We start from the raw sequence: 288,358 nt of genomic DNA on the forward strand, positions 1-288,358 counted from the left end.
GTATTCCAAAGTGATAGCCATCCTGTCCCTGCCAAAAGATGATTGGATATTGCAGTGCATCATAGGACCTGTGAGTTTCTGCTACTCGTTGCAAACTATTGTTCCTTTTCTGAAGCACAATGTCACGGCTTTGAAAATCATTGCCTACAATCAAGATTGCTACATCATCAAATGTGGGAGCATTGAAACGTCGCTGATGTTCACCTTGTGGTGTTTTGTCAGCTCGAATTACAACTTTGTAATCGTCATTTGGCATGCATTCAAGTGCAGTCTTGAAAAGTTGAACATATGGATTGTTGGTGTAAAGGAACTGCTGCAAAATAGTGACAATATCAAGGCGAGTGTTAGGAATTAAAGAGCATCTCCGCTGAGCCTCTGCTTCTGCATTTCCCATGAAGAAGAGTTGAATAAATTGAGGTTCTTCTCCTTGTAATGGAAGCAGTGAGCCAATTGAGTGGTAAACCTGTCCTTGAACTTTGAATGTCGGCAGAAATCATGTTGTAAACATTTTTGTTGCACCAAATGATGTCATTTGGAAGCAGGAGTTGTACTTCCTGATGTTGTCCAAGAAATGCTTTGATATTGTACTGGTACCCGTCATCAGAGACTTTAGGGGATCTGGTGGTGACAGGAGAGGTGGAAGTTTTATCTTGCCATTTGCACAGCATAAACCTGGCGGTTCATCTTTCCATTTCAGGGCACTGCAGTACATGCAGACCACATCCATTTTTCCTATCTGAACTTTAGGATTATCCTGATAGTTTATGTCTGACAGGTAACAAAAGGCAGCATGCTTCAAATCTCCAACCATTTCCTGTGCCCTGGTGGAAGAAATAGCAATTCTCTTAGTGGCAAGTCGGCCTTCTCTCTGCTGAGATGACTCATTGGCTCTTGAGGAAGCCGCTCTTGTTTTCATGTCCGCAAGCCTCGCTTCCCTCTCCTCAGAAAATTCATTGGCTCTTGAGGAAGCAGTTCTTGTTCTCTTGTCTGCAAGCCTCGCTTCCCTCTCCTCAGAAAGTTCATTGGCCCTTGTGGAAGCAGTTCTTGTTCTCTTGTCTGCAAGCCTCGCTTCCCTCTCCTCAGAAAGTTCATTGGCTCTTGAGGAAGCAGTTCTTGTTCTCATGTCTGCAAGCCTCGCTTCCCTCTCCTCAGAAAGTTCATTGGCTCTTGAGGAAGCAGCCCTTGTTTTCATGTCTGCAAGCCTTGCTTCCCTTTCCTCAGAAAATTCATTGGCTCTTGAGGAAGCAGTTCTTGTTCTCTTGTCCGCAAGCCTCGCTTCCCTCTCCTCAGAAAATTCATTGGCTCTTGAGGAAGCAGTTCTTGTTCTCTTGTCTGCAAGCCTCGCTTCCCTCTCCTCAGAAAATTCATTGGCTCTTGAGGAAGCAGTTCTTGTTCTCTTGTCTGCAAGCCTTGCTTCCCTCTCCTCAGAAAGTTCATTGGCCCTTGAGAAAGCAGCTGCTGTTCTCAGGTGTGTCAGCCTTGTTTCTCGGTCTTCACATTTTTCATTGGCTCGTAATGCAGCTTTTCTTTTCGCATCAGCTGACATTCGTGCCATGGAATTCCTTTTCTTATGAGGCATTTTTGAGCTGTGATTGGTTGCTATTGGCAGACTGATAAACGCCAGCCAACAGGAAGCCCTCCCCCCGACAGTATATATTAGCTCACACATACACATAATTGTGGTAAAAATAGTCTGTAACTGGCAGTTTCTATATCCTCTCACATAGAGTTAATGTGACTGACATCAGCCTGTCCACCAACACACCCTAACAACATGCTATTACCTCACACAAGCTTTGTTATACTGATAATGTCCTGCCTATATTAACCAATCAGAGCTCAGATTAATTAACTGTAGCAAAGTAGAAGCTGAGCTGTATTTGGTTGCTATTAGCAGCCTGATAAATCCCCAGACAACAGGAAGCCCTCCCCCTGGCAGTATATGTATAAGCTCATACATACACATAATAGACAGGTCATGTGACTGACAGCTGTCGTATTTCCTATATGGTACATTTGTTGCTCTTGTAGTTTGTCTGCTTATTAATCAGATTATTATTTTTGAAGGATAATACCAGACTTGTGTGTGTTTTAGGGCGAGTTTCGTTTGTCAAGTTGTGTGTGTTGAGTTGCGTGTGGCGACATGCATGTAGCGACTTTTGTGAGATGATTTTTGTGTGGCGACATGTGTGTAGCAACTTTTTGTGTGTCGAGTTGCATGTGACAGGTTAGTGTGTTTTGCGCATGGCGAGTTTTATGTGTGGTGCGTTTTGAGTATGTGCAAGTTTTGTGTGAGGCAACTTTTGCATGTGTTGCAACTTTTGTGCATGTGGCAATTTTTCCGCGTGTGCAAGTTTTGCGTGTGGCGAGTTTTCCTTGAGGTGAGTTTTGCACGTGTAGCGAGTTTTGCGTGAGCCTAGTTTTGCATGTGGCGAATTTGGCGTGTGGCGAGTTTTGAGCCGTGACTTTTGTGTTTTAACTTTTATGTGGCGAGGTTGGTGTATGTGTGGTGAAATATGTGCTGAGGGTGGTATATGTGTTCAAGCACGTGGTAGTGTGTGGCGCATTTTGTGTGTGTGTTCATATCCCCGTGTGTGGCGAGTATCCCATGTCGGGGCCCCACCTTAGCATCTGTACGGTATATACTCTTTGGCGCCATCGCTCTTGTTCTTTAAGTCCCCTTTGTTCACATCTGGCAGCTGCCTTTTTCCCCTGTATGTAGATAGGGGCCAAATTGTTTGGTGAATTGGAACGCGCGGGGTTAAAATTTCGCCTCACAACATAGCCTATGACGCTCTCGGGGTCCAGACATGTGACTGTGCAAAATTTTGTGGCTGTACCTGCGACAGTGCAGATGCCAATCCCGGACATACACACACACACACATACACACACACACATACACACATTCAGCTTTATATATTAGATGAGTTTCACTTTTTGTATTGAAGAACTGAAATAAATTAACTTTTTGATGATATTCTAATTTAGTGAGAAGCACTTGTATTATTTTTATTATTAATAGCCTGGGAAACTTTTGGGATATTGTTCACGTTCCCAGATTACGCAGCGATGTACACAACTGGTGCTGAATACAACTCCCATCATTGTCGCTTGGTAGCGCTAATCTCAGATAAACCAGGCAACAATAAGGAGAGCTGCCTTCAGCACCCTGCGCGAGGGAACAGCGTGAACTACACCGCTTCTTCCCAGGCTCTGGTATGTGTCATTGAGCACATGGACGGCACATGGATGTCATATGGATGTGACACAAGGACAGCAAATGGATAGACTGATGTCAAATACGTAAATATGGATGGCACATGGACACAGACCAAAGATCTCACCAGTACTGGTTTTTCTAGCACAGGACTTACCAGAACATGTGAAAGGGACCTTATGCTGTTGCGAGAAGTGCTGAGCAGCACGGTGGCGCAGTGGTTAGCACTACAGCCTTGCAGCGCTGGGGTCCTGGGTTCTAATCCCACCCAGGACAACATCTGCAAAGAGTTTGTATGTTCTCTCCGTGTTTGCGTGGGTTTCCTCCGGGCACTCCGGTTTCCTCCCACATGCCAAAGACATACTGATAGGAATTCTAGATTGTGAGCCCAATCGGGGACAGTGATGATAATGTGTGCAAAACTGTAAAGCGCTGCGGAATATGTTAGCGCTATATAAAAATAAAGATTATTATTATTATTATAGCAGCACCTCTGAACAGGATAAAGCAAGTGTGAACAGGTGCAAGCTACCATGAGTACATAAGGGTATGTTCCCACGGTTAGTAAACGCTGTGGGTTGGACGCTGCATTCATCCACAGCGTCCAACCCGCAGTGGCCAGATGTTACAGCATAGTGCGCGCAGGGATAACTCTGGCTTCCCTGCGGAGACGGACATGTGGTGTGTCTTTTGAGACCGCGGCATGTCAATTTATTTTGCGGAGATGCTCCGTCTCTGCAGGATATATTTCCCGTCCAATGTATTGGATGCGGTGATTCTGCACAGTTCAGTGAACACATGCGGAATCACCATGCGTACAAAAGGCGGTAGCGCTTTGGACACAGTGTACATATGCTGCGTCCAAAGCACTGCGGGTTCCTGACCATGAAAACATACCCTAAAATTAACACAAGACAACACAGCAGCCTCTGTAAGTGATAAGATGCATGCAAACATAGAATGAATAAAATTTGAACTTCATTACTGCTATACAGAATGCATATACAGTACGTACAATCACTCTGACCTACTATATGATGGAAGTACAATTTGGCTTTGCAGATTCTCCTTCACCCCTCCACATCCCAGTAGAGCCATGAAGAGGCCATAGACTGAGACACAACCTGCAGACATCAGTGGGAGGAGGACAACACACATAGAAGTGCAAACAATTTCCTGCTGTGTGCCATAGTCTGCAAAGCTGTGACTCCCTCTTTACTCTGCCAAGACTAGAGGCTCCTGGCAAAGGCTGCCCAGTCCCTGCCTTAGATGATTACTGCTGCAGCTGTTGTATACACATAGCAGAAGGTGAATCAAACAGCTGATTGCTGCTGTTCTGTCTGTGCAGGGACTGTAGCAATCGCCTGTTGTGGACTGTTGTGTCTTCACCGCAGGGCAATGGTATCTTTCCTGCTACCTGCAGCAAAAATAGAAATTGCACCACATTGCACTATAAACCTACAGGGAATAAAAGTGATTCGGACAGTCATGGGGCACCAATGGGAGCTGGTTTGCATGTGCAACAGCGACAGCTTCAATTAAATGTCACTGTAAAAAATTAACTGTGGCATCTAAATAATTAGCAACAGTGTTCAGAGCTTATCTTCAGCCATTGTCAGAGACTAATACCAGCTGTGTACTGTATAATGGCCTACATCTACTGTGTGTGGAGTGGACTTGAGTCGCCCGCCAGGGCCGTGGAGTACTCTGTACCGGGTCGGGTACTCACAGGGGGATGTCACGATAGCGGCAACCCAGTCCATGGCCCTGGGCGCCCATGTTAAAGGAATAGTCTTTAAAGAGGTTTGGTGAATAAAGTTTGTGTTCGTGACGTCACCTGTGGCATTCGGTAAGTGGGGACCGACGCTACATAAAGGGACTCTGTCACCTGAATTTGGCGGGCTCTCTGTCCGGTCCGATGGACGGTGTTTTCTCTCCTTTCATTCACCTCTTCCATTCCCGCTGGCTGCAGCATTATCTTGAATATGAGTTTGTTCCTTCCGTAGTTCACGTGTGCGCAAGGCAATCTTGCCTTGCGCATGCGCAGTATGCTTTGCCCAACTGCGGGCAAAGCCGAAAAGCATTAATGCGCATGCTCAGCCGCACTATGTCCCGGAACACAGCGAAATACTTCTACCAGGTGGAGATGAAAGCCTTCCTCATAGCATGGTGGTAATGTAGTTGGATCGCCCCCCCAGTAGGGCAGTGGGGTACTCGGAGCCGGGCCCTTCGGTTCTCGAGGGGGATGTCACGGTGGCTGACCCGGTCCATGGCCCTAGGGGATGTCCGTTAATAAATGGGGGGGAAAGGTCTTTAAAGGGGTAGTGTTTGTGATGCCACCTGTGGTATTCGGTCAGGGTGACCGATGCTGCATAGGGGTCCGCTGGGGTGATGTGATAGCAGCTAGATGGTATACCTTCCCACAGGTGAAGTATGTCCCCAGGGCTTCCTAGAGTGTAGACGGTGGACTGCGTGAGGCGCAGTGCAGAACGAGGACACAAGGTTGCAGTCTCTTTATCTTTTTTTGAAGGCTTCAGTGTCCACAGTCCAGAGCACCAGACCACAGTGCAGGCAGAGTCCAGCCGGTCTCAAGGCAAATCCAGAGTCGCCTTATCCAGGTGGAAATCAGTAGCCTTCCTCTAGCGCCTGAGTGTTGTAGTCCCTCCCTGCTGAGCTTCTCGGTGAGGTCCTCACAACTATTGTAGACATTAAGTCTCTTTCTCTCTGTCTCCCTGATGGATAGGATAGGACAAACCCATATGACTGATGGTCTCAGGCTTTTTACCAAGACTCTAGCACGCCCCAGCCTCTACAAGTTGCCACTGTGCCTCCTGGGTATAAGGTAGGACAGCCAACATGGAATTAACTGTCCTGCCAGTCTCTGAAGTAAAGCATAGAGATCCATACTCCCTCGGTGTTCTGGCTACCGGAATCCTGCACCTCAGAAAGGAGGCTGCCTTTTACAGAGCAGAACTCCTTCTGGTTTCCTCTCCTTTTGCTATGACTTCGTTTCTCACTCGCTACAAGACAATTCCCTTCTGATGTCTCTTTCTTAGGATGCTGCCGCACGTGGGGCAGGCGCAGCTCCGTGGACCCTCGTCCTTCCCAGACCGCAGTCTGCATCTGGTTCCCTCTCCCTCCATCCAGCTTCTCTCTTCCTCCTATCCAGACCACCAGTTTTACCTAATTGTGAGGAGTGCCCTAATAAATAGAAGCATGGCTTGCCCTGGCAGCCTGGAGTGTGAAGTGTGTTGTGTGGTTTGTGATACCTGGTAAAGTGATCTCCTTTATTGCCATCAGACGTAACATCACTCTCCCTGGTGGATGAATGACATTACTGCAACGACCAGGACCCTGGGGTGCTGCATAGTCCCTTACTGCCTATGGCTTCTATCAAGGTCCTCACTGTTCCTCTCTGTCCTCCATAAAGGTGGGACACAAACCCATATGATAGGTGACTATATGTGTCACTGTGCCTCCTGGGTGTTAGGGCGGACAGGTGATATCTAATCCAGCTGTGCCTCTTAGAGTCCGACACAACCTCGGCCTTCTGGCTACTGGTGTCTGCTCTCGGCCAGGAAGGTAGCCCAGTCACAGCTATCCTTCCCAGATGTCATTCTCCTGTGCTTTGCTCTCCTGCACGCTCTCTACAAACTGTCCTTTCCTTCTTTAGTCTTGTCCTCCAGGAGCTGCAGCAACTCTGGCTGCATGGCCCCTTACACGTCCTTCTGCCTCAGACTGCTCCAGTCTGCTGTCCTGGACTAACTGAACTCACTTTCCCTCCAGACCAGAATTTATATACAGTTGTGGCCAAAAGTATTGACACCCCTGCAATTCTGTCAGATAATACTCAGTTTTTTCCTGAAAATGATTGCAATCACAAATTCTTTGTTCTTATTATCTTCATTTAATTTGTCTTAAATGAAAAAACACAAAAGAGAATGAAGCAAAAAGCAAAACATTGGTCATTTCACACAAAACTCCAAAAATGGGCCAGACTATAGTATTGGCACCCTCAGCCTAATACTCGGTTGCACAACCTTTAGCCAAAATAACTGCGACCAACCGCTTCTGGTAACCATCAATGAGTTTCTTACAATGCTCTGCTGGAATTTTAGACCATTCTTCTGTGGCAAACTGCTCCAGGTCCCTGATATTTGAAGGGTGCCTTCTCCAAACTGCCATTTTTAGATCTCTCCACAGGTGTTCTATGGGATTCAGGTCTGGACTCATTGCTGGCGACCTTAGAAGTCTCCAGTGCTTTTTCTCAAACCATTTTCTAGTGCTTTTTGAAGTGTGTTTTGGGTCATTGTCCTGCTGGAAGACCCATGACCTCCATGACCTTTCTCAAACTGGGCCCTATATTATGCTGCAAAATTTGTTGGTAGTCTTCAGACTTCATAATGCCATGCACACGGTCAAGCAGTCCAGTGCCAGAGGCAGCAAAGCAACCTCAAAACATCAGGGAACCTCCACCATGTTTGACTGTAGGGACCGTGTTCTTTTCTTTGAATGCCTCTTTTTTAAACTCAGGTGCTGTTAATTACACAAATTAGACAAGCATCACATGATTTTTCGAACAGTGACAATACTTTTGTCCACCCCCTTTTTATGTTTGGTGTGGAATTATATCCAATTTGGCTTTAGGACAATTCTTTTTGTATTTTTTCATTTAAGACAAATTAAATGAAGATAATAATACCAAAGAATTTGTGTTTGCAATCATTTTCAGGAAGAAACGGAGTATTATCTGACAGAATTGCAGGGGTGTCAATACTTTTGGCCACAACTGTATCGGGGAGCCACCCATAAGCAGGATCAGAGCGCCCCCTTCTAGCCTGGAGTGTGAACTGTTGCATGTTTGTGTTTACCTGATAGAAGAGAGCTTCCCCTGCTTCCAAGCGTAACATCACTCTCCCCGTGAGGAAAGCAATGCCACTGTAACAACCAGGACCCTGGGGTGTTACAGACTCAGCTGCTGAACACACTCCCACATTCAGACCCTTATTGCAGTGTTCCTGCTTCTGGCTTTTTAAGCAAGAATCTCATGAGATGGCAGAGGTGAGATTCAAACGTTTAAAAAGAGGTTCCTTGTTTGTGTAAGGGAAACCATGCCCCTATTTCAGACTACAGTATGCTCCTTCCTGCAGACTGCACCCCTTTTCTTTACACTTTACGGGACTCTGTCAGCACAGGTTCACTGTTCAAACTAAGCACCGCTGCTTGGTGCCTCACGGCAGGGCCAATCATTTACATACACGAAACCTTCTTGGTTTCCATCTATCTCCACCCTCTCTCTTCTTTGACTGACAACTTTCCCTTCATAAAGACAGGGATCGGAGGAAATAAATGAAAACCAAGAAGGTGGGAAGGTGTATTTAAAGGCCTGGCCCCATCGTGAAGCGCTGAGCGCATGTGCTTTGCTTAAACACTCATCCTGTGCTGACAGGGATCCATCTAAAATAAAAGTAATGAACATCAAAATCAAAGGCACATTTTCCAGCAGTCACATGTAGCACCACAAATAACACACTGTGGCACAACTTAAAGTTCTGATAATGTAGTAGGTTTTATAAAAAAGTATTTCACAATTACAGAAACAACCAAATTACACAGCATTCTAAGGTCAGACTCCCATTTTCTGCCCCCATCAAATATAACAATATGAATGCTTCTAACATAAATATGGATGTAGTAATTCTTAACCCGTCAGACTGCACATTACTTAATTAAGACAGCAACTGAGAACCACCATCAGTGCATGAATATATAGATTATAGGTTTGTGAATAGGGCCTTCACTCCTCTTATGCGTTGAACTATGTGTTACTTTGTGATGCCTTTATTGCCTGTACATTTCCCATCTTATTTTTAAAGTGCTGCTGAATATTTGGAGCTATATAAATAAATTATTAAAATTATTATTGTCCTTTCTTATGAACTACAATTGCCACAGTGTCTGCCCTTATGAACTATAAACACCTCATTATCCCTATATTCAGCGTCCAACCACGTTGCCCTCTTTTTTTATTGCACTCTTTCTTTCCACTGTCCCTTCACACTTTCTCCCCACACTACCCAGTCTCTAAAATGTGCCCACTCCTCACAATTTTCCCTACTCTATTCATTCCTCTATACATTCCCATATGTGGGACCCACACAGTCTGCTCACGCAACCCTTCTCTATACTGTCTACCTTACTGGCTTCTCACACTGTGTTCCCCCAATACTGCAAGTTTCTATACTATGCCCCCTCATCACACTTTTCCGAATGTCCACACTGTCCCTCCCATACTGTCCCTTCACACTACTTACCTTCCAAGAAAATTCCATAATTATTTGTACCTCCTTGTCACCTTGTTCAGGTGATTGCAGCTGCATGTCACCTTGATCCCAGAAGTATCATTGCTCAGAGCTTCAATTGTAGTTACGTATGAATGACGCAATGACAATTGACAGCAAGAGACTGGCATTGTACTGGTTTGCTGAGCCAGCTGTCAGTTTAAAAAGTAGTTAGGAGAATAGTCGAATCAATCTTCCTAGTGGTCCGATGGCGCCCCCTGTAAACTGCACCTAAGTAACATGCCCGGCCTGTCTTTTCTAGTTACACACCTGCCTTAGGGGACTTGAACCTACTGTCGTTAGATCATTTGTACTATATTCTATAATGTGCAGTATTGCAATATATAAAGAAATTGCAGTTTATTTTATTTATTTATGCTACTCACTTATATAGAGGCATAAACTAGCTTCTGCTCCCATTCCTAGTCACCAACATTATTTGAAATTCAAACAGAAAAAAATAATAAAAGCAAATGGAAAAGTAGAGCTGCTGAAGTAAAGCAGCAATGCAGGATATCTGGGCATAAAAAGTGGGTACATGGCACAGTGTTTCAGTAACCGGGGGAAGGAAGGCACCAGACCGATGCCGAAACGCGTTGCCCTGTATTCATTTTTTAAATCCCATCAAAAGTTTTTGAAGATATCCTGGAATACTGATTTACTTTCGCAGTGTCATTATTTTCCCATTTGTTTAAATTACTGCTTTAATTTTAAATAAAATAAATGTAACAGCAATAGCAAGAAAAGAGAGCATTATTTAAAAACAACTACATTCATTGAGAATTTGTTCTATTTTATGATATCTTAAAGAGAATTCTAATCTTTAATACCATGACTTCCCTTTTAATTGCAGTTATTAAGTCCAGCTAAATAATAATCTGATGTCTAACTTTACTTCTGCATTAACTCTAGTGACCACTAGATGGCTCTTTTCACGAAGCTTTATTATTATTATCATTGGAGGGTTTTTTAAGCATTGTATGAAAACCATTTACCATCTGCCGATGCTGTACATTATCATTATATCCGCAGAGTGAGCACTTTTTTTCACAGTTAATGTTAGCAATGTATTCTGGTATCATATATAATTATTTTTAGGCTGAATGAGGCTTATGACAAATATTATACCACATCACTACATAATATTAACTCCTTCACCCTCCAGCGAGTTTTCACCTTTATGACCATGCCAAATTTTGCAATTAATGCCAGTGCCACTTTATGAGGTAATAACTCTGGAATGCTTCAACAGATCCCACTGATTCTGAGAATTTTTTTTTGTGACATATTGTACTTCATGATAGTGTTAAAATTTCTTCGATACGACTTGCGTATATTTGTGCAACTGTCTGAAATTTGGAAAAAATGTAGAAAATTTTGCAATTTTCAAACTATTAATTCTTATGAACTTAAAGGGACACTGTCACCTGAATTTGGAGGGAACAATCTTCAGCCATGGAGGCGGGGTTTTGGGGTTTTTGATTCACCCTTTACTTACTTATTCTCTGTCCTCCATAGTACACGCCTGCGCAAGGCAAGATTGCCTTATGCAGGCATGTACTACGGAGGACAGAGAATGAACTTCAATCCAATATTGTAGCCAGCATGCAGCCAGCGGGTAAGGAAAGGGTGAATCAAACACCCAAAAACCCCGCCTCCATGGCTGAAGATTGTTCCCTCCAAATTCAGGTGACAGTGTCCCTTTAAAGCAGCGAGTTATGCCCAGGGCTGCTTGCAGTTTGGGAGGCGTGTACCCCATAGGTACCCAATGTATTAGGTGACATGTACCATGATCCTCTTTGATAGATCATATGATAGATCATATGAGTAACACACAGGTGCTCTGATGCACATCTGCAGATAGAAAACAACATATAGTGCCATGCAATTTTTTCCATTTATTTTTTCCATTATGTACAGCACTAGACAGTTGTGCTCAAAAGTTTACTACCCTGGCAGAATTTTTGCTTTCTTGGCCTTTTTTTTGAGAATATGAACGATAACACCAAAACTTTTTCTACACTCATGTTAAGTGGTTTGGTGAAGCCATTTCTTGTCAAACTACTGTGTTTTCTCTTTTTAAATCTTAATGACAACCCAAAACATCCAAATGACCCTGATCAAAAGTCAACATACTGCATTTCTTTATACCGTGTATTTTCCCCTCTAACATCGATAACAACTTAAAGTCTTTTGTGGTAGTTGTGGATGAGGTTCTTTATTTTCTCAGATGGTAAAGCTGACCACTCTTTTTGGCAAAAAGCTGCCAGTTCCTGTAAGTTCCTGAGCTGTCTAGCATGAACTGCGCACTTGAGATCTCCCCAGAGTGGCTCAATGATATTGGGGTCAGGAGACTAAGATGGTCACTCCAGAACCTTTACTTTGTTCTGCTGTAGCCAATGACAAGTTGACTTAGCCTTGTGCTTTGGATCGTTGTCATGTTGGAACGTCCCATGCTCAGCTTCCAGGCTGATAAGTGCAAATTTGCCTCCAGTATTTGCTGATAAAGTGCTGCGTTCATCTTTCTTTCAACTTTGACCAATTTTCCTGTACCTTTGTAGCTCACACATCCCCAAAATATCCGCTATCCACCTCTGTGCTTTACAGTAGGAATGGTGTTCCTTTAATCATAGACCTTGTTGACCTATCTCCAAATGTAACGTTTGTTTGTGGCCAAAAAGTTAAATTTTGGTCTCATCACTATAAATTACCTTGTTCCAGACGTTTTGAGGCTTGTCTCTGTGCTGTTTTGCGTATTGTACTTTTTGGCATTTGCGCAGTAATGCCTTTCTTCTGGCAACTCTTACATGCAGCCCTTTTTTATTCAAGTGCCTCTTATGGGGAATCTTGAAACAGCCACACCGCTAGTTTTCAGAGAGTCCTGTATTTCAGCTGATGTTATTTGTGGGTTTTTCTTTGCATCCCAAACAATTTTCCTGGCAGTTGTGGAAGACATTTTTGTTGGTCTACCTGACCGTGGTTTTGTTTTTACAGAGCCCCTAATTTTCAATTTGTCAATCACAGTTTGAACTGGCATTATCAATTCATTGGATATTCTTTTGTATCTGTTTCCTGTATTATCCAGTTCAACTACCTTTTCCTGTAGATCCGTTGACAATTCTTCTGCTTTCCCCATGACTCACAATCCAGAAATGTCAGTGGCTGGATGAAAGATGCAAGAGTCTGTCTGGATACCAGAAACTCACCCAGCTTTTCTGCACACACACTGATTACAAGCAAATAGGTCACGTGTGAGGATATTACCTTTAGTAGCCATTCAAACCCATTTGTGTCAACTTCTGTGCATGCTATCATGCCAAAATCACCAGGGTATGTGAACTTTTGACCAGGGTCATTTGGATGTTTTGGGTTGTCATTATGATTTAAAAAGAGAAAGCACAGTAGTATGACAATAAATGGCTTCACCCAACCACTAACCATGAGTGGAGAAAATGTTTTGGTGTTATCCTTGAAAAATGGAAAGTTTGACAATAAACTTGATAACACCAAAACTTTTAATCACGGCAGTTAGATAGGGCAGTTTTACAGCTAATACATTTAAAGAGACTTATTTCCAAAACATTTGAATTGCAATAAATATTCACCATACTTATAGTATAGTTTGTATCCTGGATGCTGCATTCACTCATATCCACTGTCCTGGCACAAACTCTTTGTACTGTATACGTATGTATGAGAGGCTTTTGCTGGGCTGTATATATATGAGAGGCTTCTGCTGGGCTGTATATATATGAGAGGCTTCTGCTGGGCTGTATTTGTATGAGAGGCTTCTGCTGGGCTGAATATGTATGAGAGGCTTCTGCTGGGCTGTATATATATGAGGGGCTTCTGCTGGGCTGTATATATATGAGGGGCTTCTGCTGGGCTGTATATATATGAGGGGTCTGCTGGGCTGTATATGTATGAGGGGCTTCTGCTGGGCTGTATATATATATATATATATATATATATACATACTAGCTGAAGAGCCCGGCGTTGTCTGGGCATAGTAAATATCTGTGATTAGTTATAGCACCTCATGTCTCTTATTTTCCCATCATGCCTCTCATTTTCTCCCTTACGCCTCTCATTTTCTCCATTACACCTCTCATTTTCCCCCTCACTCCTCTTATTTTCCCCCTCACTCCTCTTATTCCCCCCTAACACTTGTCATTTCGACCTCACATCTGTCATTTTCTGATCACTCCACTATTTTCCCTCACTCCTCTCATTTTTCACTCACACCTTTTCATTTTCACCTCACACCCCTCATTTTCACCTCAGTATATACATGTTTGTCATCTCCCTTATATATAGTATACACCTGTATGTCTTCTCTTGTATATAGTATATACCTGTATGTCATCTCCCCTGTAAATAGTATACAGTTGTGGCCAAAAGTATTGACACCCCTGCAATTCTGTCAGATAATTCTCAGTTTTTTCCTGAAAATGATTGCAATCACAAATTCTTTGTTCTTATTATCTTCATTTAATTTGTCTTAAATGAAAAAACACAAAAAGAATTGTCCTAAAGCCAAACTGGATATAATTCCACACCAAACATAAAAAAGGGGATGGACAAAAGTATTGGCACTGTTCGAAAAATCATGTGATGCTTCTCTAATTTGTGTAATTAACAACACCTGTAACTTACCTGTGGCACCTAACAGGTGCTGGCAATAACTAAATCACACTTGCAGCCATGGATTAAAGGTGACTCAACTTCTGTCCTGTGTCCTTGCATGTACCACATTGAGCATGGATAAAAGAAAGAAGACTAAAGAAATGTCTGAGAACTTGAGAAACCAAATTGTGAGGAAGCATGAGCAGTCTCAAGGCTACAAGTCCATCTCCAAAGACCTGAATGTTCCTGTGTCTACCATGCGCAGTGTCATCAAGATGTTTAAAGCCCATGGCACTGTGGCTAACCTAGATGTGGATGGAAAAGAAAAAGTGACAAGAGATTTCAACGCAAGATTGTGCGGATGTTGGATAAAGAACCTCAGATATAATGATGGCGTGCACTCAGTCAAGATTACGAGGTGCTGGTGTAGTGGATCAAATGATCCTAAATACTAGTAAATATATTTACACCGCACACTCTAATGACAACGTGTGGTTTTTACTTGAATATTTATTAATCAAAATAAATTTAGATAAGGGAGCGAAACAGAAATATAATGCTGGAAGCGATATATAAAGGAAACGTTTCGGCTCACCCAGAGCCTTATTCATTGAATCGCTGAAAGAACAAAAAATAATGTATCACCAAAAGACAAAATAACAAACTAATAAATAATAAACAAAATAATAATAGTGTACTATAGAGAAGTTCCGTGAACCTGGAGATAAAAGACAACATAACCTGAACAAACAATATATACAGTATATACAATGATAGGCTGACAGATAGTCTAGTTCTAATGAATGCAAATATACATAGAGGAAGCATATGATTACCTTATCCACAATAAGGAGTGATGTGAAGCGAAAAGGATAGAGATCCCTCAGTGCCAAGAAACGGCTGCAAAGAATGGCATCATAATTAGAAAGTAGGTCTAACTCACTATACAATAAAGATAAGGCAGAATGGGATACCTATAGCTGAGATAATGATCGTATGTCCTTGAGGGTGATGACCCAAAATTAATATGGTAGCCTATAGGGGGAAGGAGAAAAAAGAAGAGAAGCCCAAATGTAGCAATATGTATGGGACCAAGTGGATGTCAGGTCATAGCGCTAGTAAGTCCTAAGTAGTGTGGAGGCGCACGTTACCTGCAGAGTAGTGGATGTAAGCGGCGCTCCCGCGCCTTGCTAAGGTCAGCAGCGTGCCTGCAGCCCCCCTGTCACAGCGTTATATGCAGCGAGGAGCGCCGAAACCGGAAGTACCGGACCGGAAGTGACGTAGCGCTGTCTGTGAGGGACGCACTGCGCAGGTGTGAGAGCCTCTGTGTATCCTGGAGTCATGGTAACTGAGAGAGGAGTGTAAGCGCTGAAAGCGCGCTATGTAGTAACTCCAAAGTGCTGTAATATGTCAAGTAACTACCTGTATGGACTATAGAATAAAGAGGAGAGCTAATTAAAGGGCTAGGTTGACATCTATGATGGAAATTATAAAAGGACAAATATTAGGGGGAGGAGCTAAAGGTACTAGAATTCCTGGTGGATATAAATGATGGCAAAAGGATGGGGATATGAAATGATGGAGACTGAATAAAGGAATATGTACAACAGGAACAGGGAAGACAGAGAGACAGAAACCAGAGGGTGGAGGGGGAAGAGGGGGGAGGGGGAGGAGGGGGAAAGGATAAGGAAAGGGGGAAAAGGAAGGAGGGTAAAAGGATACATATGGGAAACTCACCTACACAGACAGTAGTCTAGCGGGTCTGTAAAAGCAATGGGAAAAAGATTAATTATAGGAGCCAATCTATGTCTCTATTGAGCCCTTTAGGGGCTAACGTATCTAATTTATGGATCCAATATGTCTCTCTCAACTTGAGCAGTCTTATATGATTCCCACCCCTGCGGGGGCGGGGGACGTGTTCTATAACCTGAAAACGCAATTGAGCCACAGAGTGTCCGGATTTAGAAAAATGTTCAGGTATGGGGAGCCAATTCTTATTACAATGGATAGTCGATTTATGGCTCGCAATCCGATCCCTCACATGTTGGGTGGTCTCCCCCACATAGAGGAGACCACAAGGACATTTTACCAGATACACCACAAAATTAGAATTGCACGTATGGAAACCTTTGATTGGGAAAGATTTGCCTGTCCTGGGATGGGTTATGCTGTCAGATTTGATGACATTTGAGCAAGCTGCACAATTGAGACAGGGGAATGTCCCCTGTCGGCGGGTTGTCAGTGTCTTTTGTATTGAGGTAGGCCTTGAACTTCCCACATCAGCTCTAACTAACTTGTCGCGGATATTGGAGGGTCGTTTGGTACAGATCAGGGTAGGTGCCTTAAATGAGTCTATTTCAGGGTATGCTTTAGATAGTAGCGGCCAGTGTTTCTTAATGATAGAGTATACCCTGGGCATTGTCGGATGAAATGTATGTACAAAGGGAATACGTTCCCTGGGGTACATAGGAGGTTGAGGAGAAGGCGGAGTTAGAGCCCGGGTCTTTTCAAAGTCCAGTAATTTCGGTGGGTAATGCCTCAGTTCAAATTTATGGGCCGTGGAATCCAGTCTTTCTTGGCGAATTTCTGGATTGGAGACGATACGTGACACTCTGTCAAATTGTGAGCGTGGCAGGCTATTTTTTGTGGTCCTTGGGTGGCAACTTGAGTAGTGTAAAAGACTATTGCTGTCGGTGTGCTTGCAGTAAAGGTCTGTGGAGAGGTTGCCTTCAATGTCCTTCACAACTAGTGTGTCCAAGAATGGGACAGATTCCGTACTATGATGTAGTGTGAATTGTAATTCCGGATGGATGGAATTCAGTTGTGAAACAAATTCAAGCATGGAATTAGATGTACCTGTCCAAATAAAAAAGATATCATCGATGTATCGATGGTATCCCAAGGCAAATTGTGAGAAGAGGTCATTGGGAAATACATGGTTAATTTCAAAGAAATTCATATAGGCATTGGCGTAGGCTGGCGCTACGTTCGCGCCCATCGCAGTGCCGCATCTCTGGACATAGAATGTATCCTCAAATAGAAAATAATTTTCCCGTAATACTATGTCAACTAGGTCTAGGCAGAATTGTATAGAATCAATAGACATATCTGATGATTCTAGAAGAAATTTAGTAGCTTCAATCCCTTTATCGTGTGTAATCGAGGTATACAGACTGTTGACGTCTAGGGTCATTAAGATTCTCTCTGTGGGTACTGTACCTAGATGTTGTATGGTCCTTAGAAAATGTCCTGTGTCTAGGAGGTAAGATTTGTTTTTTTTCACAAGAGGTGTCAGTATTTTTTCAAGGAAGACTGAGAGTGGAGATAGAACTGAGTCGGTGGAAGCGACTATCGGTCTTCCTGGTGGATTACGGAGGGACTTATGGATTTTGGGTAAGACATAAAAAACCGGTGTGATGAGGTGGGGGTTGATGAGAAAGGAAGCAGTTTTCTGGTCAATTGTGTGGCGATCAAGATAACCATTTAGGAGGTTCTTGATTTTGGTGGTGATGTCTCTAACTGGGTGGAAAAACAAGCTCTTTCATCTCTTCAAAACAACAAAAGCATTACAATTAAGCCAGCAGATAAAGGCGGTGCTATAGTGGTGATGAATCACTCAGACTACAACAAGGAAGTTATCAGACAACTGTCCGACTCCAACACCTATGGTATTATCCAAAGGGACCCAGTTAGAGACATCACCACCAAAATCAAGAACCTCCTAAATGGAGGCTTACATCCACTACTCTGCAGGTAACGTGCGCCTCCACACTACTTAGGACTTACTAGCGCTATGACCTGACATTCACTTGGTCCCATACATATTGCTACATTTGGGCTTCTCTTCTTTTTTCTCCTTCCCCCTATAGGCTACCATATTAATTTTGGGTCATCACCCTCAAGGACATACGATCATTATCTCAGCTATAGGTATCCCATTCTGCCTTATCTTTATTGTATAGTGAGTTAGACCTACTTTCTAATTATGATGCCATTCTTTGCAGCCGTTTCTTGGCACTGAGGGATCTCTATCCTTTTCGCTTCACATCACTCCTTATTGTGGATAAGGTAATCATATGCTTCCTCTATGTATATTTGCATTCATTAGAACTAGACTATCTGTCAGCCTATCATTGTATATACTGTATATATTGTTTGTTCAGGTTATGTTGTCTTTTATCTCCAGGTTCACGGAACTTCTCTATAGTACACTATTATTATTTTGTTTATTATTTATTAGTTTGTTATTTTGTCTTTTGGTGATACATTATTTTTTGTTCTTTCAGCGATTCAATGAATAAGGCTCTGGGTGAGCCGAAACGTTTGCTTTATATATCGCTTCCAGCATTATATTTCTGTTTCGCTCCCTTATCTAAATTTATTTTGATTAATAAATATTCAAGTAAAAACCACACGTTGTCATTAGAGTGTGCGGTGTAAATATATTTACTAGGATAAAGAACCTCGACTAACATCCAAACAAGTTCAAGCTGCTCTGCAGTCCGAGGGTACAACAGTGTCAACCCGTACTATCCGTCGGCGTCTGAATGAAAAGGGACTGTATGGTAGGAGACCCCACTTCTTACCCCGAGACATAAAAAAGCCAGGCTGGAGTTTGCCAAAACTTACCTGAAAAAACCTAAAACGTTTTGGAAGAATGTTCTCTGGTCAGATGAGACAAAAGTAGAGCTTTTTGGGCAAAGGCATCAACATAGATTTTACAGGAGAAAAAAATAGGCATTCAAAGAAAAGTACACGGTCCCTACAGTCAAACATGGCGGAGGTTCCCTGATATTTTGGGGTTGCCTTGCTACCTCTGGCACTGGACTGCTTGACCGTGTACATGGCATTATGAAGTCTAAAGACTACCAACAAATTTTGCAGCATAATGTAGGGCCCAGTGTGAGACAGCTGGATCTCCCTCAGAGGTCATGGGTCTTCCAGCAGGACAATGACCCAAAACACACTTCAAAAAGCACTAGAAAATGGTTTGAGAGAAAGCACTGGAGACTTCTAAGGTGGCCAGCAATGAGTCCAGACCTGAATCCAATAGAACACCTGTGGAGAGATCTAAAAATAACAGTTTGGAGAAGGCACCCTTCAAATATCAGGGACCTGGAGCAGTTTGCCAAAGAAGAATGGTCTAAAATTCCAGCAGAGCATTGTAAGAAACTCATTGATGGTTACCGGAAGCGGTTGGTCACAGTTATTTTGGCTAAAGGTTGTGCAACCAAGTATTAGGCTGAGGGTGCCAATACTTTTGTCTGGCCCATTTTTGGAGTTTTGTGTGAAATGATCAATGTTTTGCTTTTTGCTTCATTCTCTTTTGTGTTTTTTCATTTAAGACAAATTAAATGAAGATAACAATACCAAAGAATTTGTGATTGCAATCATTTTCAGGAAGAAACTGAGTATTATCTGACAGAATTGCAGGGGTGTCAATACTTTTGGCCACAACTGTATACCTGCTGTATGTCATCTCCTCCTGTATATTGTATACACCAATGTGTCATCTCCTCCTGTATATATTATATACCTGTATGTCATCTCTTCTGTATATACTATATACCTTTATGTCATCTGCTCCTATATATAGTATATACCTGTATGTCATCTCCTGTATATAGTATATACCTGTATGTCATCTCCCCTGTATATATATATATATATATATATATATATATATATCTGCTGTATGTCATCTCCTCCTCTATATACCTATGTGTCATCTCCTCTTTTATATAGTATATACCTGTATGTCATCTCCTCCTGTATATAGTATATACGTGTGTCATCTCCTCCTGTATATAGTATGTACCCGTAAGTCATCTCCTCCTGTATATAGTATATACCTGTGTATCATCTGCTCCTGTATATAGTATATACCTGTGTGTCATCTCCTCCAGTATATAGTATATACCTGTATGTCATCTCCTCCTGTATATAGTATATTGTTGTGAATTCCGCTCTTGGGCTCCCTCCGGTGGTTGTAAGTAGCATTTTTGTGAGTTCTGCTCTTGGGCTCCCTCCTGTGGTTTTGAGTGGTATGGCTGCTTCTTGGATTTAGCTTCAGCAGCTGTTTTCACTGATCGTCTTTCTGGCTCGGCTATATTAGTCTGGCCTTATCCCTCATTCAATGCCAGTTGTCAATTGTTCCTGCCTGGAGTCATTGCTCTTAGGATTTTCCTGACACTCTGACCAGTTCAGCAAAAGCTAAGTGCTTGCTTTTCCTTTTGCAGTTCACTTGTTGTGGACTTGTTGTTCAGCACTTTCTATATTTTGTTCATTTGTCCAGCTTATCAGTATGGATCTATTCAGCTAGGCTGGAAGCTCTGGGCAGCAGAGTTTGCCCTCCACACCTTTAGTTAGGTCTGGAGATTTTTGCATTCCTCTGTGGTGGACTTTTTCTAGTTTTTATTACTGACCGCACAGTGTTCTGTCCTGTACTTTTTCTATCTAGCTAGAAGTGGCCTCCTGTGCTTAATCTTGTTTCATACTACGTATGTCATTTCCTTCTCCTCTCAGAGTCATTACTTGTGGGGGCTAATCTATCCTTTGGGGATTTTCTCTGAGGCAAGATAGTTTTCCTGCTTCTATCTTTAGGGGTAGTTAGCTCTTAGGCTGTGACGAGACGCCTAGGCAGAGTTAGGAGCATTCCACGGCTACTTCTAGTGTTGTGTCGAGCTTAGGGACTGCGGTCAGTATAGTTACCACCTGCTCAGAGGTAGTCGCATGTCGCTCCTTAATCACCAGACCATAACAGTACAACTGGCCAAAAATGAGCTGAATGCATCTCAAAAGAAGGAAAAGAAAAAGAGTTCTGAGCCATTTTTTTTTTCTTTAGTTTGTTTTGTCTTTTTCCTTCCTCTTAATTTCTGGGTGATTCAGGATTTGGATGCAGGCATGGATGTTCAGGGGTTGTTTTCTCATGTGGATCAGCTTGCTGCAGGAGTACAGAGCATTCAAGATTATGTTGTTCAGACTCTGGCCTTAGAGCCTAGAATTCCTACTCCGGATTTGTTTTACGGGGATAGATCTAAGTTTTTGAACTTTAAAAATAACTGCAAATTGTTTTTTGCTCTGAAACCCCGTTCCTCTGGTGACCCCATTCAGCAAGTAAAAATAGTTATTTCTTTGCTGCGCGGCGACCCTCAGGACTGGGCATTCTCTCTTGAGTCAGGGGATCCGGCATTGCTCAATATAGATGCATTCTTTCAATCGCTCGGATTATTGTATGACGGACGTAACTCTGTAGAGCATGCTGAGAAAACACTATTGGCCCTGTGTCAGGGTCAGGAAGCGGCAGAATTATACTGCCAGAAATTTAGAAAATGGTCTGTGCTCACTAAATGGAATGAGGACACTCTGGCAGCAATTTTCAGAATGGGTCTTTCTGAAGCCCTTAAAGATGTTATGGTGGGGTTTCCCACGCCTGTTAATTTGAGCGAATCTATGTCTCTGGCCATTCAGATTGATCGGCGCCTGCGCGAACGCAAAGTGGTGCACCATATGGCAGTGTCCTCTGAGCAGAGTCTTGAGGCCATGCAATGTGATAGGATTTTGACTAGAGCGGAACAGAGGGGATACAGACGTCAGAATGGGCTGTGTTTTTACTGTGGTGATTCTACTCATGCTATTTCTGATTGCCCTAAGCGTATTAAGAGGGTCGCTAGATCTGTTACCATTAGTACTGTGCAGCCTAAGTTTTTCCTGTCTGTGACCCTGATTTGCTCATTGTCATCTTTTTCTGTCATGGCATTTGTGGATTCTGGCGCTGCTCTGAACTTAATGGACTTAGAATTCGCTAGGCGCTGTGGTTTTTCTTTGCAGCCTTTGCAGAGTCCCATACCCTTGAGGGGTATTGATGCTACACCATTGGCCAAGAATAAACCTCAGTATTGGACTCAGCTGACCATGTGCATGGCTCCTGCACATCAGAAAGATTGCCGTTTTCTGGTGTTGCATAATTTACATGATGTTGTTGTACTGGGTTTTCCATGGTTACAAGTACACAATCCAGTGCTGGATTGGAAATCAATGTCTGTGACTAGTTGGGGTTGTCAAGGGATACATAGTGACGTTCCTTTAATGTCAATTTCCTCTTCCCCCTCTTCTGATGTTCCTGAATTTTTGTCAGATTTCCAGGATGTATTCGATGAGCCCAAGTCCAGTTCCCTTCCTCCACATAGGGACTGTGATTGTGCTATTGACTTGATTCCTGGCTGTAAGTTCCCTTAGGGCCGACTTTTCAATCTGTCTGTGCCAGAGCATGCCACCATGCGGAGCTATGTTAAGGAGTCTTTAGAGAAGGGGCATATTCGGCCATCTTTGTCACCATTGGGAGCGGGATTCTTTTTTGTTGCCAAGAAGGATGGCTCCTTAAGACCCTGTATTGATTATCGCCTTCTTAATAAGATCACGGTCAAGTTCCAATACCCTTTACCTTTGCTCTCTGATTTGTTTGCTAGGATTAAGGGGGCTAGTTGGTTTACCAAGATTGACCTACGAGGGGCATATAATCTTGTTCGTATTAAACAGGGTGACGAATGGAAAACTGCATTTAATACGCCCGAAGGCCATTTTGAATACCTGGTGATGCCTTTCGGGCTTTCTAATGCTCCTTCTGTATTTCAGTCCTTTATGCATGATATTTTCCGCAATTATCTTGACAAATTCTTGATTGTGTATTTGGATGATATTTTGATTTTTTCCAATGATTGGGAGTCTCATGTGAAGCAGGTCAGGATGGTATTCCAGATCCTTCGTGATAATGTTCTATTTGTGAAGGGGTCTAAGTGCCTATTTGGAGTTCAGAAGGTATCTTTTTTGGGGTTTATTTTTTCCCCTTCATCTATAGAAATGGATCCTGTTAAGGTCCAAGCCATTCATGACTGGATTCAACCCACATCTGTGAAGAGCCTTCAGAAATTTTTGGGCTTTGCTAATTTTTATCGCCGTTTCATTGCCAACTTCTCTAGTGTGGTTAAACCCCTGACCGATTTGACGAAGAAAGGCGCTGATGTGACTAATTGGTCCTCTGAGGCTGTTGAGGCCTTTCAGGAGCTTAAACGCCGATTTACTTCTGCCCCTGTCTTGCGTCAGCCGGATGTTTCTCTTCCCTTTCAGGTTGAGGTTGACGCTTCTGAGATTGGGGCAGGGGCCGTTTTGTCACAGAGGAATTCTGATGGTTCCTTGATGAAGCCATGTGCCTTCTTTTCCCGAAAGTTTTCGCCTGCGGAACGCAATTATGATGTTGGCAATCGGGAGTTGTTGGCTATGAAGTGGGCATTTGAGGAGTGGCGACATTGGCTTGAGGGAGCCAAGCACCGCATTGTGGTCTTGATCGATCATAAGAATCTGATTTACCTTGAGTCGGCCAAGTGGCTGAACCCTAGACAGGCTCGGTGGTCCCTGTTTTTCTCCCGTCTTGATTTTGTGGTCTCATATCTTCCAGGATCTAAGAATGTTAAAGCGGATGCCCTCTCTAGGAGTTTTTTGCCGGATTCTCCTGGAGTCCTTGAGCCGGTTGGCATTCTTAGGGAAGGGGTGATTCTGTCTGCCATCTCCCCTTATTTGCGGCGGGCGCTTCGGGAGTTTCAGGCTGATAAACCTGACCGCTGTCCTGTGGGGAAGCTGTTTGTTCCTGATAGATGGACAAGTAAGGTAATTTCTGAGGGCCATTGTTCTGTGTTGGCCGGTCATCCTGGGATTTTTGGTACCAGATATTTGGTTGCTAGGTCCTTTTGGTGGCCTTCCTTGTCGCGGGATGTGCGTTCTTTTGTGCAGTCCTGTGGGACTCGTGCCCGGGCTAAGCCTTGCTGTTCCCGCGCTAGTGGGTTGCCTTTGCCTTTGCCCGTCCCGGAGAGGCCTTGGAAGCATATTTCCATGGATTTTATTTCGGATCTTCCTGTGTCCCAGAGGATGTCTGTTATCTGGGTGGTTTGTGACCGGTTCTCTAAAATGGTCCATTTGGTACCTTTGCCTAAATTGCCTTCCTCCTCTGATTTGGTTCCGTTATTTTTTCAACATGTGGTTCGTTTGCATGGCATTCCGGAGAATATTGTGTCTGACAGAGGTTCCCAGTTTGTTTCCAGGTTTTGGCGGGCCTGTTGTGTTAGGATGGGTATTGATTTGTCTTTTTCTTCGGCGTTCCATCCTCAGACAAATGGTCAAACTGAGCGAACTAATCAAACCTTGGAGACCTATTTGAGATGCTTTGTGTCTGCTGATCAGGATGATTGGGTGACTTTCTTACCGTTGGCCGAGTTTTCCCTTAATAATCGGGCCAGTTCGGCTACTTTGGTTTCGCCTTTCTTTTGTAATTTTGGTTTCCATCCTCGTTTTTCTTCAGGGCAGGTTGAGCCTTCTGATTGTCCTGGTGTAGATTCTGTGATGGACAGGTTACAGCAAATTTGGACTCATGTGGTGGACAACTTGACGTTGTCCCAGGATAAGGCTCAGCGTTTTGCTAACCGCCGTCGGTGTGTTGGTCCTCGGCTTCGTGTGGGGGATTTGGTCTGGTTGTCCTCTCGTCATGTTCCTATGAAGGTTTCTTCCCCTAAGTTCAAGCCTCGGTTTATTGGTCCTTATAAGATTTCTGAGATTATCAATCCTGTGTCTTTTCGTTTGGCCCTTCCAGCCTCTTTTGCCATCCACAATGTTTTCCATAGATCTTTGTTGCGGAGATATGTGGTGCCCGTTGTTCCATCTGTTGATCCTCCTGCCCCGGTGTTGGTTGAGGGGGAGTTGGAATATGTGGTTGAGAAAATTTTGGATTCTCATTTTTCGAGGCGGAAGCTTCAGTATCTTGTCAAGTGGAAGGGTTATGGCCAGGAGGATAATTCTTGGGTTGTTGCCTCCGATGTTCATGCCGCCGATTTGGTTTGTGCTTTTCATTTGGCTCATCCTGATCGGCCTGGGTTCGGTGACCCCTCCTCAAGGGGGGGGGGTACTGTTGTGAATTCCGCTCTTGGGCTCCCTCCGGTGGTTGTAAGTAGCATTTTTGTGAGTTCTGCTCTTGGGCTCCCTCCTGTGGTTTTGAGTGGTATGGCTGCTTCTTGGATTTAGCTTCAGCAGCTGTTTTCACTGATCGTCTTTCTGGCTCGGCTATATTAGTCTGGCCTTATCCCTCATTCAATGCCAGTTGTCAATTGTTCCTGCCTGGAGTCATTGCTCTTAGGATTTTCCTGACACTCTGACCAGTTCAGCAAAAGCTAAGTCCTTGCTTTTCCTTTTGCAGTTCACTTGTTGTGGACTTGTTGTTCAGCACTTTCTATGTTTTGTTCATTTGTCCAGCTTATCAGTATGGATCTATTCAGCTAGGCTGGAAGCTCTGGGCAGCAGAGTTTGCCCTCCACACCTTTAGTTAGGTGTGGAGATTTTTGCATTCCTCTGCGGTGGACTTTTTCTAGTTTTTATTACTGACCGCACAGCGTTCTGTCCTGTACTTTTTCTATCTAGCTAGAAGTGGCCTCCTGTGCTTAATCTTGTTTCATACTACGTATGTCATTTCCTTCTCCTCTCACAGTCATTACTTGTGGGGGGCTAATCTATCCTTTGGGGATTTTCTCTGAGGCAAGATAGTTTTCCTGCTTCTATCTTTAGGGGTAGTTAGCTCTTAGGCTGTGACGAGATGCCAAGGCATAGTTAGGAGCATTCCACGGCTACTTCTAGTGTTGTGTCGAGCTTAGGGACTGCGGTCAGTATAGTTACCACCTGCTCAGAGCTAGTCGCATGTCGCTCCTTAATCACCAGACCATAACAGTATATACCTGTGTGTCATCTCCACTGTATATAGTATATACCTGTGTGTCATCGCCTCTGTATATAGTATGTACCTGTATGTCATCTCCCCTGTATATAGTATATACCAGGTTGTCATCTCCTCCTGTATATAGTATATACCTGTATGTCATCTCCTCCTGTATATAGTATATACCTGTGTCATGTCCTCCTGTATATAGTAAATACCTGCATGTCATCTCCTCCTGTACATAGTATATACCTGTGTGTCATCTGCTCATGCATATAGTATATACCTGTGTGTCATCTGCTCCTGTATATAGTATATACCTGTGTGTCATCTCCTCCTGTATATAATATATACCTGTGTGTCATCTCCTCCTGTATATAGTATATACCTGTGTGTCATCTGCTCCTGTATATAGTATATACCTGTGTGTCATCTCCTCCTGTATATAGTATATGTCTGTGTGTCATCTCCTCCTGTATTAGACTGCGTTCACACGTTATTTGGTCAGTATTTTTACCTCAGTATTTGTAAGCTAAACTGGCAGCCTGATAAATCCCCCGCCAACAGGAAGCCCTCCCCCTGGCAGTATATATTAGCTCACGCATACACATAATAGACAGGTCATGTGACTGACAGCTGCCATATTTCCTATATGGTACATTTGTTGCTCTTTTTATTTTTGAAGGATAATACCAGACTTGTGTGTGTTTTAGGGCGAGTTTCATGTGTCAAGTTGTGTGTGTTGAGTTGCATGTGGCGCCATGCATGTAGCGACTTTTGTGAGATGAGTTTTGTGTAGCGACATGCGTGTAGCAACTTTTTGTGTGTCGAGTTGCATGTGACAGGTTAGTGTAGCAAGTTGTGTGCATCAAGTTTTGCGTATGGCGAGTTTTGCGCGTGGTGAGTTTTATGTGTGGTGCGTTTTGAGTATGTGCAAGTTTTGTGTGAGGCAACTTTTGCATGTGGCAATTTTTCCACGTGTGCAAGTTTTGCATGTGGCGAGTTTTTCATGAGGTGAGTTTTGCATGTGTGGCGAGTTTTGCGTGAGCCTAGTTTTGCATGTGGTGAATTTTGCACGTGGCGAGTTTTGTGTGGCGACTTTTCTGTTTCGACTTTTATGTGGCTAGGTTGGTGTATGTGTGGTGAAATGTGTGCTGAGGGTGGTATATGTGTTCAAGCACGCGGTAGTGTGTGGCTCCTTTTGTGTGTGTGGATACTCACCACGCACGGGGATATGAACAATGTCGGGGCCCCACCTTAGCAACTGTACGGTATATACTCTTTGGCGCCATCGCTCTCACTCTTTAAGTCCCCCTTGTTCACATCTGGCAGCTGTCAATTTGACTCCAACACTTTTTCTTTCACTTTTTCCCATTATGTAGATAGGGGCAAAATTATTTGGTGAATTGGAACGCACGGGGGTTAAAATTTCGCCTCACAACATAGCCTATGACGCTCTCGGGGTCCAGACGTGTGACTGTGCAAAATTTTGTGGCTGTAGCTGCGACGCCTCCAACACTTTTCCTTTCACTTTTTCCCCATTATGTAGATAGGGGCAAAATTGTTTGGTGAATTGGAACGCGTGGGATTAAAATTTCACCTCACAACATAGCCTATGACGCTCTCGGGGTCGAGACGTGTGACTGTGCAAAATTTTGTGGCTGTAGCTGCGACGGTGCGGATGCCAATCCCGGACATACACACATACATACATACACACATACACACATTCAGCTTTATATATATACTAACTGAAGAGCCCGGCGTTGCCTGGGCATAGTAAATATCTGTGGTTAGTTATAGCACGTCACTTCTCTTATTTTCCCATCACGCCTCTCATTTACCCCCTCACATCTCTCATTTTCTCCCTCACACCTCTCATTTTCTCCCTCACTCCTCTCATTCCCCCCTAACACTTGTCATTTCGACCTCACATCTGTCATTTTCCGATCACTACACTATTTTCCCTCACTCCTCTCATTTTGCACTCACACCTCTTCATTTTCACCTCATACCTCTCATTTTCACCTCAGTATATACATGTTTGTCATCTCCCTTATATATAGTATACACGTGTATGTCATCTCCTGTATATAGTATATACCTGTATGTCATCTCCCCTGTATATAGTATATACCTGCTGTGTGTCATCTCCCCTGTATATAGTATATACCTGTATGTCATCTCCTCCTATATATAGTATATACCTGTATGTCATCTCCTCCTATATATAGTATATACCTGTATGTCATCTCCTCCTATATATAGTATATACCTGTATGCCATCTCCTTCTATAAATAGTATATACCTTTATGTCATCTCCTCCTGTATATAGTATATACCTGTGTGTCATCTCCCCTGTATATAGTATATATCTGTGTGTCATCTCCTTCTGTATATAGTATATACCTGTATGTCATCTTCCATATATATAGCATATACCTGTATGTCATCTCCTCCTGTATATAGTATATACCTGTAGGTAATCTGCTCCTGTATATAGTATATACCTGTGTGTCATCTCCTCCTGTATTTAGTATATACCTGTATGTCATCTCCTCCTGTATATAGTATGTTCCTGTATGTCATCTCCTCCTCTATATAGTATATACCTGTGTGTTATCTCTCCTGTATATAGTATATATCTGTGTGTCATCTCCCCTGTATATAGTATATACCTGTGTGATCTCCTGTATTAGACCTCGTTAACACGTTATTTGCTCAGTATTTTTACCTCAGTATTTGTAAGATAAATTGGCAGCCTGATAAATTCCCAGCCAACAGGAAGCCCTCCCCCTGGCAGTATATATTAGCTCACACATACACATAATAGACAGGTCATGTGACTGACAGCTGCTGTATTTCCTATATGGTACATTTGTTGCTCTTGTAGTTTGTCTGCTTATTAATCAGATTTTTATTTTTGAAGGCTAATACCAGACTTGTGTGTGTTTTAGGGTGAGTTTCGTTTGTCAAGTTGTGTGTGTTGAGTTGTGTGTGGCGACATGCATGTAGCGACTTTTGTGAGATGAGTTTTGTGTGGCAACATGCGTGTAGCAACTTTTTGTGTGTCGAGTTGCATGTAACAGGTTAGTGTAGCAAGTTGTGTGCAGCAAGTTTTGCGCATGGCGAGTTTTGCACGTGGTGAGTTTTATGTCTGGTGCCTTTTGAGTATGTGCAAGTTTTGTGTGAGGCAACTTTTGCATGTGTTGCAAATTTTGTGCATGTGGCAATTTTTCCGCGTGTGCAAGTTTTGCGTGTGGCGAGTTTTCCATGAGGTGAGTTTTGCACTTGTGGCGAGTTTTGCGTGAGCCTAGTTTTTGCATGTGGCGAGTTTTGCGCGTGTCTAGTTTTGAGCGGCGACTTTTGTGTTTCAACTTTTATGTGGCGAGGTTGGTGTATGTGTGGTGAAATGTGTGCTGAGGGTGGTATATGTGTTCAAGCACGTGGTAGTGTGTGGCGCATTTTGTGTGTGTGCTCATATCCCCATGTGTGGTGAGTATCCCATGTCGGGGCTCCACCTTAGCAACTGTACGGTATATACTCTTTTGCGCATTCGCTCTCATTCTTTAAGTCCCCCTTGTTCACATCTGGCAGCTGTCAAATTTGCCTCCAACACTTTTCCTTTCACTTTTCCCCATTATGTAGATAGGGGAAAAATAGTTTGGTGAATTGGAAAGTGCGGAGTTAAAATTTCACCTCACAACATAGCCTATGACGCTCTCAGGGTCCAGACGTGTGACTGTGCAAAATTTTGTGGCTGTAGCTGCGACGCCTCCAACACTTTTCATTTCACTTTTTCCCCATTATGTAGATAGGGGCAAAATTGTTTGGTGAATTGGAAAGCGCGCGGTTAAAATTTCACCTCACAACGTAGCCTATGACGCTCTCAGGGTCCAGACGTGTGACTGTGCAAAATTTTGTTGCTGTAGCTGCGACGCTTCCAACACTTTTCCTTTCACTTTTTTCCCCATTATGTAGATAGGGGCAAAATTGTTTGGTGAATTGGAACGCGCGGGGTTAAAATTTCGCCTCACAGTATAGCCTATGACGCTCTCGGGGTCCAGACGTGTGACTGTGCAAAATTTTGTGGCTGTAGCTGCGACGATGCAGATGCCAATCCCGGACATACACACACACACACATACACACACACATACACACATTCAGCTTTATATAGTAGATATATATATATATATATATATATATATATAGGGCTGCTGCTGGGCTGTATATATCAGAGGCTGTTTACCTGTATATATCAGAGGCTGTTGTTGTGCTGGCTGTATATTTATGAGAAGCTTCTGCTGGGCTCTATATGTCAGAGGCTTCTGCTGGGGTGTATATGTATGAGAGGTTTCTGCTGGGCTGTATATGTATGAGAGGCTTCTGTTGGGCTGTATATATATGAGGGGCTTCTGCTGGGCTGTATATGTATGAGAGGCTTCTGCTGGGCTGTATATGTATGAGAGGCTTCTGCTGGGCTGTATATGTATGAGAAGCTTCTGTTGGGCTGTATATGTATGAGAGGCTTCTGCTGGGCTGTATATATATGAGGGGCTTCTGCTGGGCTGTATATGTATGAGAGGCTTCTACTGGGCTGTATATGTTTGAGAGGCTTCTGCTGGGCTGTATATGTAGTATATGTATGAGAGGTTTCTGCTGGGCTATATATATGAGGGGCTTCTGCTGGGCTGTATATGTGTATGAGAGACTTCTGCTGGGCTGTATATGTAGTGCATGTATGAGAGGTTTCTGCTGGGCTGTATATATATGAGGGGATTCTGCTGGGCTGTATATGTATGAGAGGTTTCTGCTGGGCTGTATATATATGAGAGGCTTCTGCTGGGCTATATATATATATATATATATATATATATATATATATGAGGGGCTTCTGCTGGGCTGTATATGTATGAGAGGCTTCTGCTGGGCTGTATATATATGAGGGGCTTCTGCTGGGCTGTATATGTATGAGGGGCTTCTGCTGGGCTCTATATGTCAGAGGCTTCTGCTGGGCTGTATATGCATGAGAGGCTTCTGCTGGGCTCTATATGTCAGAGGCTGTTGCTGTGCTGGGCTGTATATGTATGAGAGGCTTCTGCTGGGCTGTATATGTATGAGAGGCTTCTGTTGGGCTGTATATATATGAGGGGCTTCTGCTGGGCTGTGTATGTATCAGAGGCTTCTGCTGGGCTGTATATGTATGAGAGGCTTCTGTTGGGCTATATATATATGAGGGGCTTCTGCTCGGCTGTATATGTATGAGAGGCTACTGCTGGGCTTTATATATATATATATCTATATATATAATTGTCTAAGGGTTTTTCCGTCTGTCTGTCTGTCCTGGAAATCCCGCGTCTCTGGCGGCCTCGACCAATCAGCGACGGGCACAGTATCGACATAGAAATCCCGAGTCTCTGATTGGTCGAGGCCGCCAGGCCTCGACCAATCAGCGACGGGCACAGCGACGATGATGTCATAAAGGACGTAGAAATCCCACGTTTCTGATTCAGTGACGGGCACAGTATCGACGTAGATGTCATAATGGTTGCCATGGCGATGATGATGTCATAAAGGTTGCCTCGACCAATCAGCGACGTGCACAGTCTGCCGCGAATTCTGGAATCATCATTGTCCATATACTATGGGGACATGCATATTCTAGAATACCCGATGCGTTAGAATCGGGCCACAATCTAGTATATATATATATGGGGCTTCTGCTGGGCTGTATATGTATGAGGGGCTTCTGCTGGGCTGTATATGCATGAGAGGCTCCTGCTGGGCTCTATATGTCAGAGGCTGTTGCTGTGCTGGGCTGTATATGTATGAGAGGCTTCTGCTGGGCTGTATATGTATGAGAGGCTTCTGTTGGGCTGTATATATATGAGGGGCTTCTGCTGGGCTGTATATGTATGAGAGGCTTCTGCTGGGCTGTATATATATGAGGGGCTTCTGCTGGGCTGTATATGTATGAGGGACTTCTGCTGGGCTGTATATGCATCAGAGGCTTCTGCTGGGCTCTATATGTCAGAGGCTGTTGCTGGGCTGGGCTGTATATGTATGAGAGGCTTCTGCTGGGCTGTATATATATATATATATATATATATATATATATGAGGGGCTTCTGCTGAGCTGTATAATAATAATAATATTTATTTTTATATAGTACTAACATATTCCGCAGCGCTTTACAGTTCTGCACACATTTTCATTGCTGTCCCCAATGGGGCTCACAATATAAATTCCCTATCAGTATGTCTTTGGAATGTGGGAGGAAACCGAAGTGCCCGGAGGAAACCCACGCAAACACGGAGAGAACATACAAACTCTTTGCAGATGTTGTCCTTGGTGGGACTTGAACCCAGGACTCCAGCGCTGCAAGGCTGCTGTGCTATCCACTGCGCCACCGTACTGCCCTGTATATATTAGAAGCTGCTGTTGGGCTGTATATATATGAGGGGCTGCTGCCAGGCTGTATAAATCAGAGTCTGTTGCTGTGCTGGCTGTATATAGAATAGAGGCTGAGGGGCTGTATAAAGTGTATACACAGCACTATACTGTAAACAGGTCCACACTATATACATACAGTATACACAGACACACTGTAATGCAGGATATAGTGTGGACTTGTATATACAGTATGGTACTGTGTAGGACAGGAGCTGCAAAAAAGATACACAGAGACAGATACACACGGACAGACACAGATCATACTTACCCACCGCGACACTGTGAAGACTGACCCACTTCACCTCTGGATCTTCAGTGACTGAAGATCCAGAGTGAAGTCCTGCCGCGCTCCGCGGTGGAGAATCCTCTTCTCGTGTCAACATCATGGCTCCACCTCCTTCTTGGAAGGTAGCTGAAAAAACTCATCTGATCTAATCCGAGGGAGCGATCATATAGCTGAATAGGTAGCGCCTAGAAGCTTCTGTTGGGATCGGAGAAGGCAGCCACATGCCATGAGCTAAGCAATACATACAGGGAGGGTACTAAGGAAGTCTGGCTAGGCTAGACAGGTCAGTGGATGCTGACGCAGGTCAGGTGCCATGACTCTGCCGCTCTGCGCCAGCCACTGAGATGTAGGACCGTAGCCAGGTCCCTACACTTATAATAGTTTCTCTTTTGCTAAATGTTTCTTATCATTAGAAATGGTTCACAGCAAAGAGACGTGTATTTTACATGTTTTGAGATATTTATTCCTATATTGCTGGGAGGCCCCTGCTTGGTGGGTGGCCCAGGGCCTGGCCCCTTGGGCCCACCCCTAAATCCAAGCCTGGTGCTCACAGTCCTTGGACTGAAAAGGAGTCAGCCTGTGAAGCAGGAGCTCCTAAAAGGTAACCCCGGACCAGGGGGATTATAATATTCCTAAGAGAAGTTTATCTGCTACATGAACAGACTGGAGGTCATGACATGTTCGTGGATGTATGGAAATGAACTTTACGTTATATGGTTTATGATGTTTATTAAACCAAACAGACTGATTTATATGAGGAAATCGTGCCTGAGAGCTTGATTCCCATGCCAAGCGAGTGTACCCCAAGACGTATTAGGCGCAAACTTTACTCTATATATAATAAAGCAGAAGAAGAAAAATATAAGCGGCACTCACCCTTTTTGTTGCTGTGTAATCGTGCTCTGACTCCGGTATAGTCGAAGACGCTCCGTAGGATAATACCTAGCCCCTTTGATCCAATCAATTAATGGTTTTTACCCCTTATAACCAACCATTATTTGCCCAGCCCCTTACCCCAATTAACGACAGAGACCATAATTTTGTTGGAATAATATAGGCCACAGCAGCCTCTTTTATTAACATAAAACAGTTAACAATAAATGTAAAAACATTAGCATATTTATTTAAAACTAGGAGAAGTCCTTGGAGCCCACACAAATCTGGTGATTTAACAACCCATAACGTGAACCTAACCAAAACCAATAATTTTACTCCCAGCCGTTGTAAACCTGGCTCGGGAGCACCAAAAACCCACAAGTAGGTTCACTGTTCACGTTAATAATCTGAAGATCCGAGCACCCTTGCGGAACTCCCCACCGCGATTCACCAGATCCGAAACATATTAAACACCAGAACAGGGGAGCCAAACGCCAATGGACCCCCCAAACCAATTTCAACCAACTCCAAGGACTCCCCTGTTGTGAATTCTGTTGTCGAGCTCCCTCCTGTGGTCGTGAATGGTACTTCGGTGAGTTCTGTCCGTGGGCTCCCTCTGGTGGCTGTGAGTGGAGCTGCTGCTTCTGAGGTTCCTTACACAGGTGACGTGGTTTATCCTTTGGTTGGCTGCTCTATTTAACTCCACTTAGATCGTTACTCCATGCCAGCTGTCAATGTTTCTGCATTGGTTCAGTTCGCTCTAGGATCTTTCTGGTGACCTGTCTACTCCAGCAGAAGCTAAGTTCCTGACAGTATCTAATTCGTTCATTGTTTTCTTGTCCAGCTGGATATCATGATTTTGTCTTGCTAGCTGGAAGCTCTGGGGTGCAGAGTGGCATCTCCGCACCGTTAGTCGGTGCGGAGGTCTTTTTGCACACTCTGCGTTGTCTTTTGTAGTTTTTTGTGCTGATCGCAAAGCTACCTTTCCTATCCTCTGTCTATTTAGTAAGTCTGGCATCCCTTTGCTGAATCCTGTTTCATTTCTACGTTTGTGACTTTCATCTTTACTCACAGTCAATATATGTGGGGGGCTGCCTTTTCCTTTGGGGAATTTCTTTGAGGCAAGGTGGGCTTTATTTTCTATCTCTAGGGCTAGCTAGCTCTTAGGCTGTGACGAGGCATCTAGGGAGTGTCAGGAGCGCTCCACGGCTATTTCTTGTGTGTGTGTGATAGGATTAGGGATTGCGGTCAGCAGAGCTCCCACATCCCAGAGCTTGTCCTGTGTGAGTTTTAACTGTCAGGTCATTCCGGGTGCTCCTAACCACCAGGTCATAACAGTACAGCTGGCCCAAAGTATTAATGCATCTCAATAAAGGGATAAGAGAAGTTCTGAGACCTTTTTTTTTTCTTTGCACTGTGTTTTGTCTTTCTTTTCCCCTAAACCTTTGGGTGGTTCAGGACACAGGTGTAGATATGGACATTCAAGGTCTGTCCTCTTGTGTGGATCATCTCACTGCAAGGGTACAAAACATTCAAGATTTTGTGGTTCAGAATCCGATGTTAGAGCCTAGAATTCCTACTCCTGACTTATTTTCTGGGAATAGATCTAAGTTTCTGAATTTCAAAAATAATTGTAAACTGTTTCTAGCTTTGAAACCCCGCTCCTCTGGTGACCTCGCTCAACAAGTAAAAATCATTATTTCTTTGTTGCGTGGTGACCCTCAAGACTGGGCATTTTCCCTTGCGCCAGGAGATCCTGCATTGCGTGATGTTGATGCGTTTTTTCTGGCGCTTGGATTGCTTTATGATGAACCAAATTCAGTGGATCAGGCAGAGAAAATCTTGCTGGCATTGTGTCAGGGTCAGGATGAAGCGGAGGTGTACTGTCAGAAGTTTAGAAAGTGGTCTGTGCTTACTCAGTGGAATGAATGTGCCCTGGCGGCAATTTTCAGAAAGGGTCTTTCTGAAGCCCTTAAGGATGTCATGGTGGGATTTCCCACGCCTGCCGGTCTGAATGAGTCCTTGGCCATTCAGATCGATCGGCGCTTGCGTGAGCGCAAAGCTGTGCACCATTTGGCGGTATTCTCTGAGCATAGGCCTGAGCCTATGCAATGTGATAGGACTTTGACCAGAGCTGAACGGCAAGAACACAGACGTCGGAATGGGCTGTGTTTTTACTGTGGTGATTCCACTCATGCTATCTCCGATTGTCCTAAGCGCACTAAGCGGTTCGCTAGGTCCGCCACCATTGGTACGGTACAGTCTAAATTTCTTTTGTCCGTTACTCTGATTTGCTCTCTGTCGTCCTATTCTGTTATGGCATTTGTGGATTCGGGCGCTGCCCTGAATTTGATGGACTTGGAGTTTGCCAGGCGCTGTGGTTTTTCCTTGGAGCCCTTGCAGTATCCTATTCCATTGAGAGGAATTGATGCTACGCCTTTGGCCAAGAATAAACCTCAATACTGGACGCAATTGACCATCTGCATGGCTTCTGCACATCAGGAGGATATTCGCTTTTTGGTGTTGCATAATCTGCATGATGTGTCCGGCTGGGGTTGTCAAGGGGTACATGGTGATGTTCCATTGTTGTCAATTTCGCCTTCCACTCCTTCTGAAGTCCCTGAGTTTTTATCTGATTACCGGGATGTATTTGAGGAGCCCAAATCCGGTGCCCTACCTCCTCATAGGGATTGCGATTGTGCTATTAATTTGATTCCCGGTAATAAGTTTCCTAAGGGCCGACTGTTTAATTTATCTGTGCCAGTGCACGCTGCTATGCAGAGTTATATAAAGGAATCCTTGGAGAAGGGTCATATTCGCCCGTCGTCATCACCATTGGGAGCAGGGTTCTTTTTTGTGGCCAAGAAGGATGGCTCTTTAAGACCTTGTATTGATTACCGCCTTCTTAATAAGATCACGGTCAAATTTCAGTATCCTTTGCCGCTGATGTCTGATTTGTTTGCTCGGATTAAGGGGGCTAGTTGGTTCACCAAGATAGATCTTCGAGGGGCGTATAATATTGTGCGTATTAAACAGGGTGATGAATGGAATACAGCATTTAATACGCCCGAGGGCCATTTTGAGTACCTGGTTATGCCATTCGGGCTTTCTAATGCTCCATCTGTGTTTCAGTCCTTTATGCATGACATCTTCCGAGAGTACCTGGATAGATTCATGATTGTATATTTGGATGACATTTTGGTCTTTTCGGATGATTGGGAGTCTCATGTGAAGCAGGTCAGAATGGTGTTCCAGGTCCTTCGTGCAAATTCCTTGTTTGTGAAGGGGTCAAAGTGTCTCTTTGGAGTTCAGAAGGTTTCGTTTTTGGGTTTCCTTTTTTTCCCCTTCTACTATCGAGATGGACCCTATTAAAGTTCAGGCCATTTTCGATTGGACTCAGCCGACATCTGTGAAGAGCTTGCAGAAGTTCCTGGGTTTTGCTAATTTTTATCGTCGCTTCATCACTAACTTTTCCAGTGTTGCTAAACCGTTGACTGATTTGACCAAAAAGGTGCTGATGTGGTCAATTGGTCCTCTGCGGCTGTAGAGGCTTTTCAGGAGTTGAAGCGTCATTTTTCTTCTGCCCCTGTGCTGTGCCAGCCAGATGTTTCGCTCCCGTTTCAGGTCGAGGTTGATGCTTCTGAGATTGGAGCAGGGGCTGTTTTGTCGCAAAGAAGTTCTGATGGCTCAGTGATGAAACCATGTGCCTTCTTTTCTAGAAAATTCTCGCCTGCTGAGCGCAATTATGATGTTGGCAATCGAGAGTTGTTGGCCATGAAATGGGCATTCGAGGAGTGGCGACATTGGCTTGAAGGAGCTAAACATCGCGTGGTGGTCTTGACGGATCACAAGAATTTGACTTATCTCGAGTCTGCCAAACGGTTGAATCCTAGACAGGCTCGATGGTCGCTCTTTTTCTCCCGTTTTGATTTTGTGGTTTCATACCTTCCAGGATCTAAAATTGTGAAGGCTGATGCCCTGTCAAGGAGTTTTGTGCCTGACTCTCCAGGTGTTCCGGAGCCGGAGGGTATTCTTAAAGAGGGAGTAATTTTGTCTTCCATCTCCCCTGATTTGCGGCGCATGCTGCAGAAGTTTCAGGCTGATAGACCTGACCGTTGTCCTATGGAGAAACTGTTTGTCCCTGATAGATGGACTAGTAGAGTTATCTCTGAGGTTCATTGTTCGGTGTTGGCTGGTCATCCTGGAATCTTTGGTACCAGAGATTTGGTGGCTAGATCCCTTTGGTGGCCTTCTTTGTCACGGGATGTGCGTTCTTTTGTGCAGTCCTGTGGGACTTGTGCTCGGGCTAAGCCCTGCTGTTCTCGTGCCAGTGGGTTGCTTTTGCCCTTGCCGGTCCCGAAGAGGCCCTGGATGCATATTTCCATGGATTTTATTTCAGATCTCCCTGTTTCTCAAAGGATGTCGGTCATTTGGGTGGTTTGTGACCGCTTCTCTAAGATGGTCCATTTGGTACCCTTGTCTAAATTGCCTTCCTCCTCTGATTTGGTGCCATTGTTTTTCCAGCATGTGGTTCGTTTGCATGGCATTCCGGAGAACATCGTCTCGGGCAGAGGTTCCCAGTTTGTTTCAAGGTTTTGGCGGTCCTTTTGTGCTAAGATGGGCATTGATTTGTCTTTTTCTTCAGCTTTCCATCCTCAGACTAATGGCCAAACCGAACGAACTAATCAGACTTTGGAAACATATCTGAGATGCTTTGTTTCTGCTGATCAGGATGATTGGGTGTCCTTCTTGCCTTTGGCTGAGTTCGCCCTTAATAATCGGGCCAGCTCGGCTACTTTGGTTTCTCCTTTTTTCTGCAATTCTGGTTTCCATCCTCGTTTCTCTTCAGGGCAGGTTGAGCCTTCTGACTGTCCTGGTGTGGATACTGTGGTGGACAGGTTGCAGCAGATTTGGACTCATGTGGTGGACAATTTGACATTGTCCCAGGAGAAGGCTCAACGTTTTGCTAACCACCAGCGCTGTGTTGGTCCCCGACTTCGGGTTGGGGATTTGGTTTGGTTGTCATCTCGTCATGTTCCTATGAAGGTTTCCTCTCCTAAGTTTAAGCCTCGTTTCATTGGGCCATATAAGATTTCTGAAGTTCTTAATCCTGTGTCATTTCGTTTGGACCTTCCAGCTTCTTTTGCCATCCATAATGTGTTCCATAGGTCGTTGTTGCGGAGATACGTGGCGCCTATGGTTCCCTCCGTTGATCCTCCTGCCCCGGTGTTGGTCGAGGGGGAGTTTGAGTATGTGGTGGAGAAGATTTTGGATTCTCGTGTTTCAAGACGGAAACTCCAGTACCTGGTCAAGTGGAAGGGTTATGGTCAGGAAGATAATTCCTGGGTTTTTGCCTCTGATTGTCAGTCTGCCGATTTAGTTTGTGCCTTTCATTTGGCTCATCCTGATCGGCCTGGGGGCTCTGGTGAGGGTTCGATGACCCCTCCTCAAGGGGGGGGGGGTACTGTTGTGAATTCTGTTGTCGAGCTCCCTCCTGTGGTCGTGAATGGTACTTCGGTGAGTTCTGTCCGTGGGCTCCCTCTGGTGGCTGTGAGTGGAGCTGCTGCTTCTGAGGTTCCTTACACAGGTGACGTGGTTTATCCTTTGGTTGGCTGCTCTATTTAACTCCACTTAGATCGTTACTCCATGCCAGCTGTCAATGTTTCTGCATTGGTTCAGTTCACTCTTGGATCTTTCTGGTGACCTGTCTACTCCAGCAGAAGCTAAGTTCCTGATAGTATCTAATTCGTTCATTGTTTTCTTGTCCAGCTGGATATCATGATTTTGTCATGCTAGCTGGAAGCTCTGGGATGCAGAGTGGCATCTCCGCACTGTTAGTCGGTGCGGAGGTCTTTTTGCACACTCTGCGTGGTCTTTTGTAGTTTTTTGTGCTGATCGCAAAGCTACCTTTCCTATCCTCTGTCTATTTAGTAAGTCTGGCCTCCCTTTGCTGAATCCTGTTTCATTTCTGCGTTTGTGACTTTCATCTTTACTCACAGTCAATATATGTGGGGGGCTGCCTTTTCCTTTGGGGAATTTCTCTGAGGCAAGGTGGGCTTTATTTTCTATCTCTATGGCTAGCTAGCTCTTAGGCTGTGACGAGGCGCCTAGGGAGTGTCAGGAGCGCTCCACGGCTATTTCTAGTGTGTGTGATAGGATTAGGGATTGCGGTCAGCAGAGCTCCCACATCCCAGAGCTTGTCCTGTGTGAGTTTTAACTATCAGGTCATTCCGGGTGCTCCTAACCACCAGGTCATAACACTCCCCCCAGCCGCCTAGGCTGCAATGACCCAACATTAACAAACCCAAATAAAGACTAAAACCACCCGCTCGCCACCAATCATGTCACCCCAGTAAAACAATATTAAGGGCGGGAGGGAGGGACGCTTCTGCAGAGGTGAGCAGGAAACTGACCAGCCCCCACCCCCTGCCATTCGCATTACCCCTCCAGGCCAGCCCACCCCTTCTAATTATCCTAAAAACGCCCACCTCCTCCTCTCCTACCCGTGTCATGATGGCCTTCGCTTAGGCCGCGGGGGGAGGGGGTGGCTCGCTCCGGCCTGTCCTTTTATTGGAAAAAATGTATTAATACATCCATTAGGACATCAGGTGTACAGGAGGGTGCGGGAATGGAGTGAGGACGATGGCCGTTTCGCACGGTGAGTGCTTCGACAGGTCCAGGTCACGTCGAAGCACTCACCGTGCGAAACGGCCGTCGTCCTCACTCCATTCCCGCACCTTCCTGTACACCTGATGTCCTAATGGATGTATTAATACATTTTTTCCAATAAAGAGCACGATTACAGAGCAACAAAAAGGATGAGTGCCGCATATATTTTCCTTCTTCTGCTTTGTTGTAAATCAAGCTATTTGCTACCAGTGCAGAGCACCAGACACCCAGAGCTTTCGTAACACCTGCTAATCTGCTGTTTATAAAAAAAGTCCTAGTCCAGTATGAGCTTGTACTCCTCTATTCTATATAAATGTCTAAGGCTCACTTCCGTCTTTCTGTCTGTCCTTCTGTCTGTCTGTCACGGATATTCATTGGTTGCGGCCTCTGTCTGTCATGGAAATCCAAGTCGCTGATTGGTCGTGGCAAATCAGCGACGTGCACAGTCTGGCGGAAAAATGGCCGCTCCTTACTCCCCGCAGTCAGTGCCCGCTCCGTACTCCCCTCCAGTCAGCGCTCACATAGTGTTAATGGTAGCGCTAATGGACCGCGCTATGCCGCGGTGTAACGCACTCCATTAACACTGCTATTAACCCTGTGTGACCAACTTTTTACTATTGATGCTGCCTATGCAGCATCAATAGTAAAAATATCTAATGTTAAAAATAATTTAAAAAAAAAAATCGATATATACTCACCGTCCGTCGGCCCCTTGGATCCAGAACAGGCCTTTCCCGCTCCTCGCGACTCTCTGGTGACCGCTCCATGCATCATCTCGCGAGACCGTAATACACTCTTCAGACCAGAGCGCGCGAGGAGCGTCGGTAACTGCTTCGATTCGGGGGCCAACAGAAGGTGAGTATATAAATATTTTTTATTTTAATTCTTTTTTTAACAGGGATATGATGCCCACAATGCTATATACTACATGGGCTGTGCAATATACTACATGGGCTGTGCAATATACTACGTGGCTGTCCAATATACTATGTGGGCTGTGCTATATACTACATAGGCTGTGCAATATACTACATGGGCTGTGCAATATACTACGTGGGCTGTGCAATATACAGTGGGGCAAAAAAGTATTTAGTCAGTCAGCAATAGTGCAAGTTCCACCACTTAAAAAGATGGGTATGGTGTTTGATGGATGCAACTCAGTATTCTTTTTCCTCCAAACACGACAAGTTGTGTTTCTACCAAACAGTTCCAGATTGGTTTCATCAGACCATAGGACATTCTCCCAAAACTCCTCCGGATCATCCAAATGCTCTCTAGCAAACTTCAGACGGGCCCAGACATGTACTGGCTTAAGCAGTGGGACACGTCTGGCACTGCAGGATCTGAGTCCATGGTGGCATAGTGTGTTACTTATGGTAGGCCTTGTTACATTGGTCCCAGCTCTCTGCAGTTCATTCACTAGGTCCCCCCGCGTGGTTCTGGGATTTTTGCTCACCGTTCTTGTGATCATTCTGACCCCACGGGGTGGGATTTTGCGTGGAGCCCCAGATCGAGGGAGAATATCAGTGGTCTTGTATGTCTTCCATTTTCTAATTATTGCTCCCACTGTTGATTTCTTCACTCCAAGCTGGTTGGCTATTGCAGATTCAGTCTTCCCAGTCTGGTGCAGGGCTACAATTTTGTTTCTGGTGTCCTTTGACAGCTCTTTGGTCTTCACCATAGTGGAGTTTGGAGTCAGACTGTTTGAGGGTGTGCACAGGTGTCTTTTTATACTGATAACAAGTTTAAACAGGTGCCATTACTACAGGTAATGAGTGGAGGAAAGAGGAGACTCTTAAAGAAGAAGTTACAGGTCTGTGAGATCCAGAAATCTTGATTGTTTGTTTCTGACCAAATACTTATTTTCAGAAAATATATATATATTCGCGCTGGTATACCCTAAGAATGAGATGGCATTCCAATTGCCAGAATACACAAAATAAAATCGCGTGTGCGATGCACTCCGGATACACACCTGGGTTCTTTCCTCAACCCGTTCTAATAGTCAAAAGTCCAATATGTAGTCCACTATATGACTGCCGCACAGTCACAACTCCAAAAAAGATGTTAATATTGTTTACCAAAAACGTCCTACGTTCTCCCACTAAAATTGTGAACATATGCTCAGATGGAGATCAATACCTTAAGTAATAAGAATCAGTCATCTCCTGGTTTGAAGAAGTTCCCGGTTTATGATAACCACACACGTAGATTCTAAGAAGCGTGATGCCGGAGAGCTGCCCCGGCCGGTGGCAGCTGACTCCGGATATCGGGTTCCAGCTGGGGGCGGAGATCCTCCGTCTTGGTCCGGCGACGCCGCAAAGTGCAAACAATGTGAGCGGCGCGGCTAGGACCTGTGTGATGCTTTTGGAAGTGCATTTGAACAGCAAGGTTGATTGCTGTTGAGGGCAACTAGAAAAAAAAAAATCTATAAATCTTCAGCAGAGCGAGTGTGAGCGAGCTGAGTGTGTCCTGAGCGTAAGTGTGGACGGCGGTAAGTGTGACTTGTGATTCAGTGAAGAGGTATTTGGAAAGCCTTTAACAAATACCTGTGTGAATTGGTGTGAGTTGCTGAATTGGGGGTAGGTATATTCATAAGGGTTAACTTAGGGTGGGGGCTCATAGTTAAGGGTTTATAAGGGGCAGCTGTTTGGGGCTCAAGTCCTTTTTGGAAGTGCATTTGAACAGCAAGGTTGATTGCTGTTGAGGGGAACTAGAAAAAAAAAAATCTATAAATCTTCAGCAGAGCGAGTGTGAGCGAGCTGAGTGTGTCCTGAGCGTAAGTGTGGACGGCGGTAAGTGTGACTTGTGATACAGTGACTTTGGATTCAGGGAGTTTCCAGGGGAGGAATTGCTGTCTGATTTTTATTAATACTTTGTATTTATTTATTTATTTTTTTTTAATTGAACTGTTCTGTCTGGTGCAATCCCCATTAGGAAATGTGCTCCACGATTGTTAATGCCATCCAGTGCACATCTTGCCACATGTATGCAGTCCTTGAGCAGCCGATCGAGGGTGCATACTGCTGTGCGAGATGTGAGCACGTTGTGCATTTGGAAACCCAGATTCTGACTCTAAATGTGCAGCTGGCAACACTGAGATCCATAGACAATATGGAGAGGAGTCTTCTGCTCACGGAGCAGACGCTCAATGGGACAGATGAGGGGGGTGATGGTGGGATGGAGCTGCAGGACAATGAAGTAGCAAGCTGGGTGACAGTTAGGAAGCGGGGTAGAGGGAAGAGTGCCAGGGAGGCTAGTCCTGATCTGGAACACCCCAATAAGTTTGCTAAGTTGGCAGATGAGGGGGGTGCCAGTACAGGGGTAGCACTGCTGCAGCCAGGCATGTCCTCTGAAAGCCGGAGGAGTGACTGCTCCAGTAAGGAGGGAAATAGGAGAGCAGGGCAGGCCAGACAGGTGCTGGTAGTGGGGGACTCAATTATTAGGGGAACAGATAGGGCAATCTGTCACAAAGACAGGGATCGTCGAACGGTGTGCTGCCTACCTGGCGCTCGAGTCCGACACATCGCTGATCGGGTGGACAGATTATTGGGAGGGGCTGGTGAGGACCCAGCGGTCATGGTGCACATTGGCACTAATGACAAAGTTAGAGGTAGGTGGAAGGTCCTTAAAGATGATTTCAGGGAATTAGGCTGCAAGCTGAAAGCAAGGACCTCCAACGTGGTATTTTCCGAAATACTGCCGGTACCACGTGCCACGCCAGAGAGGCAACGGGAGATTAGGGAGGTTAATAAGTGGCTCAAGAATTGGTGTAGGAAAGAGGGGTTTGGGTTCCTGCAGAACTGGGCCGACTTCTCAGTTGGCTACAGGCTCTACGCTAGGGACGGGCTGCACCTCAATGGGGAGGGTGCAGCTGTGCTGGGGGAGAGAATGGCTAGAAGGTTGGAGGAGTGTTTAAACTAGGAATTGGGGGGGAGGGTATTCATTTTATAGGAGGGGAAGATAGTGCAGACAGAGACCTGGGCACAAATAAGGAAGTTGGGGGTGGCGGTGGCATGGGGGTTGGGGTCAGAACAGTTAATAATTTAAGAAATAGAAGTACAGAGAGGAACATAAAGTGCATGTATACTAATGCCAGAAGCCTCGCCAACAAAATGGACGAATTAGAACTAATGTTGTTGGAGCATAATTATGACATGGTGGGGATATCTGAAACGTGGCTGGATGAGAGCCATGACTGGGCTGTTAACTTGCAGGGCTACAGCCTGTTCAGAAATGACCGTACAGATAAGCGAGGGGGAGGGGTGTGTCTATATGTAAAATCATCCTTAAAACCCATCCTGCGTGATAATATAGGTGAATTTAATGAAAATGTAGAATCCCTGTGGGTGGAGATAAGGGGAGGGGGAAAAAACAATAAATTACTGATAGGGGTTGTTATAAATCTCCAAAAATAATGGAAGCAATGGAGAATATCCTCGTAAAGCAAATAGATGAAGCTGCGACTCAAGGAGAAGTCATTATTATGGGGGACTTCAACTACCCTGAAATAGATTGGGGAATAGAAACCTGCAGTTCCAGCAAAGGTAATCAGTTTTTCACAATTATGAGAGACAATTACCTTTCACAACTGGTTCAGGACCCAACAAGAAGGGGGGCACTGCTAGACCTAATATTAACCAACAGGCCAGACCGCATATCAAATATAAGGGTTGGGGGTCACTTGGGAAATAGCGATCACAAAATAATAAGTTTTCAAGTATCCTTTAAAAAGATGTGTAGTAGAGGGGTTACAAGGACACTAAACTTCAGGAGGGCAAATTTCCAACGGATGAGAGAGGATCTTGGTGCAATTAACTGGGACGATATCCTGAGACACAAAAATACACAAAGAAAATGGGAGACGTTTATTAGCATCCTGGATAGGACCTGTGCACAGTATATACCGTATGGGAATAAACATACTAGAAATAGGAGGAAACCAATATGGCTAAATAGAGCTGTAAGGGGCGCAATAAGTGACAAAAAGAAAGCATTTAGAGAATTAAAGGAAGTAGGTAGTGAGGAGGCATTAAATAAATACAGAAAATTAAATAAATTCTGTAAAAAGCAAATCAAGGCAGCAAAGATTGAGACAGAGAGACTCATTGCCAGAGAGAGTAAAAATAATCCTAAAATATTCTTTAACTACATAAATAGTAAGAAACTAAAAAATGATAGTGTTGGCCCCCTTAAAAATAGTCTGGGTGAGATGGTGGATGAGGATGAGGAAAAAGCCAATATGCTAAATGACTTTTTTTCATCAGTATTTACACAAGAAAATCCCATGGCAGACAAAATGTCTAGTGATAAAAATTCCCAATTAAATGTCACCTGCTTAACCCAGCAGGAAGTGCGGCGGCGTCTAAAAATCACTAAAATTGACAAATCTCCGGGCCTGGATGGGATACACCCTCGAGTACTGCAGGAATTAAGTACAGTCATTGATAGACCATTATTTTTAATCTTTAAAGACTCCATAATAACAGGGTCTGTGCCACAGGACTGGCGTATAGCAAATGTGGTGCCAATATTCAAAAAGGGGACAAAAACTGAACTCGGAAATTATAGGCCAGTAAGCTTAACCTCTACTGTGGGTAAAATACTGGAGGGCATTCTAAGGGATGCTATACTGGAGTATCTGAAGAGGAATAACCTCATGACCCAGTATCAGCACGGGTTTACTAGGGACCGTTCATGTCAGACTAATTTGATCAGTTTCTATGAAGAGGTAAGTTCCAGATTGGACCAAGGGAACCCAATGGATGTAGTGTATATGGACTTTTCAAAAGCTTTTGATACGGTGCCACACAAAAGGTTGATACATAAAATGAGAATAATGGGGATAGGGGAAAATATGTGCAAGTGGGTTGAGAGCTGGCTCAGGGATAGGAAACAAAGGGTGGTTATTAATGGAGCACACTCGGACTGGGTAGCGGTTAGCAGTGGGGTACCACAGGGGTCAGTATTGGGCCCTCTTCTTTTTAACATATTTATTAATGACCTTGTAGGGGGCATTCAGAGTAGAATTTCAATATTTGCAGATGACACTAAACTCTGCAGGGTAATCAATACAGAGGAGGACAATTTTATATTACAGGATGATTTATGTAAACTAGAAGCTTGGGCTGATAAATGGCAAATGAGCTTTAATGGGGATAAATGTAAGGTCATGCACTTGGGTAGAAGTAATAAGATGTATAATTATGTGCTTAATTCTAAAACTCTGGGCAAAACCGTCAATGAAAAAGACCTGGGTGTATGGGTGGATGACAAACTTAAATTCAGTGGCCAGTGTCAGGCAGCTGCTACAAAGGCAAATAAAATAATGGGATGCATTAAAAGAGGCATAGATGCTCATGAGGAGAACATAATTTTACCTCTATACAAGTCACTAGTTCGACCACACTTAGAATACTGTGCACAGTTCTGGTCTCCGGTGTTTAAGAAAGACATAGCTGAACTGGAGCGGGTGCAGAGAAGAGCGACCAAGGTTATTAGAGGACTGGGGGGTCTGCAATACCAAGATAGGTTATTACACTTGGGGCTATTTAGTTTGGAAAAACGAAGACTAAGGGGTGATCTTATTTTAATGTATAAATATATGAGGGGACAGTACAAAGACCTTTCTGATGATCTTTTTAATCATAGACCTGAAACAGGGACAAGGGGGCATCCTCTGCGGTTGGAGGAAAAAAGGTTTAAGCATAATAACAGACGCGGATTCTTTACTGTAAGAGCAGTGAGACTATGGAACTCTCTGCCGTATGATGTTGTAATGAGTGATTCATTACTTAAATTTAAGAGGGGACTGGATACCTTTCTGGAAAAGTATAATGTTACAGGGTATATACACTAGATTCCTTGATAGGGCGTTGATCCAGGGAACTAGTCTGATTGCCGTATGTGGAGTCGGGAAGGAATTTTTTTCCCCAATGTGGAGCTTACTCTTTGCACATGGGTTTTTTTTGCCTTCCTCTGGATCAACATGTTAGGTTAGGCTATGGGTTGAACTAGATGGACATATAGTCTTCCTTCAACCTTAATAACTATGTAACTATGTAACTATGTAAGTGATCAGGTGACCGCCCCACGTGACCGTGAAACTCCGTACGGATCGCTGTAAGGACCAAACTAACCAACGCGTTTCGAAAACCACTGTTTTCTTCCTCAGGGCTGGTCCTTGCCCCGTAAAGGAGTCCTTATATAGTCTCATCAATCACAGTCATTTAGTAGAAGCCGAACAGCTCGACTCCGCAGTTCAATCCTCTAGGGGTCAGTGTATCCAACAGGAAAATCCACTTACTTTCAATCCTGGACATGGCTTTAATATAGTTGCCACCTCTCCAGTGTGGATGTACAATTTCAATCCCCGCAATTTCCATTGTTTGAGTTATCCCTCCATGAATTTCTATAAAATGTTTAGAGAGGGGATGACCCATAAAATTCTTTCTAATATTGCGTATATGCTCGTTTATTCTGGTCTTCAAGGGCCTTTTTGTTCGCCCGACATATATTTTCTGGCACGGACATTTAATTGTATATATCACTCCTGTAGTTGAGCATGTGATAAAGTCATTTATCTCAAACTTCAGATCCCCCTTGTCAAAACTGGTGATTTTATGTGAGTTAGTGTGTTTGCATACACTACACCTCCGACAAGGATAGAAACCTTTTAATAAATTATGAAAAAAGGAGGGGTTATTGATCGAAGGGGGTCTATTTTGAATAGTGGGAGCGATCATATTTCCCAGATTCACAGCCTTCTTGTATATGAATCTGGGATGAGCAGACATTTTATCCCCAATGATCTTATCATCTTTTAATAAATGCCAATGTTTGTTTACAATTTTGCGTAGCAAGTATGAATTAGCATTATACTGGGTAATTATGGGGACAAATTCATTCGTCTCTGTCTGTTTACTAGAGCCGCTAATCAAATCCTGTCGTGTTTTTGTAAAAACACTCTCTTTGGACATTCTTAATGTGTCCTGATTATACCCTTTTTGCAGGAATCTATTTGTCATTATTTCGGCTTCCATATTAAAATCTTCAGTCTTCGAGCAGTTCCGATAAATACGCATATACTGGCTTTTGGGGATATTCAATAGCCAAGCAGGAAGGTGACAACTATCTAACGGGATAAAGCTGTTAGTGTCCGTGGGTTTATAAAAAGTGCGGGTTTGGATGGTATTATTGTCGATAAAAATCTGTAAATCTAAAAAATTGATGACATGTGTACTAATATTAGAGGTAAATTTTAAAAGAAATTCATTTTTATTTAAATTATTTAAAAATTGATTAAGAGTATCAGGTCCATCTGACCAGATAAAAACAATGTCATCAATGAAACGTCACCAGAGGACCAGGTCCGCTCTCAGCCGCCCCTCGGGATAAATGGTGGACTCCTCCCACCTACCCACATATAGGTTAGCATAGCTGGGAGCGAACCTGGTCCCCATGGCGGTACCCCACTGCTGGGAGTAGTAGTCCTTCTCATACATAAAATAATTGTGGGTTAAAATGAATAACATAGAATCACATAAAAATTCAATTTGTTCACTAGGGACCGTAGAAAATTTACTTAAAAAATATTTAGCAGCATTACACTCTTTAGTGTTGTCTATAACAGTATATAACGAGGTAATGTCCAATGTTCCCAATATATAATGGTCTTGCCATTGGACATTTTGTAAAAGTTTTAAAATATGCGAGCTGTCTTTCAAGTGAGATGGTAGAAATGGTACTATTTTTTGCAAGTGGCAATCCACATATTTGGACAAGTTTGCGGTGAGGCATTGAATACCTGATATAATAGGTCTACCAGGCGGATTATTTAGATTTTTATGCACTTTTGGCAAATAGTAGAAGACAGCCATCCTTGGTGTGGGGTTATTGATAAAATCATATTCATGTTTATTTAAAAGGCCCATATTAAAACCTTTATTAATTAAATCTTTCATATCCCCAATGTACTCCTCAGTCGGATCCTTTCTCAGTTTTGTGTAAGTAACTGGATCACTGAGGAGACGTATGGCTTCTTCGTGATATGACTCCCGATCCAGTATAACGATACTCCCGCCTTTGTCGGCGGGACGTAATACTAAGTCTTTATTCTGCTGTAGCGATTGAATGGCCTTTCTTTCTTTCATGGTTAAATTATACTTATATTTCCGGCATTTTTTATCAGTACATTGGGGATATGAAAGATTTAATTAATAAAGGTTTTAATATGGGCCTTTTAAATAAACATGAATATGATTTTATCAATAACCCCACACCAAGGATGGCTGTCTTCTACTATTTGCCAAAAGTGCATAAAAATCTAAATAATCCGCCTGGTAGACCTATTATATCAGGTATTCAATGCCTCACCGCAAACTTGTCCAAATATGTGGATTGCCACTTGCAAAAAATAGTACCATTTCTACCATCTCACTTGAAAGACAGCTCGCATATTTTAAAACTTTTACAAAATGTCCAATGGCAAGACCATTATATATTGGGAACATTGGACATTACCTCGTTATATACTGTTATAGACAACACTAAAGGGTGTAATGCTGCTAAATATTTTTTAAGTAAATTTTCTACGGTCCCTAGTGAACAAATTGAATTTTTATGTGATTCTATGTTATTCATTTTAACCCACAATTATTTTATGTATGAGAAGGACTACTACTCCCAGCAGTGGGGTACCGCCATGGGGACCAGGTTCGCTCCCAGCTATGCTAACCTATATGTGGGTAGGTGGGAGGAGTCCACCATTTATCCCGAGGGGCGGCTGAGAGCGGACCTGGTCCTCTGGCGACGTTTCATTGATGACATTGTTTTTATCTGGTCAGATGGACCTGGTACTCTTAATCAATTTTTAAATAATTTAAATAAAAATGAATTTCTTTTAAAATTTACCTCTAATATTAGTATGAATGTCATCAATTTTTTAGATTTACAGATTTTTATCGACAATAATACCATCCAAACCCGCACTTTTTATAAACCCACGGACACTAACAGCTTTATCCCGTTAGATAGTTGTCACCTTCCTGCTTGGCTATTGAATATCCCCAAAAGCCAGTATATGCGTATTTATCGGAACTGCTCGAAGACTGAAGATTTTAATATGGAAGCCGAAATAATGACAAATAGATTCCTGCAAAAAGGGTATAATCAGGACACATTAAGAATGTCCAAAGAGAGTGTTTTTACAAAAACACGACAGGATTTGATTAGCGGCTCTAGTAAACAGACAGAGACGAATGAATTTGTCCCCATAATTACCCAGTATAATGCTAATTCATACTTGCTACGCAAAATTGTAAACAAACATTGGCATTTATTAAAAGATGATAAGATCATTGGGGATAAAATGTCTGCTCATCCCAGATTCATATACAAGAAGGCTGTGAATCTGGGAAATATGATCGCTCCCACTATTCAAAATAGACCCCCTTCGATCAATAACCCCTCCTTTTTTCATAATTTATTAAAAGGTTTCTATCCTTGTCGGAGGTGTAGTGTATGCAAACACACTAACTCACATAAAATCACCAGTTTTGACAAGGGGGATCTGAAGTTTGAGATAAATGACTTTATCACATGCTCAACTACAGGAGTGATATATACAATTAAATGTCCGTGCCAGAAAATATATGTCGGGCGAACAAAAAGGCCCTTGAAGACCAGAATAAACGAGCATATACGCAATATTAGAAAGAATTTTATGGGTCATCCCCTCTCTAAACATTTTATAGAAATTCATGGAGGGATAACTCAAACAATGGAAATTGCGGGGATTGAAATTGTACATCCACACTGGAGAGGTGGCAACTATATTAAAGCCATGTCCAGGATTGAAAGTAAGTGGATTTTCCTGTTGGATACACTGACCCCTAGAGGATTGAACTGCGGAGTCGAGCTGTTCGGCTTCTACTAAATGACTGTGATTGATGAGACTATATAAGGACTCCTTTACGGGGCAAGGACCAGCCCTGAGGAAGAAAACAGTGGTTTTCGAAACGCGTTGGTTAGTTTGGTCCTTACAGCGATCCGTACGGAGTTTCACGGTCACGTGGGGCGGTCACCTGATCACTTACGTCACACAGGTCCTAGCCGCGCCGCTCACATTGTTTGCACTTTGCGGCGTCGCCGGACCAAGACGGAGGATATCCGCCCCCAGCTGGAACCCGATATCCGGAGTCAGCTGCCACCGGCCGGGGCAGCTCTCCGGCATCACGCTTCTTAGAATCTACGTGTGTGGTTATCATAAACCGGGAACTTCTTCAAACCAGGAGATGACTGATTCTTATTACTTAAGGTATTGATCTCCATCTGAGCATATGTTCACAATTTTAGTGGGAGAACGTAGGACGTTTTTGGTAAACAATATTAACATCTTTTTTGGAGTTGTGACTGTGCGGCAGTCATATAGTGGACTACATATTGGACTTTTGACTATTAGAACGGGTTGAGGAAAGAACCCAGGTGTGTATCCGGAGTGCATCGCACACGCGATTTTATTTTGTGTATTCTGGCAATTGGAATGTCATCTCATTCTTAGGGTATACCAGCGCGAATATATATACAGTGGGGCAAAAAAGTATTTAGTCAGTCAGCAATAGTGCAAGTTCCACCACTTAAAAAGATGAGAGGCGTCTGTAATTTACATCATAGGTAGACCTCAACTATGGGAGACAAACTGAGAAAAAAAAATCCAGAAAATCACATTGTCTGTTTTTTTAACATTTTTTTTGCATATTATGGTGGAAAATAAGTATTTGGTCAGAAACAAACAATCAAGATTTCTGGCTCTCACAGACCTGTAACTTCTTCTTTAAGAGTCTCCTCTTTCCTCCACTCATTACCTGTAGTAATGGCACCTGTTTAAACTTGTTATCAGTATAAAAAGACACCTGTGCACACCCTCAAACAGTCTGACTCCAAACTCCACTATGGTGAAGACCAAAGAGCTGTCAAAGGACACCAGAAACAAAATTGTAGCCCTGCACCAGGCTGGGAAGACTGAATCTGCAATAGCCAACCAGCTTGGAGTGAAGAAATCAACAGTGGGAGCAATAATTAGAAAATGGGAGACATACAAGACCACTGATAATCTCCCTCGATCTGGGGCTCCACGCAAAATCCCACCCCGTGGGGTCAGAATGATCACAAGAACGGTGAGCAAAAATCCCAGAACCACGCGGGGGGACCTAGTGAATGAACTGCAGAGAGCTGGGACCAATGTAACAAGGCCTACCATAAGTAACACACTACGCCACCATGGACTCAGATCCTGCAGTGCCAGACGTGTCCCACTGCTTAAGCCAGTACATGTCCGGGCCCGTCTGAAGTTTGCTAGAGAGCATTTGGATGATCCAGAGGAGTTTTGGGAGAATGTCCTATGGTCTGATGAAACCAAACTGGAACTGTTTGGTAGAAACACAACTTGTCGTGTTTGGAGGAAAAAGAATACTGAGTTGCATCCATCAAACACCATACCTACTGTAAAGCATGGTGGTGGAAACATCATGCTTTGGGGCTGTTTCTCTGCAAAGGGGCCAGGACGACTGATCCGGGTACATGAAAGAATGAATGGGGCCATGTATCGTGAGATTTTGAGTGCAAACCTCCTTCCATCAGCAAGGGCATTGAAGATGAAACGTGGCTGGGTCTTTCAACATGACAATGATCCAAAGCACACCGCCAGGGCAACGAAGGAGTGGCTTCGTAAGAAGCATTTCAAGGTCCTGGAGTGGCCTAGCCAGTCTCCAGATCTCAACCCTATAGAAAACCTGTGGAGGGAGTTGAAAGTCCGTGTTGCCAAGCGAAAAGCCAAAAACATCACTGCGCTAGAGGAGATCTGCATGGAGGAATGGGCCAACATACCAACAACAGTGTGTGGCAACCTTGTGAAGACTTACAGAAAACGTTTGACCTCTGTCATTGCCAACAAAGGATATATTACAAAGTATTGAGATGAAATTTTGTTTCTGACCAAATACTTATTTTCCACCATAATATGCAAATAAATTGTTGAAAAAACAGACAATGTGATTTTCTGGATTTTTTTTTCTCAGTTTGTCTCCCATAGTTGAGGTCTACCTATGATGTAAATTACAGACGCCTCTCATCTTTTTAAGTGGTGGAACTTGCACTATTGCTGACTGACTAAATACTTTTTTGCCCCACTGTATATTTTCTATAACTTTGCACTTTTTACAATCTGTGGTGATTGTTTTATTCGCTGCAGGTATTTATATACCCTATATCACCAGCGCCGCTTTCATTCTTATTTATAAATACTTATTTTCCACCATAATATGCAAATAAATTGTTAAAAAAACAGACAATGTGATTTCCTATGATGTAAATTACAGACGCCTCGGTGAGTCATTGAACGTGGTATATCTCGATTTTTCCAAAGCGTTTGATACCGTGCCGCACAAGAGGTTGGTACACAAAATGAGAATGCTTGGTCTGGGGGAAAATGTGTGTAAATGGGTTAGTAACTGGCTTAGTGATAGAAAGCAGAGGGTGGTTATAAATGGTATAGTCTCTAACTGGGTCGCTGTGACCAGTGGGGTACCGCAGGGGTCAGTATTGGGACCTGTTCTCTTCAACATATTCATTAATGATCTGGTAGAAGGTTTACACAGTAAAATATCGATATTTGCAGATGATACAAAACTATGTAAAGCAGTTAATACAAGAGAAGATAGTATTCTGCTACAGATGGATCTGGATAAGTTGGAAACTTGGGCTGAAAGGTGGCAGATGAGGTTTAACAATGATAAATGTAAGGTTATACACATGGGAAGAAGGAATCAATATCACCATTACACACTGAATGGGAAACCACTGGGTAAATCTGACAGGGAGAAGGACTTGGGGATCCTAGTTAATGATAAACTTACCTGGAGCAGCCAGTGCCAGGCAGCAGCTGCCAAGGCAAACTGGATCATGGGGTGCATTAAAAGAGGTCTGGATACACATGATGAGAGCATTATACTGCCTCTGTACAAATCCCTAGTTAGACCGCACATGGAGTACTGTGTCCAGTTTTGGGCACCGGTGCTCAGGAAGGATATAATGGAACTAGAGAGAGTACAAAGGAGGGCAACAAAATTAATAAAGGGGATGGGAGAACTACAATACCCAGATAGATTAGCGAAATTAGGATTATTTAGTCTAGAAAAAAGACGACTGAGGGGCGATCTAATAACCATGTATAAGTATATAAGGGGACAATACAAATATCTCGCTGAGGATCTGTTTATACCAAGGAAGGTGACGGGCACAAGGGGGCATTCTTTGCGTCTGGAGGAGAGAAGGTTTTTCCACCAACATAGAAGAGGATTCTTTACTGTTAGGGCAGTGAGAATCTGGAATTGCTTGCCTGAGGAGGTGGTGATGGCGAACTCAGTCGAGGGGTTCAAGAGAGGCCTGGATGTCTTCCTGGAGCAGAACAATATTGTATCATACAATTATTAGGTTCTGTAGAAGGACGTAGATCTGGGTATTTATTATGATGGAATATAGGCTGAACTGGATGGACAAATGTCTTTTTTCGGCCTTACTAACTATGTTACTATGTTACTATGTCATCTTTTAAAGTGGTGGAATTTGCACTATTGCTGACTGACTAAATACTTTTTTGCCCCACTGTACTACGTGGACTGTGCAATATACTACGTGGACTGTGCAATATACTATGTGGGCTGTTATATACTACGTGGCTGTGCTATATACTATGTGGCTGTGCTATATACTACGTGGTCGGCCGCGAACAATCAGCGACAGGCGCAGTCCGGCCGCGAATTGGCGTGGGATTTGAACCACGCTTTGCTAATTGGTCGCGGCCGGCCGAATCCTGTGTATTCAATGTATTCTAAAATCTTCATAGATAAACTACATACATATTCTAGAATACTCGATGCGTTAGAATCGGGCTACCATCTAGTAAATATATATATAATATATAGGGGTGGAGCCGCATATTCATCACTGTAATGGGCGGCACAATGTGACCGCTCATACAGAAGAAGCTGCGGCGAGTGTTATGATCTGGTGGTTTAGGAACAACATGAGACAAGCTCTGAAGGAGGTGGTATCTGTACTGACCGCAGACCCTGAACCTAGCAGCACAACTAGAAATAGCTGTGGGGGGTACCTGACGCTCCCTAGACCCCTAGGCACAGCCTAAGATCTAACTTCCCCTAAAGATGGAAACAGGAAACCTATCTTGCCTCAGAGAAAATCCCCAAAGGAAAGATAGCCCCCCACAAATATTGACGGTGAGAGGAGGGGAAAATAACATACGCAGAGATGAAATCAGATTTTAGCATAGGAGGCCAGTCTAACTTGATAGATAGGACAGGAAAGGATACTGTGCGGTCAGTATAAAAACTACAAAACAATCCACATAGAGTTTACAAAATCTCCACACCTGACTAAAGGTGTGGAGGGTAAATCTGCTTCCCAGAGCTTCCAGCTAACAGAAAAAATCCATAATGACAAGCTGGACAAAAATAGAATGCACAGAACAATAAGTCCACAACAGTGGACTGAAATGAGCAAAGCCAGAACTTATCTTAGCAGAACTGGTCAGGAAACCAGGAGAATCCAAGCAGAGATGTGAATCCAGCCAGAAAACATTGACAAGTGGCATAGGCTGAAGACTAGAGCCAGGTTAAATAGCAGAGCCAGGAGAGACGATTAGTGAAAGCAGTAGCTAAAGCTAAACCCAAGGAGCAGCAGTTCCACTCAAAACCACCAGAGGGAGCCCAAGGGCAGAATTCACAAAAGTGCCATTTACAACCACCGGAGGGAGCCCAAGAACGGAATTCACAACAGGCGAAGAGAAGAAGCAGCGAGGGAGCCGGGTAAGTATTTTATTAACAGCGGGGGGGCGCACAGGGGGTGGGAGGGGGTTTGTTAGGACTGGCGGAACACACCAAGTACAAGATGAAATGGAACTAGGTGCGTTCGCAGTCCGAGGTCCACCGTGCAGGTAAAAACCCTGCTGCTAGTAAGACGGACTATATGGCGGTACTACAAGTATACACGCACGGGTTAACTACACCCTGCGTGAAGGAAGAGATCCTGTTGCGTCACAGGACCGCGGTACCGCACATAGAGCGCGAGCAAGTAGTCAGCGAACTCAACCCCAACTAGGATTGAAGTCCGATTAGACACTTGCTGGCACAACACCGCAACTGGGTGTGAAAGGAAACTAAATAAGAATATAAAGGCACAAGAGTGCATGCGGTGCCGCACAGACGGACGCCACTAACCACCCAGGCTTGGGTCAGGAAAGCGCAGAGCAAGCGCACGGCGCCGTACAGGCGGACACAGCAACTGGTAGCTGTAATGTGTGTTACGTGCTGTTGGATAAGTCGGGCGCTAGATAGCAAACATACACCTTCCGCGAACAGACATTCAATAGGGAGGATTATTTAAAGAGCGACTTTCACTCACAACACACACACATATTTACAAGACAATACTAGCGCATGGCTGTGCGGTCATGCGCAGTTTATATAGCTGCAGCACAGGAAACAGCTACAGAAGTTTTGCCCTTTCAGGACCTGCCAAAAGGACCAATGGGATGTGCTGCAGTACCTGAGCATGTGACCCTCGATCTCCAACAGGAGATCTTGCCCTGGGTATGCTCAGTGTGTGCAAGTAAGGACTTAGATCCAGAAACGTCCACTCGCCGCTGCCCAGCACTGGCTTCAATGGCAGAAGCAGGAAAAGCAGCAGTAACTCTTTGCACAGAGTCAGACTGAGCGAGACGCTGGGATCGACGTCCCTGCTGAGCAGACTCCACTGCGGCTGGAGGAGAATGGGAGACCGCAGCGGAGACGGATCGAGATTCCCCCTGTGCAGCAGAGGAAACTCGACTCCTAACATTACCCCCCTCCTAGGGCCCCTCCTCCTTGGGCCTCGCTACGTTCGAAGGCAGCAATGAGCTGCGGGGCCCGAATGTGCTCAACAGGCTCCCAGGACCTGTCCTCGGGGCCATAACCCTTCCAGTCTACCAAATAAAATTTTTTGCCACGTACCACCTTGCACCTCAAAATAGCGTTCACCTCATAATCGTCCGTAGACGAACCCGATGTCCCAGCAGATGACTCGGAGAACCGGGACATATACACGGGTTTCAAGAGGGACACATGAAAGGTGTCGGTGATACCCAGGCGTGGCGGAAGGGCCAAACGATAGATCACAGGATTAACCTGCTCGAGGACCTTGAATGGGCCCAAGTAGCGAGGAGCAAATTTAGTGGACTCAACTCGCAGCCTGATGTTACGGGCGGAGAGCCACACCAAGTCGCCAGGAGCAAATGTCGGAGCGGGGCGCCGATGAGCATCGGCGGAGGACCTCATTCTCTCCTTAGAGGCCCGAATGGCATCCTGAGTGCGGTCCCAAATATCCCGTGCCTCCACAGCCCAGTCTGCCACCCTGGAGTCGGCGGAAGACATGGGCATAGGCACAGGTATCCGTGGATGCTGACCATAGTTGAGGAGGAATGGGGTTTGTCCAGTGGAGTCGGCTACGGCGTTGTTCAGTGCAAACTCTGCCCATGATAGCAAGGATGCCCAGTCATCCTGCCTGGCTGAAACAAAATGTCGCAGGTATGTGACCAAGGTCTGGTTGGCCCTCTCTACCAAACCATTCATCTCGGGATGATATGCGGAAGAGATTTAACTCAATGCTGAGAAGACGACAAAGTCTCTCCAGAACCGAGACGCAAACTGGGGACCCCGGTCACTGACAATTTTGTCTGGCATGCCGTGTAGGCGGAAGATGTGTCTGATGAACAATGCTGCCAAGGCCCGTGCAGAAGGTAACCGTGGGAGCGGCACCAAATGCACCATTTTCGAGAAATGATCGGTAATAACCCAAATGACGGTACAGCCGCGAGACTTGGGCAAACCCACTACAAAGTCCATCCCGACCATCTCCCAGGGCCTGTCTGCCACCGGCAAGGGATAGAGTAACCCAGATGGCCGTTGTCGAGGAGACTTATTTTTGACGCATGAGACACACGCCAGAATGTAATCTCTGACATCTCGGACCATATGCGGCCACCAGTACGTCCTCGCCAGTAGCTCAGATGTCCTCTTTGTCCCAAAGTGTCCACCCAACCTGGACGAATGAGCCCAAGAGAGAACCTCTGGTCGCAAATTAATGGGCACAAAAGTCTTGCCCGGAGGCACAGACTCTAGCGAAACCGGCGCTATGGTTCTCAGGCTCTCGGAAGGGACAATAAGCCGAGGCTCCTCTTCCTCCTCCTCAGTTGACATAAGGGAGCGAGAGAGAGCGTCAGCACGGACATTCTTCTCCCCAGCAAGATAATGAAGGGAAAAGTGGAACCGGGAGAAGAACAGGGACCATCTGGCCTGGCGAGAATTTAGCCGCTGGGCTGTCTGCAAATAGACCAAATTTTTGTGGTCCATGTAAACTTGGAAGGGAAACCGCGCACCTTCCAGAAGGTGTATCCACTCCGAAAAGGCCAACTTCATTGCTAGCAACTCCCTGTCCCCGATGGAGTAGTTTCTCTCCGCTGGCGTGAAGGTCTTAGAGAAGAAGAAGCATGGATGCTTCCGACCTTGAGCATCCTTTTGATAGAGGACTGCTCCAGCACCAACGGATGAGGCATCCACCTCCATTAGGAATGGCTTATCCACATCGGGACGATGTAAGATGGGATCGCTAGCAAAGTGGGACTTAATAGAAGTGAAGGCCTTGGAGACCTCTTCCGACCACGATTTGGGATTTGGTGAGGGCTACCAAGGGAGCTACCAGAGTTGAGAAGTGGGGAATGAACTGGCGGTAATAGTTTATGAACCCCATAAAGCGCTGCACCGCTTTAAGAAAATGGGGCTCTTGCCAGTCCATCACAGCCTGTAGTTTGGCAGGATCCATAGCCAATCCCTGGGCGGAGATGATATAGCCCAGGAAAGGTAAAGACTCCTGCTCAAACATACACTTCTCCAACTTTGCATAAAGAGAGTTTGCCCGTAGGAGGTCGAAGACTCTGCCAACATCTCTCCGGTGGGAGTCAATATCTGGAGAAAAGATGAGAATATCATCCAGATAGACTACAACTGAGGTGGAAAGCATATCCCGGAAGATGTCATTGACAAAGTCTTGGAAAACGGCTGGGGCATTACAGAGCCCGAAGGGCATTACCAGATACTCATAGTACCCATCTCTGGTGTTAAACGCCGTTTTCCATTCGTCCCCCTCACAGATGCAAATCAGGTTGTAAGCACCCCGCAGATCTAGTTTAGTAAACACCCTTGCTCCCCGAAGCCTATCGAAAAGCTCAGATATCAAGGGCAAAGGATACTTGTTCTTAATGGTGATAGCGTTAAGACCCCTGTAGTCTATGCATGGACGTAGTTCCCCATTCTTCTTCTGCACGAAAAAGAACCCTGCCCCAGCAGGTGACACCGACTTCCTGATGAACCCTCTTGCCAGATTCTCTTGAATGTACTGAGACATTGCCTCCGTCTTCGAGAGAGATAATGGATAGACTCGACCCCGGGGAGGCTCAGCACCAGGCAAGAGATCAATAGGACAGTCATAGGGGCGATGGGGCGGAAGGGTCTCCGCCGCCTTTTTGGAGAACACGTCTGCATAAGACCAATATTGCTTGGGGAGAGAGGATAGATCTGCGGGTACCTCTGTAGTAGCAACCTGAACGCACTCTCGGTGACATCTACCCCCACAAGATTCACCCCATCCCAGAATTCTGCCTGAGGACCACTCGATGTGAGGAGAGTGGTACCGTAGCCAAGGTATCCCCAACAGGACCTCATCTATTCCCTCAGGAATGATGAGCAGAGATATAATCTCCTGATGGGATGGTGACACGGACAGGGTAAAACGGATGGTCTGATGTGTTATCTGTGAGGGCAGTGTCGACCCATTCACCACTCGTACCGTTACTAGTTGAGGTAGCATAACCAGGGGTATTGCGTGACGTTGGGCGAAGGCAGAAGACATAAAATTGCCCTCCGCCCCAGAATCCACGCAGAGCTCTACCGAGTGGGAGGATGAGCCTAATGTTATTGTCCCCTTAAAGGTCAATTTGGAGGCAAACGTCGCCGTGTCTAGTGTACCTCCACCTACTACCACTAGACGCTGACGTTTCCTCGACCGCTGGGGACATCTGGTGGCAAGATGTCCTGACTGCTGGCACACATGACAAACCTGGAGTGCACGAGCGGTCCGGGACTTAGATCCCGCTCGTGACACTACCATAGGCTCATGAGACTCAGGGGCCTGGACTGGAGATTCCAAAGGTTTGGCGAAGGTGGGAGCCAGCCGAAACCTCTGCCTACACTGGGCTCGCTCTAACCTCCGCTCGTGAAAACGGAGGTCAATACGAGTGGATACTGTTATTAATTCCTCCAGTGTGGCGGGAATCTCCCTAGTGGCCAGGGCGTCCTTAACGTGGTCAGCCAGCCCCCTCCAAAATATAGGAATGAGGGCTTTATTCGACCACTCCAGCTCAGATGCTAGGGTGCGGAAGTGTACGGCAAAATGGCTGACCAAGGACAAGCCCTGAGTCAATGCCAACAGTTGGAGCGCCGTATCATGGGTGACACGAGGTCATAAAAAGACCTGTTTCAGAGTGCTCAGGAATAACGGAGCACTCTGCACCACATGATCGCCACGCTCCCACAGCGGCGTAGCCCACTGCAACGCCCTGTCCGACAGGAGAGACACAATAAACCCCACCTTTGCCCGCTCTGTAGGGAAACGAGAGGCCAGAAGCTCGAGATGTATAGAGCACTGACTCACAAAACCCCTACAAGACTTACTGTCACCAGAAAATTTCTCTGGTAGCGGGAGGCGAGATAGAGTCGGAACAGGGGTGGCAGTGGACAAGGTAGCTGCAGCCACGCTAGCAGCCTGAACAGCGACAGCAGTGACATCCACAGCTGAGGTTGAACGCTCTAGAGCCGCCAACCTTCCCTCCAGCTGCTGGATGTACCGCTGTAAATGCTGATCGTCCGCCATTTACTAGCCAGACCTTGGTGCTAGTATTATGTTAGGACTGGCGGAACGCACCAAGTACAAGATGAAATGGAACTAGGTGCGTTCGCAGTCCGAGGTCCACCGTGCAGGTAAAAACCCTGCTGCTAGTAAGACGGACTATATGGCGGTACTACAAGTATACACGCACGGGTTAACTACACCCTGCGTGAAGGAAGTGATCCTGTTGCGTCACAGGACCGCGGTACCGCACATAGAGCGCGAGCAAGTAGTCAGCGAACTCAACCCCAACTAAGATTGAAGTCCGATTAGACACTTGCTGGCACAACACCGCAACTGGGTGTGAAAGGAAACTAAATAAGAATATAAAGGCACAAGAGTGCGTGCGGTGCCGCACAGACGGACGCCACTAACCACCCAGGCTTGGGTCAGGAAAGCGCAGAGCAAGCGCACGGCGCCGTACAGGCGGACACAGCAACTGGTAGCTGTAATGTGTGTTACGTGCTGTTGGATAAGTCGGGCGCTAGATAGCAAACATACACCTTCTGCGAACAGACATTCAATAGGGAGGGTTATTTAAAGAGCAACTTTCACTCACAACACACACACATATTTACAAGACAATACTAGCGCATGGCCGTGCGGTCATGCGCAGTTTATATAGCTGCAGCACAGGAAACAGCTACAGAAGTTTTGCCCTTTCAGGACTTGCCAAAAGGACCAATGGGATGTGCTGCAGTACCTGAGCATGTGACCCTCGATCTCCAACAGGAGATCTTGCCCTGGGCATGCTCAGTGTGTGCAAATAAGGACTTAGATCCAGAAACGTCCACTCGCCGCTGCCCAGCACTGGCTTCAATGGCAGAAGCAGGAAAAGCAGCAGTAACTCTTTGCACAGAGTCAGACTGAGCGAGACGCTGGGATCGACGTGCCTGCTGAGCAGACTCCACTGCGGCTGGAGGAGAATGGGAGACCGCAGTGGAGATGGATCGAGATTCCCCCTGTGCAGCAGAGCAAACTCGACTCCTAACATTGTTGGGGAAAGGGATCTTTTTTTTAAACACCAAAAAAAAAAAAAGATTTTTCATATCTTCTCTCCAGCGAACGCTGCTGGAGAGAAGAAATGAATGGCGGCTTCAGCACCAGATGCAGGGGACAGCGCTTAACTGTAGCACTGTCTCCTGCACGGTGCGTGTGGTACCCAGTCGGCACACGGATGCCGCACGTGTGCCACACTGATGTGCCACATGAGCACATGGACACGGATAATTCCGGTACCGATTTTTCCGGTACCGGAATTATCTGGACGTGTGAGACTGGCCTGAAGGAAGATTTTGGGTTTAGTCCTGAGTGAATTGGGAATAAGGCTACGTTCACATTAGCGTTACGCTAATGTGCGTCGCTGTTGCGTCGGCGACGCAGCGGCGACGCAGCGGCGACGCAGCGGCAATGCGCCCCTATGTTTAACATAGGGGACGCGTGCGTTTTTTTGTTTGCGTTTTTCGACATGTGCGTCGTTTTCGACGCTAGCGTCGGACGCACGAAAATGCAACAAGTTGCATTTTTCGTGCGTCCAATTTTCGTCAAAAAACGACGCACGCGTCGCAAAACGCAGCGTTTTTGCGCGCGTTTTTGGTGCGTTGCGCGTTGCGTCACCGTTGCGTCGCCGACGCACCGGCGCGCAACGCTAATGTGAACGTAGCCTAACATTGACACTAGAAGACAATTGTACCTCAATAGGGCTTGTGATTGTATTTGTCATTTCTTTGATGTTATTATTTCACTCTTGAAGAGTGAAATGTCTCTTTAGTTTAAGCTTTCTAATGAAACTGTTTAGATCTACAAAGACTTCAATTTCATTGAATTTTGTGGGTGGGCAAAAAGACAATTAGTAGAGATTAGCTAATATACTCAAAATAAATTGAATTCTTATCAAATTTATCAAAAATTTGCAGATTTTTTTGTAATTCGCTCGCCATTTTTCTCAACCATAAAGGCTTTCAGAATATTAGTAAAGAAAAAAAATGTTATACTCACTTCAGAGCTCAACTCTACGACCACTCAGCTTCTACCAGGAAACTCTATTTTGACTTATATCATGTTCTTGGTATTTTAATTTTCACTTCTGCATTGGAACATCAGTAACTGTGTAATAATTTTGTAAAACAGGAAATGAAAGAAACAAATTTTCTTTGTTCTGCACAACATTCACACAGCCTGTTAATTAAAGGTGTTTTCCACTACTATGATTCTGATAAACCAGACCTGGGCAAAGTGGGCCTGCGGGCCACATCCAGCCCTTTGGCTGTCTCGGACCGAGACAGCCGAGGGGCTGGAAAACAGATGTCCACAAGCCGCACCATGCGTTGACCTCTTTGATGGAGGAGGGGCCTCCGACCACTTCCTCCAGTAATGAGCGTGTGAAACAGCTGATGCAATTACGTCATTTCATCTCATCATCTGGGTGCTGCAGAGAATAAGCGTACCAGAGACACCGAGACAGAAGCAGAGTGCCAGGGAACGGGACCGAGGTGAGTATGTGGTCATCCTTTTTTTCATGTGTATGGGATGTTTCGGTGGGCATGGGGAGGCTATGGGGTGTCATGCTGCACAAGGGAAGGCTATGTGGTTGTGCTGCACAAGGGGAAGCTATGGGGGTGTTGTGTTTCACAAGTGGAGGCTATTGGGGTGCATAGTGCACATGGGAAAGCTATGGGAGCTTTGTTCTGCACAAGAGGAGGCTATGGGGCGTCGTTCTGCACATTGGGAGGGTATGTGGGGCTCATACAGTATGTATAGGGAGGCTGTGTGGGGCTCATGCAGTATATATAAGGAGGCTATGTGAGGCTTATGCAGCTTATATAAAGAGGTTGTTTGGAGGTCATGCAGCATAAATAGAGAGGGGCTCATGCAATATATGTATATATAGGGAGGCTGTGTGATGCTCATGCAGTATATATAGGGAGGCTGTGTGGGGCTCATGCAATATATATATATGGAGGCTGTGTGGGGCTCATGCTGTATATAGGGAGGCTGTGCGGGACTCATGCAGTATATGGGTAGGCTGTGTGGGGCTCATGCAGTATAAGCGGAGGCTGTGCGAGGCTCATCCTCTATATAGTGAGGCTGTGTGACTCATGCAGTGTATATAGGGAGGCTGTGTGGGGCTCAAACAGTATACATAGGGAGGCTGTGTGGGACTCATGCAGTATATGGGTAGGCTGTGTGGGGCTCATGCAGTATATATAGGGAGGCTATGTGGGACACATGCAGTATATGGGTAGGCTGTGTGGGGCTCATGCTGTATATGGTGAGGCTGTGTGGGTTTCATGCAGTATATAGGGAGGCTGTGTTGTACTGATACCATATATATAGGGAGTCTGTGTGGGGCTTATGCTCTTTTTAAGGAGGCTGCGTAAGGCTCATGCTGTATATAAGGAGGTTGTGTGGAGCTCATGCTGTATATAAGGAGGCTGTGTGGGGCTCATGCAGTATATAGGGAGGCTGTGTGGAGCTCATGCTGTATATAGGGAGGCTGTGTGGGGCTCATGCAGTATATAGGGAGGCTGTGTGGAGCTCATGCAGTATATAGGGAGGCTGTGTGGGGCTCATGCAGTATATAGGGAGGCTGTGTGGAGCTCATGCAGTATATAGGGAGGCTGTGTGGAGCTCATGCTGTATATAGGGAGGCTGTGTGGAGCTCATGCTGTATATAGGGAGTCTTGTTATGACCTGGTGGTTAGGAGCACCCGGAATGACCTGATAGTTAAACCTCATACAGGACGAGCTCTGGGATGTGGGAGCTCTGCTGACCGCAAGCCCTAATCCTATCACACACACTAAAAATAGCCGTGGAGCGCTCCTGACCAGACCTAGGCGCCTCGTCACAGCCTAAGAACTATCTAGCCCTAGAGATAGAAAATAAAGCCTACCTTGCCTCAGAGAAACTCCCCAAAGGTAAAGGAAGCCCCCCACATATATTGACTGTGAGTAAAGATGAAAGTCACAAACGCAGAGATGAAACAGGTTTCAGCAAAGGGAGGCCAGACTTACTAAATAGACAGAGGATAGGAAAGGTAACTTTGCGATCAGCACAAAAACCTACAAAAGACCACGCAGAGTGTGCAAAAAAGACCTCCGCACCGACTCACGGTGCGGAGGGACCACTCTGCATCCCAGAGCTTCCAGCTAGCAAGACAAAATTATGAAAACCAGCTGGACAAGAAAACAGTGAACAAATAATGTCTATCAGGAACTTAGCTTCTGCAGGAGAAGGCAGGTCACCAGAGAGATCCAGGAGCGAACTGAACAAATGCAAAAACATTGACAGCTGGCATGGAGTAACGATCTGAGAGGAGTTAAATAGAGCAGCCAACCAAAGGACAACCCACGTCACCTGTGTAAGGAACCTCAGAAGCAGCAGCTTCACTCATAGCCACCAGAGGGAGCCCATAGACAGAACTCGCCGAAGTACCACTCACGACCACAGGAGGGAGTTCGACAACAGAATTCACAACAGTACCCCCCCCTTGAGGAGGGGTCACCGAACCCTCACCAGAGCCCCCAGGCCGATCAGGATGAGCCAAATGAAAGGCATGAACAAGATTGGCAGCATGAACATCAGAGGCAAAAACCCAGGAATTATCTTCCTGACCATAACCCTTCCACTTGACCAGGTACTGGAGTTTCCGTCTCGAAACACGAGAATCCAAAATCTTCTCCACCACATACTCCAACTCCCCCTCGACCAACACCGGGGCAGGAGGATCAACGGAGGGAACCATAGGCGCCACGTATCTCCGCAACAACGACCTATGGAACACATTATGGATGGCAAAAGAAGCTGGAAGATCCAAACGAAATGACACAGGATTAAGAACTTCAGAAATCTTATATGGTCCAATGAAACGAGGCTTAAACTTAGGAGAGGAAACCTTCATAGAAACGTGACGAGATGACAACCAAACCTAATCCCCAACACGAAGTCGGGGACCAACACAACGCCGGCGGTTAGCGAAAAGTTGAGCCTTCTCCTGGGACAATGTCCAAATCTGCTGCAACCTGTCCACCACCGCATCCACACCAGGACAGTCCGAAGACTCAACCTGCCCTGAAGAGAAACGAGGATGGAAACCAGAATTACAGAAAAACAGATACTAAAGTAGCCGAGCTGGCCCGATTATTAAGGGCAAACTCAGCCAAAGGCAAGAAAGACACCCAATCATCCTGATCAGCAGAAACAAAGCATCTCAGATATGTCTCCAAAGTCTGATTAGTTCGTTTGGTTTGGCCATTAGTCTGAGGATGGAAAGCCGAAGAAAAAGACAAATCAATGCCCATCTTAGCGCAAAAGGACCGCCAAAACCTCGAAACAAACTGGGAACCTCTGTCCGAGATGATGTTCTCTGGAATGCCATGCAAACGAATCACATGCTGGAAAAACAATGGCACCAAATCAGAGGAGGAAGGCAGTTTAGATAAGGGTACCAAATGGACCATCTTAGAGAAGCGATCACAAACCACCCAAATGACCGACATCTTTTGAGAAACAGGGAGATCAGAAATAAAATCCATGGAAATATGCGTCCAGGGCCTCTTCAGGATCGGCAAGGACAAAAGCAACCCACTGGCACGAGAACAGCAGGGCTTAGCCCGAGCACAAATCCCACAGGACTGCACAAAAGAACGCACATCCCGTGACAAAGAAGGCCACCAAAAGGATCTAGCCACCAAATCTCTGGTACCAAAGATTCCAGGATGACCAGCCAATACTGAACAATGAATCTCCGAGATAACTCTACTAGTCCATCTATCAGGGACAAACAGTTTCGCCGTAGGACAACGGTCAGGTCTATCAGCCTGAAACTTTTGCAGCACACGCCGCAAATCAGGGGAAATGGCAGACAAAATTACCCCTTCTTTAAGAATACCCGCCGGCTCCGGAACACCCGGAGAGTCAGGCACAAAACTCCTTGACAGGGCGTCAGCCTTCACATTCTTAGATCCTGGAAGGTATGAAACCACAAAATCAAAACGGGAGAAATAGAGCGACCATCGAGCCTGTCTAGGGTTCAACCGTTTGGCAGACTCGAGATAAGTTAAATTCTTGTGATCCGTCAAGACCACCACGCGATGTTTAGCTCCTTCAAGCCAATGTCGCCACTCCTCGAATGCCCACTTCATGGCCAACAACTCCCGATTGCCCACATCATAATTGCGCTCAGCATGCGAGAATTTTCTAGAAAAGAAGGCACATGGTTTCATCACCGAGCCATCAGAACTTCTTTGCGACAAAAAAGCCCCTGCTCCAATTTCAGAAGCATCAACCTCCACCTGAAAAGGAAGCGAAACATCTGGCTGGCACAAAACAGGGGCAGAAGCAAAACGACGCTTCAACTCCTGAAAAGCATCTACAGCCGCAGAGGACCAATTGACCACATCAGCACCTTTCTTGGTCAAATCAGTCAACGGCTTAGCAACACTGGAAAAGTTAGTGATGAAGCGACGATAAAAATTAGCAAAACCCAGGAACTTCTGCAAGCTCTTCACAGATGTCGGCTGAGTCCAATCGAAAATGGCCTGAACTTTAATAGGGTCCATCTCGATAGTAGAAGGGAAAAAAATGAAACCCAAAAATGAAACCTTCTGAACTCCAAAGAGACACTTTGACCCCTTCACAAACAAGGAATTCGCACGAAGGACCTGGAACACCATTCTGACCTGCTTCACATGAGGTTCCCAATCATCCGAAAAGACCAAAATGTCATCCAAATATACAATCATGAATCTATCCAGGTACTCCCGGAAGATGTCATGCATAAAGGACTGAAACACAGATGGAGCATTAGAAAGCCCGAATGGCATAACCAGGTACTCAAAATGGCCCTCGGGCGTATTAAATGCCGTCTTCCATTCATCACCCTGTTTAATTCGCACAAGATTATACGCACCACGAAGATCTATCTTGGTGAACCAACTAGCCCCCTTAATCCGAGCAAATAAATCAGACAGCAGCGGCAAAGGATACTGAAATTTGACGGTGATCTTATGAAGAAGGCGGTAATCAATACAAGGTCTCAAAGAACCATCCTTCTTGGCCACAAAAAATAACCCTGCTCCCAATGGTGACGACGACGGGCGAATATGACCCTTCTCCAAGGATTCCTTTACATAACTCCGCATAGCAGCGTGCTCTGGCACAGATAAATTAAACAGACGGCCCTTAGGAAACTACCAGGAATCAAATCAATAGCACAGTCGCAATCCCTATGAGGAGGTAGGGCACCAGATTTGGGCTCTTCAAATACATCCCGGTAATCTGATAAAAACTCAGGGACTTCAGAAGGAGTGAAAGGTGAAATTGAGAGCAATGGAACATCACCATGTACCCCCTGGCAACCCCAACTGGACACAGACATAGATTTCCAATCCAACACTGGGTTATGGACCTGTAGCCATGGCAACCCCAAAACGACCACATCATGCAGATTATGCAACACCAAAAAGCGAATATCCTCCTGATGTGCAGGAGCCATGCACATGGTCAATTGAGTCCAGTACTGAGACTTATTCTTGGCCAAAGGCGTAGCATCAATTCCTCTCAATGGAATAGGATACTGCAAGGGCTCCAAGAAAAAACCACAACGCCTGGCAAACTCCAAGTCCATCAAATTCAGGGCAGCGCCTGAATCCACAAATTTCATTACAGAATAGGACGACAGAGAGAAAATCAGAGTAACGGACAAAAGAAATTTAGACTGTACCGTACCAATGGTGGCAGACCTAGCGAACCGCTTAGTGCGCTTAGGACAATCGGAGATAGCATGAGTGGATTCACCACAGTAAAAACACAGCCCATTCCGACGTCTGTGTTCTTGCCGTTCAGCTCTGGTCAAAGTCCTATCACACTGCATAGGCTCAGGCCTATGCTCAGAGAATACCGCCAGATGGTGCACAGCTTTGCGCTCACGCATGCGCCGATCGATCTCAATGGCCAAAGACATAGACTCATTCAGACCAGCAGGCGTGGGAAATCCCACCATGACATCCTTAAGGGCTTCAGAAAGACCCTTTCTGAAAATTGCCGCCAGAGCACATTCATGCCACTGAGTAAGCACAGACCACTTTCTAAACTTTTGACAGTACACCTCCGCTTCATCCTGACCCTGACACAAAGCCAGCAAGATTTTCTCTGCCTGATCCACTGAATTAGGTTCATCATAAAGCAATCCAAGCGCCAGAAAAAACGCATCAACATCACGCAATGCAGGATCTCCTGGCGCAAGGGAAAATGCCCAGTCTTGAGGGTCACCACGCAACAAAGAAATAATGATTTTTACCTGTTGAACGGGGTCACCAGAGGAGCGGGGTTTCAAAGCTAGAAACAGTTTACAATTATTTTTGAAATTCAAGAACCTAGATCTATCCCCAGAAAATAAGTCAGGAATAGGAATTCTAGGCTCTAACATAGGATTCTGAACCACAAAATCTTGAATGTTTTGTACCCTTTCAGTGAGATGATCCACACAAGAGGACAGACCGTGAATGTCCATGTCTACACCTGTGTCCTGAACCACCCAAAGGTCTAGGGGAAAAGAAAGACAAAACACAGTGCAAAGAAAAAAAATGGTCTCAGAAGTTCTCATCCCTCTATTGAGATGCATTAATACTTTGGGCCAGCTGTACTGTTATGACCTGGTGGTTAGGAGCACCCGGAATGACCTGATAGTTAAACCTCATACAGGACGAGCTCTGGGATATGGGAGCTCTGCTGACCGCAAGCCCTAATCCTATCACACACACTAAAAATAGCCGTGGAGCGCTCCTGACCAGACCTAGGCGCCTCGTCACAGCCTAAGAACTATCTAGCCCTAGAGATAGAAAATAAAGCCTACCTTGCCTCAGAGAAACTCCCCAAAGGTAAAGGAAGCCCCCCACATATATTGACTGTGAGTAAAGATGAAAGTCACAAACGCAGAGATGAAACAGGTTTCAGCAAAGGGAGGCCAGACTTACTAAATAGACAGAGGATAGGAAAGGTAACTTTGCGATCAGCACAAAAACCTACAAAAGACCACGCAGAGTGTGCAAAAAAGACCTCCGCACCGACTCACGGTGCGGAGGGACCACTCTGCATCCCAGAGCTTCCAGCTAGCAAGACAAAATCATGAAAACCAGCTGGACAAGAAAACAGTGAACAAATAATGACTATCAGGAACTTAGCTTCTGCAGGAGAAGGCAGGTCACCAGAGAGATCCAGGAGCGAACTGAACAAATGCAAAAACATTGACAGCTGGCATGGAGTAACGATCTGAGAGGAGTTAAATAGAGCAGCCAACCAAAGGACAACCCACGTCACCTGTGTAAGGAACCTCAGAAGCAGCAGCTTCACTCATAGCCACCAGAGGGAGCCCATAGACAGAACTCGCCGAAGTACCACTCACGACCACAGGAGGGAGTTCGACAACAGAATTCACAACAGAGGCTGTGTGGAGCTCATGCAGTATATAGGGAGGCTGTGTGGAGCTCATGCTGTATATAGGGAGGATGTGTGGGGCTCATGCAGTATATAGGGAGGCTGTGTGGGGCTCATGCAGTATATAGGGAGGCTGTGTGGAGCTCATGCAGTAGATAGGGAGGCTGTGTGGAGCTCATGCAGTATATAGGGAGGCTGTGTGGAGCTCATGCTGTATATAGGGACGCTGTGTGGGGCTCATGCAGTATATAGGGAGGCTGTGTGGAGCTCATGCAGTATATAGGGAGGCTGTGTGGAGCTCATGTAGTATATAGGGAGGCTGTGTGGAGCTCATGCTGTATATAGGGAGGCTGTGTGGGGCTCATGCAGTATATAGGGAGGCTGTGTGGAGCTCATGCAGTACATATGGAGGCTGTGTGGAGCTCATGCAGTATATAGGGAGGCTGTGTGGAGCTCATGCTATATATAGGGAGGCTGTGTGGGGCTCATGCAGTATATAGGGAGGCTGTGTGGAGCTCATGCAGTATATAGGGAGGCTGTGTGGAGCTCATGCTGTATATAGGGAGGCTGTGTGGGGCTCATGCAGTATATAGGAAGGCTGTGTGGAGCTCATGCAGTATATAGGGAGGCTGTGTGGAGCTCATGCAGTATATAGGGAGGCTGTGTGGAGCTCATGCTGTATATAGGGAGGCTGTGTGGGGCTCATGCAGTATATAGGGAGGCTGTGTGGAGCTCATGCAGTATATAGGGGGGCTGTGTGGGGCTCATGCAGTATATAGGGAGGCTGTGTGGAGCTCATGCTGTATATAGGGAGGCTATGTGGGGCTCATGCAGTATATAGGGAGGCTGTGTGGAGCTCATGCAGTATATAGGGAGGCTGTGTGGAGCTCATGCAGTATATAGGGAGGCTGTGTGGAGCTCAGGCTGTATATAAGGAGGCTGTGTGGAGCTTATGCTGTATATAAGGAGGCTGTGTGGGGCTCATGCTGTATATAAGGAGGCTGTGTGGGGCTCATGCTGTATATAGGGAGGCTGTGTGGAGCTCATGCAGTATATAGGGAGGCTGTGTGGAGCTCATGCTGTATATAGGGAGGCTGTGTGGAGCTCATGCAGTATATAGGGAGGCTGTGTGGAGCTCAGGCTGTATATAAGGAGGCTGTGTGGAGCTTATGCTGTATATAAGGAGGCTGTGTGGGGCTCATGCTGTATATAAGGAGGCTGTGTGGGGCTCATGCTGTATATAGGGAGGCTGTGTGGAGCTCATGCAGTATATAGGGAGGCTGTGTGGAGCTCATGCAGTATATAGGGAGGCTGTGTGGAGCTCAGGCTGTATATAAGGAGGCTGTGTGGGGCTCATGCTGTATATAAGGAGGCTGTGTGGGGCTCATGCTGTATATAAGGAGGCTGTGTGGAGCTCATGCTGTATATAAGGAGGCTGTGTGGGGCTCATGCTGTATATAGGGAGGGTGTGTGGAGGCTCTTACATTATATAAGGGGCTTTGAGGGGGCTCATACAATAAACAGAAGGGGCCTTACTTGGGTTCAAACGATATATAGGAAGATGTCAGCATACTTAATGCTGCTCAATATTAAGTGATACAATTAATAATAATATAATTATCAATAGTATAATTATAATATATTGATATTAATATTGAGCAGAATTAATTTCAGCCTATTGGTTCGGCCCCCGACAGCAATCACCGTCTCTCATGTGGCCCCTCAGGAAAATTAATTGACCACCCCTGTGATAAACTATTCTTGGCATAGGTCATCAATATCAGATGCGGGAGGGTCTGGCACCCAACATCTCCACAATCAGCTGTTACCAGCACCAGGAGCAGTAAACTGTGAACAGTATACCCTCGCTTTGCGACACGGTTTAATTGGCCGCTCCTGGGTACGGCAGATCAGCTCCTATTTGAATTTATTCCTACATCAGAACATAAACTTTGCCCAGTAATTGGATTATATGTTCATAGATAATGCCATTGATCTTCAAACCTATAGAACTGAGGCTTCAAAAAACACTGCTGTGAATTTAGATCAGGCGTGCACAACCTGCGGCTCGGTAGCCACAACCATATGGACACAAAAAATACTTGTCTGACAGGTTATCTATATGTGAGCAGCTATACATAGAATATAAGAGTAGCGGAAAGCAAATGATGGGCAGGGCCTGCAAAGTACTAATGTGCCCTGTGTAGACATCTCTGGATGTCTCATATATCAGGAGAATGAAGTCTCTGATTAAGGCCGGGATCACACATGCGAGAAACACGTCCGTGTCTCGCATGTGAAATCCAAGCTCTGGCGCCAGCACTGTGGAGCGGAGCGTGCGGCTCCATGTGTTGCTATGCGGCCGCACGCTCCGCTCCCAAGTGCCGGCGCCAGAGCTTGGATTTCACATGCGAGACACGGACGTGTTTCTCGCATGTGTGATCCCGGCCTAAGGCATAAAGCCTGCCCTGAAAAGGTTTTTTTTTTAACAGATATGCAATCACCAGGCCGAATGTTCTCTGCTATCCACCCCCACAATGTGTCCGCAGCCGGGAATTATGACACACCGGTCTCAGGGATAACAGTTGCTTTTACTTCAGCAGAAATGGGAATTATAACATGGAACAAATAAAGAACAGTCTCTCATGGGTAGTCCACGGCAATTACAGTTTAGACTTATATACTGAGATGTGATTGTGGTCTGGAGCTTTAAGAGCATTGGACAGTGTCTTTTGGTAGCTTACAGAAGGAGGTAGACGCAGCAATGAGAGGTTACAGACCTGTACTTGGGGTTAACTCCACAGTGTGTCATGGCACATGCACAAGTACTTATAGGTGAATGTAAAAACTGTGGTGAATCCAGTCAGAAAGACTTTAGAATGATGTCACTTACAGGTGAATGTAAAAACTGCGGTGAATCCAGTCAGAAAGACTTTAGAATGATGTCACTTACAGGTAAATGTAAAAACTGCGGTGAATCCAGTCAGAAAGACTTTAGAATGATGTCACTTACAGGTGAATGTAAAAACTGAGGTGAATCCAGTCAGAAAGACTTTAGAATGATGTCACTTACAGGTGAATGTAAAAACTGTGGTGAGTCCAGTCAGAAAGACTTTAGAATGATGTCACTTATAGGTGAATGTAAAAACTGAGGTGAATCAAGTCAGAAAGACTTTAGAATGATGTCACTTATAGGTGAATGTAAAAACTGAGGTGAATCAAGTCAGAAAGACTTTAGAATGATGTCACTTATAGGTGAATGTAAAAACTGTGGTGAATCCAGTCAGAAAGACTTTAGAATGATGTCACTTATAGGTGAATGTAAAAACTGAGGTGAATCAAGTCAGAAAGACTTTAGAATGATGTCACTTATAGGTGAATGTAAAAACTGTGGTGAATCCAGTCAGAAAGACTTTAGAATGATGTCTGTAGAGGTTTTAGAGGGAACCCAGGCTCTTAGGCCTGCAGGAGATATTGTAGTGAAAACAGCTGCCACGTGTTTTCTGCTCTCCCTGAGGGCATCCCTCAGACTAAAGAACATTCTAGACTTGCCTGGAAAACAGCTCCTCCTATTGATGATGTGACTAGGAGCTGGCCAATAGGACACTGAATTCACATCTCAGATCCTTACAAAACAATAATTATGAGTCATTGTACACTTTCACCATTAGATGGCACTAGAACACAGCAAATGAGAAATGCATTGCATCTAAAATGGAGGTGACTAGAAATGGAGAATTACAGCTCAAAAATGCAGGGGATAATTTAGAGGGGCAGTTAGAGAGTGAGCTGTAGTGTGCAGAAGCTACTCACAATCCAAGATTACTTAAAGGGAAGCACACACTTTGGACTGGGTCACTACATACTTCCTCTCTGAAGATAAGCCATCCTCGGCAACTGCGTGAGTGGAGGACTGCTAAGGAAGGGAATATACAGGTAATGTAAAGCAACACCAAAGCAAGCATACTCAGATATATAGTAGAGCAATATGCAATAAACAACTGCAAAACATGAAGGTGGAAGTGCCTGTGTGGAATAGAGTCTCTTTCAGCAATATACTATTGTCCATATGAAAGGTTCTGGAAAAGTAATTTAGTGGCAACAAACAGTCCATGGCTGCATATGAAAATAGCAAGTAATAAGCAAAGTGCATGGTATTTTCCAGGTGCAGAGGCAGAAACGTTACTAAACTGACTAGCTAACTAAATATACACTTGAAAAAGGATATGTTTTGGGGTTTTTTTAGTCTCTGTAGCGGGCTGGAAGTGTACCCTTTGTGCTTCGCTCTGAAAGCCTCAATATTTGATCTTCCTCTTGAGCAGGAATGAAACAGTTTGCTGCTTCAGGTGGGATTGGCAAAGGAGCAACAACTGGAGCAGGAGTCGAGACGGGGACATATTGATAGCACAGGAGGATAAATTGATAGTTGAAAGGAGACTCTTCCACTGTGGGTTGTCTGGGTGGTGGCTCCAAGGTAGGAATTGGTGTGTAGACCGGCATGACTTGTGGAGGGGGTGAGGAAATCACCAGTAGATACTCTTTGGTACATAACTTCATGCGATGTCTGTGCACCGTCTGTGGAGCCATTCCAGGTTTCTTCACTTCATATACATTGGACTCCGGCTATATGATAGCTGTAATTGTGTAGGTCTGTTTCACACAGTGAATCGAGTTTCCCTGTATGGTGGCACTTCTTTAGCCATACTTTGTCTCCAAGGTGAAGTGGGGATCTGCTGGACTTCATGTATTCTTCGCTGATGCTCTGAGACCAAATCAGTTTTAGGCAGGGGATTGATCACATTGGGAACCTGGATTCCTAAAGCACGTTCTTTTGGGAGTTGACCTTGTCTTCCAAAACATCAAGTAATATGGCGAGTAACTGGTAGAACAGTGGACTACTCACCAAGTAGTTGTTCCCATTCAGCTTCTTTGGTAACAGATGCTCTTCGCAGCATATTGATGAAGGTCTGGTTGACATTCTCACAAAGGCCATTCCCTTGTGGATGATAAGCAATGGTTCTTAGCTTCTTGCACCCATGGAATTGGCAGAGCTCTTGAAATAGATGGGACTCAAAGGCAGGTCCATGGTCTGTGAGCACTGCTTCAGCGCAACTGTAATGTCTCTGTTGTGAATTCTGTGGCTGAGTTCACTTCTGTGGTCACAAGTGGTATTGCAGTCTCTGGGCTTCCTCCCTCAGGTGTTTTGGTGAGCTCGTTGGCTGCCTTGCTATTTAGCTCCACCTGAGTCTGTCTTCCTTGCTCCTTGTCAATGTTCCAGTGTTGGATCTGAGCTACTGCATCTTTCCTTGGGCCTGCTGCTCTGCTAGATAAGTGCTTCTAGTTTGTTTTCTGTTTTTTCTGTCCAGCTTGCTATTAACTTTTGCTGGAAGCTCTGAGAAGCAAAGGGGTGCACCGCCGTGCTGTTAGTTCGGCACGGTGGGTCTTTTTGCCCCTTTGCGTGGTTTTCGTTTTAGGGTTTTTTGTAGACTGCATAGTTCTCTTTGCTATCCTCGCTCTGTCTAGAATATCGGGCCTCACTTTGCTGAATCTATTTCATTCCTACGTTTGTCTTTTCATCTTGCTAACAGTCATTATATGTGGGGGGCTGCCTATTCCTTTGGGGTATTTCTCTGAGGTAAGTCAGGCTTGTATTTCTATCTTCAGGCTAGTCAGCTCCTCAGGCAGTGCCGAGTTGCATAGGTAGTGATAGGCGCAATCCACTGCTGCTTATAGTTGTGTGAGGATAGATCAGGTACTGCAGTCTACAGAGATTCCACGTCTCAGAGCTCGTCCTATTGTTTTTGGTTATTGCCAGATCTCTGTATGTGCGCTGATTACTGCACGCTGTGTTGCCTGATTGCCAGCCATAACAGTACAAGGAGCCACACCAATGATTCCCAATAGAGGGAAAAAAGAAATCCTGACATCATTTTTTTTTCTTAGCTCTGTCTTCAGTCTTTTTTTTCCCCTAGACATTAGAGTGCTTCAGGACACAGCTGTGGACATGGATATTCAGGCTCTGTGCTCCTCAATGGATAATCTCGTTGTAAATGTACAAAAGATTCAAGATACTATTGACCAGAAATCGATGCTAGAACCAAGAATTCCGATTCCTGATTTGTTTTTTGGTGACAGAACTAAGTTCCTGAGCTTCAGAAATAATTGTAAGCTATTTTTGGCCTTGAAACCTCATTCTTCTGGTAATCCTATTCAACAGGTTTTGATTATTATTTCTTTTTTGCGCGGCGACCCACAGGACTGGGCGTTTTCTCTTGCACCAGGAGATTCTGCATTGAGTAATGTTGATGCATTTTTCCAGGCGCTGGGATTGCTTTACGATGAGCCTAATTCAGTGGATCAGGCTGAGAAAAATCTGCTGGCTTTATGCCAGGGTCAGGATGATGTAGAAGTATATTGTCAGAAATTTAGGAAGTGGTCAGTACTCACTCTGTGGAATGAATCTGCACTAGCGGCTTTGTTCAGAAAGGGTCTCTCTGAAGCTCTTAAGGATGTAATGGTGGGATTTCCTATGCCTGCTGGTTTGAATGAGTCTATGTCCTTGTCCATTCAGATCGGTCGTCGCTTGCGCGAGCGTAAATCTGTGCACCATCTGGCGGTATTGTCTGAGAGTAAACCTGAGCCTATGCAGTGCGACAGGACTATGACTAAAGTAGAACGGCAAGAACACAGACGTCTGAACAGACTGTGTTTCTATTGTGGTGATTCTACTCATGCTATTTCTAATTGTCCTAAACGCACTAGGCGGTTCGATAGCTCTGCCGTTATTGGTACTGTACAGTCCAAATTCCTTTTGTCCATTACCTTAATGTGCTCTTTGTCATCGTATTCTGTCATGGCGTTTGTGGATTCAGGCGCTGCCCTGAATCTGATGGATTTGGATTATGCTAAACGTTGTGGATTTTTCTTGGAGCCTTTGCGGTGTCCTATTCCGTTGAGAGGAATTGATGCTACACCTTTGGCCAAGAATAAGCCTCAGTACTGGGCCCAGCTGACCATGTGCATGGCTCCTGCACATCAGGAAGTTATTCGCTTTCTGGTACTGCATAATTTGCATGATGTGGTCGTGTTGGGGTTGCCATGGCTACAAACCCATAATCCAGTATTGGATTGGAACTCTATGTCGGTAACCAGCTGGGGTTGTCAGGGAGTACATGGTGATGTTCCATTTTTGTCTATTTCGTCATCCATTCCTTCTGACATCCCAGAGTTCTTGTCGGACTTTCAGGATGTATTTGAAGAGTCCAAGTCTGATGCCCTACCTCCGCATAGGAATTGTGATTGTGCTATCGATTTGATTCCTGGTAGTAAATTCCCTAAGGGTCGTTTATTTAATTTGTCCGTACCTGAACACACCGCTATGCGCAGTTATGTGAAGGAGTCCCTGGAGAAGGGACATATTCGCCCATCGTCGTCATCATTGGGAGCAGGGTTCTTTTTTGTAGCCAAGAAGGATGGTTCGCTAAGACCGTGTATTGATTACCGCCTTCTTAATAAGATCACTGTTAAGTTTCAGTATCCCTTGCCATTGATTTCTGACTTGTTTGCTCGGATTAAGGGGGCTAGTTGGTTTACTAAGATTGATCTTCGTGGTGCGTATAATCTGGTGAGAATCAGGCAGGGAGATGAATGGAAAACGGCATTTAATACGCCCGAGGGTCATTTTGAGTATCTGGTGATGCCGTTCGGACTTGCCAATGCTCCATCTGTTTTTCAGTCTTTTATGCATGACATTTTCCGTGAGTATCTGGATAAATTCTTGATTGTTTACTTGGATGACATTTTGATCTTCTCAGATGATTGGGAGTCTCATGTGAAGCAAGTCAGAATGGTTTTCCAGGTACTGCGTGCTAATTCCTTGTTCGTGAAGGGATCAAAGTGTCTCTTCGGTGTGCAGAAAGTTTCATTTTTGGGGTTCATCTTTTCCCCTTCTACTATCGAGATGGATCTGGTTAAGGTTCAGGCCATCCAGGATTGGACTCAGCCGACATCTCTAAAAAGTCTGCAGAAATTCCTGGGCTTTGCTAATTTTTATCGTCGCTTCATCTGTAATTTTTCTAGCATTGCCAGACCATTGACCGATTTGACCAAGAAGGGTGCTGATTTGGTTAATTGGTCTTCTGCTGCCGTGGAAGCTTTTCAGGAGTTGAAGCGTCGTTTTTGCTGTGCCCCTGTGTTGTGTCAACCTGATGTTTCTCTTCCGTTCCAGGTCGAGGTTGATGCTTCTGAGATTGGTGCAGGGGCGGTTTTGTCACAGAGAGGTTCTGGTTGCTCAGTGTTCAAACCATGTGCTTTCTTTTCCAGGAAATTTTCTGCTGCTGAGCGTAATTATGATGTGGGCAACCGAGAGTTGCTGGCTATGAAGTGGGCATTCGAGGAGTGGCGTCATTGGCTTGAGGGTGCTAAGCATCGCGTGGTGGTTTTGACTGATCATAAGAACCTTACTTATCTTGAGTCTGCCAAGCGCTTGAATCCTAGACAGGCCCGTTGGTCGTTATTTTTTGCTCGTTTTGATTTTGTGATTTCATACCTTCCGGGCTCTAAAAATGTGAAGGCGGATGCTCTGTCTAGGAGTTTTGTGCCCGACTCTCCGGGGTTATCTGAGCCGGCGAGTATCCTCAAGGAAGGAGTCATTGTGTCTGCCATCTCCCCTGATTTGCGGAGAGTGTTGCAGAAATTTCAGGCTAATAAACCTGATCGTTGTCCGGCCGAGAAACTGTTCGTCCCTGATAGGTGGACTAGTAAAGTTATCTCTGAACTTCATTGTTCGGTGCTGGCCGGTCATCCAGGAATCTTTGGTACCAGGGAGTTGGTTGCTAGATCCTTCTGGTGGCCGTCTCTGTCACGGGATGTGCGTGCTTTTGTGCAGTCCTGTGGAATTTGTGCTAGGGCTAAGCCCTGCTGTTCACGTGCCAGTGGGTTGCTTTTGCCCTTGCCGGTCCCGAAGAGGCCTTGGACACATATTTCGATGGATTTCATTTCTGACCTTCCCGTTTCTCAAAAAATGTCGGTCATTTGGGTGGTCTGTGATCGCTTTTCTAAAATGGTCCATCTGGTGCCCTTGGTTAAATTGCCTTCCTCCTCTGATTTGGTGCCTTTGTTCTTCCAGCATGTGGTTCGTTTACATGGCATTCCTGAGAATATTGTTTCTGACAGAGGTTCCCAGTTTGTCTCGAGGTTCTGGCGAGCCTTTTGTGGTAGGATGGGCATTGACCTATCTTTCTCCTCGGCCTTCCATCCTCAGACTAATGGCCAGACCGAACGAACCAATCAGACCTTGGAAACATATCTGAGATGTTTTGTTTCCGCTGACCAGGATGATTGGGTGTCATTTTTGCCGTTGGCTGAGTTCGCCCTTAATAATCGGGCCAGCTCGGCTACCTTGGTCTCTCCATTTTTCTGCAATTCTGGGTTCCATCCTCGTTTCTCTTCAGGACAGGTTGAGTCTTCGGACTGTCCTGGTGTGGATTCTGTGGTGGACAGGTTGCAGCAGATCTGGACTCAGGTAGTGGACAATTTGACCTTGTCCCAGGAGAAGGCTCAGCTTTTCGCTAATCGCAGACGCCGTGTGGGACCCCGACTTCGTGTTGGGGATCTGGTTTGGTTATCTTCTCGTCATATTCCTATGAAGGTTTCCTCTCCTAAATTTAAACCTCGTTTTATTGGTCCGTATAGGATTTCTGAGATTCTCAATTCGGTGTCTTTTCGTCTGACCCTTCCAGACTCCTTTTCCATACATAATGTATTCCATAGGTCGTTGTTGAGGAGATACGTGGCACCTATGGTTCCATCTGTGGAGCCTCCTGCCCCTGTTTTGGTGGAGGGGGAATTGGAGTATATTGTGGAGAAGATTTTGGATTCTCGTGTCTCTAGACGGAAACTCCAGTATCTGGTCAAATGGAAGGGTTATGCTCAGGAAGATAATTCCTGGGTTTTTGCCTCTGATGTCCATGCCCCAGATCTTGTTCGTGCCTTTCATGTGGCTCATCCTGGTCGGCCTGGGGGTTCTGGTGAGGGTTCGGTGACCCCTCCTCAAGGGGGGGGGTACTGTTGTGAATTCTGTGGCTGAGTTCACTTCTGTGGTCACAAGTGGTATTGCAGTCTCTGGGCTTCCTCCCTCAGGTGTTTTGGTGAGCTCGTTGGCTGCCTTGCTATTTAGCTCCACCTGAGTCTGTCTTCCTTGCTCCTTGTCAATGTTCCAGTGTTGGATCTGAGCTACTGCATCTTTCCTTGGGCCTGCTGCTCTGCTAGATAAGTGCTTCTAGTTTGTTTTCTGTTTTTTCTGTCCAGCTTGCTATTAACTTTTGCTGGAAGCTCTGAGAAGCAAAGGGGTGCACCGCCGTGCTGTTAGTTCGGCACGGTGGGTCTTTTTGCCCCTTTGCGTGGTTTTCGTTTTAGGGTTTTTTGTAGACTGCATAGTTCTCTTTGCTATCCTCGCTCTGTCTAGAATATCGGGCCTCACTTTGCTGAATCTATTTCATTCCTACGTTTGTCTTTTCATCTTGCTAACAGTCATTATATGTGGGGGGCTGCCTATTCCTTTGGGGTATTTCTCTGAGGTAAGTCAGGCTTGTATTTCTATCTTCAGGCTAGTCAGCTCCTCAGGCAGTGCCGAGTTGCATAGGTAGTGATAGGCGCAATCCACTGCTGCTTATAGTTGTGTGAGGATAGATCAGGTACTGCAGTCTACAGAGATTCCACGTCTCAGAGTTCGTCTTATTGTTTTGGTTGTTGCCAGATCTCTGTATGTGCGCTGATTACTGCACGCTGTGTTGCCTGATTGCCAGCCATAACATGTCTCACATATTTGTGGTAGAAGGTGATAGCTGTAGTCCAAGCTGTAAGGTCTTTCACCGGTATAACGGCAACCCACTTAGTATAGTGGTCCATTATAGTAAGGGCATACGTGTAGCCCAAATGGGAGCTAGCTTCACGTGATCAAGAGCAACTGGTTTGCTCAGTTTCTGAGAATAGATTGGATGAAGAGGAGTTCCGGCATCTTTCTTACCAGCTTTAGTGAGGTTGCAAGCTGAACATGCGCTACACCAATTCTCTATGTCTGAATGCATCCCAATCCAATAGAAGCATTGGCATATGGTGGCTTTAGTTTTGTGTATGCCAAAGTGCCCAGACTGGTCGTGGTAGGCATCGAGAACAATTCTTGCATCTTGCCGTGGGATTAGAATCTGATGTAATCTTTCACCTGAAACAGGGTCCAGGGAATTGCGCAAGATAAAGCCTTTTTGAATGAAGAGTCTTTTGTGCTGTCTCCATTGATGATTAAGCATAACATCAGGACATCGTCTGCGTTGTCGGGCAGGTATTCTCACAGTAGTCAGGTATTCATAGATCTCTTGTTGGACACGAAACTCATTTTGAAGGGTTTGCCATCTCAATGGACCTTGGGACAAATCCGGTTTTGGGTTGAGAGAAATTGATGCTGATCTTGCCACTGCGATACTTAATGTCAAAGCAGGAACTTGCCAATCTTGAAGCCCATCTCTTTTCCAGAACACCTAGCTTTGCAGTATTAAGATGAGCAAGAGGATCATTGTCCGTGTAAATGGTGAAGGAGGTAGCCGCGAGATAATCTTTGAACCTCTCGGTGGCAGCCCACACAGCTTGAATGAGCTGTAATTGTTATCGTTCCTCTCGGCGCCTCTCAAGCTTCGGCTGGCATAGGCAATGACTCTCTCTTTGCCATTGTAAACTTGTGATAGTACTGCCCCGAGGCCTTGATAGCTGGCATCCCTGTAGAGACAGAAATGGTGGCAGTAGTCAGGATATGCCAGAATTGGAGGGGAAGTTAGTAAGCTTTCAGCATCTGAAAGGCAGTTTCTTGTCACTCAGACCAATCAATTGGAAGTCTTCTGTCATAGTATTGTCTAGGGCAACCTCATAGCAGTTCTGTAAGGGGTTCTGCTATTTGTGCAAAATGTTGGATGAAGCAGTGGTAGTAACCAGCAAAACCTAGGAAACTCTTGACTTCTTTCACGGTTCTTGGAGTATCCCAGTCATTCACAGCTGAGATTTTGTCAGGATCAGTATGGATATCTTCGGCACTTAAAATATGACCTTTGCCCTGAGCAGATGGCACTTTGATGGTTTTATTTTCAGGCCATGTTCAATGAATACCTGGAATACTTCTGCAAGATGGCGTAAGTGCTCTTAATAAGTATGGGCATACATGATCACATCATTGAGATATAACAGAACGCTTTTGAAGTTAAGGTGAACAAGACATCTCTCCATAAGTCGCTGAAATGTAGCAGGGGTAGTGCATAACCCAAACGGCATACCATCAAACTTGTAGAGTCCCATCGGGGTGGTGAAGGCAGTCTTCTCTCTATCTTCAGGAGCCATGGGTACCTGCCAATAGCCACTGGTCAAGTGTGGAGAAATATGCAGCTGAGCAAGGAGCCATGATGGATTCTTCAATCTGTGGAGGAGGATAGGCATCTTTGTGCATAACATTGTTCAGCTTTCTGTAGTCGACACAAAATGTTACTATCCTTCTTCACCAGGACGATTGGTGCAGCCCACGGGCTTTGTCTTTCTCGAATGACTTTAGAATCTTTCATCTCATTTAACAGCGTCTTTACTTGCTGATAGTTAGCATTATGTACTGAATGGTGTCTTTCCTTGATAGGAGGATGATCACCTGTTTCGATTCTGTGTTGTATCAGGGAATTAAATTGAATTCTAATCAAATTTATCAAAAATCTGCAGATTTTTTTGTAATTCGCTCACCATTTTTCTCAACCACAAAGGGCTTTCAGAATATTCAAGTCAAGTGGGTGCTTGCTGAAAGCTTGGCTGTGTCGTTTAGCAACTTTGGTGAAACCCTGGATATGTTCGATGGGAGTGTTAGCATCTCCGACATTAAGTTAATTCCGCCAGAAGGTAGTGGGTGTATTAGTGCCTTTGAAAGCGGCTTTTATCGACTTTTGATGAGCTAGTGTCTTGTCATCTAGGATGTCTTCAGGATCAAGACTGTACAGTTGAGCGACTGAATTAAACTTGGGTGCATCACTCAGATTGATTTACCGTACTGGTACTCTACCATTTGAGACAGGGAGGAAACTTCTGGCAGATTTTACCAGGGGCTGTCCTTCAATTGGGATGGAGTCAAGATGCGCTTCATAGTCTTCGTTGTTAATTCCTGGTTGGGCTCGGCACCAGACTAAAGTCTCGCTGTTGGCCGACAGGGCAACTGGCCGTGCGTCAGTGATAGGGTTGAGCGACCTTGACTTTTTTAGAGTCGAGTCGGGTTTCGCAAAACCCGACTATCTCAATAGTCGGGTCGAGTGAAATTGGCCGATTATGACGTAAAGTCGGGATCGACCGAAACACGAAAACCAATGCAAGTCAATGGGGCAGCATAGTCGGCAGTGAGTGGGGGCCAGGAAAACACCTAGAGTGCCCATTTTAATGCCAAAACCATGCATTCTTCTTAATGAAGCTTGTCAATCTTAATTTCCCTTATAATAATAGTTAAGGTAAGGTAAGTATTTAACCTTTGCAAGTGCTGTGATCCTGAGCAAGCAAGGGGGGCCCACTCGTTGGCATTGGCACTGGCACAGGGCCCCTCAAAGTACGGCGGTGTGTTTGCACGGCGGGGGCGCCTCCCACCGGCAGCGACACTTTTGCGTACTATGAGGGGCCCTGTGCCAGTGACGTCGCCAACGAGTATTCCTCCCCCCACCTGATGAAGGAACCTGCACTTTCATCTGCACCTTCCTCTTTGTCCCCGTGTAAGGTGGTATGGTATGCGGGAAGAGGAACCTGACTTTCAGCAGGGTCACAATCTTGCTGTGTAGCGTGCACGGGGAATGTTGCGTTATGGGTCAATGTACCAGCATACTCATCTATCACTGGCTGGGCAATGGGCAGGATGAGGAGGAAACACAGATATAGGCCCAAAGAATAAAGTGGTTTAAATGCAGTTCAAAATTGGTAAGAGGACTAACCAGGGGGCATTGCTTTGTTCAGTGGAGGACAACTGTAATGAGAGGCTGACACAGAGAGTAGGCCCAAATCAGTAATTAGTCTAAATGCAGTTCGAAATTGGCAGCAGTAGTAAACAGGCGGCACAGCTTTGTTCAGTGGAGGAGAACAGCAAGGAGCGGCAGACACCAATAGTAGGTCCCAACCCAACTAGTAGGCCAAGTGCAGTCTAACATTAACAACTACTTAACGAGAGCCTGAAAATGGAATTTCAGGACAGGAAACCAGGAGAACAGCAAGGAGCGGCAGACACTGTTAGTAGGCCCCAACCCAACTAGTAGGCCAAATGCAGTTGTTCCATTTAACAACTGTTTAACAAGAGCCTCAAGATTGAAGCAATGGAGAGGCAACCTGGGGAACACCTTGGAGTGGAACACACCGTCTCTACACCCCTGACCCAACTTGTAGGCCGCATGCAGTGTTGTTTTCAACAACTACTAAACGAGAGCCAGAAGATTGAAGCAATGGAGAGGAAACCTGGAGAACACCTTGGAGCGGCAGACACTGGTAGTAGGCCCCAACCCAAGTACTAGCCCCACTGCAGTTAGATTTACCAAAAAATACTAAACGAGAGCCTGAAGATCAAAGCTCAGAAAAGGCAACCCGGAGAACACCTTGGAGCGGCAGACACTGGTAGTAGGCCCCAACCCAAGTACTAGCCCCACTGCAGTTAGATTTTAAAAAAATACTAAACGAGAGCCTGAAGATCAAAGCTCAGAAAAGGCAACCCGGAGAACACCTTGGAGCGGCAGACACTGGTAGTAGGCTTTAAACCCAAAATTTTGGTCAATGGAGTTTATAAAATGTTCCAGGGGTACACAGGCAGCATTGGTGTGGTAAGCGGAGGACAATTTCTATTTGGGACTGCAGACAGACTTAGTAGGCTGTCCCCTGTGGACCATGCATCCACAACATTAACCCAGTTCGCCGTAATGGACATGTAACCTTTTGTGGACATGCCTACTGGTCCATGCATCTGTTGTCAGGTGCACCTTTCTACTATTAGATAGCCTGAGAGCATGGACAATGCGGATTTTTACATGATGGTGGAGGGCTGGGATGGCTTTTCTCGCAAAAGAAGTGACGACTGGGTAGCTCTTACCGTGGTACAGCGTAGTCCATCTGGGCTTTATAATTATAAATAAAAGAAAAAAAGTAGGCTGTATGCACTTTGAAATAGGTTCCAGGGTTACACGGGCGGCAGTGGACTGGTCGCTGGAGGACTAGTGGAAGGAGGGACTGCAGACAGGCTTCGAAGGCCTAACATAAAAAAATTGGGCTGTAGGCACTTTATAATTGGTTCCAGGGGTACACGGGCAGCATTGGTCTGGTCAGTGGAGTAGTAGTAGAAAGAAGGGACCGCAGACAGGCTTCGAAGGCCTAACATAAAAAAATTGGGCTGTAGGCACTTTATAATTGGTTCCAGGGGTACACGGGCAGCATTGGTCTGGTCAGTGGAGTAGTAGTAGAAAGAAGGGACCGCAGACAGGCTTCGAAGGCCTAACATAAAAAAAATTGGGCTGTAGGCACTTTCTAATTGGTTCCAGGGGTACACGGGCAGCATTGGTCTGGTCAGTGGAGTAGTAGTAGAAAGAAGGGACCGCAGACAGGCTTCGAAGGCCTAACATAATAAAATTGGGCTGTGGGCACTTTATAATTGGTTCCAGGGGTACACGGGCAGCAGTAGACAGGTCAGTGGAGGCCTAGTGGAAGGAGGGACCGCAGACAGGCTTCGAAGGCCTAACATAATAAAATTGGGATGTAGGCACTTTATAATTGGTTCCAGGGGTACACGGGCAGCAGTAGACAGGTCAGTGGAGGCCTACTGGAAGAAGGGACCGCAGACAGGCTTCGAAGGCCTAACATAAAACAATTGGGCTGTAGGCACTTTATAATTGGTTCCAGGGGTACACGGGCAGCATTGGTCTGGTCAGTGGAGTAGTAGTAGAAAGAAGGGACCGCAGACAGGCTTCGAAGGCCTAGCAGAATAAAATTGGGATGTAGGCACTTTATAATTGGTTCCAGGGGTACACGGGCAGCAGTAGACAGGTCAGTGGAGGCCTAGTGGAAGGAGGGACCGCAGACAGGCTTCGAAGGCCTAACATAATAAAATTGGGCTGTAGGCAATTTATAATTGGTTCCAGGGGTACACGGGCAGCATTGGTGTTGTCAGCGGACGCCGATTGTAATGAGTGTCTGCCAGTTAGTAGTCCCAAACAATAAATATATGTTAATCTCTCGCATGACAACAAAACGAAACCACCAAAGGGTGCAATCATTCGGTACTGGGGTGGGCTCCTCTGCGTAGTTTCAGACCTAGTAATTTGGCACAAAGTATTTACTTGGGTAAATATAGGACACTGCCCCTGACTATGTTAAGTACCATCATACATGTCAACACAATGGTATTGTCAGTGGCAGGAATTTATGGATGTCAGCGCATAGACTAAACATTGGTGGAACTGTGAGAGATAATTGTGCAAGTGGTTTAGCAATGTTTGAGCTGGGGGTGGGGGAACTCTCTTGTGGCCGGCGGTACAGGCCCAGGGCCCCTCATGTTACAACAGTGTGTCTGACGTTGGGTGCGCACCACCACCGCCAGAGACACTTTATTGTACTATGAGGGACCCAGTGGCAGTGCCGTCGACCAAAAGCGGGCACACCCACCTCTTCAGACAAACAGCACTCCCACGGGTGCTGGAGCCAAGTGGCGATACCACGGCCCCTTGTGGGGAGTTTGGCCATTTAGGGAGGTGTAAACATGTCGTATGCTGGACAATCAGGTGTTGCAAATTACGAGATTGGAAAAGTCATTCAGAATAGCCCACAGGCAAGACCTTTTCATAGGAAAGCTAGGTGTCGCCGGGCAAGGTGGGGCAAAAGATTTCGAAATCCAGTTGTGGTTCATTTTAATGAAGGTTAGATCATCTACATTTTGGGTAGCCAGACGAGTCCTTTTTTCGGTTAATATTGAACCTGCAGCACTGAATACTCTTTCGGATAGGACGCTAGCTGCCGGGCAAGCAAGCTCCTGCAATGCATATTCTGCCAATTCTGGCCAGGTGTCTAATTTGGATGCCCAGTAATCAAATGGGAATGACGGTTGAGGGAGAACGTCGATAAGGGATGAAAAATAGTTAGTAACCATACTGGACAAATGTTGTCTCCTGTCACTTTGAATTGATGCTGCAGTACCTGTCCTTTCTGCGGTCATAGCAAAATCACTCCACAACCTGGTCAGAAAACCCCTCTGTCCAACGCCACTTCTGATTTCTGCCCCTCTAACACCTCTGGTCTGCTAGCCCCTGCAGCTCGTGTGAGAACGATCACGGGCGCTGTGTGCTGGGAATGCCTTAAGCAAACGGTCAACAAGAGTTGATTGTTTGGTTGCTAATATTAGTTCCAAGTTCTCATGTGGCATTATATTTTGCAATTTGCCTTTATAGCGAGGATCAAGGAGGCAGGCCAACCAGTAATCGTCATCGTTCATCATTTTAGTAATGCGTGTGTCCCTTTTGAGGATACGTAAGGCATAATCCGCCATGTGGGCCAAAGTTCCAGTTGTCAAATCTGCGGTTGTGCTTGGTTGAGGGGCAGTTTCAGGCAAATCTACGTCACTTGTGTCCCTCAAAAAACCCGAACCCGGCCTTGCCACGCCAGCAATTTCCAGTGGCCCCGGAAAAGCTTCCTCATTAAAAATATAATCATCCCCATCATCCTCTTCATCCTCCTCCTCCTCTTCGCCCGCTACCTCGTCCTGTACACTGCCCTGGCCAGACAATGGCTGACTGTCATCAAGACTTTCCTCTTCCTCTGCTGCAGACGCCTGATCCTTTATGTGCGTCAAACTTTGCATCAGCAGACACATTAGGGGGATGCTCATGCTTATTATGGCGTTGTCTGCACTAACCAGCCGTGTGCATTCCTCAAAACACTGAAGGACTTGACACATGTCTTGTATCTTCGACCACTGCACACCTGACAACTCCATGTCTGCCATCCTACTACCTGCCCGTGTATGTGTATCCTCCCACAAAAACATAACAGCCCGCCTCTGTTCGCACAGTCTCTGAAGCATGTACAGTGTTGAGTTCCACCTTGTTGCAACGTCTATGATTAGGCGATGCTGGGGAAGGTTCAAAGACCGCTGATAGGTCTGCATACGGCTGGAGTGTACGGGCGAACGGCGGATATGTGAGCAAAGTCCACGCACTTTGAGGAGCAGGTCGGATAACCCCGGATAACTTTTCAGGAAGCACTGCACCACCAGGTTTAAGGTGTGAGCCAGGCAAGGAATGTGTTTCAGTTGGGAAAGGGAGATGGCAGCCATGAAATTCCTTCCGTTATCACTCACTACCTTGCCTGCCTCAAGATCTACAGTGCCCAGCCACGACTGCGTTTCTTTCTGCAAGAACTCGGACAGAACTTCCGCGGTGTGTCTGTTGTCGCCCAAACACTTCATAGCCAATACAGCCTGCTGACGTTTGCCAGTAGCTGCCCCATAATGGGAGACCTGGTGTGCAACAGTGGCAGCTGCGGATGGAGTGGTTGTGCGACTGCGGTCTGTGGACGAGCTCTCGCTTCTGCAGGAGGACGAGGAGGAGGGGGTGCGAACGGCTACAGCCAACTGTTTCCTAGATCGTGGGCTAGGCAGAACTGTCCCAAAATTGCTGTCCCCTGTGGACCCTGCATCCACAACATTCACCCAGTGTGCCGTGATGGACACGTAACGTCCCTGGCCATGCCTACTGGTCCATGCATCTGTTGTCAGGTGCACCTTTGTGCTCAGATTGCCTGAGTGCATGGACGATGCGCTCTTTAACATGCTGATGGAGGGCTGGGATGGCTTTTCTGGAAAAGAAGTGTCGACTGGGTAGCTCGTAGCGTGGAACAGCGTAGTCCATCAGGGCTTTGAAAGCTTCGCTTTCAACTAACCGGTAGGGCATCATCTCTAACGAGATTAGTCCAGCTATGTGGGCGTTCAAACCCTGTGTACGCGGATGCGAGGCTAAGTACTTCCTTTTTCTAACCATAGTCTCATGTAGGGTGAGCTGGACTGGAGAGCTGGAGATCGTGGAACTAGCGGGGGTGCCGGTGGACATGGCAGACTGAGAGACGGTGGGAGATGGTATTGTTGCCGCCGGTGCCCTAGATGCAGTGTTTCCTACTACGAAACTGGTGATTCCCTGACCCTGACTGCTTTGGCCTGGCAAAGAAACCTGCACAGATACTGCAGGTGGTGCAGAAAATGGTGGCCCTACACTGCCGGAAGGGATGTTGCGTTGATGACTAGCTTCATTGGCCGAGGGTGCTACAACCTTAAGGGACGTTTGGTAGTTAGTCCAAGCTTGCAAATGCATGGTGGTTAAATGTCTATGCATGCAACTTGTATTGAGACTTTTCAGATTCTGCCCTCTGCTTAAGGTAGTTGAACATTTTTGACAGATGACTTTGCGCTGATCAATTGGATGTTGCTTAAAAAAATGCCAGACTGCACTTTTTCTAGCATCGGATACCTTTTCAGGCATTGCAGACTGAGCTTTAACCGGATGGCCACGCTGTCCTCCAACAGGTTTTGACTTTGCCACGCGTTTTGGGCAAGATACGGGCCCGGCAGATGGAACCTGTTGCGATGTTGATGCCTGCTGCGGCCCCTCCTCCTCCGCTTCAGAACTACTGCCGCCTGCACCCTGTTCCCCCAATGGCTGCCAATCGGGGTCAACAACTGGGTCATCTATAACCTCCTCTTCTAGCTCGTGCGCAACTCCGTCTGTGTCACCGTGTAAGTCGGTGGTAGAGCGTTCGTGACAGGGCAACATAGTCTCATCAGGGTCTGATTCTGGATCAGTACCCTGCAAGGGCAATGTTGTGGTCTGAGTCAAAGGACCAGCATAGTAGTCTGGCTGTGGCTGTGCATCAGTGCACTCCATGTCAGATTCAACTTGTAATGGGCATGGCCTGTTAACTGCTTCACTTTGTAAGCCAGGGACGGTATGCGTAAAGAGCTCCATGGAGTAACCCGTTGTGTCGCCTGCTGCATCCTTCTCTGTTGTTGTTTTTGCTGAAGAGGACAAGGAAGCGACTTGTCCCTGACCGTGAACATTCACTAACGACGCGCTGCTTTTACATTTACCAGTTTCAAAAGAGGAGGCAAAAGAGCTAGAGGCTGAGTCAGCAAGGTAAGCCAAAACTTGCTCTTGCTGCTCCGGCTTTAAAAGCGGTTTTCCTACTCCCAGAAAAGGGAGCGTTCGAGGCCTTGTGTAGCCAGACGACGAACCTGGCTCCACAGCTCCAGACTTCGGTGCAATATTTTTTTCCCACGACCACCTGATGCTCCACCACTACCACTACCCTTTGTCACGCTCACGCCCTGACTGGTGGGCGTGAGCTCGGGGGGTTTGTGGCCCCACTGTGCCACAAATCAGACTACCCTGGAAGGGGCGTGACTATGACAGCTGCCTGGGTTTTCACTGGAGCCTCTGATGGTGAGGACAGGCTTGTGCAGCAGGCAGCTGCCAGGTGCTACTCCAGGGTGGTGTCTGGCTGTGGCTGCTGATCCCGCTTGGGAGACAGGAACACCAGGATTGGTGCGGGCATTAGGCAGGACTGCCAGAAGAGCACGGCTGGAACACAGACGAGTAGGCTGGCACGGCTGAGACAGGGCTGGCAGAGACACGGCAGAGAACTCAGGGCTGGCAGAGACACGGCAGGAAACAGGACTGGCTAGGACAGGAACACAGGACTGGAAGGCAGGGCAGGAACGGCAGGACTGGCAGGAACACAGGATTGGGAGGCACTGCAGAGAACACAGGACTGGAAGGCAGGGCAGGAACGGCAGGACTGGCAGGAACACAGGATACACAGGACTGGTTGATGTGGTGTATGAATCAGGCTGCACTCAGATGACACCCGAGTGCAGTCCTATTGTGAATGTGATGAAGGAATAGGTAGGGACCTGTACACACAGAAGATGCAGGTACGGAAACAAGCCAGAAGGAAAGGAGAATGAAGGAACAGGTAGGGACCTGTTCACACAGGAGGACCAAGTAACAAGTAGAAGGTGGAACTAAGAGAAGAGAAGGAGAAGGCAGACCCAAGGGCGGAGCCGCAAGAGGCGGAGCCAAGGGCGGAGACGCTGGAGGCGGAGCCAAGAGCGGAGATGCTGGAGGCGGAGCCAAGAGCGGAGACGCTGGAGGCGGAACCAAGAGCGGAGACGCTGGAGGCGAAGCCAAGAGCGGAGACGCTGGAGGCGGAGCCAAGAGCAGAGACGCTGGAGGCGGAGCCAGATAGTACCGCAAAGAGCAGAGCCAGATAGAACCGCAAAGAGCGGAGCCACAGAGCAAAGCCAGAGAGTGCGAAGCAAGGTCTGAGTGCAGAGCCGCAAGAGTGCGGAGTATAAGCAGACAGAAAACACAAGGAAAGAAAGCAGGGAAGGAAGCAACGGACAAGGAGACCGAGAAAAGACAAAGTACAGGCAAGGCAATAGAACAAGACACAGGGACAAAGACACAGGGACCAGGATATTCTGCCTCCTGGAGGGCGGACTACAAGAACAAGGCAAAAGCACAGAGAAAAGCTCAGAGGAAGTAACTCAGAGCAAGGCCAGGCAAACTCAGCAGCTAAACACTAACTGAGCTAACACATTGCACAGGCCCAGAGCACAGGGTGGAGCTGCACTATATACAGGAGGCCTCTTGGTAATTGGTCAGGAACTGATTGGACAGGTGCACCTGATTCCTATAAGAACCAGAGACTTCAGGCGCCGGCCCCCTATACACATAGCCATGAGGCATGCAGAGAGCAAAGACACAGAACATGGAGCTGGCATTAAAGAGAAAGCACATCATGGCCTGGAGCAGTGGGTAAGATTGTGTGAGAGATGTGAGGCCATGCTGCGATGCCAGCAGAGTTGTTACACCCTCATTACCAGCTGACAATGAACGCCCCCGGCCACGACCTCTTCCACCAGACTTCCTCATTGTTTTAAAAACGTAACCAAACTAAAGGTATTTGTTGCTGTCAAACAACTTACACGGTGAGCTATAACCTCAGTATGATTTAGATACCCCTTTACAGGTGGGTGACACCGCAAGGAAAAGCAGGCACAATGTTACACACTCTGTTTTTGGTGGCACCAAATGAGAGAGATGCCACACACGCAGGACTGTCACTCAAGCACAAATGTCAATATTAATCTCCCACTGTTTGTTTTTATTTTTTCAGGGAGAATTTAGAAACCCCCTCAAAAAAAATGTTTTTTTCAGGAAGAATTTAGAAAACAAATAAAAAAAGTTGATTTTTTCAGTGAGAATTTAGAAACCAAATAAAAAAACAAAACAAAAAGGCTTTCTATGGCCCACTATCTGAGAGAGAGAGATGGCACACCCAGGAGTCAGGACTGGCACACAAGCAGAAAGGCCAATATTAATCTCCCACTTTTTTTTTATTTTTTCAGGGAGAATTTAGAAACCCCCCCCCCAAAAAAAAATGATTTTTTAAGGAAGAATTTAGAAAACAATTTAAAAAAAAGTGATTTTTTTCAGAGAGAATTTAGAAACCAAACAAAAAACAAACAAATAGGCTTTCTATGGCCCACTATCTGGGAGAGAGAGATGGCACACCCAGGAGTCAGGACTGGCACACAAGCAGAAAGGCCAATATTAATCTCCCACTGTTTTTTTTTATTTTTCCAGGGAGAATTTAGAAACCCAAAAAAAAAAAAGATTTTTTAAGGAAGAATGTAGAAAACAAAATAAAAAAAGTCATTTTTTCAGAGAGAATTTAGAAACCAAATAAAAAAAAATAGGCTTTCTATGGCACACTATCTGAGAGAGAGAGATGGCACGCTCAAGACTGGCACACAAGCCGAAAGGGCAATATTAATCTCCCACTGTTTTTTTTTTTTCAGGGAGAATTTATAAAACCAATGAAAAAAAAATAAATAGGCTTTCTATGGGCCACTATTTGAGAGAGAGATGGCACGCTCAGGACTGGCACACAAGCCCAAAGGGCAATATTAATCTCCCACTGTTTTTATTTTTTTCAGGGAAAATTTATAAAACCAATGAAAAAATAATTAATAGGCTTTCTATGGCCCACTATTTCACAGAGAGATGGCACGCTCAGGACTGGCACACAAGCCCAAAGGGCAATATTAATCTCCCACTGTTTTTATTTTTTTCAGGGAGAATTTATACAACCAATGAAAAAAAAATAACTAGGCTTTCTATGGCCCACTATTTGACAGAGAGATGGCACGCTCAGGACTGGCACACAAGCCCAAAGGGCAATATTAATCTCCCACAGTTTTTTTTTTTTCAGGGAAAATTTATAAAACCAATCAAAAAATAATAAATAGGCTTTCTATGGCCCACTATTTGACAGAGAGATGGCACGCTCAGGACTGGCACACAAGCCCAAAGGGCAATATTAATCTCCCACTGTTTTTATTTTTTTCAGGGAGAATTTATTCAACCAATGAAAAAAAAATAAATAGGCTTTCTATGGCCCACTATTTCACAGAGAGATGGCACGCTCAGGACTGGCACACAAGCCCAAAGGGCAATATTAATCTCCCACTGTTTTTATTTTTTTCAGGGAGAATTTATTCAACCAATGAAAAAAAAATAAATAGGCTTTCTATGGCCCACTATTTCACAGAGAGATGGCACGCTCAGGACTGGCACACAAGCCCAAAGGGCAATATTAATCTCCCACTATTTTTATTTTTTTCAGGGAGAATTTATACAACCAATGAAAAAAAAAAATAGGCTTTCTATGGCCCACTATTTGACAGAGATGGCACGCTCAGGACTGGCACACAAGCCCAAAGGGCAATATTAATCTCCCACAGTTTTTTTTTTTTTCAGGGAGAATTTATAAAGCCAATAAAAAAAAAAAATAGGCTTTCTATGGCTCACTATTTGACAGAGAGATGGCACGCTCAGGACTGGCACACAAGCCGAAAGGCCAATATTAATCTCCCACTGTTTTTTTTTATTTTTCCAGGGAGAATTTAGAAACCCCCAAAAAAAAAAGATTTTTTAAGGAAGAATTTAGAAAACAAAATAAAAAAAGTCATTTTTTCAGAGAGAATTTAGAAACCAAATAAAAAAAAAAATAGGCTTTCTATGGCACACTAACTGAGAGAGAGAGATGGCACGCTCAAGACTGGCACACAAGCCCAAAGGGCAATATTAATCTCCCACTGTTTTTTTTTTTTCAGGGAGAATTTATAAAACCAATGAAAAAAAAATAAATAGGCTTTCTATGGGCCACTATTTGAGAGAGAGATGGCACGCTCAGGACTGGCACACAAGGCCAAAGGGCAATATTAATCTCCCACTGTTTTTATTTTTTTCAGGGAAAATTTATAAAACCAATGAAAAAATAATTAATAGGCTTTCTATGGCCCACTATTTCACAGAGAGATGGCACGCTCAGGACTGGCACACAAGCCCAAAGGGCAATATTAATCTCCCACTGTTTTTATTTTTTTCAGGGAGAATTTATACAACCAATGAAAAAAAAATAACTAGGCTTTCTATGGCCCACTATTTGACAGAGAGATGGCACGCTCAGGACTGGCACACAAGCCCAAAGGGCAATATTAATCTCCCACAGTTTTTTTTTTTTCAGGGAAAATTTATAAAACCAATCAAAAAATAATAAATAGGCTTTCTATGGCCCACTATTTGACAGAGAGATGGCACGCTCAGGACTGGCACACAAGCACAAAGGGCAATATTAATCTCCCACTGTTTTTATTTTTTTCAGGGAGAATTTATTCAACCAATGAAAAAAAAATAAATAGGCTTTCTATGGCCCACTATTTCACAGAGAGATGGCACGCTCAGGACTGGCACACAAGCCCAAAGGGCAATATTAATCTCCCACTGTTTTTATTTTTTTCAGGGAGAATTTATTCAACCAATGAAAAAAAAATAAATAGGCTTTCTATGGCCCACTATTTCACAGAGAGATGGCACGCTCAGGACTGGCACACAAGCCCAAAGGGCAATATTAATCTCCCACTGTTTTTATTTTTTTCAGGGAGAATTTATACAGCCAATGAAAAAAAAAAAAATAGGCTTTCTATGGCCCACTATTTGACAGAGATGGCACGCTCAGGACTGGCACACAAGCCCAAAGGGCAATATTAATTTCCCACAGTTTTTTTTTTTTTCAGGGAGAATTTATAAAGCCAATAAAAAAAAAAAAATAGGCTTTCTATGGCCCACTATTTGACAGAGAGATGGCACGCTCAGGACTGGCACACAAGCCCAAAGGGCAATATTAATCTCCCACTGTTTTTTTTTTCAGGGAGAATTTATAAAACCAATAAAAAAAAAAAAAAATAGGCTTTCTATGGCCCACTATTTGAGAGAGAGATGGCACGCTCAGGACTGGCACACAAGCCCAAAGGCCAATATTAATCTCCCACTGTTTTTTTTTTTTTCAGGGAGAATTTAGAAGCCCCACAAAAAAAACAGAAAAAAAAATTAGGCTTTCTATGGCCCACTATGTGAGATGGCACACACAGGGATGGCACTCGAGCAGAAATGCCAATCTTAATCTCCCACAGCTTTTTTTTAAAGGGAGAATTAAAAAAAAAAAAAAACACAGGGACTGTCCTACAATTACTATCTCCCTGCAGTAATCTCAGCCAGGTATGGCAGGCAGCAATAAGGAGTGGACTGATGCACAAATGAAATAAAAAGTGTGGACAAACAAGGAACAACAGGATTTGTGCTTTGAAAAAAGCAGTTGGTTTGCACAGCGGCGTACACACAGCAATGCAGCTATCAGGGAGCCTTCTAGGGCAGCCCAATGAGCTACAGCGCTGAGGAAAAAAAAATGTAGCTTCCACTGTCCCTGCAAACAAAGGTGGTGTTGGACAGTGGAAATCGCTACAGCACAAGCGGTTTGGTGGTTAATGGACCCTGCCTAACACTATCCCTGCTTCTGAAGAAGCGGCAGCAACCTCTCCCTACGCTCAGATCAGCAGCAGTAACATGGCGGTCTGCGGGAACGCCCCTTTATAGCCCCTGTGACGCCGCACACAGCAAGCCAATCACTGCAATGCCCTTCTCTAAAATGGTGGGGACCAGGACCTATGTCATCACGCTGCCCACACTCTGCGTTCACCATCATTGGCTGAGAAATGGCGCTTTTCGCGTCATTGAAACGCGACTTTGGCGCGAAAGTCGCGTACCGCATGGCCGACCCCGCACAAGAAAGGCCGTACTGGGGGCCCACGGCACGTAAAGGGAGGCCGCCATGACGGGGTTACGTGGGACCTGGGGAGCTGGAGCAGTTAGAAGGGATACGGTGGTAAGGGGTTAACTGGGAACTTGAGGGGTGGCTTTAGGGGCATTTTTTGAAAATAAGGGGTGGAACTAGGGGACTGTGGGGAGGGGGCACATAAAAAGGGGCATGCTCCTCACGCAGGCATCCATTTTAGGTGCCTGCGTGACAAGTGAGGAATCTCCCGCCCACCCTCCCTTTTTTGGTTAGGGTAATGGGGGGGGTGAAGTCGGCATATGTGGGCTTTTGGAGTATTATTTTAAGAGGCATCTAAATGTATTTATTTTGTTATGTGAATGCTGTCAGGGTATTGTCACGGCAGTTGGCGGGGGTGGAGGTCCTCGAAGTCGGTGGAAATGGTAAATCATGGTTCAATGGGGTGGGGATCTTGAGAGGTCCTGGACACCCCATGAGAGAATTTAACAAGGCGCGGTACGGTTATTCCGCGTGAGGTGGATTTATGGACCCCTGGCATGGGGGTGGGTTCGGTGGACCAGGATTGGTTGTTATCTATCCCTGAGCTGGTGCTTTACGGCTGGGGGTAAGACTCATCCTGGGCTGAAGATTGTGGAGTTTTTGGGATACTGAGTTTTTTATAACTTTGGGGCTTCGAGGACCGCCCCTCCTATTCTGGGTTGTCATAAAAGTTCTGTTATCTTTTATTTAATAAAATGGCTGCTGTGGCCAATTAAATCCAACATATGTCTCCGTCTGCTGTTTTGAGTACGTTAGAAGTTTATTCTTTAGATTGTTAAGAGATCTGTTTAAGGGGGTTGGGGTAATTTTTTCCAGGTCACGGAACTCACGTATACCCTATGTCAGGGGTCGGGTCGGGTTTCATGAAACCCGACTTTGCCAAAAGTCGGCGACTTTTGAAAATGAACGATCCGTTTCGCTCAACCCTAGTCAGTGATACTTGCACAGCAGATCTCACCTTTAGGCTGCCGTCACACTAGCAGTATTTGGTCAGTATTTTACATCAGTATTTGTAAGCCAAAACCAGGAGTGGGTGATAAAAGCAGAAGTTGTACATATGTTTTCTATTATACTTTTCCTCTAATTGTTCCACTCCTGGTTTTGGCTTACAAATACGGATGTAAAATACTGACCAAATACTGATAGTGTGACGCAGCCTTACAGTTGGCAAACTTCTGTTGGGCGCAGAGCACTTTGATGGTCTGTTGAACAGCTTTCCTGTAATGAAATTCAGGAAGCACATGTCACATAACATTCATGCCCAGCACTACTTCTGTTGTATCTCCCTTAGTCTCAGTAACAATTACACCTTGACCTGGTAACTTACGATCCCCAATTTGGATGATGGGTTCCCAGTAGCCTAGATGGGGAACAGATCGGCCATTACTTGCAATCACACGTAACTTCGCTTTGCCCACTGGATTCAGAATATCATAGTCCCAATTCTTCTCAAAAGTTCGGCAGTCAATGGTGGTGACTAGGGTTGAAACGGATCGGTCATTTTCATAAATCGGCGACTTTTAGGCAAAGTCGGGTTTCATGAAATTCGAACCGATCCTACAGTGGGATCGGCCATGCGGTACACGATCAGAGCGCCAAAGGCGCGATTCATATGATGCTGTCACTGCCATTTTTCATCCAATGAAGGAGGACGCAGAGTGTGGGCAGCGTGATGACATAGGTCTCGGTCCCCACCATCTTTAAGAAGGGCATGGCAGTGATTGGATTGCTGTCTGTGGCGTCACAAGGGGTATAAAGGGGCGTTCCCGCCGACCACCATCTTACTTCTGCCAATCTGAGCATACGGAGAGGTGTTGCTGCAGTTAGTCAGAAGCAGGGACAGAGTTAGGGAGGAAATATAAACCCCCAAACCGCTTGTGCTAGAGCGATTTTCACTGTCCCACACCACCTTTTTGTGCAGGGACAGTGGAGGTCGTATTTTAGTGCAGCAGCTGCATAGCTGTGTGCACGGTGCTGTGCAAACCAACTGCTTTTTTAAAAGCCAGATTCCTGTTGCTCCTTTCTGCACAGTTACCTATCTTGTTTATTTGTCCACATTTTTGTGTTCAGCAGTCCTTTTTATTGCTGCCATACTTGTCCTGAGCTCATTGTAGGGAGCTTGTTATTTTTTTTATTTTTTATTTTTTTTTAAATAATAATTCCAGCCACTTTCTGGCACGTTCATAGTTTACTGTTATACCACTGGGCCAGAGTTGTGGTACTGTGTCTCCCCCCCCCAAAAAAAAAGGGAGATTAAAATTCGCACACAGTGTATATTCTGCTGTACTGCTAGTGTGTCATATATATCAGGCAGCCACTTTCTGCCACGTTCATAGTTTACTGTTATACCACTGGGCCAGAGTTGTGGTTCTGTTTCTCCCCCCCAAAAAAAGGGAGATTAAAATTCGCACACAGTGTATATTCTGCTGTACTGCTAGTGTGTCATATATATCAGGCAGCCACTTTCTGCCACGTTCATAGTTTACTGTTATACCACTGGGCCAGAGTTGTGCTTCTGTGTCTCCCCCCCCAAAAAAAAAGGGAGATTAAAATTCACACACTGTGTATATTCTGCTGTACTGCTAGTGTGTCATATATATCAGACAGCCACTTTCTGCCACGTTCATAGTGTTGTGTTATACCACTGGGCCAGAGTTGTGGTTCTGTGTCTCCCCCCCAAAAAAAGGGAGATTAAAATTCGCACACAGTGTATATTCTGCTGTACTGCTGGTGTGTCATATATATCAGGCAGCCACTTTCTGCCACATTCATAGTTTACTGTTATACCACTGGGCCAGAGTTGTGCTTCTGTGTCTCCCCCCCAAAAAAGGGAGATTAAAATTCGCACACAGTGTATATTCTGCTGTACTGCTAGTGTGTCGTATATATCAGGCAGCCACTTTCTGGCACGTTCATAGTTTACTGTTATACCACTGGGCCAGAGTTGTGCTTCTGTGTCTCCCCCCCAAATAAAGGGAGATTAAAATTCGCACACAGTGTATATTCTGCTGTACTGCTAGTGTGTCGTATATATCAGGCAGCCACTTTCTGCCAAATTCATAGTTTACTGTTATAACACAGGGCCAGAGTTGTGGTTCTGTGTCTCCCCCCAAAAAATGAGGAAGTCTGGTGGAAGAGGCCGTGGGTGGGGGTTGTCAGCTGGTACTAATGGTGGTGCTGCATCTGGTGGTAGTGGCAAAAGCACAATAGCACCTAAGGCTGGAGGTGTTGAGCCTGCGTCATCGTGTGGCTACACAAGGCCTCGAAGGCTCCCTTACCTGGGAGTAGGAAAACAGCTTTTAAAGCCGGAGCAGCAGGAAAAAGTTTTGGCTTTCCTTGCTGACTCAGCCTCTAGCTCTTTGGCCTCCTCTTCCTAAAGTTCAAAATGTCACAGCAGCCAGTCGTCAGTGGATGCTCCTGGTCAGGAACAAGATGTTTCCTTGTGTCCTTCTCCCAAACCAAAAGTGAAGGATACGTCAGGCGACACAACAGGTTACTCCATGGAGCTCTTTACACATACCGTGCCTGGGTTAGAAAGGGAAATTGTACCCTGCCCATTACAAGAAGAATCGGACATGGAGTGCACTGATGCACAGCCACAGCTAGATTATGATGCTGTTCCATCGAGTCAGATCACTACATTGCCCTCGCAGTTTGCTGAGCCAGAATCTGACCCTGATCAGACTATGGTGCCCTGTCCCGAACGCTATAGCACCTTACACGGTGACACTGAGGAAGGTGCACATGACATTGAGGAGGAGGACGTGATAGATGACCCAGTTGTTGACCCAGATTGGCAGCCATTGGGAGAAGAAGGTGGCGCTGCCACTAGCTCAGAAGCGGAGGAGGGTTATCCACAGCAGCACCAATCTACATCGCAACAGCTGTCATCTGGCAGGCGCGTATCAGGCAAAAAACGTTTGACAAAACCAGTTTTAGGACAGCGTGGCCATCCTGTGAAAGTTGCACAGCGTGCAATGCCTGAAAAGGAATTCCATAGTAGGAAGAGTGCAGTGTGGCATATTTTTGACCAAGATCCCAATGATCAGTCAAAAGTGATCTGTAAAAAATGCTCAAAGACCTTTAGCAGAGGGAAGATTCTTAACAATTTAAATACAACGTGCATGCGTAGACATTTAAACAGCATGCACTTGCAAGCCCGGACTAACTACCTAACGTCCCGTACCGTTGGTGCACCAGGTCTGAATGAAGGTAGTCAGCACTGCAACATTGCTTCCCTCACTGTAAGCCCACCGGTTACGACACCAGCAGCAAATGTGGAGGGATCGTCGCTAGGCCAAAGCAGTCAGGGAGTCAGAAGGTTATTGGTAGGAAGCACTGTATGTAGGCCAACATCACCAACTCACTCTCAATCTGCCATGTCCATAACCACCACCAACGCTAGTTCCACCATAGGCAGCTCTCCAGTCCAGCTCACCCTAGGAGACACTCTTGTTAGGAAACGAAAGTACTCATCCTGTCATCTGCGTACAAAGGGTTTGAACGCCCACATTGCCAGACTTATCTCGTTAGAGATGATGCCCTACCGGTTGGTTGAAAGCGAAGCTTTCAAAGCCCTGATGGCCTACGCAGTACCACGCTATGACCTACCCAGTCGCCACTTCTTTGCGAGAAAAGCCATCCCAGCCCTCCACCAGCATGTCAAATACCGCATTGTCCATGCACTGAGGCAGTCTGTCAGTGGGAAGGTGCACCTCACAACAGATGCATGGACCAGTAGGCATGGCCAGGGACGTTACGTGTCCATCACGGCGCACTGGGTTAATGTCGTGGATGCAGGGTCCACAGGGGACAGCAATAGTGGGACAGTTCTGCCTAGCCCACGATCTAGGAAACAGTTGGCTGTAGACGTTCGCCACCCCACCTCCTCCTCCTCCTCCAGAAGCGAAAGCTCATCCACAGAGTGCTGTCGCACGACCACTCCATCCGCAGCTGCCAGTGTTGCACACGAGGTGTCCCATTACGGAACAGCTAGTGGGAAGCGTCAGCAGGCCGTGTTTGAAATGAAGTGTTTGGGAGACAACAGACACACCGCGGAAGTTCTGGCCGAGTTCTTGCAGCAAAAAACTCAGTCATGGCTGGGCAGTGTACATCTTGAGGCAGGCAAGGTAGTCAGTGATAATGGAAGGAATTTTATGGCTGCCATAGCCCTTTCACAACTCAAACACATACCTTGCCTGGCTCACACTTTGAACCTGGTGGTGCAGTGCTTTCTTAAAAATTATCCAGAGTTACCAGCCCTGCTCCTGAAGGTGCGAAGACTTTGCCCGCACATCCGCCGATCGCCCGTACACTCCAGCCGTATGCTGAACCATCAGCGATCGCTTAATCTTCCACAGCACCGCCTAATTATCGACGTTGCAACAAGGTGGAACTCCACATTGCACATGGTTCAGAGGCTGTGTGAACAGAGGCGTGCTGTCATGTATTTGTGGGAGGATACGCATACACGGGCAGGCAGTTGGATGGCAGACATGGAGTTGTCTGGTGTGCAGTGGTCCAAGCTACAAGACCTCTGTCAAGTCCTTCAGTGTTTCGAGGAATGCACACGGCTGGCAAGTGCAGACGACGCCATCATAAGCATGAGCATCCCACTTAGGCGTCTGCTGATGCAAAGTTTGACGCACATCAAGGAGCTGGCGTCTGCAGCCGAGGAGGAGGGAATCCTTGATGACAGTCAGCCATTGTGGCTGTCGAAGAGGGTGGCGGTCGAAGAGGGTGAGGAGGAGGATGATGGGGATGACTATGTATGGGAGGAGGATGCTTCTCAGGGGCCACTTGAAACTGGTGGCGTTGCAAGGTCAGGTACAGGTTTCTTGCGGGACACTTGTGATGTGGATTTCCAAGAAAGTGCTCCTCAACCCAGCAGGACCAGTGAATTGATACCAGGAACATTGGCCCACATGGCTGAGTATGCCTTGCGTATTCTAAAAAGTGACCCCCGCATTGTCAAAATGATGACCGATGACGATTACTGGTTGGCCTGCCTCCTGGATCCACGCTATAAAGGGAAAATGCAAAACATCATGCCACATGAGAACCTTGAGCAAATATTGGCTACCAAACAAGCAACTCTTGTAGACCGTTTGGTTCAGGCAATCCCAACACACATAGGTTGTGATGGTCCTCACTAGTGTTGAGCATTCCGATACCGCAAGTATCGGGTATCGGCCGATACTTGCGGTATCGGAATTCCGATACCGAGATCCGATATTTTTGTGATATCGGGTATCGGTATCGGAAGTGTAAAATAAAGAATTAAAATAAAAAATATTGTTATATTCACCTCTCCGGCGGCCCCTGGACATCAGCGGGAGGATCCGGCGTCCGGCACGGCTTCTTTCTTCAAAATGCGCGCCTTCAGGACCTGTGGTATGACGTCCCGGCTTCTGATTGGTCGCGTGCCGCCCATGTGACCGCCACGCGACCAATCAGAAGCCGCGACGTCATTCCTCAGCTAAAGTCCTAGAATGAGCGCCTTTTAGGACCTGAGGAATGACGTCGCGGCTTCTGATTGGTCGCGTGGCGGTCACATGGGCGGCACGCGACCAATCAGAAGCCGGGACGTCATTCCACAGGTCATGAAGGCGCGCATTTTGAAGAAAGAAGCCGTGCCGGACGCCGGATCCTCCCGCTGATGTCCAGGGGCCGCCGGAGAGGTGAATATAACAATATTTTTTATTTTAATTCTTTATTTTACACTTTAATATGGATCCCAGGGCCTGAAGGAGAGTTTCTTCTCCTTCAGACCCTGGGATCCATGAGGATACATTCCGATACTTGATGTCCCATTGACTTGTATTGGTATCGGATATCGGTATCGGCGATATCCGATATTTTTCGGGTATCGGCCGATACTATCCGATACCGATACTTTCAAGTATCGGACGGTATCGCTCAACACTAGTCCTCACACTTGCCGTAGGGGGCAACATGGCAGAGGTGCTAGAGGTGCAGAAATCCAAAGTGGCGTTGGACAGAGGGGTTTTCTGACAAGGTTGTGGAGTGATTTTTCAATGACCGCTGACACAACAGGGACTGCTGCATCTATTCAAAGTGATACAAGAATATGGGTATTCAATAGCAACATCACTGAAAAAGAGTATATAAATCTGTTGCTTCTATAAGGGATTAAATTCAAACCAAGCCGTAAAGCAGCATATAAGAAAAGGTGTGGAAACCACATAAAACGACCAAAAACTGGTAATTCAAATCTATAAATAGTTTTATTGAACATATAGAATATTGCACATAGAAAAAATCAGGACATAAATGGTACAAAGTGGGACCATGGTGCGAGACACCGCACAGAGGTGTGATTGTGTCAGAGGACGGAAAGACACAGACTCCTAATAATAAAGAATGGCCATATAGAGGAGAGGACTCCAGAGTACAGATATCAATAACAAGGGTATGGGGCATAGAACAATAATAAACCCTAATCCTAGAATGTGGGTACTACAATGTGCTCATATTTACCACATAGGGTTTAATGCAATCAGTATCTGTAGCTCAGCGACACATGTACATCCCTAGGAAAACTGTTGTGAATTCTGTGGCTGAATTCACTCCTGTGGTCACAAGTGGTACTGCAGCTTCTGAGCTTCCTCCCTCAGGTGTTCTGGTGAGCTCGTTAACTGCTTCATTACCTAACTCCGCCTGATGCTGCTATCCTTGCTCCTTGTCAATGTTTCAGTGTTGGATCTGAGCTTCTCCTGATTGTTCCTGTGACCTGCTGCTCTGTATAGCTAAGTGCCTTTTGCTTTTTTGTTGCTTTTTTTCTGTCCAGCTTGTCTTTTGTTTTGCTGGAAGCTCTGAGACGCAAAGGGTGTACCGCCGTGCCGTTAGTTCGGCACGGTGGGTTTTTTTTGCCCCCTTTGCGTGGTTTTGCTTTAGGGTTTTTTGTAGACTGCAAAGTTCGCTTTACTGTCCTCGCTCTGTCCTAGAATATCGGGCCCCACTTTGCTGAATCTATTTCATCCCTACGTTTTGTCTTTTCATCTTACTCACAGTCATTATATGTGGGGGGCTGCCTTTTCCTTTGGGGAATTTCTCTGGGGCAAGTCAGGCCTATTTTTCTATCTTCAGGCTAGCTAGTTTCTTAGGCTGTGCCGAGTTGCCTAGGTAGTTGTTAGGCGCAATCCACAGCCGCTTTTAGTTGTGTTTAGGATAGGATCAGGTGTGCAGTCTACAGAGTTTCCACGTCTCAGAGCTCGTTCCTGTATTTTTGGGTATTTGTCAGATCACTGTGTGCGCTCTGATCGCTAAGCACACTGTGTTTCTGGATTGCCTTCATAACACCTGTCATTAGCAAACATAACAGAAAACCAAGTGGGGAAGGCAAATAATAGTGCACCATACACCTAACCTAACTAGTTCCCCCCATAGTCAAGGTGGACAAAATATGGTAAGAGTCTAACTATAACTCCATGGGCTAGCGGCCGCTCAGCCCAAATGTATATTACCTCTCAAGACAAGGGGGGGAGGGAGAAGTACTCCGGTGTCCCTGGGTCCGGTCCGCTGGTCACCCGACGCGCGTTTCGGAGCTCGCAAGCTCCTTCGTCAGGGGGCGTGTCCAATGGTCAGAACGGCGGGGTTTAAATAACAGGGAGCCAATGACCGCCGCGGCGCCAGCCGGAAGTGACGCAAGCGTCAGCCAGGAAATCCGAGACTCCAAGCGGCAGCGGCGTCATACATGAGCGTTGCCGTAACCATGGTGACTACTCAAGCATAAAGACGCCGCAAGCCGCCGAGAGTGACGGCACCAAGCGCGCATGCGTACAGGCGGCGCCGCAGCGGTGAGTGGACCTACAGAACAGTGGTAATAAAATAAAAGAAAAAGTGTGAACATAAAGGGAAGGGAAAAAATGAAAAATAAATGGAGGGATAAAACAAAACAAGGGAAGGAAAGCAAAAGGGAATGGATAAATATAACCCCATAATGCTACTAGAACCCGTAGGAGAAATATAGACCCTGAAACAGGGCATATAGCATAGTGCATCCATATAAACAAACATTCCCACCTCCCAGAAGAACAACTCGTAACAGAAACCCCCCACAAGGGATATCAACAACACATATAGAAACATACATATATAATGGCATATACATATAGCAATTGATACAGAAAATATCCGTATATTTATAAATATAATACAATAAACCACAGACGATAGACGAAAATGATGCAAAACTTGAATCCCAAGCGAGAGCCATCAGACAATCCATAGCATGCATATATCTAAAATAGAAAAATAAAAACCATAATTAAAAACAAACACAAAAAACACCAGGATGCGGGGGTACCACACCACCCCTGCACTGCCAGGATCATAGAAATGGCGCATAACTAATTGTTTCGTTCAATCCATGAGGGTGGACAGTATTTAAAGTCCACATCCACCGAGTCTCGAGCTGTGCCAACCGTTGGGAGATTCGGCCACCCCTAATGTTTGGTTCCACCATATCGATACCTTTAACACGTAAGGCACTACCATTGCACTGATGGTGAGATTTAAAATGCCTCGGTATCGTTTTTAGCGTATGGACATCCGTTACGTGTGCTGCTGCCTCGATCCCCAGGACATGCTCCCGTACTCTTGTTTTCAATTGTCGGGTTGTTAGTCCCACGTAAATCAATGGGCAGGGGCACACCGCATAGTATACAACGTTCTTAGATGTGCATGTTATACTTTTAGTTATTTTAAAGCTTCTTTGTCCTGAGGAATCTACAAACGTATCTTCTCTAGAGATGTTACTGCACGCTACACATCTACAACAGGCACGACAGCCACCACTCGGTTTTTGTCGAGAACTGATTAAGAATGTTCTCAATGGACTATGTGTATAGTGGCTGCGCACCAAGTGGTCACGTATATTTTTGGCCCTACGGAAAGTGATGGGCGGACGATCAGGGAGTAATTTAGCCAATGTCAGATCAGTTTTTAAAATGGGCCAAGCTTGTTCAAAGACACTCCGTATGGCATCTGCCCTAGAGTTGTAGTTTGTGACGAACCTGACAACCTCTGATCCGTCACTTGTAGCACCACTACCATAGAGCGAAATATTTCTATCACTGTGCTTAGCGCGCAGATACGCCCTTTTAATGGCACGGTTGCTGTAACCCCGTTCCTTAAATCGAGCCTTAAGGTCCCTAGCCTGAATCTCAAATTCGATATCAGTGGAGCATATACGACGTATATCTAGGAACTGTCCAATTGGGACAGCTCGTACCATGTGAGCTGGATGGGAGGAGGAAGCGTGGAGAAGCATATTCGTTGACGTGGGCTTCCTGTAGATTGTAGTTTGAATTGTGTCAGTATGATCCCTTGTTAACGTTACATCAAGGAATTCAATACTAGATCTACTCGATGTTGCTGTCAGTTTAATATTCCTTTCGTTAACATTTAAGGCGGCCACAAACTCAAAAAAAGCCTCATTACTGCCCTGCCAGACAACAAGAATGTGGTCTATGTAGCGCGCCCATAAAAGGACGCGCTCCATAGACGACAGACCGTCTGACCGTAGGAGGTCCCTTTCCCACAGCCCCAGGAACAGGTTAGCATAGGACGGCGCAAAGGCCGCCCCCATGGCTGTTCCCTGGAGCTGCAGGAAAAAGGACCCCCTAAACGTGAAGAAATTGTGGGTCAGTGTAAATTCCAGAACTTCGAGAAAAAATGTCACAAATTCAAGGGACCATCTGGATGTAGAGAGAAAAAATTTAATGGCCGCCAAACCATCACTATGGCGGATGGAAGTATACAAGGACTCTACATCCATGGCCCCCATAATAGTATCCTCTCCCAGCTTAAGATCATCAACGCGGCGTAATAATTGACTAGTATCCTTCAAGAAAGAGGGAAGCTCCTCCACAAGCGGTTGAAGGATCGAATCGATCCATTTGTTGATTGATTCTAAATAGCTCCCACAACCTGACACAATCGGGCGTCCGGGAGGTACAGACGTATTTTTATGTGTTTTGGGGAGCAAGTAGAAAGTCGCTATCGTGGGTTCTGGTACAACTAATGCAGTGTTCAATTCCTTTGTGATAATTCCCCTCTCGGTAGCTCTATTAAGGATCTCCCTGAGTTGCGCGCAGAAGGCGGACAAGGGGTTATAGGTTAATTTCTTGTAACATGTGGAGTTTAATAATTGGCGCATGGCTTCCTGCTCGTACATTACCTTAGGCCACAGCACAATGTTTCCCCCCTTGTCCGCCGACTTTATCACAACATCAGGGAGATCTCTAAGCTGCTTCAGGCGTGATCTCTCATGTCTCGTTAGATTATCATTTTTTATGGACTGCGGGATCTTACTCACTCCCTCGCTCACCACTAGTGTTGAGCATTCCGATACCGCAAGTATCGGGTATCGGCCGATACTTGCAGTATCGGAATTCCGATACCGAGATCCGATACTTTTGTGGTATCGGGTATCGGTATCGGATACATAGAGATGTGTAAAATAAAGAATTAAAATAAAAAATATTGATATATTTACCTCTCCGGCGGCCCCTGGACTCAGCGCGGGTAACCGGCAGGCTTCGTTGTTCAAAATCAGCGCTTTTAGGACCTGAGAATCACGTCCCGGCATCTGATTGGTCGCGGGCCGCCCATGTGACCGCCACGCGACCAATCACAAGCCGCGATGTCACCGCAAGCTATTAACGCGCTCATTTTTAAAAATGAGCGCGTTAATGACTTTCAAAGACGTAGCGTCTTTGAAAGTCATTAACGCGCTCATTTTTAAAAATGAGCGCGTTAATAGCTTGCGGTGACGTCGCGGCTTGTGATTGGTCGCGTGGCCGCGACCAATCACAAGCCGCTACGTCTTTGAAAGTCATTACCGCGCTCATTTTAAAAAAATGAGCGCGTTAAGGACCTGCGAATGACGTCACGGCTTGTGATTGGTCGCGTGGCGGTCACATGGGCGGCCCGCGACCAATCAGAAGCCGGGACGTGATTCTCAGGTCCTAAAAGCGCTGATTTTGAACAAAGAAGCCTGCCGGTTACCCGCGCTGAGTTCAGGGGCCGCCGGAGAGGTAAATATATCAATATTTTTTATTTTAAGTCTTTATTTTACACATCCCTATGGATCCCAGGGCCTGAAGGAGAGTTTCCTCTCCTTCAGACCCTGGGAACCATGAGAATACCTTCCGATACTTGATGTCCCATTGACTTGTATTGGTATCGGATATCGGTATCGGCGATATCCGATATTTTTCGGGTATCGGCCGATACTATCCGACACCGATACTTTCAAGTATCGGACGGTATCGCTCAACACTACTCACCACCTTAACAAACGTATCTATAGCACTACAGCTAGATAGGGGAGGAAACTTCTTGGAACGTACACAAATTGTTGACGGAATCATACCTCCTTCCTCCATCACATGCTCCCTGGACAGCTCTTCCAGAATTCTTAGGGCTGACTGCTCACTTTCTGTAGGAAACAATTTGTGAAGGTTATTGTCAAAAAAATGCCGCTTAAAAATCAAGGACCGAGCAAAAAGATGCAAGTCCTTGATGACAGTAAAGCGATCAATACCCGCTGTTGGTGAAAATGACAGTCCCTTATACAGAAGTGAACAGTCAGCCCTAGAAAGAGGATATTCGCTCAAGTTTATTACCTTATTATCGCCTTTTGTGGTCTCAAAGCTCCGTGGTTTGTATCTCTTATATGGATGATAGTTATGATTTCTTGCTCTGCCGTAACTTGTTCCTGACCGTGTAACGGCCGAAGATAGTGATATATCCGACTGGGAGCTCACAGAAGATATGGAAGTGTTGGACCCACTACGCTGGATATGATGTTGCTGTGTAGAGGATTTCCTCCATTGATACACATTTTGAGTCTGGTAATCTTTTGTGTCTCTATTCAGTTTTGAGGCCAGTGTCTCGCTGATCTTTTTCACAGTCGTCTCCGCAACCTTATCCATCTGTATCTCGTACTCCTTTAATTGCTCATCAGAGCACTTACTCCGTAATTCGGATAATGCCAGGTCAATTTTTCTATCTAATTCATCAATGGTTTTAGTGTTAAGCCCAATGAGCAATTTCATCAGAGTGACTGAGCAAGAACCACAAGCCTCCTCCCATCCAGCCACAAACTCCAAATCTTCCACTGGAAAGGTCGGCACAACCCGGACTCTGAGGCCCCTAGGAATCATTTTCTGTAAGAGATATTTCTCCAGGAACATCTTGTTCCACCAGAGCCTAGTCCGTTTTAAAAATATTTTTTTCATGGATTCAAAAATAATGTCGCCACTATGATCCTTGGCAGGCACACCACTCGCCCCATCATGTCCGAAAACCTGTTCAATTTGTCCCAGCCAGGACTTTTCCCTGGCTCTGAAATCCATAATACCCCAAAGCGTACCTGTGCAAAACACAGAAAAACAATATAATACAAGAATATGGGTATTCAATAGCAACATCACTGAAAAAGAGTCTATATAAATCTGTTGCTTCTATGAGGGATTAAATTCAAACCAAGCCGTAAAGCAGCATATAAGAAAAGGTGTGGAAACCACATAAAACGACCAAAAACTGGTAATTCAAATCTATAAATAGTTTTATTGAACATATAGAATATTGCACATAGAAAAAATCAGGACATAAATGGTACAAAGTGGGACCATGGTGCGAGACACCGCACAGAGGTGTGATTGTGTCAGCGGACGGAAAGACACAGACTCCTAATAATAAAGAATGGCCATATAGAGGAGAGGACTCCAGAGTACAGATATCAATAACAAGGGTATGGGGCATAGAACAATAATAAACCCTAATCCTAGAATGTGGGTACTACAATGTGCTCATATTTACCACATAGGGTTTAATGCAATCAGTATCTGTAGCTCAGCGACACATGTACATCCCTAGGAAAACCAAGTGGGGAAGGCAAATAATAGTGCACCATACACCTAACCTAACTAGTTCCCCCCATAGTCAAGGTGGACAAAATATGGTAAGAGTCTAACTATGCTATATGCCCTGTTTCAGGGTCTATATTTCTCCTACGGGTTCTAGTAGCATTATGGGGGTTATATTTATCCATTCCCTTTTGCTTTCCTTCCCTTGTTTTGTTTTATCCCTCCATTTATTTTTCATTTTTTCCCTTCCCTTTATGTTCACACTTTTTCTTTTATGTTATTACCACTGTTCTGTAGGTCCACTCACCGCTGCGGCGCCGCCTGTACGCATGCACGCTTGGTGCCGTCGCTCTCGGCGGCTTGCGGCGTCTTTATGCTTGAGTAGTCGCCATGGTTACGGCGACGCTCATGTATGACGCCGCTGCCGCTTGGAGTCTCGGATTTCCTGGCTGACGCTTGCGTCACTTCCGGCTGGCGCCGCGGCGGTCATTGGCTCCCTGTTATTTAAACCCCGCCGTTCTGACCATTGGACACGCCCCCTGACGAAGGAGCTTGCAAGCTCCGAAACGCGCGTCGGGTGACCAGCGGACCGGACCCAGGGACACCGGAGTACTTCTCCCTCCCCCCCTTGTCTTGAGAGGTAATATACATTTGGGCTGAGCGGCTGCTAGCCCATGGAGTTATAGTTAGACTCTTACCATATTTTGTCCACCTTGACTATGGGGGGAACTAATTAGGTTAGGTGTATGGTGCACTATTATTTGCCTTCCCCACTTGGTTTTCCTAGGGATGTACATGTGTCGCTGAGCTACAGATACTGATTGCATTAAACCCTATGTGGTAAATATGAGCACATTGTAGTACCCACATTCTAGGATTAGGGTTTATTATTGTTCTATGCCCCATACCCTTGTTATTGATATCTGTACTCTGGAGTCCTCTCCTCTATATGGCCATTCTTTATTATTAGGAGTCTGTGTCTTTCCGTCCGCTGACACAATCACACCTCTGTGCGGTGTCTCGCACCATGGTCCCACTTTGTACCATTTATGTCCTGATTTTTTCTATGTGCAATATTCTATATGTTCAATAAAACTATTTATAGATTTGAATTACCAGTTTTTGGTTGTTTTATGTGGTTTCCACACCTCATCTATTCAAAGTGACAGGAGACAGCATTTGTCCAGTATGGTTACAAACTATTTTTCATCCCTTATCGATGTTCTCCCTCACAGGTTCTCCCTCACAGGTCATTGCCCTGCTGCCAGTGTGCTTTCAGAAAGAGTCTTCAGTGCTGCTGGTTCAATACTGACCGAAAAAAGGACACGTCTGGCTACCCAAAATGTAGATGATCTAACCTTCATTAAAATGAACCAATCATGGATTGCCAATTCTTTTGCCCCACCTTCCCCTGCTGACACATAGCTTGGGTGATAAATGACTCGCTTTTGCCCTCTTCTTACTGACTTTGCCAATTCTTCCATTTGCAGCTGCTGAATGTCCATCATAGGCCATTTTTATACCTCCCTAAATGGGCTGACTCCCCCCACAGGACCGTGGTCACCACTTGGCGCAAGCACCCGTGCAAGTGCCGTTTGCCTGGACAGGTGGGTGCGCCCACTCTACCTCTACTAAACAAAGCTGAGTTTCAATCTACAGGCTTTCGGCCTCTATCAACAATATGAAACTGCATTTGGCCTGGTTCTTGGTTTGGGCCTAGTGACGTCTGCTGCTGCCTCTTGGTTTCCTCAAAGAAACAAAGCTGAGTTTCAATCTACAGGCTTTCGGCCTCTATCAACAATATGAAACTGCATTTGGCCTGGTTCTTGGTTTGGGCCTAGTGACGTCTGCTGCTGCCTCTTGGTTTCCTCAAAGAAACAAAGCTGAGTTTCAATCTACAGGCTTTCGGCCTCTATCAACAATATGAAACTGCATTTGGCCTGGTTCTTGGTTTGGGCCTAGTGACGTCTGCTGCTGCCTCTTGGTTTCCTCAAAGAAACAAAGCTGAGTTTCAATCTACAGGCTTTCGGCCTGTATTTAGAATTTGAAACTGTATTTGCCCTACTAGTTTGGTTTGCTGAAAGTCAGGTCCCCCTTCCCGCATACTATACCACCTTACACGGGGACAAAGAGGAAGGTGCATATGAAAGTGCAGGTTCCTTCATCAGGTGGGGGGGCATACTCGTTGGCGACGTCACTGTCAAAGGGCCCATCATAGTACGCAAAAGTGTCACTGCCGGTGGGAGGCGCCCCCGCCGTCAAACACAACGCCGTACTTTGAGGGGCCCTGTGTCAGTGCCAATGCGAACGAGTGGGCCCCCCTGCTTGCTCTGGATCACAGCACTTGCAAAGTTGAAATACTTACCTCTCCTTGCTCCACCGCCGTGACGTATTCCATATTTCCTGGGCCCAAGAAAAAATTGAGCCAGCCCTCCCCCCCCCCCACAACTTTAACCAAATGACCCCCAATTTTCAATACCTAACCATTATTATAAGGTTAATTAAGATTGGCAAGCTTAAGTAACAAGAATTGATGTTTTTGACATTAAAATGGGCTCTGTAGGTGTTTTTCTGTCCTCCACTCACTGCCGACTTTTATTCCCCATTGACTTGCATTGGGTTTCGTGTTTCAGTCGGCCCCCCGACTTTTCGCAATGATCGGCCGATTTCACCCGACCCGACTTTTGACAAAGTCGGGTTTCGCGAAACCCGACTCGATCCTGAAAAAGTAAAAGTCGCTCAACCCTAGTGGTGACTTGTGAACCAGTGTCTAATAAAGCTTCTAAGGGTACACCATCAATTCATATGGTTATATACAGGCATTTGGAGATGAATCGGTAGACCCACTGTGACAGTCCCTCTGGGCCTTTGGATTCCCTTCCCGAGAAGCGGCCCCTGGCCTTAGGGGTGGCCCATTTAACTTATAGCATTGATAATTATAGTGCTCAGGATGCTCACAATACGTATAGTAGACACAATCTCCAGATGGAAGCCCTCCAGCACCTGGGCGACTAGAATATGGTTCTGGGGACACTACCCGACTTACGGATGACTCGCGTGGTGCAGGGGATTGTTTTTTTTAGTTCCGTTAATGCTTGGTATACAGAGTCAAGGAATTGGACAAGTGCTTCTGTGGTAATAGGAGTTGACAGAGAGTAGATTATTATTATTATTATTATTAATTATTATATTAGGTGACCTCTGTTATTGCAAACAGAGGTTTCTGTACCAAATATCAAGTTCTGTTTTTCATTTGTATCAAATACTTATTTCACGCAATAAAATTCAAATTAATTATGTAAAAGTCATACAATGTGATTTTCTGCATTTTTTTTTAGATTCTGTATCACACAGTGGAAGTGTACCTACAATAAATATTACAGACCTCTCCATTCTTTGTAGGTGGGAAAACTTGCAAAATCGGCAGTGTATCAAATATTTATTTTCCCCACTGTACACAAACAATATGTGATGTGCCAAGCACTGGTGTAGAACTGATATTACCATTATATGGTCATTATATGCTGGCAATATCTGTTTAGTACAGTGGTTGCGCTTACTGATCAGTAAGGTGGTATTATTGTTACTATCAGTACCGGGGGGGCAGAGGGGGCCATCGCCCTGGACGCGGTGCTCAGAAGGGGCCCATCCGGAGCTACGCTACTGTAACGGTTTCGGCGCGCTGCCTTCTGTGGCAGAGCAGGGAGCATCAATCTCCCTGCTCTGCTGCCTGCTATGGGGCCCCTGAGCAGGCCGGGGGGGCCCGGTGCCAGTAATGGGCCCCCCGCCCATCACCGCACTGATAAAGGAAGGAGCGCTGCACTGCGCTCCTCCCATCATCCCCCTGTCAGGGTCTGGTGTCACTGACGCTGACAGTGGGTACGATGACATCATCACATGGCGTCCGCTGTCAGAAGATGAGCAGGAGGTCGGTGCACCGCTGGAACAAGGAGGAAGAGAGGTGAGTATTTATTGTTTTTCTTATGGGGGCTGCCTTATACTTCAGCATGTGCCTATAAGGGTGCTGCCTTAAACTTCAGGATCTGCCCATAGAGGGGCTGCCTTATACTTCAGGTTCAGGATCTGCCTATGGGGGGCTACCTTAAACTTCAGGATCTGCCTTATACTTCAGGATCTGCCTATAGAGGGGCTGCCTTATACTTCAGAATCTGCCTATAGGGGTGGTGCCTTATACTTCAGGATCTGCATATAAGGGGGCTGCCTTATATTTCAGGATCTGCCTATAGGGGTGCTGCCTTATACTTCAGGATCTGCATATAGGGGGGCTGCCTTATATTTCAGGATCTGCCTATAGGGGTGGTGCCTTATACTTCAGGATCTGCATATAGGGGTGCTGCCTTATATATTAAATGTAAAGCTGGCACTTCTTGTTATAGGGGATCTCAGGTTACTGTGACTATCAAAGGGGCACACATGGCAATATTACTTTCTAGGGAGCAAAATGTGGGCACTGTTTTCTAGGGCACTAGCACCAGGCATTACTATATTCTAGAGGGGTGCTTTAGAATTTAGAAGGCACAGAGAACCGCACAGCAGGTGCAGTAATAGGGACACATACGGCAGCAGCGGCTCAGTATTGGGGTATCAGGTGCAGTAATAGGGACATATACGGCAGCAGCGGCTCAGTATTGGGATATCAGCAGGATGAGGAGTTTGTGCAGGTTGGGAATAGATGGTGATGGGACTGGAATATGAGAAGTGAAACATGTCTTTGTGGTAATCTCTGCAGACGAGTCCTGGTTGGAAGAAGTTGTCATGTCGGTCTGGGCCAGATGGAAAAGATGGGAAAAGTGAACGATTCCATCAGAGAACATCAGCGGTAAGTCATTATCTGTAACTGTGCTGTGATCTCTTATATGTTCTGTAGGGCTGGTATCTACCACTGACCATATGGCGGTAATATCCATGTTGGTCTTTATATAGAGACTATCTTCAGTAATAGCGCGGTCACCTGCTGAGTTTCTCCTCCACTATTAGGGTGCGTCACCAAGTAGTAATGAAGGGTACCTGGTTAGGGGCCCGCTCAGAAGCTTCGCCCCCCCTGAACCTAAACCCTAGCTACGCCTCTGGTTGCTATATAATATTTGGTTGTGATCTGGCGGTATTATTTGTCAATTACATTGCTATATTGATAATTAAAGGAGATATCCAGTAGTTGCTACCTACCTGCCTGATGTGCCCAGGACCGTTCTCTACAGGCACAGAGCAGCCACAGACTCTCCTGATATCATATCAGCAGATCAGAGCCCTGTTGACAGGGCGGGACTGCTTGGCATCATGCTGATTGATAGCTGGCTCTCCGCTGCCTAATTGGGGGAAGCCTGCTGTCAATCAGCATGATGCCAGTAGTCCCGCCCGGTCAACAGGAAGAGAAACTGCTGCCGGTGAGGGAGCAGCTGAATCTCTGGCAGGGGTGGTCAATGACCAATGCCAAGTACAACAGACAGGTAGTGGCCTCTGTTAGCAACTACATGCCTTTTTTTTTTTTAAAGCGACCCTGTCAGCAGAATTGTTATGAGTAGAGTTGAGCAAATTTGCTCGGGTTTCCTCTTATTCGGCAAGCTATAGTGCTTGCCGAATAAGCTGCAGAGGAAACCTGGCTTCCTGGATCACACAGGCTGATCAGCACTGCAGCTGCATGTATCACAGCTATGTGACAGTCACAACATGTATGGATAGCCCAACAAACAGGCATTCCATGCATGTGTCATGACTGTGACACAGCCACGTATAATTAATAAAAAACCAGAGCAAGGGGATGCTCCTAGGATTACACCTGATGGTCAAGTGGAACGTCCAATACAACGGAGATCCACTCACTTGTCCGGGCTGTGCACCCCGGCACAACCTCGAGAGATTTCAGATCACTTCCTGTTCATTTGTTATACAGTATATATGCTACCTGCTTGTAATATTCTTCCATATCCTGATGAAGGTGGCATTCAGTCGCCGAAACGCGTTGTGTGTTCAGCATTTCAAAGGTTCGTACCTTTTATAACTTTCTGCCCAGCGCTCCACCTGACCGCACATTCTTTCCTTCATGTGACACAGCCGCGACACAAGCAGCTGCGGCGCCGATCAACTGATCGGCCGGCGCGATCCATTAAGCCGGGTTCACTCTGCAGCTTATTCGGCAAGTGCTATAGCTTGCCAAATAAGAGGGAACCCGAGCAAATTTGCTCATCTCTAATGATGAGTAACCTACTGTTATGATGCGGTGGTCTAGGAGCAACATGGAACGAGCTCTGAAGGAAGTGGTAACTGTACTGACCGCAGTCCCTAAGCTCAACACAACACTAGAAGTAGCCGTGGAATGCTCCTAACTCTCCCTAAGCATCTCGTCACAGCCTAAGAGCTAACTACCCCTAAAGACAGAAGCAGGAAAACTATCTTGCCTCAGAGAAAATCCCCAAAGGATAGATTAGCCCCCCACAAATAATGACTGTGAGTGGAGAGGAAAAAGACATACACAGAATGAAACTAGGATGAGCACAGGAGGCCAGTCTAGCTTGATAGATAGGACAGGATGGAATACTGTGCGGTCAGTATAGAACACTACAAAAATCCACGCAGAGTTTACAAAAAATCTCCACACCTGACTAAAGGTGTGGAGGGTAAATCTGCTTCCCAGAGCTTCCAGCAAGACAGAATTAATTCATACTGATAACGCTGGACAAACATAGAAAGCACTGAACGGATAAGTCCACAATCTGTGAACAGAAAAGCGCAAGCAAAAACTTAGCTTTGCTGAACTGGTCAGGTGTTATGACCTGGTGGTCAGGACAACAATGGACCTGGTGGTTAAGAGCACACGGAATGACCTGATAGTTACTGATAATAAAGGACGAGCTCTGGGACGTGGGAACTCTGCTGACCGCAATCCCTAATCCTATCAAACACACTAGAAATAGCCGTGGATTGCGCCTAACGCTCCCTATGCAACTCGGCACAGCCTAAGAAACTAGCTAGCCCTGAAGATAGAAAAATAAAGCCTCAGAGAAATTCCCCAAAGGAAAAGGCAGCCCCCCACATATAATGACTGTGAGTAAAGATGAAAATACAAACACAGAGATGAAATAGATTTAGCAAAGTGAGGCCCGACTTACTGAACAGACCGAGGATAGGAAAGGTAGCTTTGCGGTCAGCACAAAAACCTACAAAAAGACCACGCAGAGGGCGCAAAAAGACCCTCCGCACCGACTCACGGTGCGGAGGCGCTCCCTCTGCGTCCCAGAGCTTCCAGCAAGCAAGACAACAGTAAAAATAGCAAGCTGGACAGAAAAATAGCAAACCAAAGAAATACAAGCTGAGACTTAGCTTCTGCTGGGAAGACAGGTCACTAGAACGATCCAGGAGTGAACTAGACCAATACTGGAACATTGTCAGGTGGCATGGAACAAAGATCTAAGTGGAGTTAAATAGAGCAGCCAGCTAACGAATTAACCTCGTCACCTGTGGAAGGAAACTCAGAAACACCCACCAGAGGAAGTCCATGGACAGAACCAGCTGAAGTACCATTCATGACCACAGGAGGGAGCCCGACAACAGAATTCACAACAGTCAGGATAACAGGGAAATCCAAAGAGATGTGAATCCAACCAGGAACCATTTACAAGTGGCACTGGCTGAAGGAACAGCCAGGCCTAAATAGCCGAGCAGAAGAGACGATAAGTGGAGGCAGCTGATGACAGCTAACTCCAAGGAGCAGCCATACCACTTGAAACCACAAGAGGGAGCCCAAGAGCAGAACTCACAAAAGTGTCACTTACAACCACCGGAGGGAGCCCAAGAGTGGAATTCACAACAGTACCCCCACCCTTGAGGAGGGGTCACCGAACCCTCACCAGAGCCCCCAGGCCGATGAGGACGAGCCAAATGAAAAGCTCGAACCAAATCAGTGGCATGGACATCGGAGGCAACAACCAAAGAATTATCCTCCTGGCCATAACCCTTCCACTTGACAAGATACTGAAGCCTCCGCCTCGAAAAACGAGAATCCAAAATCTTCTCAACCTCATATTCCAACTCTCCCTCAACCAACACCGGGGCAGGAGGGTCAACCGAGGGAACAACGGGCACCACATATCTCCGCAACAAAGATCTATGGAAAACATTATGAATGGCAAAAGAGGCTGGAAGAGCCAAACGAAAAGACACTGGATTAATAATTTCAGAAATTTTATAAGGACCAATAAACCGAGGCTTAAACTTAGGGGAAAAAACCTTCATAGGAACATGACGAGAAGACAACCAAACCAAATCCCCCACACGAAGCCGGGGACCAACACACCGACGGCGGTTAGCAAAACGTTGAGCCCTTTCCTGAGACAACGTCAAATTGTCCACCACATGAGTCCAAATCTGCTGCAGCCTGTCCACCACAGAATCAACACCAGGACAATCAGAAGGCTCAACCTGTACAGAAGAAAAACGAGGATGAAAACCAAAATTACAAAAGAAAGGTGAAACCAAAGTAGCCGAACTAGCCCGATTATTAAGGGCAAACTCGGCCAACGGCAAGAAAGACACCCAATCATCCTGATCAGCAGACACAAAGCATCTCAAATAGGTCTCCAAGGTCTGATTAGTTCGCTCAGTTTGGCCATTAGTCTGAGGATGAAACGCCGAAGAAAAAAACAAATCAATGCCCATCCTAGCACAAAAGGCCCGCCAAAATCTAGAGACAAACTGAGAACCTCTGTCAGAGACAATATTTTCCGGATTGCCATGCAAACGAACCACATGCTGAAAAAATAATGGAACCAGATCAGAGGAGGAAGGCAACTTAGGTAAAGGTACCAGATGGACCATTTTAGAGAAACGGTCACAAACAACCCAGATAACAGATATCTTCTGGGAAACAGGAAGATCTGAAATAAAATCCATGGAAATATGAGTCCAGGGCCTCTCAGAGACCGGCAAGGGCAAAAGCAACCCACTAGCGCGGGAACAGCAAGACTTGGCCCGGGCGCAAGTCCCACAGGACTGCACAAAAGCACGCACATCGCGCGACAAGGAAGGCCACCAAAAGGACCTAGCAATCAAATCTCTGGTACCAAAAATCCCAGGATGACCAGCCAACACTGAACAATGAACCTCAGAAATAACCTTACTTGTCCATCTATCAGGAACAAACAGGTTCCCCACTGGACAGCGGTCAGGCCTATCAGCCTGAAATTCCTGAAGCACCCGCCGCAAATCAGGGGAGATAGCAGAAAGAATCACCCCCTCCTTAAGAATGCCAACCGGCTCAAGGACTCCAGGAGAATCAGGCGAAAAACTCCTAGAGAGGGCATCAGCCTTAACATTCTTAGATCCCGGAAGATACGAGACCACAAAATCAAAACGGGAGAAAAACAGGGACCATCGAGCCTGTCTATGATTCAGCCGCTTGGCCGACTCGAGGTAAATCAGATTGTTATGATTGGTCAGGACCACAACGCGGTGTTTAGCTCCCTCAAGCCAATGTCGCCACTCCTTAAACGCCCACTTCATAGCTAACAACTCCCGATTGCCGTCATCATAATTGCATTCCGCAGGCGAAAACTTTCTGGAAAAAAAAGCACACGGTTTCATCAAAGAACCATCAGACTCCCTCTGAGACAAAAGGGCCCCTGCCCCAATCTCAGAAGCGTCGACCTCAACCTGAAAAGGAAGAGAAACATCCGGCTGATGCAACACAGGGGCAGAAGTAAATCGGCGTTTAAGCTCCTGAAAGGCCTCAACAGCCTCAGAGGACCAATTCGTCACATCAGTGCCTTTCTTCGTCAAATCAGTAAGGGGCTTAACCACACTGGAAAAGTTGGCAATGAAACGGTGATAGAAATTAGCAAAGCCCAAAAATTTTTGAAGGCCCTTCACAGATGTGGGTTGGATCCAGTCATGAATAGCTTGGACCTTAACAGGATCCATTTCTATAGACGAGGGAGAAAAAATAAAACCCAAAAAAGAGACCTTCTGAACTCCAAATAGGCACTTAGACCCCTTCACAAACAAAGCATTATGAAGGATCTGGAACACCATCCTGACCTGCTTCACATGAAACTCCCAATCATCTGAAAAAATCAAAATATCATCCAAATATACGACCATGAATTTATCAAGATAATTGCGGAAAATATCATGCATGAAAGACTGGAACACAGATGGAGCATTAGAGAGCCCAAATGGCATCACAAGATATTCAAAATGGCCTTTGGGCGTATTAAATGCAGTTTTCCATTCGTCACCCTGTTTAATACGAACAAGATTATATGCCCCTCGGAGGTCAATCTTAGTAAACCAACTAGCCCCCTTAATCTGAGCAAACAAATCAGTAAGCAAAGGCAAGGGGTATTGGAATTTGACCGTGATCTTATTAAGAAGACGATCAATACAGGGTCTCAAGGAGCCATCCTTCTTAGCAACAAAAAAGAAACCCGCTCCCAATGGTGATGAAGAGGGCCGAATATGCCCCTTCTCCAAAGACTCCTTAACATAACTCCGCATGGCGGCATGCTCTGGCACAGACAGATTGAAAAGTCGGCCCTTAGGGAACTTACAGCCAGGAATCAAGTCAATAGCACAATCACAGTCCCTGTGTGGTGGAAGGGAACTGGACTTGGGCTCATCGAATACATCCTGGAAATCTAACAAAAATTCAGGAACATCAGAAGAGGGGGAACAGGTTATGCAACACCAGAAAACGGCAATCATCCTGATGTGCTAGAGCCATGTACATAGTCATCTGTGTCCAGTACTGAGGTTTATCTTTGGCCAAGGGTGTAGCATCAATACCCCTCAAAGGAATAGGGCTCTGCAAAGGCTGCAAGGAAAAACCACAGTGTCTGGCAAATTCTAAGTCCATTAAGTTCAGGGCAGCGCCTGAATCCACAAATGCCATGACAGAAAAGGACGACAATGAGCAAATCAGGGTCACAGATAAGAGAAATTTAGGCTGTATAGTACTAATGGTAACAGACCTAGCGACTCTCTTAGTACGCTTAGGGCAATCAGAGATAACATGAGCAGAATCACCACAGTAAAAACACAGCCTATTCTGACGTCTGAATTCCTGCCGTTCTGTTCTAGTCAAAATCCTATCACATTGCATAGGTTCTGGACTCTGCTCAGAGGATACTGCCATATGGTGCACAGCTTTGCGCTCGTGCAGACGCCGATCGATCTGAATGGCTAGAGACATAGATTCGCTCAAACCGGCAGGCGTAGGAAAGCCCACCATAACATCTTTAAGGGCTTCAGAAAGACCTTTTCTGAAAATAGCAGCCAGAGCCTCTTCATTCCATTTAGTGAGCACAGACCATTTTTTAAATTTCTGGCAGTATAACTCTGCCGCTTCCTGACCTTGACACAAGGCCAACAGGGTTTTTCTGCATGATCCACAGAATTAGGTTCGTCATACAATAATCCGAGCGCTTGAAAAAATGCATCAACATTCAATAATGCCGGATCCCCTGTTTCAAGAGAAAAAGCCCAGTCTTGGGGGTCACCACGCAGCAAGGATATGATGATTTTTACTTGTTGAATGGGATCACCAGAAGAACGGGGTTTCAAAGCAAAAAACAATCTGCAGTTATTTCTAAAGTTCAAAAACTTGGATCTGTCCCCAAAAAACAAATCAGGAGTAGGAATTCTAGGCTCCAAAGCCGGAGTCTGGACAACATAGTCCTGGATACTCTGTACTCTTGCAGCAAGTTGATCCACACGAGAAAACAAACCCTGAAGATCCATGCCAAAGCATATATCCTGAACCACCCAGATATCAAGAGGAAAAAAAGACAAACCAGAGCACAGAAAAAAAATGGTTCAGAACTTTCTTTTCCTTCTTTTGAGATGCATTTAATTCATTTTTGGCCACTTGTACTGTTATGATGCGGTGGTCTAGGAGCAACATGGAACGAGCTCTGAAGGAAGTGGTAACTGTACTGACCGCAGTTCCTAAGCTCAACACAACACTAGAAGTAGCCGTGGAATGCTCCTAACCAGGGGCGGATTATCAGAGGGTCAATATGGGCGGTAGCCCAGGGCCCAGTGGTCTTGGGGGTGCCCTGAGCTACCGCACAGATTGACCCTTCGCTAATCGTCTGAATGCCCGCCGGCATTTGTGTGCCCCCGGACCCGGTGGGCAGAGAGAGGGGGCCCACATCGGGCCCCTTCTCATCTGCTCACCGGGCCCTTTCCGGCGCTGCGGCGGTTTCCTATTGACGTGCGGGCACGCGCCCACACGTCAATAGTTAACAACAACAACAGCCGCCAGCCAATTGGAGGCTGGCAGCTGAAGTCGGCCGCTGCGCACACGTCGCCGGCGTCTGACATCATTGTCAGTCGCCGGCGAGTGTGCGCTGCTGCAGGGAGCTCGCCGCCTGGAGCGCGGACAGGTGAGAAGACTGCTTGTTTTTTGTTTTTTTTCTTTTGGATCAGTTAATGGTGGACACACAGGGGGGCAATGCTGGAGGACACACTGGGGGGCAATGCTGGAGGACACACTTGGGGGCAATGCTGGAGGACACACTGAGGGCAATGCTGGAGACAGTGGGGCAGATTGCTGGAGACAGTGGGGGCCGGGGCAGATTGCTGGAGACAGTGGGGCAGATTGCTGGAGACAGTGGGGCAATGCTGGAGACACTGATGCAGATTGCTGGAGGACACACTGGGGGGCAATGCTGGAGACACTGGGGCAGATTGGAGGACACACTGGGGGCAATGCTGGAGACAGTGGGGCAGATTGCTGGAGACAGTGGGGCAGATTGCTGGAGACAGTGGGGCAGATTGCTGGAGGACACACTGGGGGGCAATGCTGGATACACTGGGGCAGATTGGAGGACACACTGGGGGCAATGCTGGAGACAGTGGGGCAATGCTGGAGACAGTGGGGCAATGCTGGAGACAGTGGGGCAGATTGCTGGAGACAGTGGGGCAGATTGCTGGAGACAGTGGGGCAATGCTGGAGACAGTGGGGCAATGCTGGAGACAGTGGGGCAATGCTGGAGACAGTGGGGCAGATTGCTGGAGACACTGGGGCAGATTGCTGGAGGACACACTGGGGGGCAATGCTGGATACACTGGGGCAGATTGGAGGACACACTGGGGGCAATGCTGGAGACAGTGGGGCAATGCTGGAGACAGTGGGGCAATGCTGGAGACAGTGGGGCAGATTGCTGGAGACAGTGGGGCAATGCTGGAGACAGTGGGGCAGATTGCTGGAGACAGTGGGGCAATGCTGGAGACAGTGGGGCAATGCTGGAGACACTGGGGCAGATTGCTGGAGGACACACTGGGGGGCAATGCTGGAGACACTGGGGCAGATTGGAGGACACTGGGGGCAATGCTGGAGACAGTGGGGCAGATTGCTGGAGACAGTGGGGCAGATTGCTGGAGACAGTGGGGCAATGCTGGAGACAGTGGGGCAATGCTGGAGACAGTGGGGCAGATTGCTGGAGACAGTGGGGCAATGCTGGAGACAGTGGGGCAATGCTGGAGACAGTGGGGCAATGCTGGAGACACTGGGGCAGATTGCTGGAGGACACACTGGGGGGCAATGCTGGAGACACTGGGGAAGATTGGAGGACACACTGGGGGCAATGCTGGAGACACTGGGGCAGATTGCTGGAGACACTGGGGGCAATGCTGGAGACACTGGGGCAGATTGCTGGAGGACACACTGGGGGCAATGCTGGAGACACTGGGGGCAGATTGCTGGAGACACTGGGGCTGATTGCTGGAGACACTGGGGCAATGCTGGAGACACTGGGGCAGATTGCTGGACACACTGGGGGTAATATGCTGGACACACTGGGGCAGATGATTGCTGGACACACTGGGGCAATGTTGGAGACACTGGGCCAGATTGCTGGACACACTGTTGGTAATATGCTGGACACACTGGGGCAGATTGCTGGACACACTGTCTGGGGGCAATATGCTGGACATACTGGGGCAGATTGCTGGACACACTGGGGGTAATATGCTGGACACACTGGGGGCAGGACTGGAGGCATGGGCAGAATGTAGACACGGGGCATGATTGGAGACATGGGGCAGGATTGGATCATGGGGCAGGATGGATACGATGGAGACAGATGGGGCAGGATGGGGAGATCATATGGTGTAGAATGGATACTCATGAGGACAGGATGGGAGAACATATCGCTGGAGCCCGGAATGAGATAAACGGGGCCAGGATGGGGAATATTATTACCATAGGGGCTAATTAAGGGATATTATTACTGCAGTGATGTATTTATTTTATTTTTTGAGTATACTGTTTTAAATGGGGGGGGGGGGCGGTCCTGTTACTGTGTAGAGTGACACTATATCGCCTTTTTATCTTCATGTGGTGTAATGTAGAAGTTGTGAAAAATTAAGTAATGTGTTCTACAAGCGGAGCTTGAGATAACTTTGTTATTTCCTGCAGAAACGAGTCCTGGCTGGAAGAAATGATGGCGGTCTGTGCTGGATGAAAGATGAAGGACTTCACCTAGAGACGTCACTGGTGAGTCAGTGTTACCTATACACTGACACTATACACTATATACTATATACAGCGGTCCTGTGTACAATGTCACCAGTGATCACTGTATTACCTATACATTATATACAGAGCTCCTGTGTATAATACCACCAGTGATCTCTGTATTACCTCTACACAGACACTGCATACTAAGAACAGATCTCCTGTGAATACTGGCACTTATGGTGATATTATATTGTTTTTTTTGTTTGTTTTTTTTATTACTGATCAGTATTGTAGTTTTCAGTCACTATGTGGTGGTAATATGTGGTCTGGAAATTGTGTTATGGTATTTGTCCCTTGTATGTGCTATTTGGTCACCAAGTGGTAATATGTGGTCTTGACATGGTGCGGTGGTATTTGTTCCTTGTATGTGATATTATTCGATCACTGTGGTTGTAATTTGTAGTCTGGTCATGGTGCGGTGGTATTTGTTCCTTGTATGTGATATTATTGGTCAAAATATACCTAAATTGTATTGCAGATTTTAACAAATATTTAATAGGTTACAGTAGAGTAGGGCCCGGCCATTTTTCTGGTATAATCTGGTATCATGACCCCCCCCCCCGTCATCACATGACCCCCCGTCACATGACCCCCCGTCACATGACCCCTCGTCACATGACCCCCCGTCACATGACCCCCGTCACATGACCCCCGTCACATGACCGGGGGGGCCCACAGTGTGTGAACAGCCCGGGGCCCTGGCTACCCTTAATCCACCCCTGCTCCTAACTCTCCCTAGGCATCTCGTCACAGCCTAAGAGCTAACTACCCCTAAAGACAGAAGCAGGAAAACTATCTTGCCTCAGAGAAAATCCCCAAAGGATAGATTAGCCCCCCACAAATAATGACTGTGAGTGGAGAGGAAAAAGACATACACAGATTGAAACCAGGATGAGCACAGGAGGCCAGTCTAGCTTGATAGATAGGACAGGATGGAATACTGTGCGGTCAGTATAAAACACTACAAAAATCCACGCAGAGTTTACAAAAAATCTCCACACCTGACTAAAGGTGTGGAGGGTAAATCTGCTTCCCAGAGCTTCCAGCAAGACAGAATTAATTCATACTGATAACGCTGGACAAACATAGAAAGCACTAAACGGATAAGTCCACAATCTGTGAACAGAAAAGCGCAAGCAAAAACTTAGCTTTGCTGAACTGGTCAGGATAACAGGGAAATCCAAAGAGATGTGAATCCAACCAGGAACCATTTACAAGTGGCACTGGCTGAAGGAACAGCCAGGCCTCAATAGCCAAGGAGAAGAGACTATAAGTGGAGGCAGCTGATGACAGCTAACTCCAAGGAGCAGCCATACCACTTGAAACCACAAGAGGGAGCCCAAGAGCAGAACTCACAAAAGTGCCACTTACAACCACCGGAGGGAGCCCAAGAGCGGAATTCACAACACCTACAGACAGTGTCAAGTTGGCGCCATTAAAATGATAACTTGGTTGATGAAATCCATCTTTTGGTTGTTGTTAAAGGGAACCTGTCACCCCCAAAATCGAGGGTGAGCTAAGCCCACCAGCATCAGGGGCTTATCTACCGCATTCTGGAATGCTGTAGATAAGCCCCCTTGTATCCTAAAAGATAAGAAAAAGAGGTTAGATTATACTCACCCAGGGGCGGTCCCGGTCCGATGGGTGTCGTGGTCCGGTCCGGTGCCTCCCATCTTCATCAGATGACATCCTCTTCTGGTCTTCACACTGTACTTTGTCTGCCCTGTTGACCTTTCTCGGCGCCTGTGCACTGCATTACTTTGCTCTGCCCTCAACACGGCAGACAAAGTACGCCTGCGCCGGAGCCACAGCGTGAAGACCCGAAGAAGACGTCATCCTATGAAGATGGGAGGCCCCGAACCGGACCGCGATGCCCACCAGATCGGACCGCCCGCCCAGGTGAGTATAATCTAACCTCTTTTTCTCATCTTTTAGGATACATCGGGGGTTTATCTACGGCATTACAGAATGCTGTTAATAAGCCCCTAATGTCGGTGGGCTTAGCTCACACTCGATTTTGGGGGTGACAGGTTCCCTTTAATCTTTATTTTCAGTTTTCAGTTAATGAGATTCTCGTGCTTTGGGATGGCCTGTGGGTGGGGCTGTGGGTGGGGCTTTATGTGGTTCTCTGCTTACATAATCATACTGATGGCTTATGACAGGTCACGGATCCCTCAGTGACCTGATCCTTATTTTACATGCTAAATATTATATGTAATGAAATAAAATCATGTTCAGCAGGCAGACTCCTGCGCTGCAGCATGATTGAATGTATAATATGCATTTAATAATTTTATTTGCTGATATAAATTCTAAAAAAAATTATATTAAAAAAATTCTGTCTCAAAATGGCACCAGCCGTGCCTGTGCAGTAGCATCTATAAGGCCAGTTTCACACTAGCATCCGGAAGGGCTGCGGACGAAATCCTTCTTCCTCTGTGAAGCCCCACCCACTGCCGCACCTCTTCCTTCAGCTCTACCTACATCTGCATGCGTCCTGCGTACCTTATCTTTAACATTGGGCATGCAGGCCATGTGGATGCATACTTATGCCTCCGCATGCGTCATTTTGAAGCTGCGCCGACCACAACAAAATCCTAACATGTTGCGTTTGACGCAGGTCAGCGCAGTGTCAAGACGACACATGCTGAGGCATCCGCATACATCCATATGGCCTGCGTACCCAATGTTAAAGCTAGGGTATGCAGGATGCATGCAGATGTAGGCGGAACTGAAGGAAGAGGCGTGGCGGTGGGCGGGGCTTCACAGAAGAAGAAGGCTTTAGTCCGCAGCCCTGCCAAATGCTAGTGTGAAACTAGCCTTAGCAATCCGATAGATGATACTGCGCAGGCGCCATCCTGGTGGAGAAAGTTTTTTTTTTCCTGTAGTAAGATGGCACTGGTGGCACCTGGGCAGTAGCATCTATCAGATCACCGATAGATGCTACTGCGCAAGCGCTGCCGGTGCCATCTTAGTGGAGACTATAATTTTTTTTCTCTAGCAGGATGCATTATATTCTATGGAGAGGCTGCAGTATACTCTATGAGGGGGCTACATTATAATCTGTCCGAAGCCTTTATAGACTGCGCAAGCGCAAGCGCCGGCGCAGTCTGGCCCCCGCAGAGTGACGCTCCCAGGAGATTGCGGTATGCGTAAACACTGAATGCACACCGCGATCTCCACCGGAGAGTCAGGGACCGCCAGGAGGGTGAGTATATTCACCTGTCCCCCGTTCCAGCGCTGCATGCGGCTCCGTCTCCCGTCTCCTCTGCTGTGACATTCACAGTTCAGAGGGCGCGGTGACGCGCTTAATGCGCGCCGGCGCCGCCCTCTGACTGACCAGTCACAGCCAGAGGACCCGGAAGATGGCGGCGCGCAGCGGTGGAATGGGGCCAGGTGAATATAGCAAGTGCTGGGGGGCCTGAGCTAGCGGCGATACCGGCACCTGACCCCCACAGCGCGCCGGTGTCCCCATCTGCTCAGGCCCCCCAGCACTCAGCGCCCAGCGACGATAGGTGAGTATGGTATATTTTTTTTATATATATCGCAGCAGCATACGGGGCATATATTATGGAGCATCTTATGGGGGCCATAAACCATAATGGAGCAGTGTACGGGGGCATATATTATGGAGCATCTTATGGGGGCCATAAACCATAATGGAGCAGTGTACAGGGGCATATACTATGGAGCATCTTATGGGGCCATAAACCATAATGGAGCAGTGTACGGGGGCATATATTATGGAGCATCTTATGGGGGCCATAAACCATAATGGAGCAGTGTACGGAGGCATACACACTGGAGCGTCTTATGGGGGCCATAAACCTTTATGGAGCTGTAAACGGGGGCATACACACTGGAGCGTCTTATGGGGGCCATAAACCTTTATGGAGCAGTGTACGGGGGCATACACACTGGAGTGTCTTATGGGGGCCATAAACCTTTACGGAGCAGTGTACGGGGGCATACACACTGGAGCGTCTTATGGGGGCCATAAACCTTTATGGAGCAGTGTACGGGGGCATACACACTGGAGCATTTTATGGGGGCCATAAACCTTTATGGAGCAGTGTACGGGGGCATACACTATGGAGCATCTTATGGGGGCCATAAACCTTTATGGAGCAGTGTACGGGGGGCATACACTATGGAGCATCTTATGGGGGCCATAAACCATAATGGAGCAGTGTACGGGGGCATATACTATGGAGCATCTTATGGGGGCCATCAACCATAATGGAGCAGTGTATGGGGCATATGGATGGGAGAAGCAAATTAAAGAATGGTGGCGCAGGATGGGAGCAGCACATGACAGAACGGGGGCGCAGGATGGGAGCAGCACATGACAGAATAGGGCAGCACATGACAGAACGGGGGTGCAGGATGGAAGCAGCACATGACAGAACGGGCGCAGGATGGGAGCAGCACATGACAGAACAGGTGCACAGGATGGGAGCAGCACATGACAGAACGGGGGCACGGGATGGGAGCAGCACATGACAGAATGGGGGCGCAGGATGGGAGCAGCACATGTCACAATGGGGGCGCAGGATGGGAGCAGCACATGACAGAATGAGGGCGTAGGATGGGTGCAACACATGACAGAATGGGGGCGCAAGATGGGTGCAACACATGGCAGGATGGGGGCGCAGGATGGGTGCAGCACATGACAGGATGGGGACGCAGGATGGAGCAGCACATGACAGGATGGGGACGCAGGATGAAGCAGCACATGACAGGATGGGGATGCAGGATGGAGCAGCACATGTCAGAATGGGGGTGCAGGATGGGTGCAGCACATGACAGGATGGGGACGCAGGATGGAGCAGCACATGACAGGATGGGGATGCAGGATGGAGCAGCTCATGACAGGATGGGGACGCAGGATGGAGCAGCACATGACAGGATGGGGACGCAGGATGGAGCAGCTCATGACAGGATGGGGATGCAGGATGGAGCAGCACATGTCAGAATGGGGACGCAGGATGGAGCAGCACATGACAGGATGGGGACGCAGGATGGAGCAGCATATACCAGGATGGAGACCATATACCAATATAAATGCTCGCCACACGGGCGTAGAACGGGTTCAATAGCTAGTACTTTATAAGGGGACTACATTATATTCTATGGGGGCTGCATTATATTCTATGAAGGGGCTGCATTATACTCTTTGAGGGGTTACATTATATTCTATGGGAGGGCTGCATTATACTATATGATGGTGCCAAATTATATTCTATGGATGGAAAGTGCCTTATACTCTATGAGGGGGATACATTATATTCTATTGGGGGCTGCATTATACTATATGAAGGTTGCTGCATTATACTCTATGACGAGGTTACGTTATATTCTAATGGGATCTGCATTATACTCTATGAGCGGGCTACATTATATACAGTATATTCTATGGGGGCTGCATTATATTCTGTGGTGGTGCTTTATTATACAATATGAGAGGGCTATTTTATATTCTATTGGGGCTGCATTACACTATATGAAAAGGGATGCATTATACTCTGGGGGGCTACATTATTTTCTATGGAGGGACTTCATTATACTATATGAGGGGGCTACATTATATTCTATGGGGCTGCGTTATACTCTATGGGGGAGCTACATTATATTCTATGGGGGCTGCATTATACTATATGAGGGGGCTAAAGTATATTCTATGGGGGCTGCATAATACTACATGAGGGGGCTGCATTATACTCTGAGAGGACTATGTGATATTCTATGGGGGGCTGCATTATACTATAAGTAGGGGATGCATTCTATTCTGAGGGGGCTACATTATATTCTATGGGGGCTGCATTATACTATATGAGGAGGGCTGACGTATATACTTAGGGGCTACAATATATTCTGTGGGATGGCTGCATTATACTCTGAGGTGGGTGCATTATACTATATGGGGGCTGCATTATACTATATTGAACTATGGGCAGTACATTATACCATATGTACTATATGGGACCTGTGTTATACTGTATCAATGACTATGGAGAATGCATTATACTATATGATGAACTATAGGGTGCATTATACTATGGGGAGTGCATTGTACTGTATGGAGGAGTATGGGGGGTGCATTATACTATATGGAGGACTGTGGAGGGTGCATTTATTATAAGTAGGACTATGATGAGTGTATTATACGATATGGAGGACTATAGGAAGTGTATTTCACTATAGGAAGTACTCGGAGGAGTGTATTATACTATATTGACGACTGAGAAGTGTAGTATACTATATGGAGGACTTAGTAGTGTTTTTTAATATATGGAGGACTATGAGTAGTATATTATGCTCTATGGATGACTATGGGGAGTGTGTTATACTATAAGGAGGACTATGGGCAGTGTATTATACTATATGGAGGACTATGGGGTGTGTATTATACTGTATGGAGGACTATAGGGAGTGTATTATACTATATGGAGGACTATATGGAGTGTATTATACTATATGGAGAAAGATGGGGTGTGCATTAAACAATATGGAGGACTGTGGTGCATATTATACTATATGGAGGACTATGGGGTGCATTATATTATATGGAGGACTATGTGGTGTGCATTACATTATGGAGAACTTTGGTGCACATTATACTATATGGAGGACTGTGGGGTGCATTATACTATGTGGTCGACTCTGGGATGCATTATGCTATGTGTGGGGACTATCAGGTGTATTATTATACTAAAGCAAAATGCTGCCTATTCATCGAGTGATTGGATTGTTTATGTTGGAAAAAAAATCATTGTTTTCAGGAGCACATGGCCCGGTGAAAATTGCAGATATGCTGCTGATAACATGGTATTGGGGACAGATTGATCTATTAGTGATTGTTCTGTCCCCATCATTCTTCCGCAGCCGGTGTAAAGAGGCCAGGGAATAAGAGTCTAACGACTTCAATATTGTTCATCATCTGTGTAATGTGCAATATGTTAGCATTTGAGGCCACATTTAAAATCTTTGCCCAGAGCCCCACTTTGCCTATAACTGGCCCTAAGCATGTAACATGCACGCCGTTAGGATTCAGCTTTACTCGCTAGTAAATCTTGACGTCCTCCAATGCCAGGCAGAGTAATATTTGTATTAGAGGAAGGAGGGGGGAGGGGAATGGACCTGTGTGATTTCAAATGCTGAGGCTGAATTTCAGTCAAATTCTTGGCCGGATAGTGAAGAATGATAAGCATATGACTACATAATAACTAGAGTCTGTGTCTTCCTGCTGGAGGTGTTAGGCCGGAGTCACACTGGTGTATTGCATCGGATGCGAGATCATTGGATGCGATATGCTAATGACACTCGGTTCCTGCACGCAGCAGAGCAGGAGCCAAGAGTCATGCGTCTGTGCTCCGATTCTCTCGCACAGGGAGGATCGGAGCACAGCTGCGGAGGAGGCGGAGAAATGAATTTCTCCATCTCCTCCATTGCTAGGGTCCGTGTTTAGCGCACAGCACTCGGATGATATCCGAGCGATGTGCGCTGTCTCACTCGCACCCATAGGCTTATATGGGTGCGAGTGAGCCGAGAGTTGCTGCGATTGTCTCGGACCGAGGAAAACGGCCGACAAAAAGTCGGCTGATGGGAGCTGCCCCATATGTTAACATTGGTCCGAGTGCAATGCGATTTTTTTTTTTATTGCATTGCACTCGGCCGTTAAAAACGCCAGTGTGACGCCGGTCTTAGAATCTTCTCCAGCAGGAGGACATTCATATTGTTTTGTGTAAATTTGAACACTAATTATTCCTTACAGTTATTAGAGGAGAAGCCCCCAGCATGGATGTATTCAGACTTCCACATGTGCTAAGAGATTGGCGAAAGTTACAAAATGTCACTGTTAGATTTATGAGTTAACTGGAGTAGAGAAATGACTTCTTCACAATAAAGTGAAAAGTCTCTTTCTCAGAGGTTGTATTTCAGGATGTTAGCCCATGAAATAGTAGTCAGCTATGTCTTCGTCTAGTACAGGGCTCACAACACTTACATGTTAACCGAAGAGTATGCACAGGTCAAAGAGGAATTCTGCTAAATGACTTTATACTCTTATTTACCCGGCCATCCATCACAAAGCCACCGCCCTCCTTGATAGGACTCTACATTTTATTTTTCCTATTGCCTTTTATATACTCAGATCAAAGGTCGTTCTGTTTATTTCATACATTATACATTCAGCTTTGCAGGAAACTGAGCTCATATTGCTATATTGCTGCCCAAACTAATAAAAAACTGTTTCATTCTTAACTATTTATATTCTCACTTTAAATCAGAAGAATTTGATAAAGAAAACAGACTTCAGACAACTAATCCCATGTGCACTTTCTGCTTGGTGGTCAATATATATACCGTAGATATATATAAATGTGAGAATAACAATATGAGTAATCTGGTTACAGGGGTGGCTCAAAACTAACATTCATTTCATTCTAAATGTTTCTCTCTTTAATGTTCTAGTCTAACAGCTTTTCTAATACAGTGGCTTGCGAAAGTACTCGCCCCTTTGGCATTTTTCGTGATTTGATACCTCGCAACCTGGAATTTCACAGGGTTTTTTTAGGGTTTGCATCAGTTCATATAAAGAACATGCCTACAACTGTGAACATTTGCTTTTCTTTTTGTTGTGAAGCAAACAACAAAATAATTGCTTTATTTTTTTTAACTACTTCCTGTTTGATGATGCTTTGTTTGAGAATCTCCAGTGCATGCTGGGATAGTCAAACGAGATGTCATCAGGGGGTAGAGCCTGCGGTCACTGCTGTAGCCTCTGTACCCCACTCTGAAACAAAGCATCATCAGTGATGTCCGTTTCAGGGGTTGGACTATTCTCTTTGCCTCTGAAAATGTGTTGGTTCTCAATTTCAATGTACAAGCTCCCTTGTCACTGTGTAATATTTTGTTCTATGTACAATACAGTGACAGTGCGCTCCCTTGCTGGCTCTGATAAGAAGTGAAGATCCGGTAAGAGAGCAAACTGTCAGAATGCATTGAAAGGAGATTACCCGGTACGCAGAGGCCAGTGCAGGCCCCAAAATTGGGGTCTGTTTTTGGGGCGAAACTAGTCTTTGCTTTTTCTGCATGGATTTTGATTTTTTTACAGATTTCATTCAATTATGGGAAATATGCACAGTATCATTCATACATGAACATGTCCTATATACCGTAAAGGCATTATTATTACATTATGTTACATAAACAGTAAAAAGAATACATTTAGCCTTAAAGGAACTCTGTCACCTGAATTTGGAGGGAACAATCTTCAGCCATAAAGGCGGGGTTTTCGGGTGTTTGATTCACCCTTTCCTTACCCGCTGGCTGCATGCTGGCTGCAATATTGGATTGAAGTTCATTCTCTGTCCTCCGTAGTACATGCCTGCACAAGGCAATCCACTTCAATCCAATATTGAACTTCAATATGAACTTCAATCCAATATTGCAGCCAGCATGCAGCCAGCAGGTAAGGAAAGGGTGAATCAAACACCCGAAAACCCCGCCTCTATGGCTGAAAATTGTTCCCTCCAAATTCAGGTGACAGAGTCCCTTTAAAGGTAATACAGACACCGGTTAACATAAAAATAGAACACATGCAGGGAAAACCCACAGGTAAATGTACTCTACAACTGTGTGCTTCCTGTGATATGGCACCAATAGACACCTATGTGGTCCCATTAATTTATGTATTATGAAACCATTTTCCCTAGGAGCATTTCTGTATGCAAGCACCATATACCAGGACAGTGAATCCTTACATTTCTGTATCAGAAAGCTGCAAAAACCTTGTGTGACAACATACTTTGTGTGTGGCTCTTCTACGTGCACAAGGCTATGCCTGTTTAGTCACTTTGTGTGGTTGGTGTAAAAGTTCAACTGTCTGCTGCACCAGTACTTTACAGTGATTGGAGACTGCCTGGTTTTCCTATGCAGCTACTGAAAGAAGAAGTCTATTACTAATCATTTGTCCCAAACTAATTTAAAGTTCACATATTTTCACATATTTTCTGTGATGTTTAGGGAATATTTGACTTTCTTATTTAGTTCCTATGTCTTTTGCAAAGTACTATGGTTTTAGAAGCTGCCTCCTCGCCACCACCAGAACTGCCCCCTCACCACCACCAGAGCTGCCGCACCCCGGCCTTCTGTTTCTTCCCCATTATCCCGTAGAATGTAAGTCCGCAAGGACAGGGTCCTCTCCCCTCTGTACCAATCTGTCACTGTAAATCACTGTAAACGATATCTATAACTCTGTACGTAACCCCTTTCTCATGTACAGCACCATGAAATTAATGTTGCTATATAAATAAATAATAATCATGATAAATAATAATAATATAATAATTTTATAGCACATAACAATATTTAATGATAGTGGCATTCATCAATAGAAAGTGACTCTAAATGTTAATACCTTTGACATGAATAAAAATGTTTTTTACATATGTTAGTGGTTATATTTTCTTAATAAAATCGTATTAAGTTTCAGTCTACAACTTTAATTTTGCATTCATTTTCATTTATTTTCAGACCCCTGATATATATACTGCTCAAAAAAAAATAAAGGGCACACTTAAACAACATAATATAACTCCAAGTAAATCAAACTTCTGTGAAATCAAACTGTCCACTTAGGAAGCAACATTGTTTGACAATCAATGTCACACGCTGTTGTGCAAATGGAATAGACAACAGATGGAAATTATTGGCAATTATCAAGACACACTCAATAAAGGAGTGGTTCTGCAGGTGGGGACCATAGACCACATCTCAGTACCACTGCTTTCTGGGTGATGTTTTGGTCACTTTTGAATGTTGGTTGTGCCTTCACACTCGTGGTAGCATGAGACAAACTCTACAACCCACACAAGTAGCTCAGGTAGTGCAGCTCATCCAGGATGACACATCAATGTGGGCTGTGGCAAGAAGGTTTGTTGTGTCTGTCAGCGTAGTGTCCAGAGGCTGGAGGCACTACCAGGAGAAAAGCCAGTACACCAGGAGATGTGGAGGGGGCCGTAGGAGGGCAACAACCCAGCAGCAGGACCACTACCTCAGCCTTTGTGCAAGGAGGAACAGGAGAAGCACTGCCAGAGCCCTGCAAAATTACCTCCAGCAGGCCACAAATGTGCATGTGTCTGCACAAAATGGTTAGAAAACGACTGGTCTGAGTGCTGACGTCCACAGATGGGGCTTGTGCTCACAGCCCAACACCGTGCAGGATGCTTGGCATTTGCCACAGAACACCAAGATTTGCAAATTCGCCACTGGCGCCCTGTGCTCATCACAGATGAAAGCAGGTTTACACTGAGCACATGTGAGAGATGTGACAGAGTCTGGAGACTCCATGGAGAGCGATCTGCTGCCTGCAACATCCTTCAGCATGACTGGGTTGGCAGTGGATCAGGAATTGTGTGGGGTGGCATTTCTTTGGAGGGCAGCACAGCCCTCCATGTGCATGCCAGTAGTAGGTCTGACTGCCATTAGGTACTGAGATGAGATTCTCAGACCCCTTGTGAGACCATATGCTGGTGCGGATGGCCCTGGGCCCTCCTAATGCAGGACAATGCCAGACCTCATGTGGCTGGAGTGTGTCAGCAGATTCTACAAGATGAAGGCATTGAAGCTCTGGACTGGCCTGCCCGTTCCCCAGACGAGAATCTGATTGAACACATCTGGGACATCATGTCTTGCATCATCCACCAATGTCACGCTGCACCACAGACTGTCCAGGAGTTGGCGGATGCTTTAGTCCAGTTCTGGGAGAAGATCCCTCAGGAGACCATCCGCCACTTTATCAGGAGCATGCCCAGGCATTGTAGGGAGATCATACAGGGACAAGGAGGCCACACACACTACTGAGCATCAGTTCCTTGTCTTGAGGTATTTCCACTGAAGTTGGATCAGCCTGTAACTTCATTTTCCACTTTGATTTTGAGCATCATTCCAACTCCAGACCTCCGTGGGATATTAGTTGCGATTTACGTTGATCATTTTTAGGTTTTATTGTTCTCAACACAATCCACAATGTAATTAATAAAGATTTACAACTGGAATATTTAATTCAGTGATATCTAGGATGTGGGATTTTAGTGTTCCCTTTATTTTTTTGAGCAGTGTAGTTTGAGCCCTGCTTCAAGTATGAGTTTTTCTCCTATTAAGTGTCGCTCACAGTAAAATAGTCTGTATGTTATGTTTGTGAATATTAAGGTTAGACCAATTAGATCATCTACCAGCACAGATGATATACAGGTTTAAAGTTAGGGCACTTCTGGTACAGGAAAGAAATATATCTTGGTACCGTGTTAGCTATTAGATAGAAAAATATTTAGAATTGAGAGTCCTCAGTGGTTGATACCTTTTAATGGCTAACTGAAAAGATGGTAACAAATTGCAAGCTTTCAAGACTACACAGGTCTCTTCATCAGGCAAAGACTAAAACAAATTCTGAAGAATCACATATTTATGCACAACATAGTATAGAAAAAAAAACAGGGGAAAAAAACCATGGATATGCCAGGTGACATGAAGCAGAATTACCATGGGTGAAAAACAGTTATGTCCATAAATATTGGGCCAATTCTTAGATAAGGATTGTTTTATTGTCCTGTGATTAGGGTCTCTGGCACTTTTAGGGCACTTCAGGTAAAAATTTCTGTTATTGTGAACAGTTAAGCAAGTTGAAGATGAAATGATGTCTAAAAAGCCTAAAGATAAAGATGACACATTTCTAGTGATGCTAAAATGCTCTGGTGTTTGTTGCTCGGGTCGAGCAGATTTGAATACTCGGGTACTCGACCCAAGCAACGAGTCCAATGTAAGTCTATGGGAGACCCGAGTATTTTTACCCCGATCTCCCTGGGGTCCTTTTAAGGTCTAAAAACGTGTGAAAATGATGGAAACACTGCTCAAATGATACAGGAACATCATGGGGATCGCCGCTGGAAGCATTCCTGACTCCTAGTTCACAGCTGTAAACATTTTTTTCCGAGATTCATGCCATTTTTCCAGATGCAACAAAAAACACACTAAAACGAAACCATAACGGATTTTGCTGGGAAATATGTTAAGGTTCATCCTTTGCAGGTTAATGACTTGCCTGTAAGGCCAAATTATTAACCCAGACCGAAATGTTCCTCCCCCACTTGGGCTTAGTTCAGACGCAGCATTTTTGAAGCGTTTTTCAACTTTAAACAATGCTTTCAACCACTACAAATGCATTCACTGTGAAATGTCATTGTAACATTTAACCCCTTTACCCCCAAGGGTGGTTTGCACGTCAATGACCAGGCCAATTTTTACAATTCTGACCACTGTCCTTTTATGAGGTTATAACTCTGGAACGCTTCAACGGATCCTGGTGATTCTGACACTGTTTTCTCGTGACATATTGTACTTCATGATAGTGGTAAAATTTCTTTGATAGTACCTGCGTTTATTTGTGAAAAAAACGGAAATTTGGCGAAAATTTTGAAAATTTCGCAATTTTCAAACTTTGAATTTTTATGCAATTAAATCACAGAGATATATCACACAAAATACTTAATAAGTAACATTTCCCACATGTCTCCTTTACATCAGCATAATTTTGGAACCAAATTTTTTTTTTGTTAGGGAGTTATAAGGGTTAAAAGTTGACCAGCAATTTCTCATTTTTACAACACCATTTTTTTTTAGGGACCACATCTCATTTGAAGTCATTTTGAGGGGTCTATATGATAGAAAATACCCAAGTGTGACACCATTCTAAAAACTGCACCCCTCAAGGTGCTCAAAACCACATTCAAGAAGTTTATTAACCATTCAGGTGTTTAATAGGAATTTTTGGAATGTTTAAATAAAAATGAACATTTAACTTTTTTTCACAAAAAATTTACTTCAGCTCCAATTTGTTTTATTTTACCAAGGGTAACAGGAGAAAATGGACCCCAAAAGTTGTTGTCCAATTTGTCCTGAGTACGCTGATACCCCATATGTGGCAGTAAACCACTGTTTGGGCGCATGGGAGAGCTCGGAAGGGAAGGAGCGCCGTTTGACTTTTCAATGCAAAATTGACAGGAATTGAGATGGGACGCCATGTTGCGTTTGGAGAGCCACTGATGTGCCTAAACATTGAAACCCCCCACAAGTGACACCATTTTGGAAAGTAGACCCCCAAAGGAACTTATCTGGATGTGTGGTGAGCACTTTGACCCACCAAGTGCTTCACAGAAGTTTATAATGCAGAACCGTAAAAATAAAAAATCATATTTTTTCACAAAAATTATATTTTTGCCCCCAATTTTTTATTTTTCCAAGGGTAAGAGAAGAAATTGGACCTCAAAAGTTGTTGTCCAATTTGTCCTGAGTACGCTGATACCCCATATGTGGCAGTAAACCACTGTTTGGGCGCATGGGACAGCTCGGAAGGGAAGGAGCGCCGTCTGACTTTTCAATGCAAAATTGACAGAAATTGAGATGGGACGCCATGTTGCATTTGGAGAGCCACTGATGTGCCTAAACATTGAAACCCCCCACAAGTGACACCATTTTGGAAAGTAGACCCCGTAAGGAACTTATCTAGAGGAGTGGTGAGCACTTTGACCCACCAAGTGCTTCACAGAAGTTTATAATGCAGAACCGTAAAAATAAAAAATCATATTTTTTCACAAAAATTATATTTTTGCCCCCAATTTTTTATTTTTCCAAGGGTAAGAGAAGAAATTGGACCCCAAAAGTTGTTGTCCAATTTGTCCTGAGTATGCTGATACCCCATATGTGTCAGTAAACCACTGTTTGGGCGCATGGGAGAGCTCGGAAGGGAAGGAGCGCCGTTTGACTTTTCAATGCAAAATTGACAGAAATTGAGATGGGACGCCATGTTGCGTTTGGAGAGCCACTGATGTGCCTAAACATTGAAACCCCCCACAAGTGACACCATTTTGGAAAGTAGACCCCCTAAGGAACTTATCTAGATGTGTGGTGAGCACTTTGACCCACCAAGGGCTTCACAGAAGTTTATAATGCAGAGCCATAAAAATAAAACAAAATTTTTTTCCCACAAAAATTATTTTTAGCCCCCAGTTTTGTATTTTCCCAAGGGTAACAGGAGAAATTGGACCCCAAAAGTTGTTGTCCAATTTGTCCTGAGTACGCTGATACCCCATATGTGGGGGGGGAACCACCGTTTGGGCGCATGGGAGGGCTCGGAAGGGAAGGAGCGCCATTTGGAATGCAGACTTAGATGCAGGCGTCACATTGCGTTTGCAGAGCCCCTAATGTACCTAAACAGTAGAAACCCCCCACAAGTGACACCATTTTGGAAAGTAGACCCCCTAAGGAACTCATCTTGATGTGTTGTGAGAGCTTTGAACCCCCAAGTATTTCACTACAGTTTATAACGCAGAGCCGTGCAAATATAAAATATTTTTTTTTCCATAAAAATTATATTTTAGCCCCCAGTTTTGTATTTTTCCAAGGTTAGCAGGAGAAATTGGACCCTAAATGTTGTTGTCCAATTTGTCCTGAGTACGCTGATACCCAATATGTGGGGGGGAACCACCGTTTGGGCGCATGGGAGGGCTCGGAAGGGAAGGAGCATCATTTGGAATGCAGACTTAGATGGATTGGTCTGCAGGCGTCACATTGTGTTTGCAGAGCCCCTAAGGTACCTAAACAGTAGAAACCCCCCACAAGTGACCCCATATTGGAAACTAGACCCCTCAATGAACTTATCTAGATGTGTTGTGAGAACTTTGAACCCCCAAGTGTTTCACTACAGTTTATAACGCAGAGCCGTGAAAATAAAAAATCTTTTTGTTTTCCCACAAAAATTATTTTTTAGCCCCCAGTTTTGTATTTTCCCAAGGGTAACAGGAGAAATTGGACCACAAAAGTTGTTGTCCTATTTGTCCTGAGTACGCTGATACCCCATATGTTGGGGTAAACCCCTGTTTGGGCACACGGGAGAGCTCGAAAGGGAAGAAGCACTGTTTTACTTTTTCAACGCAGAATTGGCTGGAATTGAGATTGGACGCCATGTCGTGTTTGGAGAGCCCCTGATGTGCCTAAACAGTGGAAACCCCCCAATTATAACTGAAACCCTAATCCAAACACACCCCTAACCCTAATTCCAACGGTAACCCTAACCACACCCCTAACCAAGACACACCCCTAACCCTAATCCCAACCCTATTCCCAACTGTAAATGTAATCTAAACCCTAACCCTAACTTTAGCCCCAACCCTAACTGTAGCCCCAACCCTAACCCTTGCCCTAACCCTAACCCTAGCCCTAACCCTAGCCCTAACCCTAGCCCTAACCCTAGCCCTAACCCTAGCCCTAACCCTAACCCTAGCCCTAATCCTAGCCCTAACTCTAGCCCTAATCCTAGCCCTAATCCTAACCCTAGCCCTAATGGGAAAATGGAAATAAATACATTTTTTTTTATTTTTCCCTAACTAAGGGGGTGATGAAGGGGGGTTTGATTTACTTTTATAGCGGGTTTTTTAGCGGATTTTTATGATTGGCAGCCGTCACACACTGAAAGATGCTTTTTATAGCAAAAAATATTTTTTGCAATGCCACATTTTGAGAGCTATAATTTTTCCATATTTTGGTCCACAGAGTCATGTGAGGTCTTGTTTTTTGCGGGACGAGTTGACGTTTTTATTGGTAACATTTTCGGGCACGTGACATTTTTTGATCGCTTTTTATTCCGATTTTTGTGAGGAAGAATGACTAAAAACCAGCTATTCATGAATTTCTATTGGGGGAGGCGTTTATACCGTTCCGCGTTTGGTAAAATTGATAAAGCAGTTTTATTCTTAGGGTCAGTACGATTACAGCGACACCTCATTTATATCATTTTTTTATGTTTTGGCGCTTTTATACGATAAAAACTATTTTACAGAAAAAATAATTATTTTTGCATCGCTTTATTCTCAGGACTATAACTTTTTTATTTTTTTGCTGATGATGCTGTATGGCAGCTCGTTTTTTGCGGGACAAGATGACGTTTTCAGTGTTACCATGTTATTTATATCTGTCTTTTTGATCGCGTGTTATTCCACTTTTTGTTCGGCGGTATGATAATAAAGCGTTGTTTTTTGCCTCGTTTTTTTTTTTTTTTTCTTACGGTGTTTACTGAAGGGGTTAACTAGTGGGCCAGTTTTATAGGTCGGGTCGTTACGGACGCGGCGATACTAAATATGTGTACTTTTATTGGTCTTTTTTTTATTTAGATGAAGAAATGTATTTATGGGAATAATATATATTTTTTTTTCATTATTTTGGAATATTTTTTTTTATTTTTTTTTACAGATTTGGAATTTTTTTTTTTACTTTTTTATTTTGTCCCCGGGGGGGAACATCACAGATCAGTGATCTGACAGTTTGCACAGCACTCTGTCAGATCACTGATCTGATAGCAGTGCAGGCTGCTTCCCAGTGCCTGCTCTGAGCAGGCTCTGTGAAGCCACCTCCCTCCCTGCAGGACCCGGATCCGCGGCCATCTTGGATCCGGGGCTGGAGGAAGCAGGGAGGGAGGTGAGACCCTCGCAGCAATGCGATCACATCGCGTTGCTGCGGGGGGCTCAGGGAAGCCCGCAGGGAGCCCCCTCCCTGCGCGGTGCTTCCCTGCACCGCCGGCACATCGCGATCATGTTTGATCTCGGTGTGCCAGGGGTTAATGTGCCGGGGGCGGTCCGTGACCGCTCCTGGCACATAGTGCCGGATATCAGCTGCGATAAGCAGCTGACACCCGGCCGCGATCGGCGGCGCTCCCCCCGTGAGCGCTGCCGATCGCTATGACGTACTATCCCGTCCAGGGTCAGATAAGCCCAGGGCACCTCGACGGGATAGTATGTCTAAGGTCACAGAGGGGTTAACAACCCTAGCTGGCCATGTGGTGTGTGACACATAAGCAGATCCATCTTGTTTCATTTACGAAGGAGGGACTCTTAAAGTCACACAGCCTATTTTTACTGGTGCATCAGGCAGCATTAATCTTCTTAAAGGGCCATTATTAAACAGTGGGTCTCCTAAGCTGTTGTAGCCTATGCTGTGAGTGGAATGCTGTAATCCAAGATTACACAATTACCACAATACCCCTTTCATAAGATGTCCAGGGGGGACTCCTGAAAAAGTGTTGCATTGAATTCAAGGCCTGCCCTGCTACCAATTCATATGCACCCCATTACACCTTGGAACCCACATACTGGATGGGCCCATGAAAATCCACTTCACAATATGCATTTTGTACTCCGTACTCCTTTGTTTTACACATTGGCAGCAAGGCCAAGTGATTAATAATGGTGCTTCAGTGCAAGATTTCCAACATATAAAAGTAAACGGCATTTCCATACCAAAAAAATAATTACACCTCCATGCGGTGTGCATTTTCTCCACAGAAACACTTGAAGATCATGAAATTTTTTTCGACTGTTATTGTATTAGATAAAGAAAATAATGTTGCTTCCCTTAAATCGTCTTCTGAAGGAAAAGAAAAGCATTCAGTGAACTGTTAAACTGTAGGCAAAGATTGTACATTGCAAGATGGTGGATGTTAAACATGGTTCCAAAAGTTTTTTTTCAAATGTCAGAAAAGTGCGTTCTTCCCCTACAAAATCCATTTCTCAATGTTCAAATAGAAAATCACATATAAAATCACAGAGTGAAGGAGAACTGACTGCAAGGAAAAAAAGGAAAGAATCTGTATCTCTTCCACCAAAACTTGCTAACACTTCAGAGTTGTGGCTGACAAAAATATCACCAATCAGTCCAAAAGCGAGTGAAACAGATTACTTTAAATCCTTGCAAGACTATAAAGTTTACTAATGTGACACAATATGATGTCTGTTTTCAGTTAAGCTTTTGAGAATACCCAACAATGCAGTCTGAATGATGTGATTGGAGACAAGAGACTGTCACTTTGAAAAAAAAATTTTTAATTGTGTACCATGAAGCATCAAGCTGTCAAACCCTTTCTTGGTTTTCAAATGGTAATGGAATCCCAACAATATGTTAAGAGCAGGATGCACTACATTGAAGGACGATCAACTTTCAACTTTTTTTCTTATTTGTTATGATGGTTCCCTCTTTGCAGAATGATTTACAGGAGAATTTGGCGATTTTATTTGCCAATTTTTTAACGCTAAGGTTCAGATATGGCTTTAAAGAAGGCTAATACTTGCAATACAACGCAATTTTATTTCAAAGTACTAATTATGTATATTGTCTCTTCAGAGAGGAGGAGAGCTAGAACTCTAGTGCCACCTATTGGAAGGTATCAATCCTACAAGTCAATGTTGACCCTTTAACGAGCCGTGTCACATGACTTATGATAATAGCCAAGCCAGAATCTCAATTTGCAGACACTGTGTTTTGGGGTACTGCCCCTCGTCAGTGCAAAGCGGAGATCTGGTTTGGCTGTGTGAGAGGCATCAGATCGTTATCCAAGAAGTATTGTTTCTCCTTGTGGAGATCGACATGCTAAGCATGCCGAGATGAGGTGACTTAAAGCCGCAATACTCCTCTGGGTAATATGTAATTATGCAACTTGTCTCTTCAGAGAGAAAGAGAGCTAGAACTCTAGTGCCACCTATTGGAAGGTAGCAATCCTACAAGTCAATGTTGACCCTTTAATGAGCCGTGTCACATGATTTATGATAGTAGCCAAACCAGAATCTCACTTTGCAGACTCTGTGTTTCGGGTACTGCACCTCGTCAGTGCAAAGCGGAGATCTGGTTTGGCTGTGTGAGAGGCGTCCGACCGTTATCCAAGAAGTATTGTTTCTCCTTGCGGACATCGACATGCTAAGCATGCTGAGATGAGGAGACTCAAAGCCGCAATTCTCCTCTGGGTAATATGCTAATCATGCAAATTGTCTCTTCAGACAATGTCTCTTCATCTCGGCATGCTTAGCATGTCGATCTCCGTAAGGAGAAATGATACTTCTTGGATATTTCAAAGTACAAAATTCAAGGAATAGTATGATTGAGTAGTATGAGTGCATACTTTTGTATATGTTAGCATACAAAGGTTAAGTATATATTTGGATTAAATACATATTGTATAATGATTAAGTATATCTAAAGATTAACTACTTACAGTATACTTACATCATCAGCAAGAGGCTTTAAAACATCATCCGTCTGGAATATCAGAGAAGCAACACCAAGATAGAGAACCCCTGAGAGATTACCAACAATGCATTGGCATCCCCAATTATGCAGGTATGAGTACACTGTACATGTACAGGTACCCCAGTTTTGGCATCTGTCTTAGTCATGTTTCTCTGGTCTTATATAGTGATTTACACTATGTAGTAACTCTAGTTTCACCCAGCCCTTCAAGTGGTCAGCTTTCAAGGTTGTATGAAACTGAGATGTCATAGAGTCATCAGACGAGGGGCCATAAACCCTTAGAATATAAAAGTCACAAGGATATAGATAAAGCCACCACAGGCAGAGGTTCGGTAAACCTTAATGTTTTACAATGCCAAACAACAGACACATAGAAGCATAGAACTGTTTGTGAAATGAATAAACAAATATTTCTCAAGATTGTGTCACTATGAGCATTGTCTGTCACATATGTAAATGTTTCACAAGAAATGCAGCTATGTAATTGTCTGAATGCATTCGGTATCTTTCAATCTGGATTCTAAATCGCCATTTGTATATTCACACTACACTATTAACAGCAATCATATCTATATTCAGCCTTTTTTTAAAAACTTAACCCATTGAGTACTCTGGATAACCATGACAATCTTCTTGACCAGTATCTATAGGTAAGTAATGTTAAAAATAACTGCTACTATGTATTCTGCAAGAATGTGAAGAATGTTCTAAATCATAACAGTGACCATGCTCAATTTCCCATAACTGTTCCTTTCAGCTAAGTGCATGGGCTGTCAAACATTTCCCCATGGGGGTAATTTTTTGTAAAAAATGATTTACAGGCATCATAAGCACCTTGAAAAACTGTAAAGTGGTTTCCTACACAGTTGCTGCTGGGAAGGTGCATTAAAAAAAAAAATGGCGGACGAATCATTGGATGAAGTGATCAGGAAAAGGGGCATGGTGATGACAGGAATGGGAATGTACATGATTAATAACAGAGGTGGCTATGGGAGGTATGAGATCCAGGATACAGCCTACAATAATTAGTCATTTAGCCACCACCAATTACCAGAATGTGTTTCATGCCCCTCAGAAGATCAGTGTAACAGATGCGCTTGTTAGACTCAGCCTAAAAAATGCCTGTCAAAATATGTTGCCAAAGACGCACGTGTCTGTTTAAAGGTCAAAGTGCAACATGTTCATAAGATGCTGAATTAGAGAAAGCAGATCAGTGTTGGAGGAAAACCAAAGTGATGGATGCTTGTGTTAAATATTAATTATTAATTGAATTATTCTTATTTTCAATTCTGTACTGGGCACATTGCTTCTTGCTGACATTACAAAAGCTATTTCTGTGTATGTAGCTCAGAGTATAAGTCAATGCCATATACAGAGCACACGTGGTCTGTGGGACATATAAATAACGTCTCTTAGGAGGGTGGGGGGCTTTTTTCACATGGGAGCTGCCACCTCCTGCCTTCACCATCCTTCTCCATGGACATCAGACAAGTCACAAGGAAGCAACAGCTGGTAGCCATGATGATTTCAGACTTCACACAGAAAGACGGTTATATCATTCAGGACTTTGGGAAAGATGAGTAACAAGACAAGCGCTGATATTTACACATGGACAATCTGTTCATAACTATTTCATCTATTTTTATGTTTTGCTGCAATGTGGTTTTCCTGTGGATAATTCAATAAACCACTATATTTTTCATGAGAATATCATGACATTTTTCTTTAGGGGTAAGCACCTGGTGAATAATCCTGATTAAATAAATGTGCGAAATAAGCATTTTTTAACAGCTTGTGAAAAACTAAGTTTAAAGAGGAGTGCACCATCCGTAATTATAATCACACCCGTGCCACAAGCTTCTTCATTTTCACCCAAGCATATTACCAATAATATCCAAATGTCACACTAGAACAAAGAATTTTCGACTGTAACGAACACTGTTAAAGGAATGCCACTAAACGTAGATAACTACGACACTGGGAACACCAGATTTCCTCTTTACAAGATATGGACGATGATGGTGTTGATGATGACTTTGATATTTACCACATCCACACCAAGAAGATGAAGATCACAGCTTCAAAAAATGTGCAAAAAGGCCATGAATGTCTGGAAAATCATTTTCTCTTGGGCAAACTTTCCCTCTTACTAAAGTGGTACCGAATGATGCATACACAGCTCTCATGTCTATTTAGCGTGAGATGGTTGAAAGATGATGTATTCTGTTTTGTCCATGTCCACTTTTTGAAAGTGAGCAGAAAAGAAGGATGAAATAGCGGGAAGACGTATGATTTTGGTCAGTAAGGAGGTGATGTCAGGTACAGATAGGTAGATCTGGGGGTCATTGGCGTACTGATGATATTGCAAACCGTGCCATTACATCAACTGTCCCAGGCCGAAGGTGTAGATGGAGAAGAGTAGGGGTCCTAGAACTGAGCCTTGGGGAACACCAAAAGACCGGGGTCGAGGTGAGGAGGTGGTGTGGGAGATAAACCCAAAAAGGCCATTTGCACCACCGGCCATGCCCGCATCAGTAGGGGTAGCAAAACTGCCATCCTAACCACCACAAGCATGATCAGGCACATGGCAGCAAAGCACCTGACTTTGTTGGTTAAACACAAGGCTCCATGAACAGTATCTGCAGGTGACCCCACTGCTTCTTCCGATGTTGTGTGTGCAAGCCAATCCCCTGACCATGGTGCATGCAAAGATGCCTCATGCCCTGCATCTACATCTGCAGTTGCACACAAACTCAACTAGCACCATCAACAAGCACATCCACGTCCTTGTCCCAGCGCAGCATTCAGTTGTCCATACCCCAGTCCTTGGAACGCAAGCGGAAATACGCAGCCAACGCCACAGTACTAAATTCACACTTTTGTCATCTGCTTGCACTGGAAATTTTGCATTTTAGGCCCGTGGGAGACGTAAGCTTTCGGCAACCTGAAGGCGGTGACCATCACAAGGTACTCATTACCCAGCTGCCACAATTTTTCTCAGTCTGTCGTCACGACATTACACAAGCAAGCACGTGTCCCACAACATTACCTGTGCCCTCCACAATGCTGTTATACGGAAAGTCCACCTAACCACAGACACGTGGACAAGTGCTTGTGGTCAGGGATGGTACATCTCACTGACAGCACACTGGGTTAACATAGTGGAAGCCAGGACCCAGTCCAACCTTGGGATGGTGCACATCCTCCCAACCCCGAGTATTGCAGGCCCTATGTCAATCTGGGTTGCCCCCACAGTCTACAGCTCCTGCACCTCCTCCTCCTTGGTGTCCTCTTCAGCCTCTATCTCCAAAAGTGACACATCAGTCACAAGCTGGAAGCACTGCAGCACTGCCTCAACCAAGCGGCAACAGGCTGTGCTGAAGCTAATATGCTGTGACAAGCCGCACAATGATGAAGAGTTGTGGACAGCTCTGAAAGAGCAGGCAGATCTGTGGCTGACACCGCTCAACCCACAGCCAGGCATGGTCGCGTGTAACAATGGCTGGAACCTGGTGGCTACTCTTTGTCGAGGTGAGCTCACACACGTGCCATGCCTGGCCAATGTGCTTAACCTCATTGCTGAATGTTTTCAGAAAAATGACACGGAGGTGCAAGATCTGCTAGGACAAGTACGAGGCTATGTATACCCATTTTAGAAAATCGGCTAAAGCTTCATCCGCCCTTGCCGTGCTTCTGCAGCACTTGCAGATTCTGGTTCACCGACTGGTGTGTGATGTCCTCCCCATGCATTGGAACTCTACGCTGCATATTTTGGGAAGGATTTGTGAGCAGAAGAAGGCAGTTGTTGACTACCAGCATCAACAAGGCCATCGGTATTCAGTTCTGACTTCACACATAAGATCTCAGGAGTGGACATGGATGTCAGACATATGTACCATCCTCCAAAACTATGAGGAATTAACCAAGATGGTGATCAGTAATGATGCCATAATTAACATCTCCATCCTGCTTCTCTGTGTTCTAATATTAATATTTATAGTTATTATATAGCGTCAACATATTTACAGTTTAAAACACCACAGTCCTAAGTAACAAAGATAACAATAATACAATAATTAAACAGAAATAAAACTACCCTGCTTGTGACAGCTTACAATGTACTCTAAGTAACAACGATAACAATAATTAAACTAAAAAAAAACAATCCTGCTTGTGACAACTTACAATCTACAATGAGTTGGGGGAGATAAAAACTACAGGGGAATGTATTTACAATGATGTATTTACAATGATATTACTGAGGTTTGTCGAAAGTCATGGAGGACTGAGGACAAGGAGGAGGAGGAGACCATGGTCAGTTGTCCTCTTGGTGAGGACACGGAAGGATCGACTGTAAGGCTGCTTTCACACATCCGGTTTTTGGTTTCAGGCTAAATCCGGCAAATTTGCAAAAAAATGGATCTGGTGTAAATTGTGAAAAACTGATGCACTGGATCCGTTTTTTAGCTGGATCCGGCTCTCTGTACTGCGCATGGGTGAGAGAGAGAGATCCCATGCCAGAAACAAAAACAAAGCTTCTGGGCATGCTCAATGTATAAAAAACAGATTCAGTCGCCGGATACGTTCATTCACACATCCGTTCCATGCGTTTATTGCCGGTTCCGTCCCTTCAGGCTTTTTTGCCGGACACAAAAAACGTTGCAGGAGACGTTTTTTGTGTCCGGCAAAAAAGCCTGAAGGGACGGATCCGGCACAAAACGGATGAAACGCATGTCCTTCAGGCACAATCCGGCGCTAATACAACTGTATGGGGAAAAAACGGATCCGGCGTAAGAAAAAAACGGATCCGGATTGTGCCTGAAAGAAAAAACCTGATGTGTGAAAGCAGCCTTAGCAGTCTTGCACACATGGCTGAGTTTATGTTATGCTGCCTTTCCCGTCACCCTCGCGTTCTCAAAATTTTGGGTGACAGGCAATACTGATTGGTGACACTTCTAGACCCACGATACAAGGAGAACTTTATATCTCTTATTCCAGAGGCAGACAGGTGTACTAAAATGTTGGAGGACCATAGGGCCCTTCTTGCTTAATTATTTAAAAAATTCCCTTCTGAAAACGCTGGCAGAAGAGGTCACAGTTCATTGGCCAAGAAAGGAGTACAAGTGAGAGAGACACTGCTCCAATCCAGCAGAGGCAGTGGAACACTGACAAAGTTCAGGGAAAGTTTTCAAAGACCATCCCATCGCCCTGGCCCTGAGGTGTGTGGGACTCTCACAAGGAGTGCTCTGTTTGGGAAAATGCTAAGGGAGTGCCTTGCTGACCGTACCAATGTCCTCTATCATTCCTCTCTGCCCTTTAATTATTTTTAAGCTGAACACGGAGCATGAACTGTCTCTCTCTACTGCGCACATGCACTGTACTGACGTTCATGGAGGGCACGGTGCCTCGCTCTCTGGTGGGCACATGGCTCCTCGCTTCCTGGCAGTACCGCTTTTATTGGCGGGAGCAAATGCCTTCGTAATACAGAGACAGAGTACAACACCGCCCAAGCGTTCACACTCTGCTCCTCAAACTTTCTATGTGCGCAGTGACTGCCTTTAGGCAGAAGATGATGATGGTGGTAGCAGTAGTTTAAGCATTTGAGACGGTCATGAAGCAGCCATAACAACTTGAAAGAGAAGTATTTTAACCGAGATACCACACGGTTTGATATGTGACCTATATTTTTTTATTTTTTAAACTAAAATAGTGTATCGAACTAGGGTAACAGACAGCAAATACAGCAGAATGTAGGCCTGAATTACCACAATTTGTAAGCCACAAATACATCAGACAGCTGACAGCAATACCACACTGCCAGATATGTGGCCGGTACTTTTTGGGGGGTCTGCAAAATAGTGCTGTAGATAACTAGAGTAATAGACAGCAAAAACAGTGGAAAACTGGCCTAAAATGCCCAAACTTGTAGCACGCAGATATATGAGGCCTGTCACGGAAATACCACACTGCCAAATATGTGGCCTGTACTTTGTGGGAGGTCTGTAAAATAGTGCTGTATATAACTAGAGTAACAGACAACAAAAACAGTGGAAAACCATCCTAAAATGCCAAAACTTGGAGCACGCAGATATACGAGGCCTGTTATGGAAATACCACACTGCCAAATATGTGGTCTATACTTTTTGAGGGTCTGTAAAATAGTGATGTATATAAGTAGAGTAACAGAGAGCAAAAAAAAGGGGAAAACCGGCCTAAAATGCCCAAACTTGGAGCACGCAGATATATGAGGCCTGTCACGGAAATACCACACTGCCAAATATGTGGCCTGTACTTTGTGGGAGGTCTGTAAAATAGTGCTGTATATAACTAGAGTAACAGACAACAAAAACAGTGGAAAACCATCCTAAAATGCCAAAACTTGGAGCACGCAGATATACGAGGCCTGTTATGGAAATACCACACTGCCAAATATGTGGTCTATACTTTTTGAGGGTCTGTAAAATAGTGCTGTATATAAGTAGAGTAACAGACAGCAAAAAAAAGGGGAAAACCAGCCTAAAATGCCCAAACTTGGAGCACGCAGATATATGAGGCCTTTCACGGGAATACCACACTGCCAAATACTGTATGTGGCCTGTATTTTTTTTCAATGCAAAATAGTGCTGTATATAGGTAGAATAACCACACTGCTTCTTCCTGCCTGTTGGGGTGATATGCTTCCTTCCCCATGTAAGCTGCTGTCTTCATTCTGCATGGTCTACTGCCAGGTTGGGTCATTCACTATGTCATCCACCACTATCTTCCACATCAGCACCCTGCTCCTCCTCCTGACTTTATGGCAATTGTGTCTCATCATTGTCCACCTCTTGTGACACTTTCCCACCATCGCCTTCGTGTGACCGTGGCTGGTCAAAGCTTTCGGCATTGCTACATGCGATCTCATCTGTCCCCACTTCAAGTTGACCGGCCGAGAGTCCGGAATCTTGAAAGTGAAAACTGAACAGCTCTTCGGAGTGTGCAAGCGTGGGATCAGTTGTCTCAGGAACCTCGGCATGGTGGGAGGAAGGAGGATCAGGGTGAGGAATATCCGGGCCACACTCACGGCTACTCAGACTTGACCGTGTGGAAGACATGGTGGTGATGATGGTGGTGGCTAAGTGACTGGAAGCATTATCCGCTATCCAACCAACAACTGATTCACACTGCTCTGGCTTCAATAGTGGTGTGCTGCGGTCCCTTAGAAACTGGAACAGGAAGGTCGAGCGAGAAGATGTGGGTCTTTGTTGTGGCCCACTTTCACCTTGGCCACGGCTTCGTCCTCTGCATGCACCATCAGCATCACGTCCACTTCCCCGTCCCTTGCCCATTTTAAATGGACTACTGCACTATTTCAAAAGCTCCACAAAAATGTATTTATTTGGAGGTACATTATATCTGATCAGTATGCCCGCAAAGCTACGATTTTTCAAACACAAACACCAGGCCTCAGCGTGACATAACAGACTGTATTACATTTTTTTAGGGTTTTATAGAATTTTTAAAATAAAACAAAGAGTGGAACAAGGCTAGCAGAAAGAACTATGAAACTTATGCCTGTCAAGCTACGATTTTTCCAACACAGATACAACAGCAACAAACACCAAAAAAACTCCTTCACACAAGGCCAATAAAATCCATATATACTTTATTAATACATATTTAAAAAATAATAATAAACAATAGCAGGTAAAAACCACAGCACAGGTAGAGAGGTGGGCTAACCAGGGAAGCAACTCCAACTACAGTAAAGTTATACCACAGTGCAAAACATAGCATATAATTGTGCCAAGTGACCATGTACAAACATGCAAGTAAAAGTTCAAAGTAAATACAAGTGCATAAGTAATCATCAATAATTACCAACGGAGCGCTCCTGGAGACCCACCACACCCGACGCGCGTTTCGCAATGAAATGCTTCGTCCAGGGGTGGTTGGGTACTGGCCAGTAAAGGTATATATGTCCATAAGGACCAATAGGAGCGGTGCTGGACTTAATAACATAATAAAATGCTCCTGTGTATGCATGCGCAGTGTAATCCTGAAGCGACAAACACAGAAACAGCTGACCAACAAAGGGGAAGGAAGAAGGAACAGAGCATGCGCCAGTAATGGAAGACAAAAGCCACGATCGCAAAGGCAATACATGTCAGGGGTGCCTGATGACGCAACACAACCGCACAAGATCACATAATCACTCACGGTTCCCATGATTAGGCTGCAAACCACTGTAACGCACGCCTGACGCAATATCCGGTGCGCCTCAGTTGGTAACCATGGCCACCATATGCCACCGGCGACGCGCACATCATCAATACAGAGCGCCTCCCAGTATAACTTAACGGCGCACATAATAAGGCAACAACTTCCGGCGCATATGTCAGAAACCTCACATTCAGCATTCCGGGTGCACATCACAATAACATCCCACCGACGCAACATCCGGTGTGCAGGAAGACGTTACCATGGTGACTATAATGCTCCAACCAGCGCGCAGAAATAAAAAAAAAAAAAAAACACAAAATTGAGCTTAACTTAAGTTGGTATACATGCAGAGGTAAAACGCATGTTAAAAATGGCCACAAAACATAAAACCTACAAGAGAAAAAAGTAAATGAAAACCCTGATATAACTAAGTAAAAAAAGGAAAAATGCATTTAAATAACACAGAGTTTTTAGTAATACTGTTTTTTGATCAAAAAATAGCACAAAAGCCATCCCACCTCGTCACGGTAACTCTGATCGGGACAGTCCTAAACCAGCGCGCGCACACCATCCATCATTAAGCACGCGTACGCGCAGGAATGGTTGGAGCAAATAATGGAAGATAATTGATCGTGATTAACAATATCCACGTATATAACAATAAAATGGCACAAGCCAATAAAAGATACTAGAGCCGGCCAAAGTGCAATAGTGCATAAGTGAATAAAAAGTGCGCAGTGACATGAAGGTGTAGAATCTGTAATGAAAAACAGTTAGAACAAACAATGACATAAAAACAATACATGAAAAGGCACAATAGTACCCAAATATTAAAAAGACACTCTGAATCATATACTGACATAAACATAGTGTGCTAAATATACCAACGTACATCACAAAAACGCTGATACATATCAGCAGCGAAGTAATCAATAAAGTGCAGCAAGTGAAAAAACATATGATAATAGAAGTTGCATAGTAAGTACATGGGCACAGACACACAACAAATACATATAAAATAATGGCCATAAGTATCAAATATATTTATTGAAAATCAAAGCATCCAATATTTAACGAGTAAAAGTCCGGCACCGATACCACTCCATTCCAATTCACCAAACCCCATGTCAAGCACCAACACCGGGGTCCTATAGAATAAAAACAAAGATAAGTAAAACAAACAACGAATAAATGAATAAAAACCAGCTAAAAAACCAGGAACCATAGATTACAAACCTAATATTCTAATGGGAACCATTGATACATCTGAAGACCTTAATGTATACACACTACAACCCCAAAAGCTATACCGGTAGTAAGGGAGCATAACTGTTGTGATCATTAAGACCCAGGGGCATGATGGTGTCCAACTTATAGACCCATCAAGCCTCCCTCTGGGCCAGCATCCTCTTCCAATTCCCCCCTCTCTGTCCAATAAAGACCAGATCAATACCCTTGATTCGTAACCCACTCGGGTCACATCCATGCAGGGCCTTAAAGTGCCTCGGGATGGGTTTCAATCTTTGAGGGTCAACCACAGCCATGGCCCCCTCAATATCTAAGACGTCCCGATATAAATGAGACCGCACGGGCAAGTTGCGTAATACACCACGGCTTTGGTTGTGCATGTGATGGTATGGGTAATCCGGTAGACCTTATCACCCTTTGAATCTGAAAAATCAGAGGCCGTATCAATGTTGGAGCATGCTAGGCATTTGCCACAACTGGTACATCCCCACTTAGGATCCTGGGCACCAAAAATAAATTTTGGGCCCGGACCTTTGTGGTAACTATGCACCAGCTGATCTTTTAAATTAGGAGAACGCCTAAAGGTAATAAAAGGGCGTGGTCCCACACATTTAGCCAGGACTTTGTCTGTCATAAGGACCGACCAATACTTGTTAATGGCCCTCCTCACATCTTCACTCCTAGAATGGAAGTCCAGCACTCAACGTACCTGATCAGGATTTTTGTCCTTCTTATGTTTCTGCAATAAAGTGTTTCTTTGACAACAATGTGCCCTTTGATAGGAACGACAAATGGTCTTCTTTCCATAACCACGATCCTTGAACCGTGTACACAAGTCCTGGGCCTGTTTTTCAAATAATTCATCGCTAGAACAAATTCTTCTGGCACGCAAAAACTGTCCAGTGGGGATGTTTTTAATTAAATGGTATGGGTGCTGATACAACAGGCCTCAGCCTGACATAACAGACTGTATTCATTTTTGAAGAATTTTTAAAATAATAAAAGAGTGTAACAAGGCTAGTAGACAGAACTATGCTATGTATGCCTGCGGAAATACGATCTTTCAAAAACAGAAACGCTAGCCCTCAGCCTCACATAACAGACTGTATTAATATTTTGGGGGGCTTTTTTGGCTTTTGGGTGAATTTAAAAAAAAAGAAGAGTAGAACAAGGCTAGCACACACAAGTATGCTACGTATGCGTGCAAAACTTTGATTTCTAAACAGATACACCAGGCCTCAGTCTGACATAACAGACTGTACACATTTTTTGGAGGGGTTTGGGTGAATTTTGGAAAAAAAATGAAAACTGCATCTAGATATATATTAAATCATCAGCAGCGGACAGTTATGGAGCTTTAGGAGGGATGCAGTGGGAGCTATGTACGCACATACAGTGCCTGCAGGCCTTGCACTGATGTAGATATGCTGTGCCCTGCCTACCTAGCGCTGCAATCTCGGGACCCACAAAATAGCCCTAAAAAGGACTGTTGGTTTCTCAGGAGTTGCGGACTGAACAGTTGTAGACCTACACTAACTATTAAAAGCACGATTCTGACCCTATTTCGGCAGCAGCTCTCCCTACACTAGCTAACTCCAGAGCTGAATGTGGCGAGGAGGGCGGCTCCATGTCTCTTTGCTCATGATGATGCTGTGCAGCCAAGCCAATCACTGCACAACCACAACAAAGATGGCTGCGGCGTTTCATGGCCTGGCAGACAATCCCTGCAGCATGATTGGGTCTCTAAAGTGTGCCAAAAATGCTGGGTGGAGACATCAGTTCCCGCCAAGTAATCCCGGAAATGCTCGATGCTCGCTGAGTACACCGAGCATAGTGTTGGAAAAGCTAGAATTGAGATCCACCAGTCACTTGACCCCATGGAGATGTTCGGAGAAGCCAGGTTATGGCTCTCCAGTCACCTGGTGCCAGGTTCCTCAATGGACTATCAGCTACATAAGCTGGTCGTTACCTCCTCTCTGTTGGTGCCCACCAAAAGTGGAGTGCCAAAGGTAGGGCTAGTCAGCCATGGAAGCCCCAAGGTCGCAGCTGCTATAATCCCAGCGAGTCAGCTGTAATTTTGCACCATCTTGGGTATTTTGCTGGGACTGTTCTATATGTTATTGTCTGTTGGTGGTTCAATAAAATTTTGCCATGCTAGTTTTACCCTTCTCCTGTGATGTTTGAGTAGTATCATGCCCAGGGGAAAGGAGTGCAGGCATTCAGTGAGATGAACTCTCGTCCATACGGTCTCGAGCCAGTGGACAAGAGCACCCACTGACCCTCGTGTCTCCATACACTTATTAACTCTTTATGTGCCCCCTTCCTTTTCCTACAACATGTTCTCTGTGCCTTCCCTAAGACTGTTATTACTTTCTTTCCTGTCTACATAGTAGATTTGTGTGCAATTAACACCCACTTAATTCCTCCCTGCTTCTATCACTAAGGGCTCATTCACGTATCTGTATTTTCCACATACAAGAAAAACAGACTTATTATTCGGATTAGTGCTTGATCAGAGTTTGATCAGGATGTGGTCCGACTGTCATCTATTTTTCTAGTACGTAAAGAATAAAAAAGTTTCTTCACCTTATTCTTTCTGACAGTCCGTAAAAGTCTGATTTTTCACAGACCTGTAGACTTCCGTTTCCAATTTTGATCCTACCCACGGTTCAACATTGGGCCTGTACCCGTTTTTTTAAATGAACCACACGGACCATGGAAACAATCAGACATATGAACAGCCCCATATACTATCATTCGTACAAGTGCTATCTGTGAAAAAAAACAGATACTACTCATATGATACAAAATAACAAATGAGCTCGTATACTTGGAGAAGTGATGGGGAGAACAAAGAGAGCCGTCAGAACTCTGATAGATTTGCAACATTGTTACAACTCACTCAGCTAGATAAACAACTGACAGTCTCTGCAGCAGCAAGTGGAAGACATTTCTGAAGAAGACTACTCCATTTAGAAAAGTGCTTAACTTTGCAATTAGTTAGACTGCATGGCGCACGTGCAAACTATGGCGCACGCATACTCTTATTCACTAAAATATTGCGGAAAACAGGGACGGACAGGGTGGAGAAATGACGAGGATACGCCGCCCATCTGAACAGCAAAAACTCATTTTATTATCCCGCCAAGTTGAGATGACAGGTTCCCTTTAAGTGTCAGGGCATGCTTACACAGTACATTGAGCATTGCTGTGACCAGTGACTGAAAGTCAGCCGTTCCTGTAATTTTCTCCAAGTAGCTGCACTTTGTATAAGATGGTCTAGTGGCATTTTAATGCAATTTACCTGTAAATTAACACTGCAGCGGCAGCTAAATAGCATTTTCCCTGGTGACAGGTTCCCTTTAAGGTGAAAGTGAAAGCAAATAAGCTGCATTTTTTTATGACAAGATATACTATAGTGCATAACTAATGAAAACCTGTGTTCGTATTTAATAGAAACACCATTGTAGGCAATTCTAGCCCTGCATCCCCTTAGATAGGTCTCTGTTGACCTTACATGAAGACATTTTTTTTATTATTCTTTGGAAAACTTTTAATTTGTTGTTAAGGTTAACCCCTTCCCTCCTGTGTCACAAGATCTGCATTCCCGCAAAACACAGTATATATGCAGCTCTGTGATCACACTGGTTCATACTGCGATTGAGTGCAGGTGACAGCTCTATGTGAGGGCGGACATCCTGCGGGGATGCCCACGATTGTTGTTAGCACCGATCATGGTCTTTTAACCCCTGTGATGCCGATATCAGCAGGGCATTGCAGAGGGATGGAGCTCCCTCTGTACTTCCATCGGCACAACGCGATGCGATCGATGGTCAACGAGCTGACACGACCCCTCCCTGAATGTCAGACACTGTGCTAATGCTCTGCAATGCTTCCGCATTGCAGAGAGTTAGATAAGAGATCTGTAAGTATAAAGTTGATGTCCCATCCTGGGACAATGTAAAAAAGTTTTAAAAAAATAACAAAAATTGTAAAAACATTTTAAAAATCAAAAAATAAAGAGCAAAAAAAGAAAAAACATGAATCTGACAAATACATTTATTTATGTAAAAAAAAGTAGACATATTTGGTATCGCCGCATCGGGAATGACCAGACCTATAAAACTGACCTTCTAGGTAACCCTTTCAGTGAATAACATTTAAAAAAATAAATAAAAAGAGGCAAAAAAATATGCTTAGTTATCTTACCGCCAAATGAAAAGTGGAATAAAATGCTATTAAAATTACCAATGTATATAAAAATCTTATCTCTGAAAATGTCATCTTGTCCCACAAAAAACAAGCCACCATACAGCTGTGTCAGCGGAAAAATAAAAAAGTTATAGCTCTCAGACTAAAACAATGCAAAAATAATTATTTTTTCTATAAAATAGTTTTTACTGTGTAAAAGCGCCAAAACATAAAAAAAAAAACCTATATACGGTAATTGTGGTATTTTTGTAATCATACTTACCAGAAGAATAAAGCTGCCTTATCAATGTTATCACACATGGATAGGCATAAAAAACTCCAAAAAATAATTCCTGAATTGCTGTTTTTTGTTCATTCTGCCTCCCAAATCAAAATAGAAAGCCATCAAAAAAAGTCAGGTACCCAAAGATGGCACCAATAAAAATGTCAACTATTCCTGCAGGAAACAAGCCCTCATATGACAATGTTAGTCAAAATATGGAAAAATGATAGCTATCAAAATATGGCTATGCAAAAACTGGTTTTGCAATAAGAAATTTTTTTTATCATGTGAGTGTATCAAAACATTAAAAAGCTATATAAATCTAGTATTGCTGTAATCGCAACGACCTAAAGGATAAAGTCGTCTAATCACTTATACCACAGGAGGAAAGGTGTATAAAATAAATAAAACTCTTGAACTGCTATTTTTTCACTCTGTCCCCCAAAGATTGCAGTAAGGCTGGGTTCATGTTTATCCTGAGCTCTACACTGAGCACCTATACTGGTGTTTACGTGTAAATCTGTGACATACATGATTCAGATGGAACCCCAAATGTAAGACTCCCTATAATGAGGCAGATGGAGACACTGGATGCCATCTGGCCTATGATGCAGGGGTGTTCGTCTTTTTAGATGTGCATAAAAGCATTTTCTACCACAGTTTTGTGCACCTCTGAAAAGAATGACATCGGTGAACAGAAGCCAGATGGAGTCCAGAGAAACTTTGCTGCCGCATTATAGTAAACAGATCCCTCAGAGGTCTCACCTGAATCACATCACTTGGAGATTTAGATGTAAACCCCGATGTAAGTGCTCAGCAAAGAGCGCCAGATAAATGTGATCCTAAATGTTATGTAAATTGTTCCCCACAAAAGCTTCAAATCAATCCACCCGTCATCTGTTAACGGAAATATAGGGGGCTTCCACATTACCGGTTGTACAAAGGCTGTGGAAAAGTGCCAAAAGAAATTCAGCAAATTCTGCAATCTCAAACCCAAATGTCCCCCTCCCTTCTGAGCACCTCAATATGCCTAAACCACATTTAGCTTCCACATGTTTGGTATTTGTCTAGCGATGACAGCCCACCTAATTTACAGGTGTATGTTTCCAGAACCATGAGCTGGGCACTACCATGTACTGGTGACTACTACGTTCGTGTGACATCAATGTTCTGGTGACTCCAACATACTAGGGACCATAATGCACGGGCACCACAATGGAAGTTTACAATTTTAACTCAGTAACATCCACTGCTGCTTGTTTCTGGAAAACACCCATGAAGTCAAAATCATCACTACACCTGTAGATAAATTCATAGGGGTATAATTTCCCAAACTGGGTCATTTCAGAGGGATTCTGCTCTACTTGCACTCAGGGGCTCAGTATATGGATTCCTTTACCTATTCTAGTGCTATCTGTGTTCCAGGAGGAGAATAACGCCCCCCCCCCCCCCCTGAGTCTCGCCATATGGTTAATCAATACTGTACAGCCACATATGAGGTATTTCCACAATCAGCCAAAATTGTGGAACAAATTTTGATGTCATTTTGCCCATTTCTCAGTTTGAAAATGTAAAATCTGGGGCTGAAACAAAATTTTGGTGGTCAAAATATAATAATTATTCTCTTTCACTGCCCAATGGTATAAAATTCTGTGACACACCTGTGATGTCAATATGATTACTGCACCCATTGAGAGAAAACACAGAAAAGTAGGCAAAGGTGCTTACCTGTCAAGGCCTCAAATCAAATGCACTATCATGGTGCAGAGGGCCCAAGTAAAGATTGTGACTACGCAGGTGAGGTAATACCAAATGAGACAGCCAGCCTACAATCAGGGATTGGCCGCTTGGCACACCAGTGCAAATAAATAATCTGCAGCAGTGTTCACACAGAGTATGCACAGCATCTGGATCACAGCCTATTAGTAACGCCCTGTAGTGGGCTAACCAGTGCTAACTGTAATGCGTCCCGTGTGAACAGAGGCCACAACTTACAAAGCCATCAGGGCCCAACTGCACCTCAAAAAGTAAAAGTAAAAAAAAGGCACAAGAACAAATCAGACTATGCTTTTTCTAGTATAGTGGAGGTTTTTTCCTCCTTTTTATCTCCTCCTGTTCAAGTTTTTGCTGTTAGAGTAGGACTGGCAAGTGTGAGGACCTGTGACATGGATTGCCAGCTTACGTATTGTGGCCATAATATTAACTAATACCTTACATACCCTGATGTCTTTGTTGTTTGCATAAGTCCCCTCTAAAATGTAAAGTGTTGCAATATGTTAGGGCTATAGAAGTAAAAATGATCATTATTATACAGAAAGTGTTCCTGCTATTACGTTAAATTCTTTAACACAGATACAGTACATATCATGCAATATAAGCACCACATGTGGCCTGCAATGCCATTTTTCTTCAACCATCTGGACACTAAAATGCTTATTTCTGTGAATACTCACTAGAGATGAGAAAATGTCCCAACATTTGACTAGGATTTATACATGTGACTCTCCATTACAGTTTATAAGGTTTGTGAAATATTTAATGGAGAGATCTGCATGGATTACTTCTCTGGAGGGCTGATTTTGGGAGAAAGGGACCCAAACTTTTCTTTGTTAGTTGGGTGTCCTTGAAATGGATCATGCATCAGAAAGGTATGCTACATATTTTTGATATGCCATAAATGTTAAGTTTTTTTCCAATCCTTAGAAGAAGTTTATAATGGCAATGAAGGACTGGACACCAGAAATGTTAGTGCTCTGTGCAGAGGTGTAACAAGTGGTTCAGCTCAGGTCGGGGGGGGCGAAATTTCTTGGTGCCTAACCAGGTGACCCTGATTACAACTATGGTGGCGCACCCTAATAATAGGTAAAGGAGAACCTCAGCCGATAACCCAGTTGCTACTAAATGACTATACAAAGACCTGCATATATGTTATCGCCATATGTTGTTCATATAGTGGCAGATAGCAGTGCTACAGAACATACTAGAGATTGCAGTACAGTTATAGATGGTGACTTACAGCTGTCGTTCTTTCTGAAGGAGCTGTTCACTTTTCCCATCTTTTCCATCTTGCCCAGACCGACTTGACTCCAGCCACGACTCATCTGAAGTAATTACAACAAAGACACATTAGACTTCTCACATTTCCAGCATGTCCCATTTATTCCCAACCTGCACAAACTCCTCATTCTGCTGTCACCCCATGCTGAGCCACTGCTACCTTATCAGTAACTCTTAAGGTACCGTTACACTAAACAATTTACCAACAATCACGACCAGCGATACGACCTGGCCGTGATCGTTGGTAAGTCATTGTGTGGTCACTGGAGAGCTGTCACACAGACAACTCTCCAGCGACCAACGATGCCAAAGTCCCCGGGTAACCAGGGTAAACATCGGGTTACTAAGCGCAGGGCCGCGCTTAGTAACCCAATGTTTACCCTGGTTACCATTGTAAAAGTAAAAAAAAAAAACAGTACATACTCACATTCTTGTCACGTCCCCCAGCATCAGCTTCCCTGCACTGTGTAAGCGCCGGCCGTAAAGCAGAGCGGTGACGCCACCGCTGTGCTCTGCTTTACGGCCGGCCGGCGCTGACACAGTGCAGGGAAGCTGACGCTGGGGGACGTAACCAGGGTAAATATCGGGTTGCTAAGCACGGCCCTGCGCTTAGTAACCCGATATTTACCCTGGTTACCAGTGAACACATTGCTGGATCTGCGTCACACACGCCGATTCAGCGATGACAGCGGGTGATCAGCGACCAAAAAAAAGGTCACTCCCAGCGACCAACGATCTCCCAGCAGGGGCCTGATCGTTGGTCGCTGTCACGCATAATGATTTAGTTAACGATATCGTTGCTACGTCACAAAAAACAAAGATTTCGTTAACGAAATCGTTATGTGTGAAGGTACCATTACTGCACCTTCTGTGTGGTACAAAAATAGCGCTCCTCTTAGTGCCCCACATAATAATGCCCACCACAACACCAACAAAATTCCTCCTTTGTGCCCTCTAGATGGTAAAGCAGACCTCTCTAATATATTAATGCCTGTTCATGTGCCCTATAAAACATTGCCCACATTCCCCCCCAGTCAAGATTTTAGACACAGCTGACTGTGAACAACCAACATCTTTTGCAACATTGCGTGATGATTTACCCTCTTTTAAGAGTTTGATGATCCTCTCCTTTCAATTCTCGTTTCAATTGACATCTCTCGTGTTGGAGCCATGATTCATGTCAGTCCACTTGGTCCAACAGCTCTCCAAGGTGTGATCACTCCTTTTTAGATGCAGACTAACGAGCAGATCTAATTTGATGCAGGTATTACTTTTTGGTATGGATATTTACAAGGTGCTTCCATAATTTTTTCCTGAGAATTGAGTGATTCCATAATTTTTTCCTTATGCTTGGTTAAAAAAGTAACCATTACTGACTACCACATTTTTTGTTCCTGATTTCTTTTAGTGTTTCTTAAAGCCAGAAAGATGCGATTTGAAATGACTTTAGTTTTGTGCCTTGTCTGTGATCTGCTTTTTTTCTACAAAATTAGGCTGCAGTCACACTAGCAGTATTTGGTCAGTATTTTACATCAGTATTTGTAAGCCAAAACCAGGAGTGGGTGATAAATGCAGAAGTGGTGCATATGTTTCTATTATACTTTTCCTCTATTTATTCCACTCCTGGTTTTGGCTGACAAATACTGATGTAAAATACTGACCAAATACTGCTAGTGTGACAGCAGCGTTAAACAACTGAATTAACATCCTCCAAGGCCGGTGATTCCATAATTTTTGCCAGGGGTTGTAGTCCCCTTGGTAACCCCCACTCTATTATGGTTCCCTTAGTAGTAGCCCCAACAATATTATAGCCCCTTAGTAGTAGCCCCCACACTATTATGGCCCCTTAGTAGTAGCCTCCACACTATTATAGCCCCCCTTAATAGTAGCCCCCTGTCGATTATGGTCCCCTTGGTAGTACCCCCTTACTATTATGGCCCCCTTAGTAGTAACCTCCCCAACACTATTATAGCCCCATTAGTAGTAGCCTACCCCACACTATTATGTTCCTCTTAGTAGTAGCTCCGACACTGTTATGGCCCCCTTAGTAGTAGCCCCCACACTATTATGGCCCCCTTTAGTAGTAACCCCCACACTATGATGGCCTCCTTAGTAGTAGCCCAACACTATTATGGCCCCTTGGTAGTAGCCCCCACACTATTGTGCTCCCTTAATAGTAGCCCCCACACTATTATGGCCCCTTAGTAGTAGCCTCCACTTTATTTATGGCCCCCTTAGTAGTTTCACCCACACTATTATGGCCCCTTTAGTAGTAGACCCCACACAATTATGGCCCACTTAGTTGTTGATCACACTCTATTATGGTCCCCTTAGTAATATCCCCCATAAATAAAAACACAGTCTTAAATTAAAAAAATAAACATCATATTCTCACCTAAACTCAGCTAATCTAGCAGACAGTGGCAGGTCCTGGGCGTATGTCATTGCGTTGGGACTCTGACATCCCCTGTGTGGCAAGATGATGTCATCGCATTGCTCCACCCTGGGCTTTACCTTTCTGTAGGCCTCAGGCCTAATGCGATTTGCGGTCTGCAAAGCAGAGAGCAGCAGTGCAGGGAGTTACAGTTGAGTGTAGCGTAGCTCTGGGTTGGCCCTTCAGAGCGCATGGCCCAGGGCGACCACACCCTCTGCCCCCCAGTAACTTTGCTACTGGTACTGTGTATATTTGCTGTAGAATCTTGGTATGTCAGATAAGCTGGAGTGTTTCAATGTTATTAAAAAAAAATCCAAGGTGGGGGACAGGATGTTTTTTAAAACAACTGGAACAACATGTATAAGTAATACTATCACGTGTACAGTAAATTTATGATAATTCACTACACATTCTAAATGTAAATATTCTTCAAATTCTAATTGCTTTCATCTGTGCCTACCATACAAGATTAAAGTAATCAGCACTACTATTTCCTCTGACTAATTATTTGGCAAGAAGAGTATTTGAAATTCTAGTAATTCCCCAAGAGAACTTGTGAAGTCACAGTTTACAGTATTAAGTAATACAATAGTATTCTGTGAAACCTTAAAGTTCACTGGTATTGTAAAACTTTTTGAGAAGTCAAATGATCTAATCTTATGAAAGCGTAGGTCAAGTTTATAAGAATCCTTTCACCATTCAACTCAGCAATGTTTACAGAGCTCTCAAAGGTAATATTCAATGCAACATTGTCAACAATGTGTTATGGTCTAACCTGGTAAGGTAGACTCTCTAAGGCCGGTTTCACATTTGCAGTTGCATCCGCAATGTTTCTTCCGCAATTATCCGCATGCATTGTGTATTCCTATATTTAACATTAGGGACGCATGTGTCTGCGATGGGTTTACCGCGCTTGACGCATGCGTCATTTCGTCGTGTGCGGTTTGGCACTGTAAATGCAACATGTATTAATTTTAGAGGCGTCAATTTGCCATTGTTAGCGGAAGGAATGCGGCAAAAAAAAGCATTACGGTCTATGTGAACGCCTGCGGCCGCAAGTGTATGTGTTTGCTTACGTTTGTGAACGCATGCGTTGCACCACAGGAAAACATGTCTAGACACTGATTAGCCACCCCCCACATACAAGGTGATAAAGGGAGGGTGTGGACATTTGCAGGTCACTGCTCCGTGGACAGAGAAGCTTTCCAGACGCAGCAGAGCAGACACAGGAAGGAATCTACACTCTGAACAATGTGAGTATATCCTAGCCAATGACTTTATTTTCTATTTTCTGTCTCTATATGTCCTAATTCATGTCATTTCTTTCTTTCTGCATGCATCAGAATGTCATCTTCTGATGAGGAGCAACGTTATGGGCCTGCACAAGCCGAACATGTCAGTGAAGTGAGTACTCACCTCCTCAGATTGGTAAGTATTCACTGTCACATCTACACATATGACAAATTTTTTTCCCTTTTTTTTAGAGCAGTTCTTCCATTGCGGCAGAGGCTGAGCTTGAGCAAAGGGTTCACGGTCGGGTGGCAAGGCGGCAGCGTGTACGTATACGTGGCTGATTGTTTATTGTATCCTCACTTTACTATTCTTGAATCTTCATTTCTTTACTTTCCTCTTTCTTTACATTTTTCTTCTGGACTTTTTCTTGACTTTCAATATTCATGCCATTTCTCTGCCTTTCTTTCTTTTCCTTATGCTAATGTCTCCAACATTAATGTCTTCATTTATTTTTTAGGTTCCAGAACGGGATGAGGACCTCATTGAAAATGACCTCCTTATCGCCCTGGTCCATGAGCAAGTCCCGTTGTGGGACACCCGGGTTCTGCAGCACTCGGACAATGTGACGATCCGGCGACTATGGAATGAGGTGGCCAAAGCTATGTGGGATGGCTGGGACAACGCCCCGACTCGGGTCCAAAATTTTGTAAGTATTGCAATGCAGTGTGATGCAGCAGAGACCTTGGCCGGGATCACTCAACTGTGTGTGATGAGAGAAACTCTCAGGAGTTTCTCTGAACACACACAGTTGTGGGAGCACGGCCAAAAGTCCATTGTCTAACCATTATTTTTTGTTTCTTTCGACAGTGCTCAAAGTCAAAACACGTTGGCGTTCGATGAAGGACCGCTTCAACAAGGACCTTCGTCAAGAGAGCCGTGTTCCTAGTGGTTCTGGAGCAAGGATCCGAAAATATAAATACCACCGCATTCTGGCATTTTTGAGACCGGTCCTTGCCCAGAGAACGTAAGTATTTTTTCGGTGTATTAGGATGTATTGTATTGCCATAATCTGTGTGTTTCTATTCCACAGGAGTTGGTGTTTTGTAAATGTTTGGTATTAATTTTTTTTTCTTTTTTCACAGCACATGGAGCAGCACTCTTGACCCAGGCTTGCAATGCTGCTTACGTGCAGGCTATGCAGCAGAGTCGGTATTTTCAGCAGACAGTGACGGCATATCCACCTGTGCTTAATGTTGTTGGAGCATAATTATGACATGGTGGGCATATCTGAAACATGGCTGTATGAGAGCCATGACTGGGCTGTTAACTTGCAGATCTATAGTCTGTTCAGAAATTGCCGAATGGATAGGCGAGGGGGAGGGGTGTGTCTATATGTAAAATCGTCCTTAACCCCTTTCTGCCATCTGACGTACTATTGCGTCCATGTGGGGTGGGCCTTACTTCCCAAGGATGCAATAGTACGTCATGCCCTTTAATGCGACACTGCGACTTAAGTCGCAGTGATCGCATTAAAATTCCGACGCCATCTTACCTGCAGGAAGATGGTGTCGGCATCCTAGGGCCTGTCGCCGCCCCCCCGGCCTCCCGATCGCTGTGATTGGCTGCTCAATTCTGAGCAGCCAATCGCAGCCTTTCTCATTGTTTCAGCCAATCAATTTGGCTGAAACAGTGAGGTCCCAGCCTAGGATCGAGTACCGATGTACTCGATCCTAGGCCAGTGCCTGGCAATGCCAGGCATGGGCCCAAACCCCCCCGGGATTGGCGCGATCGCGATAGATCAATCGCGCCAATCGCAGGGCACGGCGGCGGTGTTACCGCTCTGTGCCCTGCCCCTATCTGCGCACTCTGCAGCCCCGGGCCATGGCTCCGGATCTCCTGCCATGGCTCCGGAGCATTCAACTCTGATTGGCGCGATCGACGATCACATCGATCGCGCCAATCGCAGGGCACAGCAGCGGTGTGACCGCGCTGTGCCCTGCCGGTGACCTGCCGGTCACCTGCCTGTCACCTGCCTGTCACCTGCTGGTGACCTGCCGGTGACCTGCCTATGATCGGAGCTGTGAGCTCCGATCATAGGCTGGTGCATAGCAACACCAGTGTCACCAGGGCCTTCTTTGATTGGTGGGATCGATGTGATCATCGATCCCACCAATCACAGGTCACAGCAGCGGTGTGACCGCTCTGTGACCTGTCTCACCTGCCCCTGACCTGTGTAACTGCTCTGAAGGAATCCTCACACTTGGTGAGGATTCCTTCAGAGCGGTCACGCTTTGAGATCCCCTCCTGTGCTGAGACTTGTGGTGCCACAGTAGCCTGTGAAACCACAATTCTAGCTAAAGAAAGAAGAGAGAAGAAAGAAGAGAGACTACAAACCGTAAGTGTTGATACCCTGATCCCGGCCCGATCTCTATTCATCCCCCCTTCTCCCGTCCCCTCTTCTCCCATCCCCCCTTCTTCCATCCCCCCTTCTCCCATCCCCCCTTCTCCAATCCCCCCTCCTTGCGCCGTATCCATGCCCAAATTTAGCAGCCGCCGAGCGTTGATTGGTGACGCAGTTCACCTATCAACACTCGTGCTCGCTTTTTTTTTCCCCATCCCCGTGCGCTCCCCCAGCCGCCGCGTCTAATCTGTGCCTTCCCTTTTCTTTTTTTTTTTTTTTTCCCCATCTCCGTGCGCTCCTCCAGCTGCTGCGTCTAATCCGTGCCTTCCCTTTTCTTTTTTTTTTCTTTCCCCATCTCCGTGCGCTCCTCCAGCCGCTGCGTCTAATCCGTGCCTTTTCTTTTTTTTTTCCCCCATCCCCTTGCGCTCCCCCAGCTGCCGCGTCTAATCTGTGCCTTCCCTTTTCTTTTTTTTTTCTTTCCCCATCTCCGTGCGCTCCTCCAGCCTCTGCGTCTAATCCGTGCCTTTTCTTTTTTTTTTCCCCCATCCCTTTGCGCTCCCCCAGCCGCCGCATCTAATCTGTGCCTTCCCTTTTCTTTTTTTCTCTTTCCCCATCTCCGTGCGCTCCTCCAGCCGCTGCGTCTAATCCGTGCCTTTTCTTTTTTTTTTCCCCCATCCCCTTGCGCTCCCCCAGCCGCCGCATCTAATCTGTGCCTTCCCTTTTCTTTTTTTTTCTTTCCCCATCTCCGTGCGCTCCTCCAGCCGCTGCGTCTAATCCGTGCCTTTTCTTTTTTTTTTCCCCCATCCCCTTGCGCTCCCCCAGCCGCCGCATCTAATCTGTGCCTTCCCTTTTCTTTTTTTTTCTTTCCCCATCTCCGTGCGCTCCTCCAGCCGCTGCGTCTAATCCGTGCCTTTTCTTTTTTTTATCCCCCATCCCCTTGCGCTCCCCCAGCCGCCGCGTCTAATCTGTGCCTTCCCTTTTCACATCCCCGTTCGCACACCCAGCAGCCACCGAACTCTGATAAGTGAACCGTGTCACTTAGAGCTCTCGTGCCTGGCGTTTTTTCCACATCCCCGTTCGTACACCCAGCAGGCGCCGAAATTTGACGCGGTTCACTTATCAGAGCTAGGGCCTGCTGTTTTAGACTTTTCCTTTCACAGGTATTTTTTTCTCCCCTTTACTTTTTCTTTCCCTTTAGCTTTTTCTTTTAAGAATAGTTTGCACCAAACACTATCCCCCCACACGTACACATAGTTCCCAATAAATTACACCCAAGCACCATACTCATAAAAAAAATGTCCCGCTCGTCCCGTTCGTCCCAACAGCGCTATTCAGCGGAGGAGGCATATGCTTTCCTTGCCTCCGACACTGATAGCGAGGGAGAGGATCATTATTTTTCTGATTCTTCCTCATCCTCTTCCTCCTCCTCATCTTCCTCCTCCGGCCCTGCGGAACCGCCACGCAGACGCCGCAGGACAGAAGAAGTGCCCATCATTCATGAAGATGAAGATGAGGCAGGGCCCACTCCTGAAGATGAACCAGCGCGCCCCTCTTCGGACCCCGTATGGACCTCGCCCCCCGAAAATTACGAGCCACTGATTCCTGATTTTGTGGCAGAATCAGGAATCAGGTTTGACACCACCGGCCTCACAGAAATAGACTTTTTCAAAGTCTTTTTCTCTGAGGATTTTGTTAACCTCATGGTGGAGCAAACTAATTTGTATGCTCGTCAATTTTTGGAGCAAAACACCAGTTCATCATATTCTAACTGGTCTCCTGTAGACGCAGTTGAAATGATGCAGTTTTGGGGCCTGATGCTTCATATGGGGCTCCTGAAGAAGCCAGAAGTTCGGCAATATTGGAGTGTTGATATTTTATTCAACACTCCAGTGTTCCGAATGGTCATGGTCCGAACGCGTTTTGAGGCCATCCATAAATTCCTGCATTATTCCGATAATGCACAGTGTCCCGCACGAGATGACCCCAACTTTGACCGTCTGTTCAAAGTTCGGCCTGTCATCGAACACTTCAACAAAAAGTTCGGTGAAGTGTACGTGCCCAAAAGGGACATCTGCGTGGATGAGTCCTTGGTTCATTTTAAGGGGCGGCTCAGATTCCGTCAATACCTGCCCAGCAAGAGGGCCAGGTACGGAATCAAACTCTACAAGCTGTGTGAGAGTACCTCAGGGTACACCTACAGCTTTAGAGTCTACGAGGGGAAGGACAGCAGGATTGAACCGCCTGAGTGTCCCCCTGTCCTGGGAGTGAGTGGGAAAATAGTGTGGGATTTGGTGCACCCACTGCTGGATAAATGTTATCACCTCTATACTGATAACTTTTATACCAGCATCCCACTCTACAAATCCCTCTCTGCGCGAGGTACCGCAGCCTGCGGTACTGTCCGCAAAAATCAGAGAGGCCTCCCAAAGACGCTACTTGGGCAGATGCTCAGAAAAGGTGAGAGCAGAGCCCAATGTAGCGACCACCTGCTGGTGGTCAAGTACAAGGACAAGAGGGATGTCCTTCTCTTGACCACCATACACGGTGATGGCAGTGCCCTCAGCACTGTACGGGGTACCTCTACACAGGTCTGCAAACCGGACTGTGTACTGGGGTACAACAAAAGCATGGGGGGCGTTGATCTCTCCGATCAGCTCCTCCAACCGTACAGTGCTTTGAGGAAGGCCAAGGTGTGGTACAAAAAGCTGTCCGTGTACATCGTACAAATGGCAATGCTCAACGCTTTCCTGCTGTCACAATGTGCACGCCACAGCGATACGTCGTACCTTCAGTTCCAGGAGGTAGTGGTTAAGGCCCTGTTATTTGGCACGAGGGAAGGAGCGGGCCCCAGTACTTCCGGAACTGAAGGTGCTCGTATCGTACCAGGTCAGCATTTCCCGGGGGAGGTCCCGCAAACTGCAAAAAGAGGTAGGTCGCAAAAAAGGTGCCGAGTGTGTTACAAAAGGGGAATACGCAAGGACACCACTTATCAATGCGACACCTGCCCCGAAAAACCTGGCCTGTGTATGAAGGATTGCTTCAGATTGTACCACACCTCCATGCACTACTAATTTACTTTACAGGAAACAGTAGATTAGTTCCAAAAAGGGGGCACATCTATGTAAGTTCATTGGGGGTCTAGTTTACAAAATGTCACTTGTGGTTTTTTTTTTTACTGTTTGGGCCCATCAGGGGCTGTGCAAACGGAACATGATGTCCGCGTACCATTCCATCAAAGTCTGCTTTTCAAAGCGTCACTACTTCCCTTCCGAGCCCCGAAGTGTACCCAAACAGTAGTTTTCTCCCACATGTGGGGTATCAGTGTACTCAGGACAAATTGGACAACAACTTTTGGGGTCCAATTTCTCCTGTTACACTTGGGAAAATTAAAAATTGGGGACTAAATGATCATTTTTGTAGGAAAAAATAGGATATTTTATTTTCACGCCCGGGCGTTATAAATTTAAGTGAAACACTTGGGGGTTCAAAATTCTCACCACACACCTAGATAAGTTCCCAGTTAGGTCTAGTTTCCAAAATGGGGTCACTTGTGGGGGATTTCTACTGTTCAGGCACATCAGGAGCTCTGCAAACGGAACATGATGTCCGCGTACCATTCCATCAAAGTCTGCTTTTCAAAGCGTCACTACTTCCCTTCCGAACCCCGAAGTGTACCCAAACAGTAGTTTTCTCCCACATGTGGGGTATCAGCGTACTCAGGACAAATTGGACAACAACATTTGGGGTCCAACTTCTCCTGTTACACTTGGGAAAATTAAAAATTGGGGACTAAATGATCATTTTTGTGGGAAAAAATAGGGTTGTTTTTTTTCACGCCCAGGCGTTATAAACTTTTGTGAAGCACTTGGGGGATAAAAGTGCTCACGACACATCTAGATAAGTTCCTTAGGGGGTCTAGTTTCCAAAATGGGGTCACTTGTGGGGGTTTTCCACTGTTTAGGCACATCAGGGGCTCGCCAAACGTGACATGGCGTCCGATCTCAATTCCAGCCAATTTTAGATTGAAAATGTCAAACCGCGCTCCTTTCCTTCTGAGCCCTGCCATGCGCCCAAACAGTGGTTCCCCCCCACATATGGGGTGTCAGTGTACTCAGGACAAATTGGACAACAACTTTTGGGGTCTAATTTCTCCTTTTACCCTTGAGAAAATAAAAAATTGGGGACTAAACGATCACATTTGTGGAAAAAATAGGATTTTTTATTTTCACGCCCAGGCATTATAAACTTTCGTGAAGCACTTGGGGGATAAAAGTGCTCACAACACATCTAGATAAGTTCCTTAGGGGGTCTAGTTTCCAAAATGGGGTCACTTGTGGGGGTTTTCCACTGTTTAGGCACATCAGGGGCTCGCCAAACGTGACATGGCGTCCGATCTCAATTCCAGCCAATTTTAGATTGAAAATGTCAAACGGTACTCCTTTCCTTCTGAGCCCTGCCATGCGCCCAAACAGTGGTTCCCCCCCACATATGTGGTATCAGCGTACTCAGGACAAATTGGACAACAACTTTTGGGGTCCAATTTCTCCTTTTACCCTTGAGAAAATAAAAAACTGGGGACTAAACGATCACATTTGTGGAAAAAATAGGATTTTTTATTTTCACGCCCAGGCATTATAAACTTTCGTGAAGCACTTGGGGGATAAAAGTGCTCATGACACATCTAGATAAGTTCCTTAGGGGGTCTAGTTTCCAAAATGGGGTCACTTGTGGGGGTTTTCCACTGTTTAGGCACATCAGGGGCTCGCCAAACGTGACATGGCGTCCGATCTCAATTTCAGACAATTTTAGATTGAAAATGTCAAACGGTACTCCTTTCCTTCTGAGCCCTGCCATGCGCCCAAACAGTGGTTCCCCCCCAGATATGGGGTATCAGCGTACTCAGGACAAATTGGACAACAACTTTTGGGGTCCAATTTCTCCTTTTACCCTTGAGAAAATAAAAAATTGGGGACTAAACGATCACGTTTGTGGAAAAAATAGGATTTTTTATTTTCACGCCCAGGCATTATAAACTTTCGTGAAGCACTTGGGGGATAAAAGTGCTCACGACACATCTAGATAAGTTCCTTAGGGGGTCTAGTTTCCAAAATGGGGTCACTTGTGGGGGTTTTCCACTGTTTAGGCACATCAGGGGCTCGCCAAACGTGACATGGCGTCCGATCTCAATTCCAGCCAATTTTAGATTGAAAATGTCAAACGTTACTCCTTTCCTTCTGAGCCCTGCCATGCGCCCAAACAGTGGTTCCCCCCCACATATGGGGTATCAGCGTACTCAGGACAAATTGGACAACAACTTTTGGGGTCCAATTTCTCCTTTTACCCTTGAGAAAATAAAAAATTGGGGACTAAACGATCATGTTTGTGGAAAAAATAGGATTTTTTATTTTCACGCCCGAGCATTATAAACTTTCGTGAAGCACTTGGGGGATAAAAGTGCTCATGACACATCTAGATAAGTTCCTTAGGGGGTCTAGTTTCCAAAATGGGGTCACTTGTGGGGGTTTTCCACTGTTTAGGCACATCAGGGGCTCGCCAAACGTGACATGGCGTCCGATCTCAATTCCAGCCAATTTTAGATTGAAAATGTCAAACGGCGCTCCTTTCCTTCTGAGCCCTGCCATGCGCCCAAACAGTGGTTCCCCCCCACATATGGGGTATCAGCGTACTCAGGACAAATTGGACAACAACTTTTGGGGTCCAATTTCTCCTTTTACCCTTGAGAAAATAAAAAATTGTGGACTAAACGATCATGTTTGTGGAAAAAATAGGATTTTTTATTTTCACGCCCGGGCATTATAAACTTTCGTGAAGCACTTGGGGGATAAAAGTGCTCATGACACATCTAGATAAGTTCCTTAGGGGGTCTAGTTTCCAAAATGGGGTCACTTGTGGGGGGTTTCCACTGTTTAGGCACATCAGGGGCTCGCCAAACGCGACATGGCGTCCGATCTCAATTCCAGCCAATTTTAGATTGAAAATGTCAAACGGCGCTCCTTTCCTTCTGAGCCCTGCCTTGCGCCCAAAAAGTGGTTCCCCCTCACATGTGGGGTATCAGCGTACTCATGACAAATTGGACAACAACTTTTGAGGTCCATTTCATCTTTTTACCCTTGGGAAATTAAAAAAATTATTGCTGAAAGATCATTTTTGTGACTAAAAAGTAAAATGTAAATTTTTTCCTTCCATGTTGCTTCTGCTGCTGTGAAACACCTGAAGGGTTAATCAACGTCTTGAATTTGGTTTTGCGCACCTTGAGGGGTGCAGTTTTTAGAATGGTGTCACTTTTGGGTATTTTCTGCCATATAGACCCCTCAAAATGACTTCAAATGTGAGGTGGTCCCTAAAAAAAATGGTTTTCTAAATTTTGTTGTAAAAATGAGAAATTGCTGGTCAAATTTTAACCCTTATAACTTTGTAGAAAAAAAAAATGTTGTCTCCAAAATTGTGCTGATGTAAAGTAGACATGTGGGAAATGTTATTCATTAACTATATTGTGTCACATATCTCTCTGGCTTAACAGAATAAAAATTCAAAGTTGGAAAATTGCGAAATTTTCAAAATTTTCGCCAAATTTCCGTTTTTTTCACAAATAAACGCAAGTTATATCGAAGAAATTTTACCACTATCATGAAGTACAATATGTTACAAGAAAACAATGTCAGAATCACCGGGATCCGTTGAAGCGTTCCAGAGTTACAACCTCATAAAGGGAGAGTGGTCAGAATTGTAAAAATTGGCCCGGTCCATAACGTGCAAACCACCCTTGGGGGTAAAGGGGTTAAAACCAATCCGGCATGATAATATAGGTGAATCTAATGAAAATGTAGAGTCCCTGTGGGTGGAGATAAGGGGAGGGGGAAACAATAATAAATTACTGATAGGGGTTTGTTATAAATCTCCAAAAATAGTGGAAGCAACGGAGAATATCCTCGTAAAGCAAATAGATGAAGCTGCGACTCAAGGAGAAGTCATTATTATGGGGGACTTCAACTACCCTGAAATAGATTGGGGAACAGAATCCTGCAGTTCCAGCAAAGGTAATCTGTTTTTGACAACTATGAGAGACAATTACCTTTCACAACTGGTTCAGGACTCAACAAGAAGGGGGGCACTGCTAGACCTAATATTAACCAACAGGCCAGACCGCATATCAAATATAAGGGTTGGGGGTCACTTGGGAAATAGCGATCACAAAATAATAAGTTTTTACAAGGACTTACAAGGACTTCAGGAGGGCAAATTTACAACGGATGAGAGAGGATCTTGGTGCAATTAACTGGGATGATATCCTGAGACATAAAAACACACAAAGAAAATGGGAGACGTTTATTAGCATCCTGGATAGGACCTGTGCACAGTATATACCGTATGGGAATAAACATACCAGAAATAGGAGGAAGCCAATATGGCTAAATAGAGCTGTAAGGGGCACAATAAGTGACAAAAAGAAAGCATTTAGAGAATTAAAGGAAGTAGGTAGTGAGGAGGCATTAAATAAATACAAAAAATTAAATAAATTCTGTAAAAAGCAAATCAAGGCAGCAAATATTGAGACAGAGAGACACATTGCCAGAGAGTAAAAATAATCCCAAAATATTCTTTAACTACGTAAATAGTAAGAAACTAAAAAATGATAGTGTTGCCCCCCTTAAAAATAGTCTGGGTGAAATGGTGGATGAGGATGAGGAAAAAGCCAATATGCTTAATGACTTTTTTTCATCATTATTTACACAAGAAAATCCCATGGCAGACAAAATCACTAGTGATAAAAATTCCTCATTAAATGTCACCTGCTTAACCCAGCAGGAAGTGCGGTGGCGTCTAAAAATCACTAAAATTGACAAATCTCCGGGCCCGGATGGGATACACCCCCGAGTACTGCAGGAATTAAGTACAGTCATTGATAGACCATTATTTTTAATCTTTAAAGACTCCATAATAACAGGGTCTGTACCACAGGACTGGCGTATAGCAAATGTGGTGCCAATATTCAAAAAGGGGACAAAAACTGAACTCGGTAATTATAGGCCAGTAAGCTTAACCTCTACTGTGGGTAAAACCCTGGAGGGCATTCTAAGGGATGCTATACTGGAGTATCTGAAGAGGAATAACCTCATGACCCAGTATCAGCACGGGTTTACTAGGGACCGTTCATGTCAGACTAATCTAATCAGCTTCTATGAAGAGGTAAGTTCCGGGCTGGACCAAGGGAACCCAGTGGATGTAGTGTATATGGATTTTTGAAAAGCTTTTGATACGGTGCCACACAAAAGGTTGATACATAAAATGAAAATAATGGGGATAGGGGAAAATATGTGTAAGTGGGTTAAGAGCTGGCTCAGGGATAGAAAACAAAGAGTGGTTATTAATGGAGCACACTCAGACTGGGTCGCGGTTAGCAGTGGGGTACCACAGGGGTCAGTATTGGGCCCTCTTCTTTTTAACATATTTATTAATGACCTTGTAGGGGGCATTCAGAACAAAATTTCAATATTTGCAGATGACACTAAACTCTGCAGGGTAATCAATACAGGGGAGGACAAGTTTATATTACAGGATGATTTATGTAAACTAGAAGCTTTGGCTGATACATGGCAAATGAGCTTTAATGGGAATAAATATAAGGTCATGCACTTGGGTAGAAGTAATAAGATGTATAATTATATGCTTAATTCTAAAGGCCTCGTCACACATAGCGACGCTTAAGCGATCCCGACAACGATACGACCTGTCAGGGATCGTTGCTGCGTCGCTATGTGGTCGCTGGTGAGATGTCAAACAGTGAGATCTCCCCAACGATGCAGCAGCGATGCGGCGACCTGTAGCGACCTGTACAACGATGCTATTTCATGACGATTCAATGGGACGTCCTGTCAACGAGGTCGTTGGTAAGGTGTCAAACACAGCGATGTGTGCTACCCAGCGGGACCTCAACGATCAAAAAATGGTCCAGGCCATTCCGACACGACCAGCGATCTCACAGCAGGGGCCTGGTCGCTGCTACGTGTCACACATAGCGAGATCGCTACTGAGGTCGCTGTTGCATCACAAAACTTGTGACTCAGCAGCGATCTCGCTAGCGATCTCGCTATGTGTGACGGGGGCTTATAACTCTGGGCAAAACCGTCAATGAAAAAGACCTGGGAGTATGGGTGGATGACAAACTCATATTCAGTGGCCAGTGTCAGGCAGCTGCTACAAAGACAAATAAAATAATGGGATGCATTAAAAGAGGCATAGATACACATGAGGAGAACATAATTTTACCTCTATACAAGTCACTTGTTCGACCACACTTAGAATACTGTGTACAGTTCTGGTCTCCGGTGTATAAGAAAGACATAGCTGAACTAGAGCGGGTGCACAGAAGAACGACCAAGGTTATTAGAGGACTGAGGGGTCTGCAATACCAAGATCAGTTATTACACTTGGGGCTATTTAGCTTGGAAAAACGAAGGCTAAGGGGTGATCTTATTTTAATGTATAAATATATGAGGGGACAGTACAAAGACCTTTCTGATGATCTTTTTAATCATAGACCTGAGACAGGGACAAGGGGGCATCCTCTACGTCTGGAGGAAAGAAGGTTTAAGCACAATAACAGATGCGGATTCTTTAATGTAAGAGTAGTGAGACTATGGAACTCTCTGCTGTATAATGTTGTAATAAGTGATTCATTAATTAAATTTAAGAGGGGACTGGATACCTTTCTGGATAAGTATAATGTTACAGGGTATATATACTAGATTCCTTGATAGGGCGTTGATCCAGGGAACTAGTCTGATTGCCGTATGTGGAGTCGGGAAGGAGTTTTTTTCCCCAAAGTGGAGCTTACTATTTGCCACATGGGTTTTTTTTGCCTTCCTCTGGATCAACATGTTAGGGCATGTTTGGTTAGGCTATGGGTTTAACTAGATGGACTCAAAGTCTTCCTTCAACCTTAATAACTATAACTACACTGTCATGCTTGACCTCAATGCCGACCTCTGCTGCATACCACTGCACGGCCAGCTCCATTCCAAGCACTGCCGGACACCACCACAGCACCACCACCATGCCTAGTGCTGTTGGACAGCCCACTGCCACCACCATGGCAACTGCTGCTCTTGCTTGGACCTCCTACACTGCCACCACCATGCAGCAGCAGCAACAGCAGCAGCCGGACCCTGGCATGGCCTTCCCCACCACCACAACCATGCAGCAGCAGCGGCACATGGACTCTGGAATGGCCTTCCCTACCACCACAACCATGCAGCAGCAGCGGCACACGGACACTGGCATGGCCTTCCCCCCCCACCACAACCATGCAGCGGCACACAGACCCTGACAGGTCACCCACCATGGCCAGGCCGCTAGAAATGAGCCCAACAAGGCTCCCCGTACTGCAGCTCCGATCCCAAAAAGGGAAATGCAAAAAGAAACAGAAGACTATTGCTATCCCTCCCCCCTCACCTCCCAATGTGTCTGCAATGTCTGGATTGTCTCACCCTTCCAGTGTGTCTCTGCCCTCTCATTCGTCGAGCCCCATCTCCAAACTGCAAGGCCCCAGTAATTTAATTGCCCCTTCTCCTGCCATGTCAATAGACCCTATCACAGTGATAAAAATAAAAAATAGTACATGAAATACTCCTTTGTCACCCCCTTAGTTATAAAAAAAAAAAATTATAATTTTTATTTTTTTTTCCATTGTTTGCACTTGAGCTTAAGGTTAGAGTTGGGGTTAGGGTTGTTTTAGGGTAAAAGTTGGGGTTAGAATTAGTTTTTTTTTTCAAAAGTAAATAGAAAAAATTATGATATGAAGGCTAGTGTTATGTGCAAGTGCACCCTAATCGAGTTTCCATTGAGTGCTCGGGTAAGCACAGAGTATCATGGATCCCCGCATATTTTTTTGGGTGTCTAACAGCCCCAAAACATGCAGGGCAGGGACTCAAGCATGTCTCTTGAGCACCCGCGATATTCGGTGCATTCCTGAGCACCCAATGCAAACTGGAGTAGCAAGCACTTGTGCTCAACACTTATGATGACGTATTTAATATGACAACCTAATGTTATCAAATTCTGTGTCATACCTGTGGGTTCAAAATACTCACTATAGCCCTTAAAAGGTGTGGTTTCCAAAATGGGGTCACTTGTGGGGGGTTTAGGCACATCAGGGGCTCTCCAAACACAACATGGTGTCCGGTAATTATTCCAGCAGATTTAACAATGAAAAAGTCAAATGGCGCTCCTTACCTTCTGAGCCCTGCAGTATGCCCAACAATGGTTTTCACCCACTTATTGGGTATTGGCGTATTTCTGGAGAAATTGCACAATAAATTTTACTGGCCATTTTCTACTGTTACTCTTGTGACAATAAAAAAGTTAAAGTCTAATGTAAATTTTCTGTGAAAAAAAATGTTCCTTTTTTCCTTCCACATTGCTTCAGTTCCTGTGAAGCACCTGAAGGGTTAATAAACTTATTGAATGTGGTTTTGAGCACCTTGAGTGGTGCAATTTTTAAAATAGTGTCACTTTTTGGTGCTTTCTGTCATATAGACCCCTCAAAGTCACTTCAAATGTAATGTGGTCCCTAAAAAAATGGTTTTGCAAATTTTGTTGCAAAAATGAGAAATCGCTGGTCAACTTTTAAGCCTTGTAACTTCCTATCAAAAAAATATGTTTTAAAAATTGTAGTGATGTATAGTAGATATCAGGGAAATGTTATTTATTAACTATGTTGTGTGATATGACTCCCTGATTTAAGGGCATAAGAATTGAAAGTTTGAAAATTCTGAAATTTTCAACATTTTTGCCAAATTTCCATTTTTTTCACAAATAATCTCAAGTCATATCGAATAAATTTTATTATTGTCATGAAGTACAATATGTCATGAAAAAACAGTCTCAGAATCAGCGGGATACGTTGAAGCATTCCAGAGTTGTAACCTCATAAATTGACAGTGGTCAGAATTGTAAAAATTGGCTTGGTCATTAAGGTCAAAATTGGCTTGGTCATTAAGGGGTTAAAGAAAAAGATTACACATTGTTCTAGCAATGTTGCAGTGTGAACAGCACAAGAGATTGTTATACTTGCAGCAAGCAAATGATTATCCACAGGTATGATCCAAGAGGCAAATAAAAAATAGAGAGTAAACAAGCTAGAGTTTACTGAAAAAATGATTAGCCAGCTGAGAGAAATAGATGGTGAGGTAAACTCCAGAAATATATGTGTTCACTGAAAGGAAACCTTCCTGAATACTCAGACAGTACATAGCTGTTTGAGTCAGCCTTAAAGAGAATCTGTCAGTAGGAGGAACTGTCCTAAGCCTTCTACATAGGCATGAACAAAATTATACCTTGATATGTGTGGTGTTAGAATCTGTTTTGTTTTTTGACCATCCGCCATCTTGTTGTGGTTTTCTGGCTGCTCGTCTTTTTCCTCTGGTGCTGGGTTGTCTTAGGTCAGGTGATTGTATCACCCTTTATTACCCAGCACCTGCCTCCCATTCTTTGCTGGACAACAGTGTTAATCCGCTAGAGTTCTGGCTAGGTGCTTTGATAGCTTTCTGTGTTGGATGTTATGCAGTTCTGGGATCTCTGTTCTGCTATCCTTAGTTTCTGTTTTCAGTTGGTTTCTGCAGCCTTCTCTGTGATTTCTATTAGGAGATTGTGCAGTGATGTACTATGGAGGACAGAGAATGAACTTCAATCCAATATTGCAGCCAGCATGCAGCCAGCGGGTAAGGAAAGGGTGAATCAAACACCCGAAATCCCCGCCTCTATGGCTGAAAATTGTTCCCTCCAAATTCAGGAGAATTTAAGAACACGTCAGTTGTTCGAAACGCGTTCAGTGGGTCTTGGTTGTTCTCTTCCACCAACCATGTCGGTCTTTTCCTAGCAGCTTATTAACATGTGTAAATAAAAGTTTTTCTGCATTTTATTTCGGAGCTGGAGCCCTTTTCTATTTCGACTACAGTCCCCAGCGTTTTGGCAGTAATGCTTTCTCCGTGCTCGGATTGAACTTAACCACATAGGATTGTACTTATTAAGGGTGAGCTGAAACTTTTTTTCTTTTTTCGCATGGGATCACATATATCAAGTTATCATTATATTCATCTTTCTATGAACTGCATGCCCATATTAATGGCTTAGGAGGGTTGATCCTACTGACAGATTTGCTTTTAAACAAATTGCACACCACAATCATGCACAGTACAAGCTCTAATACAATGAAACTAGAGATAATCAAATTAATTTGATGCTAATCGAATTCATGTTGAATGTTATGAAATTCTCAGGTCCCAACAAATTTGTGCTATTCGCCAAAAATACCTGTAGTTTTCTTTTTTACGCTTTGCATACTATTGCCTCAGTCACGGTAGACAAACATGACCTCAGGCTCGGCTGAGCAGGTTTCCCCAAAATGTTGTGCACATATCACATCACATAGAATAACACAGCCAATCAGGATGAACTATCAAAGCATGTATTAAAGCTGAAGCAGGAAATACAGCAGAAATTTTGGGGAGACTTAAGGCCAGAGAGAGATCGTCAGTAGTGTTGAGCATTCCGATACCGCAAGTATCGGGTATCGGCCGATACTTGCGGTATCGGAATTTCGATACCGAGTTCCGATACTTTTGTGGTATCGGGAATCGGTATCGGATCCATATTAATGTGTAAAATGAAGAATTAAAATGAAAAATATTGATATACTCACCTCTCCGGAGGCCCATGGACATCACCGCTGGTAACCGGCAGCCTTCTTTGCTTAAAATGAACGTTTAGGGCCTTCCATGATGTCACGGCTTCTGATTGGTCGCGTGCCGCTCATGTGACCGCAACGCGACCAATCACAAGCCGCGACGTCATTTTCAGGCACTAAACTCCTCATTCTAAGAATTTAGGACCTGAGAATGACGTCACGGCTTGTGATTGGTCGCGTGGCGGTCACATGAGCGGCACGCGACCAATCAGAAGCCGTGACATCATGGAAGGCCCTAAACGCGCTCATTTTAAGCAAAGAAGGCTGCCAGTTACCAGCGGTGATGTCCATGGGCCTCCGGAGAGGTAAGTATATCAATATTTTTTATTTTAATTCTTTATTTTACACATTAATATGGATCCCAGGGCCTGAAGGAGAGTTTCCTCTCCTTCAGACCCTGGGAACCATCAGGATACCTTCCGATACTTGGTGTCCCATTGACTTGTATTGGTAACGGGTATCGGTATCGGCGATATCCGATACTTTTCGGGAATCGGCCGATACTATCCAATACCGATACTTTCAAGTATCGGACGGTATCGCTCAACACTAATCGTCAGTGCTCACAGTTCAGCAATACAGATTAAGACCAAAAAACTCCTAAAACTTTGGATAAACACTACAAAAAATATTGTGCTGTATAACTTCATCACTGAAGCAGATGAAAATAGTAGTTTGGGAATAAATTGATATGGGAAGAGAAAGATGCGAAAGGTGAAAGGAGCAGTACCAGACTGTGTGTGTTTGGTCATTGATATGGTATAGCTGGCATTTTTCTCCATTATTAATGTACCAAAGAGCAGAAGCAAGATAGCAAAATAGTTTTTACAGAGGAAAAAAATCAAATTAGCATATGAGGGTGTGTTGGCTTATCACAAATGACTGTATAGCTGTATTGAGTTTTTGTATCTTTTTGTGAAACAATTTTAGAGATGGTGTGTGAGATATAATTGTTTTTATTTTCTTTTAAATCCAACAGAAAATTCCCTAAAATATATACATTTGTCTGTGATCGTCTACCTCACAAATGTGCAAGTCATAAAGAATATAGTCAGAGTTGCTTCCAACATACACAGCTATTCTATATTTAAAGAGGTTGTCTACTATATTGCATAATTCCCCCACTGATTTAACCTTCCTCTAGTGTTAGCTTTCTGTTACTCTTTCTTATGTTAACGGGTCGGTTTTGACCCGTGTCTTAAATCACCCCTAGGATACCCTAAAAACAGTTATTTATGATCCAATTTGTTTCTTACCTCTTAGTTACCTTGTTAGGGTTTCTCATCCATGGAAGGATTGATTTTAATATTTTTGTTGTGGCCCCCTGGGCCTTTCATTTGAGAGCATACCCTTCATTTTCAATATAAAAATATTGTGAAATGAACCTCAAGAGAATAATATAAATTATACTCTGCAAAGTACCAGCTCTAAGCTGATTTGGCCATACATGCCTGGACATGTCCCTAACTCAAGTTGTTGGAGGTAGAGCTAGCTGTGGGCTGTTGGTTTATATTGTGTTTATGAGTTCAGTTTTGGAACTTATTATTGTTTTTTTACTCTTATATTAGACCTGGGTCGAAATTGACCCCAACAACACAAATGTTATAATTTTAATAAGAGCATTTTACAATTTAGTAAAATAGTTTTATTTTATTGTATTTTGTTTAGCAATAAGTTCCTGAAAAAGTCAAAAAGTCTTGATGCAATAAACAAATGTATGTAGAATTTGTATGCATTTAAAACCTAAAACGGGTCGGTCACAACCCTAACACTAGAGGAAGGTTAAACCTCGTAAAGAAGTACTTTTGCTGCCATCTGTGCCTGTGAGTGGCGCTAACTGTTCACTTAGCATCACGTGACCCGCTGACATCCGCTGATGTCGCTTCAAGTTCAAGATCCCTTGTATCACCCGGGTGTGACCCAGTCACATGCACCCCTCCCGATTGATTGGGCTGTGAGCAAAATTTCACCACATGTCACAGCCCAGTAACCAACGCACATTTTTCCTATCGTCACTGCTTTCATTAGCCGCAAGCACACACTGGATACTGGGATGTGATGTGCCACACACATACACACACAATTACTCTATTGCATTCAGGCCGGGGTCCAAGAATGTGAAGGCTTATTCATTATCACACAGTCTCAATCCAGTTTTTCCTCCAGAACCTCCATCCTCCATTCCTCCTAAGGGCATTGTGGTCTCTGTGCTATCCTAGGGGTTGGAAGCTGAGAGGATACCATTGAATTTGGACTTCTCTACTCCCCTGCCTCATAGCTTGTCCGTGAGAGGGGACTCAGCATGACTGAAACAAAATGATACATGTTAAAAACACTATCCACTATAACAAAATTGTCATAGGATTACTGCAATGGAGCAGAGCCAGAAGAATGCAGCGTCTGGTTGCTCATACTCCGCCGCTGAGAAAAAGGACCTCTACGGTCAATTAAACACGTTTATTTATTCCAGCAGAAAAGGGGTTAATTGGCCATGTTGGAAATTCCTGTGTTCAGCTGTTCTCGGTTAGCCACTCCTTTTCAATATAAAATCTGGGCTCTATTAGTCCTTGTCAGAGTTAGCTCTTGCTATATGACAATAAGAAGGAGAGAAATTGGTTTGAGAAGGATTGCTGGATGAGCTATAAGCACCTGTTGTTTGGTTTGTACACTTGGCAATTCCTTATCCTTCCCTGTTTTGCTTTCTTCCCCTTTCTGCACACCCTGGTGGATTCCTCTTTTATATGTGAGTGAATATTTAGTATGTGTGGAGTTTTCAGTTTACTCTTGCCTTTGTTGCCCTGTTTTTCAGGTTGTTGTACTGCGGTGCACAGTAGCGCCCCCGCTTCCCTGGGTGGGGGAAGAGGACCAACGAAGGGATAACTTAGTAGATAAGGCAAGGGTGGAGGCCCCAGCATCTGTGCCATCTGAAGTATTCCGGGGAACAGGGCGAGCTAGGGTGCCCCCTAGTGTTAGGGCCAGGAAAGGAGCCCTTGATCCCAGGTCACTCAACAGCTGTGTCGTGACACAAATGTTACAGAACTTTTACACCTACAGAAGAACAATAACAAAGTCCATAGAGAACTTAGTCCAGGGCTCTTGTGGTACACAGTGCCTTGAAAAAGTATCACTTTAGAGTAATTTTTAATAAACTAGTAGTAACTATTTGCAAAGCAAAGGAATCTATGAAAAGCTTTAAGACCAACAGATTGTGTCTAATACAAAATAGTGGAAATTTTCTTTGGCTCCATATGCAGACCTCTAGATGAGATGACATACTGAATGAGAAATTGCTGTTCATCACTTTCAAAGGGATATTGTTTCAGCTTGGCATATAGACATTTTGTTGCTGTCTCTTTAGAAAGGTGTGGATACAAAGACAATGTGAGTCTTGGTCTCTGGAGATTTGTATGTCATACAAATAGATCAGGATGTAGCGATACAAGACATAATGAAAGATTTCATTAACAAAGTGCTGTTACACAGCCAGTGTATTACATAATCTGCAAGGCATGAGGAGATATTCATAGCAACCATCACAGGTGTTGAATGCGATCTTCAATTCCATTCAAAGGCCTTTCTTTAATGTGGATTAGGTTATAATTAAACCTGAATTAACTGATCCATGGAGGATAATCTTTGAGTTGAACTTCCTGAAATTCAAGGTTCCAAGCAAATTTGAAAACCTTGAGATTTGATTTATGAAGATCACAAAAAAATACCGAAAACATTTTTCAAAATTGTTGAAGCATCAGAGAGATAGTTAATGATATTTTGGACAATTCCCATAATGCATCTCGATAATGCTCTGCAGCTATAACACCACAAGGTCTTACCCATTTTTTTGAGTAGATTATTATTTCTTTTACAGCGGAGTCCAGTATCTGGATTATTAGAAATCAGCAGATCCCAATGGAGCCCAGTTGATCGCTGGAAGGACTGGCAGTTGCTATGACAGAGTTAGATTACATCTTCAGATTCTGTGGATAAGTGGATTATACATATTATATCACATCAGTCTCTCTCAGGGGCAAATGATAAATATCTATTAGCATGATTTTATTCAGCCCCCAATAGCCTATACACAGTTTAAGAGACCCTTCTTTTTTCTCTATAACAAAGCCTGATCTGGCTTTTAATATAGATTTTTAGAAGATCCCACTTTCCAGATTCTCTTTAATCTAACTAGACATCGCCGCAGCTTCAGGAGAGATAGAGTATAAACTCTCCTTCTGGGTGGTACAGTATTTGGAAGTAGGGGTATAGCTTAGAAAAGACATCTGTGAAAGCAAAAATCTGATAAGGAGTCAACAAATTGGAGGCATCTGAGGCACAGTAGAGTTTCAGAAAAATTGTTTGAGTTAGAGATTTGAGGCAATTTTGAAAGTAAGATGATTCTCACTGGACGATCTGGTTAAACAACCATTTAATAATTGGAGCATGCAGCCTTAGTCACAAAAGTCTAAAGCACCAGTGTGTCAGAAAGTTCTTCAACATCTAGTGCTCCAATCTTAAGAGTCATCTTCTCAGTCCAGAATTTAATATGACCACAAGTAATTGAGGAGCTAATTTCGCAGATGAGTTTCAAAGTCATCACTAAAAAAAGCAAAATGAATTTTCAACTTTTTGGCTAGAAAGAGGTCAATAACATTCTCTGCAGCTCCAAAATCCACAAAAGCTTGCCCTGCGAAGACAGGTGAACTGAAGGAAATTGAAATAGGTGCAACTAGTCTGCCTTTACTGAGAGTAGAGTTAACCCCCAAGGGGATCCCTCACCCTTTCGCTTAGGATATGAAATTTTATTATTTGACCTTGAGTTTTGAACAGTATATGAAAGAGTGGTCTTGTTCCTTCATTAAAAGAGTAAGTCCACTTGGGTGAAATTAGTTCATTAAGGGGAGATGGCAAAACCCTACCAGCAAATTAGTGTTTGATTAGACAGATAGGCCTGAATACAATGTAACTAGGCGAGTGTCATTAGACTCATTTCAGACAGGGTATGGCATAACATCCCAGAGCATTAGTGCCTTGCCTATGCCGAAGTATGGAATCAGAGGTTGAGTTCACAAATCATTTGTACGCCTTGGGATCTCCATCAAAATGGACAGGTGTTGGTAAATATGGAGATGTTCCCCAACAACAATGCCTCAGGTAAGAGTTAGTCTGTGTCAGATGTTGAAGAGCTGAAGATAACCACAGAAGTTTGAGGCAGTGTGTACGTGCAAGCTGAGAGGTCATGTATAGCCTGGACACCCTCATGTTGGCTCACAGCAAGTTGCATAACCAATCCAGAAAATTCCTCCATATTCAATGGCGACAGTGTTCATGCTTCTGCGCCCTTGTAATACATTGCCTGAGTATTCCGTTATGGACTCTATAATCCGTAGGTCAGGCTGAGCAAGTCAGGTTGGACTTGTTTTGGTGTCATGTCCAAAACTCTTGAATTACATGTGGCAACTGAATACAAATATACTGAATGCTCATACAGCACTTACTTTTCAGAGTCTGCCTTAGAAGGGCTTGGTGATGATGAAAAATGAGTTCTCCATGTCAAATTAAAAAAGTTAGTTCTCTGTTCAAACTAAGCATGGACTACAGCAGTGAGACAGCCATAGGAGAAGGAAATAGGGCCTGGGCTAGTGCCGGGACAGGTGAGTAACATTATGCCCGTTCCGCCCATGTTTATGGCTAGTGAAACTAACCACAGCCTTTAATTATATAATATTGTTTTATGTACTATATGTTTTTAGTACCATATTTATGTTAATATTGTGACACTTTGCCCTTTTTTCAGTATCTATTTATTCACAACCGAATAGTGAAAGTGGGAAGTTGTTAGCTAAACCTCATATTACAAATAAAGAATTCAACTGGTATTGGTTTTATTTTAAGTATTGGGCATAACAAATAACCTTTGTGCATGAACCATAGAATTCTCTTTCTTCTCTTTCTTCTACTTCACTTATCCATGTTATCCACAATGCTGATGGTGTGAAATATACACAAACACTACAACAATCAAACAAAAGAGGAATAGTGCAGAGATGCAAAAATGATTTTGAACGTGCAAAAATATTGAGGAATTGAAAAAAGTGAAGTTATTTTTCTTTGTAGAGACATATTAGGCACTTACATCATATTGAGAGCTGGATAGAAAAAGTGAAGTAGTTATGTTTTGTAGAAAGGTATTAGCCTCTTACATCATATTTATCGCTGTACTGAAAATGGGAAGTCGTTTTGCGTAAAAGAAAATAGTATGTTCTGGGGAAACATAGATAATGGAAAACATAAGCTGACAGCTGCTCATCCCTTCTATATGTATGTTCTTCTCATGTATTAGGCAAAATAAAAACTAATAGTTGTCTGCTAACAGCTATCTAATTTCTATGGTTGCTTTTTCTGTGTTCACAAAGGACCGCGAGGACTCATGAATCTGACCCATTACAGTTCTGCACAAATTCCAAGCTAGGATAAGGCGCTAACATTATCCTACGAAGGTTGTAGAAACTCATTATGTATTTTGCTTCTGTTTTTTTAACATATAATCCATGTTACAATTCATAAAATAGGAATATATCTCTCTATTCATCATCTGCCATTTTAACCCCTCACTTGCTGGTTGACAGTTTATTCTATATTCCAAATGGTGGGCTTACCACGCAATTAGGTCTTTTAGGCTACTTTCACACTAGCGTTAACTGCAATCCGCCGCAATGCGTCGTTTTGCAGAAAAAACGCATCCTGCAAAAGTGCTTGCAGGATGCGTTTTTTCCCCATAGACTTGTATTGACGGCGCATTGCGATGGATTGCCACACGTCGCATCCGTCGTGCGACGGATGCGCCGTGCTTCTGCGGACCGTCGGGAGCAAAAACGCTACATGTAACGTTTTTTGCTCCTGACGGACCGCTTTTTCCGACCGCGCATGTGCGGCTGGAACTCCGCCCCCACCTCCCCGCACCTTACAATGGGGCAGCGGATGCGCCGGAGAAATGCATCCGCTGCCTCCATTGTGCAATGCGTTAAACGCTAGCGTCGGAATCTCTCCCCGACGCATTGCGACGGCGAGATTCCGACGCTAGTGTGAAAGTAGCCTAATTGAGAGCCTTCTTTAAATTAAAATACCATTACTTAGATATCATACTATAACTTTTCAACTCTTCTGGACATTTTTGTGAAAACCAGGCAAATGTGTATGGCTATGTGCACACGTTGCGGATTAGGCTTAGGAATTTCTGGTGCGGATTCGGCCTCTCCTGGCAGAAAACGCACCTGCGGTTCCGCAGCGTTTTTTGTGCGGTTCCGCAGCGTTTTTTGTGCCTTTCCACAGCGTTTTTTGTGCATTTTTGCTGCGGTTTTCTTGCGGATTTGCTGCGGTTTTTACCCCTGCGGTTTTCTATAATGGAATGGGTACAAAAGCGCTGCAGATTCACAAAAAATAAGTGACATGCTACTTCTTTTAAACCGCAATGTTTCCGCAAAGTGTGCACACCAGCAGGAGGCGCATCACCGCGAATGAAGGTAACTATAGGTCATTGACCTACATTACCTTCATTCGCTGGGGTTTACAGCCACGAGCAGCGCTGCATTAGCAGAGCTCCTGGCTGTAAAATATTTTAACCCCTTCAGATGGATTTACAACGTGGGACGTTACAGATCTACAGAAGGTATGTATATTATTGGTTTATTATTTTTTATTTGTTACAGAGCGAGGGTCTTCAGCGATTGGATTGAGCGTACAATAAAATATTAAAACAAACGGTGTGTTTATTTCATTAAAATACTTTTTAATATTGTGGGTGTGTTTATTTTTAACTCTTTCATACAATTGGATTAATAATGGATAGGTGTCAGAATTGACGCCTCTCCATTATTAATCTGGCTTAATGTCACCTTACAATAGCAAGGTGGCATTAACCCTTCATTACCCCATATCCCACCGCTACACGGGAATGGGAAGAGAGTGGCCAAGTGCCAGAATAGGCGCATCTTACAGATGTGACTCTTCTGGGGTGGCTGGGGGCAGATGCCCTCCTTCTTGTTGGGTCCTGAACCAGTTGTGAAAGGTAATTGTCTCTCATAGTTGTCAAAAACCGATTACCTTTGCTGGAACTGCAGGTTTCTGTTCCCCAATCTATTTCAGGGTAGTTGAAGTCCCCCATAGTAATGACTTCCCCTTGAGTCGCAGCTTCATCTGTTTCCTTTACGAGGATATTCTCCATTGCTTCCATTATTTTTGGAGATTTATAACAAACCCCTATCAGTAATTTATTATTTTTCCCCCTCCCCTTATCTCCACCCACAGGGATTCTACATTTTCATTAAATTCACCTATATTATCGTGCAGGATGGGTTTTAACCCCTTCATGACCTTGGGATTTTTCGTTTTTCCGTGTTCGTTTTTCACTTCCCTCCTTCCCAGAGCCATAACTTTTTTATTTTTCCGTCAATTTGGCCATGTGAGGGCTTATTTTTTGCAGGACGAGTTGTACTTTTAAACGACATCTTTGGTTTTAGCATGTCGTGTACTAGAAAACGGGAAAAAAATTCCAAGTGCGGTGAAATTGCAAAAAAAAGTGCAATCCCACACTTGTTTTTTGCTTGGCTTTTTTGCTAGGTTCACTAAATGCTAAAACTGACCTGCTTTTATGATTCTCCAGGTCAGTACGAGTTCATAGACACCTAACATGGCTAGGTTATTTTTTATCTAAGTGGTGAAAAAAAATTCCAAACATTGCTAAAAAAAAAAATAAAATAGCGCCATTTTCCGATACTCGTAGCGTCTCCATTTTTCGTGATTTGGGGTCGGTTGAGGGCTTATTTTTTGCGTGCAGAGATGACGTTTTTAATGATAGCATTTTGGTGCAGATACGTTCTTGTGATCGCCCGTTAATGCATTTTAATGCAATGTTGCGGCGACCTAAAAAACGTAATTCTGGCGTTTCGAATTTTTTTCTCGCTACGCTGTTTAGCGATCAGGTTAATGCTTTTTTTTTAATTGATAGATCAGGCGATTCTAAGCGCGGCAATACCAAATATGTGTAGATTTGATTTTTTTTTATTGAGTTATTTTGATTGGGGCAAAAGGGGGGTGATTTAAACTTTTATATTTTTTTTTTTTCACATTTTTTTTTACTTTTTTTTTTTACTTTTGCCATGCTTCAATAGCCTCCATGGGAGGCTAGAAGCAGGCACAACGCGATCGGCTCTGCTACATAGCAGCGATCTGCTGATCGCTGCTATGTAGCAGAAATGGAGGTGTGCTGTGAGCACCGACCACAGGGTGGCGCTCACAGCCACCGGTGATCAGTAACCATAGAGGTCTCTAGGACCTCTATGGTTACCATCCTGACGCATCGCCGACCCCCGATCATGTGACGGGGGTCGGCAATGACGTCATTTCCGGCCGCCCGGCCGGAAGCGGTAGTTAAATGCCGCTGTCTGCGTTTGACAGCGGCATTTAACTAGTTAATAGGTGCGGGCAGATCGCAATTCTGCCCGCGCCTATTACGGGCACATGTCAGCTGTTCAAAACAGCTGACATTCCCGGCTTTGATGCGGGCTCACCGCGGAGCCCTGCATCAAAGCTGGGGATCTGACCTCGGACGTACTATCCCGTCCGAGGTCAGAAAGGGGTTAAGGATGATTTTACATATAGACACACCCCTCCCCCTCGCTTATCTGTATGGTCATTTCTGAACAGGCTATAGCCTGCAAGTTAACAGCCCAGTCATGGCTCTCATCCAGCCACGTTTCAGATATCCCCACCATGTCATAATTATACTCCAACAACATTAGTTCTAATTTGTCCATTTTGTTGGCGAGGCTTCTGGCATTAGTATACATGCACTTGATGTTCCTCTCTGTACCTCTATTTCTTAAATTAATAACTGTTCTAACCCCACCCCCCATGCCACCGCCACCCCCAACTTCCTTATTTGTGCCCAGGTCTCTATCTGCACTATCTTCCCCTCCTATAAAATGAATACCCTCCCCCCCAATTCCTAGTTTAAACACTCCTCCAACCTTCTAGCCATTTTCTCCCCCAGCACAGCTGCACCTTCCCCATTGAGATGCAGCCCATCCCTAGCGTAGAGCCTGTAGCCAACTGAGAAGTCGGCCCAGTTCTGAAGTGTCTTGAAATTTTCTTGAAATGTCCAACATTTTTGAGCAATTTTGAGTTGAGTTAAAAACTTTTTTTAACTTTTCAAAGCAATTTACGCCAGAATTCTTATCTGCAGGGACTATAGTTTTTAACTTAATCATTTCCAGAGGGCATGATTTTGTGATAATGAGTGAATTCTTGGATATTACTGTCTGGCGGGTTCAGACGAAAATGTAAAAAAAAGTTTAGTTTGAGTACCAGAACAGTATCCTGACTAAACCCCTGAATGGGGGCCCGAACAACCATTGCAAGATCATTACCGCCAGTTAGAGAACTGAGTGAGCCAGCAACTCTGATCAGCGGTTAAAAATTTACTGCCAGTCACAGAGGCGTCAGCTGATGTGAGTACTACTCTCTGACAACAACGAGAGCAGGGGCCGCTGATGGGAGTATTTATCAGTGGGCGCCTGAGCTATAAAAAACTATTTTTTTTAAATGATGTATGTCTGTTCTATTTTTGATAACCAGCATGGCAAAACTGACAGCTGTGGGCTGTAACCCGCAGCCGTCAGCTTCATCATGGCCAATTTTCAAGAATAGAGGGCTGCACACACCATTTTTTAAAAATGATTTAAATGTTGTCTATAAATAGCAGCAATAGCCGCACGAGAAAAGGCACATAATACAGTTATATGAAAAAGTTTGGGCACCCCTATTAATCTTAAGCTTAATGTTTTATAAAAATTGTTTTTTTTGCAACAGCTATTTCAGTTTCATATATCTAATAACTGTTGGACACAGTAATGTTTCTGCCTTGAAATGAAAAATGAAAATGTGCAATCTGCATTCAAAGAAAATTTGACAGGTGCATAAGTATGGGCACCCCACCAGAAAAATTACATTAATATTTAGTAGATCCTCCTTTTGCAAAAATAACAGCCTCTAGTCGCTTCCTTTAGCTTTTAATGAGTTCCTGGATCCTGGATGAAGGTATTTTGATCATTGCTCTTTACAAAACAATTCCAGTTCAGTTAAGTTTGATGGTCGCCGAGCATGGACAGCCTTCTTCAAATGATCCCACAGATGTTCAATGATTTTCAGGTCTGGGGACTGGGATGGCCATTCCAGAACAGTGTAATTGTTCCTCTGCATGAATGCCTGAGTAGATTTGGAGCGGTGTTTTGGATCATTGCCTTGCTGAAAGATCCATCCCCTGCGTAACTTCAACTTTGTCACTGATTCATGAACATTATTGTCAAGAATTTGCTGATACTGAGAGGAATCCATGCGTCCCTCAACTTTACCAAGATTCCCGGTGCCGGCATTGGCAACACACAGCCCCAAAGCATGATGGAACCTCTACCAAATTTTACTGTGGGTAGCAAGTGTTTTTCTTGGAATGCTGTGTTTTTTGGCCGCCATGCATAACGCCTTTTTGTATGACCAAACAACTCAATCTTGGTTTCATCAGTCCACAGGACCTTCTTCCAAAAAGAAATTAGCTTCTCCTAATGTGCTTTTGCATACCTCAGCCGACTCTGTTTGTGGCATGCTTGCAGAAACGGATTCTTTTGTATCACTCTCCCATACAGCTTCTCCTTGTGCAACGTGGGTTGTATAGTTGACCGTTGCATAGTGACACCATCTGCAGCAAGTTGATGCTGCAGCTCTCTGGAGGTTGTCTGAGGATTGTCCTTGACTGATCTCACCATTCTTCTTCTCTGCTTTTCTGATGTTTTTCTTGGCCTGCCACTTCTGGCCTTAACAAGAACTGTACCTGTTTTCTTGCATTTCCTTACCACTGTATGTTCCTCACAGTGGAAATTGACAGGTTAAATCTCTGAGACAGCTTTTTGTATCCTTCCCCTGAACAACTATGTTGAATAATCTTTGTTTTCAGATCATTAGACAGTTGTCTTGAAGAGCCTATGATGCCACTCTTCAGAAGAGATTCAAACAGGAGAACAACTTGCAAGTGGCCACTTTAAGTAGCTTTTCTCATGATTGCATACATCTGGCTATGAAGTTCAATGCTCAATGAGGTTAGAAAACAAAAAAAAGTGCTTTAGTAAGTCAGTAAAAAGTAGATAGGAGTATTTAAAACAAGAAAATGATAAGGGTGCCCATACTAATGCACCTGTCAAATTTTGTTTAAATGCAGATTGCACATTTTCTGTTAGTACAATAAACCTCATTTCAAGGCAGAAACATTACTGTGTCCAACAGTTATTAGATATATGAAACTAAAATAGCTGTTGCAAAAAAAACAATTTTTATAAAACATTAAGCTTAAGATTAATAGGGGTGCCCAAACTTTTTCATTTAACTGTATTAGATGCACCAATTCTGCCTCTTTGCCCTGCTCTTTCCACTTGCCCTGTGATGGTAGCAAGTGGGGCTAATATTTGTGGGGTTGATGTCAGCTGTTTAATGACTGCTGACATCAAGCCCACAAGTTAGTACTGGTGAGTGTGCATAAGATGCCTATGCATAACTAACCCCATAGTAAGTTTTTAAATAAGCACAAAGCCAGAATAAAGTCCATTAATTGAAAAAAAAGACACAGACTCCTTTTATTTTAAATAAAAATAATAAATTTATACTCACCTTATGCCAATTTCACTAATGCCCATATATTTAGAACCATCCTTAGGGGTGCATCCCAGCACCCCAGCATCCCAGAAGCAAAGCGTCACAGAAGATAAGCGTCATGATACAGCAGTTATTCCATGGCACAGAACTAACATCCATCTTCTCTCTTCACACAGGTATAAACTCACTCTGCTTGCTGTCTCCTGCAATACATTTAAATGGTGCAACTTCCTACCTCTGCTAGCTGTGTCATCTTGTGTCATCTGCTGCAATAGACTGTAATGGTATAAACTCCCTCTGCTTACTGTCTCCTGCAATATATTTAAATGGTGCAACTTCCTAAGTCTGCTAGCTGTGTCATCTGCTGCAATAGACTGTAATGGTATAAACTCCCTCTGCTTTCTGTCTCCTGCAATATATTTAAATGTTGCAACTTCCTACCACTGCTAGCTGTGTCATCTGCTGCAATAGACTCTAATGGTATAACTTCCCTCTGCTTGCTGTCTGCTGTCTGTCATCTGCCACTCTACCATCTAGCAACATATTTTAATGTGCCTGCTTAATGATTGGTATAATTCATTTGTTGCATTGTCCGATTTACTCAATGTTTGATGTATATCCATGACTGTGGCCACTCTAGATACTATCAGGTGGAAGGTGTCATAGCATGTTGCCAGCCACAATGTGTTTGATCATTTAACCACCCCCTGGTGTGCTGGCTTCAGCTGCCAAATTATCCCCACCCTGGTCCCACAATCCATCTCTTATGACCCAGCAGTCTGGACTATATATTTAGAACCATCCTTAGGGGTGAACGCAGGTGGGGGTGCACGCAAGCATCCCAGAAGCAAAGCATCACAGAAGATAAGCGTCGTGATACAGCAGTTATTCCATGGCAGTTAGTCAGGGCAGGAGTCAGGTAACCCACACTCTGCACTCCCTTCTATCCATGTGCTTTATTCCTATCCTCCTGTGTTCCCTTGCAATCCACTTACACCGACCAATCCCCCCTCCATCACGACTCATATACATCAGCTCCTCACTCCTTCCCTCTCCCATGTACAGCTCCCATGCACTTCTCACCTTCCTGAAAATCCTCAGTCCAACTTACCCAAACACACTGCACAAAAAACAAAAAAACTTCATACAATTCCAAAAACTACTTGCTCTTTATCTTCCTGCTCCTACTGATTTCAGGGGACATCTCCCCCAACCCCGGTCCCCCATCCCACAACCTCAACCCCTACAATACTTCACATCAAAGCCTTAACAATCTTACTAATATTATTTGCACTCCTTCATCTCCTTCTTTTAATTGTGCCCTTTGGAATCCACGGTCTGTTTGCAACAAGCTTCCTTTCCTTCACAATTACTTTCTGAAAAACTCTCTGAATCTGTTGGCCCTCACGGAAACCTGGATTCAGGATTCTGACACTGTCTCTCCTGCTGCCATTTCCCATGGTGGCTTACAATTCTCCCATTCCCAGAGACCCACAAACAGACCTGGTGGAGGAGTCGGCATACTCCTCTCCCAACAATGCACTTTCCAGGTCATCCCCCCAGTTCCATCGCTCTCATTCCCTTCTTTTGAAGTCCACACCATCATCTTCCGTCCCCTCTCCCTCAGAGTAGCGGTCATATACCGGCCCCCAGGCTCACCCACCCACTTCCTGGACAATTTCTCTGCCTGGCTGCCGCACTTCATGTCCTCAGAACTCTCAACCCTTATCCTGGGAGACTTCAACATTCCCATTAACAGCCCCACTTCCACATCTGCATCCCAGCTTCTATCACTAACCACTTCTCTAGGCCTCTCACAGCTCTCAACCTCTGAAACACACAAAGATGGTAACAACCTGGATCTGGTTTTCGCCCGGCTCTGCTCAATCTCCTACCTAGATAACTCACCGCTTCCCCTCTCTGACCACAACATTCTCTCCTTCATGCTCACAAATCCTCGCTCACCCCAGCACCCTCCTACCTACCATTCAGTCAGAAATCTACATGTCATTAACCCTCATACACTTTCAGACTCCCTACACTCATCATTGTCCCCAATCTCTTCTTTTTCCTGTCCTGATCTGGCTGTACATCACGTCAATGACACTCTTAGAAGCACCCTTGACCAAGTAGCTCCCCTCACTCTCAGAACCTCCAAACACAGAGTGAAACAGCCCTGGCTCACATCGCAAACCCGATTTCTCCAGCAATGCTCTAGGAGTGCTGAACGCTTATGGAGGAAAACACGCACACCAGTAGACTTCATACACTTCAAATTTATGTTAAGGATCTATAATTCTGCCCTTCACCTTGCCAAACAGACCTAATTCACCACCCTGATCTCCTCACTAGCCAACAACCCCAAGAAACTTTTTGACACCTTTCACTCCCTCCTCAGGCCAAAAGCACAAGCCCCTATCACAGACATTTGTGCTGATGACCTGGCTTCCCACTTTATAGAGAAAATAGACAATATCCGTCAGGAAATCTGCTCCCAATCACCAAGTTCAGTGACTCCTATCCCTCCCTGCATTTCCCCTGGCTCACTCTCCACATTCGAACCCATCACAGAAGAAGAAGTCTCCAGGCTCCTCTCCTCTTCTCGTCCGACTACATGCACCACCGACCCCATTCCCTCACATCTCCTCCAGTCTCTCTCTCCAGTCGTCACAACTCACCTTAATCTCTCCCTCTCCTCTGGCATTTTTCCCTTCTCCTTCAAACACTCCATTACTAAAGAAACCCACCCTCGACCCATCCTGCACAAACAACTACAGACCAGTCTCCAATCTCCCCTTCATCTCTAAACTCTTGGAGCGCCTGATATACTCCCGCCTTACCTGGTACCTCTCCACTTACTCCCTCCTAGACCCTTCACTGTCCGGTTTCCGTCCCCTACATTCGACAGAAACTGCACTCATCAAAGTGACCAATGACCTTCTGACTGCAAAACGTAATGGTGACCACTCTCTGCTCATTCTTCTCGATCTTTCTGCAGCTTTCGACACTGTTGACCACCCTCTCCTACTCTCTAGGCTCCAGTCACTTGGCATTAAGGACACTGCTCTCTCCTGGTTCTCCTCCCATCTTTCTCACCGCTCCTTCAGTGTTCTGTTCTCTGGCTCCACTTCATCTCCTCTTCCTCTCACTGTTGGGGTACCTCAGATCTCAGTCCTTGGCCCCCTTCTCTTCTCTCTCTACACGGCCCCAATTGGACAGACTATCAGCAGATTTGGCTTTCAGTATCATCTTTATGCTGATGACACACAACTATACACATCCTCCCCTGACCTTACCCACGCTGTACTACAGAAAGCCACTGACTGTCTGTCTGCAGTCTCCAACATCATGTCCGCTCTCTATCTGAAACTCAACCTTTCCAAAACTGAACTTCTTCTGCTCCTGCCATCTACTAACCTCCCTAAATCTAACATTTCCCTCTCCGTGGGTGGCACCATAATAATACCCCGGCAGCAGGCGCGCTGTCTGGATGTTATGGTTGACTCCGATCTCTCCTTCACCTCCCATATACAATCTCTTGCCCACTCTTGCTGCTTACACCTAAAGAACATCTCTAGAATCCGCCCTTTTATCACCATGGAAACAACAAAAACCCTCACTGTCGCCCTGATCCACTCCCGCCTGGACTACTGTAATGCTCTACTAATTGGCCTCCACCTTACTCGACTTTCCCCTCTCCAGTCTATCCTTAATGCAGCAGCCAGGGTCGTCCATGTGGCTAGTCATTACTCAGATGCATCCGCTCTTTGCCAGTCATTACACTGGCTGCCCATTCATTACAGGATACAATTCAAAGTACTTGTTCTCACCCACAAAGCTCTCCATAGTGCGGCACCCCCATACATCTCCTCCCTCATTTCGGTCTATCGGATTAGCCGACCGCTGCGCTCTACAAATGACTTTCTAATACTATATATAAGTGGTGCACCCCTGCATAAATCAAGAGAAAGCAGGGTGCAAGACCTGGCCAGTAAACAAATAGTAGAAACAAAAGAAAGAGCAGACTAGGCCAATAATGGTATGCACACCCACGAATGCTATAAACATATCAAACAATTTTATTTACACCTCAGAAAAAGACATGTACAGATAAAACCAATTAAAAAGGTCTAGATACAAGACCACATACCATCACCCCTAGATATATATGGCATAAATAAGACTAACACGTAAAGAAATATAAGTACATAAATACAAAATATACATATATATGCAGCGTCTCCTATCCACAAAATATTCCCTCAGATCACAGAAAAGTATATAATATAACATATACTCAATTGAAACAAATAAAACAACCCAAGCATACCAAATGACCAATGGTCATACCATTTTTGCCCCCCCCAATAATGATGTCAAAATGAGTAATGCTCATGCATGAGAATAGTGATACCATAAACACAATAATGCAAGAGAGACAGGTAGAAAATACTATCCCTGGGGTTTAGAAATGAGCACACAGTGGGACCAAAGAAAAAATAATAATAATAAAGATCATGTCCCAGCGGTATACCTATATGGTCAGTGGTCAGTGGTCAGCAAGAATGCATAATAGAGAGCAATGCCCGGGAAGGACAGGAGACAAGTGCAGGGGTGAGGCAGCGAGCCCCACGCGTATCGCTGCAAGCGCAGCTTCGTCAGGGGAAGTGGAGTAACACATCCACCCTGAGGTATTATATACATAAACATAAGTGAATTAAGTACCGACCGGTGTGCAGTCAGGGAGCGCCGCGCCAGAGGGAATCGCCGCAGGATGCGTACCGGAAGTGGCTATAGCCGGAAAGTGCTGCCGTTGTCATGGTGCAGTTGCACATGCTGGACGGCAGCACTGGACATGAGGAGATCGCGCGTGCGCGGATATCATACATGAATTGCACGGGCAAATGTTCGCAGCCAGAGAGAAACCTACATACCCAGTATATAATGAGCCTATGACATATACACACATATAGGTGAACGGCTAAATATGAGGATACTCAAAAAATATGAGTGTTTATATAATTACTTCATAAAAGGACAAATGAGATGAAGTGAAATAAAGTCTGGTAGCACCGCTCACTTATATGATAAGATTTAAATGACAAAAAGATGAAAATGTATGCCAAGAGTCAAAATACACCCATTGGCCTACAGATATATGAATGGCCATATTTATCAAAAATGGAACAGGGAAAACAGTGCCAATTATGGAAAAATACTAAAAACAAAATATAATAATCCATTTAGCAATGGACTGGACTTCAAATAAGGAAAACCGTATTCATAATGTACATCTCCGAAGGCACTTGGTGATAATATACATAGTAGACTTAAGTTCGTCCGGATGGATGAAAACCCATATACCGGTACATCTTTACTGTATTCTGATCCCAGGCCTTTTTTTAGCGATGTAGATGCTCTGAGGGTTGACGGCCCAACATATATGTAGTTTTCTTGAATAAGAAAAAGTCTCATGACATATCCGGAACACCCTCAATGCCTCAAAACGCCATCAAGAGAGATGTGTCTCATAAACAGATATCCCCGAAATCCAGGATCCCAATAGACACTACATCTTGTCTTCATGACCACACAATCATCCATCATGATGCTCATCAAGTAACTCCCGGAGAATATAGGTTCCTGAGTGTTATAAACTCCAATGTCCAATTGGGTCCCCAAGCCATATACCCCATAAGGGGCAAGGAATCTCTTGAACAGCGTGGAACTCTAGAGAATGGAAACAAAGATCAGGCATATAAGAAAAACATGTGCAAGCGGTACAAATTTCAAAACGGGGGAAATGGAGGAGAGGCAGCAAGATGAAAAAACGTAGTAAGGGAATCCCCTTACACGAACATGCCTGCCCGACCCTTTTCACCCCAAAAATCCAGTAAATAAAAGATCTTCATTCAGTCCTAGTGGTGTTGTTGACCGAAGGTTGAAAATCCATCTGGATTCCATCCGAAGGAGCTGATTATGTGAGCTACCGCCCCGACCCTTGTATGGTATCTTCTGCAACCCCACAACCCTAATATTGGAGGTAGACCCCCCATGAATGGACAAGAAATGTGCTGCCACCGGGGTGAGGGGCTTACCCTTACGTTGGTCAGCAGCTGCCAGAGGAATAGTGGACATGTGTTTCTGGATCCTCTTTCTGAGCTCCTGGGAGGTTTGACCAACATACGGTTTACCACATGGGCAGATAATAACGTAGATGACGTCCCTCGTCTTACAGTTGATGTAATGTTTCAGACGGTGGATGGATGAATCTAATGGATTAGAAAAAACATTTCTTGTGGGTGTCATGAAGGGACATACACTGCAGTCCCCACAAGGGAATGACCCCTTAAGATGAAGCCCCCTATTAAGCCTAATAGTGGGTCTCGAGAAATGACTATTAGTTAACAGATCTCGCAAATTTGGTGCCCGTCTTGTCGCGAGTAGCGGTCTCTCGCTTGTTACCTCCGCCGTCTGAGAATCCGTCCTGAGAATGGACCAATGTCGGGTGATGATGGTCTTTACCTGATCCCAGCTGCTGTTATAATCCGTCACATATCGGGTAACTTTATCCTGGCTGCGGGGTCTTGAGGTAAGTAGTGAAGCTTGGTCCTCACGTCGTGCTCTCTGAAAGGCAGATGAAATAACGCGTTTCGGGTAATACCTTTGTTTGAATCGACTTGTAAGCTCACGCGCTTGCAACAAGAAATCAGTGTCATGTGTACAGTTCCGCCTTGCCCGCAAGAATTGACCAATTGGGACACCCACCTTAGTATGTGCCGGATGAAAACTACTGTATTCAAGTAGGGCATTGGTGGCTGTCGGTTTGCGGAACAGATCTGTTATCAGACGGTGACCTTCTACAGAAACCTTTAAATCCAGGTAAGTGACCGAAGTTGTTGATAAGACATGTGTGAGGAAAATGTTGTAGAAATTGGTATTAAGATCCTGCAGGAACTGAGCACATTCCAATTCGGTGCCAAGCCATAGAAAGAACACGTCATCGATATATCGATGCCAGTGACGCACTTTCTCCTGGAAGGTCTTGGAGGGGTAAACTACAGTCTCTTCCCACCAGCCCAAAAAGATGTTAGCGTAGGCTGGCGCACATTTAGCCCCCATGGCCACACCGGACACCTGGAGGTAGAAGCTCCTATCGAAAAGAAAAAAATTATGATGTAAAACAAATTTAAGAAGTTCCAAAAGAAACATATGGTGTCCTGGGTCCTCATGTTGTCTCAGATTCAGAAAAAATGACAACGCATTAATGCCGTCCACATGGCTAATATTGGAATACAATGATTCCACATCGCACGTGACTAGATGGAATTCAGATGGTAAATTAATGTCCCGAATAATCTCGATAAAATGGGCCGAGTCTCTAACGTACGAGGGTAACATAGCCGCAATGGGCTGCAGAAAGAAATCAACGTAATGACAAGCTCTTTCACACAGGCTCCCAATACTTGAGACTATTGGTCGACCCGGGGGTCGTTTGTCGTCCTTGTGGATTTTTGGCAACATATAAAATGTTGCAATGATGGGATCCTCCACCCACATGTACCGCTTTTCATTAGGAGTGATAATGCCCAACTGGTTGGCCCTACATAATAAGGTCTGCAATTTGGACATAAAGACTCTTGTGGGGTCCGATGGTAACTTGTTGTAAAAGCGCCTATTGTCCAATTGTCTCCTGGCCTCCTCCTGATACATGTGGGTGGGCCAAAGGACGACATTGCCCCCCTTGTCTGCTTCCTTAATAATGAAGGTCCCATTATTTCTTAGATCATGAATAGCACGATTTTCAATAGCCGACAAGTTAGGAGATGTACTGACCTTGGGAACCATAGCCATAATGTCCCTCTTCACCAATTCATAGAAGATCTTAACCGCGGGGACCAGTGTGAAAGACGGTGCCCTAGAGGATTTGTTCCTATATGGAAATCTGTTGCCGGAAGTTGCTGATTGATTTTCTTCCAGTAGATCCAGTAGGTCCTGAAAGACCTGACGCTCATCTTGGGGGATGCTCCGTAAAATATCAGGTTTCTTATACATGACTTGAAAAGTGATGTTCCTGCAAAAGAGGTATAAATCCTTAACAAGTGTAAACTTGTCTACCTTATGCGTGGGAACAAACGTCAAGCCCCGCTGGAGAACCGACAGTTCCACCTGTGATAGAGAGTGGTTAGACAAGTTAATAACCTGTAGAGTGTTATTTGGTACCTCCAAGTCGGATGCTGGAACATCACCAATATCCATATGCTCTATTTGCGTCTGGTGGAATACTGGTGTCGATATGGTGACGTCCTTCCCCGGTAATGTGGTTGACGCTTTCTTGCTGGAATTCTTCTTTCGTCTCCCACGTCTGGTCCGTGGTCGGGCTCGCTCCCCGTTGAAGATAAAAAATCACTGGAACTAGCCCCTCTCAATGAGGGCTCAGTGCTTACAGGGAGAGTGGTGTTCCTATTATTGTAAGAGGTACCAGTTCTGGCATTACCCCTATGTTTCCATCTGTAGACATTTTGTTGCTCATAATCCATTTTGTCTCTCAGGAACTTCTTACGCTTGCCCGCGATAATGTCTGCCTCATATTTGTCCAATGTCTCTTTCAATTTAATTTTGAAAGCCACCACCTGTGTCTCTTCAAACTTGCTCAATCTGCCCTCCAATTCCTTGATCTGTATTTTAACAGCTGAAAATAACTCCCTATCATGTTCAATAAGCAAAGAAATAAGTATGTTGGAACAGCGTGTGAGGCCCTGCTCCCAAGTATGTTGAAAGGAAGCAGAGGGCTCCCAGGCTGGAAAGATGGAAATACGAAGACCCCTAGGCACAAACCCTGCCTTACAGTATTCCTCAAGGCTTCTCATATTCCACCATAACTTAATACCGGATCTATGGGCCTTGGTGAGATCTGAACAGAGTGCTGAGAAATCTGAAACAGGAGCAGATACCTCTGTTGTTTGAAACATACTGGAGGGCTGCGCCAACCATGCGGCCTCTCTGGCATCCCAATCCATCACTGCACACCAGTAAACAATTCTACCCAAATATGTACCAAAAGATAAATCGGTACTACTTGCTATAATAAGACAGCAGGATATGCCAAAATACGCATGTGCTACCACTAGAAAAAATGCCCCAGAACAGGGCAAGAAAGAATCTGTAATACTATATATAAGTGGTGCACCCCTGCATAAATCAAGAGAAAGCAGGGTGCAAGACCTGGCCAGTAAACAAATAGTAGAAACAAAAGAAAGAGCAGACTAGGCCAATAATGGTATGCACACCCACGAATGCTATAAACATATCAAACAATTTTATTTATACCTCAGAAAAAGACATGTACAGATAAAACCAATTAAAAAGGTCTAGATACAAGACCACATACCATCACCCCTAGATATATATGGCATAAATAAGCCTAACACGTAAAGAAATATAAGTACATAAATACAAAATATACATATATATGCAGCGTCTCCTATCCACAAAATATTCCCTCAGATCACAGAAAAGTATATAATATAACATATACTCAATTGAAACAAATAAAACAACCCAAGCATACCAAATGACCAATGGTCATACCATTTTTGCCCCCCCCAATAATGATGTCAAAATGAGTAATGCTCATGCATGAGAATAGTGATACCATAAACACAATAATGCAAGAGAGACAGGTAGAAAATACTATCCCTGGGGTTTAGAAATGAGCACACAGTGGGACCAAAGAAAAAATAATAATAATAAAGATCATGTCCCAGCGGTATACCTATATGGTCAGTGGTCAGCGGTCAGCAAGAATGCATAATAGAGAGCAATGCCCGGGAAGGACAGGAGACAAGTGCAGGGGTGAGGCAGCGAGCCCCACGCGTATCGCTGCAAGCGCAGCTTCGTCAGGGGAAGTGGAGTAACACATCCACCCTGAGGTATTATATACATAAACATAAGTGAATTAAGTACCGACCGGTGTGCAGTCAGGGAGCGCCGCGCCAGAGGGAATCGCCGCAGGATGCGTACCGGAAGTGGCTATAGCCGGAAAGTGCTGCCGTTGTCATGGTGCAGTTGCACATGCTGGACGGCAGCACTGGACATGAGGAGATCGCGCGTGCGCGGATATCATACATGAATTGCACGGGCAAATGTTCGCAGCCAGAGAGAAACCTACATACCCAGTATATAATGAGCCTATGACATATACACACATATAGGTGAACGGCTAAATATGAGGATACTCAAAAAATATGAGTGTTTATATAATTACTTCATAAAAGGACAAATGAGATGAAGTGAAATAAAGTCTGGTAGCACCGCTCACTTATATGATAAGATTTAAATGACAAAAAGATGAAAATGTATGCCAAGAGTCAAAACGCGCGATCTCCTCATGTCCAGTGCTGCCGTCCAGCATGTGCAACTGCACCATGACAACGGCAGCACTTTCCGGCTATAGCCACTTCCGGTACGCATCCTGCGGCGATTCCCTCTGGCGCGGCGCTCCCTGACTGCACACCGGTCGGTACTTAATTCACTTATGTTTATGTATATAATACCTCAGGGTGGATGTGTTACTCCACTTCCCCTGACGAAGCTGCGCTTGCAGCGATACGCGTGGGGCTCGCTGTCTCACCCCTGCACTTGTCTCCTCTCCTTCCCGGGCATTGCTCTCTATTATGCATTCTTGCTGACCACTGACCACTGACCATATAGGTATACCGCTGGGACATGATCTTTATTATTATTATTTTTTCTTTGGTCTCACTGTGTGCTCATTTCTAAACCCCAGGGATAGTATTTTCTACCTGTCTCTCTTGCATTATTGTGTTTATGGTATCACTATTCTCATGCATGAGCATTACTCAATTTGACATCATTATTGGGGGGGGCAAAAATGGTATGACCATTGGTCATTTGGTATGCTTGGGTTGTTTTATTTGTTTCAATTGAGTATATGTTATATTATATACTTTTCTGTGATCTGAGGGAATATTTTGTGGATAGGAGACGCTGCATATATATGTATATTTTGTATTTATGTACTTATATTTCCTTACGTGTTAGGCTTATTTATGCCATATATATCTAGGGGTGATGGTATGTGGTCTTGTATCTAGACCTTTTTAATTGGTTTTATCTGTACATGTCTTTTTCTGAGGTGTAAATAAAATTGTTTGATATGTTTATAGCATTCGTGGGTGTGCATACCATTATTGGCCTAGTCTGCTCTTTCTTTTGTTTCTACTATTTGTTTACTGGCCAGGTCTTGCACCCTGCTTTCTCTTGATTTATGCAGGGGTGCACCACTTATATATAGTATTACAGATTCTTTCTTGCCCTGTTCTGGGGCATTTTTTCTAGTGGTAGCACATGCGTATTTTGGCATATCCTGCTGTCTTATTATAGCAAGTAGTACCGATTTATCTTTTGGTACATATTTGGGTAGAATTGTTTTCTGGTGTGCAGTGATGGATTGGGATGCCAGAGAGGCCGCATGGTTGGTGCAGCCCTCCAGTATGTTTCAAACAACAGAGGTATCTGCTCCTGTTTCAGATTTCTCAGCACTCTGTTCAGATCTCACCAAGGCCCATAGATCCGGTATTAAGTTATGGTGGAATATGAGAAGCCTTGAGGAATACTGTAAGGCAGGGTTTGTGCCTAGGGGTCTTCGTATTTCCATCTTTCCAGCCTGGGAGCCCTCTGCTTCCTTTCAACATACTTGGGAGCAGGGCCTCACACGCTGTTCCAACATACTTATTTCTTTGCTTATTGAACATGATAGGGAGTTATTTTCAGCTGTTAAAATACAGATCAAGGAATTGGAGGGCAGATTCAGCAAGTTTGAAGAGACACAGGTGGTGGCTTTCAAAATTAAATTGAAAGAGACATTGGACAAATATGAGGCAGACATTATCGCGGGCAAGCGTAAGAAGTTCCTGAGAGACAAAATGGATTATGAGCAACAAAATGTCTACAGATGGAAACATAGGGGTAATGCCAGAACTGGTACCTCTTACAATAATAGGAACACCACTCTCCCTGTAAGCACTGAGCCCTCATTGAGAGGGGCTAGTTCCAGTGATTTTTTATCTTCAACGGGGAGCGAGCCCGACCACGGACCAGACGTGGGAGACGAAAGAAGAATTCCAGCAAGAAAGCGTCAACCACATTACCGGGGAAGGACGTCACCATATCGACACCAGTATTCCACCAGACGCAAATAGAGCATATGGATATTGGTGATGTTCCAGCATCCGACTTGGAGGTACCAAATAACACTCTACAGGTTATTAACTTGTCTAACCACTCTCTATCACAGGTGGAACTGTCGGTTCTCCAGCGGGGCTTGACGTTTGTTCCCACGCATAAGGTAGACAAGTTTACACTTGTTAAGGATTTATACCTCTTTTGCAGGAACATCACTTTTCAAGTCATGTATAAGAAACCTGATATTTTACGGAGCATCCCCCAAGATGAGCGTCAGGTCTTTCAGGACCTACTGGATCTACTGGAAGAAAATCAATCAGCAACTTCCGGCAACAGATTTCCATATAGGAACAAATCCTCTAGGGCACCGTCTTTCACACTGGTCCCCGCGGTTAAGATCTTCTATGAATTGGTGAAGAGGGACATTATGGCTATGGTTCCCAAGGTCAGTACATCTCCTAACTTGTCGGCTATTGAAAATCGTGCTATTCATGATCTAAGAAATAATGGGACCTTCATTATTAAGGAAGCAGACAAGGGGGGCAATGTCGTCCTTTGGCCCACCCACATGTATCAGGAGGAGGCCAGGAGACAATTGGACAATAGGCGCTTTTACAACAAGTTACCATCGGACCCCACAAGAGTCTTTATGTCCAAATTGCAGACCTTATTATGTAGGGCCAACCAGTTGGGCATTATCACTCCTAATGAAAAGCGGTACATGTGGGTGGAGGATCCCATCATTGCAACATTTTATATGTTGCCAAAAATCCACAAGGACGACAAACGACCCCCGGGTCGACCAATAGTCTCAAGTATTGGGAGCCTGTGTGAAAGAGCTTGTCATTACGTTGATTTCTTTCTGCAGCCCATTGCGGCTATGTTACCCTCGTACGTTAGAGACTCGGCCCATTTTATCGAGATTATTCGGGACATTAATTTACCATCTGAATTCCATCTAGTCACGTGCGATGTGGAATCATTGTATTCCAATATTAGCCATGTGGACGGCATTAATGCGTTGTCATTTTTCTGAATCTGAGACAACATGAGGGCCCAGGACACCATATGTTTCTTTTGGAACTTCTTAAATTTGTTTTACATCATAATTTTTTTCTTTTCGATAGGAGCTTCTACCTCCAGGTGTCCGGTGTGGCCATGGGGGCTAAATGTGCGCCAGCCTACGCTAACATCTTTTTGGGCTGGTGGGAAGAGACTGTAGTTTACCCCTCCGTGACCTTCCAGGAGAAAGTGCGTCACTGGCATCGATATATCGATGACGTGTTCTTTCTATGGCTTGGCACCGAATTGGAATGTGCTCAGTTCCTGCAGGATCTTAATACCAATTTCTACATGGCCATTCATATATCTGTAGGCCAATGGGTGTATTTTGACTCTTGGCATACATTTTCATCTTTTTGTCATTTAAATCTTATCATATAAGTGAGCGGTGCTACCAGGCTTTATTTCATTTCATCTCATTTGTCCTTTTATGAAGTAATTATATAAACACTCATATTTTTTGAGTATCCTCATATTTAGCCGTTCACCTATATGTGTGTATATGTCATAGGCTCATTATATACTGGGTATATAGGTTTCTCTCTGGCTGCGAACATTTGCCCGTGCAATTCATGTATGATATCCACGCACGCGCGATCTCCTCATGTCCAGTGCTGCTGTCCAGCATGTGCAACTGCACCATGACAACGGCAGCACTTTCCGGCTATAGCCACTTCCGGTACGCATCCTGCGGCGATTCCCTCTGGCGCGGCGCTCCCTGACTGCACACCGGTCGGTACTTAATTCACTTATGTTTATGTATATAATACCTCAGGGTGGATGTGTTACTCCACTTCCCCTGACGAAGCTGCGCTTGCAGCAATACGCGTGGGGCTCGCTGCCTCACCCCTGCACTTGTCTCCTGTCCTTCCCGGGCATTGCTTTCTATTATGAATTCTTGCTGACCACTGACCACTGACCATATAGGTATACCGCTGGGACATGATCTTTATTATTATTATTTTTTCTTTGGTCCCACTGTGTGCTCATTTCTAAACCCCAGGGATAGTATTTTCTACCTGTCTCTCTTGCATTATTGTGTTTATGGTATCACTATTCTCATGCATGAGCATTACTCATTTTGACATCATTATTGGGGGGGGCAAAAATGGTATGACCATTGGTCATTTGGTATGCTTGGGTTGTTTTATTTGTTTCAATTGAGTATATGTTATATTATATACTTTTCTGTGATCTGAGGGAATATTTTGTGGATAGGAGACGCTGCATATATATGTATATTTTGTATTTATGTACTTATATTTCTTTACGTGTTAGGCTTATTTATGCCATATATATCTAGGGGTGATGGTATGTGGTCTTGTATCTAGACCTTTTTAATTGGTTTTATCTGTACATGTCTTTTTCTGAGGTGTAAATAAAATTGTTTGATATGTTTATAGCATTCGTGGGTGTGCATACCATTATTGGCCTAGTCTGCTCTTTCTTTTGTTTCTGCAAATGACTTTCGACTAACCTCTGCACTAATCTGTACCTCCCACTCCCGACTCCAAGACTTCTCCCGCGCGGCGCCAATCCTCTGGAATGCTCTACCCCAAGATATTAGAACCATCCACAATTTGCATAGTTTTAGGCATTCGCTCAAAACACATTTGTTCAGAGTGACCTATCACATTCAGTAATCAAAGTCATGTTATGTTTGTGTGTGTGTGTAGCCCATTCACTATCTCCATCTACCCCCCACCCCCTGAAGATGGCTGGACCATCATTGTAAATACATAATTGTAAATATACACCTGTACTTTGTATCTCTCCCACCTCGGTGTAAGAATAATAATAATAATAATAATAATAATTTTTATTTATATAGCGGCAACAAATTCCGCAGCACTCCAGGTGTCCGGTGTGGCCATGGGGGCTAAATGTGCGCCAGCCTACGCTAACATCTTTTTGGGCTGGTGGGAAGAGACTGTAGTTTACCCCTCCGTGACCTTCCAGGAGAAAGTGCGTCACTGGCATCGATATATCGATGACGTGTTCTTTCTATGGCTTGGCACCGAATTGGAATGTGCTCAGTTCCTGCAGGATCTTAATACCAATTTCTACAACATTTTCCTCACACATGTCTTAGGCTGGGGTCACATTGCGTTTTGGTCAGAGCGCTAACGGACAGCGTTGCACGGCGAAATTAACGCCATGCAACGCGTCCGTTAGCGCTCCCATTGCCAGCAATGTACCAGCGCATTGCTAGCGCGTGTCATTTTCAGCACGCGCTAGTGACGCGCCGGTCTTTTGTAGCGCGCCTCGGACGCTGCTTGCAGCGTCCGCGGCGCGCCCGAGGTCCGTTCCCCGCTCTCGCAGATCGGGGATCTGCGAGAGCGGGGACGTTAACGCGACCCCGAAACGCGACCCTTTAAAAACATTGCGTTAGCGCAATCCGCTAGCGCTAGCGCTAAACAGATTGCACTAACGCAATGTGACCCTATCAACAACTTCGGTCACTTACCTGGATTTAAAGGTTTCTGTAGAAGGTCACCGTCTGATAACAGATCTGTTCCGCAAACCGACAGCCACTAATGCCCTACTTGAATACAGTAGTTTTCATCCGGCACATACTAAGGTGGGTGTCCCAATTGGTCAATTCTTGCGGGCAAGGCGGAACTGTACACATGACACTGATTTCTTGTTGCAAGCGCGTGAGCTTACAAGTCGATTCAAACAAAGGGGTTACCCGAAACGCGTTATTTCATCTGCCTTTCAGAGAGCACGACGTGAGGACCAAGCTTCACTACTTACCTCAAGACCCCGCAGCCAGGATAAAGTTACCCGATTTGTGACGGATTATAACAGCAGCTGGGATCAGGTAAAGACCATCATCACCCGACATTGGTCCATTCTCAGGACGGATTCTCAGACGGCAGAGGTAACAAGCGAGAGACCGCTACTCGCGACAAGATGGGCACCCAATTTGCGAGATCTGTTAACTAATAGTCATTTCTCGAGACCCACTATTAGGCTTAATAGGGGGCTTCATCTTAAGGGGTCATTCCCTTGTGGGGACTGCAGTGTATGTCCCTTCATGACACCCACAAGAAATGTTTTTTCTAATCCATTAGATTCATCCATCCACCGTCTGAAACATTACATCAACTGTAAGACGAGGGACGTCATCTACGTTATTATCTGCCCATGTGGTAAACCGTATGTTGGTCAAACCTCCCAGGAGCTCAGAAAGAGGATCCAGAAACACATGTCCACTATTCATCTGGCAGCTGCTGACCAACGTAAGGGTAAGCCCCTCACCCCGGTGGCAGCACATTTCTTGTCCATTCATGGGGGGTCTACCTCCAATATTAGGGTTGTGGGGTTGCAGAAGATACCATACAAGGGTCGGGGCGGTAGCTCACATAATCAGCTCCTTCGGATGGAATCCAGATGGATTTTCAACCTTCGGTCAACAACACCACTAGGACTGAATGAAGATCTTTTATTTACTGGATTTTTGGGGTGAAAAGGGTCGGGCAGGCATGTTCGTGTAAGGGGATTCCCTTACTACGTTTTTTCATCTTGCTGCCTCTCCTCCATTTCCCCCGTTTTGAAATTTGTACCGCTTGCACATGTTTTTCTTATATGCCTGATCTTTGTTTCCATTCTCTAGAGTTCCACGCTGTTCAAGAGATTCCTTGCCCCTTATGGGGTATATGGCTTGGGGACCCAATTGGACATTGGAGTTTATAACACTCAGGAACCTATATTCTCCGGGAGTTACTTGATGAGCATCATGATGGATGATTGTGTGGTCATGAAGACAAGATGTAGTGTCTATTGGGATCCTGGATTTCGGGGATATCTGTTTATGAGACACATCTCTCTTGATGGCGTTTTGAGGCATTGAGGGTGTTCCGGATATGTCATGAGACTTTTTCTTATTCAAGAAAACTACATATATGTTGGGCCGTCAACCCTCAGAGCATCTACATCGCTAAAAAAAGGCCTGGGATCAGAATACAGTGAAGATGTACCGGTATATGGGTTTTCATCCATCCGGACGAACTTAAGTCTACTATGTATATTATCACCAAGTGCCTTCGGAGATGTACATTATGAATACGGTTTTCCTTATTTGAAGTCCAGTCCATTGCTAAATAGATTATTATATTTTGTTTTTAGTATTTTTCCATAATTGGCACTGTTTTCCCTGTTCCATTTTTGATAAATATGGCCATTCATATATCTGTAGGCCAATGGGTGTATTTTGACTCTTGGCATACATTTTCATCTTTTTGTCATTTAAATCTTATCATATAAGTGAGCGGTGCTACCAGACTTTATTTCATTTCATCTCATTTGTCCTTTTATGAAGTAATTATATAAACACTCATATTTTTTGAGTATCCTCATATTTAGCCGTTCACCTATATGTGTGTATATGTCATAGGCTCATTATATACTGGGTATGTAGGTTTCTCTCTGGCTGTGAACATTTGCCCGTGCAATTCATGTATGATATCCGCGCACGCGCGATCTCCTCATGTCCAGTGCTGCTGTCCAGCATGTGCAACTGCACCATGACAACGGCAGCACTTTCCGGCTATAGCCACTTCCGGTACGCATCCTGCGGCGATTCACTCTGGCGCGGCGCTCCCTGACTGCACACCGGTCGGTACTTAATTCACTTATGTTTATGTATATAATACCTCAGGGTGGATGTGTTACTCCACTTCCCCTGACGAAGCTGCGCTTGCAGCAATACGCGTGGGGCTCGCTGCCTCACCCCTGCACTTGTCTCCTGTCCTTCCCGGGCATTGCTCTCTATTATGCATTCTTGCTGACCACTGACCACTGACCATATAGGTATACCGCTGGGACATGATCTTTATTATTATTATTTTTTCTTTGGTCCCACTGTGTGCTCATTTCTAAACCCCAGGGATAGTATTTTCTACCTGTCTCTCTTGCATTATTGTGTTTATGGTATCACTATTCTCATGCATGAGCATTACTCATTTTGACATCATTATTGGGGGGGGCAAAAATGGTATGACCATTGGTCATTTGGTATGCTTGGGTTGTTTTATTTGTTTCAATTGAGTATATGTTATATTATATACTTTTCTGTGATCTGAGGGAATATTTTGTGGATAGGAGACGCTGCATATATATGTATATTTTGTATTTATGTACTTATATTTCTTTACGTGTTAGGCTTATTTATGCCATATATATCTAGGGGTGATGGTATGTGGTCTTGTATCTAGACCTTTTTAATTGGTTTTATCTGTACATGTCTTTTTCTGAGGTGTAAATAAAATTGTTTGATATGTTTATAGCATTCGTGGGTGTGCATACCATTATTGGCCTAGTCTGCTCTTTCTTTTGTTTCTGCAAATGACTTTCGACTAACCTCTGCACTAATCTGTACCTCCCACTCCCGACTCCAAGACTTCTCCCGCGCGGCGCCAATCCTCTGGAATGCTCTACCCCAAGATATTAGAACCATCCACAATTTGCATAGTTTTAGGCATTCGCTCAAAACACATTTGTTCAGAGTGACCTATCACATTCAGTAATCAAAGTCATGTTATGTTTGTGTGTGTGTGTAGCCCATTCACTATCTCCATCTACCCCCCACCCCCTGAAGATGGCTGGACCATCATTGTAAATACATAATTGTAAATACACAACTGTACTTTGTATCTCTCCCACCTCGGTGTAAGAATAATAATAATAATAATAATAATTTTTATTTATATAGCGGCAACAAATTCCGCAGCACTTTACAATTAAGCGGGGACATGTACAGACAATAAATTCAGTACAAGTTAAGACACTTTAAACAGTGACATTAGGGGTGAAGTCCCTGCTGGCAAGCTTACAATCTGGGGGGGTTTGTAGATTGTAAGCTCTCACGAGCAGGGTCATCTTATTTTGCTTTATTGTATTGTTAGCGTTGTTACCTATGACTGCTGTGTTTGAAACTGTTAAACTGTAAAGCGCTGCGGAATATGTTGGCTCTTTATAAATAAAGATTATTATTATTATCATTATTATTAATGCCCTTGCCCCCTATAAGCAAAACAGAAAATAATAAACAACAAAAATACTCACCTTATGCCTAATCCCCGATACCCTTGTCCCCTGTAAAAAAAAAAAATGTCCTTCACCTGTCTGAAGTAGAAAGAATCTATCCTGTTGCACGCTGTAATCCATCTGTGCAACATGTGCTCTTCAGCATGCATGGCATCATGCGACCATTCATGCTGAGAAGCAGGGGAGAATGAGCTGCAGTGAGAGATCCCCCGAACTGCAGTGACCTCAGTGAGATCACCACTAGCACCGTGAGAAAAAGTCTTACAGTGCAGCGCTGAGCTCAGTAAGTTCACTGCAGTTTCCCATGAGAAAATTCTAACTGTGAACTGCGGCGAACTTACTGAGCTCAGCGCTGCCTCATAAGACTTCATTTCACGGTGCTAACAGTGACCTCGCTGAGGTAACCACAGTTTATTGACCCAGCTCACAGTGAAGTGAACTGGAAACACAGCCTCAGTGACTTGCATTAGCCTAGATGATGTCACCCCCAGTCACTGATGCTGCACTCACAGTGCCTCATTCTCCTGTGGTTTTCAGCCTCGATGGTCGCATCATGCCACCATCCAGGTTGTAAACCACATATCGCAGACATGGATTACAGCGGGGGACATCTTCACTTCCCACAGGTGATGGATACGGTTGTTTATTATTTATCTTTTTTTACAGGGGACATGGGCACTGGTGGATTAGGCATAAGGGGAGTATTTTTTGTTGTTTATTTTTATTTATTTTTTTTTACAGGGGACAATGGCTTCAATGGAAAGGGCAGAAGTTGAGTATAACATTGTTTGTTATTTTTAAATACATTTGTAAAACAGGGTGTGCATTTTTATTTCAAATAAAGGACATGCCGAGGTGAGAAGACTGCAATGCTCCTCTAGGAAATATACAAATTGTATTTACAGAGAGGAAGAGGACAGGAACTCAAGTGCCACCTATAGGAAGTAGCAACCCTAAAAGTCAATATTGACTCTACAGCAAGCCTTGTCACATGACTTGGGATAAAAGCCAAAACCAGAATCTCAATTTTCAGACACTATGGGGTTAGTAATGGATAGACGTCTTATAGACAGTTCTCCATTACTAACCTATGGGCTTGATGTCACCTGACAATACAAAGGTGCCATCAACTGCACAAATATTAACCTCACTTACCATAGCACAGGGCAAGTGGGAAGAATCAGATAAATATCCTTGGCCCCTTACCAGCCTGAGAATACCAGTACCCTAGCTGTGTGCTTTAGCTTGGCTGGTTGTTAAAAATGAGGGGAACCCCACACCTTTTTTTAAATTATTTATTTAAATAATTGTAAAAAATGATGTGCAACCCCCCCCCCCCTATTCTTGAAAACCAGTCTTAATAAAGCTGACAGCTGAGGGTTGCAGCCCGCAGCTGCCAGTTTTGCCATGCTGGTTATCAAAAATAGAAGAGACCCCCACAACCACTTTTTTATTATTTATTTATAGCACAGGCACCAGCTGATGAATACTCCTATTAGTGATGCCTGCTGTCTGTTATCAGCAATAGCAGGCATAGGCTGATGAGAAAAGTACTCAGATCAGCCGACACCTCTGTGACCGGCGGTAATATGTTTATCTCCGGTCACAGCTGCTGGCTAATGCAGCTCTCTGATCAGCTGTAATGATCTTACAACTGATCAGAGTTGACGGTGTTTCTCACTCTGTCATGAAAATGACAGCATGGGAAACACCCGATGTCCAGAGTACCGCACCAGAACAGTGACACAGATTTCCTGGAAAAGTCCGTGCTCGGGATCTGTGCCTGAACAGACCTAGAACTTTACTGTTCAGGATGCAGTTAGTGCCACATTTAGACACTGCGCAGCCCTATACAGTTACACAAAAACACAAGACTCACAAAATCCACACTAGTAACCTAGCATAAGATTATGAAGTTTTTAATGCAAAAATCAAATTGTGCAAATAGAAACATAGGTGGTATAGGGCAAACAAAAATGTTTGAAAAAACCCTATTGAGGAGCTGAGTTATTGAGTGAGTGGGGAGTGTGCCCCCATTCATTTAAAATCCAAAGCAGTTATTAGAGCAGCTACGAAGATTATCACTTGCTGTGGGAACACAATACTGAATTATTAGTTACAATTCTATTTGCTTTAACCCAGGGTCAGGCCTATCTTTGGCACTCCCGAGTTCAGTCGCAGTGCCTATAACATCTAATTATCTAAATTTATGGGCTCGAAAAGTAATCAGTGACCTTCATAGGGATGTATTAAGATTTATTAAAAGAGAGTACACAAAATCAGATGCAAAAAGCACCATTTAGTAACCATAAACGTAATAAAACAAAAAGTACCCCAATTTTACAACTACTGCCAAAACCCTCTTATTTGTAAGAAAACCCTACTTATTTTTGCAAAATATCCACAAATTTTACATTATTCATTCATAAAACGAGCCAAATAAATTGTGATGAAAAACCCCTAGAAAGTACAAACCTTCAAAAATTAAGAATCTACAGGTGCAATGAGTCTGAGAGGCCATGGAGGTCACACCTGCTCTCTGCAAGGATGATGGTAAAACTGAGTGGATGGGTTTCAAGCAGCACTTAAATATAGAAGGTACTGGGAGGAGCAGGATCCCCTGCCACCTTGGAAGGGAGGCGGAAACAAAAATGTGTGAGCTGTGCTGTGAGGACTAGAGTTGAGCGACTTTTACTTTTTTAGGATCGTTTCAGGTTTCGCGAAAACCCGACTTTCTCAAAAGTTGGGTCGGGTGAAATCGGCCGATTATTGCGAAAAGTCGGGGGTCAGCCGAAACACGAAACCCAATGCAAGTCAATGGGGAATCAAAGCCGGCAGTGAGTGGAGGACAGGAAAACACCTACAGTGTCCATTTTAATGCCAAAAACATCAATTTGTATTACTGAAGCTTGTCAATCTTAATTTACTTTATAATAATAGTTAGGCATTGAAAAGGGGCTCATTTGGCTAAAGTTGTGGGGGGTAGGGCTGGCTCAAGATTTTCGTGGGCCCGGGAAATGCGGAATACGTCACGGCGGTGGAGCAGGGTGAGGTAAGTATTTCAACTTTGCAAGTGCTGTGATCCTGAGCAAGCAGGGGGGGGCACTAGTTGGCACTGGCACAGGGCCCCTCATAGTAACATAGTAACATACATAGTAACATAGTTAGTAAGGCCGAAAAAAGACATTTGTCCATCCAGTTCAGCCTATATTCCATCATAATAAATCCCCAGATCTACGTCCTTCTACAGAACCTAATTGTATGATACAATATTGTTCTGCTCCAGGAAGACATCCAGGCCTCTCTTGAACCCCTCGACTGAGTTCGCCATCACCACCTCCTCAGGCAAGCAATTCCAGATTCTCACTGCCCTAACAGTAAAGAATCCTCTTCTATGTTGGTGGAAAAACCTTCTCTCCTCCAGACGCAAAGAATGCCCCCTTGTGCCCGTCACCTTCCTTGGTATAAACAGATCCTCAGCGAGATATTTGTATTGTCCCCTTATATACTTATACATGGTTATTAAATCGCCCCTCAGTCGTCTTTTTTCTAGACTAAATAATCCTAATTTCGCTAATCTATCTGGGTATTGTAGTTCTCCCATCCCCTTTATTAATTTTGTTGCCCTCCTTTGTACTCTCTCTAGTTCCATTATATCCTTCCTGAGCACCGGTGCCCAAAACTGGACACAGTACTCCATGTGCGGTCTAACTAGGGATTTGTACAGAGGCAGTATAATGCTCTCATCATGTGTATCCAGACCTCTTTTAATGCACCCCATGATCCTGTTTGCCTTGGCAGCTGCTGCCTGGCACTGGCTGCTCCAGGTAAGTTTATCATTAACTAGGATCCCCAAGTCCTTCTCCCTGTCAGATTTACCCAGTGGTTTCCCATTCAGTGTGTAATGGTGACATTGATTCCTTCTTCCCATGTGTATAACCTTACATTTATCATTGTTAAACCTCATCTGCCACCTTTCAGCCCAAGTTTCCAACTTATCCAGATCCATCTGTAGCAGAATACTATCTTCTATTTATTAACTGCTTTACACAGTTTTGTATCATCGGCAAATATCGATATTTTACTGTGTAAACCTTCTACCAGATCATTAATGAATATGTTGAAGAGAACAGGTCCCAATACTGACCCCTGCGGTACCCCACTGGTCACAGCGACCCAGTTAGAGACTATACCATTTATAACCACCCTCTGCTTTCTATCACTAAGCCAGTTACTAACCCATTTACACACAATTTCCCCCAGACCAAGCATTCTCATTTTGTGTACCAACCTCTTGTGCGGCACGGTATCAAACGCTTTGGAAAAATCGAGATATACCACGTCCAATGACTCACCGTGGTCCAGCCTATAGCTTACCTCTTCATAAAAACTGATTAGATTGGTTTGACAGGAGCGATTTCTCATAAACCCATGCTGATATGGAGTTAAACAGTTATTCTCATTGAGATAATCCAGAATAACATCCCTCAGAAACCCTTCAAATATTTTACCAACAATAGAGGTTAGACTTACTGGCCTATAATTTCCAGGTTCACTTTTAGAGCCCTTTTTGAATATTGGCACCACATTTGCTATGCGCCAATCCTGCGGAACAGACCCTGTCGCTATAGAGTCCCTAAAAATAAGAAATAATGGTTTATCTATTACATTACTTAGTTCTCTTAGTACTCGTGGGTGTATGCCATCCGGACCCGGAGATTTATCTATTTTAATCTTATTTAGCCGGTTTCGCACCTCTTCTTGGGTTAGATTGGTGACCCTTAATATAGGGTTTTCATTGTTTCTTGGGATTTCACCTAGCATTTCATTTTCCACCGTGAATACCGTGGAGAAGAAGGTGTTTAATATGTTAGCTTTTTCCTCGTCATCTACAACCATTCTTTCCTCACTATTTTTTAAGGGGCCTACATTTTCAGTTTTTATTCTTTTACTATTGATATAGTTGAAGAACAGTTTGGGGTTAGTTTTACTCTCCTTAGCAATGTGCTTCTCTGTTTCCTTTTTGGCAGCTTTAATTAGTTTTTCAGATAAAGTATTTTTCTCCCTATAGTTTTTTAGAGCTTCAATGGTGCCATCCTGCTTTAGTAGTGCAAATGCTTTCTTTTTACTGTTAATTGCCTGTCTTACTTCTTTGTTTAGCCACATTGGGTTTTTCCTATTTCTAGTCCTTTTATTCCCACAAGGTATAAACCGCTTACACTGCCTATTTAGGATGTTCTTAAACATTTCCCATTTATTATCTGTATTCTTATTTCTGAGGATATTGTCCCAGTCTACCAGATTAAGGGCATCTCTAAGCTGGTCAAACTTTGCCTTCCTAAAGTTCAGTGTTTTTGTTACTCCCTGACAAGTCCCCCTAGTGAAAGACAGGTGAAACTGTACAATATTGTGGTCGCTATTTCCTAGATGCCCGACCACCTGCAGATTTGTTATTCTGTCAGGTCTATTAGATAGTATTAGGTCTAAAAGTGCTGCTCCTCTGGTTGGATTCTGCATCAATTGTGAAAGATAATTTTTCTTGGTTATTAGCAGAAACCTGTTGCCTTTATGGGTTTCACAGGTTTCTGTTTCCCAGTTAATATCCGGGTAGTTAAAGTCCCCCATAACCAGGACCTCATTATGGGTTGCAGCTTCATCTATCTGCTTTAGAAGTAGACTTTCCATGGTTTCTGTTATATTTGGGGGTTTGTAACAGACCCCAATGAGAATTTTGTTACCATTTTTCCCTCCATGAATTTCGACCCATATGGACTCGACATCCTCATTTCCTTCGCTAATATCCTCCCTTAAAGTGGACTTTAGACAAGACTTTACATAGAGACAAACCCCTCCTCCTCTCCGATTTTTACGATCCTTTCTAAACAGACTGTTACCCTGTAAGTTAACTGCCCAGTCATAGCTTTCATCTAACCATGTCACGGTTATTCCCACTATGTCAAAGTTACCTGTAGATATTTCTGCTTCTAGTTCTTCCATCTTGTTTGTCAGGCTTCTGGCGTTTGCGAGCATGCAGTTTAGAGGATTTTGTTTTGTTCCAATCTCCTCGCTGTGGATTGTTTTAGAAATGTTCTTACCTCCCTTCTGAGTATGTTTTCCTGGATCTTCTTTGTTCAAGTCTAATGTTTTTCTTCCCGTCCCCTCTTCTTCTAGTTTAACGCCCTCCTGATGAGTGTAGCGAGTCTTCTGGCGAATGTGTGTTTCCCAGGTTTGTTGAGGTGTAGTCCGTCTCTGGCGAGGAGTCCATCGTACAAGTAATTCACACCGTGGTCCAGGAATCCGAATCCTTGTTGTCTGCACCATCGTCTTAGCCAGTTGTTTGCATCAAGGATCCTGTTCCATCTCCTGGTGCCATGCCCGTCTACTGGAAGGATAGAAGAAAAAACTACCTGTGCATCTAGTTCCTTTACTTTCTTCCCCAACTCTTCAAAGTCTTTGCAGATTGTCGGTAGGTCCTTCCTTGCCGTGTCATTGGTGCCAACATGTATCAGAAGAAATGGGTGGACGTCCTTGGAGTTGAAGAGCTTTGGTATCCTATCGGTCACATCCTTGATCATCGCACCTGGAAGGCAGCATACTTCTCTTGCAGTTATGTCCGGTCTGCAGATGGCTGCTTCTGTGCCTCTCAGTAGTGAGTCTCCCACCACCACCACTCTTCGTTGCTTCTTGGCTGTACTTTTTGCTGTCACTTGTTGCTGTGTGCCCTTTTCTTTTTTGCTTGCTGGTATTGCTTCATCCTTAGGTGTGCCATCTTCATCCTCTACAAAGATTTGATATCGGTTCTTCAGTTGTGTGGTTGGTGATTTCTCCATGGTCTTCTTGCTTCTAGTACGGCGGTGTGTTTGATGGCGGGCAGTGCCTCCCACTGCCAGAGACACTTTTGCGTACTATGAGGGGCCCTGTGCCAGTGCCAATGAGTATGCCCCCCACCTGATGAAGGAACCTGCATTTTCATCTGCACCTTCCTCTTTGTCCCCGTGTAAGGTGGTATAGTATGCGGTAAGGGGAACCTGACTTTCAGCAGGGTCAGATTCTGGCAGTGTAGAGAGCAAGGGGAATGTAGTAGTCTGGGTCAATCTACCAGCAGACTCATCTAGCAATGGCTGGCCAATGGGCAGGATGGGGAGGAAACACAGATATAGGCCCAAATAATAAAGTAGGCTAAATGCAGTTCAAAAGTAGTAACAGGACTAAACAGGCGGCATTGCTTTGTTCAGTGTAGGACAACTGTAATGAGTGGCAGACACAGTTAGTAGGCCTAAGTAATAAAGTGGGCCAAATGCAGTTCAAAATTGGTAACAAGAGTAAACAGGCGGCTGAGCTTTGTTCAGTGGAGGAGAAAATTAAGGAGCGGCAGACACCGTTAGTAGGCCCAACCAAACAAGTAGGCCAAATGCAGTTTAATATCTGGAACAGGATGAAAATTGAGGCTCAGCTTTGTTCAGTGGAGGAGGAAAGCAAGGAGCGGCAGACACCGTTAGTAGGCCCAACCAAACAAGTAGGCCAAATGCAGTTTAATATCCAAAACAGGATGAAAATTGAGGCTCAGCTTTGTACAGTGGAGGAGAACAACAAGCAGCGGCAGACACCGTTAGTAGGCCCAACAAACAAGTAGGCCAAATGCAGTTTAATATCTGAAACAGAATGAAAATTGAGGCTCAGCTTTGTACAGTGGAGGAGAACAACAAGCAGCGGCAGACACCGTTAGTAGGCCCAACCAAACAAGTAGGCCAAATGCAGTTTAATATCTGAAACAGGATGAAAATTGAGGCTCAGCTTTGTACAGTGGAGGAGAACAACAAGCAGCGGCAGACACCGTTAGTAGGCCCAACCAAACAAGTAGGTCAAATGCAGTTTAATATCCGAAACAGGATGAAAATTGAGGCTCAGCTTTGTTCAGTGGAGGAGAAAAGCAAGAGCGGCAGACACCGTTAGTAGGCCCAACCAAACAAGTAGGCCAAATGCAGTTTAATATTTGAAACAGGAGTAAACTGGCGGCTCAGCCTTGTTCAGTGGAGGACAACTGTAATGGGAGGCAGACACAGTTAGTAGGCCTAATTAAGTAAGTAGGCTAAATGCAGTTCAAAATTGGTAACTGGAGTACACAGGCGGCATAGCTTTGTTCAATGGAGGACAGCTGTAATGAGTGGCGCAGACAGACTTAGTAGGCCTAAAATAAAAAAGTAGGCTAAAAGCAGTTCAAAATTGGTAACAGGAGTAAACAGGCGGCTTAGCTTTGTTCAATGGAGGACAGCTGTAATGAGTGATGCAGACAGACTTAGTAGGACTAAAATAAGAAAGTAGGCTCAAAGAAGTTCAAAATTGGTAACAGGACTAAACAGGCGGAATAGCTTTGTTCAGTGGAGGACAACTGTAATGAGTGGCGCAGACACAGGTAGTATGCCCAAATAATAAAGTAAGCTAAATGCAGTTCAAAATTGGTAACAGGACTAACCAGGCGGCATAGCTAGGTACTGGGGTGGGTTCCTCTGCTGAGTAGCAGACAGTGGTAGTAGGCGCAAAGTATTAACTGGTCTAAATGGAGGCCAGGGCTCCTGTATATTTTAACTATCATCTATCATTTCAACAAATTTGTATTGGCAGAGCCATTGAAGGATTTAACAGCACAGACTACACAGTGGTGGAGCAGGGAGAGGTAAGTATTGCAAGTGGTAGAGCACTGTTTGAGCTGGGGGGAACACTCTTGTGGGCGGTGGTACTGGCACAGGGCCCCTCATATTACGACGGTGTGTCTGACGTTGGGTGTGCACCACCACCGTCAGAGACACTTCATTGTACTATGAGGGACCCTGTGCCAGTGCCGTCGCCCAAAAGTGGGCACATCCACCTGTCCAGGCAAACGGCACTCACACGGGTGCTTGCTCCAAGTGGTGACCACGGCCCTGTGGGGGGAGTCAGACCATTTAGGAAGGTATAAAAATGGCCTATGGTGGACATTCAGCAGCTGCAAATGAAGGAATTGGAGCAGTCAGTAAGAGGAGGCCAAAAGCAAGACATTTTTCAGGCAAGTTATGTGTCAGCAAGGGAAAGTGGGGCAAAATAATTTGAAATCCATGATTGGTTCATTTTAATGAAGGTTAGATCATCAACATTTCGGGTAGCCAGACAAATCCTTTTTTCGGTCAGTATTGAACCAGCAGCACTGAAGACTCTTTCTGATAGCACACTAGCAGCTGGGCAAGCGAACTCCTGTAATGCATATTCTGCCAATTCAGGCCAGGTGTCTATTTTAGATGCCCAGTAATCAAAGGGGAATGACCTGTGAGGGAGAACATCGAAAAGGGAGGAAAAATAGTTTGTAACCATACTAAACAAATGCTGTCTCCTGTCACTTTGAATCCATGCAGCAGTACCTGTCCTGTCTGCGGTCATTGCGAAATTACTCCACAACCTGGTCATAAAACCCCTCTGTCCAACGCCACTTCTGATTTGTGCACCTCTAACACCTCTGCCATGTTGCCCCAACAGCTCGTGTGAGAACCATCACTGCCACTATGTGCTGGGAATGCCTGAACCAAATGGTTTACAAGAGTTGCTTGTTTGGTAGCCAATATTTGCTCAAGGTTCTCATGTGGCATGATATTTTGTAATTTTCCTTTATATCGTGGATCCAGGAGACAGGCCAACCAGTAATCGTCATCGGTCATCATTTTTATAATGCGGGGGTCCCTTTTTAGGATACGCAAGGCATAATCAGCCATGTGGGCCAATGTTCCAGGTGTCAATTCACTGCTTGTGCTGGCTTGAGGAGCACTTTCTTGCAAATCAACATCACTTGTCTCCCGTAAAAACCCTGTACCTGACCTTGCAACGCCACCAGTTTCTATTGCCCCCTGAGAAGCATCCTCCCATAAATATTCATCCCCATCATCCTCCTCCTCTTCCTCCTCTTCGTCCGCCACCTCGTCCAGGAGAGTTCCCTGAGCAGACAATGGCTGACTGTCATCAAGGCTTCCCTCCTCCTCGGCCGCAGATGCCTGCTCCTTACTTAATGTGCGTCAAACTTTGCATCAGCAGACGCATTAGTGGGATGCTCATGCTTATGATGGCGTCGTCTGCACTTACCAGCCGTGTGCATTCCTCAAAACACTGAAGGACTTGACAGAGGTCTTGTAGCTTCGACCACTGCACACCAGACAACTCCATGTCTGCCATTCAACTGCCTGCCCGTGTATGTGTATCCTCCCACAAATACATTACAGTATGCCTCAGTTCGCACAGCCTCTGAAGCATGTGCAGTGTGGAGTTCCACCTTGTTGCAACGTCGAGTATTAGGCGGTGCTGGGGAAGCTTCAGCGATCGCTGATGTTTTAACATACGGCTGGAGTGTACGGGCGAGCGGCGGATGTGCGAGCAAAGTCTTTGCACCTTCAGGAGCAGGGCTGGTAACCCCGGATAATTTTTCAGGAAGCACTGCACCACCACATTCAAGGTGTGAGCCAGGCAAGGTATGAGTTTCAGTTCTGAAATGGCTATGGTAGCCATAAAATTCCTTCCATTATCACTGACTACCTTGCCTGCCTCAAGATGTACACTGCCCAGCCATGACTGAGTTTCTTGTTGCAAGTACTCGGCAAGTACTTCCGTGGTGTGTCTGTTGTTGCCCAAACACTTCATTTCCAACACAGTCTGCTGACGCTTACCACTAGCTGTTCCATAATGTGACACCTCGTGTGCAGCACTGGCAGCTGCGGATGGAGTGGTCGGGCGACTGCGCTCTGTGGACGAGCTTTTGCTTCTGGAGGAGGAGGAGAAGGGGTGTCGAATGCCTACTGCCAACTGTTTCCTAGACCGTGGGCTAGGCAGAACTGTCCCACTATGGCTGTCCCCTGTGGACCCTGCATCCACCACATTAACCCAGTGCGCCGTGATGGACACGTAACGTCCCTGGCCATGCCTACTGGTCCATGCATCTGCTGTGAGGTGCACCTTTCTACTGACTGATTGCCTCAGTGCATGGACAATGCGGTCTTTGACATGCTGGTGGAGGGCTGGGATGGCTTTTCTCGCAAAGAAGTGTCAACTTGGTAGGTCATAGCGTGGTACTGCGTAGGCCATCAGGGCTTTGAAAGATTCACTTTCAACTAACCGGTAGGGCATCATCTCTAACGAGATTAGTCTAGCAATGTGGGCGTTCAAACCCTGTGTACGCGGATGAGAGGATGAGTACTTCCTTTTCCTAACGAGAGTCTCTTGTAGGGTGAGCTGGACTGGAGAGCTGCATGTAGTGGAACTAGCGGGGGTGGTGGTGGACATGGCAGATTGAGAGAGGGTTGGTGATGGTATTCTTGATGTTGGCCTACATACAGTGTTTCCTACCAAGAACCTTGTGATTCCCTGACTGCTTTGGCCTTGCGACGATACCTCCACATTTGCTGTTGGTGGTGTCCTAACCGGTGGGCTTACAGTGAGGGAAACAATGTAGTGTTGCTAACTACTGTCATTCTGAGTGGGTGCACCAACGGTACGGGACATTTGGTAGTTAGTCCAGGCTTGCAAGTGCATGCTGGTTAAATGTCTATGCATACACGTTGTATTTAAATTTTGGACATTCTTCCCTCTGCTAAACATCTTTGAGCATTTCTTACAGATAACTTTGCGCTGATCATTCGGATCTTGGTTAAAAAATTCCCACAATGCACTCTTCCTACTATCAAATACCTTTTCAGGCATTGCACGCTGTTCTCCTTTCACCGGATGGCCATGCTGTCCTAAAAGTATTTTTGTCAAACGTTTTTGGCCAGATACGGGCCTGCCAGATGAAAGCTGTTGCGATGTAAATGCCTGCTGCAGATCATCCTCCTCCGCTTCAGAACTACTTTTGTTTTGGGTGAAGGACCCAAGGAAGCGACTTGTTCCTGACAGGGAGCATCCACTGACGATTCGCTGCTTTTATATTTGGAACTTTCTGAAGAGGAGGCGAAAGAGCTAGAGGCTAAGTTAGCAAGGAAAGCCAAAACTTTTTCCTGCTGCTCCGGCTTTAAATGCGGTTTTCCTACTCCCAGATAAGGGAGCCTTCGAGACCTTGTGTAGCCAGACAGTGACGCTGGCTCAACACCTCCAAAAGCTATTTTGCTTTTCCCACTACCACCAGATGCTCCACCACCACCACCATCAGTACCAGCTGGCAACGACCGCCCACGGCCTCTTCCACCAGACTTCCTCATTTTTTGGGAATATCTAACCAAAATAAAAACCGTTATATGGTACAGTTAAACAAGGTAGAAGGTGTATATAAACTTGTTAGCAATTTAAATCTCCATTTTTTGGGGGGGAGACTGCAGCAAAAAACAGGCCCTGTGTATTACACTACACAATGTAAGTGGCAGAACGTGGCTGGCAGATATACGACAAACAGAACTGACGTATAGAAACTTGTTGGCAATTTAAATCTCCCTTCTTTGGTGGAGAGACTGCAGCAAAAACAGGCCCTGTGTATTACTCTACACAATGTAAGTGGCAGAACGTGGCTGGCAGATATATCAAAAAATTCAAGGGCTGTAGTACAATTTCAATCTCCCTACAATGAACAAAGGACAAGTATGGCAGCAATAAAAAGGACTGCTGCACACAAAAGTGTGGACAAAGAAACAAGAGAACTGTGCAGAAAGGAGCAACAGGATTTTTGCTTTTAAAAAAGCAGTTGGTTTACACAGCGGCGTACAAACAGCAATGCTGCTATCAAGGAGCCTTATAGGGCAGCCTAATAAGCTACAGCGCTGATGCACAAAAAAAATCTCCACTGTCCCTGCAAAGAAAAGGTGGTGTTGGACAGTGGAAATCGCTACAGCACAAGCAGTTTCGGGGAAAATCTTCCTTCCCTAACTATATCCCTTCTTCTGATGAAGCTGCAGCAACCTCTCCCTATGCTAAGATCGGCAGAAGTAAGATGGCGGTCGGCGTTGTGAAGAGCAGAACAAAAATGATTACCTCAATGAACAAAAAAAAAAAAAAAAAAGAATTTGTGATAAATATTGACCTGTCCATTCAAGGACATTTTAGCTATAGTATGAAATCCTGTTTTTCTTGTCTGTGGAATTGCCTTTGTACTGTTTGTTGTGAAACTGCCGCCCACGAAACTGCTTTCTTTTCTTTTCTTTCTTTCCTGTTTTGTCTCTTTGTTTAAACATGCAAAACTTGTATAACCACTAAACCTACTGAAACAACTATATAAAGAAGGGATAGCACTTTGAAGGCAGGCGTGCTTCAGAGACTTCCCAGTGATACACTATACAAGACGTGTCTTGTGTATTATTTCTGGTGATTCTCCACTTCCAAAGGCTGCTCCGACTGAGTGTGCTCCCGACATTTCCTGGCGCCTGAACAGGGACCCGAGGTCTGTGTATTCCTTCAAGAACACCGGCAGAATACGAACGAAAAGAGAATCTGGGATAATGGACGGCAGATGAACAAAAACCTGGCCAGGTAAGAGACACTGTTAGATCTCTTATATCTGCCCTGCACTGTCCGTAAGATTTTCTGTGTCGTGTTCTTTAGCGGGTAGTTCTAGTAGAGGAGGATACCTATAGCTCGGGTTCTTGAACTATTTAGGAATTGATCACCTCACGGAGTACGGCATTGAATGAGAGTGAATGTGAATAGAAGGTGTGTGGAAGTTGGGAATAGCCCTATAAGCCGCCCAGGGGGTTGAAACAGAAGAAGTGACTGTCCCACTGGGCAACGTGGTTGCGTCATTTCGGGGAGACCTCCGCGCCTATGTTCAATCTCTGATCCTGTCTTTGACAAAAACCTGGTGACGGATAAGTGTATGATAGTATGAGCCCAGGACAGATAAATTAGCCTGGGACAAGAATACGTTGTATGTTCTTTTTCTTTTTCTGTCTGGTTGCATTTGTGTTGTTTGCTATAGGTGTAGGAATCAGGATTTTCTTACATCAACACAGTTTAAACATCCTAGCTCCTTAGGAAGAAGGTAACGAGGTATTCTCATACCCAAAGGCCACCTAGGGCAAGAAAAAGACATCCTAGCTCCTTAGGAAGAAGGTAACGAGGTATTCTCATACCCAAACGCCACCTAGGGCAAGAAAGCTCAGGATAAGAAAATGGGGAATAAGCAAACAAAGTCGGAACCAGAAGAATTAGATATCTATACTATCATAAAGGAGAGAAGTGGTGAAGATGCCACTAAGGGGCTGAAAAAGATTTTTAGTAAGTTTGGAGTTACTAGGGCAGAAGCTTTTAGTAGAAAACTATGGGAAGGAATTCAGGAAAGGAAAAAAGGCATAATCAGAGACAAGAAATGGATAGATCAGATCCAAGCATTGATTGATGTCTCTAGGGTAGCAGAAAATGAGGGATGGACATATAATCAACAGAGTAAAAAGTGGTGTATTAGACCCACAGGCTGTGGAGAAAAACAAAATGTGGAATCTAAAAATACCCCACCCCCATACCTTAACCCACATGCCCCATCTTTTCTCCAAACACCACCTCAAAGTTTAGCCGGACCAGGAGGATGGGTATGTCCGCACTGTGGACAACAAAATCCAGACTGGAGAAATGATTGCCTAGCCTGTGGTACACCTAGACATGGCGCTGTACTTGCCCCTGTTAGGGTAGTACCAAGACCCTTTAGGGAACCTGGTGCTGACGGAGTAATGGGAACTAGATATCACCAAACTCGACAATATTTCCCTTGGTCCCCCGCTGAAGGCATGTCTCTCTTGCATAACGCACCAGATCCCACCCAGTGTCCAGTTAGATTTGCACAATATATACAGCAAATTATGCAGACTCACGCTGGAGTTTGGGCAGATGGAGAAGAATTATGTAGAATGAAAATGACTCCTGGACTCTTCCAGGAGCTATTAGCAAATCTACAGGTACATAGGCCCCAAGCAGGAGATGGTGCCTTACAAACGATAGAATCAGGTACACAATTTGTAGATCACTTAATGGTTTTCATGAGGGAGAGACAGAGGCAGAGAGGAACAACGGGAGTGGTGGCTCAGAAATCTGGACAATCAGTAGACGAATATTATCTAAGTGTAGAAAATAATTTCAGAGATGAAGGCATGGATCTAACCGCTCCAGGAATGATGAGGTTAGTTACAAAAACCTTTATAGATGGATTGTCTCCAAAAGTGAAGGAAAAGCTTAAGGCCGCAACCCCTGATTGGAGAACCTTGGAAGACCCACACCTGGCTAGACAGAAAGCTGTAGGGATAGAAATGGACTTAAGAGAAAATTCTAAGCCAGTAAGAATTGCACAGGCTAATACTGGCTCTGCTAATCAAAAGTTTACTTGTCATTACTGTAAGAAGCCAGGACATTTCCAAAGGGAATGTAGGAAGAGAAAAGCAGATATAGATTCAGGAACCTTTGTACCCAAAAATAGGATAAATAACCCAGTGCCTGATCAAACAGACAGCTCAGAATGACTGAAAGTTATGCAGGTCTCTCTTCCTTCTAGAAGACCAATAATACAAGTTGAAGTTGAGGGTAAAAATGTACCTTTTCTGATAGATACGGGAGCAACATCCTCCATTTTAAATCAGGACTTTTTACCATATCCTGACAATATATCCTCAAAGGTTACATATGCAGAAGGGTATGATGGTAAAATTCAGGCGTTGCCCTTTACAAAACCTTTAAATGTGAGCTTTGGCCCTAAAACTTTTGTATCCAAATTTTTATTTGCTAAAGGTGCACCTACCTGCTTGTTGGGTATTGATGTCTTAAGTAAAATGCGTGCAAACATCCATTTTAGAGAAGATGGCACAGTTATGCTGACCATCCCTGAAGATGCAGAAACTCTGGAACCATATGTTAGAATACAGGCAATGGAGGATTTTCCCGAAATTTACACTCAACAAGCAAAAATTGACTTGTCTCGGGTTCCTGACAGCCTATGGGCAAAAGGAGACACTGATGTAGGATTTTTATCAGTAGCTCCTATACTGTTAGAAACTGCCCCGGGAACCATATTACCTCAGCTTAGGCAATACCCCATCAGCGCCCAGCAAGAACAGGCAATTTCTCAACAAATTCAGGATTATGTGTTACAAGGTGTTTTGGTAGAAATCAGGTCACCCGCCAATACACCCTTATATCCTGTTAAAAAGAAAGTGTCCTCCAAAGAAACTATGGTGAAATATCGCATGGTGCACGACTTACGGGAAATCAATAAGGTTTTGGCACCGGTCACCCCTGTGGTACCGAATCCTCATACCTTACTGTCTCAAATTCCCAGCACTGCTGCATATTTTACGGTAATTGACTTATCAAACGCATTTTTTTCTGTGCCACTACATAAGAACTGTTGGCATTTGTTTGCCTTTACATTCAAGGGTAAACAATTAGCATGGACAAGATTGCCACAAGGTATGGTACACTCACCAACTTTGTACTCTGAAGCAATGCAGACCGTGCTAAAAAATTTCATCCCAGAACCAGGAGTAGTCATTCTACAGTATGTAGATGACTTACTTATTTGTTGCCCTGATGAGCAGACGGCAGTTACCTCAACTGTTAATTTCTTAATTTTCCTAGCGCAAGAAGGCTGTAAAGTAAATAGACAGAAACTCCAGGCTTGTCAACAAACAGTCGTGTTTTTAGGTCACTGCATATCACAGGGCATCAGACACCTCACACCTCAACGTACGGAAGCCATACGTAACATGCTTGAACCCAGGAATCACAAACAGCTGCGTGCTTTCCTAGGTATTGTTTCACACTGTAGACAGTGGATCATACATGCAAGTCAACTCATGCAGCCTTTATATGACTGTATTGCCAACACACCATATTCACTCAGTGAAGAGGCTAAACAGTCATTTTCCTCTTTGAAAACAGCACTGGTATCAGCTCCGGCTTTGGGACTCCCAGACTACACTAAACCTTTTCAATTGATGGCAGCTGAGATATCCTCACATGCTACAGGGGTGCTCCTCACACAAAAACATGGAAACAAACAGAGACCTGTGGCATACATATCAGCTCATCTGGACCCTGTAGCTAGAGCCGCACCTTCTTGTGTAAGAGTAGTAGCCGCAATTTCACTGTTATTAGATAAAGCTTTCTAGTTCAGACCACTACATGGCATTCTTAACCAGGTCCAACCTAAACATATTTCAATGGCCAGACACCTCCGTCTCCAATGTTCCCTACTACTGCCGCCCAACATTTCCTTTGCCAGGATTCAGACTCTTAATCTCGCGTCTTTGCTCCCTTTAGAGTCTGAGGGGGGTACCATACCTGAGGAAACTGCACTCTCCAACTCCTTTGAAACTGCACTCTCCAACTCCTTTGACCCATCAAAGTCAATGCATGATTGTGTACAATAAATGGAACAAGAGACTCAGGGCTTATGTAATGTACGTGACAAGCCACTCTGTAATGCTACATTTGAACTTTTCATAGATGGCAGTAGATATGCAGATATGAATGGACAATTTCATACAGGTTATGCGGTAGTAACTCAGCATGAAGTGCTGAAAGCAGAACCTCTCCCTGCTAATCAGTCTGCACAAGAAGCAGAACTTACGGCATTAGTTGAAGCTCTAAAAATAGCCAAAGATCAGACAGCAAACATATACACTGATTCTAGATATGCACATGGCATTATTTTCGATTTTGGCGTAATATGGAGAGCCAGAGGTTATATGACTGCTTCAGGCCAACCTGTTAAACATGCCTCCCTCATTAGACAGATTCTGGAGGCAGCACAAGAAACTAAAGAAATAGCGGTGATAAAGGTAGCTGCACATGTGAGACTCGACACCGAGGAAGCCAGGGGTAACGATAAAGCCGATAAGGCAGCAAAACAGGCAGCACGTAAACCCTTACATCATGCCCACACACTAAATAGCTCTGAAGATGATGAGGAAAGATTGAAGGAAGCTCAGAAACAGGTAGACGACGAAGAACGAGGGCAGTGGCAGAAAAAAGGGGCAGAAGATCAGCAAGGATTATGGAAAAAAGGAACTTTGTTGTGTTTACCCAGAGCCTGGTACCCCGCAGTGGCAAGTGACCTCCACCTACCCACGCATGTGTCGGCAAATGGTATGACGCTCAAGGTAAAAGAAAGGTGGTTGGCTCCAGGCTTTGGTAATTTTGCTCGGAACATGTGTGCTGCATGCGCTATATGCCTGGCACACAATCCAGGTCAGGCCATTAAAACCCCAACCAAGCATCATGTAAGACCACTGTATCCCTTTCAAAGACTCCAGATCGACTACATCCAACTTCCTAGGTACAATGGATACGAATATGTGCTTGTGTGTGTGGACATGTTCTCAGGGTGGCCAGAGGCTTATCCAGTTCGTAAAGCCTCAGCAAAAACTACTGCCATTAAAATAGCACATGAACTGATACCCCGTTACGGCATGCCTGAGGTGATCGAGTCAGATAGAGGTACCCATTTTACTGGGGAAATATTCCAGAATGTTATGAAAATGTTGGGAGTAGAAAACCAGTTTCACACTCCATATCATCCACAGAGTTCAGGTAAAGTGGAAAGATTAAATGGGACAATAAAATTAAAAATCCAGAAGGCCATGGCAGAAACAGGAAAGCCTTGGACCGAGTGTCTACCACTTGCCCTGTATTCCATCCGAAACACTCCAAGGGGGAAGGCTAAGCTGTCACCACATTGTTAGGACTGGCGGAACGCACCAAGAGAGATGTAATGGATGCGTTCGCAGTCCGGGGTCCACCGTGCAGGTGAAACCTGCTGCTAGGACATGACAGACGATATGGCGGTACTCATAAGTATACATGTGTGGGTTAAACCTCACCCAGCGTGAAGAAAGCGATCCTGTTGCGTCACAGGATCGCGGTACCGCACATAGAGCGCGAGCAAGTGGTCAGCGAACTAGACCCCAACAGGGATAGTAGTCCGATTAGACCCTTGCTGGCACTACACCACAACTGGGTGTGAAAAGTATATACAATAGAGGCACCGAAGTGCAAACTGTGCCGTGCTGGCAGGCACCACTAAGTACCCAGACATGGGTCAGGAAGCGCACACAGGCGCGTGGCGCCGCACTGGCGGTCACAGCAGAGGACGCTGACACGTGTGTGACACGTTGAGTGTTAAGTCGGGCGCTAGATAGCAGCCATACACCATACGCGAACAATCATACAGTAGGGTAGGGGTATTTAAAGGACGACTTGCACTCACAACAAACACACGTATAAAGTTGTACACTAGCGCATGGCTGTGCGGTCATGCGCAGTTTATATAGCTGCAGGACAGGAAGCGGCCACAGAAACTTTGCCCTTCCAAGACCTGCCAAGAGGACCAATAGAATGCGCTGCAGAGTCTGAGCACATGACCCTCGATCTCCAACGGGAGATCTTGCCCTGGGCATGCTCAGTGTGCGCAGACAAGGACTTAGTCCCAGAGAAGTCCACTCGCTGCTGACCAGTATTGGCTTTAAAGGCAGAAGCTGGAGAAGCAGCAGTAACTCTTCTCACAGAGTCAGACTGAGCGAGACGCTGGGATCGACGTCCCTGCTGAGCAGGCTCCACTGCGGCTGGAGGAGAATGGGAGACCGCAGCGGAGACGGATCGAGATTCCCCCTGTGCAGCAGAGGAAACTCGACTCCTAACATTACCCCCCCTCCTAGGGCCCCCCCCTCCTTGGGCCTCGCTACGTTCGAAGGCAGCAATGAGCTGTGGGGCCCGAATGTTTTCAGCAGGCTCCCATGACCTGTTCTCTGGACCATAACCCTTCCAATCCACCAGATAGAACTTTTTGCCGCGTACCACCTTACACCCCAAAATAGCGTTCACCTCGTAATCGTCCGTAGACGAACCCGATGTCCCGGCAGATGACTCGGAAAACCGGGACATGTATACGGGTTTCAAGAGGGACACATGAAAGGTGTCGGTGATACCCAAGCGTGGAGGAAGAGCCAGGCGGTAGACCACAGGATTAACCTGTTCGAGAACCTTGAAGGGACCCAAGTAGCGAGGAGCAAACTTAGTGGACTCAACTCGCAGCCTGATGTTACGGGCGGAGAGCCACACCAAGTCGCCAGGGACAAAAGTCGGAGCAGGGCGCCGATGAACATCGGCGGAGGACCTCATTCTCTCCTTGGATGCCCGAATGGCATCCTGCGTGCGATCCCAAATGTCCCGTGCCTCCACAGCCCAGTCTGCCACCCTGGGATCAGCGGAAGACACAGGCATGGGCACTGGAACACGCGGATGCTGGCCATAATTTAAGAGGAATGGAGTCTGACCGGTGGAGTCGGCTACGGCATTGTTAAGTGCAAACTCTGCCCACGGTAGCAAGGATGCCCAGTCATCCTGTCTGGCAGAAACAAAATGTCGCAGATATGTGACCAAGGTCTGGTTGGCCCTTTCTACCAACCCATTCGTCTCGGGATGATAAGGCGAAGAGAGATTTAACTCAATACTGAGTAAACGACATAGCTCCCTCCAGAATCGAGACGCAAACTGGGGACCCCGGTCACTAACAATTTTGTCTGGCATACCGTGTAAGCGAAAGATATGCTTGATAAACAAGACAGCCAACGCCCGTGCAGATGGTAGCCGTGGAAGAGGCACCAAATGCACCATTTTGGAGAAATGGTCGGTGATCACCCAGATAATGGTGCAATTACGAGACTTGGGTAAGCCCACCACAAAGTCCATCCCGACCATCTCCCAGGGCCTGTCAGCCACGGGCAGAGGGTAAAGCAAACCAGCTGGCCGTTGCCAGGAGTCTTGTTCCTGGCGCAAGAGACACACGCCCGAACGTACTCCGCGACATCACGAGCCATATGCGGCCACCAGTATGTCCTCGCCAGTAACTCAGATGTCCTTTTAGTACCAAAATGTCCACCCACCCTGGACGAGTGCGCCCAAGAGAGAACCTCCGGCCACAAACTAGATGGAACAAAAGTCTTGCCCGGGGGCACAGACTCCAGCGAAACCGGGGCCACGGTTCTCAAACTCTCGGTGGGGACAATAAGCCGAGGCTCCTCCTCCTCCTCCGCAGATGACACAACGGAGCGAGAGAGAGCATCGGCCCGAATGTTCTTCTCCCCAGAAAGGAAATGGAGGGTGAAATGAAACCGGGAGAAGAACAAGGACCATCTGGCCTGGCGAGAATTCAACCGCTGAGCTGTCTGCAGATACACCAAATTTTTGTGATCTGTGAAGACTTGGAAGGGAAAACGTGCTCCCTCCAAGAGATGTCTCCACTCCGAGAAAGCCAACTTCATGGCTAGCAACTCCCTGTCCCCGATGGAATAATTCCTCTCTGCTGGTGCGAAGGTCTTGGAGAAAAAGAAGCAAGGATGCTTCCGACCTTGAGCATCCTTTTGGAAGAGGACTGCTCCAGCACCAACAGAAGAGGCATCCACCTCCATGATAAATGGCTTATCAACATCGGGGCGATGAAGTATGGGAGCGCTAGCGAAGTGTGACTTTATAGAGATAAAGGCCTTGGAGACCTCCTCAGACCACAATTTAGGATTTGCCCCCTTCTTGGTGAGGGCAACCAAGGGAGCTACCAAAGTTGAGAAATGCGGGATGAACTGGCGATAATAATTGATGAACAACATAAAGCGCTGCACCGCTTTAAGAGAATGAGGTTCCTGCCAGTCCATCACAGCCTGTAGTTTGGCAGGATCCATAGCCAATCCCTGGGCTGAGATGATGTAGCCTAGGAAAGGTAAGGACTCCTGCTCAAACATGCACTTCTCCAACTTGGCATAGAGGGAGTTTGCCCGTAGGAGGTCGAAGACTTTGCAAACATCTCTCCGGTGGGAGTCAATATCTGGAGAGTAGATGAGAATATCATCCAGATAGACTACGACCGAGGTGGAAAGCATATCCCGGAAGATATCGTTCACAAAGTCTTGGAAAACAGCTGGGGCATTACAGAGCCCAAAGGGCATCACCAGATATTCATAGTGCCCATCCCTGGTGTTAAAAGCCGTCTTCCATTCGTCCCCCTCACGGATGCGAATCAGGTTGTAAGCACCCCGCAGATCTAATTTAGTAAATACCCTTGCTCCCCGAAGCCTATCGAACAGTTCAGATATCAAAGGCAAAGGGTATTTATTCTTAACGGTGATGGCGTTAAGACCCCTGTAGTCTATGCATGGACGCAATTCCCCACTCTTCTTCTGCACGAAGAAGAATCCTGCCCCAGCAGGTGACACTGACTTCCTGATGAACCCTCTTGCCAGATTTTCCTGTATGTACTGTGACATTGCCTCCGTCTCCGGGAGAGATAGCGGATAGACTCGACCCCGGGGAGGCTCAGCACCAGGCAAGAGGTCAATAGGACAGTCATAGGGGCGATGGGGCGGAAGGGTCTCCGCCGGCTTTTTGGAGAATACGTCTGCATATGACCAATACTGCTTGGGGAGAGAGGATAGATCTGCGGATACCTCAGTAGTAGCAACCTGAACGCACTCCCTCTGACACCTACCCCCACAAGATTCACCCCAACCCAGAATTCTGCCTGAGGACCACTCAATATGAGGAGAGTGGTACCGTAGCCAAGGTATTCCCAACAGGATCTCATCAATTCCTTCCGGAATGACGAGCAGAGAAATTATCTCCTGATGAGATGGCGACATGGACAGAGTAAAAGGGATGGTCTGGTGTGTTATCTGTGAGGGCAATGTCGACCCATTCACCACTCGCACCGTTACTGGTTGAGCAAGCATAACCAAGGGTATTGCGTGACGTTGGGCGAAGGCAGAAGACATAAAGTTGCCCTCCGCCCCAGAATCCACGCAGAGCTCTACCGAGTGGGAAAATGAGCCAATAGTAATTGTCCCCTTAAAGGACAACTTAGAGGCAAACGTCGCCGTGTCTAGTGTACCTCCACCAACTACCACTAGACGCTGACGTTTCCTCGACCGCTGAGGACATCTGGTGGCTAGATGTCCTGACTGCTGGCAAACATGACAGACCCTGAGTGCACAAGCGGTCCAGGACTTAGATCCTGCTTGTGACACCTCCCTGGCCTCATGTGACTCAGGAACCAGGACTGGAAATTCAAGAGGTTTGGCAAAAGTAGGAGCCAGCCGAAACCTCTGCCTACACTGGGCTCGCTCTAACCTCCGCTCGTTAAAACGGAGGTCAATTCGAGTGGAGACAGTTATTAACTCCTCCAGTGTGGCAGGAATCTCCCTAGTGGCCAGAGCGTCCTTTACGTGGTCAGCCAAGCCCCTCCAAAATATGGGGATAAGAGCTTTATCCGACCAATCCAGCTCAGATGCTAAGGTGCGGAATTGGACGGCAAAATGACTGACCAAGGACTCACCCTGAGTTAATGCCAGCAATTGGAGCGCAGTATCATGGGTGACTTGAGGTCCTAAAAAGACCTGTTTCAGAGCGCTCAGAAACAGCGGAGCACTCTGCACCACATGATCGCCACGCTCCCACAGCGGCGTAGCCCATTCCAACGCCCTGTCCGACAATAGAGACAAAATAAATCCCACCTTAGCCCGCTCTGTGGGAAAAAGTGTAGCCAGGAGCTCGAGATGAATAGAGCACTGACTCACAAATCCCCTACAAAACTTGCTATCACCAGAAAATTTTTCTGGCAGCGGGAGGTGAGATAATGTCGGAACAGGGGTGGCAATGGACATAGTAGCTGCAGCCACGCTGGCAGCCTGTACAGCTACTGCAGTAACATCCACAGCTGAGGTCGCGCTCTCGAGAGCCGCCAACCTACCCTCCAGCTGCTGGATATGCCGCAGAGATTGCTGTATGTCTGTCATCACTAGCCAGACCCTGGCGCTAGTGTAATGTTAGGACTGGCGGAACGCACCAAGAGAGATGTAATGGATGCGTTCGCAGTCCGGGGTCCACCGTGCAGGTGAAACCTGCTGCTAGGACATGACAGACGATATGGCGGTACTCATAAGTATACATGCGTGGGTTAAACCTCACCCAGCGTGAAGAAAGCGATCCTGTTGCGTCACAGGATCGCGGTACCGCACATAGAGCGCGAGCAAGTGGTCAGCGAACTAGACCCCAACAGGGATAGTAGTCCGATTAGACCCTTGCTGGCACTACACCACAACTGGGTGTGAAAAGTATATACAATAGAGGCACCGAAGTGCAAACTGTGCCGTGCTGGCAGGCACCACTAAGTACCCAGACATGGGTCAGGAAGCGCACACAGGCGCGTGGCGCCGCACTGGCGGTCACAGCAGAGGACGCTGACACGTGTGTGACACGTTGAGTGTTAAGTCGGGCGCTAGATAGCAGCCATACACCATACGCGAACAATCATACAGTAGGGTAGGGGTATTTAAAGGACGACTTGCACTCACAACAAACACACGTATAAAGTTGTACACTAGCGCATGGCCGTGCGGTCATGCGCAGTTTATATAGCTGCAGGACAGGAAGCGGCCTCAGAAACTTTGCCCTTCCAAGACCTGCCAAGAGGACCAATAGAATGCGCTGCAGAGTCTGAGCACATGACCCTCGATCTCCAACGGGAGATCTTGCCCTGGGCATGCTCAGTGTGCGCAGACAAGGACTTAGTCCCAGAGAAGTCCACTCGCTGCTGACCAGTATTGGCTTTAAAGGCAGAAGCTGGAGAAGCAGCAGTAACTCTTCTCACAGAGTCAGACTGAGCGAGACGCTGGGATCGACGTCCCTGCTGAGCAGGCTCCACTGCGGCTGGAGGAGAATGGGAGACCGCAGCGGAGACGGATCGAGATTCCCCCTGTGCAGCAGAGGAAACTCGACTCCTAACACACATGAGATTCTTTTTGGTAGAGCAGCAAATTTGGGTTGTTATTTTCCACAACAACTGATGTTGAATACTGAGACTTTAACTGCTTATGTACAAGAATTACAAAAACGTTTAACTAAAGTGCATTCGCAAGTTTTTGCTTCCCTTCCAGATCCAGAAAATCTCGAAGGAGGCCACAAGTTGGAACCTGGTGATCAAGTCTACGTGAAAAGACACACCAGAAAGACTCTGGAACCGAGATTTGACGGACCTTTCCAAGTCCTGTTAACAACTCCAACAGCAGTCAAGCTTGAAGGAAAGGCATCATGGATAGGGTTGAGCGAAACGGGTCGAACATTTTCAAAAGTCGCCGACTTTTGGCTAAGTTGGGGTTTCATGAAACCCGATCCGACCCCTGTGCGGGGTCGGCCATGCGGTACGCGACTTTCGCGCCAAAGTCGCGTTTCAATGACGCGAAAAGCGCCATTTCTCAGCCAATGAAGGTAAACGCAGAGTGTGGGCAGCGTGATGACATAGGTCCTGGTCCCCACCATCTTAGAGAAGGGCATTGCAGTGATTGGCTTGCTGTCTGCGACGTCACAGGGGCTATAAAGAGGCGTTCCCGCCGACCGCCATCTTACTGCTGCTGATCTGAGCTTAGGGAGAGGTTGCTGCCGCTTTGTCAGAAGCAGGGATAGCGTTAGGCAGGGTCCATTAACCACAAAACCGCTTGTGCTGCAGCGATTTGCACTGTCCAACACCACCCTCGGTGTGCAGGGACAGTGGAAGTTTTTTTTTTTTTTTTTTTCCCCTCAGCGCTGTAGCTCATTGGGCTGCCCTAGAAGGCTCCCTGATAGCTGCATTGCTGTGTGTACGCCGCTGTGCAAACCAACTGCTTTTTTCAAAGCACAAATCCTCTTGTTCCTTCCTTTCTGCACAGCTATCTTTTTTGTTTGTCCACACTTTTTATTTCATTTGTGCATCAGTCCACTCCTTATTGCTGCCTGCCATACCTGGCTGAGATTACTGCAGGCAGGGAGATAGTAGCTGCCTGCCATACCTGGCTGAGATTACTGCAGGCAGGGAGATAGTAATTGTAGGACATTCCCTGTTTTTTTTTTTTTTTTTTTTTGGTGGGAGATTAAGATTGGCAATTTGGCATTTCTGCTAGAGTGCCATCCCTGTGTGTGCCATCTCTCTCACATAGTGGGCCATAGAAAGCCTTTTCATTTTTCTGTATTTTTTTTTGTGGGGTGTATAAATTCTCCCTGATAAAAATACAGTGGGAGATTAATATTGGCCTTTGGGCTTGTGTGCCAGTCCTGAGTGTGCCATCTCTCTCACAAATAGTGGGCCATAGAAAGCCTATTTTATTTTTTTGGGGGTTTTATAAATTCTCCCTGAAAAAAAGGGAGATTAATATTGGCCTCTGGGCTTGTGTGCCAGTCCTGAGCGCGCCATCTGTGCCAGCCCTGAGCGTGCCATCTCTCTCACAAATAGTGGGCCATAGAAAGCCTATTTAATTTTTTTTTTGGTTTTATAAATTCTCCCTGAAAAAAAGGGAGATTAATATTGGCCTCTGGGCTTGTGTGCCAGTTGTGAGCGTGCCATCTGTGCCAGTCCTGAGCGTGCCATCTCTCTCACAAATAGTGGGCCATAGAAAGCCTATTTAATTTTTTTTTTTGTTTTATAAATTTTCCCTGAAAAAAGGGAGATTAATATTGGCCTCTGGGCTTGTGTGCCAGTTGTGAGCGTGCCATCTGTGCCAGTCCTGAGCGTGCCATCTCTCTCACAAATAGTGGGCCATAGAAAGCCTATTTAATTTTTTTTTTGGTTTTATAAATTTTCCCTGAAAAAAGGGAGATTAATATTGGCCTCTGGGCTTGTGTGCCAGTTGTGAGCGTGCCATCTGTGCCAGTCCTGAGCGTGCCATCTCTCTCACAAATAGTGGGCCATAGAAAGCCTATTTAAATATTTTTTTGGTTTTATAAATTCTCCCAGAAAAAAAGGGAGATTAATATTGGCCTCTGGGCTTCTGTGCCAGTCCTGAGCGTGCCATCTGTGCCAGTCCTGAGCGTCCCATCTCTCTCGCAAATAGTGGGCCATAGAAAGCCTATTTTTTTTTTTTTTTGGGTTTTAGAAATTCTCCCTGGAAAAAAAAAGGGAGATTAATATTGCCCTTTGGGCTTGTGTGCCAGTACTAAGCGTTCCATCTCTCTCTCTCTCTCAGTCAGTGGGCCATAGAACGCCTATTTTTGGTTTTATTTGTTTTCTAAATTCTCCCTGAAAAAATCATTTTATTTTATTTGGTTTCTAAATTCTTCCTGATAAAATCATATTTTTTTTATTATTTTTTTTTCTAAAGTCTCCCTGAAAAAAAAAAAAAAAAAAAAAAAAACAGTGGGAGATTAATATTGGCCTTTCTGCTTGTGTGCCAGTCTTGACTCCTGGGTGCGTCATCTCTCAGTCAGTGGGCCATAGAACGCCTATTTTTGGTTTTATTTGTTTTATAAATTCTCCCTGAAAAAATCATTTTATTTTATTTGGTTTCTAAATTCTTCCTGATAAAATCATATTTTTTTTATTATTTTTTTTTCTAAAGTCTCCCTGAAAAAAAAAAAAAAAAACAACCAAAAAAAACAGTGGGAGATTAATATTGGCCTTTCTGCTTGTGTGCCAGTCTTGACTCCTGGGTGTGCCATCTCTCTCTCTCTCTCTCTCTCTCCAATTGTGGTCCATAGAAAGCCTATATTTTTTTTCCTTGATTTGGGTTCCAAAATCTACCAGAGAAAATAACTACATCAATCATTGGTAGAAAAATATTGGCCTCTGGGCTTGTGTGCCACTCCTGACTCCTGTGTGCGTCATCTCTCAGTCAGTGGGCCATAGAACGCCTATTTTTGTTTTTATTTTTTTTATAAATTCTCCCTGAAAAAATCATTTTATTTTATTTGGTTTCTAAATTCTTCCTGATAAAATCATATTTTTTTTATTATTTTTTTTTCTAAAGTCTCCCTGAAAAAAAAAAAAAAAAACAAACAAAAAAAACAGTGGGAGATTAATATTGGCCTTTCTGCTTGTGTGCCAGTCTTGACTCCTGGGTGTGCCATCTCTCTCTCTCTCTCTCTCTCCAATTGTGGTCCATAGAAAGCCTATATTTTTTTTCCTTGATTTGGGTTCCAAAATCTACCAGAGAAAATAACTACATCAATCATTGGTAGAAAAATATTGGCCTCTGGGCTTGTGTGCCACTCCTGACTCCTGTGTGCGTCATCTCTCAGTCAGTGGGCCATAGAACGCCTATTTTTGTTTTTATTTTTTTTATAAATTCTCCCTGAAAAAATCATTTTATTTTATTTGGTTTCTAAATTCTTCCTGATAAAATCATATTTTTTTTATTATTTTTTTTTCTAAAGTCTCCCTGAAAAAAAAAAAAAACAAACAAACAAAAAAAACAGTGGGAGATTAATATTGGCCTTTCTGCTTGTGTGCCAGTCTTGACTCCTGGGTGTGCCATCTCTCTCTCTCTCTCTCTCTCTCTCTCTCCAATTGTGGTCCATAGAAAGCCTATATTTTTTTTCCTTGATTTGGGTTCCAAAATCTACCAGAGAAAATAACTCCATCAATCATTGGTAGAAAAATATTGGCCTCTGGGCTTGTGTGCCACTCCTGATTCCTGTGTGCGTCATCTCTCACTCAGTGGCCCATAGAAAGCATATAGTTTGTTACATTTGTTTTCTAAATTCTCCCTGCAAAAATCTATTTTTTTTTTTTTGGGGGGGTTTCTAAAGTGTTCCTGAAAAAAATAAAAATAAAAAAAAAATAATAGTGTGACATTAATATTAACATTTGTGCTTCAGTGACAGTCCTGCGTGTGGGGCATCTCTCTAATTTGCAGCCACCAAAAAAAGAGTGTGTAACATTGGGCCTGATTTTCGCTGTGGTCTCACCAACCTGTAAAGGGGTAGCTAAATCATACTGAAGTTATAGCTCACCGTGTAAGTTGTGTGACTGCAACAAATAACGTTAGTTTGGTTACGTTTTTAAAACAATGAGGAAGTCTAGTGGAAGAGGTCGTGGCCGGGGGCGTTCATTGTCAGCTGGTAATGAGGGTAGTGGTAGTGGTGGAGCATCAGGTGGTCGTGGGGAAAAAAATATTGCACCTAAGTCTGGAGCTGTGGAGCCAGGTTCGTCGTCCGGCTACACAAGGCCTCGAACGCTCCCTTTTCTGGGATTAGGAAAACCGCTTTTAAAGCCGGAGCAGCAAGAGCAAGTTTTGGCTTATCTTGCTGACTCAGCCTCTAGCTCTTTTGCCTCCTCTCGTGAAACTGGTAAAAGTAAAAGCAGCGCGTCGTTAGTGGATGTTCACGGTCAGGGACAAGTCACTTCCTTGTCCTCTTCAGCAAAAACAACAACAGAGAAGAATGCAGCAGGCGACACAACGGGTTACTCCATGGAGCTCTTTACACATACCGTCCCTGGCTTAGAAAGTGAAGCAGTTAACAGTCCATGCCCATTACAAATTGAATCTGACATGGAGTGCACTGACGCACAGCCACAGCCAGACTACTATGCTGGTCCTTTGACTCAGACCACAACATTGCCCTCGCAGGGTGCTGATCAAGAATCAGACCCTGATGAGACTATGTTGCCCCATCACGAACGCTATACCACCGAACGACACGGTGACACAGACGAAGTTGCGCAGGAGGTACAAGAAGAGTTATTAGATGACCCAGTTCTTGACCCCGATTGGCAGCCATTGGGGGAACAGGGTGCAGGCGGCAGCAGTTCTGAAGCAGAGGAGGAGGAGGGGCCGCAGCAGGCATCAACATCGCCACAGGTTCCATCTGCCAGGCCCGTATCTTGCCCAAAACGCGTGGCAAAGCCAAAACCTGGTGGAGGACAGCGTGGCCATCCGGTTAAAGCTCAGTCTGCAATGCCTGAAAAGGTATCCGATGCTAGAAAGAGTGCAGTCTGGCATTTTTTTAAACAACATCCAATTGATCAGCGCAAAGTCATCTGTCAAAAATGTTCTACTTCCTTAAGCAGAGGTCAGAATCTGAAAAGTCTCAATACTAGTTGCATGCATAGACATTTAACCACCATGCATTTGAAAGCTTGGACTAACTACCAAACGTCCCTTAAGGTTGTTGCACCCTCGGCCAATGAAGCTAGTCATCAACGCAACATCCCTTCCGGCAGTGTAGGACCACCATTTAGCGCACCACCTGCTGTATCTGTGCAGGTATCTTTGCCAGGCCAAAGCAGTCAGGGTCAGGGAATCACCAGTTTCGTAGTAGGAAACACTGCATCTAGGGCACCGGCGGCAACAATACCATCTCCCACCGTCTCTCAGTCTGCCATGTCCACCGGCACCCCCGCTAGTTCCACGATCTCCAGCTCTCCAGTCCAGCTCACCCTACATGAGACTATGGTTAGAAAAAGGAAATACTTAGCCTCGCATCCGCGTACACAGGGTTTGAACGCCCACATAGCTAGACTAATCTCGTTAGAGATGATGCCCTACCGGTTAGTTGAAAGCGAAGCTTTCAAAGACCTGATGGACTACGCTGTACCACGCTACGAGCTACCCAGTCGACACTTTTTTTCCAGAAAAGCCATCCCAGCCCTCCACCAGCATGTTAAAGAGCGCATCGTCCATGCACTCAGGCAATCTGTGAGCACAAAGGTGCACCTGACAACAGATGCATGGACCAGTAGGCATGGCCAGGGACGTTACGTGTCCATCACGGCACACTGGGTAAATGTGGTGGATTCAGGGTCCACAGGGGACAGCAAGTTTGGGACAGTTCTGCCTAGCCCACGGTCTAGTAAACAGTTGTCTGTAGCCGTTCGCACCCCCTCCTCCTCCTCCTCCTCCTCGTCCTCCTGCAGAAGCAAGAGCTCGTCCACAGACCGCAGTCGCACAAACACTCCATCCGCACCTGCCACTGTTGCACACCAGGTCTCCCATTATGGGGCAGCTACTGGCATACGTCAGCAGGCTGTGTTGGCTATGAAGTGTTTGGGCGACAATAGACACACCGCGGAAGTTCTGTCCGAGTTCTTGCAGCAAGAAACGCAGTCGTGGCTGGGCACTGTAGATCTTGAGGCAGGCAAGGTAGTGAGTGATAACGGAAGGAATTTCATGGCTGCCATCTCCCTTTCCCAACTGAAACACATTCCTTGCCTGGCTCACACCTTAAACCTGGTGGTGCAGTGCTTCCTGAAAAGTTATCCGGGGTTATCCGACCTGCTCCTCAAAGTGCGTGGACTTTGCGCACATATCCGCCGTTCGCCTGTACACTCCAGCCGTATGCAGACCTATCAGCGTTCTTTGAACCTTCCCCAGCATCGCCTAATCATAGACGTTGCAACAAGGTGGAACTCAACACTGCACATGCTTCAGAGACTGTGCGAACAGAGGCGGGCTGTTATGTTTTTGTGGGAGGATACACATACACGGGCAGGCAGTAGGATGGCAGACATGGAGTTGTCAGGTGTGCAGTGGTCGAAGATTCAAGACATGTGTCAAGTCCTTCAGTGTTTTGAGGAATGCACACGGCTGGTTAGTGCAGACAACGCCATAATAAGCATGAGCATCCCCCTAATGCGTCTGCTGATGCAAAGTTTGACGCACATAAAGGATCAGGCGTCTGCACCAGAGGAAGAGGAAAGCCTTGATGACAGTCAGCGATTGTCTGGTCAGGGCAGTGTACATGACGAGGTACCGGGCGAAGAGGAGGTGGAGGATGAGGAGGATGATGGGGATGAGTATATTTTTAATGAGGAAGCTTTCCCGGGGGCACGGGAAATTGGTGGCGTGGCAAGGCCGGGTTCTGGTTTTTTGAGGGACACAAGTGACGTAGATTTGCCTGCAACTGCCCCTCAACCAAGCACAACCGCAGATTTGACAACGGGAACTTTGGCCCACATGGCGGATTATGCCTTGCGTATCCTCAAAAGGGACACACGCATTACAAAAATGATGAACGATGACGATTACTGGTTGGCCTGCCTCCTTGATCCTCGCTATAAAGGCAAATTGCAAAATATTATGCCACATGAGAACTTGGAACTAATATTAGCAACAAAACAATCAACTCTTGTTGACCGTTTGCTTCTGGCATTCCCTGCACACAGCGCCCGTGATCGTTCTCACACGAGCTCCAGGGGCCAGCAGACCAGAGGTGTTAGAGGGGCAGAAATCAGAAGTGGCGTTGGCCAGAGGGGTTTTCTGACCAGGTTGTGGAGTGATTTTTCTATGACCGCAGACAGGACAGGTACTGCAGCATCAATTCAAAGTGACAGGAGACAACATTTGTCCAGTATGGTTACAAACTATTTTTCATCCCTTATCGACGTTCTCCCTCAACCGTCATTCCCATTTGATTACTGGGCATCCAAATTAGACACCTGGCCAGAATTGGCAGAATATGCATTGCAGGAGCTTGCTTGCCCGGCAGCTAGTGTCCTATCAGAAAGAGTATTCAGTGCTGCAGGTTCAATACTAACAGAAAAAAGGACTCGTCTGGCTACCCAAAATGTAGATGATCTAACCTTCATTAAAATGAACCACAACTGGATTTCAAAATCTTTTGCCCCACCCTGCCCGGCTGACACCTAGCTTTCCTATGAAAAGGTCTTGCCTGTGGACTATTCTGAATGACTTTTCCAATCTCGTAATTTTCTTCACCTGATTGTCCAGCATACGACATGTTTCCACCTCACGAAATGGCCAAACTCCCCACACGGGGCCGTGCTATCGCCACTTTGCGCTTGGACCCTTGAGAGTGCTGTTTGTCTGAAGAGGTGGGTGTGGCCGCTTTTGGTCGACGGCACTGCCACTGGGTCCCTCATAGTACAATAAAGTGTCTCTGGCGGTGGTGGTGCGCACCCAACGTCAGACACACCGTTGTAATATGAGGGGCCCTGTGCCTGTACCGCCAGCCACAAGACAGTTCCCCCCCCCAGCTCAAACAGTGCTCTACCACTAGCAAAATTATCTCTCACAGCTTCACCAATGTGTAGTCTAGGCGCTGACATCCTTCAATGCCTGGCACTGACAAAACCATTGTTTTGACATTTTTGTTATGTTAGGCCTTCGAAGCCTGTCTGCGGTCCCTTCTTTCTACAACTACTACACTGACCAGGCCACTGCTGGCCGTGTTACCCTGGAACCAATTTAAAAGTGCCTACAGTCAGCCCAATTTTGTTATGTTAGGCCTTCGAAGACTGTCTGCCGTCACTCCTTCCACTAGACTTCCACTGACCATACACTGCTGCCCATGTACCCCTGGAACCAATTTAAAGTGCCTGCAGCCAGCCCAATTTTGTTATGTTAGGCCTTCGAAGCCTGTCTGCGGTCACTCCTTCCACTAGACTTCCACTGACCAGACCACTGCTGCCCGTGTACCCCTGCAACCAATTTAAAAGTGCCTACAGCCAGCCCAAGTTTGTTATGTTAGGCCTTGGAAGCCTGTCTGCGGTCACTCCTTCCACTAGACTTCCACTGACCAGACCACTGCTGCCCGTGTACCCCTGGAACCAATTCAAAAGTGCCTACAGCCAGCCCAAGTTTGTTATGTTAGGCCTTGGAAGCCTGTCTGCGGTCACTCCTTCCACTAGACTTCCACTGACCAGACCACTGCTGCCCGTGTACCCCTGGAACCAATTTAAAAGTGCCTACAGCCAGCCCAAGTTTGTTATGTTAGGCCTTGGAAGCCTGTCTGCGGTCACTCCTTCCACTAGACTTCCACTGACCAGACCACTGCTGCCCGTGTACCCCTGGAACCAATTTAAAAGTGCCTACAGCCAGCCCAAGTTTGTTATGTTAGGCCTTGGAAGCCTGTCTGCGGTCACTCCTTCCACTAGACTTCCACTGACCAGACCACTGCTGCCCGTGTACCCCTGGAACCAATTTAAAAGTGCCTACAGCCAGCCCAAGTTTGTTATGTTAGGCCTTCGAAGCCTGTCTGCGGTCACTCCTTCCACTAGACTTCCACAGACCAGACCACTGCTGCCCGTGTACCCCTGGAACCAATTTAAAAGTGCCTACAGCCAGCCCAAGTTTGTTATGTTAGGCCTTGGAAGCCTGTCTGCGGTCACTCCTTCCACTAGACTTCCACTGACCAGACCACTGCTGCCCGTGTACCCCTGGAACCAATTTAAAAGTGCCTACAGCCAGCCCAAGTTTGTTATGTTAGGCCTTCGAAGCCTGTCTGCGGTCACTCCTTCCACTAGACTTCCACAGACCAGACCACTGCTGCCCGTGTACCCCTGGAACCAATTTAAAAGTGCCTACAGCCAGCCCAAGTTTGTTATGTTAGGCCTTGGAAGCCTGTCTGCGGTCACTCCTTCCACTAGACTTCCACTGACCAGACCACTGCTGCCCGTGTACCCCTGGAACCAATTTAAAAGTGCCTACAGCCAGCCCAAGTTTGTTATGTTAGGCCTTCGAAGCCTGTCTGCGGTCACTCCTTCCACTAGACTTCCACAGACCAGACCACTGCTGCCCGTGTACCCCTGGAACCAATTTAAAAGTGCCTACAGCCAGCCCAAGTTTGTTATGTTAGGCCTTGGAAGCCTGTCTGCGGTCACTCCTTCCACTAGACTTCCACTGACCAGACCACTGCTGCCCGTGTACCCCTGGAACCAATTTAAAAGTGCCTACAGCCAGCCCAAGTTTGTTATGTTAGGCCTTCGAAGCCTGTCTGCGGTCACTCCTTCCACTAGACTTCCACAGACCAGACCACTGCTGCCCGTGTACCCCTGGAACCAATTTAAAAGTGCCTACAGCCAGCCCAAGTTTGTTATGTTAGGCCTTGGAAGCCTGTCTGCGGTCACTCCTTCCACTAGACTTCCACTGACCAGACCACTGCTGCCCGTGTACCCCTGGAACCAATTTAAAAGTGCCTACAGCCAGCCCAAGTTTGTTATGTTAGGCCTTGGAAGCCTGTCTGCGGTCACTCCTTCCACTAGACTTCCACTGACCATACACTGCTGCCCATGTACCCCTGTAACCAATTTAAAGTGCCTACAGCCAGCCCAATTTTGTTATGTTAGGCCTTCGAAGCCTGTCTGCGGTCACTCCTTCCACTAGACTTCCACTGACCAGACCACTGCTGCCCGTGTACCCCTGCAACCAATTTAAAAGTGCCTACAGCCAGCCCAAGTTTGTTATGTTAGGCCTTGGAAGCCTGTCTGCGGTCACTCCTTCCACTAGACTTCCACTGACCAGACCACTGCTGCCCGTGTACCCCTGGAACCAATTTAAAAGTGCCTACAGCCAGCCCAAGTTTGTTATGTTAGGCCTTGGAAGCCTGTCTGCGGTCACTCCTTCCACTAGACTTCCACTGACCAGACCACTGCTGCCCGTGTACCCCTGGAACCAATTTAAAAGTGCCTACAGCCAGCCCAAGTTTGTTATGTTAGGCCTTCGAAGCCTGTCTGCGGTCACTCCTTCCACTAGACTTCCACAGACCAGACCACTGCTGCCCGTGTACCCCTGGAACCAATTTAAAAGTGCCTACAGCCAGCCCAAGTTTGTTATGTTAGGCCTTGGAAGCCTGTCTGCGGTCACTCCTTCCACTAGACTTCCACTGACCAGACCACTGCTGCCCGTGTACCCCTGGAACCAATTTAAAAGTGCCTACAGCCAGCCCAAGTTTGTTTTGTTAGGCCTTGGAAGCCTGTCTGCGGTCACTCCTTCCACTAGACTTCCACTGACCATACACTGCTGCCCATGTACCCCTGGAACAAATTTAAAAGTGCCTACAGCCAGCCCAAGTTTGTTATGTTAGGCCTTCGAAGCCTGTCTGCGTCCCGTTCTTTCAACTACAACTACACTGACCAGGCCACTGATGGCCGTGTTCCCTTGGAACCAATTTTAACTTGCCTACAGCCAGCCCTATGTTATTATGTTAGGCCTTCGAAGCCTGTCTGCGTCCCGTTCTTTCAACTACAACTACACTGACCAGGCCACTGATGGCCGTGTTCCCCTGGAACCAATTTTAACTTGCCTACAGCCAGCCCAATGTTAGGCCTTTGATGCCTGTCTGCCGTCACTCCTTCCACTAGGCCTCCACTGACCTGTCTATTGCTGCCCGTGTACCCCTTGAACCAACATCATTAAATATAAAAAAAATTAATTTGATTATAAAAAATAAGATCGTGTTGAGATCTCAAATGCAGACATTTTAACAATCAAAACAAACACACAACAAATATCTGGAACTGTACTACAAAGGTCCAACAGCTACAATTTCTTTCTCCTGCAAGAAGTTAACTGAAAGTTTTTTGGAGTTGTTAACACAGATATGGCATCCACCGAGTGTTGTCCTGTCGCGTCTCCTTTAAATTATTTCCAATAAGATGTTAAACTATTAATTTAATAAAATCAATAATTAAAAAAATAATTGAGTAAGTCAAAAGCACATTGCAAATAAACATTAATTACAAATCAAGAAGCATGGCGCGTCCGAGGGTGAGTAGATACCGAATAAGAATATAATCACCCTCGGACGCGCAATGCTTATTTACAACAGCCTTCCTTCCTAAGAATCAGCCCTTCCGTGGTGTAGAGAGAGGTTGTGTTACACTCCAAGGTGTTCCCCAGGTTGCCTTTCCTGAGCTTCGATCTTCATGCTCTCGTTTAGTAGGTGTCGGAAAGTAGGCTGCATTAGGCCTAAAAAATGGGGAATGGGGTGGAGAGAGATGGTGTGTTACACTCCAAGGTGTTCCCCAGGTTTCCTTGCCATTGCTTCGGTCTTCCGACTCTCGTTTAGTAGTTGTAGAAAAGTACACTGCATTAGGCCTAAAAAATGGGTATGGGGTGGAGAGAGATGGTGTGTTACACTCCAAGGTGTTCCCCAGGTTGCCTTTCCTGAGCTTCGATCTTCATGCTCTCGTTTAGTAGGTGTCGGAAAGTAGGCTGCATTAGGCCTACAAATTGGGTATGGGGTGGAGAGAGATGGTGTGTTACACTCCAAGGTGTTCCCCAGGTTTCCTTGCCATTGCTTCGGTCTTCCGACTCTCGTTTAGTAGTTGTAGAAAAGTACACAGCATTAGGCCTACAAAATGGGTATGGGGTGGAGAGAGATGGTGTGTTACACTCCAAGGTGTTCCCCAGGTTGCCTTTCCTGAGCTTCTATCTTCAGGCTCTCATTAAATTGTGGTTAAATGGAACAACTGCATTTGGCGTACTAGTTGGTTTGGGGCCTACTATCGGTGTCTGCCACTCCTTGCTGTTCTCCTGGTTTCCTGTCCTGAAATACCATTTTCAGCCTCTCGTTAAGTAGTTGTTAATGTTAGACTGCATTTGGCCTACTAGTTGGGTTGGGGCCTACTATCGGTGTCTGCCACTCCTTGCTGTTCTCCTCCACTGAACAAAGCTGTGCCGCCTGTTTACTACGGTTGCCAATTTTGAACTGCATTTCGACTACTTACTGATTTGGCCCTACTCTCTGTGTCAGCCTCTCATTCCAGTTGTCCTCCACTGCAATGCCCCCTGGTTATTCCTGTGTTACCAATTTTGAACTGCATTTAGCCCACTTTCTTCTTTGGGCCTATATCTGTGTTTCCACTTCATCGTGCCCATTGCCCAGCCAGTGATAGATGAGTCTGCTGGTACATTGACCCATAACGCAACATTCCCCGTGCACGCTACACAACAACATTGTGACCCTGCTGAAAGTCAGGTTGCTCTTCCCGCATACCATACCACCTTACACGGGGACAAAGAGGAAGGTGCAGATGAAAGTGCAGGTTCCTTCATCAGGTGGGGGGAGGAATACTAGTTGGCGACGTCACTGGCACAGGGCCTCTCATAGTACGCAAAAGTGTTGCTGCCGGTGGGAGGCGCCCCCGCCGTGCAAACACACCGCTGTACTTTGAGGGGCCCTGTGCCAGTGCCAATGCCAACGAGTGGGCCCCCCCTGCTTGCTCAGGTTCACAGCACTTGCAAAGTTGAAATACTTACCTCTCCCTGCTCCACTGCCGTGACGTGGTCCAGATTTCCTGGGCCCACTAATTACTTGAACCAGCCCTACCCCCCACAACTTTAGCCAAATGACCCCCAATTTCAAATGCCTTCCAATTATTATAAGGTAAATTACGCTTGACAAGCTTCATTAAGAAGAATGGATGGTTTTGACATTAAAATGGGCACTCTAGGTGTTTTCCTGGCCCCCACTCACTGCCGACTATGCTGCCCCATTGACTTGCATTGGGTTTCGTGTTTCGGTCGATCCCGACTTTACGTCATAATCGGCCGATTTCACTCGACCCGACTTTGGACATAGTCGGGTTTCGCAAAACCCGGCTCGACTCTAAAAAGGTCAAGGTCGCTCAACTCTAATCATGGATACATGCAAGCCATTGCAAAAAAGCAGTATAAGACTCATGATATTGATGTTAATAATGTTAACCTCAACGGAGGCATGGGAAAGACTGAATTCTCTAGCCCCTTTGAACAATAGATTCGTACAACATCATAGAAAATTAGTACATGACTTGTTAAATAATACGCAACCCCTGGCAGATTGTTGGATCTGTACCCATTCACCAGTATCAGCCACAAGTACACCTTTTCTAGCAGTTCCCGTGTCAGCTGAAGAAATATTCGCTTGGCCTAATTGTTCAGACAACCTGGCCAACAACCAACCTGGCAATACTAGACTATGGAATACTACAATCGCCATACCAATTGTGGGATGGGTAGAATTTCCTTGGTGGCAGGGCAATCTTACAGGAAAAATAGACAACTTACAATATTTAGCATTCAAGGGAGGAAAATGGGTACCTAGGAATAAGACTGGATTAACTGATTTAGGACAGGTCCCCACTGAAAATCTACAGCTCAGTTTCAGTACAACCACCCCTTCCTCTGATGTTTCAAACCTACAGTATTGGAAAGATATATACATAATAGAAAATGGGAACATTCTGAGTTGTTCCCCCAAGGTGATGCAAACAGTTGTACAAGTAAGCCGGGGAACCTGGTTTGTAATGAATCCAATGAGTATGTCAACGGAATGCATGTATGTGGGAATCCCGCAGCCGGGTACTGTAGCCCCTTGGGACAAAAACCCTCTTGGTGTATGCTTCAGAATGTATCTAGTTTTGTGGATTTGGCTCACAGATTGGTATTGCAGCACTCAGCTTTGTGGGATCTGCCTGAGGGTACATTTTGGATATGCGGAGAAGGAGCATATAAATGGCTTCCCGTAGGTATAAAGGGTACTTGTACATTAGGACGCCTAACCCCGGCTACTTTCATAATTTCAAATAAACAAGTGAATATGCAAGCCGTGCCCAAGCACACACTGTATAAAAGAGCTGCAGATAACTCACCACGTCCCTCGGGGAGGCCGCATATAGTACAAATGGGAATTCCCAACAAAATTGCTAGTACCATTTTTATTTATCCTATGTTAACACAGATGTGGGATAAATTAGTTAGAGCCACGGATTATCTAGATGATCAGATTTGGGATATATTGGACATATTAAATACTAGTATAGCTGTACAGAATCAGCTTATAATAGTCACTAACCAACATACCCTGGTATTGGATTACCTAACTGCCTCACAAGGGGGTATGTGTCAAATCATTGGACCCACCTGCTGTCATTATATAGACCCGAATAGTACTATGAGTATGAGATTTAAATTAAAAGACGTACAACGACTCAGGGATCAGTATGACAAAGACAATGACCAAAATAAGGATAGCTGGTGGTCAGATACCTTTAATTTTCTTAACCCGGCCAATTGGTTCAGAGGGATCGGTGGGGGGGTTACCGGGATTATGCAAAGCCTAATACATACAGTTATGGTTATTGTAATTATATATGTATTATTCAAGGTTGTACTCAAGGGTATCTCGGTATGCACAAATAAATTTTGTGTAATGGATGCGAGAATATAAAGGTTTTTTTTGTAATATCACAAAAAGAATGACTAAAATGATCGACAAGGTTTTGAATGGAATATGTCAAAGGGGGGATTGTGAAGAGCAGAACAAAAATGATTACCTCAATGAACAAAAAAAAAAAAAAAAAAAGAATTTGTGATAAATATTGACCTGTCCATTCAAGGACATTTTAGCTATAGTATGAAATCCTGTTTTTCTTGTCTGTGGAATTGCCTTTGTACTGTTTGTTGTGAAACTGCCGCCCATGAAACTGTTTTCTTTTCTTTTCTTTCTTTCCTGTTTTGTCTCTTTGTTTAAACATGCAAAACTTGTATAACCACTAAACCTACTGAAACAACTATATAAAGAAGGGATAGCACTTTGAAGGCAGGCGTGCTTCAGAGACTTCCCAGTGATACACTATACAAGACGTGTCTTGTGTATTATTTCTGGTGATTCTCCACTTCCAAAGGCTGCTCCGACTGAGTGTGCTCCCGACAGCGTGCATGCCCCTTTATAGCCCCTGTGACGCTGCAGAAAGCAAGCCAATCACTGTAATGCCCTTCTCTAAGATGGTGGGGACCGGGACCCATGTCATCACGCTGCCCACACTCTGCCTCCTCCTTCATTGGATGAGAAATGTGTTGTGAATTCTGTGGCTGAATTCACTCCTGTGGTCACAAGTGGTACTTCAGCTTCTGAGCTTCCTCCCTCAGGTGTTCTGGTGAGCTCGTTAACTGCTTCATTACTTAACTCCGCCTGATGCTGCTATCCTTGCTCCTTGTCAATGTTTCAGTGTTGGATCTGAGCTTCTCCTGATTGTTCCTGTGACCTGCTGCTCTGTATAGCTAAGTGCTTTTTGCTTTTTTGTTGCTTTTTTTCTGTCCAGCTTGTCTTTTGTTTTGCTGGAAGCTCTGAGACGCAAAGGGTGTACCGCCGTGCCGTTAGTTCGGCACGGTGGGTTCTTTTTGCCCCCTTTGCGTGGCTTTGCTTTAGGGTTTTTTGTAGACTGCAAAGTTCGCTTTACTGTCCTCGCTCTGTCCTAGAATATCGGGCCCCACTTTGCTGAATCTATTTCATCCCTACGTTTTGTCTTTTCATCTTACTCACAGTCATTATATGTGGGGGGCTGCCTTTTCCTTTGGGGAATTTCTCTGGGGCAAGTCAGGCCTATTTTTCTATCTTCAGGCTAGCTAGTTTCTTAGGCTGTGCCGAGTTGCCTAGGTAGTTGTTAGGCGCAATCCACAGCCGCTTTTAGTTGTGTTTAGGATAGGATCAGGTGTGCAGTCTACAGAGTTTCCACGTCTCAGAGCTCGTTCTTGTATTTTTGGGTATTTGTCAGATCACTGTGTGCGCTCTGATCGCTAAGCACACTGTGTTTCTGGATTGCCTTCATAACACCTGTCATTAGCAAACATAACAGTACAAGGAGCCTAACTAATGATTCTCAATAGAGGGAAAGAAAAAGTTCTGACATCATTTTTTTTTTTTTTCTGCTCTGTGTTCACTTTTTTTTTTTCCCCTAGACATTTGGGTGATTCTGGACACAGGTGTGGACATGGATATTCAGGGACTGTGCTCTTCAATGGATAATCTCGTTGTAAATGTACAAATAATTCAAGATACTATTGATCAGAAATCTATGTTAGAACCAAGAATTCCTATTCCTGATTTGTTTTTTGGAGATAGAACTAAGTTTCTAAGTTTCAAAAATAATTGTAAGCTATTTCTGGCCTTGAAACCTCATTCTTCTGGTAATCCTATTCAACAGGTTTTGATTATTATTTCTTTTTTGCGCGGCGACCCTCAAGACTGGGCATTTTCTCTTGCGCCAGGAGACCCTGCATTGAGTAGTGTCAATGCGTTTTTCCTGGCGCTCGGATTGCTGTACGATGAGCCTAATTCAGTGGATCAGGCTGAGAAAAATTTGCTGGCTTTGTGCCAGGGTCAGGATGATATAGAAGTATATTGTCAGAAATTTAGGAAATGGTCAGTACTCACTCAGTGGAATGAATCTGCGCTGGCAGCTTTGTTCAGAAAGGGTCTCTCTGAGGCTCTTAAGGATGTCATGGTGGGATTTCCTATGCCTGCTGGTTTGAATGAGTCTTTGTCTTTGGCCATTCAGATCGGTCGACGCTTGCGCGAGCGTAAATCTGTGCACCATTTGGCGGTACTGCCTGAGGTTAAACCTGAGCCTATGCAGTGCGATAGGACTATGACTAGAGTTGAACGGCAGGAATACAGACGTCTGAATGGTCTGTGTTTCTACTGTGGTGATTCCACTCATGCTATTTCTGATTGTCCTAAGCGCACTAAGCGGTCCGCTAGGTCTGCCGTCATTGGTACTGTACAGTCCAAATTCCTTCTGTCCATTACCTTGATATGCTCTTTGTCGTCGTTTTCTGTCATGGCGTTTGTGGATTCGGGCGCTGCCCTGAATCTGATGGATTTGGATTATGCTAAACGTTGTGGGTTTTTCTTGGAGCCTTTGCGGTGTCCTATTCCATTGAGAGGAATTGATGCTACACCTTTGGCCAAGAATAAACCTCAATACTGGGCCCAGCTGACCATGTGCATGGCTCCTGCACATCAGAAAGTTATTCGCTTTCTGGTGTTGCATAATCTGCATGATGTGGTCGTGTTGGGGTTGCCATGGCTACAAACCCATAATCCAGTATTGGATTGGAATTCCATGTCGGTATCCAGCTGGGGTTGTCAGGGGGTACATGGTGATGTTCCATTTTTGTCGATTTCGTCATCCACCCCTTCTGAGGTCCCAGAGTTCTTGTCTGATTATCAGGATGTATTTGAAGAGCCCAAGTCCGATGCTCTACCTCCGCATAGGGATTGTGATTGTGCTATCAATTTGATTCCTGGTAGTAAAAATTCCCTAAAGGTCGATTATTTAATTTATCCGTGCCCGAACACGCCGCTATGCGCAGTTATGTGAAGGAATCCCTGGAGAAGGGACATATTCGCCCATCGTCATCACCACTGGGAGCAGGGTTCTTCTTTGTAGCCAAGAAGGATGGTTCGCTGAGACCGTGTATTGATTACCGCCTTCTTAATAAGATCACTGTTAAATTTCAGTATCCCTTGCCATTGTTATCTGACTTGTTTGCTCGGATTAAGGGGGCTAGTTGGTTCTCTAAGATAGATCTTCGTGGTGCGTATAATCTGGTGAGAATCAGGCAAGGAGATGAATGGAAAACTGCATTCAATACGCCCGAGGGTCATTTTGAGTATCTAGTGATGCCGTTCGGACTTGCCAATGCTCCATCTGTGTTTCAGTCTTTTATGCATGACATCTTCCGTGAGTATCTGGATAAATTCCTGATTGTTTACTTGGATGACATTTTGATCTTCTCAGATGATTGGGAGTCTCATGTGAAGCAGGTCAGAATGGTTTTTCAGGTCCTGCGTGCTAACTCTTTGTTTGTGAAGGGATCAAAGTGTCTCTTCGGTGTGCAGAAAGTTTCATTTTTGGGGTTCATCTTTACCCCTTCTACTATCGAGATGGATCCAGTTAAGGTCCAAGCCATCCAGGATTGGATTCAGCCGACATCTCTGAAAAGTCTACAAAAGTTCCTGGGCTTTGCTAATTTTTATCGTCGCTTCATCTGTAATTTTTCTAGCATTGTCAAACCATTGACCGATTTGACCAAGAAGGGTGCTGATTTGGTTAATTGGTCTTCTGCTGCTGTGGAAGCTTTTCAGGAGTTGAAGCGTCGTTTTTGTTCTGCCCCTGTGTTGTGTCAGCCAGATGTTTCTCTTCCGTTCCAGGTCGAGGTTGATGCTTCTGAGATTGGAGCAGGGGCGGTTTTGTCACAGAGAGGTTCTGATTGCTCAGTGATGAAACCATGTGCTTTCTTTTCCAGGAAGTTTTCGCCCGCTGAGCGTAATTATGATGTGGGCAATCGAGAGTTGCTGGCCATGAAGTGGGCATTCGAGGAGTGGCGTCTTTGGCTTGAAGGAGCTAAGCATCGCGTGGTGGTATTGACTGATCATAAGAACTTGACTTATCTCGAGTCTGCCAAGCGCTTGAATCCTAGACAGGCCCGTTGGTCGTTATTTTTTGCCCGCTTCGACTTTGTGATTTCGTACCTTCCGGGCTCTAAAAATGTGAAGGCGGATGCTCTGTCTAGGAGTTTTGTGCCCGACTCTCCGGGTTTATCTGAGCCAGCGGGTATCCTCAAGGAAGGAGTCATTGTGTCTGCCATCTCCCCTGATTTGCGGCGGGTGCTGCAAAAATTTCAGGCGAATAAACCTGATCGTTGTCCAGCAGAGAAACTGTTCGTCCCTGATAGGTGGACTAATAAACTTATCTCTGAACTTCATTGTTCGGTGTTGGCTGGTCATCCTGGAATCTTTGGTACCAGAGAGTTAGTGGCTAGATCCTTCTGGTGGCCATCTCTGTCACGGGATGTACGTACTTTTGTGCAGTCCTGTGGGATTTGTGCTAGGGCTAAGCCCTGCTGTTCTCGTGCCAGTGGGTTGCTTTTGCCCTTGCCGGTCCCAAAGAGGCCTTGGACACATATTTCGATGGATTTCATTTCTGACCTTCCCGTTTCTCAAAAGATGTCAGTCATTTGGGTGGTCTGTGATCGCTTTTCTAAAATGGTCCATCTGGTGCCCTTGGCTAAATTGCCTTCCTCCTCTGATTTGGTACCTTTGTTCTTTCAGCATGTGGTTCGGTTGCATGGCATTCCTGAGAATATTGTTTCTGACAGAGGTTCCCAGTTTGTTTCAAGGTTTTGGCGAGCCTTTTGTGGTAGGATGGGCATTGACCTATCCTTTTCCTCGGCTTTCCATCCTCAGACTAATGGCCAGACCGAACGAACCAATCAGACCTTGGAAACATATCTGAGAAGTTTTGTTTCTGCAGACCAGGATGATTGGGTGTCCTTTTTGCCGTTGGCTGAGTTCGCCCTTAATAATCGGGCCAGCTCGGCTACCTTGGTTTCTCCATTTTTTTGCAATTCTGGGTTCCATCCTCGTTTCTCTTCAGGACAGGTTGAGTCTTCGGACTGTCCTGGTGTGGATTCTGTGGTGGATAGGTTGCAGCAGATCTGGACTCAGGTAGTGGACAATTTGATCTTGTCCCAGGAGAAAGCTCAACTTTTCGCTAATCGCAGACGCCGTGTGGGTCCCCGACTTTGTGTTGGGGATCTGGTTTGGTTATCTTCTCGTCATATTCCTATGAAGGTTTCCTCTCCTAAATTTAAACCTCGTTTTATTGGTCCATATAGGATTTCTGAGGTTCTCAATCCTGTGTCTTTTCGTTTGACCCTCCCAGACTCCTTTTCCATACATAATGTATTCCATAGGTCGTTGTTGCGGAGATACGTGGCACCTATGGTTCCATCTGTTGAGCCTCCTGCCCCTGTTTTGGTGGAGGGGGAATTGGAGTATATTGTGGAGAAGATTTTGGATTCTCGTGTTTCTAGACGGAAACTCCAGTATCTGGTTAAATGGAAGGGTTATGCTCAGGAAGATAATTCCTGGGTTTTTGCCTCTGATGTTCATGCTTCCGATCTTGTTCGTGCCTTTCATGCGGCTCATCCTGGTCGGCCTGGGGGCTCTGGTGAGGGTTCGGTGACCCCTCCTCAAGGGGGGGGTACTGTTGTGAATTCTGTGGCTGAATTCACTCCTGTGGTCACAAGTGGTACTGCAGCTTCTGAGCTTCCTCCCTCAGGTGTTCTGGTGAGCTCGTTAACTGCTTCATTACTTAACTCCGCCTGATGCTGCTATCCTTGCTCCTTGTCAATGTTTCAGTGTTGGATCTGAGCTTCTCCTGATTGTTCCTGTGACCTGCTGCTCTGTATAGCTAAGTGCTTTTTGCTTTTTTGTTGCTTTTTTTCTGTCCAGCTTGTCTTTTGTTTTGCTGGAAGCTCTGAGACGCAAAGGGTGTACCGCCGTGCCGTTAGTTCGGCACGGTGGGTTCTTTTTGCCCCCTTTGCGTGGCTTTGCTTTAGGGTTTTTTGTAGACTGCAAAGTTCGCTTTACTGTCCTCGCTCTGTCCTAGAATATCGGGCCCCACTTTGCTGAATCTATTTCATCCCTACGTTTTGTCTTTTCATCTTACTCACAGTCATTATATGTGGGGGGCTGCCTTTTCCTTTGGGGAATTTCTCTGGGGCAAGTCAGGCCTATTTTTCTATCTTCAGGCTAGCTAGTTTCTTAGGCTGTGCCGAGTTGCCTAGGTAGTTGTTAGGCGCAATCCACAGCCGCTTTTAGTTGTGTTTAGGATAGGATCAGGTGTGCAGTCTACAGAGTTTCCACGTCTCAGAGCTCGTTCTTGTATTTTTGGGTATTTGTCAGATCACTGTGTGCGCTCTGATCGCTAAGCACACTGTGTTTCTGGATTGCCTTCATAACACCTGTCATTAGCAAACATAACAGAAATGGTGCTGAAAGCGTCATACGAAACGCGACTTTGGCGCGAAGATGGCCGACCTCATGGCCGATCCCACACTAGGATCAGGTCGGGTTTCACGAAACCCGACTTTGCCAAAATTCGGCGATTTTTGAAATTGTCCGATCCGTTTCGCTCAGCCCTAGGTGAGGACTATTGTGCCTGATGCAGGATTAACTCAATTTGTTAATAGTCCCACCTTCTTTTAAGCCAGCCTTGTCAATCAAGCAAAAATGGGTGGACATAGACTGAACATATGGAAATGGAAAGGTGATCCGAACGGAATCCAGGCACCTAATTTGTATTTAGGAATAAAGGAGGATTTATTTAAAATTAGCCTATAGATTTTTAACATAAAAGCTTAATTTTTTCTCGGTGCACAGTCAGGGCACTACAAGAGTCTCTGCTTGGTTTAAACACTGACTTAACAAATTCCCTTTAAGACATAATTAAGATGAAGATCAGATGAGCCAATAATATATTTTTTCCTTGTGACCCGAACAAGTAAATGTGTAGATATTTAAAGCAGTAGATACGTAAACTACTTCTAAGAAGTCTACCATACCCATCTCTTTCCTGTAAAACATTCGCTATACTTCCTGCTAGACAATCTCTTTTTAGCTTAGGTTTACTTTTCACACATATAAAAAGAAAATCTTGCATCAGCGGTGAATATAAATCTTGCTGTTAACATGAACTCATGTCAAAAACAAAAGTGAAACTTTTTGAATAATGTTGGCAGTAGGGTTGAGCGAAACGGGTCGAACATTTTCAAAAGTCGCCGACTTTTGGCGAAGTCGAGTTTCATGAAACCCGATCCGACCCCTGTGCGTGGTCGGCCATGCGGTACGCGACTTTCGCGCCAAAGTCGCGTTTCAATGACGCGAAAAGCGCCATTTCTCAGCCAATGAAGGTAAACGCAGAGTGTGGGCAGCGTGATGCCATAGGTCCTGGTCCCCACCATCTTAGAGAAGGGCATTGCAGTGATTGGCTTGCTGTCTGCGGCGTCACAGGGGCTATAAAGGGGAGTTCCCGCCGACCGCCATGTTACTGCTGCTGATCTGAGCTTAGGGAGAGGTTGCTGCCGCTTCATCAGAAGCAGGGATAGCGTTAGGCAGGGTCCATTAACCACAAAACCGCTTGTGCTGTAGCGATTTCCACTGCCCAACACCACCTTCGGTGTGCAGGGACAGTGGAAGCTCCTTTTTTTTTTTTTTTCCTCAGCGCTGTAGCTCATTGGGCTGCCCTAGAAGGCTCCCTGATAGCTGCATTGCTGTGTGTACGCCGCTGTGCAAACCAACTGCTTTTTTCAAAGCACAAATCCTCTTGTTCCTTCCTTTCTGCACAGCTATCTTGTTTGTTTGTCCACACTTTTTATTTAATTTGTGCATCAGTCCACTCCTTATTGCTGCCTGCCATACCTGGCTGAGATTACTGCAGGGAGATAGTAATTGAAGGACAGTTCCTTTTTTTTTTTTTTTTTTTTTTTTGTGGGAGATTAAGATTGACATTTCTGCTAGAGTGCCATCTCTGTCTGTGTCATCTCTCACTCAGTGGGCCATAGAAAGCCTATTTATTTTTTTGCTTGATTTGGGTTCCAAAATCTACCAGAAAAAATCACAACATCAATCAGTGGGAGAAAAATATTGGCCTCAGGGCTTGTGTGCCACTCCTTACTCCTGTGTGTGCCATCTCTCACTCAGTGGGCCATAGAAAGCCTATTAATTTTTTTGCTTGATTTGGGTTCTAAATTCTACCTGAAAAAATCATTAAATCAATCAGTGGGAGATTAATATTGGCCTTTGGGCTTGTGTGCCAGTCCTAAGCGTGCCATCTCTCTCTCTCTCAGATAGTGGGCCATAGAAAGCCTTTTTTTATTATTTTATTGGGTTTATAAATTTTCCCTGCAAAAAAAAAAAAGTCGGAGATTAATATTGGCTTCTGGGCTTGTGTGCCAGTCCTGAGCGTGCCATCTCTCTCACAAATAGTGGGCCATAGAAAGCCTATTTATTTTTTTGGTTGATTTGGGTTCATAATTCTACCTGAAAAAATCAATCAATCAATCAGTGGGAGATTAATATTGGCCTTTGGGCTTGTGTGCCAGTCCTAAGCGTGCCATCTCTCTCTCTCAGATAGTGGGCCATAGAAAGCCTATTTATTATTATTTTTTTTATTGGGTTTATAAATTTTCCCTGGAAAAAAAAAAAAATGGGAGATTAATATAGGCCTCTGGGCTTGTGTGCCAGTCCTGAGCGTGCCATCTCCCTCACAAATAGTGGGCCATAGAAAGCCTATTAATTTTTTTGCTTGATTTGGGTTCCAAAATCTACCAAAAAAAATCACTAAATCAATCAGTGGGAGATTAATATTGGCCTCTGGGCTTGTGTGCCACTCCTGACTCCTGTGAGCGTCATCTGTCACTCAGTGGGCCCTAGAAAGCCTATTTTTTGTTTTATTTGTTTTCTAAATTCTCCCTGAAAAAATCATTTTATTTTCTTTGGTTTCTAAATTATTCCTGAAAAAAATCATTTTTTTTGTATTTTTTTTTCTCTAAAGTCTCCCTGAAAAAAAAAAAAAAATATGTGGGAGATTCATATTGCCCCTTCTGCTTGTGTGCCAGTCTTGACTCCTGGGTGTGCCATCTCTCTCTCCCCAATTGTGGGCCATAGAAAGCCTATTAATTTTTTTGCTTGATTTGGGTTCCAAAATCTACCAAAAATAATCACTAAATCAATCAGTGGGAGATTAATATTGGCCTCTGGGCTTGTCTGCCACTCCTGACTCCTGTGTGCGTCATCTGTCACTCAGTGGGCCCTAGAAAGCCTATTTTTTGTTTTATTTGTTTTCTAAATTCTCCCTGAAAAAATCATTTTATTTTCTTTGGTTTCTAAATTATTCCTGAAAAAAATCTTTTTTTTTGTATTTTTTTTTCTCTAAAGTCTCCCTGAAAAAAAAAAAAAAAAAAAAAAATCTGTGGGAGATTCATATTGCCCCTTCTGCTTGTGTGCCAGTCTTGACTCCTGGGTGTGCCATCTCTCTCTCTCTCCCCAATTGTGGGCCATAGAAAGCCTATTAATTTTTTCGCTTGATTTGGGTTCCAAAATCTACCAAAAAAAATAACTAAATCAATCGGTGGGAGATAAATATTGGCCTCTGGGCTTGTGTGCCACTCCTGACTCCTGTGTGCGTCCTCTCTCACTCAGTGGGCCCTACAAAGCCTTTTTTTTTTTTTTTTTTCCTAAATTCTCCCTGAAACAATCATTTCATTTTATTTGTTTTATAAATTCTTCTGTAAAAAATATTTTTATTTTTATTTTTATTTTTTCTGAAGTCTCCCTTTTAAAAAAAGCAAACACAAATGAGTGGGAGATAAATATTTACATTTGCGCTTCAGTGACAGTCCTGCGTGTGTGCCATCTCATTTGTTGCCAACAACAACAGAGTGTGTAACATTGTGGCTGATTTTCGTTGTGGTCTCACCCACCTGTAAAGGGGTAGCTAAATCATACTGAAGTTATAGCTCACCGTGTAAGTTGTGTGACAGCAACAAACACCGTTCGTTTGGTAACGTTTTTAAAACAATGAGGAAGTCTGGTGGAAGAGGTCGTGGCCGGGGGCGTTCATTGTCAGCTGGTAATGAGGGTAGTGGTAGTGGTGGAGCATCAGGTGGTCGTGGGAAAAAAAATATTGCACCTAAGTCTGGAGCTGTGGAGCCAGGTTCGTCGTCTGGCTACACAAGGCCTCGAACCCTCCCTTTTCTGGGAGTAGGAAAACCGCTTTTAAAGCCGGAGCATCAAGAGCAAGTTTTGGCTTATCTTGCTGACTCAGCCTCTAGCTCTTTTGCCTCCTCTCGTGAAACTGGTAAAAGTAAAAGCAGCGCGTCGTTAGTGGATGTTCACGGTCAGGGACAAGTCGCTTCCTTGTCCTCTTCAGCAAAAACAACAACAGAGAAGAATGCAGCAGGCGACACAACGGGTTACTCCATGGAGCTCTTTACACATACCGTCCCTGGCTTAGAAAGTGAAGCAGTTAACAGTCCATGCCCATTACAAGTTGAATCTGACATGGAGTGCACTGATGCACAGCCACAGCCAGACTACTATGCTGGTCCTTTGACTCAGACCACAACATTGCCCTCGCAGGGTGCTGATCAAGGAGGGGCCGCAGCAGGCATCAACATCGCAACAGGTTCCATCTGCCGGGCCCGTATCTTGGCCAAAACGCGTGGCAAAGTCAAAACCTGTTGGAGGACAGCGTGGCCATCCGGTTAAAGCTCAGTCTGCAATGCCTGAAAAGGTATCCGATGCTAGAAAGAGTGCAGTCTGGCATTTTTTTAAACAACATCCAATTGATCAGCACAAAGTAATCTGTCAAAAATGTTCAACTACCTTAAGCAGAGGGCAGAATCTGAAAAGTCTCAATACAAGTTGCATGCATAAACATTTAACCACCATGCATTTGCAAGCTTGGACTAACTACCAAACGTCCCTTAAGGTTGTAGCACCCTCGGCCAATGAAGCTACTCATCAACGCAACATCCCTTCCGGCAGTGTAGGGCCACCATTTTCTGCACCACCTGCAGTATCTGTGCAGGTTTCTTTGCCAAGCCAAAGCAGTCAGGGTCAGGGAATCTCCAGTTTCGTAGTAGGAAACACTGCATCTAGGGCACCGGCGGCAACAATACCATCTCCCACCGTCTCTCAGTCTGCCATGTCCACCGGCACCCCCGCTAGTTCCACGATCTCCAGCTCTCCAGTCCAGCTCACCCTACATGAGACTATGGTTAGAAAAAGGAAGTACTTAGCCTCACATCCGCGTACACAGGGTTTGAACGCCCACATAGCTAGACTAATCTCGTTAGAGATGATGCCCTACCGGTTAGTTGAAAGCCAAGCTTTCAAAGACCTGATGGACTACGCTGTACCACGCTACGAGCTACCCAGTCGACACTTTTTTTCCAGAAAAGCCATCCCAGCCCTCCACCAGCATGTTAAAGAGCGCATCGTCCATGCACTCAGGCAATCTGTGAGCACAAAGGTGCACCTGACAACAGATGCATGGACCAGTAGGCATGGCCAGGGACGTTACGTGTCCATCACGGCACACTGGGTAAATGTGGTGGATTCAGGGTCCACAGGGAACAGCAAGTTTGGGACAGTTCTGCCTAGCCCACGGTCTAGGAAACAGTTGGCTGTAGCCGTTCGCACCCCCTCCTCCTCCTCCTCCTCCTCGTCCTCCTGCAGAAGCGAGAGCTCGTCCACAGACCGCAGTCGCACAACCACTCCATCCGCAGCTGCCACTGTTGCACACCAGGTCTCCCATTATGGGGCAGCTACTGGCAAACGTCAGCAGGCTGTATTGGCTATGAAGTGTTTGGGCGACAACAGACACACCGCGGAAGTTCTGTCCGAGTTCTTGCAGCAAGAAACGCAGTCGTGGCTGGGCACTGTAGATCTTGAGGCAGGCAAGGTAGTGAGTGATAACGGAAGGAATTTCATGGCTGCCATCTCCCTTTCCCAACTGAAACACATTCCTTGCCTGGCTCACACCTTAAACCTGGTGGTGCAGTGCTTCCTGAAAAGTTATCCGGGGTTGTCCGACCTGCTCCTCAAAGTGCGTGGACTTTGCGCACATATCCGCCGTTCGCCTGTACACTACAGCCGTATGCAGACCTATCAGCGTTCTTTGAACCTTCCCCAGCATCGCCTAATCATAGACGTTGTTACAAGGTGGAACTCAACACTGCACATGCTTCAGAGACTGTGCGAACAGAGGCGGGCTGTTATGTTTTTGTGTGAGGATACACATACACGGGCAGGCAGTAGGATGGCAGACATGGAGTTGTCAGGTGTGCAGTGGTCGAAGATTCAAGACATGTGTCAAGTCCTTCAGTGTTTTGAGGAATGCACACGGCTGGTTAGTGCAGACAACGCCATAATAAGCATGAGCATCCCCCTAATGTGTCTGCTGATGCAAAGTTTGACGCACATAAAGGATCAGGCGTCTGCACCAGAGGAAGAGGAAAGCCTTGATGACAGTCAGCCATTGTCTGGTCAGGGCAGTGTACAGGACGAGGTAGCGGGCGAAGAGGAGGTGGAGGATGAGGAGGATGATGGGGATGAGTATATTTTTAATGAGGAAGCTTTCCCGGGGTCATTGGAAATTGGTGGCGTGGCAAGGGCGGGTTCTGGTTTTTTGAGGGACACAAGTGACGTAGATTTGCCTGCAACTGCCCCTCAACCAAGCACAACCGCAGATTTGACAACTGGAACTTTGGCCCACATGGCGGATTATGCCTTGTGTATCCTCAAAAGGGACACACGCATTACAAAAATGATGAACGATGACGATTACTGGTTGGCCTTCCTCCTTGATCCTCGCTATAAAGGCAAATTGCAAAATATTATGCCACATGAGAACTTGGAACTAATATTAGCAACAAAACAATCAACTCTTGTTGACCGTTTGCTTCTGGCATTCCCTGCACACAGCGCCCGTGATCGTTCTCACACGAGCTCCAGGGACCAGCAGACCAGAGGTGTTAGAGGGGCAGAAATCAGAAGTGGCGTTGGCCAGAGGGGTTTTCTGACCAGGTTGTGGAGTGATTTTGCTATGACCGCAGACAGGACAGGTACTGCAGCATCAATTCAAAGTGACAGGAGACAACATTTGTCCAGTATGGTTACAAACTATTTTTCATCCCTTATCGACGTTCTCCCTCAACCGTCATTCCCATTTGATTACTGGGCATCCAAATTAGACACCTGGCCAGAATTGGCAGAATATGCATTGCAGGAGCTTGCTAGCCCGGCAGCTAGTGTCCTATCAGAAAGAGTATTCAGTGCTGCAGGTTCAATACTAACTGAAAAAAGGACTCGTCTGGCTACCCAAAATGTAGATGATCTAACCTTCATTAAAATGAACCACAACTGGATTTCGAAATCTTTTGCCCCACCTTGCCCGGCTGACACCTAACTTTCCTATGAAAAGGTCTTGCCTGTGGACTCTTCTGAATGACTTTTCCAATCTCGTAATTTTCTGCACCTGATTGTCCAGCATACGACATGTTTACTCCTAACAAAATGGCCAAACTCCCCACACGGGGCCGTGGTATCGCCACTTTGCGCCAGCACCCGTGAGAGTGCTGTTTGTCTGAAGAGGTGGGTGTGCCCGCTTTTGGTCGACGGCACTGCCACTGGGTCCCTCATAGTACAATAAAGTGTCTCTGGCGGTGGTGGTGCGCACCCAACGTCAGACACACCATTGTAATATGAGGGGCCCTGGGCCTGTACCGCCGGCCACAAGACAGTTCCCCCCCCAGCTCAAACAGTGCTCTACCACTAGCAAAATTATCTCTCACAGCTTCACCAATGTTTAGTCTATGCGCTGACATCCTTCAATGCCTGGCACTGACAATACCATTGTTTTGACATTTTTGTTATGTTAGGCCTTCGAAGCCTGTCTGCGGTCCCTTCTTTCTACAACTACTACACTGACCAGGCCACTGCTGGCCGTGTTCCCCTGGAACCAATTTAAACTTGCCTACAGCCAGCCCAATTTTGTTATGTTAGGCCTTCTTAGCCTGTCTGCCGTCACTCCTTCCACTAGACTTCCACTGACCAGACCACTGTTGCCCGTGTACCCCTGGAACCAATTTTAAATTGCCAACAGCCAAATGTTATTATGTTAGGCCTTTGATGCCTGTCTGCCGTCACTCCTTCCACTAGACTTCCACTGACCAGACCACTGTTGCCCGTGTACCCCTGGAACCAATTTTAAATTGCCAACAGCCCAATGTTATGATGTTAGGCCTTTGATGCCTGTCTGCCGTCACTCCTTCCACTAGGCCTCCACTGACCTGTCTACTGCTGCCCGTGTTCCCATGGAACCAATTGTAAATTGCCTACAGCCAGCCCATTTTATTACGTTAGGCCTTCGAAGCCTGTCTGCGGTCCCTCCTTCCACTAGGCCTCCACTTACCTGTCTACTGCTGCCCGTGTTCCCCTGGAACCAATTTTAAATTGCCTACAGGCAGCCCAATTTATTATGTTAGGGCTTCGAAGCCTGTCTGCGGTCCCTCCTTCCACTAGGCCTCCACTTACCTGTCTACTGCTGCCCGTGTTCCCCTGGAACCAATTTTAAATTGCCTACAGCCAGCCCATTTTATTACGTTAGGCCTTCGAAGCCTGTCTGCGGTCCCTCCTTCCACTAGGCCTCCACTGACCTGTCTACTGCTGCCCGTGTTCCCCTGGAACCAATTTTAAATTGCCTACAGCCAGCCCATTTTATTATGTTAGGCCTTCGAAGCCTGTCTGCGGTCCCTCCTTCCACTAGGCCTCCACTTACCTGTCTACTGCTGCCCGTGTTCCCCTGGAACCAATTTTAAATTGCCTACAGGCAGCCCAATTTATTATGTTAGGGCTTCGAAGCCTGTCTGCGGTCCCTCCTTCCACTAGGCCTCCACTGACCTGTCTACTGCTGACCGTGTTCCCCTGGAACCAATTTTAAACTGCCTACAGGCAGCCCAATTTATTATGTTAGGGCTTCGAAGCCTGTCTGCGGTCCCTCCTTCCACTAGGCCTCCACTGACCTGTCTACTGCTGCCCGTGTACCCCTTGAACCAACATCATAAAATAAAAAAAAAAGTATTTTGCTTATAAAAAAGAAAATACTGGTGAGATATCAAATGCAGACATTTTAACATTAAAAACAAACACACAACTAAAATCTGGTACAGTATTAAAAATGGCCACCAGCTACAATTACTTTATCCTGCAAGTATTTAACTGAAAGGTTTTTTAAATTGAAAACACAGATATGGCATCCACCGAGTGTTGTCCTGTCGTGTCTTCTTTATATTATTGCCGAGAAGATGCAAAACAATGAAAATAATAAAATCATTAATTACCAAAATAATAGAGAAAGTCAACACCACATTGCAAATAAACATTCATTCCAAATAAAGAAGCAGGGCGCGTCCGAGAGTGAGTATATACCTAATAAGAATATAATCACCCTCGGACGCGCAATGCTTATTTCCAACAGCCTTCCTTCCTAAGAATCAGCCCTTCCGTGGTGTAGAGAGACGTTGTGTTACACTCCAAGGTGTTCCCCAGGTTGCCTTTCCTGAGCTTCGATCTTCCGGCTCTCGTTTAGTAGTTGTTGGAAACTACGCTGCATTAGGCCTTCAAATTGGGTATGGGGTGTAGAGAGATGGTGTGTTCCACTCCAAGGTGTTCCCCAGGTTGCCTTTCCTGAGCTTCGATCTTCCGGCTCTCGTTTAGTAGTTCTTGGAAACTACACTGCATTAGGCCTTCAAATTGGGTATGGGGTGTAGAGAGAGGGTGTGTTACACTCCAAGGTGTTCCCCAGGTTGCCTTTCCTGAGCTTCGATCTTCATGCTCTCGTTTAGTAGTTGTCGGAAACTACGCTGCATTAGGCCTACAAATTGGGTATGGGGTGTAGAGAGAGGGTTTGTTACACTCCAAGGTGTTCCCCAGGTTGCCTTTCCTGAGCTTCGATCTTCCGGCTCTCGTTTAGTAGTTGTTGGAAACTACGCTGCATTAGGCCTTCAAATTGGGTATGGGGTGTAGAGAGAGGGTGTGTTACACTCCAAGGTGTTCCCCAGGTTGCCTTTCCTGAGCTTCGATCTTCCGGCTCTCGTTTAGTAGTTCTTGGAAACTACACTGCATTAGGCCTTCAAATTGGGTATGGGGTGTAGAGAGAGGGTGTGTTACACTCCAAGGTGTTCCCCAGGTTGCCTTTCCTGAGCTTCGATCTTCCGGCTCTCGTTTAGTAGTTCTTGGAAACTACACTGCATTAGGCCTACAAATTGGGTATGGGGTGGAGAGAGATGGTGTGTTACACTCCAAGGTGTTCCCCAGGTTTCCTTGCCATTGCTTCGGTCTTCCGACTCTCGTTTAGTAGTTGTAGAAAAGTACACTGCATTAGGCCTACAAAATGGGTATGGGGTGGAGAGAGATGGTGTGTTACACTCCAAGGTGTTCCCCAGGTTGCCTGTCCTGAGCTTCTATCTTCAGGCTCTCATTAAATTGTGGTTAAATGGAACAACTGCATTTGGCGTACTAGTTGGTTTGGGGCCTACTATCGGTGTCTGCCACTCCTTGCTGTTCTCCTGGTTTCCTGTCCTGAAATTCCATTTTCAGGCTCTCGTTAAGTAGTTGTTAATGTTAGACTGCATTTGGCCTACTAGTTGGGTTGGGGCCTACTATCGGTGTCTGCCACTCCTTGCTGTTCTCCTCCACTGAACAAAGCTGTGCCGCCTGTTTACTACGGTTGCCAATTTTGAACTGCATTTCGACTACTTACTGATTTGGCCCTACTCTCTGTGTCAGCCTCTCATTCCAGTTGTCCTCCACTGCAATGCCCCCTGGTTATTCCTGTGTTACCAATTTTGAACTGCATTTAGCCCACTTTATTCTTTGGGCCTATATCTGTGTTTCCACTTCATCGTGCCCATTGCCCAGCCAGTGATAGATGAGTCTGCTGGTACATTGACCCATAACGCAACATTCCCCGTGCATGCTACACAACAACATTGTGACCCTGCTGAAAGTCAGGTTGCTCTTCCCGCATACCATACCACCTTACACGGGGACAAAGAGGAAGGTGCAGATGAAAGTGCAGGTTCCTTCATCAGGTGGGGGGAGGAATACTAGTTGGCGACGTCACTGGCACAGGGCCTCTCATAGTACGCAAAAGTGTTGCTGCCGGTGGGAGGCGCCCCCGCCGTGCAAACACACCGCTGTACTTTGAGGGGCCCTGTGCCAGTGCCAATGCCAACAAGTGGGCCCCCCCTGCTTGCTCAGGATCACAGCACTTGCAAAGTTGAAATACTTACCTCTCCCTGCTCCACTGCCGTGACGTGGTCCAGATTTCCTGGGCCCACTAATTACTTGAACCAGCCCTACCCCACACAACTTTAGCCAAATGACCCCCAATTTCAAATGCCTTCCAATTATTATAAGGTAAATTACGATTGACAAGCTTCATTAAGAAGAATGGATGGTTTTGACATTAAAATGGGCACTCTAGGTGTTTTCCTGGCCCCCACTCACTGCCGACTATGCTGCCCCATTGACTTGCATTGGGTTTCGTGTTTCGGTCCATCCCGACTTTTCGCCATAATCGGCCGATTTCACTCGACCCGACTTTTGAGATAGTCGGGTTTCGCGAAACCCGGCTCGACTCTAAAAAGGTCAAGGTCGCTCAACTCTAGTTGGCAGTATGCCACAAGCTGTCTTGCCAAATGCTTAACACAGCTCAAAACTATTTGCATGGGTGTAAGTACTAAGAGTCATAGTAACATAGTAACATAGTAACATAGTTAGTAAGGCCGAAAAAAGACATTTGTCCATCCAGTTCAGCCTATATTCCATTATAATAAATACCCAGATCTACGTCCTTCTACAGAACCTAATAATTGTATGATACAATATTGTTCTGCTCCAGGAAGACATCCAGGCCTCTCTTGAACCCCTCGACTGAGTTCGCCATCACCACCTCCTCAGGCAAGCAATTCCAGATTCTCACTGCCCTAACAGTAAAGAATCCTCTTCTATGTTGGTGGAAAAACCTTCTCTCCTCCAGACGCAAAGAATGCCCCCTTGTGCCCGTCACCTTCCTTGGTATAAACAGATCCTCAGCGAGATATTTGTATTGTCCCCTTATATACTTATACATGGTTATTAGATCGCCCCTCAGTCGTCTTTTTTCTAGACTAAATAATCCTAATTTCGCTAATCTATCTGGGTATTGTAGTTCTCCCATCCCCTTTATTAATTTTGTTGCCCTCCTTTGTACTCTCTCTAGTTCCATTATATCCTTCCTGAGCACCGGTGCCCAAAACTGGACACAGTACTCCATGTGCGGTCTAACTAGGGATTTGTACAGAGGCAGTATAATGCTCTCATCATGTGTATCCAGACCTCTTTTAATGCACCCCATGATCCTGTTTGCCTTGGCAGCTGCTGCCTGGCACTGGCTGCTCCAGGTAAGTTTATCATTAACTAGGATCCCCAAGTCCTTCTCCCTGTCAGATTTACCCAGTGGTTTCCCGTTCAGTGTGTAATGGTGATATTGATTCCCTCTTCCCATGTGTATAACCTTACATTTATCATTGTTAAACCTCATCTGCCACCTTTCAGCCCAAGTTTCCAACTTATCCAGATCCATCTGTAGCAGAATACTATCTTCTCTTGTATTAACTGCTTTACATAGTTTTGTATCATCTGCAAATATCGATATTTTACTGTGTAAACCTTCTACCAGATCATTAATGAATATGTTGCAGAGAACAGGTCCCAATACTGACCCCTGCGGTACCCCACTGGTCACAGCGACCCAGTTAGAGACTATACCATTTATAACCACCCTCTGCTTTCTATCACTAAGCCAGTTATTAACCCATTTACACACATTTTCCCCCAGACCAAGCATTCTCATTTTGTGTACCAACCTCTTGTGCGGCACGGTATCAAACGCTTTGGAAAAATCGAGATATACCACGTCCAATGACTCACCGTGGTCCAGCCTATAGCTTACCTCTTCATAAAAACTGATTAGATTGGTTTGACAGGAGCGATTTCTCATAAACCCATGCTGATATGGAGTTAAACAGTTATTCTCATTGAGATAATCCAGAATAACATCCCTCAGAAACCCTTCAAATATTTTACCAACAATAGAGGTTAGACTTACTGGCCTATAATTTCCAGGTTCACTTTTAGAGCCCTTTTTGAATATTGGCACCACATTTGCTATGCGCCAGTCCTGCGGAACAGACCCTGTCGCTATAGAGTCACTAAAAATAAGAAATAATGGTTTATCTATTACATTACTTAGTTCTCTTAGTACTCGTGGGTGTATGCCATCCGGACCCGGAGATTTATCTATTTTAATCTTATTTAGCCGGTTTCGCACCTCTTCTTGGGTTAGATTGGTGACCCTTAATATAGGGTTTTCATTGTTTCTTGGGATTTCACCTAGCATTTCATTTTCCACCGTGAATACCGTGGAGAAGAAGGTGTTTAATATGTTAGCTTTTTCCTCGTCATCTACAACCATTCTTTCCTCACTATTTTTTAAGGGGCCTACATTTTCAGTTTTTATTCTTTTACTATTGATATAGTTGAAGAACAGTTTGGGATTAGTTTTACTCTCCTTAGCAATGTGCTTCTCTGTTTCCTTTTTGGCAGCTTTAATTAGTTTTTTAGATAAAGTATTTTTCTCCCTATAGTTTTTTAGAGCTTCAATGGTGCCATCCTGCTTTAGTAGTGCAAATGCTTTCTTTTTACTGTTAATTGCCTGTCTTACTTCTTTGTTTAGCCACATTGGGTTTTTCCTATTTCTAGTCCTTTTATTCCCACAAGGTATAAACCGCTTACACTGCCTATTTAGGATGTTCTTAAACATTTCCCATTTATTATCTGTATTCTCATTTCTGAGGATATTGTCCCAGTCTACCAGATTAAGGGCATCTCTAAGCTGTTCAAACTTTGCCTTCCTAAAGTTGAATGTTTTTGTGACTCCCTGACAAGTCCCCCTAGTGAAAGACAGGTGAAACTGTACAATATTGTGGTCGCTATTTCCTAGATGCCCGACCACCTGCAGATTTGTTATTCTGTCAGGTCTATTAGATAGTATTAGGTCTAAAAGTGCTGCTCCTCTGGTTGGATTCTGCACCAATTGTGAAAGATAATTTTTCTTGGTTGTTAGCAGAAACCTGTTGCCTTTATGGGTTTCACAGGTTTCTGTTTCCCAGTTAATATCCGGGTAGTTAAAGTCCCCCATAACCAGGACCTCATTATGGGTTGCAGCTTCATCTATCTGCTTTAGAAGTAGACTTTCCATGGTTTCTGTTATATTTGGGGGTTTGTAACAGACCCCAATGAGAATTTTGTAAATGTGTCAAACAAACAGATTCCATTTTAACTTGTGAATCACACCCAGGATTCGGTGTACACCCAGGATTCGGTGTGTGGGCAGCCAGACTCTCCATCTCTCAAGCTGCCCATAAAACCTGGCCCACATGCACAAAAACAAGCCTCTTAGTGCACTAAAGCATTACCCCATGTTTACATCACAGAGGACAGCCACCTCTGTGATACATACTTTCCATCAACTATGTGGTTGGTAACAGTAATGGGGGTGTTTCATAGACGCCTCTCCATTACTAACCCCTGGGCTTGATGCCAGCTGACATTATACAGCTGACACCAACCCTAAAAACCATTATCCCGATTGTCACGATACCAGGGCAATCAGGAAGAGCCAAGGCTATATGCCAGAATTTGTGCAAATAATGGATACCTACTTTCTGGGAAGGCTGAGGGCTAGTCTTATCGGACTGGGAAGGGGCCTATATATATAGACCTTACCAGCCTAATAATATCAGCCCCCAGCTGTCTGCTTTTTCTTAGCTGGGGATTAAGAAAGGGGGGACCCCAAGTAATTTTTTTGGTACCTCCAATTATAATAGCCAGCAAAGGCAAAGCAGAAAGCTGGGGGCTGATTAAATAGACTGGGATATTGGGCCCTTCCCAGCATGTAGTGCCGGTCAATCACAGCCATGCCAATACTTGGCATGATTGTGATGGCTCTGGAAGTGCCCACATCCTAAAAAATTGTTGATTTTTTATCAACATACTTTATCCATCACCGAACCCGAAGAGTAAAATTAACTTCTGGGAAAAAGTCTAGGTTCAGAGTTTTGCGCCGGACACTTTACAGTTCAAGATCATTCATTCAAACTGAGGGCCATACTGATGAGATCAGGATCAGTCAACTGTAAACTGAAGGCAAAAAAATATTAAAGTAAAAGAAAAATGCTAACAAGTTGGGATCACGGAATAAGAAATGCTTTATTGAAAAAAAATGAACAAACAATGACATACAGTGACAGGCAAAAAGATAACAATGTTTTAAACTTTTGACTTTCAGGCTCCATATCTCACTATCCACTACTGCTTCTAATGTGAGATGACCATCATCTTAAAGACAATCATCTTGGCTATCTCATACATAAATTTAACTTTCAACTATTTAGCATATGATTAGTTAAGCAGATTCTTGTCATGCTACTGCATTGTTACTGTTTTGCTCCTAAAAATCAAAATTTTTATTTTTATTTTGTTAGCATTTGGTAAACCCACCTTTGGCTTTCAATACTGCCTGAATCTTTCTGGACATACTCTCTATCAGATTCAAGCATGGCTTCACTGGAATCTGGTTCCAGGTCTCTTTTATGCGTTCTCAAAGTTGGTCGACTCACTTGGGTATGTATACAGTTTTTTCTTCCACTCTACCCACAAGCGTTTGATTGGTTTGAGGTCTGAGGACTGTGGGGGCCAATCCAGCACCTCTATTTCATTGGTATTGAACCATTGCTTCAACAATATTGATATATGTTTTGGGTATTTGTCCTGCTGGAACACTCGTCATTTTTTCATACCCATAGTACTGAAGTGTCGAAAGTAAATTGTCTTGTAGGATATTCACATATAGCTCACCATTGAGACCACCATTGATTCTGGTCAATCTCGTCATGTTTGGCTGTGAAACAATTCCATATCACAGGGGCAGACACTGACAGCTTAGGGCCCCTGTGTGAGAAATATGTCTGGGCCCCCTCCTTTTATAGCGACAAAGCTACGTATATATATATATGTGTATATATATATATATATATACCGTATATACTCGAGTATAAGCCGAGATTTTCAGCCCAAATTTTTGGGCTGAAAGTGCCCCTCTCGGCTTATACTCGAGTCACGGTCGGCGGTGGGGTCGGTGTTATGAACTGGTGGTTTAGGAGCAACATGGGACGAGCTCTGAAGGAGGTGGTACCTGTACTGACTGCAGTCCCTAAGCTCAACACAACACTAGAAGTAGCCGTGGGTTGCTCCTGTCACTCCCTAGGCACCTCGTCACAGCCTGAGAACTAACTACCCCTAAAGATAGAAACAGGAAAACTATCTTGCCTCAGAGAAAATCCCCAAAGGATAGATAGCTGTTGTGAATTCTGTTGTCGGGCTCCCTCCTGTAGTCATAAATGGTACTTCGGCTGGTTCTGTCCATGGACTTCCTCTGGTGGGTGTTTCTGAGTTTCCTTCCACAGGTGACGAGGTTAATTCGTTAGCTGGCTGCTCTATTTAACTCCACTTAGATCTTTGCTCCATGCCACCTGTCAATGTTCCAGTATTGGTCTAGTTCACTCCTGGATTGTTCTTGTGACCTGTCTTCCCAGCAGAAGCTAAGTTCCAGCTTGTATTTCTTTGGTTTACTATTTTTCTGTCCAGCTTGGTATTTTTATTGTTGTCTTGCTTGCTGGAAGCTCTGGGACGCAGAAGGAGCGCCTCCGCACCGTGAGTCGGTGCGGAGGGTCTTTTTGCGCCCTCTGTGTGGTCTTTTTGTAGGTTTTTGTGCTGACCGCAAAGTAACCTTTCCTATCCTCGGTCTGTTCAGTAAGTCGGGCCTCACTTTGCTAAATCTATTTCATCTCTGTGTTTGTATTTTCATCTTTACTCACAGTCATTATATGTGGGGGGCTGCCTTTTCCTTTGGGGAATTTCTCTGAGGCAAGGTAGGCTTTATTTTTCTATCTTCAGGGCTAGCTAGTTTCTCAGGCTGTGCCAAGTTGCATAGGGAGCGTTAGGCGCAATCCACGGCTATTTCTAGTGTGTTTGATAGGATTAGAGATTGCGGTCAGCAGAGTTCCCACGTCCCAGAGCTCGTCCTTTATTATCAGTAACTATCAGGTCATTCCGTGTGCTCTTATCCACCAGGTCCATTATTGTCCTGACCACCAGGTGATAACAGTACAGGTGGCCCAAAGTACTAATGCATCTCAATAGAGGGATAAGAGAAGTTCTGAGACCATTTTTTTTTCTTTGCAGTGTGTTTTGTCTCTTTTTTCCCCTTTACCTCTGGGTGGTTCAGGACACTGGTGTAAACATGGACATTCAAGGTCTGTCCTTTTGGATGGATAATCTCACTACAAGGGTACAAAACATTCAAGATTTTGTAGTTCAGAATCCGATGTCAGAGCCTAGGATTCCAATTCCTGATTTGTTTTTTGGTGATAGATCTAAGTTCTTGAATTTCAAAAATAATTGTAAATTGTTTCTTGCCTTGAAACCTCGCTCCTCAGCTGACCCTGTTCAACAAGTAAGATCATTATTTCTTTGTTACGTGGTGACCCTCAAGACTGGGCATTTTCCCTTGCGCCAGGAGATCTGGCATTGCATGTTGTTGATGCGTTTTTCCTGGCGCTTGGATTGCTTTATGACGAACCTAATTCAGTGGATCAGGCAGAGAAAATCTTGCTGGCTCTGTGTCAGGGTCAGGATGAAGCGGAGATATATTGTCAGAAGTTTAGAAAGTGGTCTGTGCTCACTCAGTGGAATGAATGTGCCCTGGCAGCAATTTTCAGAAAGGGTCTCTCTGAAGCCCTTAAGGATGCCATGGTGGGATATCCCATGCCTGCTGGTCTGAATGAGTCTATGTCCTTGGCCATTCAGATCGATCGACGCTTGCGTGAGCGTAAAGCTGTGCACCATTTGGCGGTACTATCTGAGCATGGGCCTGAGCCTATGCAATGTGATAGGACTTTGACCAGAGCTGAACGGCAAGAACACAGACGTCGGAATGGGCTATGTTTTTACTGTGGTGATTCCACTCATGCTATCTCCGATTGTCCTAAGCGCACTAAGCGGTTCGCTAGGTCTGCCACCTTTGGTACGGTACAGTCTAAATTTCTATTGTCTGTTACTCTGATTTGCTCTTTGTCATCCTATTCTGTTATGGCATTTGTGGATTCAGGCGCTGCCCTGAATTTGATGGACTTGGAGTATGCTAGGCGCTGTGGTTTTTTCTTGGAGCCCTTGCAGTATCCTATTCCATTGAGAAGAATTGATGCTACGCCTTTGGCCAAGAATAAGCCTCAGTACTGGACCCAATTGACCATGTGCATGGCTCCTGCACATCAGGAGGATATCCGCTTTCTGGTGTTGCATAATCTGCATGATGTGGTCGTTTTGGGGTTGCCATGGCTACAGGTTCATAATCCAGTATTGGACTGGAAATCTATGTCTGTGTCCAGCTGGGGTTGCTAGGGGGTACATGGTGATGTTCCATTTTTGTCTATTTCGTCTTCCACTCCTTCTGAAGTTCCAGAGTTTTTGTCTGATTATCGGGATGTATTTGATGAGCCCAAAACCAGTGCCCTACCTCCTCATAGGGATTGCGATTGTGCAATTAATTTGATTCCTGGTAGTAAGTTTCCTAAGGGCCGATTGTTCAATTTATCTGTGCCAGAACACGCCGCTATGTGGAGTTATATAAAGGAATCCTTGGAGAAAGGCCATATTCGCCCGTCGTCATCACCGTTAGGAGCAGGGTTCTTTTTTGTGGCCAAGAAGGATGGTTCTTTGAGACCTTGTATTGATTACCGCCTTCTTAATAAAATTACAGTCAAATTTCAGTATCCTTTGCCGTTGCTGTCTGATTTGTTTGCTCGTATTAAAGGGGCTAGTTGGTTCACCAAGTTAGATCTTCGAGGGGCGTATAATCTTGTGCGTATTAAACAAGGCGATGAATGGAAAACAGCATTTAATACGCCCGAGGGCCATTTTGAGTACCTGGTTATGCCATTCGGGCTTTCCAATGCTCCATCAGTATTTCAGTCCTTTATGCATGACATCTTCCGAGAGTACCTGGATAAATTCCTGATTGTGTATTTGGTGTTGTGAATTCTGTGGCTGAATTCACTCCTGTGGTCACAAGTGGTACTGCAGCTTCTGAGCTTCCTCCCTCAGGTGTTCTGGTGAGCTCGTTAACTGCTTCATTACTTAACTCCGCCTGATGCTGCTATCCTTGCTCCTTGTCAATGTTTCAGTTTTGGATCTGAGCTTCTCCTGATTGTTCCTGTGACCTGCTGCTCTGTATAGCTAAGTGCTTTTTGCTTTTTTTTGTTGCTTTTTTTCTGTCCAGCTTGTCTTTTGTTTTGCTGGAAGCTCTGAGACGCAAAGGGTGTACCGCCGTGCCGTTAGTTCGGCACGGTGGGTTTTTTTTGCCCCCTTTGCGTGGTTTTGCTTTAGGGTTTTTTGTAGACTGCAAAGTTCGCTTTACTGTCCTCGCTCTGTCCTAGAATATCGGGCCCCACTTTGCTGAATCTATTTCATCCCTACGTTTTGTCTTTTCATCTTACTCACAGTCATTATATGTGGGGGGCTGCCTTTTCCTTTGGGGAATTTCTCTGGGGCAAGTCAGGCCTATTTTTCTATCTTCAGGCTAGCTAGTTTCTTAGGCTGTGCCGAGTTGCCTAGGTAGTTGTTAGGCGCAATCCACAGCCGCTTTTAGTTGTGTTTAGGATAGGATCAGGGGTGCAGTCTACAGAGTTTCCACGTCTCAGAGCTCGTTCTTGTATTTTTGGGTATTTGTCAGATCACTGTGTGCGCTCTGATCGCTAAGCACACTGTGTTTCTGGATTGCCTTCATAACACCTGTCATTGGCAAACATAACAGTACAAGGAGCCAAACTAATGATTCTCAATAGAGGGAAAGAAAAAGTTCTGACATCATTTTTTTTTTCCCCTAGACATTTGGGTTATTCTGGACACAGGTGTGGACATGGATATTCAGGGTCTGTGCTCTTCAATGGATAATCTCGTTATAAATGTACAAAAAATTCAAGATACTATTGATCAGAAATCTATGTTAGAACCAAGAATTCCTATTCCTGATTTGTTTTTTGGAGATAGAACTAAGTTTCTAAGTTTCAAAAATAATTGTAAGCTATTTCTGGCCTTGAAACCTCATTCTTCTGGTAATCCTATTCAACAGGTTTTGATTATTATTTCTTTTTTGCGCGGCGACCCTCAAGACTGGGCATTTTCTCTTGCGCCAGGAGACCCTGCATTGAGTAGTGTCGATGCGTTTTTCCTGGCGCTCGGATTGCTGTACAATGAGCCTAATTCAGTGGATCAGGCTGAGAAAAATTTGCTGGCTTTGTGCCAGGGTCAGGATGATATAGAAGTATATTGTCAGAAATTTAGGAAATGGTCAGTACTCACTCAGTGGAATGAATCTGCGCTGGCAGCTTTGTTCAGAAAGGGTCTCTCTGAGGCTCTTAAGGATGTCATGGTGGGATTTCCTATGCCTGCTGGTTTGAATGAGTCTTTGTCTTTGGCCATTCAGATCGGTCGACGCTTGCGCGAGCGTAAATCTGTGCACCATTTGGCGGTACTGCCTGAGGTTAAACCTGAGCCTATGCAGTGCGATAGGACTATGACTAGAGTTGAACGGCAGGAATACAGACGTCTGAATGGTCTGTGTTTCTACTGTGGTGATTCCACTCATGCTATTTCTGATTGTCCTAAGCGCACTAAGCGGTCCGCTAGGTCTGCCGTCATTGGTACTGTACAGTCCAAATTCCTTCTGTCCATTACCTTGATATGCTCTTTGTCGTCGTTTTCTGTCATGGCGTTTGTGGATTCGGGCGCTGCCCTGAATCTGATGGATTTGGATTATGCTAAACGTTGTGGGTTTTTCTTGGAGCCTTTGCGGTGTCCTATTCCATTGAGAGGAATTGATGCTACACCTTTGGCCAAGAATAAACCTCAATACTGGGCCCAGCTGACCATGTGCATGGCTCCTGCACATCAGGAAGTTATTCGCTTTCTGGTGTTGCATAATCTGCATGATGTGGTCGTGTTGGGGTTGCCATGGCTACAAACCCATAATCCAGTATTGGATTGGAATTCCATGTCGGTATCCAGCTGGGGTTGTCAGGGGGTACATGGTGATGTTCCATTTTTGTCGATTTCGTCATCCACCCCTTCTGAGGTCCCAGAGTTCTTGTCTGATTATCAGGATGTATTTGAAGAGCCCAAGTCCGATGCTCTACCTCCGCATAGGGATTGTGATTGTGCTATCAATTTGATTCCTGGTAGTAAATTCCCTAAAGGTCGATTATTTAATTTATCCGTGCCCGAACACGCCGCTATGCGCAGTTATGTGAAGGAATCCCTGGAGAAGGGACATATTCGCCCATCGTCATCACCACTGGGAGCAGGGTTCTTCTTTGTAGCCAAGAAGGATGGTTCGCTGAGACCGTGTATTGATTACCGCCTTCTTAATAAGATCACTGTTAAATTTCAGTATCCCTTGCCATTGTTATCTGACTTGTTTGCTCGGATTAAGGGGGCTAGTTGGTTCACTAAGATAGATCTTCGTGGTGCGTATAATCTGGTGAGAATCAGGCAAGGAGATGAATGGAAAACTGCATTCAATACGCCCGAGGGTCATTTTGAGTATCTAGTGATGCCGTTCGGACTTGCCAATGCTCCATCTGTGTTTCAGTCTTTTATGCATGACATCTTCCGTGAGTATCTGGATAAATTCCTGATTGTTTACTTGGATGACATTTTGATCTTCTCAGATGATTGGGAGTCTCATGTGAAGCAGGTCAGAATGGTTTTTCAGGTCCTGCGTGCTAACTCTTTGTTTGTGAAGGGATCAAAGTGTCTCTTCGGTGTGCAGAAAGTTTCATTTTTGGGGTTCATCTTTACCCCTTCTACTATCGAGATGGATCCAGTTAAGGTCCAAGCCATCCAGGATTGGATTCAGCCGACATCTCTGAAAAGTCTGCAAAAGTTCCTGGGCTTTGCTAATTTTTATCGTCGCTTCATCTGTAATTTTTCTAGCATTGTCAAACCATTGACCGATTTGACCAAGAAGGGTGCTGATTTGGTTAATTGGTCTTCTGCTTCTGTGGAAGCTTTTCAGGAGTTGAAGCGTCGTTTTTGTTCTGCCCCTGTGTTGTGTCAGCCAGATGTTTCTCTTCCGTTCCAGGTCGAGGTTGATGCTTCTGAGATTGGAGCAGGGGCGGTTTTGTCACAGAGAGGTTCTGATTGCTCAGTGATGAAACCATGTGCTTTCTTTTCCAGGAAGTTTTCGCCCGCTGAGCGTAATTATGATGTGGGCAATCGAGAGTTGCTGGCCATGAAGTGGGCATTCGAGGAGTGGCGTCATTGGCTTGAAGGAGCTAAGCATCGCGTGGTGGTATTGACTGATCATAAGAACTTGACTTATCTCGAGTCTGCCAAGCGCTTGAATCCTAGACAGGCCCGTTGGTCGTTATTTTTTGCCCGCTTCGACTTTGTGATTTCGTACCTTCCGGGCTCTCAAAATGTGAAGGCGGATGCTCTGTCTAGGAGTTTTGTGCCCGACTCTCTGGGTTTATCTGAGCCAGCGGGTATCCTCAAGGAAGGAGTCATTGTGTCTGCCATCTCCCCTGATTTGCGGCGGGTTCTGCAAAAATTTCAGGCGAATAAACCTGATCGTTGTCCAGCAGAGAAACTGTTCGTCCCTGGTAGGTGGACTAATAAACTTATCTCTGAACTTCATTGTTCGGTGTTGGCTGGTCATCCTGGAATCTTTGGTACCAGAGAGTTAGTGGCTAGATCCTTCTGGTGGCCATCTCTGTCACGGGATGTACGTACTTTTGTGCAGTCCTGTGGGATTTGTGCTAGGGCTAAGCCCTGCTGTTCTCGTGCCAGTGGGTTGCTTTTGCCCTTGCCGGTCCCAAAGAGGCCTTGGACACATATTTCGATGGATTTCATTTCTGACCTTCCCGTTTCTCAAAAGATGTCAGTCATTTGGGTGGTCTGTGATCGCTTTTCTAAAATGGTCCATCTGGTGCCCTTGGCTAAATTGCCTTCCTCCTCTGATTTGGTACCTTTGTTCTTTCAGCATGTGGTTCGGTTGCATGGCATTCCTGAGAATATTGTTTCTGACAGAGGTTCCCAGTTTGTTTCAAGGTTTTGGCGAGCCTTTTGTGGTAGGATGGGCATTGACCTATCCTTTTCCTTGGCTTTCCATCCTCAGACTAATGGCCAGACCGAACGAACCAATTAGACCTTGGAAACATATCTGAGATGTTTTGTTTCTGCAGACCAGGATGATTGGGTGTCCTTTTTGCCGTTGGCTGAGTTCGCCCTTAATAATCGGGCCAGCTCGGCTACCTTGGTTTCTCCATTTTTTTGCAATTCTGGGTTCCATCCTCGTTTCTCTTCAGGACAGGTTGAGTCTTCGGACTGTCCTGGTGTGGATTCTGTGGTGGATAGGTTGCAGCAGATCTGGACTCAGGTAGTGGACAATTTGATCTTGTCCCAGGAGAAAGCTCAACTTTTCGCTAATCGCAGACGCCGTGTGGGTCCCCGACTTCGTGTTGGGGATCTGGTTTGGTTATCTTCTCGTCATATTCCTATGAAGGTTTCCTCTCCTAAATTTAAACCTCGTTTTATTGGTCCGTATAGGATTTCTGAGGTTCTCAATCCTGTGTCTTTTCGTTTGACCCTCCCAGACTCCTTTTCCATACATAATGTATTTCATAGGTCGTTGTTGCGGAGATACGTGGCACCTATGGTTCCATCTGTTGAGCCTCCTGCCCCGGTTTTGGTGGAGGGGGAATTGGAGTATATTGTGGAGAAGATTTTGGATTCTCGTGTTTCTAGACGGAAACTCCAGTATCTGGTTAAATGGAAGGGTTATGCTCAGGAAGATAATTCCTGGGTTTTTGCCTCTGATGTTCATGCTTCCGATCTTGTTCGTGCCTTTCATGCGGCTCATCCTGGTCGGCCTGGGGGCTCTGGTGAGGGTTCGGTGACCCCTCCTCAAGGGGGGGGTACTGTTGTGAATTCTGTGGCTGAATTCACTCCTGTGGTCACAAGTGGTACTGCAGCTTCTGAGCTTCCTCCCTCAGGTGTTCTGGTGAGCTCGTTAACTGCTTCATTACTTAACTCCGCCTGATGCTGCTATCCTTGCTCCTTGTCAATGTTTCAGTTTTGGATCTGAGCTTCTCCTGATTGTTCCTGTGACCTGCTGCTCTGTATAGCTAAGTGCTTTTTGCTTTTTTTTTGTTGCTTTTTTTCTGTCCAGCTTGTCTTTTGTTTTGCTGGAAGCTCTGAGACGCAAAGGGTGTACCGCCGTGCCGTTAGTTCGGCACGGTGGGTTTTTTTTGCCCCCTTTGCGTGGTTTTGCTTTAGGGTTTTTTGTAGACTGCAAAGTTCGCTTTACTGTCCTCGCTCTGTCCTAGAATATCGGGCCCCACTTTGCTGAATCTATTTCATCCCTACGTTTTGTCTTTTCATCTTACTCACAGTCATTATATGTGGGGGGCTGCCTTTTCCTTTGGGGAATTTCTCTGGGGCAAGTCAGGCCTATTTTTCTATCTTCAGGCTAGCTAGTTTCTTAGGCTGTGCCGAGTTGCCTAGGTAGTTGTTAGGCGCAATCCACAGCCGCTTTTAGTTGTGTTTAGGATAGGATCAGGTGTGCAGTCTACAGAGTTTCCACGTCTCAGAGCTCGTTCTTGTATTTTTGGGTATTTGTCAGATCACTGTGTGCGCTCTGATCGCTAAGCACACTGTGTTTCTGGATTGCCTTCATAACACCTGTCATTGGCAAACATAACAATTTGGATGATATTTTGGTATTTTCGGATGATTGGGAGTCTCATGTGAAGCAGGTCAGAATGGTGTTCCAGGTCCTTCGTGCGAATTCCTTGTTTGTGAAGGGGTCAAAGTGTCTCTTTGGAGTTCAGAAGGTTTCATTTTTGGGTTTCATTTTTTCCCCTTCTACTATCGAGATGGACCCTGTTAAAGTCCAGGCCATTTACGATTGGACTAGCCGACATCTGTGAAAAGCCTGCAAAAGTTCCTGGGCTTTGCTAATTTTTATCGGCGCTTCATGGCTAATTTTTCTACTGTTGCTAAACCGCTGACTAGAGTTGAGCGACCTTGACCTTTTTAGAGTCGAGCCGGGTTTTGCGAAACCCGACTATGTCCAAAGTCGGGTCGAGTGATATCGGCCGATTATGACGTAAAGTCGGGATCGACCGAAACACGAAACCCAATGCAAGTCAATGGGGCAGCATAGTCGGCAGTGAGTGGGGGCCAGGAAAACACCTAGAGTGCCCATTTTAATGTCAAAACCATCCATTCTTCTTAATGAAGCTTGTCAAGCGTAATTTACCTTATAATAATTGGAAGGCATTTGAAATTGGGGGTCATTTGGCTAAAGTTGTGGGGGGTAGGGCTGGTTCAAGTAATTAGTGGGCCCAGGAAATCTGGACCACGTCACGGCAGTGGAGCAGGGAGAGGTAAGTATTTCAACTTTGCAAGTGCTGTGAACCTGAGCAAGCAGGGGGGGCCCACTCGATGGCATTGGCACTGGCACAGGGCCCCTCAAAGTACAGCGGTGTGTTTGCACGGCGGGGGCGCCTCCCACCGGCAGCAACACTTTTGCGTACTATGAGAGGCCCTGTGCCAGTGACGTCGCCAACTAGTATTCCTCCCCCCACCTGATGAAGGAACCTGCACTTTCATCTGCACCTTCCTCTTTGTCCCCGTGTAAGGTGGTATGGTATGCGGGAAGAGCAACCTGACTTTCAGCAGGGTCACAATGTTGTTGTGTAGCGTGCACGGGGAATGTTGCGTTATGGGTCAATGTACCAGCAGACTCATCTATCACTGGCTGGGCAATGGGCACGATGAAGTGGAAACACAGATATAGGCCCAAAGAAGAAAGTGGGCTAAATGCAGTTCAAAATTGGTAACACAGGAATAACCAGGGGGCATTGCAGTGGAGGACAACTGGAATGAGAGGCTGACACAGAGAGTAGGGCCAAATCAGTAAGTAGTCGAAATGCAGTTCAAAATTGGCAACCGTAGTAAACAGGCGGCACAGCTTTGTTCAGTGGAGGAGAACAGCAAGGAGTGGCAGACACCGATAGTAGGCCCCAACCCAACTAGTAGGCCAAATGCAGTTTAACATTAACAACTACTTAACGAGAGGCTGAAAATGGAATTTCAGGACAGGAAACCAGGAGAACAGCAAGGAGCGGCAGACACCGATAGTAGGCCCCAAACCAACTAGTACGCCAAATGCAGTTGTTCCATTTAACCACAATTTAATGAGAGCCTGAAGATAGAAGCTCAGGAAAGGCAACCTGGTGAAAACCTTGGAGTGTAACACAACCTGTCTCTACACCCCATACCAAATTTGTAGGCCTAATGCAGCGTAGTTTCCACCAACTACTAAACGAGAGCCGGAAGATCGAAGCTCATGAAAGGCAACCCGGGGAACACCTTGGAGTGTAACACAACCTCTCTCTACACCACGAAAGGGCTGATTCTTAGGAAGGAAGGCTGTTGTAAATAAGCATTGCGCGTCCGAGGGTGATTATATTCTTATTCGGTATCTACTCACCCTCGGACGCGCCATGCTTCTTGATTTGTAATTAATGTTTATTTGCAATGTGCTTTTGACTTACTCAATTATTTTTTTAATTATTGATTTTATTAAATTAATAGTTTAACATCTTATTGGAAATAATTTAAAGGAGACGCGACAGGACAACACTCGGTGGATGCCATATCTGTGTTAACAACTCCAAAAAACTTTCAGTTAACTTCTTGCAGGAGAAAGAAATTGTAGCTGTTGGACCTTTGTAGTACAGTTCCAGATATTTGTTGTGTGTTTGTTTTGATTGTTAAAATGTCTGCATTTGAGATCTCAACACGATCTTATTTTTTATAATCAAATTAATTTTTTAAATATTTTATTAGGTTGGTTCAAGGGGTACACGGGCCGCAGTAGACAGGTCAGTGGAGGCCTAGTGGAAGGAGGGACCGCAGATGCGCCACTGTTTCACCCATACACAATTAGTAGGCCTAATGCAGCGTAGTTTCCAACAGCTACTAAACGAGAGCCGGAAGATCGAAGCTCAGGAAAGGCAACCTGGGGAACACCTTGGAGTGTAACACACCATCTCTCTCCACCCCATACCCATTTTGTAGGCCTAATTCAGCGTACTTTTCTACAACTACTAAACGAGAGCATGAAGATCGAAGCTCAGGAAAGGCAACCTGGTGAAAACCTTGGAGTGTAACACAACCTGTCTCTACACCCCATACCAAATTTGTAGGCCTAATGCAGCGTAGTTTCCACCAACTACTAAACGAGAGCCGGAAGATCGAAGCTCATGAAAGGCAACCCGGGGAACACCTTGGAGTGTAACACAACCTCTCTCTACACCACGAAAGGGCTGATTCTTAGGAAGGAAGGCTGTTGTAAATAAGCATTGCGCGTCCGAGGGTGATTATATTCTTATTCGGTATCTACTCACCCTCGGACGCGCCATGCTTCTTGATTTGTAATTAATGTTTATTTGCAATGTGCTTTTGACTTACTCAATTATTTTTTTAATTATTGATTTTATTAAATTAATAGTTTAACATCTTATTGGAAATAATTTAAAGGAGACGCGACAGGACAACACTCGGTGGATGCCATATCTGTGTTAACAACTCCAAAAAACTTTCAGTTAACTTCTTGCAGGAGAAAGAAATTGTAGCTGTTGGACCTTTGTAGTACAGTTCCAGATATTTGTTGTGTGTTTGTTTTGATTGTTAAAATGTCTGCATTTGAGATCTCAACACGATCTTATTTTTTATAATCAAATTAATTTTTTAAATATTTTATTAGGTTGGTTCAAGGGGTACACGGGCCGCAGTAGACAGGTCAGTGGAGGCCTAGTGGAAGGAGGGACCGCAGATGCGCCACTGTTTCACCCATACACAATTAGTAGGCCTAATGCAGCGTAGTTTCCAACAGCTACTAAACGAGAGCCGGAAGATCGAAGCTCAGGAAAGGCAACCTGGGGAACACCTTGGAGTGTAACACAACCTCTCTCTACACCACGGAAGGGCTGATTCTTAGGAAGGAAGGCTGTTGTAAATAAGCATTGCGCGTCCGAGGGTGATTATATTCTTATTCGGTATCTACTCACCCTCGGACGCGCCATGCTTCT

The 288,358-nt window shown here is 45.1% G+C and overlaps 1 long non-coding RNA gene across 1 annotated transcript; it reads left to right on the forward strand.

Moving 5' to 3' along the window:
- Positions 1–210,953: 210,953 nt before the first annotated feature.
- Positions 210,954–212,443, forward strand: LOC138680884 (uncharacterized). The gene is made up of 3 exons (XR_011321822.1): positions 210,954–211,182; positions 211,436–211,609; positions 211,978–212,443. It is a non-coding gene; the product is annotated as an uncharacterized lncRNA (long non-coding RNA).
- The last annotated feature ends 75,915 nt before the right edge of the window (positions 212,444–288,358 follow it).

This window comes from Ranitomeya imitator, chromosome 5, assembly GCF_032444005.1.
Source record: "Ranitomeya imitator isolate aRanImi1 chromosome 5, aRanImi1.pri, whole genome shotgun sequence".
In the NCBI taxonomy this organism is placed as follows: domain Eukaryota; kingdom Metazoa; phylum Chordata; class Amphibia; order Anura; family Dendrobatidae; genus Ranitomeya; species Ranitomeya imitator.